Raw genomic sequence first — 206,230 nt, 5'->3', positions numbered from 1 at the left:
CATATAGCGCGAACTGAACCCTAAACACGTTTGTCAAAAAGGCCGGTATTGTCCACTTTCAAGGCATCGCGAGTTCACGTTTTACTGCACAAGCCGACAAGCGCCCTTGTTGTTTTTGAGCAGAAGCCGATAAGTCCATTTTAGCGAATCAGCGCGCTGTATTCAGGTCAGGTGACAAGGCTACTTTCACTTTGAAAAGACGCACTAGCTGAGAGGAGCTTCGTCAAAGCTGATTTAAAAGTGATCGAGGATGGATAATTTCGACCTGTGATATCTTCTTCAGGACGTTAAAGAAAAATGAAAGCTGAAACGTTTTCACGGAACCCTGCAAAAGCAGTGCGTTACAATGGTGAGGGAAAAGCTTTGTGTATTGCTTGTAATCACAACTACTATGATCACAACAACAACAACGTTTGTCAGGCATTTACACTGTCATCTGAAGAGATTACAAAGATTAAACAACTGTTTATTTGTTTTTGTTTTTTAACTCTAAAACATTAAATGTGGAGTTATCTGATTTTGCCAAAAAACGACTGTTGGAGTTATCTGCTTTTGCTAAAACAAACTTTTAATATGTAGAAAAAAAAATAAAAAATACTTTCAATTAACTTTAATTTTGTAAATTACCTGCATTTGTTTAAGTTATTATTACTTAATCAAAACAACACAACTGCAGTTTGATTGATATTACTTGGAATGCGCAATAACGAGTTATCGGTTTTTGCAAATTAACTCTTCATATATATATATATATATATATATATATATATATATATACATACAGTATATATATATATATATATATATATATATATATATATATAGTTTATTATTTATTATAATAACTATTTAAAATTATAAATTAATTATCTAGGCTATTTGTATTGTATAATTGAATATTTGCTCGTAAAAATATCAAAATGATATATGAAGACATTTCCCCCAAAATGTTGAATTTATATTGTCTTTTCATACTATTCAAACATGTGGGGTTTGTAAAATTCAAAAAATAAATAAATACAATAAAGTTTAATAACTGATTGATTGTCTTTATATTGTCAATTGTATTGCTTCATAAAGTTATTAATTTCTTCCAAAAAAAAAAAAATCACAGCAGAATATGTCGAAATCAAAACAATTATCGGTACAAAAGTAGTTGTAAATAATGCAGCTCAATTATACAGCTTTCTACATTCTGTCCAGCTAGATTTTGGTTTAAAGTTTTTATTTATCTTCTTTTTTATTCTTTTTTTGTCATCAAAAGCATTATAACAGTTACCTACACATGATTCATCATAATATACCTCTGAGTAAATACATCTAAGCAGAATACATCTAAGCAGTGGTACTAATCCCATTACTTAATAGACAAATAATTTAATATGATGATTTAATATGATGGAAAAAAGAGGCATTTTGTCACTTTGTAACATAATACCTTGAGCCCTGGTTATTTTCTGACCCCGATGTGAATCCACATTGAAAGCAGCTTTGATCAGTTGTCTTATGCAATCTTCAGAGATCCCAGAAGAGCTCCTGGGAACTCAGGCGTTGGTAATTCAAAGTGTCTGTTGTTCCTCTCCAAACACATGCACATCAAAGCAGCGTGTCTTTTACATGTTCCTACTCTAAAAATGGATTTAACTGGACTGAACTCCAAAGGACGCTTTTTGATGGTTTTATGTATAGTTTCTTACCTTTACAAATCCACCGCTGCTGAGGGGAGCTGCAAACTCAAGGCCAAATTCAACCTGAGGGGTTATAAGGAAGTGGAGAAGAAGACGGTGGTTATTGGCGGTATGTTTCCCGTTCATCAGCGCCTAACTGACACTGACAGCAACACCACGATCGCTCCAGAGTCCTCTGATTGTGAGGGGTAAGAAGCTATATTTCATATTTATTATACAAGCGAAAAGTCGCCAGGAACTGCGTGATATATATTTTTTTGAATGGGCAATAAAAGTTATTCTGTCGATATCTTATGATGTGTAGCCTACTGTCACAATAGTGCACTCAAACAAAACGTGCATACTTGCGTGTCGTTATTAGATGAATCTATATTACTTGAATTGAAAAGAGGCTTAATTTCAAATTCTTAATTTGTCTTAATTGCGGCATTTATTGTGTCTTTACTTTGTAATTGCAAAGATTACAAAATCATTGGTCATGCAAAATGAATCAAACTGTTGTCCAAACAATAATTACAGCTTGTCCTCCCAAGAGACCACTTTTATGTTCCATACACTTATTCATCAATGGAAAATAACTTGTACAGTTTATTGCTGTGCTAATCAACCTGCCTGGAGACATCTAGTGGTGACAGCTGGTATTATATGTCGTGCATAAACAAATTTAGATTTTAAGACAAATGAGAGCAACATCAACAAGATCATAAGTACAATTTGGCAAGACATATAAAAGCAAATGAATTAAATTGCAACTTGAATTAAACAAACAATTCAGTCATGCAACCCCAGTGAACAAATTGAAATAAACACAGTCTGGGAGACCCTATTCAGTTCTAACATGTGAATTCCCCCTCAGCTTTAACTTCCGTACTTTCCGCTGGGCTCAGACCATGCTGTTTGCCCTGAATGAGATTAACAGCAGAGATGACATCTTACCGTTTACTGAGCTGGGTTACGTCATCTATGACTCCTGCTTCACCATTTCCAAAGCCGTCGAGGGAACGCTCACCTTCCTGACAGGCCAGGACGAGGCTGTGCCCAACTACCGCTGCGGGGATGGACCCCCTCTCTCTGCTTTGGTGGGGGCTGGAGGCTCTGATCTGTCCATAGCCACAGCCAGGATACTCGGCCTCTACTATTTCCCACAAGTACCTTTCAACTACCACTGTATTTGGAGCAATGGCTCTATTACTAGATCTATTACTTATATATTACTATATAAAAGAAAGCCATGACTTGAATACATTATTTTATATAATTTCATATAAAATAAAAACTCATTTAGTTGTTTGGCATAATCTTTTGTTGTTATTTGTTAAAAAATATTATTTTTATTATTATATAAATTAATTATAAATTATGTTTATTTTTTTGTTTTGTCATGTGGTGCAACAAGCAAGTAAATACATGAAAAAAAAAACAAAAAAAAAAACAGGAAATGGTATTTTTGTAAATTGGTAAAAAGCTCGAACCCTAATCAAACACACCTGAACCAGCTAATAGTTAATTGCTACAATTAACAATATTTAAAACAGCTGAGTATTTTTTTTCAGGATTCTTTCATGAATAGAAAGATCCAAAGATCAGCATTTATCTGAAATAAAAAGCATTTGTAACAATATACACTGTATGATTCAAAAGCTTGGAGTCAGTATGATATATATATTTTTTTATAATGGGGGTTATAGAAATTAATACTTTTATTTAGCAAGGATGCTTTAAATATATCAAAAGTGATGATAAAGACATTTAGGTAATGTTACAAAATATTTCTATTTCAGATAAGTGCTGTTATTCCCGAACTTTATATTCATCAAAGAAACCTGAAAAATTCAACATCATAATAATAATAATAATAATAATAAATGTTTTTTGTGCAGCAAATCGCAATATTAGAATGATTTCTGAAGGATCATGTGACTGGAGTAATGATGCTAAAAATTCAGCTTTGAAATCAGGAATAAATTACATTTTAAAATATATTAAAATAGAAAACAGATATTTTAAATAGTTAAAATATATTTAAAAAAAAATACTGTTCTTGCTCTACTTTGGATCAAATAAATGCACGCTTAGTGAGCAGAAGAGACTTCTTTAAAAAACATTAAAAATCTTACTGTTCAAAAACTTTTGACTGGTTGTGTACACTCACTTTCAAAAAATTACTGCTTGTTACTTGATGGTTATACCACATGACATTTTTAGACCCATTTGTTTTAAACTTTTCTTGAGTACGTTTCTAAAAACTTGGCACGTTTTAAACTAGATTTGTTCTAGTTTGTCATTGAGTATTTTTAGGTTTAATTAATTTATTTTTAGCTTTAATTTCATCTTTTAATTGCTATTTAATAAAATCAGAAATCCTTCAACAAATACACCTCTGAGCATTTAAACTGTGCTGAATTTGTTTTTCCGTTCCCCTAGATGAGCTACGCATCCTCATGCTCAGTTCTCGAAAGCAGGTTTCAGTACCCCACCTTTCTCCGCACCATCCCCAGCGATGAGCACCAGTCTGTGGCCATGGCCAAACTAGTGCTTCATTTTGGCTGGACCTGGGTGGGTACCATCGCGGCTGAGGACGATTACGGGAAATACGGCATCAAGAGGTTCAAGGAGGTGGTGGAGGAGGCGGGAGTTTGCATATCCTTCTCCGAAACCCTCCCCAAGATCAATAACCCAGAAGCCATGAAGCGCATCGTGCAGTCGGTGCTGGATTCCACAGCTAAGATCATCGTGGTGTTCTCCTCCGACGTGGATCTGAGCCCCCTAGTTGGGGAACTGCTGCGCAACAACGTCACCAACCGCACCTGGATCGCCAGCGAGGCCTGGGTCACGTCAGCCGCCATCTCCCACCACCCCGACATACTGCCTGTCCTGGGGGGTACAATAGGGTTTGCGGTCAAGCGTGCAGATATACCCGGCCTGAAAGAGCATCTGCTGAGCGTTACTCCATATAATGACACTCTGACAGAAGAGTTTTGGGGAATAGTCTTCAACTGTACTATGAATTATAAGCAGGTATTGAGAGGCATGAGGAGATGCACTGGAGAAGAGATACTGGAGAAGTTAAGTAATACCTTCACAGACGTGTCGCAGTTGAGGATTACATATAACGTGTATAAGGCTGTATATGCCGTGGCACATGCCCTCCATAACCTAGAGGACTGCAAACCCGGCAGTGGCCCATTTGAGAATAACACATGTGCTGACATTACAAAATTTGAGCCTTGGCAGGTACAACACACATTGACAGTAATGTTTTTTTTTTTAAATTTTAATTTTGTCGTCTCATTTATAACTATTATGTGTTTTCCTTTTAGCTGATGTACTACTTGAAAAATCTCCGATACACTGTTCCTCACACCGGAGAGGAGATATACTTCAATAATGGCGACGTAGATGGCTTTTATGAAATCTTAAATTGGCAAGGTGATTTGGAGGGACGGATTACATATACCCACATTGGTTACTACAACAGCACAGCACCCACTGAGGAGAGGTTGATCATCCATAATGGCTCCATCATATGGAACAATGATATTCTGGAGGTGAGGAATGATATGTTATGTGATGTGTGTAGTCATAAAATAGAGCATATATATAAACAATAAGGCTGTCAATCAATTAAAATATTTATTAGTTAAAATTTTAAATAAAAGCTGTCGGTTTAAACATTTAATATTTAATATATATTGAATAAATATGCAATATCCATCTATTCATAACATCATTTACTATTTTCTATATTCTACATGTATATATATATATATATATATATATATATTGTTTACATAATATGTGTGTATACTGTGCATATTAATTATGTATATATATAAATACAAACACATACACATGAATATATTTAAGAAAGATATTATGTTTATATATTAAATATATATATATATATATATATTATAAAATATAAGAATATAAATATATAAATGAATACATGTAATTATTTTCAAAATACATACATGCATGTGTTTGTATTTATATATACATAATAAATATACACAATATTATGTAAACAAAAACTTTTATTTTGGATGTGATTAATCGCGATTAATCGTTTGACAGCACTAATATATATATATATATATATATATATATATATATATATATATATATATAGATCTGCTCTAATAGTCGACTAACCATTAGTCAACCAGAAGAGGCTTGGTCGACCGAAATTTTATTAGTCGTTTAGCCGCAGGAAAAAAACTTAATAAATAAAAATCCACATTGGCGAAGTCACGCAGATCGTTAACGGCTGGTCTATGTGGTAGTACATCAGGACATCCAAACGCTCGTGTTCATCTATCGTCGACCTCAAATATGGCTTATCATCTGAAATATGTTAGTAGCAGCAACTTTACATGACCGCTCAATCTAATGTTAACCTAGAGAAATGTGCGCTATTGAAGTGTCTCTGCGGAGTGTGGAAGCTGAACAGTAGCGCTCACTGCAGGACAGATGGAGGCGTCGGTGTGCTCACTTGCTCTTAAAATACTCCCTCATGTTTGCTCATACAGATAAGCAGGGGCGCCGCTGTGGTTTCTGGGCCCCCTGAACATCATTGACTCGGGTCCCACCTGCGATTGTGTCCTGGGCCCCCTCTCCCTCTCCCTTGGAATCGTCCTAACCTTCCCCCCCGTTACGGTGCCCCTGCAGATAAGAGTAATACATCTTTCGAACCTATAAAGACTCTACGTTTATTTGTGTGCACTCACAATAACAACAAAATGGTGATTTAAATGGTTTTGGTCGACTAATGCTTCAAATGAATGACTACTAGTCAAGGGCAGCCCTAATATATATATATATATATATATATATATATATATTTCTCTCTCTCTCTCTATTAAAACAATTAATTTATTTAATATATATTTAATACACATTTCATATCTATCTACATTTAATATTTAAAGGTCCCATGGCATGAAAATTTCACTTTATGAGGTTTTTTAACATTAATATGAGTTCCCCTAGCCTGCCTATGGTCCCCCAGTGGCTAGAAATGGCGATAGGTGTAAACCGAGCCCTGGGAAATGAAACGCCTTTGAGAAAATGAAAGCTCAGATGGCCCAATCTGGAATCTTCCCTTTATTATCGTCATACGGGGAAAGGTTACCTCCCCTTTCTCTGCTTTGCCCACCCATGAGAAAATGAGCTACTACCTTATGAGGCGAGCGCAATATTTTTTTTTCCTCGAGAGACATCATGGCTTGCAAACGAGCGAAGCATGATAGTTGCAGTGTTGTAAGTATTTTTTAGTTCCTTCATCCGAGCCTATGGCTAGCATTAGCTACATGATTATAACTGTAACAGCATACATAAACAAACCAACTGAAGTACTGTATCCAGACACAATATTTTAAACTAACCATTCGGAGACGTCCTGCTGTAGCCGCTGAGTTGCAGCTTCTTCATCCGGTGCTTCTCCATCCAGATCAGATTCTGGGTCAAACTGAAAAGCTTGAATGACTGCATGTCTATGAGCCACTGCGATATATCCACTGTCAACATTAGCGCCAAGCACCAAGGCTGAATTTCGGGAAACAGACTTCAGATACAGTATTAGGGACCACTTAGGCCTATATAAAAGCATCCAAAAAGCAGCATGTCATGGGACCTTTAATAAATATTTTATAAATATTACATGCTGTAATATCTATCTGTCTGTCTATCTATCTATAAGGTATATTTGATAAATATTTCATGACTATCAATTACATTAAATCAAAACATTAAATATTTAATCTAATCTATTCTTAATATTTAATATATATTTGATAAATATTTCATATCTATTTATCGATTACATTGAATTTAGTTTATATTTAATACATATTTGCTCATTTTTATATTTAGTAGAATAGTTTGTCGTAATTGCATGTGCAATCTTATAGATTAAAAACATGAAGAAAAAAAAATGTTGTGTTTCTCTACTGTACTGCTTGTGTTACAGACACCGCGATCTGTGTGCAGTGAACGATGCCAGCCCGGCACCAGGATGGGTATCCGGCAGGGAGAACCAGTCTGCTGCTTTGACTGCATCCCCTGCGCAGATGGCGAGATCTCTAACACAACAGGTCATGGGAAAAATGAATTTTTTTTTAAAATTTGGTTACTTTTAATTGAGCATTTAGTCAATTTTAACAACTCATACACTTCCAACAGATGCACGAGGCTGTATCCAGTGCGATGGAGACTACTGGTCCAATGCCAATCACGATACGTGTGTGCCAAAGACCATTGAATTCCTGGACTTCACCGAACCTCTTGGGATCACACTGATCGCCATTGCTGCTTTTGGCGCTTTAGCAGCTATTGTAGTTGCGATTATCTTATTGATGCACCTTAACACACCTTTGGTGAATGCCAACGACCCACTGCTTAGCTTCTCCTTGCTGCTGGGTTTAGTGATAACCTTCCTCTGCTCCATTGTGTTCCTCGGTGAGCCTCAGATGTGGTCTTGCATGACCAGCCAGGTAGCTTTGGCCGTAGGCTTTGCTCTGGTCCTCTCCTCACTAATGGGCAAATCTGCTCTTCTCATGCTGAGAGCCAGAGCCGTGAAAGCCGTCAAAGTTGCTATGAAGGCAGCCAAAGCAGCGGCAGCGGCATCTGAGCAGAGTCCCGACACTGCCGTCATCGCTCCAGCTATTCCTCAGAAGAATGACATAGACCCCATACATCCCAGGCACCAGAGGGCGATAATGATAGTGTGCACCCTGATCCAAGCGGTGGGTTGCACCGTGTGGCTGATTCTGATGCCTCCACACCCCGTGAAGAACACAGCCGCCCAGAACATCAAGATCATCCTGGAGTGCGACCCTGGAAACATCATCTTCATCTGCTCCATCTTTGCTTATGACATTCTTTTGGCTTTGCTGACTTTCACTTTTGCTTTTGTGGCACGAAAGTTGGAAGACCACTTCAACGAGGGCAAGAGCGTGACCTTCGGCATGCTGGTGTTTTTCATCGTTTGGATCTCCTTCGTGCCCGCCTACCTGAGCACACGTGGGAAATTCATGGTGGCGGTGCAAATCTTCGCCATCTTGGCTTCCAGCTTCGGTCTGCTCGCATGCGTCTTCATCCCCAAGTGCTATGTGCTGCTTATCAAACCAGAGAGGAACAAAGAGGAACTGTTGATACCCCGAGCCAAATCACGTGACACTGCCGCCAGCGGAAGCTCCGCATCGCTCGCCACCACCAGCAGCTCCGCTAACGCTAATGGAACCACTGTATCCACTGTGTCTCTAGATGACTGAAGCCAGTCACTGTGTCACCGTGAATGTAGAAGTCTTATTATATTGGACTTTGCCATATTTCCGGTATCTTTGATATAAATTTAGCCAGATGTCAGATCTAAAACATAATAGGAATACCAGTAAATGGCTTTAAGGGGACATATCATAATTTTTTACAAATTTTTCCCCACAATGTCTACTTATAATAACTTTGTTTTCATAATTTATCACGATTATAATCATAGTTTTTATGACCATATTTCATTATCTATTATACCCCTTGCAGAGTGTCTTTTTTTGTTGATGTTTTACTTTTAAAACTTGCATGTGAAATTAGGTACATTGCTGTGCAGCACTTTTAATATCTAACTGCTGCATTCCAATATATTCATCTAACATCAGAATGCTGGGAAGGCTCATTTATGGAGCTTGGTTTCAAAAAAATTTACCATAAAAAGTTAAAGAGCAGACCAAAAATATAATCTAAATATCCAACTTTAGACGAAAGGTGCAACACTTATAATGAATAAATTAATCCATGTTAAACAATACATTTTTACATATTATTTTTTGTGAATTTTGCACAGTACAGTTACAGTATGTTTGCATACTGCATGCATTTAATTTCAAATGATCAAGGAACAATTGATTGCTTTTTAGGTGATTTTATTTTTGGTAGTTTAAACAACATATATACTATAAATCAGAAAAATAGAAACAAATAAAGAAAAGGGAACAAGAAAATTTAAATGAGCAGGAATCTGTGCACAGGGATGTTGGTACAGGTATGGCTGTAGCTTAGTTGTTCAGATTACAAGAAAAAACCTGCACTGACTACATCTAAAATATAAAACAAATCTTTTCAGAGGCAAATTTTAGTCTTAAAAGGATGACAAATAAAGAGGTAAATGTAATACTGATGTCTGACAGCAGGTGGAAGCATTGAAAGTCCATATGAGATCTCTCTCCACTGGAAATGGCACAGTAAATTAAACTGTTCTATTTGTTCTCAGTTATATAAAATAATTATTGCAATAGTTTTGCTAAAAAACAATGAAGTATATTTTTGTGAAAATTCTGTAAACTATGATGTTAATTTATTTGTGGATTTGAAAATTCATTTTCAAATTTAGATTAGACTGCATGTGTTTTAGACAAATATGGGAGGCATCACGGATTCATACACAAATTACATCTAATGTGAACTGTTTTGAGCGAGGTACCCAATTCTGAACAGGACTCTACTGAGGCCTTCATTGTGTTGCTCTTAAACAGTACGGATAAAATTATGTGTATTGCTTTGTCTCTTTGCTTTATCTTATTCATAAAATAAAAGTTACAAGAAATTAGCAATGTCCTGTTTCAATATGTTTTATATTTAATATTTAGGTGATTAAACCCCCCACAGACTCTTAACAGTTTCTACTCTAAAGAGCATTTGTTAATTTTTTCAAAAAATTAATCAATTCTAAATATATTTATTGTACGTTTTTTATCCATTTTTAAACCGCCCCCAATGAACATGGCTTAATTACTGTAGTTACTATGTTCTAATCATCAAATCCTTTGTTTTTCCATCAAATTTATTCTAACTAGTTGATTGAATAAACATATTTGAACTTTATATTTAAAAATTTTTCTCAAGTTAGCTAGTTAGCAAGACAGCATCAGCTAACTTCTTTTTTTTTTTTTTTTAAATAGGCTTGTAATTGTAATTATTGATTATATTCTTTTTTTAATTTTGTGCTAAAACAACTGTACTCTGATTTTGCTGTAAATGTATAAAGCAAATTGGGGGACATTTTACATTTTTAGAAATTAAATTTTTAATAAAAATACACAATCCTTAAGAAAGGGGGGCATTTTCCCCCACTCTACCCTATATATGGGTATTTCTTCAACTAAGGGCACTTTTAGCCTTGTGAAGTTGAATAAAAAAAACTTGTTCAAAAGTCACGTAACATAGTCTCGTAAGTTTAAATAATTTGTCTAGTTTTAAGGTCTGTAAGAGGACAAACCTAGATTACAAGAGAAATTGTTAATATTTTACATTTTTCCGACCTGCAATGAACAAATGTCATTTCCACCACACCCCAATATACAGCTGTTATTTAAATATAGAATAACTTATGCCACTCAAGAATTGTCTAAGATCATTTTTCTAACTAGTTTTACCAGTTTTTCCACAATGTACAATAATTATACATTTGTCAATGAGATAAATTAACTGCCCTAAGGACCAAATGCTGAACTGTACACCTGTCACACTCTTAAATTTAATATTGGTTTGGGTAAGAGCTTATTAGAAAATAAATAACTTGAATTTTTATATTAAGTAGAGCATGATCTCATAAATTGTGGACACATTTTTAATGTGTGATGAGAACTTTTTAAATATTTTGTAAAAATGTGTGGTGATGGAAATGACAGGGTGTGGTGGAAATGACAATGAATTAACGTGAATGTATAGAAACAGCAGAGATATTTATTAGAAAAACTCATCACACTCATTAAACTCAAAGTCATTAAACATATCAATTGTACTTTGTAACCATAAATGTCATTTCCACCACAGAGGGCAGTGTGGTGGAAATGACATTTCTGTAGTTTTTTGTGAAAAAATGGAAGACAGCTTCACTGATTAGCTTTGAATGAATACTTAGCATTTCATGTATGCAAAATACTCTAATTTAACTTAAAATTTTTAGCTTTTTAAAAACACCCTTGAAGGTACAGCATGTTTGGAAATGACGTAGAATAAGTATATTAACTGATCAAGCAATATTTACCTTGATTTTTCTTCCATTTGTTGTTGATGAAAATTTAAATTTCCTCCATGTCCAACATGTGCTCTGATGTCACTGAACATTTCCATAGAAACCACCTAAACAATCTTTCACACAAACTTTTTAAAGGGACATTACAGTGTTGTGGTGGAAATGACACCAATGTGCGACAGCTATATTTTGTATAAAAAGTAATATTGATAGTGGTCTCACATTAAATACTATAATGTATTTTAATTATTTTACTAGTGCTTAATTCAGGTACATTAATAGTTACCAGATAAGTCATATTTTGCATCATTGTATTTTCATTGTTGAAGTTTAAAAGTCTGGGTGTGTGACAAGGAGAAAACAGTGAGGAGGTTGAAAAGTATGAAAAAATCATAATAGAAAGGTAGTAAAAAGTTTTAAAGGTGGTTTTATTGTTAGTTTGAAAAAGAAAGAGGAAAAAATATATGTATTTTTAAAAATATGACCAAAGAACATAACATAGTCTAAGAATCATCCATATATAGTGGTCTTAGGCTTTTGAACCCCACTATATCTTCTTAAATAAAGACCAAAATTTGTGCATCCTTAGGAGCTGTGCGAGACAGAATGAGCGTGCATGGTTCACTTAATGCCACTTGCCACTCTAGATGCCTTGTGGAGTGATGATATTTTTTCTATAATTGGACATGTAACAACACACCCTCAGTAAGGAATAGCCCAGAGTGCCTGAGGAAGACCTTTGTAGTCTATGTGTGTGTGTGTGCCTGGTAACTGTGGCTGTGGTGTAAACAAAATACTTGAATATGGTCTTGGCAGAAAGGCCAAGTGGCCATTCAACTCTGGGCTGACCACCGAAAACACTGAGCACTGATAAACGCAAACTGACTGACCTGCCAAGGTATGATTTTAATAATTCATCAGGTCTTTGTGAACAACTCATTAAAGGGGTGAGATTAATAATGGATGCAATCCAATGGGAGGTTTTAGGATGCATGCGCTTGCTACTATTTTGGAGGGTGGGATTCATGTCAAGGGTTGCCCTTCGGTTCACAGTGAATCTGTGGGGTTTCTACTCCATGTCAGATTACTGAATACTCTGTGGGCGGGTGTGTGTTTATGATATATGAACTTGGAGTCAAAAATATATATGTAGAGGTTAAGAGTTGAAAGAGTGTTCAGGATGGTTTGAACCCTCCAAAGAAGGTCAAAGCACAGAGGTTGAGGTGTGTGTTTGGTGGTCTTAAAATAAACAGTTTTTTTCTCCACTTATGTACACATCACAAGTATCAAAAAACGAATTTCACAAAATACTAAGCCCAATTTTTATTTTTTATTTATCTTTTTTTTTTTTTTGAGAAAATGCATGCTATTTTGTAGCTGATGTTCAAAAAAGAAAAAAGAAAAGAAAAAAGAAGCTAATCTCAAGGGCACCTTAGCTTTACTTTGAAATGACTGTTAAAATAAATTCAATAATCATCCATCAAGCTCAAGTCCCATCAACTGACAGATGAATCAGAGTTTAAAAAAAGCACACCACTCAAAGACACATTATTTACCAAGCAGATAATCACCATCAACAGATTGTTGGCTGGGCAGTTAAACATAGTATTTTGTGTTGTTCTGTGCTGACAGAAACTGCTAAGAGGTTCTGAGAGACCTCCATTAACAGTCTGCTCAAGTGTTGTATATTAAATGTTTTTCAGGTGGGCTAAATATCTAGATAAAATGGAGGCAGAACGAGATATGACAGATGACGGTGACGTATGTCGCAGAAGTTCAAAAGTGCCTTGCAGGTGAGAAAAAAATCCTTTCGATGAATCATGATCAGATCTAACAAATAAATTGAATACTGAGTAAATTCACACAGTGTTGATTTGTGACATCCAAGTATTTTATTATGCATTTGTTATAACAATACTATGCATTTCTGAAAGGTTGCCATTTGCAAATTGTTCTGGTGTTTGTGCTGAAAGGTGATATCTGGTCCATAAGATACCTTTTGAGATGCTTTCATTCCGCAGAGAGACAGATGAGAGTAGCTAGAGCTGATAATTGCATTCAGATTGCTGTCATGGTAGATTAGTGTTTAAAAAAAAAAGTCTGTCTTTGTCCAGCAGGAGGAGCTGCCCAATGATGGTCATTTTCTCTTACTCTTCATTCATTGTTGTTGAAGTGATGTGATTTGACAGCTGCATGGCAGTTATTTCACTCCTTCCTCTCTCTTTGAGAGAAATTGACAGAACAAAGACTTTTACGTTAAGCAGTTACACATCACATTGAATTACTGAGGCTGTAGAACACAACAACAGCATTATAAATGGAAGAATAAACATGGAAAAGAAAAACTGGCGAAGCGCTCATAATCACTTTATCATCTTATTCTATAGCATCCGTTTTTGAATCACATTTTGACCTGCAAACCAAAAACAGTAAAATTGAATCTTTTCTAAAGTGTTTGCTAAATTTATTGTAAACTATTTGCAAATCAAATATATATATATATGTATGTATGTTTTGTGTGTGTGTGTGTGTGTATATTTAAATAGCACACGTACATCTACAAGATGTCTGTTAAATATTGCTTGATCATCTGGAAAGCATCTGCTGTGTACAAACATCTGACAGACGTCTGTAAGATGTCAGTTTTACATACATTCTAAATCATAAACATCTTAAAGACATCTAATAAACGTCTATTTGACATCTGATAGGAAACATCCTATAGAGGTATTGCAGATGAGCAAACACTAAAAAAATACATCTTTCAGATGTAAATGTGGTTTCACTTTATTTTGATGGTCCCTTTAACACATTCTATTGACTATAAGTAATGTTGCACCTACATTTCTGCTAACTCTCATTAGAGTGTTAGTAGTGTATTAGTTGGCTGGTAGGGTTAGGGTTAGATTAAGTTGACACGTTCTTGCAAAGTTACTTATAGTCAGTAGAATATCTGTTGGGAGACCAACACAATAAGAAGTTAGTAGATATGAAGCAGACAGTCTACTAATACTCTTATGAGAGTTTGTTGACATGTAGTTGCATCATTACTTAGTATCAACAGAATGTTCAAAAGGGACCATAAAAATAAAGTGTTATCGTAAATGTAGACGTCAAATAGACGTCTCCATGATGTACGTGTGCTATTAGGGTATTTACATATATATGTTTTAAAATATGGCCTAATATGCTGAAAATGTCTATGTTAATGTTTCTTTTCTCATTAAATTCAATTATGTATTACAACTCGAATTCCAGAAATATTGGGACTTTTTTTAAAAAATTTGAATAAAATGAAAATTAAAAGACTTTCAAATCACAAGCAAATATTTTATTCACAATAGAACACAGCAAATGTTTAAACAGAGAAATTTTACACTTTTATCCACTAAATGAGCTCATTTCAAATTTGATGCCTGCTACAGGTCTCAAAAAAAGTTGGCACAGGAGCAAGAAAGGGCTGAAAAAGCAAGACATTTTGAAAAGATTCAGCTGGGAGAACATCTAGCAACTAATTAAGTTAACTGACATAAGGTCTGTAACATGATTAGCTATAAAAGGGATGTCTTAGAGAGGCAGAGTATCTCAGAAGTAAAGATGGGCAGAGGCTCTCCAATCTGTGAAAGAGTGCGTAAAAAGATTCTGGAATACTTTAAAAACAACGTTCCTCAACGTCAAATTGCAAAGGCTTCGCAAATCTCATCATTTATAGTGCATAACATCATCAAAAGATTCAAAGAAACTGGAGAAATCTCTGTGCGTAAGGGACAAGGCTGATGACCTTTGATGCCCGTGGTGTTCGGGCCCTCAGACGACACTGTATCACTCATCGGCATGATTCTGTCATTCACATTACTAAATGGGCCCAGGAATACTTCCAGAAACTGCTGTCGTTAAACACAATCCGCCGTGCCATCTGTAGATGCCAACTAAAGCTCTATCATGCAAAAAGGAAGCCATATGTGAACATGGTCCAGAAGCGCCGTTGTGTCCTGTGGGCCAAGGCTCATTTAAAATGGACTGTTTCAAAGTGGAAAAGTGTTCTATGGTCAGACGAGTCCAAATTTGACATTCTTGTTGGAAATCACGGACGCTGTGTCCTCCGGGCTAAAGAGGAGGGAGAGTGTGTTCCAGTGTGTCCAGCATTCAGTTCAAAAGCCAGCATCTCTGATGGTATGGGGGTGCATATGTGCATACGGTATGGGCAGCTTGCATGTTTTGGAAGGCACTATGAATGCTGAAAGGTATATAAAGGTTTTATAGCAACATATGCACCCCTCCAGACGACGTGTATTTCAGCAGGACAATGCAAAACCACATACTGCAGCTATTACAACAGCATGGCTTCGTATTAGAAGAGTCCGGGTGCTGAATTGGTCTGCCTGCAGTCCAGATATTTCACCTATAGAGAACATTTACCGCATCATTAAACGAAAAAAAAATGTCAAAGACGACCACAAACTCTTCAGCAGCTGGAAACCTATATCAGGCAAGAATGGGACCAAATTCCAAAAACACCAAAACTCCAGAAAGTCATAACCTCAATGCCCAGACGTCTTCAAACTGTTTTGAAAAGAAGAGGAGATGCCACACCATGGTAAACATGTCCCTGTCCCAACTATTTTGAGACCTGTAGCAGGTATAAAATTTTAAATGAGCTCATTTTGTGCCTAAAATTTTAAAATTTCTCAGTTTAAACCTTTGTTATGTTATCTATGTTCTATTGTGAATAAAATATTGGCTCATGTGATTTGAAAATCTTTTAGTTTTCATTTTATTCAAATTTAGAGAACGCTCCAAAATTTCCGGAATTCAGGTTGTACATGAATCATGTAAAATAGGCTATATTTTGAATTTAAAACTGTGAACTGCGACAGGTGAGTGGCCTAGTTTACGTCTTTAGATATTATCGTGTGTTGTTAAACTTTTTGTTATAAAAACTTTTGACAAGTGTTAAAATTTTAGCTACGTCTTACCTTGAACTCTTTCTCTGTTCAAATTGGCTTCAGTAAAGCCTTGATTTGATTGCCAATTCAGTCATTTTGACATTAACGATCACTGAGGCAGACCACCTAAAAATGTAACCTGTTAATTGTTACTGATATAATTTTGGCCATTTGACTATTGATGTAAATTTCTGCAAATCAGTGGCATAACTGTATTGAAACATTTGAAGATGGATCAAATGCCCTAGATTCCCCATAAAAAAGGGTTAACCTATGTGTTTACTTGATGAGAGACTCTGACTCATTACTGTGAAAGGCTAGACACTGCCCAGGTAAGTGTAATGTACATCCTTTTTTAGTGTGATCTTTTACTTCCTGATTGTTTTCATACATAGGGCTACTTGTGTTTTAACATAGGCTACTGGTTTAGGATTATGTGTACTCTATGCTGTTGCCTATAACTTTGTAGGGCTGATGTGCTTATTTCAGTGTTTACACCTTTTGTTGTGTAGGCCTAGGGTACCTCATACCTAGTTTAAAAAAATATCACGTCATGACATTTTGTTGTTGTTTTTAAATGCTCAGTTACATCAGCAAAGGTTAAACTGTCTTTCTTACAAATCAATCCATTGGCCTATAATATTTTGGTTATTGCAGTTATTAATAAAGTTACCGGCCAACTGTGAGTAACTGTTTTATTTACTAGCCAAATCCTTGGTGAGTGTTAATTTTGGACCATGCATGAAGGTGAGAAATGGTGCAGAAATCTAAAAGTGTGTGTGGAAAGAAGTGGAGCCTGTGAACAGCTGTTCTGTCTGGTTAGAATGGCATACTGGAGTAATTAGACACCAGATTGTCAGGAAGGCTTTGCTACACAGTGTGCTGAGAAGAATCTGTTTACCATTCCAGAATGTAAGGACAGGGCTTTGGGCATTTGTGTACACAGAGAGAGAATCTTATTCCTTGCTCCTTTTCTTTCTCTCTTCTTGTACCATCTCTGATGCCTCCTCGTGTGCACTAATTATGGAAACTGCTGTGTTTTTTCTGCTCTGCATATCCACTAGAGATAAAGCTGTTCCCTTGGCTCTTTTAGATAAGAGGCAGTCATCATTCCATTATTTCTCCCCCCTTTCATTTTAATCTCTAGCCTTCACAATTGAAATAAAATCACTTGGCTGAATGAGAGCCCTTGGGACTAAGACAATTATATTTGAAGCTCTCCTGGCTATGACTCAATATTATTTGGCTTGATGAATTATATCAGAGTAAGTAACCTATTTGACCCTTACTCAAACAGCACAGTGTGAGTATCTGTGTGTTAAAGAAGAGAATATGACCGATCTTTTCAATGCCAAACAGAAAAAAGTAAGTGTTGATCTCAAAGCCAGAGTACAGGACAGAGTTCAATAGAAAATAAATGGATTTCAACACTTTTCAGTCTAGAAGATTTTCTGTTTAGCATCACTTAATTCAGACTTCAATCAAGATCTAACAGCAATTCCTCCTTCGTCAGTGATTCAGTCTTTATCTTTCTTCTTCATTATCATGGCTCAAGTTATTGCTCAGTAATTTATCTTTCATTCCTCCTCTCCCATTTTATTTTGTAGTAATATTATATTAAAACAGTAAAAAGGATTTATTTGAAAAAAAAAATATTTTGTAACATTAATAATTTCATGAACAAAGTAATAGTCTTTACTTATACTTTTGATCAATTTAATTGGTCCTTGCTGAAGAAAAGTATTGTTCTAGTATATAAGTATACATATATTTATATATAATATATAGAATAAAATATATAGAATACCTAATCAGACTGCAGTAATTGTATATGTTTGCAGCAAACTTGCACAAATAAAAGTCCCGTCATCTAACTTCTGAATGTCTTTTAACAAAATTAAGTAAATTTTTCCCCGTTTCATTGATTACATTTAATTTTTAATTCAGTGTTCTTAAGACATCCGACATTATATTGAAATTCCAAAGCCAATTTCTAAATTCTCTATTTGTCCAGCAATGATTGTCTTCAGACCCATTCCTCTGGAAAACTGAATAATTTCAAGTCACACATCTCTTCACTTTGTTTCAGGGGCAACTTTCAATGCCTCACGAGAAGAAACAGATAGATTTTCCAGAATGATGTGTAAAGTGACTGTGGAAGTGAAAGGAGCTGTAGTAGATTTTTTTTATTTAGATTTGTCTCTGGGGCCATATACATTTTCAGAGCTGGCCTACAATGTGACTGTTTGGTTTTTGTTTGCATGCGTGAGCGTATTTGATCTATGTTATGTTTGGTGTCATAGTAACAGGCTTTGCGATAGCATTTGAGCAATGGGACAGCAACTGTAACAGAGTCAGCTCTGCAGTATGGGTCCAGAGGTCGTGACCTCTCTTGATGTATGCACACAGACGTAATGGTCACCAGTGGAGGAGGAGTTTAGTTACCTTGAGTAGCTCAAATGGTCATGAACACTTTCACCTCTGCCCCCGTATATATAAGTATGCCTGTGCATGAGAGTCTTTGCTGTACATTTTCTGCATATTGTTTCACACTCACCCATAGCGTGAGAGAAGTCCGATATGCTTCAGACGTGAATGACGGCGTTCTCACCTTTGTCATCGGGCCAAAGACTGACCTACTTGTGCTCCGGTTTCCTCTCCACGGCACATCTAAGGTCCACTCGGGGGGGGTTCTGGTTTCTTTAGCTTCTCCTTCTGCTAGCTCTCACTTTCCATCTCGCAAACCACTTTGCCCAAACCAAAACCCCACACGCATATACTCTTAACCCCAATCATCAGCCAGACCAGATAGACATTACCTGTATCAATTATTAAGCCTCGAGAATAGCACTCATCTTTGGAAATGTGACCCGTGAGGTCAGAGCCTGTGGGCTGCGGAGAATATCTGGAAGAGGGGCATTGAGTTACTCCAAAATTCATTTTTGATTACCTATTAATTCCTAAGTGATTGTGACTAATCAACATCAGCAAGGTGATACTCAAGCTTATAATGTACCTCAGTATGTAATATATCATATTTGCTGTTGTGATCAGCATACGGGTTTGTGCTAGGCACTTGCTCACATCTCAACTCCAGAAAGTCCCCAGATTTGTATTTTTTTAGTGCTTTTCCTGTGTTTTTTTGGTATTAGTGTTGGCACACCTCTGACAGGAGATTTGATGGACTCGGAGAACATCGATCACTCCTGTTTTGCACCCATTGGCATGTATGCTGGCACATTGCTGAAATTGATTAAGAGAGCCTGTCTTGGGACGTCCTTTTCTGTAACCTTCAGGTGGGAGACTTTCAGGTTGCTTTCAAACTCCGCCGCTCAAGCGTGAAATAAGGTTCCATACTCCTCTGAAGTACTTGAGAGGAAATTTTAACAACATAAAACTTTTTTTTTTTTTTTTTTTGCTGATAATCAGAGGGAGGATTAATTTTTATGCTGATTCTGGTGGCAGGGAAAGACAAATTTCTGGGGAAGCAAGCAATTTGCTGAATGATTTCCATATTTATCTCACTTGGACCCTTGAGGTAAGCATGAATTGATTAGGCAGAATACTTTAAGATTATATTACCTAGTTTTATAAACGACCCAAAGGGCCGTTCTAATTTTTTTAATTGCTTCAAACTGAGCATTTTAAAACATGCTAACAATCCATTTTATTTTGTTCTATTTAGGAAGGAGATGTTCAGGTGTGTGTCTGTGTGAAAGTGAATAGGTAGCAGGTTACAGCAGTCTTTGAGTGTCTTATCAGTGCTGTACTTCAGAATCATATCATCACAGTACCAAGCAAGTGCACTATATCCTAGCAATAAAACCGCTGGTCTTTTGACATCAGAAATTGTGCGAAACCCTGAAGACTATTCCATATGGTTAAATATAGAAAGTTAATGTTTTACCATTTTAATCATCACTTTAGCTGTCTGTTTGTTTGGTGAGTGTAAGCTTCAGTGAGCTTCATCCGAACACCTCACGCTAAGAGGAGATTATGAGATATTGTTGGGACCCGCTGGGTGCCGACCTGTGAAAGCAGAGCCTGTGAAATGGCTTGATGAATGCAATTTTCTGTCCTGTCTGCGTTGATGTGACCCTGGCTGTGAAAACCCAGCTAAAGTCATTTTTTTGGTAATTTACTGTTTTCTACATAAAATCGTAATTCATAAGTTAAAGAACATTCTGCGAAAATGTAACTTTGATATCTTTAATATTGACTGAGTAAGACCATGTCAAAGATTTAAATCATAGTGAAATTAATGGTTGAAATCAAACTTTGATGCTTGTTATCTCGTAATTAAATTTTGAGATTTTAGCCTTGATTTCACAGAGACATATTATGTCCTGTTGAAGCAGGATGTTTTTGTGAGACATACTGAAGCTCTAACCCCCCACACTTTTTTTTTTTTTTAAATAGTCTGTTTATGCCGAATATTTTCATTTGGAGAAAAAATAGGGGTCCGTGACACCGTTCATAAGTTTGGGGTCGGTAGGATGTTTTTGAAAGAAGTCTCTTATGCTCACCAAGGCTGGTTTATTTGTTCAAAAATACTGTAAGAACAGTAAAATGAAATATTATTACATTTTAAAATAACTGTTTTCTTTTTGAATATACATACCCTATATATATTTTGGGTCTGTAAGATTGTTTTATGTTTTTGAAAGAAGTCTCTTATGCTCATGGCTACATTTACTTGAACAAAAATACAGTAAAAACAGAAATACTGTGAAAAATATTACAAATTAAAATTCAAAGATCTATTTTAAATGTAATTTATTCCGGTGATGGCAAAGCTTAAATTTCAGCAGCCGTTATTCCACATGATCCTTCAAATATCATTCTAATATGCTGATTTGGTGTACAAGAAATAAAATTGTTGTTGAAAACAGTTGCTTAATATTTTTATTCTGAAAACTGATCTTTTTTTTTTCAGGATTATTTGATGAACAAAAAGTACTTATATAATGTCTTTGTAACATTATAAATGTATTTTGATCAGTTTAATGCAGACCCAAAATTATTTGTAGTTTTTAAACAAGTACTGTTAAACATAAATACAATTAAATGTAAAATCTGTAAGATTTATTCTCTGTATTATTTGTTATATTTGTGAAAAAACTTGCATCAAAAAGTAAAAAAAAGTTGGCCACGTGCTTGAATAATTTATTTATTTTAATGAATTAGTGGTTATTGTCAAAAAATCCATCCGTAATTAAAATTAGTATGGTCCATTTTTCTGAAAGAGATTGTACATTTTCTCTTCTAAATGTTAGTTTAGTCAATTTTAGCATGGGCTAAAAGCCACTTAACTCCACTTTTGGTTTCATATGATTTTTAATAACATTAACTAGCATGCAAGTCATCTTAAACCCAAGCTTAGCCTGGTGACTTTGTCTTCTGCCATGCCCAACCCAACACAACCCAACCCGGCCCTGCCCAGCCTTACAGCCGGACCCAAGAGCTCAGCCAGATCTGGTTTCATCCTCAGCACGCAGGGAGGTTATAAGAGAGGCTGGAGAAGAAGATCACAGGCACATAGAAAGAGAAGGAAACAAAGACCGAGAAATGCATAGAGGGATGAATAGCTGACGGTGAGTGAGTCGCAGTCAGGTAGCTACTCCTTTGATTGAACGGTCTTGCCGTACTGTGATTGCACCCAGACTCCCCTGGGCTCCAAAGGGGGGAGAGGGCCCTGCCGGCCATGATTGCGGCTCGCAGTAGTTCGGTGGGGCGAGGGGGCCCCGAGGAGCCCTCCAGGCACCGCAGACAGTCAGCTGCTTCTCTGGCAGGGCACCGTGGCCATCGCAACTCTCAAGAGAGCGCTCGTGATAGCCATTCTCAGTACAGGCAGGGGGCGCTGCTGCGGGCGAGGAAAGCATTTCTTATCAGGGAGATGGAGACCAACTGGTACTTGAAGCTGTGTGGCCGGGCCAGAGAAGATAGTGTTGCTTATGAGACTGGCATGCCTTACCGGTGAGTCCTGAAAGCAGAGTTATGTGAGCTGTTTGCTCGCGGGTGGATTTGATGTTTGTGCGTTTTTGTTTGTTTAAGGCCAAAATAGTTTCAGGTATGAGATCTTTATCTCTTTCCATGTGTTTGTTGATATGACTTTAATTGTAAAAACATGAACACAGAAGCTTTTTGTTGATGTTGTGTGTTGACGCACAAGAAAATGGTGAAAGCTTGAATGTGTGTTTTAGTAAATTTATAGTTTTAATAATAAGGAAATGTTGGAGATATCTTGCAGTGAGCAGCTGTTGACTGACATTGTTAATTAAAAACAAATAGGTCAGGGGTCTTCAGCGGGGGGCTGTGGTGGTACTACAATTATTGTTTGATCTCAATCTATCAAGAAAAGTTTGCCTAAATGCTTCATTAACCCTCCCAATTCAAGATTTTTATTTTCACATTTGTTTATTTATTTTTTAGTGACTCTGAACATTAATAATGATTAAGAAATTAATAATTTTATTCAGAAAGGAAGCATTGTTTAAAGTGACAATAAATACATTTATAATGTTACTACATATTTCTATTTAAAATAAATGCTGTTCTTTTGAGCTTTCTAACCATCAAAGAATCCTGGAAAAAATATTAAGCAGCACAACATTGTTAATAAAATGTTTCTTGAGCACCAAATCAGCATATTACAATGATTCTGGTGATGATCATGTGACACTGAAGACTGGAGTAATGTCTAAAGAAAAATCAGCTTTGCCATCACATGAAGTAAACTTTAAAATATATTTTAAATTGTAATATTTTTATTTATTTATTTTTTATTTTATTTTTTACAGTATTGCTGTTTTACTGTTTTTTTGTTTTTTTTGTTTTTTTTGTTGTTGTTGAAATAAATGCCATGAGCATAAGATAATTCTTTCAAAAACGTAAAACAATCCAAAAACCCAAAACATTTGATTTGACTTTCTGGACTGAAAATGCAACTGTATTTTCATAATAACATGGGCATTCGTGTTTTGTCTCTGTATTCACATTAACAGTGACATATTAGTCCCAAAAAATCTTCATACAGTGGACTACCAGTAAAACTGATAACAATTTGGGACCAAAAATTATTTAGACCCTTGACGACTGACCATGTTTTGCTCAAGTGTTTTTCTTTAATTGCTAATGCGACCTTTTTACACCACAGACTGAACAAAATTAAGCATTGCTTGGTAATTGGTGGACCTAAATTGATATTATCTAATTGTGTACCTAAATTTAAGCTATCCAACCTAACTCATTACATACCTTTCTATCAAAGTTATCTGACATTATCAAGATTAATTAATTCTGACACGACACAGTTTAACTCTGAGTTCTTGTCATAATTTATTACAATTTTCTAGAAAATTGCAATCATCAAGCCATTTCACAGGCTCTGCTTCACATTTTGAGACCGCAATCCTTGCTGTTTCAGGCCTTTGACCCTCAAGATCCACAAATAACCAACATTTTCACCTCAGTGTATACTAACATCACATATTTCCACTGGAGATGAATTCTATGTAACATCAAATAGACGTCAATATAGAGCAATCTGAGACGCTCTACTCACAGAAATATCATAGTATGTAATCAAAAGTGAGAGATTTCAGTATGAACTCAAACATTTATCATCAAATTATCTGAGCTATAACCTACTATTCACATTCACTTCATTAATTTATAGCCGTATGTATGCATCAACAGTAGTCTTATTTGTCTATTTTTATTTCACCTAAGGAATTCAATTCATGATATAGCAGGTTAATAGCTGCTTAAATAGTTATCCCCGCATGAATGCCAAAACTGAGATTGTTGTAGGTATTTGAGGGAATTTTGTTTTGTAGTTGCCATTATGAGTGTTCTACCCCAAATCCTTTCATCCTGCCATACACTGTGTATGTCTCTCTTTACCTCTTCCAGCTTCAGAAGCCTGTCCTTGAGCTGATTTTGCTTTTTATGTCTATGAGAAAATGAAGCATGCAGAAAAGGTTAATGGAAAGGTTTAAAGCTGGAGCCCTGCAGATGCAGGATGTGAGAATGCTGGGTGCCTTTTATTCTGTTTCTCTGAAAGCTGAAAACTTATCTGATTAAATAGGTCGTTGTGAGACAGAAAGACACATGACAGACAGAGATAAGCACGGTATATTAAGTCTTACCGTGTTTATAGTTTACTACAGCTTCATATTTAGTTCTGTTAGCTTGGCACGCAATAAAAATAAGCACTTTATAAGTATCTAAAATAAATTTTAGTTTCCATTTACTGATGATATATTAGTGTCATTATTCGAAACATGAAGCCAAAGACCTAGCAGATTTTTTATTTACATTTTTATTTGTAGTATAAAGTGTGTATTTATTCACAGATTATTCGGTTTTCCAGTAATGAGTGAAATTATTAATTGTTTTATGGCACACAGTTATTAAGCCTGTATTTTTCAGGATAAATTTGACTGATCTTAATACCTGCAGGGAAAAATCAATAAAAGGCAATTAAGGCAGTGAGAAAATTTAACTTTGCTAGGGGAATGGAGCTGTCGAGTTTAATGGCACAGTTATTATAGTGTTGCTTTAAAGTTAATTATTTAGTTATTTTTTTTAAGTGGATGACGCACTTAACAAGTCATTATTTTTAAAGTACATTTTTAGTAACAGTGGGTGTTATTCACTAACTGGGCCTGAAATCTGTGTATGAATGTTTCCATGAAAAAAAATCATGATTCACCAATAACTTTCGTACTAAAATTTACGAAACAAATAAATTACGATTATGAATGTAATTACAAATTAAACCACACATAAACAACTCTTGGTTGGCCGATGCTTGTATTAAGACATTTTACACAGATGTTTCTGTTGCGAGGTTTCTCTGTATTACAGCGCAGATACGGGTATGTACAGCTGGCTAATGAGAGGGCTGTAATCTGGGTCTGTATAAAGGTCTTTGTGTTTGAACTGGTTTTGAGGATGGCACACTTGACGTTGCTCAAGGATTTTGCTGCACGTTTCTCAGGCAAGAACACTTCTTTTAGAGAGAATCATATGTTTGCTGAGGCAGAAAGCCCTTATATGGAGATGGTTTGAGCGTGTTTTATGCAAATAAGTAACCTCAGGCAATCATTTAGAACAGTGGCGTGCACAGACCTCCGGAGGGGCAGGGGCAAAATGTGTGTGTGTGGGGGTTGTATGGGTTTGGTCCCCCTCAGCTAGGCGTGGGCGATATGGCAAAAATATCACGATTCACAATATTATCACAATTCTTTGTCATGTTGGATTTTCTATTTTGCAAGTTGTCTGAGCATTACAGCCAAACTAATTTCCCTATTATAAAGACAAAGCCTTTCAAGGTAACAAAATATAAAAAAGTATGGCAGATATTTAGGCCAAAGTGGGTGAAGATAAAAATCGTTGTCATTATTTTATCTTTGTTATTAAAAAATGAGAGCAAAGATACACATTACAAATACACATACTATACAAATAAAATAAACAGTGTTTTATTTTCAGGTAGTCTACAGTAGGTGTATTTAGCAGGAGCACTCAAGAAATTGAATGAACAAATATAAAAATAAAACACTATATAGATTGATTCCTATTAAAGCAACTGTATTAAAGTTTTTCAGTCAAGAGTAGTGAGTGATTTTTCTATTTGTGTTTGGTGTTTTATTAACATTAAAGTAATAATTCACCCCAAAATTACAATAGGCTAGTGTTTGATTTTTATACCTTCATTTACTCACTCAAAAGTTGTTTTAAACCTGAACGAGTTTCTTCTGCTGAAAATAAATGCTATTTTGAAGAAGGTGGAAAACCAAACAGTTGCTGGTCTACAGTGACTTCCATAGTATTTTTTTTAAAGTCAGTGTGAACCAGCAACTGTTTGGTTACCCACATTCTTCAAAATATCTTCTTTTGTGTTCAGCACAAGAAAGAAATTAATACAGGTTTGGGACAACATGTGAGTGAGTAAATAATGACAGAATTACAATTTTAGGGTGAACTATCCCTTTAATGACAGTCGGCAGCATGTTTAGTACTGTCCCTTTAAGACCTGCACGCATCTAATATACAGACAAGCATCCGTTTCTCTCAGCTGTTTACCTTCATTTTAGACATAACCAACTGAGTCTGTAAACCTGGTGTGTTTTGACAGTATTAGCACAAAACATAACTTAGTTCAGTAATCAGGCGCTGTTTGACGGGCTTTTTAGAGCATGCGCTTTGGGTGTATGTGCTCAGAAAAGGCGCTCGTCAGAACAGAACACTGAGTGAAAGGTTTAACCAGTAAGTCTTTGAAGCAGATGCAGATAATGTACTTTTGGTGACTGCGAATAAGTGCAGTGTCCCGTGAGAGTAACTCTACCGCTGAGTTAACAGTGATGTGAATGTATGTGGCGTTGTAGCACATAGAACTGGAGCTGATAGAATGAGCGCTGAAGTACTACGATATTTCTTCAAAAAAGCAAATCGTGGAGACATTTTTATAGTCCGCGATCAAAAATCATCATATCGAACACCCCTACCCTCGGCAGAAATCGCAGACCGGGGGCACCGGACCGCAAGGGCACTTTACCGTCAGACCTCAAAGGGGCAGGGGCTCGAGCCCCCCTGCACCCCCCCCCCCCCTCCCCCCTGTGCACGCCACTGATTTAGAATATTCAAAATTCATTAATGTTACACTGTAAAAAAAAAAAAAAAAAAAAAAAATAATAAAACGATGGAACAAAACGATGGGACAGTCTTCCCTTCAACATTAGAGTTGCTCCTACTCTAAATATTTTTTAAAAACGTCTGAAGGCTCATTTTTTATATGTAGCTTTTGAGACGGCAGCGTGTTGAGGCACTGGTTTCTGGTACCGTCCTTGATGTTTTATTTGGTGTTTTGTTACTGTTGTCTTCTATTTGTGGAATTATTTTTACTATTGTACAGCACTTTGGTCAACACTCTGTTGTTTTAATAGTGCTTTATAAATGAATAAATGAAATGAAAATGGAAAACTCCTTAATATTACTAATATTACTGTTGTGCCCTTTTTACAGATTTATTTATTTATTTGAATGTGAATGTTATTAATTTGAAGGTTAAGAACAAATTCATGTGTGTGTGTGTGTGTGTTGTGTATTAGGTAGAAGTTTTTAGAAATTCACTGCATATATTTAAGAGAATGATAGATTTATATATTTTTTGGACATGATTAACATGCTTAACAACATGCTTTTGCATGTTTGCTTGTTTGTTTTTTAATCAGGTTTACATAGTTTTTTTTTGTTTTTTTTTTAAATTACGCAGAATTCTTCCAAAGTGATGCTTGGAACTTAAAGGGATAGTTCACCCAAAAATTTTAATTATGTCAATTAGTACTCACTCTCATGTTGTTCCAAACCCGTAAGATCATTTCTGATGAAATCCGAGAGCTTTCTGACCCTCAATAGACAGCAAAGCAACTACTACATTCAAGGCCCAGAAAGGTAGTGAGGACATTGTTAAAATAGTCCACGTGACATCAAGCATAGTTTTATGAAGCTACGAGAATACTTTTTGTGCGCAAAGAAAACAAAAATAATGACTTTATTCAACAATGTCAGTCTGTGATGTGCGTTCATCATGTCACATGGACTATTTTAACGATGTCCTTACTACCTTTCTGGGCCTTAAACATGGTAGTTGCTGTCAGTGGAGGGTCAGAAAAGTATCTTAATTTGCTTTTTGAAGGTGAACAAAGGTCTTACTGGGTTGAAACAATGCAAGGGTGAGTAATTAATGACAAAATTTTCATTTTTGGGTGAACTATCCCTGTGTAAAGTATGCTCATATTTGTACTTCTGTTTGTTTATCTTTATTGTAAATGCGGACACATTTCGAGATGTTAACATAATTGCTGTTAGAGATCTGATCATCTATTAGCAGTAAAATATTTCTCACATTTCTTCTCAGCATCCATTAGTAGTAAAACATTTCTCACATTTCTTCTCAAGCTGTAAACATTAAAGCGCTAATAAGCTGCAAGTGTTCAGTAATAATTAGACTCACACAGGTCAGATTTAATAACAACAAGCGTTGCGAGGTGTAGGACATATATGACACCTCTTCTGGCCTTCATTCCTAACATTAATGGCATTAATCCATATAGCAATGCAATTGCAGATCATTATCTTTTAATGGCAAAGAACTATATGAAGTATGTTACATACAACTCTCCCTCATTTGTGCATCTCAAGCACAGATGCTGATCATACTATGCTTTAGAAATGGAGCGGAAATGGATGCTTAAATGGGGACAATGAATGGACGTCTAACTAGGCCTGAATGGCCTTAGGTGTTTCTTGTTTATGGTATATTGCAAGCTCTCTAGTTTGGATTGGTTAGTGGTTGCATTCTGTGGTCAGATGTTTGTATAATGACAACTAAACTGTAATTGTAAATTAATTGTACTGCGACTTTCATGTGTTTCTGCAATTTCATTCTTCTCACATGTAAAATTATTTATTTATTATTACTATTAAGAATAATAATTATTAATAATAGTATCTTGGCCAGTAAATAATAATAATAAAAAAATAATAATAAAAAAAAAAAAAAAATAAAACATTTTAAAACATCATTTTAAAATGCTACAACTGAATTTAGGAATCACAACAATAATCTGTTTGTAGTATAAAATGTACAATATAAAACTGGATATTTATTTTGAGATTTGCTAAAGATTACATTTAACACAGATGGTTCTCAACCTTCTTGACTTGAAAGCCCCCTTTTTCCAACACAATATTTGAAAGTGCTCAGAGATAGGCTGCTTCCAGTATTACTGCTGTATTTATGACAAAATTGCTTATTTTGGGAGTATATTATAAGTATAATATGGTATATTTAATGAATTAACCATAATTCAGTTGTGATTTCAGAATTTTCAAAAAGTATATGTTCCTAAATTCAGTATTTATTGATGAGGAAAAATAAAATAAATAAATATATATATATATATATATATATATATATATATATATATTTTTTTATTATTATTATATTTTGTTATATAACAAATACATTTCATTTACATCTTGATTATGTGTGTTTAATTTTTTGCATTTTAATATAGTAATAATAAAGTTAGTTTAAATACTTTTTAGTCATCTTGAGTCCCTTTGGAGGTTTTCAGCGTTTGCCTAATGGGCTCTGGGCCTCAGGTTTAGAACCACAAAAATTAAAATAAAATAAAATAAAATAAAATAAAATAAAATAAAATAAAATAAAATAAAATAAAATAAAATAAAATAATTAAAAATAAACTCAAATTCGCAGATAAGAAATTATTGTTGTGATGTATTGTGCAGGGTCATTACTGCACAATAAATCTATTTGGAGTGGTTGAGGATTAATCCTTCTCACTGCGTTTGAGTTTATATTGTGATGGCAGAGAGTGTTCTGTTTTCAGTCATGAACTCATGTGCTCTTGGGAAAGTCCTGCAGGTGTGAAAATGCATTGTGGTATTTATAGGACCCCGTCCATCCCCTAAAAATAATCTTAAGCAAAAGCATAACTGACAGCTACCCCACCTCTGCTGACACTTCTGTAGCTGACCAGTTTTCCACAGCCTCTAATCCTGAATGCACACAGCTATCCATCAATGTTTCGTTGTGTACTTTTTTGTCTCTCCCGAATTTATGATATGTGTATGACTTTGTCAGGCTCTGTCAGTGAGCGTGTATGGATTACTGCCCCTCTGTGTGTGTTTTTTGGCTCATCTCCATGGAATTCTGGCTGGGATGCTCAAGCATGCTGATATATCTAGATATGGGAAAGAAAGTCTTCATCTCATTCCCACAATCCCCTGAAAGAGACATGATGTCAGAGTGGTAGTTCCAGCACTAGCTGAGGGTCAAAGGTCGACTGTAGACGTAGTCTACTGTATCTGTGGAGGCATGGAAGTAGGATCAGAAAATAGTATAGGGGATGAAATAGTGAGGGAGGGAGAGAGAGAGAGAGAGGTGGAGCGACAGTGATGGAAAGGGTGGGAGAGCAGGGGGAGGGATGGAGGGAGAGATACAGGCAGGGAAAATGTCCCAGATTCCCATGGTGCTTATTAGAGAGTGAAACTAAGAGTCGATCGACTGCAGTCAGATGTGTAACTGCCAAGACGGTGAACAGAGAGACAAATTCAATCAGGGGATATTTACCAGCAAAGACAAGAGCAACAGGATTCTGGGAAACTTGGCTAAAGAGGACATCCAGGTTGTTTGTTTCTTCTAAAAGGCTAAAGAAACGGGAGAAGGTTGTTTCCTGAGGGCCTGCTTGGACTTTGTATGGACGTGAACAGTAGAGATGTACTTGTACAAAGCCACTTGCCCTGATATCCCCACTCCAAAGCAGAAGGGTGGGCAAAAGGAGAGGGGTCAGAGCCGCTGCGGCAAGCAGAACACCGGAGGGAAACTTTATCCTCCACTCGTGTGCCTGCGTTCCAACTCTCAGGTAGAACTAAAACATCTGGAGGAGTTCCTCAACGTACACACACTCTCATTACAGGATTCTGTCCGAGCCAGGACTGGCATGGCCTACAGGTACACACTGAGTAAAGCGCAAAGAGACGTGTACATGCACACCAGATCCATTCAGTATGTCTTTGGGATTTCATTTCTAGATTTTCTAATTCTGTGTATGTGTTCGGTATTTCCGTTTACTTGTTGTTATTTGTCCTTCTGAATCTTTCCTCTTTGACAGTTGTTCTTAAATGAACTTATCAAAAACAAAGAAGTTCCGAGAGTGGGAGGAAAGAGTCTTTTAAAACTCCTGTGACGTGCTGTTCCTCTTATCGCCCACATGTGGATGTATATTGTGTTCTCCTCTGAGTGACGTTACCAGATACCGGAGGAGGAGGAAGATGTTTCCATTGTTCTCATTTGCGCTCATTACCTCTCTGCACGTTTCTTATTATCTCCCACAGGGAAATCAGGAACATTGGTTGCCCCAGGTCAAAAGCTCTGATTTCTGCTGATAATTTTGTCATTTAGATTTAATAATTTAGTGTGCGCTTTTATCCAAAGAGACTTACAGAAGAAAATGCTGCAACAAAAGCGATTCATCCTAGGAGACAGTAACTTAAGATTTGCAGTGGTTTCAGAGTTCCTCAGAAAAGTAGAATAATTGCAGTAGTCTATTCTAGAAGTGACAGGACACTGCACAAGGAATTGTGGGGAATGGTCCGTATTGCACAAATCTGCACGTCCAACTGGTTTTTGTGATTTGGTCCATGAATGTCAGCTGGTTGTTCAACGTCAAAATGTTCCTGGCTGAGCTGGATGGGGTTAGAGAAGGCTGGAGAGCCAATAACAGAGGATTTGCACTATAGCTTTTATTAGTCTATTCATTTATTAGTGGTTTGTTTTGTGGTTTTGGCTCTCTGTCACAGTGTGTCCTCTGGGGTGTATTCAGGGAAGAGGACCCCATGGGTCACGCTGCTGGAAAACCAGTGACATCATGAGGCAGTTTTGTCACACACGTGTTTCGGACAAATGGACAATCGATAAATCATGCTGATTTGTATTGGACTTGAAGACTGAAGGTGATGCTGTAGGTAGGAGTGTGTGTACATATGACCAAAGTAAGTAAGATTGTCAAGTAAGATTCTGACATAACAGGGCTGCTCTACTTTCAAATAACATATGGTGTCTTAACAGGGCTGGAGGGCATATTGGTTCAATGGCAGTGTATTAGAGTGGACTGTAAACTGTCTATTGCACTTTTTTGAGCTGCTTGAAGGTCATTTATCGTAACTCTCCCTCTCTCTTTGATTTCAAAGTTCTTTCTACACACAAATAAGCATGGATACTGCTCAATGACAACAGTAAAACAAAGGAGTAAGCTTTTAAAAAATAAAATAAATTTATGTTGGTTTCAGGTTATGCTTTATTTTAAGGTGTCCTTGTTAAATTGTAATTATACTTTTAAGTACTGAGTAATAATAATTTACTACATGTAATTACTATATGGTTAGGGTTAGGATTAGGGTTTAGCTTAGGGTTATTTGCATGTAATTATGCATAATTTATTGATATTATATTAGTAAGTGCATGTAACGTGTAATTATTCAATTAAATGTTTAAATTCATAGTGTCATGTAGTGCAACCATCAAGTAAAAAGAAAATAGTTTCCTTAGATCTTGAAAATATGCACATCTTAATCATTATTTTCATTTTTCATGAATGCATTTATTTAATTGTGATTTTTGATTATGGTTAGGGTTAGGATTAGGGTTTAGCTTAGGGTTATTTGCATGTAATTATGCATAATTTATTGGTATTATAATAGTAAGTGCATGTAACGTGTAACCATTCAATTAAATGTTTAAATTCATAGTGTCATGTAGTCCAACCATCAAGTAAAAAGAAAATAGTTTCCTTAGATCTTGAAAATATGCACATCTTAATCATTATTTTCATTTTTCATGAATGCATTTATTTAATTGTGATTTTTGATTCATGAATATAATTAGCTTTTAATGTTTTAGGAGTTGAACCATTTTACATGACATGTAAGAGTGTGCACAATAAAAGGATTTTTTTTTTTTTTTTTTTTTTTTAAATCTAGCTTTAAAAAGTTATTCAAAAGGTACTATTTTTATTCATATTGGTTTTCATAGAAAATATTACATTTAAAATGTCATTTGGGGGTAACCATCAAGTAAAAATTAACATTTCCCTTACACCTTGAATATATGTAAGTGTACACTTCTTAATCACTAAATTTTTTTTATTATTTTTCAAAATGTTTTTGAGCAAATTTCAATAATTACTAATTCATAAATATATTAAATTATTTTAGGATGCACCATATGACATTTTACAAACTGAACTAACTTTGCCTTTTCATAAAGGCAGGGAAAAACAGTGAAACAAGTTTTATAGAATATGTTCTTTAAGATATAATGATAAAATGTTATGCCAAACTACTTAATTGGGTTTTGATAAGGTTTATTTCTTCATTACAATATCAAGACAGTTATATCACCCTGACATTTTTACATTAGCCTCCTCAAAAAAATATCTAAATTAATTTAAATTCAGAAATGAAAAATGTGTTTATTATAGAAGAGGTGTACTTCAAGTTATTATTTGTTTACATCTTTATGTACCTTTGAATACATAAATAGACAAGATAGAAAGAATTTGGGCCACACCCCAGTGGCTTGTGACAATGAGGGTTACATCCAGGCATGTGACCCAGGGCACCAGAGCATCATGGCTCTGTTGTCATGAACGACTGACCTCAAGCCCAACAAGTCCAATGACCTCATCCTGTTGCACCGTAGCAACTGCACGTTGATGCCTGGAAACAGTTTCATAGGGAGGTCACAGTGCACTTGTAGCTTGTTATATAACTTTGAGGCATCTCAGATCCACAACACTAACAGAAATTGAAGCATTTACAGTCTCCTGTAGCTGCCAAGTGCAGTGATTTACATCCTGGTGCAATGCAAAGGCCTGTGGAAAAAACTTTTATAGTACATAACCATAGCATCTACTACATGTTGTACATTTATGGGCCAGCGTGGTGTTGTTAAATACACTTTTATGGACAAGTAGAGCTTGGTGATTAATATCTGTTTGTCAGTTGAGGAATGCACAGCATAATATTGACTGGAAAGAACTTTAGGGCATAATCTATTTGATCTATTTTCTGTCATCGCTTTCTTTGTTCATTTATTTACAACCCTGCATTCTGCTCAGGGCTCTGGGTTGTAGTTGCAGTTCAGTGGCAGTTTCTGTCTGACTTATGGTTCTGACAGTTTAGTCCAGAAGACATTTATGGTGGGATGTTGTTGTTTGTGTTTTACTACATTGTGTCATTAAATAAAGGTGACTTGTCGGGTCTTATTTTCATCAAGAAAGAAAGAAAAAAAAAGGCTCCACCAAATACACAGACCCTCAGTTGTTTTGTTTTCCAATGGTCCTCAAAGGATTGTATGTTGTGGCATATTCTGTCATTTTTAGAGTTTGGAGATCAAAATTTGATTATCTTTGTCTTACTGTGTCTTTCCCCATAATACCTTTGCCATGTGCATACACACGTAGTGAAACAAAAGAAACCATCTTATATAACCTCTCTACACTCTCTCCGCAGGTTAAATTTCTTCCTGGTCTTGCACGTTCCTTTAAAGGAATAGTTCAACCAAAAATAGAAATCTGCTGAAAATTTATTCACCCTCAGGCCATCCAAGATGTAGATGAATATGGTTAGCTTTACAGCATTACATCACTTGCTTACTCTGCAGCAAATGGGTGCCGTCAGAATGAGAGCTGATAAAAACATCACAATAAACAATAAGTAATCCACACAACTCCATCTTGTTAAGTGTAAGAAAACAAATACATTACTTCTAGACGAAATAGGAGTCCATAATCCATAATAACCCTTATTTTCAGTGGAAAAAGTCCACCCTCTGTTGTTCTTACATAAAAATCACTAAGATATTTGTTTAGAACTGTTTTCACATGTACAGTAAACGGTGGATGATCTGTGCATATTTCTCTCCTGATTCAGATGAGACAACTTTTTCTCAGGAGAAAGCAATATTACGGATAGAGGGCTTGCATTTTAGCCGGAAGCAAAGGTTTGAGGTTAAAAGAAGAACATGTTAATGATGGATTTGTTTATTACAAGCACACAGCCTTTTGCTTCATAAGAGATTCATTGATGTGCTGGAATTTTGAGGATTTATGGTGATGTTGTTATCAGCTGTTTGATCTCTCATTCTGATGGCACCCATTCACTGCAGAGGATCCATGGGTGAGCAAGTGATGTAATGCTAAATTTCTCTACAAACTCATATACATCTCGGATGGCCTGAGGGTGTGTGCATATTCATTTTTGGGTTAACTAGTCCTTTAAGACTGTTTATCACAGCCTCAACACAAACTTTAAATGGGCCAGTTTCGAAATCACCAAGAAAGTGCCAGTCACTGATCATTTATTCATCCTGGAAAGCTGATAAATGATTGAGGAATGATCACCAGGTGTCCCCATTAAATACTTAATCGCCTTCGCAATTAGATAAGGGATAAACTTGTGACACTGCGTCATTCTGTGGCCGTGTCTCATACAGGCCTAAAGGGAGAAGCAGGGTCACATAGACAGAATGATATCGGTCCTACCACGTTCAGACAAGGCAGCTCAAAGGATGTTACTGGTTTTGACTGATTACCAGCTCTTTGTCATAATTAATGCTTCATGAAATAATTTCTGTGTCATTTAGGGTTTCTGGATTTGGGATATTTTATGACTTGACCTTAAAAGGTGAGGTGTGCAATTTATGCGCCCCTAGCAGCACCAACCTGAATTGTAAAAATAATCCAAACAGTTTTCCCAAACCCTCCCCCCATCATCTTCCATTGTCACAGCCAAACTCATGCCATAGTTTACATGCTGGGCCGCTCAAGCAAACAAAGTTTGAAACTAAAGGCAGTCAATTACTTAACTGGCAGCATTTTAAGACACCATTTAAGGGAACTGATTTCAGATTGCTTTGCAAGACACCATAATGTAACCTCTAATGATTTAAAACAATTTCTAGAGAGCTTCAGAGGTAACCAAGTGAATATTTAATGACTGTAATGCTTATTACCTGCTAGAAATTGAATAGCAAGTTGGAGTCAATGGATTTGAATGTACTTTAATGACTTCCTCTTTATATAGCTTGAGAAAGATTTACAGTTGTATCTATACATTAAAGATAAAAGAATATACTGTAACTCTAATATATAAGTTAGTAGCCTTTAAAAATTGAATGTTTAAATATTAATAAGAAAATACATCTGTAGTTGACCTTGCATGCTGCATGCAATAATGTACAGTACAGTGTGACCAGTGTAGTATAATTCACAAACTGACTATTTGAACCAGTTTTTTTTTTTTAATAAGTAAATCATAAACATTCAGAGCAACCAGAGCAGTCTGATTCACCAACAAATGACTTTTTTTTAGCAAGTGATGAATTAATTGTCCATTAAATAAATAAAAATTGAACTGTATAGTTTGGGTCATGTTGTTAATTTTTAAAATTCAAATTTTATGACAGCAGTTATTTGATTCTGATTCATTACAAATGAATCAGAATCAAATCAATATTGAATTGTGAATAGAATATAAAATCGAATGTGTGAAACTACACTACTACTTAAAAAGTTTTTTGTTTTTTTTGACACATTAAATTGGTCACAAATTACAGTAAAGATATTTATAACGGTACAAAAGATTTCTATTTAAATAAATTCTATTTTTTTTGCAAACTTTCTATTAATTTTTTAATTTTTAGAGAATCCCGTTTCAAGCAAATGATTTTGGTGATCAAATAATCATGTGGTATCATAGGAATACATTTTTTTTTTTTTTTTTTACTGTATTTTTTAAATAAATGCTTTGGTGAGCATAAGATACTTCTTTGAAAAACGTATCGACCTCGTACTTTTGAACAGTAGTGTATGAGCATATACTCTCGCATCCACACTGTTTAGACTGAATGAAGTGAGCAAAGGATCTTGTATGAAGAATCCTTAATAACGTGATTAGATAGCACTGTCTTTGTCCACTAACAATGCTGACTGGATGTTATTTAGAAGGCAATGGTGTTGGAGAAATGTCTGCCAGTGATGTGATCTTGGCATCGGGTTTTAAACACAATCAATAATGCAACCGTCAGTTTCAGATCACGTAAACCTGGCGGATCACTCTGTGTCTCTCTTTTTCACTGTTTGCCTATGACTTTCCTCTCTCTCACTCTCTCTCTCTCCTGCTCCATGACTCCATGGAATTAGTGCCTTATTTACATAACCTCTGCTGTATGAACCCCAAACCAGATGGACAGACATTATGTAATTCATACTGAGGAACAGCCAATGCTTAAGTTTCTCAGTTAAAGATCCCTGTTCGTGGTATTTCACGATCATCTGCTTTGTAGCTCATTACTATTGCAACGTTATTAAAGCTTTCTGTCAGTGTTTTGACATTCAAACCTCAGTCAGACCACTGCAGTGTGTGATGTGTGTAAATTATTAACCAAACCGTCTGACCATCTCATGGTAATTGAGATGTTCACACACCCATGACGGTCTAAACGGGTTCACCTCAGGCAAATTAGCAAAGACAGACTCTTCACCGCAGAGACCTGGCGTCAGCATTCATTGTTAATGTAAAATAGACTTTGGTCTGAAGAAAGCAAGAGAGAAAAAGTACTAGACCCCCACCCCCTTTTCAACATCCACGAAAAGCAATTATTCTTCATAGAGACTCATTAGAAGTTGTCTTATTGAGCAGATGGATATTGATGGAGGCATAGACTGTAACCGTGTCCCTTCTACTAGCTGGGTGGTGATGCCTCTGTGTAGGTGTGTGTTATGGCAAGCGCTGCTGTAGGTAAACTTGAGCTCAAGTAAGAGTGTAGACACAACTGATTTATACTGTTGTTCACCAAGAGGGGGCCCTATAACTCTTAGTAGTCAAGCTTTATTTGATAGTTGTGTGCATTAGTGTGGGTTTTCATAATCAAATTGAGAACGCACCTCATCAGACTGATAGAAATTACATTTTGTGCATTAAATATATTTACTGTATAGATACATTTTTCTCTGTTCAAAATTTTGGGTGGGTAAGATTGTTTTTGAGAGAAGCCATATGCTTACCAAAGCTGTTTTTATTTTATTAAAAAACAGTGAAAATATAAATATTTTAAAGGACTGTTGTGAAATAACTGTTTGCTAGTTTAATTTATTTTAAAATGTAACTTATTCCTGTGATGCAAAAGCTGAATTTTCAGCAGCCATTGCTCAAGTCTTCAAAGTCACATGATGATCCTTCAGAATCATTCTGATATAATGATTTGGTCCTTGATAAATATTTCTTCTTATTAGAAATGTTGAAAACAGTTGTGCTGCTTCATATTTTTGTTCAAAATGTATTTTTTTATTTTTTTTATTTTCAGGATTCTTTGATAAACAGAAAGTTAAAAATAACAGCATTTGCAGCATTTATTTTAAGTAGATCTTTTATAACATACATGTCTTCACTGTCACTTTTGATTAATTTAATGCATCTTTGTTGAATGAAAGTATTAACTTCTTTAAAAAAAAAAATGTTCACACTAATATCATGCATCTAAAAAAAAAAAAAAAAAAAACCAGAGAAAAAAAAATGTTTCGGGAACATAATATATGCATGTGTGTACTGTGTATATTTATTATATTTATATAAAGACACACACATACAGTATATATTTGTTTATATAATTTATATTATATATAAATATATTTAATATAGAAACAGAACATATTTTTCTTAAATATACAGTATACATGCATGTGTGTGTATTTATATATACATAATACATATGCACAGTACACATGTGATTAATCGTTACTCAGCACTAAAAAAATAAGGAAAGCACACACAAAAATATAGGTTAAAATGCACAAATTACAATAAAATCTAGATAAAAACTGCATTGAAAGCAGTAAAAAAATGATTTTCGTTAACTTTGTAAAAAAGTTTGGAAATAGATAAAACTAAACTTAAAGTTTATTTCACTTCTGTACACATAAACAAAACAAAATTTTATACGCACCTGTCACGAATCCAGTCTATGAACTTCCATTCACTCACCACCAGAGGTCACTCACTCACCACACTGACTCTTGCACTACACTAACTGTTGCACGTCACCTCTGGACTACAGTTCCCATCATCCATTGCACTGATCACACACAGCTGATTCCCATTTGAACGCCTTACTTAAGCCATGGACTTTCTCTCCCTCATGGCCGAGTATTGTATAGTGTTTATCACTCTCCCAGCGATAGCTACTCTATGGAGCCCAGTTTATTGTCATAGTCTTGCCTTGCCTGTTTTTCCCGTGTTCTGATTCTAGCCTGTGTTCCCTGGATTAACCCTTGCCTTGCCGTTTGGATACTGTTTGCCCCAACCCAGACCATTGCTTTGTTTACGGATTACCTCTTTTGTCTAAGCCCTCTGGATATTGTTAGCCCACGATCGAACACGCCTGTTTAGGATACTTCTCTTGCCTTGCCCTCTTTCTACCTGTTTGCCGTTGTTTGACTCTGCCTGTTATGACCATGTCTATGTTCAGAAATAAAAGCTTGCAAATGGATCCGCACGCCTCACATCTCGTTGACCCCGTTACAGCACCGTTTAGTTTTCAACCATTTTAGTTTAACGAAAACAGTAACCCAAAAATAGCTACCAAAAAGAATGACCCAATAAGATCATCTGATTGACATGCAAAGTTGTCTGAATCTGTAAAGTTACCTGCTTCATCAACGGATGATACATGAAAAGCAGTAACTATCGCGACCTCTGTGATTCACTGGCAGATTTTTGAAACCATTAAAATATACGATTAAAGAGCCCCTTTTTTGAGCAAAACAGCATGAGATGCTCAAGGCATAATGGTAGTCCTATCTTTAAATACCATCATCCAACCATCACCCGTTCCAATTCAGGCCACAAGTCTGATTTGTGTTGGTAGACACCGTGTAGCACTTCCTGTCAAGCACAGGGGGATTTCTTGCTGTCTGTCTCATCAGTCTTGTACTGCACTTATCCTACTGTCCCGTAAAATGCCTCAGCGTGTGTGTGAGACGGTGACTGTAGCTGTCAGGCCTGAGGGACAAGAGAGAGACAGAGGACAGATGAGAGCATTGCCTTTGAGAGCGCCTGCTGTATTTATGCTGCTGTGAGTCAGGCAGGGAGAGAGGGGAAATATGTATCGCCCACACACACACACACACACAGAGCTACTTTATTCTGTCCCACTCTGCATTGCCGTGGCAACATCACATTGAGCCCTTTCCATCCCCTTTGACAGCACAATCTGTTTCACCCACTCTCCTCTCGTTTACTCTTACTCTCGCTTTCCTCACTCTCTCTCTCTCTTTTCCTGTCTGTCAAACATGGACATGTCTTTGTTATTCTGTGTCAATACAGCTGAGATCCACATACATGGATCCTTATGCAGCTCTCTCGTTCTCCTTCACTAAACATGTAAATATACAACAGGAAATGCTTATGTCCACTCATTATATGCTTCAGATAGCATTATCTGTGTGTGCAAACAATTTGCCCTGCTCTCTGACCTTGGAATACATTGGTAATGTAGATTCTGATTGGATGAGCTATGTTTGAAGCCATTATAATGCCATTATATGCACACCTGTGATCACACACTCTGTTACTATGTGCCAAGCTGCTTGGCAACTGTAAAGAGCCAACAATATTAGACTAATTAACTATATTACACTGTGGAGTGATTATATATGTAGTTGCTGAACACTGCTGCCATTTATCAAATTGCTGCTGACACAGTTTTTAGAAGGATGCATTATTGGTTCTCTGATGATATATTATGTTTTATTTATTGTATCAGTTAATATGTAAAGGTTAATGCTAATATCCCCTATTTTTACATTTAGATTGCCTTTGCCATCATGTAACGCTCACTTAAAGTTAAGGTTCTGTCATGTTAGCAAACCTTCAGCTAAATTTTGCAAACAAAAATAGGTCCATTGTCATTGACTTTCTGTTGGTCAAAGTGGCATACTCTCATGACCAATTTGAACATGAGCAAAATCTGCAACAGGAACTTTTTCACCCCCAAATACCAATTATGTGAATTCCTATTGAAATGATTGCCTTTCACCTGTGAAATTTCACAGAGCAACAGTAAATGACCTCATATGTAGTCTCGCGTAGCCAGACCTTCAGGCTGACGGCTGAAGGTCTGGAATCCATGGCAGCTTTCATTGGCCAAGGCCCGCCCATAATGCCATTTGACATGTCAAACAACCAATCACAGTTCGTTTCGTTCAAATGTCGCCACAATAACAGACCGGTGTGTAAAACTCTCAGACATATTTTAAAGATTCTATGCCGCGAACTTTAAATATTTCACATACTTTTGAAAATCCAGTGTTTTGTTGACCCTGAAAAGCGCTCGTCGTCACAGTTGTAAACACGACGACTTTCTTCTTTCGTGAGGGCGTTTGGCGTCACGTCATCTTTGTTTCCAGGCGGAACATTAGAGAATGCGACACACAAGTCTCCCAGAAATAATGCATGATTCAACAAATCAGAGGACAACTTCGAAACTCCTGAAGTGTTTCCACTTTTGAGTGCCATATGCATCAGATGTTTAGCCAACGGTCCGTGGCCGTGACATCTGAGGCTGAGACTGCCTCATTTGTGACCCTGGACCACATTTATACGTCATCTGAAAGCTGAATAAATAAGCTTTCCATTGATGTATGGTTTGTTAGGATTGGACAATATTTGGCAGTGATACAACTATTTGAAAATCTGGAATCTTGAGGGTGCAACAAATTTTTGTCATCCAAAGCCTTTAAAGTCATCTAAATGAAGTTCTTAGCAATGCATATTACTAATCAAAAATTAAGTTTTGATAGATTTACGGTAGGAAATTTACAAAATATCTTCATGAAACATGATCTTTACTTAATATCCTAATGGTTTTTGGCATAAAAGGAAAATTGATAATTTTGACCCATACAATTTATTGCTGGCTATTGCTACAAACATACCCCAATGACTTAAGACTGGTTTTGTGGTGCTGTCAGCTCACCAGCATCTTATTTGGGACCCTGGACCATGAAACCAGTCACAAGGGTCAATATATGAATAAGTAAGCTTTCCATTGATGTATGGTTTGTTAGGATCGGACAATATTTGGCTGAGATACAACTATTTGAAAGTATGTAATCTTAGGGTGCAAAAAATCTAAATATTGAGAAAATTGCCTTAAAAGTTGTCCAAATGAAGTCCTTAGCAATGCATATTACTAATCAAAAATTAAATTTTTATATATTTACGGAAGAAAATTTACAAAATATCTTCATGGAACATGATCTTTACTTTATATGATTTTAATTTTATAATGATTTTTGGCATTAAAATGTATTTTTGGCTATTGCTACAAGTAATACCCGTGCTACTTAAGACTGGTTTTGTGCTCCAGGGTCACATATTTAATCTTTAAAAACACTCAGAATTTATTATTTTAATTGAATAATGGAATAAATGTAATATTTAGCAAATCTCAAAATGAATATCATTTTTTTTATACTGTACATTATAATATTGTAATACCTACATTTATTTGTAGCATTTGAAATTATTGTAGTGTTTTATGTTTAAAGTATTTTATACAAAGTACTACAGAATTACAATATTTGTCTGTTATCTGTTAGCACAGGAAAACTAAGTCAAGACTGTGGCCCATGATGAACAATGTGTAAAAGTGTGTTTATTAAGTTGTATTTATTTGTTAAATGCAGATACAGTCAATACTGTGAGCTGATGGAGTGAAAGTGTTAAGTTTCTGTTTTGTTTGACTGGGGATCTGTTGTGGGCGTAATGGGTTGAAAAGCAATGTTTCCAACCTGTTTCTCTCTCCCTCTCTCTCTCTCTCTCGCTTTCTTTTTATTATGTATGTGCTTCAGAGTGTGTATTGGATGTGAAATGTGCCCTGTCAGTCTGTTCTGTATGTCACTGTAGGATTTGTTTAAAAAAAGCCTCCATTGACATGTATGTACAGCACCTTTCATATATCAGCAACAAATTAAAAGGCAAAGTCAGCAACTTTGCACTTGATAGTGGACACACACACACACACACACACACACACAGACCCTCTGATGTATGACAATTTTGCCTCAGGTGATACACAGCTCAACGTGGCCAAACTCTCAAAGACACACTCACATTCTGTAAATGACACCTCAGTCATTCCAGGCTAGACTTTCATTTATATTTCTTAATAAGTACCTGAGTTTTGAGCAGATCGTCTGCATTAATATAACTATCATGCTCTGTTCAAACACACGCTCTCTATCATTATTACTGCCATGTTCCTTCACGCTCTGTTCTTTCCCCTCCTGACTTCCTCTCATTTAGATCAGCACAAGACTCCGTACACTTGAAGGTCAGTAATGCCACAGTAGTTTTGTACGCTGTCATAGACAGTTAGCAGCTGAGGTCACTGTGAACTCTTTCACTTTATATCTGCTGTGCAGCGCTCCTTTGTAAGTTTTGGATGTAATATATATATGTGACCTGGGACCACAAAACCAGTCTTAAGTGTCAATTTTTAAAAATTGAGATTTATACATCATCTGAAAGCTGAATAAATAAGCTTTCCATTGATGTATGGTTTGTTAGAATCTGACAATATTTGAAGTTGTCAAATGAAGTTGTCAAATGAAGTTCTTAGCAATGCATATTCTAATCAAATCATAAATTAAGTTTTGATATATTTACGGTAGGAAATTTACAAATTATCTTCATGGAACATGATCTTTACTTGATATCCTAATGATTTTTGGCATAAAATAAAAATGGATAATTTTGACCCATACAATGTATTTTTGGCTATTGCTACAAATATACCCCAGCAACTTAAGACTGGTTTTGTGGTCCAGGGTCACATATAGAACGTTCTTTGTGTATTTTTAATATATGCTTCGTATCCTCGATTTAGTAAAATCAAAATGAGGGACCTATTCATATAACATGGTCATGATTTACTTAAACAAAGGAATGAATTAATAAAATGAGAAAATTAATTCTTAATTTGTAGCCACTATATCTGCATGTCACGTGTGGGGCTATGTAGTTTTATATTTTTAGCCTATATGTTTTGAATATGATTTATTCTGCAGTCTTCAGTGTCACATGATGAACAAAGTTGTGCTGCTTAATATTTTTGTGGAAACCGTAATACATTCTTTTGTTGTTGTTGTTGTTCAGGATTCTTTGATGAACAGAAAGTTCAAAAGAACTTTTAGATTTTCAAAAAACTTCATTCTGTGTGATTTATTACAATTTAAATGTAACTATCACTTGTGCGCTTAATATTTTTGTTGAAAGCTTGATTCTCTGATGAATGGAAAGTTCAAAAGAATAGAATTTATTTGAAATAGAAATCTGTTTGATCACTTGAATGCATCCTTGCCGAATAAATGTTTAATTTCTTTAAAAATAAAAAATCTTACTGATCCCGACAATATATTTACAACAATTATTTCCTATTTGCACAACAATTCTTTCTTGTAAGTTTTAAATTCTCTACATTTATTTATAATTTTTTTTAATTTTATTTTATGTGTGTGTGTGTTCCACTTTTTCAGGAATATAAAGCAAAATATTACTGATGTTAATATGTAGTTTTCAGCACATTATTACTGATTACTATCATGGGTCATTTTTGCCATTATGTGAAGTCGAACAACAGTGTATAAAACATCACAGAAAGCTAAAATGTTAAGTTTGCCAAAATGCACATCAACATCAATACATGCAAAATTGTCAGTGCCAGCATAGGACTGGCCCTCTCTGCTTAGGTTTGGTAATGAGGAGTTTTTTTCTTCAGAATCTTTTTAATTCTATAAAAGCATGTAGTTCCAATACATGATGTGGTGAATGTTCTGGGATTGCATATCTTAAAGTGAAAAATAAGCCAAAGATTTTTCCCCTTTGGGTTATTATACGGTTGTGGTGGTATTGCTGCAGCAGCTCCAGGTGTTGTTTTAAACCCCTCTCTCTCTCTTTCTCTGTATGCTACAGTACAGTGTGTTCCGTTTGCAGTAATTACACCCGTGAGATCACACACCTCTCGTTAGACTGTCCCTCTTACTCGTTACCACTGAAGCGTGTGTGCTTGAGAACCGAGCGCATGTATGAGAGATATGATGAGGCTGTGTGTATGTGGGATGTGGGTGACAGTCTTTCTGAATGCAAACATAATGAGTGATACACACATGTGATGCAGTGTGAAGAGGTCACGCTCTCCGAGCATCTGCCTGTTAGCTCTGTCTCCTTATGTCTGTTTAGTCTGAGGAGAAATGCCATTCTTTATGTATTCAGTTAGTGAGCACAGAAAACTTTCCGATCTCTTTTTCATAATCTCTCTCAGTTCAAGGCCACTGGACGTGATTATGCATGATTATTCTGCCTTTTAGCTCGCAAACAAAACACTTCACACCACAATCTCAGCTTTCAGGGAAAAACAATAGTTCCACCTGCCATCGCCTCTGGCTAGGCCTCTAATGCACAACCAGAAAAACTCTCTCCAATTTATGTTGCTGTTTGTTTTTGTGTTGTATAAGGCATTTAATTTACTTTACTTTTCAAAAGTTTGGTGTCGGTACGATTTTTAAATGTTTTGAAAATCCATATGCTGGAACGGTAGCATTGTGAAATATTATTACAGTTTAAAATAACTGTTTTAATATTTATTTAAAATTAATTTGTGTCACATGATCCTTCAGAAGTCATTCTAATATGCTGATTTGGAGTTAATGAAACATTTATCAATTTTGAAAACAGTTGTACTGTTTAATATTAATAAATCGAGACACTTTTTTCAGGATTCTGTGATTAATAGTAATAATAATTTACAGTATTTACAGTATTTGACTTTGAAATCTTGTGTAATAGTGTCAGTTTTCATGAGTTTAATGTGTCCTTGCTAAATTAAAACGATTAATTTCTTTTTTTTTTTAAATTCTGAAAAAAACTGACATTGTTCTTACTGATTTGGTGTTGAAGAAGTTTTCGTATTGTCAATGTTGAAAACAGCTGTGCTGCTTAGTATTTTGTGGAAATCATGATGCATTTTTTTTTTTCAGGATTCTTTTATAAATATAAAGTTCAAAAGAACAGCATTTAAAGTTTTTTTTAGCATCATACAAATCTTTACTGTCATAAAGTTACACATTAATAAAAGCATTCATTGATTTATTTAAAAAATATATATATATTCCTGACACCAAACATTTGAATGGCAGTGTACATAATGTAACTTTAGACAACCAAGCAGCTGTCACAGAGCAATTATGCATGTATTTGAATTGTGTTGGTATTTTGCTGTTGTTAGACATATAGAAGTCTCCAGTGATTCCTTCAGTCTGTGTGTACTAATCGTGGTACTTTACTGAATCTTGGCTAAGGAAACTGTGATGTTAAGTTCCATCATCCCTGAGACGTCTTGCCAAACAGCTTGACAGGCAAAACACTTTTAGGGGAAACGTGCATTGAAAATTTTTGTTTGAATATCAGAGAATCAGACATTGGTTAGTAGCACTCTTCTTATGTTGCCTGCCTCTATTTCACCCTCTGATGCATAAATTATTTGTAAAAATGTTTTACAAAGGAAGAATATAGCTATAATCTTTTTTCTTTCTTTTCTTTTTCAAAATGCATTTAGAGAGAGTAGTGGACACCACGCATTCAGGATTGTATTGTCAGCTAACGGCGATTTGTGCCGATTTAATGTCCTTTCAACACCATCATGAACTTGAGAAATGCTATATGTGCAAAGGTAAATTCCGCAAAGCCATACTCACTCTAGAAACACACTCAAATGTTCACAAAATTGTATCTGCATTGTATTTCCCTATAGGTCCATTTATACACTGTAAAACAATTATGAGCTTTTAATTGCTTACCATATCCTATACTGCAAAAAAAAAAAAAAAAAAGGTTTATTCTTGCCTTTATGGATTTTACTGTAGAATGCTGTAAAAAATACTCAAATTTAGGAATTACTGTATAACTTACAATGGAAAAAACAAAGACATTCCTAAAAATCCCTGAATGACACATTAAATATGATTTTTATGTAGATATTATTTTTGTCATCGGTAATGTACATTAGAGTTTTGTGTTAGATTTTATTGTATTTAGTTCATGTTTATTGCATTCTTTTAGTGACTTTTTAGTGTTATCCTGATGGTGTTTTGTCTTTGTGTATAACCCTGTGCATATTTTTGTGATCAGGCCAAGTACTGTAAACTCTGATTCATCATGTGGCTTTCTATTCTACCACCTGTATTATTATGGTGGTTATCGGTACATTTTAAGGTTAAAAAACCCACATTTGTTCAAGTAGATTTGCAAAGTAACATTACTTAATGAAATATGCAGTAAGTTGTAAAATATAAAGGCACCAATATGCCGTGCCATAATTCCTGAAACATTGTCACCATATTTTTACACTGTAAAACAAATTCCGTAAAATTTACGGTAAAAAAACGGCAGCAGTGGTTGCCGGAATTCTACCGTAAAATATACGGTAGCAACATTTTAGGTTTTACGGTTTTAACTTAAATAAAATTACAGTTAAATACCGTAATTTCATTAACTGATATAATGTTAATATAGCAATCTATTGAAGTACTGAAATCTGTTTTGTACCTTTGAAATACACTGATAACCACCAAATGCAGGTGGTGATGAGAAAGTCACATGATGATAACATAAATAATAACATACTGTATATAGAAGGTGCACAGTGTCATTCACACAAACATTAAACACCATCATGGTGAGACTCATTAAACTGAAATATGCAATAAACATTAATTTAACAATATTAGATGTAACATACAACCCTAATAAACATAACTGATAAGAAAAAAACTAAGAAGAAACCTAGTTATTTCAAAGAAAAAACATCAAATTCAAACAAAATTTGAAATGCAACGCAGGGAATTCTGGGAAAGTCAATTTATGGTTTTTCCCTGTAAATTTTACATTCTTTTTCATTTCCAAAAGCGGTATTTCATTGTAAAATTGTCTGAAATGTCATTTTTTACAGTGTACAGTAAATTTCTGGAAACAGTAGCTGCTGTTTTTACTGTAAATATACAGTTTTTTACAGTGTGTAAATATGAGCATTTATAATAAGTATTTGATTATACACAATGTAATTCAAATATCCTTCTGAAATTTGTGAAATTATTTAAAACATTCGTAGATTGTTGTTTTTTGGATCTAGACAAATTCTCATTAAAATGCTAAGTGAACAAATGTATGCATGGCACATGGTGTTGTCTAGAGTGGACAAATGTATTTTAATTTATGGTATAATGCCTTAATTGAAGTGTTGTTTTTATATATTATTCTATTACATCTTTTTTTTTTTTTTTTTTTTTTACTGATATGAATGACCTTGAATTGAAGCCATAGATATTGTAGAGGTACCTCAATGCTCTCATCTGCCACTTAAAATTTATGCCGTCATAAAAAACACAATGATGTATAAAGAGGCAGTTATATAGAATTATGGGACAGGGTCACCAAAGCCATGTTGGTTTTAATGAAAAATCACACCTTGGTGTGGTCGGAAATGGCTTTTAAAGCTTTGTCTTCTGTAGTGGATGCCAGCATCTGAGGGTTCACTGTATTGGTTGCTAGTGAAAGTCAGATGTCCTCTGAATGATTGTGTTTACAGGATCAATGACATTAAAGAGGGAGTGAGTGAGAAACAGAGATAAAGACAGAAATGGTCTCAGGGGAGAGATAATGAAGTTCTGCAAGGTCAAAAAACAGGTACTTTAAGAAGCTCCCAAGGCGATGTGTTGTTTGTCTTCAGAGGTCTTCCTGTTTCTGTCTGTGATAAGCTTTATACATTTCCCAATACCGCCGTCTTCATTTCAGTGCAGTAATAAAAACCGTTTACAAACCAGTGGTTTTCATTGCTGCAAAGAATCATCTTTATACTCTGTCCCCAGACTCTTGGTTTTACACACATTTCTTCCTAGACACGCTAACAGCCATTCTCATTTACCACAGCAATTTTCCAGCAAGGTTGCCATAGTGATTTGAAATAAATAAGTAAAACAGCATAACAGATTTCTCTAATGTATGGCATCTGTCATATTGCTGATGGGAATATTTCAGTTTTTAGTTTTGTGAAAGATCTGATTGTGTTGCTCAGTGTGGATTGAAAGGGTTTGAGAAATAAATAGTATAGAAGTGGTTTAAGCGATAAATTACCCCAAAATGAAAATGCTGTCATCATTTAATCACTGTCATGTTGTTCCAAACCTGTATGAGTTTCTTCTGCTGAGCACAAAACAAGATATTTTGAAGTATGTTGGAAACCAAACAGTAAACGTTAGCTATTGACCTCCATAGTATTTATTTATTTTTATTTTTTGGCTACCATCAACTGTTTGATTACTCATATTCTTCAAAACATCTTCTTTTGTGTCCAACAGCTGAAAGAAATTCATACAGGTTTGGAAGTGGAAGGTGAGTAAATGATAAATATTGTTTTTGCCCTGACAATATTTTCTCTGTCCCCACAACAAAAATTATACATTTTTGATTTTAGTATTTTAGAATATTTTATATTTGGAATTTTTAATGTAATGTAATGTAATGTAATGTAATGTAATGTAATGTAATGTAATGTAATTTAATTTAATTTAATTTAATTTAATTTAATTTAATTTAATTTAATTTAATTTTTATTTTTTATTTATTTATTTATTTATTTTGTGGCCCCACCACAGTAATTATACACAATAATTATGCATAGTATAAATATGTATAGATTTAATATAAATGTTTTTGTTTTGTAAATGTTGATTTAAAACATAATTGAAAGTATTTTTTCTTATTTATTGTTAGTAGGTAGTCTTGTGTGTCATATGAGGACACTAAGGCATTTTACATTCATGAACGGCTAGCTCTTTTTCAGTGCTTAATGAGGCACCAGGAGTTTAAACATCTTAAGCTCTGTGAGTCTGAGTGAAATGCTAATCTGTAGTGAGCTGAACTGAAGAATAATACTTGCCTTTGCTGTAAGATTGCATAGAAATGGACGCCATTCTTCACTTCATTTTTCATAGAGTTTAATGTTCATGCATGTCCTAAGGCACAGTGTTTGTGTGTGCATAAATGGGTTAGGTGTTCATAGAGTGCTGTTTAGTGAGCGTCTATCTGTCCTCCCACACTGTGGAGAACTGAGAGAGATTTTGCCTGCCCTTCGGTCTTTTTCACCTCATTTTACATCACACCAGGGTCCAAACATGTTCTTTATAAGACATACTGTGCACACAACAGCAAACAAAACCAAGGCATTGTGCCTTGAGGGTTAATGCTTGTTTGTAAATTTGTATATTGTTTTTATGGATAAATCTAATGTGGCAAAACTGTAGCAAATACAATCCATTCCTCTAGTGGGCAGTATAGAGTGTATTTATGTATAATCGCACCATTCACTTCCCATAAATGTTTTATTAAATCCTAAACACCCTGCTTGCAAATATGACAATATGTTAACAGGACTAAGGACAATCAGTGGTTTTTGTAAATCTTATAGCTAATTGTTTCGAGTCTCATTTGTATTAAAATTGGGTCTGTGTACACTTTGCACTTGCCCTGCACATTATAATATCATCATGATCAATATTATCCACAATCATCTGCTGTTTATGCAGTCAGTAATTGGATACACAATATACCCAGTGGTCCCTGTTGATTTGGGAATGCAGAAAAGTCAATAGTGCCTCAGCCTTTGGGATCACCCCATGAGTTTTTAATTATTCAAGCTTCAAAATATACTCCGTAATCTCATTAGTTTAGTCAAGCAGTGAGGTATGGGTGTCTGGAAATAAATAGGCTTTTCAGACACCAGGGATACTGACGGCATCCAGGGTTACGTAATGGTGTCCCTCTAAGGGTTATTTGAAATGCCGGTGCAGGTGAAATTGCAATACATATAGTTCATTGACATACATATAAACAAGATGTCATCATATTGTATTGGTCAAGTAGCAGTGTTAAAAAAAAATAACCACTGTCATTTACTCTAGTATAACCTTTAATTTCATGCATCAAACCTGATGTGCTGCATGAGTGATACATGATTGCATGGGCTCTACATTCACTTTCCTTAAATGCACAAGAAAGAGGGCAGGTTATCCCTGGCCTTGCTGTCATTTTAGACTTATGTCATATTCACATTCTGTTAGTTGTTATGTCTCCATGCAAGGTCTTGGCCTAACTGCATGGCTGTAACAACCTTGAGAAAGAAATTACCTGGGATTCCTTATCCACTCTCAAAACTGAGATTAAGGTGACTACAACCAAAGATGCTAGCGACAGAGTGGAAAAGAAATTGTCATTTGTATGTTTTAAGCATCCATAGTGAGTGATTTCTTGTGCAAATACATTGCTCTAAAAGTATTTGGACACTTAAGTCACACTTACATGTAAATTTTATTATTGTTTATATACTGTATATATTTTTAACACTAAGGAATACCACATTAACTGTGATTTAACAAATTCCAATTTTACAGACAAAAGGTGTGCACATAACACAACTGTTTAAAAGTTTGATGTTAAATGTTTTTGAAAGTCTCATATGCCCACAGTTTATTCAGTTTATTTGATCAAAAACACAATAATATTTTGAAATGTTATTGCAACTTAAAATAACTGTTTTCTATTTTAATATATGTTGAAATGCAATTTATTCCTGTGATGGCAGCAAAATTTATTCCTCCAGTCTTCAGCGTCACATTATCCTTTAGAAATCAGTAATATGCTGATCTTACTATTATTAATGTTGACAAAAGTTGCTTAATATTTTAGTAGAAATGTTTTTTCAGGATTCTTTGAACAGCAAGTTCAAAAACAGCCAGGTAAGGTTTACAATTTACAATAAACCTTATCTGTCTCAGTGTAATGCATACTTTCTGAATTAAACTATTAATTTCTTTCAAAAAAGGGCAAACGTTTGAATGCAAATGTATATTTTGTCAGAATTATAACAAAATATACACTTCCGTTGAAAATTGTGCAATCAGTTTATATTTTAAAACTGAGGAAAATATTTATGTGATTTACTGGAGGAAAAAAAAAACTTTCTTTAAAATAAATTCTGCTTGCAACAACATTTTTTTTTTTTTTATTGTGGTTACAAAATACTTCATGGAACCACTGTATATTTGCCAAAGTATAAACATTATAGACCCCAAATAGCTCCATGGCAAATAAATGGCTTTTCCTGTGGGAACATTTCTGTAAACTTGCCTTCTTTTAATTTCTTCTACATCTTTCCCATAAGTCAATTTTTGAACATGCATTTTCGACCAATCAGAATTCAAGCTTCAGTTTTTGTTCTCCAGTGAAAAAAATGTCTTTCCCCTTGTTATATTAGCAGAGAGGTCAACCATGTCAGTGCTGTTGAGGTCAGGGAGAGGACAGAGGGATTTTGTCATACTGTGTTGCCATGTCTCCGATGCCATCTCTATTGCTTGCATTGTAATTATCATCATTGTCGTACAGGTTCTGATGCAAATCAAACTCTATTGTAGAACGTCTTTCAGTGGTTGGTAGAGAATCACCACCCCCACACCACTCAAAAGAAGTCCTCTAACACACATATACACCTGGATGCTCAGCTACTGATTGAGTATTTATGGTGTGAAATGGTCTGTGCAGTGCAGCACCCTGTCAGGAGAGTGGCAGGTATGTTTAACTGAAGTTTTGAATACAGCGGTCCACAGCATGAGTGGTTAATGTGCCTCATCTGTAATTGCACCCCTCTTCAAATATGTCCTGCTGTTACACATGCAGAAACATTGGAGCCACCAGCCAACGCTCATATGTGAGTGGCAAAATGGCTCAAAAAGGTGTTGTATGGCCCAAAGAACGATCCAAAAAAAACTGGGACACAGTTGAGGTCGTTGGCTTGTGCAATAATTGTTCTATGATTCGTGTGGGCGGCAAAAATTGGATCTGAGAAATTAGATGCGCTGTGATGGCACTCGTTCACACTTTAATCTCAATAAGTTTTTAGCAGTTAACACGCTTGATCCTGAAGAAGAACAAGAGGGCGAGAAACTGAGAGACAGTTTGAAGCTTAGCTGACTATTACAGAGCAATAAAACAGATGTAACTGCTGCTACTGTGAAAAAATGAGCCTTTTGTGGATACATTTTAATGGAAACTTATTGCACTTGCTGTGGTTTCCATAGACACGGCCGGGTACTGCGTTTCTAGGTGTAATCTTGTAGAGCTTCCAGGTTTAATGAGCAACTTTGGGCAAATGGTAAGAGTCCTAAAATTTTCACTGCTCCATTGGTCAATATTGATTTGAGACCCACAGTTATAGCGGAAAGATTTAATGGCAAGCATGTGAAACCAACATTGCACTAAGTGTGAGCGTGATCTCATATCGATCAGTAAATGTACTGATAAGAGGATAAAGGAGATTGCAGTTGAAGAGGTTTTTTTTGCAGGGGGTACTTGACTAGTTAAAGGCACCCAGGTTTTCTGATGTATATTTATTTTTTCCTTCAGTCTCATTTCCTTTTACACTGTCAGGATGCTAATAAGCTCAGCAGTAACATCCAACTTTACAAGGGAACCATTGTCCCCAAAGAACTTTAGGTAATGCTAAGAATACTGTACAGGCACTGGGGAGAAATATATTAGAGTGACTCCAGATTGGGAGCTTCAATTAGCACTCCAGTACTCAAGCAGAGGTCAATTGATTTGTAATGGATTTAAATGAGGTCAGAATAGTGTCAACCAACTCAAAGTAGCTAATATACTAGAATTAATAACAGAGACTGTCGTATATCCATTCATTTGTCTCAAATGTGTATCAGCTCAGCTGTTTTTTTTATTATATATATGAGTGTGTAGGTCTGTAGGTTTGTGTTGTGCTGAATATACCCCCTTTACACAAATATCTACATAACACCAATTAAATTTGACGTTGAAGCGATTGAAGAATTTATTTTATGAGAAACAGTGTGGTTCCACTTTATTTTACAGTACATGCACTTAACTGAACTTGCAGTGTATTAATCTAAGAAAGTACTGGTTAATATAAGGTAACTACATGGTTTAGGATTAGGTTTAGGGATAAGTTCAGTGTTATTACCTAGTTATTACCCAGTTATTGTATTGTAATTACTATAAGAAGTATATAGTTTGTACATGCGGAACAGGACTGTAAAATAAAGTGCTGCCAACATTGTTTAGATTTAGTACAACTCTTCAATTACCTTTATACCTCATTCCTTGCATAATAGGAACTTTGCAACTGTTAAAAAAAGTATGTTCTATACAAGTATGAATGTGTGTAGTATGAATACTACCTGAGTTTACTACATTTACCATGCTGACATTGTCAGTTGACCTTCAATATTAGTCGTATCATGCCATTTACATTTTTTTCCCCCTGTGTAAATCAGATGTGCACTTTTCTTGGTGGAAGTATAAAGTCTTCCACGTATTTTCCACAAACCATTCTGGTAGTTTGCGAAAGGTATTTTTGCTGTTAAATTGAGGATTATGAATTTTCATTTACTCGCACTGCTTTTCGCATAATACATATAGTATGGAAGTAGATGTATTTGGATGTAGGGAATCATTTTTTATTTAGTTATTTATTTTTACAAACCTCCCATCTGCAGTTGGTTGAACAAACAGATAATTCTGCCCTAAACCGACAATATTGGTTGAGTCAGTGTTGCTGGTTGGGATGTTCAAACAAACATAGCAATGTTTTGATAGTGCCACAATGTTACACTTTGTGTTGTAATTAGGGTTGGGTACTGTTTGGGTTTTTTGATACCAGTGCCAAATCGATACTATTAAAATGGTACCAGTGCCTGAACCAATACTTATATAATACTTTATAATGTTCTCTTTTGTTGGACAGCAGGTTTATTACAAGGGAAGTCATTACAAGGGAAGTTAGGCATTTTAATTTAAGCATGTTTAATGTAGCTAGCTAACAGTAAACTACCTGCTGCCATCAGAGCAACTGCTCCTAGGATGGTCTTATTTCCCAAGTTGGAATGTGAAAACAACATAGACACTTAAGTTACTACAAAGATATTGGATTTGTATTATCAGAGCTTTCCGAATTGTGTTCTCGTGACTTTTTTCAGTTTGGAAAGTATTTTTCCAGTTATTCTGACACCACATGAATGCAGTATAATTTAACTACCGATCATGTGCGGTGGTGATCCTTCTTACATCCGTTTCAGACAACCAGAGGGTGAATATTTCAGTTGACAGCTCAGGCATTTAAGTGGCACTGAAATCTGCATTATGATTCGGTTTGGTACAACCGAACGGGTACGGGTTTTGGTACCCAACCCTAGTTGTAATCAGCCAACAAACATCTTATTTGTAGTTGTTTTTGCATATTTAGCTGTGATACAAGAAAGTGTTTTAACCTAAAATGACACACTTCACCTTTAAAGGGCTGGAATATGTTTTTAACTTCACTGATATCCTTCAAAAGATCTTTTAACAGCTTTCAATTTAGCATTTGTTGGTTTTAGGCTTAGCACTGAAAGAGTGTTGAGCTCTTGTGTGCACAGGTGCACGAAACATTGTGCTTGGTCTGTGTCACAGACATTACGCTCAATCAGTGGAGCAAGAGCGCGATACGCTGGAAAAGAAAGAGAGCGAGGCAGATAAAGGGAGGGAGAGAGCGCTTTAAACAGACGTGGACGGCTGCCTACTGCTCATTCCCCCAGAGCTGTAGCGCAGATGAAACATCACTGCTGAGCTCACCAAAAAACAGATCTAAAGAGAAAAGAGAGTAAACAGAGAAAGAAAAAGCAGGACAGAAGCTCATTAGAAGCTCGAATTATTATCAGCTGCAGGACGTGAATGAATGTGTGTGTGAGAGAGAGTGTAAGAAAAGAGGAAAAGACCTCAGAAGAGAGGAGAGAAGTGTCAGCAGAGCTGTGGATTTATGCTGTCCGGTCTTGACATCCCTCCCTCCTTTCCTCCTCCTCTCCTCCCCCCTTCAGCAGGCGGGCTTTTTGTGGCTGACCATGCGAGGATCCTCTCAGTGCTGCGGGAATCTCCTCTCCTCCTCCGGACAGTTCTGCAGCTCTCGTTCTGTGGCTCATTGACCCCGACGCAGCCTTAACAGTTGTCTTTTGGAACGTCTTGGACAAGGAGCAACGCAACTTTTGGACTGTGTAGACGTCTCCTTTTTCCTTGTGCTCAATAATTGATGCAGTTTCTCTGCTGCTGCTTTGACCGTATCCACAGGACGGGATCAGGGAGGAAGGTTGGGACTGTGACCCCCGTATGATCCCTCAGTGTGTCCTCTCTGTGTTGTAGACTGCATCTTCTTCGTCCTCCTCATCCAGCATGCAGGTCTCAATCGCTTGCACAGACCACAATCTGAAGGGTCGAAATGGGGACCATGGAAAAACGAACGCCACCAGCCCCAACGTGGTGAACGCGGCACGGGCGAAGTTCCGCACAGTTGCCATCATCGCCCGGAGCTTTGGCTCTTTTACCCCACGCCACCACATCTCCCTCAAAGAGTCCACCGGCAAGCTCACCGGCATGAAGTACCGGTATGTCTCTCTCTCCCTCTTTAACCACTTTCCTTCATTTCCATTTCTTTCTTCCAGGGATCCCTTCACCTGTGGCTCTTTCGCTTGCTGGAATGGTTTGGATCCTCTCAAACTCTTTTGAGATGAGTTTTAAGAAGATCAGTAGTAGTTGTTTAAGGGTTTGACATGATGTTTGGCTTGAACTGTGGTGGTCCAGGTGATATATTTGTCACTGTCCATCACTTAAAGGATGTTGCTGTTCATCATAGATAGAGTGTTTCATCAGTGTAATATATGGGTTTGACCCACTCTTGATCTCCTTGCTAGCTGAGCTCGCTCTGTTAGCTCTGGGTTCCTCAGGACAAACAAACCATAATTGCTTGCTATTCCATATTTACACTCTAGGAAGCACAGTTGTCAGATTGATGCTTCGTGACGTGCTGAGAATATCCAGACAGTGGATTCTTTGGAATGTTTCCCCTCTCCCTGTTCTAGTAGAGCATAATTACACGTGTTTTTCTTTCATTATCCTTGATCATTTTCAGTGTGTGTTGTTACTTGATTTGATGCAATATTTTCAGTGATTTCAGGATATTTTCTACCTACTCTGCTGCACATGTTCTGGATTCTGGTGGGATGTGCTGTGCTTGTGAGAGTGTATGCAGGTGGCTGTGGTTTCTGAGTCTAATTGAAGAATAAACGTTTCTAAATGCAAATGTTGAGTGGACCACATTAGTGTCTTTCACCTGATGTCCTGAATCAGCACATCACACACAGAACCTTAAAGCAGCGGTCACGCTAGGCTTTAGGTTTACCAAATTACTTCGTTACCCTGTAATGATGATGGCTCTAGGGCTTCTGTTTTTAATAATTTACAAATAATAATAATAATAAATGTACTATGTACTTCATGTTCCTGAAACATAGCAAGCACTGCAGCTTTGATGTTTGGTCTTTTTGTATGAAGTCAATAAGTTCATTTGTGCTTTTTAGATCAATTGGTCATTAATAGTAGCACCTTATAAGGTTATATATTACTACTCTGAGGTACTAATATGCATATTTTAGGGGGGGGTATGGTACAAAGTTGTCCCTTTATGGGCACTGCTACTGTGAGAAGCTGTTATAACTACAAAGGTACAATTTTTGTAAAAAATAAAATACAAATTGACAGTGTATTTGAATCGAGTTCACCAAATGTAAACATTGGTACACATACATATGAAAATGCATGGAAATTTCCAAGTGAAACAGGATATACAATGAGAAAATAATATAGGTCATGACTTGATTTTATCCATTGGGAATTGATTGGAATGTGAGAAGTGACAGGACGTTGAATGGGACAGGGTTTATGATTAAGATTGGATGGGAGGAGTTGAAAAATTGGACTTCTGGCAAGTTATTACATTTTGATGAAAGAATTATGAAGAAAAGCATTTGCCTTTGAAAAAGCATGCACTGAACCGTGCGCAATAAGATCAGGAAGGTGTATTAGGAAGGAAAATAGGATCAGTTTGATCCATATTTTTATAGAATATCCTCTTATGTTGTATTTATCTTATTAGATGAATCTGAGATTACATGCTTTCTCTGGAAATAAGTTCAAACAGCCATTGAACATCTTTTGTATTTGATAATTATAAGTGTCTGAGTAGAGCAGATGTACCAAATTTGAACAAGTGCATGTATGTGTGTGGTGAGTTTGGTGGTGTGTATCTGACCGTACAGGCTGTAATGTATTCTCTTTTGTTCCTTCTTCTGATCCTCTACAGTCACTTCCCAGGGATTTCTGACCTTAGACCAGCCCTGTCATTTCTAGAGATGGATATTTTAATCATTTTGTCTGCTTTGAGTACTCAACAGATAAATTAACCAAGTACGTTGGGGGTGGTGGGTCTATCTGCGCCATTATTTAATCTACTGTATGTATGAGATATGAGATGGTAGTCTCCTCCTTACAGCGCATCCTGGTGTTTGTAAGGGTCTCAAACCAAGTTTTTTAACCCTTAACTGGCGCCGTCCCGTATACGTTCCGTATACTAAGTTTACTTCACTATATTACAATTAAATCCTAATGTAATCATGACAAACTATATATCATTTGAAAGGTCTAAGACTCCTAAATAGATATTTTACCATTTTTTTGTTGTTACAAATTATGTAGTAACAGTAATATATTCATTTATGAAAAGAGTGCACCAAGAGCCTATGATAAATCTACGTCATAACAGGAGTTCTGACCTTTGTCACAAAAAGTCTTTATTTCCTTGCCTTTTTCCCTATCACATGTTTTAGCAATCATCATAAATTATATACCATTTGAAAGCTTAAAATCTCAAAATTCATCCTTTGTTATCGGACATTGCGTCACCATAGAAATGGTACTTCAAAATGTTTTAGCGGTCTCCTCCCCCTTAGCGGGGGTGTCATATTACAAAATGTATTACGGTCTTTTAGAATCAAAACTTTTTATAATCTTGACAAAATACATATCGTATATTTTGTCATAGATGTAATATTGAGTGAGAAATTGATAGATTTGTGACAGAAATGCATCAGACATTTTGGTATAACGCCTAAACAAAATTGCATAAGAACCTCAATTTTTTAAATATCAACTTCAAATTTGGAGCATAACTTATGTAGACATAATGGCTTTCATTTTATAGCAATTTTGGATTTTTAACTATTTTTAAAAATATTTATCTTATATAAAATAAAATAAAAATAGTATAATACTTTTTCTTTACAGTAAATTTAAGCTTCTATAGCTTTTTAATACTTTAATTTTATTAAATGATTTCACTTCTGTAATAATCTGTTAATTGTCTGTATTCAAAAGTGTTCATGAATTATAATAATTTAAGTTTGGATAGTGCACTTTCTCGTGAATTTTCAAAAATGGGGATGACAGTTAAGGGTTAAGATGTTAAAAAACAGTTCTTTGAAAAAGAAAGAACACCTCTCTACACCCCTGTGTTCTGTTCCATTTGGATGCGTGGCATGTAGCTGTTTGAAAGGAAGAACACGTCTGCTGTGTCGCCCCCTCATGTCATCATGTACAGTGTTGATACAAACTTCTGGCTGATGAATCGGACCACAAGGTACCTATCAAAAATAACACTGTAATCAATCATTAGCTGGTGTTGTTGTTACTTAATTTTAATAAGTGTGAAATGTTTTGAAGTTTAAACATTTGCTGTCACTTCCAAGTGCTTGGGTACTCAACTAACCGTATAGCGTTGCACAGCAGTGTTATTTGAGCATTTATTATTTTGAAATCATTTTATTTTGAATATTTTGAAAATATTTCAGTTAACAATTTTAATAGTTTTAGTTAACACACAGATATTGTACAGATATTGAACTTCTAGCAGATATGTTAAGGTGCTCATTATTTTATATATCATCTTCTGGCTGATAACTGATAAATGGCCAGTATTAAAATTCTACAACTTTATCTAAATACAGTATATTACAAATAAAATACTAAAAAACTAAAATCAGTTATTTTAAGTGATATAAATGAATTTCGGCACTACAGCATTATAATGCACAGTATGAAAATAGATATTGATTTTAAGATTTTATAATGATTACATTTAATTAATCATTAAACGTTTTAATTGAATATTTTAAATCAAATTAAAAGTTAACTTTAAGTTTCATATTGTATATCCAATTAAATATGACATTACATATCCAACATAAAAAAGGTTTCTAATATTGGCTGAAAATGGATTTGGAACTACATTTTGAATCTCTAATAATAACAGTCCTCTGGACAACAATGCAAACTGTGCACCTCTAAAAGCCTAAACTGTTGTTCATCCTGTGGAAGCTTGTTAACATCCATTCTTATATTGACTTCTGATCAAGGTTCCCATTATTATCACTTGCTTTCAATAAAAAATAAACATTTGTTTCTCAGATCCAAATGTTTCTCTTCATATCTACAACACAGAGCACTCTCTCCTCCCCTCTCTCTCTCTCTTCTCTGTCTGTGTTGATAGTGATCTCTGTGTCGTTGACAGCCCGTCAGGACAGCATTAAAAGTGCAGGAGCGCGTACTGATGCAACATACAGTGTATGAGTGAGCAGCAGATAGAGGAGGATTGGGTTTCTAGAAGTTATACTTATAGCTCTGCATGTCCATCATGACTTCATTGTACAGGCCTGACAGGGAGCTGCTCGGGAGGAAGCTTTCTATTACTGCTCTCGTTACACACACTCATACGTGCTCACTCATGGTAAACATCGAGGCCAGTAAGCTTCATTGTGTCTTTATGTTTAGTGCTGCAACAGAAACCCTGGAGACCCATTAGATGAGGTAAGTTTTTCTCTTCACAGTAACTCCTTTCAACAATTCATCACCAATCTTGAATATGAACTGCTGACTAAAAATACTGGATGAACATCTACAGCTGGCACTTGAGTCAAAACCTTTCTATGATACCTCGGTGAAGTTGAAACCAGCTCCAAGACCAAGTCCAGCTAGGTCGAACAAGATCAGTGGTGGCCAATTTGAAACTGTAAATGAAGAATGAGAGGAAGCGGCCAATCATGACCAATAATCCTCTGGAAACCACTTACAAATCACAGAGGTTTAATAGGTTTTGAGGCAACAATAGTACCTTTGAAATGGATCCTGTAATGTAGAATGAGTAGAGAACAGGCAAACAGAGACTGATCCATTCTGTGTCTATATTGGTCCTAAGGAAACAAAGATGTAGGAGTGGTAAATAAAAAAATTAATTAATTAATTAAAAAAAAAAAAAAAAAAAATATATATATATATATATATATATATATATATATATATATATATATATATGTGTTTTTTTTTTTTTTCTGGTGTGAATATTCCATTTGTCATGGCTGACCTTTACAGGGATTTATAGGGGAGGAATGAAGAGCTTCTCTGTTAAGATCTCAAAGCAGGAGATCAGACTGAAAGGTCACAGTGAAGAGATTCACCCAAAAGTTTCATTAAACGCCTTTAACATCCCTGAATGAGAATGAAGGTGCCTGTAGAATGTAAAGGGTTTAACAAAAAGTTAGTACTTTGACTAGTAGATTATTTTAAGGATCAGAACTTTTCATCTTTAAGTAACCTCCTGGCTTTTTTGATTGACAGTTCAGTTTAGAATTTTGAAACTTTTTTGAAACTTGAACTTATCAAACTTGTCATAAATTGTCTCTTCTACACTACTGTTTAAAAGTTTGGGAGCAGTAAGATTATTGATTGATTGATTGATTGATTGATTAGATAACAAAACCAATTCCAAAATGTTGGGAAATTTTGTAAAATGCAGTGAAATCAAGAATCTGTGATTTGTTAATTCACTTTAAATTTTACTTAATTGACAAAAGTACAAAGAAAAATGTCCAATGTTTTCACTGACCAGCTTAAATGCATTTTGTAAATATAAAGACATTTTGATGTTCATGGCTGCAACACACTCCAAAAAAATTGGAGCAGAGGCAAAATAAAAGTGAAAAGGTTGTGAAATATCCAAGTTAAACTGTTTGAAACAGTCCACAATGAGCAGATGAATTGGTAATAGGTGAGGGGATCATGTTTAGGTATAAAAGGAGCATCTCAGTTTTTGCCAGCAAAACCAATTTGTGCTAAATTTCATGAGATAAGTGCCAAACAAATCAAAAATCACATTTCTCAATGCAAAATTGCAAAGAATTGAGGTCTTTTACCAACTTCCATGCATAATATTGTCAAAAGATTCAGGGAATCCAGAGAAATCTCAGTACATGTACAAGGCAAGGCAGGAAACCTCAGGTGAATGTGCATGACCTTTGAGCCCTCAGATGGCATTGTGTAAGAAACCATTGTGCTGCGGTGTTAAATATAGATACCTACATGCTTAGATCAAGACAATACCAGGTCTCATTCTGCATGTGCTACAACAGTGTGGTTTCATAGACATACTGTATGTGGATTGACTGACTGGCCAGCAGATCTGTCTAATGAAAATGTAAGGCAATCATGAAAAGGAGAATTAGACAATAATGCCTACAGACTGATGAGCAGCTGAAGTCTTGTATCAAGCAAGATTGGACAAAAAACTGGCATGCAAAACTTTAACAGTTAGTATCCTCAATTCTTAAACAATTAAACAATATAATTAAAAAGACAGTTGTTGTGACAGTGTTAAACAAGCCTTTGTCCCAAATTTTTTGGAGTGTGTTGCAGCCATCTAAATCAAAATTTGTTTATATTTACAAAATACGGTTAAGTTGGTCAGTGAAAACATTGGAAATCTTTTCTATGTACTTTTGTTAATTAAATAAAGGTTAAAGAGAATTAACATCACCGATTCTTGATTTTTATTGTGTTTTACAAAATGTCCCATCTTTTTTGGAACTGGGTTTGAGATTAGATTAGGATGGGGTAGATTAGAATAGGGTTAGGTTTTTAGTGTATTTTTATTAATAGCAAAAGCTATAACTGACCTCTTTCAAAAGCATTAAAAACCTTACCAACCCCAATCTTTTGAATGGTAGTGTACAAATATCTAAATAAATTTGCAGGGTTTCAAAACAGTTGACCAACAGCAACTTCATTTAACTCCAATATCAGTTGATGCAAGTCTTAAAAAATAGATTTTAAAAAGATAATCTATTTCTCATTTATCCAAGAGAAGAGTTGTTAGGTCAAAAGTACACACATTAATGTTATATTAGTCAGTTAACAACCAAGAGCTCTAGCTACTTATTCTTCCCAATATAGTCATGCATTTTTGATGTTGCTTTACAGCCAAGATTAAATTTAGAATTAATTTATATTACATCTTCTTGATTTTTGAATCCTTCCATATTGTAAGTTACAGACTACGAATTTCTAGATCAGATTTCTAATCATAAATGCTTGTACACATAAAGTCTGGATTTATTTAACATCTGTTAACTGCAGTTTTTGTGTAGTCAACATTGTTTCGTACTTCATCAAATCTCTCTCTCTCTCAGTATTTTGGTGCAAACTGCTTGTCACCGGGGTCTTATTTTCTGCTTGAGAGCTCAGAGTCACCTGACCTCCCACTGCAGCACTGAGGCAAAGAAAATAAGAGGCGCCAAGACAAGCACCCATACTTGCATCAAGAGCCTAGCTGATGAATAAATAATTGAATGCACGCTCACATAGTCGAACCAAAGTATGCACACATACTTTAAGAATGGCAGATAATAGGATTGTGCTTAAAGACTGAGGCTAATCCTGCTGAAACTTGCCTATCATCAGGCCCAAATAAATTTTGCACCATGACAAAGCAGCTCTCAGACTTTGATACAATATGTAGATCTTAATGATGCCTGTAACCTTTTTTAGAGAACATTAACCATGTGTGAAGACAAAAATGAGTACAAACATCTAAAAGAGAAAGCAAGCAGGCTGAAATATTTGGAATTGCTCATAAGTTTAATTATGATTTGATTAATAAAATCCCCAAACAAGCAGCTCAGCTGTATTGATGTGTGTTGTCCTCTAGAGCTTTAAGTACAAAGATACACCCTTCATCCATTAAAGTACAAGATGAACTGGCTGGAGATAAATGAAAGACACATAAGCAAGGGGGTCATTTGTTGACTGTCATTTACAAAGTGTTAATGAAGAACATCTTGTTGCTTGTGGCCTCCAATGGCCCTGAAGCTAAAACCTTAAATTAGCCTGAGTAGTTTCCATGACAACATTTAGACTTTGAGGCGTCTCGCTTTGTAATTTTACTGGTTAGTTGCACATTATTGCATCCTTCAAAAATAGAAATGTGTCTTGAAGGGATAGTTCACCCAAAAATGGTAATTCTGCCATCATTTACTCAACCTCATGTCATTCCAAACATGACTTTCTTTCTTCTGTGGAAATTTTGAAGAATGTCGATAACCAAACATTTGGTTACCATTCACTTTCATTGGTAACTTTCATGACGGATTTTCATTTCATCCTTTTGGAGGAGGGGAAAAAGAAACAACATAATTTTAATTAAAAACATTTCACTACTGTGCTTCAACAAATAGTCATTTAAGCAATCATTCATACGAGTGGTATAACCATGGTTCAGTTCCATTTGAGCCTCATATTGTTTACCAAATAACTGTATGTTCTTCGAAGAATTTAGACTGTACATGAAGTATACAGTTTTGATATGGTTTGGGGGTGTTGGAGTAGGGCTTGATGATATGACCTAAAATCTAAATCTCGATTAATTGAACATATTACCTTGATTACTAGTAATGAAAGATTATTTTATTTAATTGTTTATTTGCATTCATAGTTCACTGACAATGCTTGTACTGTAAAAACGCTCAACTATTAAAGGTCAGAAATTTTATCTAATGAAAGAGTGCATTTCTTATCTTTTTTTTTAAATAATTGAAGGAAACAAACTATTTATGGTTATTTATTGAATATTTCGAACAATTGAAAACAAAGGACCCATTTTTTTAAATTAAAACGTCACATTTCAGTTTGAATGTAAAAAGGATATTTTCAAATTAAAAATATGTAAAAAGCATATTTTATGCTGCTCCGGTTGCTCAGATGACTCGGCATCCAAGTTCTATGTTGCTTCCATGCCGCTGAGTCTGGACGGAGTCATGTGACTAAAAAAGTGGTAGTATGTTTTTAAGGGGAAAGTCAGGGTTGCCAATTTGGGCTGCTGCCGCGGGTTGTTTTTTAGTCTGTTTTTTTAATTAAAGCGATCACCCTTAGCATGATTTTGACAGAGGGGAAAACTCCAGGAAAAACGCGATTGGGCTAGTTTTGGTCTAGTTTTGAATAGCAATCGGACTTGTTTTGTTTCATGGACCTGGCAACCCTGGGGAAAGTATTAACAGGATTCAAAAAACTAAATAACCGATGTAGGAAAATTACATCGGTTAGAGGTTCTGAATTTCGGTTTCAATTACTTATCAATTAATCGTCCAGCCCTATGTTCGAGTCTTATTTCAGGAGTTTGGATTGGTTGTTTTAATCAAAGCGCTCGGGGTTAGTACTTACGTCCTTTCCTATCTCTGACTCCTGATCCCAGTGTATACAGCATGTAGGATGGCCAGCTGCCATTGCCTGTCCAGGAATGAGAAAATGAAATGGATTTAAAGCTATGGATGGTGACAGGATGCAGCCCGGGGTCTGATGGACATGTCTCTCACACCTCCTGGAGGTGATGGTGGGCTGTCATGTTCATCTCCTCACAGCACTGCCTGCCTCTCTTCATTATCTGCTCATTCGCTATCGTCCTTAAACAAGCGTTTCTGAGCTTCATTCCCTCACTTCAATGTGAAATACCTCTTGTGTTTGATTAAAATTGTTTTATGGTATTTCGACTAATGACTTTGTCTTTATCTAATGTTACAGCACAAAATACAATCTTTCTTCAATGGTGTATGTTAGTAGAGAAATGCGTTAAATATTGGAAAATAAGACAGATAATTGCCCAGCTCTCTGGAATACTTTTTTTTTTTTTTCTGATTGGACGCAGCATTCTGTAGTCTAATGACCGCTAAAATGTGTTTGACCTTTGCTACCTATCTTGGTTTATTTTGCGATAATGATCGTCTGACTGTTTGTTATCCCTTATATAGACATTCTAGTGAATTTCAGGCAGTAAAACCTCCAAACTTGGTGGCAAGTGTGAGATTTTAAAACACAATATTTTGAGCATAGACAGTTCTTTCAGAACTCTAAAACTCATATGGCCATTCCCGTTGTGTTGTCTGTTAGCACTATTATACTTTTGTTAAATCCCAAGCTTGCAAGATTTCATTTTACTCCTTAAAACTGCTCTTCAGGGAGAATGATGAGCTGACATTTAACAGACTTCAAAAATCACTGCACATTTCTTCCTTCTCTGTTTTTCTGAGACATGTAAAGAGGTTTTACATTACATGAGAAGCTGGTATGATAATGAAAGTGTTTTTGAAGCACAGGATGAGTTGTGTTTGCTGATGGTGTAGCTGCATTTCGTGAAATAAGAATGCATATTTAATTTAGAGAAAACTCAGGCAAAGCATCTTAACAATAAAATAAAAGTCTACCATTTAGGGGGAAAGGATGGAAAACTGAAAATCTCAGAATGACTGAAGTGGTCTGAATGTGTCTGTGGCCTGTGTGTGGCTCAGGTATACCAAATGGGGACGAAATGTTCCCACGAAGATTACAATATCCAAAATCATTGTCCTTGTGGGGACAATTTTGGTCCCCATGAGGAAACAAGCTTTTAAATCAAGCAGAAATATTAATATTTTTAATATTATTTAGTTTTTTTTTGTTAGTTTTTTTAGCAGAAAGTTTTGTGTGAGGGGGAGGTTTAGGGTAAGAAGATAGAAAATACAGTTTGTGCAGTATATAAATCATTATGTCTATGGAATGTCCCCTGTGGAAACACAGTGTGTGTGTGTGTGTGTGTGTGTGTGTGTGTGTGTGTGTGTGTGTGTGTGTGTGTGTGTGTGTGTGTGTGTGTTGTATTCTCTGTGTTTTTGGGACCAAATAAGAATGTTTTCTGTGAGTGGTACCAGTGGTCTGCACAGACATCTGTAGGGGGATATCACATCCTGGGGGGTGGTCCATGGGCATCTAGATCAGAACAAAAGGTCTCTTTAGGGGCAGGGGCTCAAGTTTGTTGATTTGTGCATGTATGTATGTATGTTTGTTTGTTTATATTATTGTCATGGAAACTCCAGTAATTGTGTAATAAAACTGCGTAAAAAATATTTTTATTTTCTTTTTTCCCCTCTCATCCTCTCCCTCTTCTGCTGGTAAGGATGGTGGTGATGTGTTGTTAAGGATATTATATCAGATGTATGTGCATATGTATGTGCAAAGTCTTTGGCTACATCAAAAGATTGGCTGATTTCTTTCTATAGCAAACGTGTATGAATGCATTTAGCATTGGTCAAATGAATGAGAAGACAGATGGGATTATATAATTTTATCAAAGGTTTTGTAGTCCATTGATGCAATAGGCTACATGACAGTTTGAACACTGAAATTGAAAAATTGCGTTAACATGAGTAATTACACATTAAATAGAGCTGAGCCAGTGTGAAAGGTGAACAAAAGCTTTCTGTTTTTTAGACTCCTGTCTGTCTGACAGATACCACACATTACTCTCTCCACCATCAGCAGGACTGAGGTTAGAGTGTTAATTACCTCTGAGAACACACACACAAAATCCAAACTGGAGAGCCAGCATAAAGAACATGCTTGCTTCAGGTTCAGCCAATCGCAGAGCTTTAAACACATCTGATAACCACTAACATAAATGTTTGAGACAAATGAATACATCCATGCACACACGTTTTTATCAGTTTTAGATGCTTCACTGGTAAGAAGTAAGAAGATTATGGTGAATGGAGATGCTCTTTATAGTGATTATTGATTTAATCACTATAATAGTTAAGCAATCAATAACAGAAAGTCTTAGAGGAGTATCCTTGGCACATTAGCTGTGCATCACACTTTTTTCTCTCTTTCCCTTTTTCTCAGTCCAACATTAAAAGCATATGTACATGCATACTGTCATGAAATACATCTGACTCATACACTTATCATCCATATACCTCCCCTCTTTCGCCCACCTCTTTTATGACACTGCTGAGAGGGCTTTCACACTGCCAGCATGATATGTGTGTAATGGCATGTGTATAAAATAACAATAAAAATAATTTACCTGCCAAGCAAAGATTTATAATTGAACTTAATTTTGCATAGGTTTTTCTTTTTCTTTCTTTCTTTTTTAAGTAAGGATACATTAAATTGATCAAAAGGTCAATAAAGACATATACAGTATATCATATCATTATATTTCTGTTTCAAAGAAATGCAGTGTAAGTCGCTTTGGATAAAAGCGTCTGCTAAATGCATAAAAAATTCTGTAATTTTCTATTCATAAAATAATCCTGGAAAAATCAGTTTCCACAAAAATATTAGGCAGCACAAGTGTTGATGCATTCAGCATTTATAATGAAAAAATAAAAAATAAAATAGATGATTCTTGATGGCCATATCTGCATATTAGAATGATTTAAAACAAACAAACAAAAAAAATCATCTGACACTGAAGACTGGAGTAATGGCTGCTGAAAATTCTGCTTTGCCATCACAGGACTAAATTAGCCTACATATTAAAATATATTCAAATTGAAAAGAGTTATTTTAAATTGTAATAATATTTCACAATATTATTATTTTTACTGTATTTTGATTAAATAAATGCAGTCTTGTTGAACATAAGAGACTTCACTGAAAAACATTTAATACCTTACTAAAATCTTATATCCATACATATATGATTTCTCTACATGGCTAATTAGCCCTTCATCTTTCCCCTTATAGAAATCTATGATGGTGACTTATCTTTACATTTTCTGAAAACAGAGACTGAAGTAAGCTATCTAAGGTTATTTTCCTTGAATCCTCCCCTTACAAACTTTCCCTCTATTAAGTGACGGCGCTATCATGAGCGATATAATTCGGCTGTCACAGACATGCGATGCATTTCTCTCATCTGAGATCTCTCTTCCAGTGAAATCACAAAATAATATGCAATCAAACACACTACAGTTACTGATATAACGTGTGATATGATAAGCTTGACAAGTCAAGAATTACTGTTAGAAAACTGTTGATTACAGTGATGAAGTTATCCCTGATGTACCTGAGCAATGAATATCACTGACTCTGAAGAAGAATATGGCTAACCTGTGTTTCCCAGTGTCCCAGATCTCCTTATTCAGAGTCAAGTAAGCGGTTTACACTCCACCTCATTTATTACAGACTATTTTCAGCACACTATTGGGGCACATTTGGCTTTAATACAATCACAACAACAGAATATTTTATGCTGGACTAAAACACGCTGAATCTGTTGAAAAGGGGAACGTCTCTATTGTCTAGAGTTAATAAACCCCTGGAACGTAGTTGTCATCGTGCTGCGGGGCGGGTGAATAATGAATGATATCACTCTCTGTTGTGAACGTTTGCTGTTATCAGGTCTAAGTGTCTATTCAGCACCACTTCATTCATCTCAACACGTAAAAACAGCACACTGGTAAATAATGCAGATCCTGGAGGGGGAATTTCATTTCTTTCTTTATTTATCTGTTTATTTCTTATTTATTTTTTTCTGTCAAACGCTACCAAGACAAACAGGTTTTGTCGAGCCATTGGGCTTCAGGCTCTGTTGCGCCAAACAAAAGCATGTTCAGCACAAGCAACATGCACACAAGCTGATCCATTTTACATGCGCACTAAATGACAAAAGGAGAATATGTTTGTTTGTTTGAATAATTACAACCAGATGCAAATAGGCAATTTATTTTGTCTAGTTTTCTGCGCACCATAGTCGTAGTATTGCAGCTTTCAGGAAAGGAAATAGAAAATAGAACTTAAATCCATTTAAAAAATAAAAATTCCGTCAAGTCAGGTCACCTTTATTTATATAGCGCTTTTAACAATACAGATTGTGTCAAAGCAACTTTCCAATATCAGAACAGGAAAATAGTGTCAATAATGTAAAATGACAAGATTAAACACACAATTTTTAGTTAAAGGCATTCCATTATTGAATTCAGTGATTTCAACGTCCAGTTCAGTTCAGTTTAAATACCGTATTGTCCCGAATATAAGACGACCCTGATTATAAGACGACCCCCCTTTTTCCAGATGTACCTGTTGGAAAAAGGCTTTTGAAAACCAAATCTTGTTTTTTTTTCTCTCTCTGTAAAACACATTTATTCTTAAATTCTTTTCATATTGCATATTTTTCCAATTCTATTTTTTGTTTTGAAAGTATGGTAAATACTGGTAAAATGTACCAACAATGACATTGGAAAATTTTGATATACCATTGAAATAACAGGTAGCCCATCTGAATTATATAACAATTAGGCTATCCAACTCATAGTAGCCTACCAAAATGTTATTATCAGTAGACGTGAAATCTTATTGTAGTCTTCAAATCTGGGTACTGTCTTATGTTTTAAAATCACTTACAGAGGAAGTTTGGTCCCATCAGGCTAACATGACAGTCACGATCATGCTGCTGTAAGCTTTTCTTTTTCATTTGTTTTCATTCGCGATCTTTACAACACACATTACATTACATATTTCATGGCACACTCATTTTAATGCGTTTTTGGCGCCACCTATTGTTGTGGGTGTATTATTGACATGTCAAAGTCTAGACACTGAATATAAGACGAACGCGTTTTTTCAGATGTATTTCCAAGGAAAAAACATTGTCTTATATTCGGGTCAATACGGTAGTATCTGTGCAATCATGTAGACGATATCGCTGGAAAATAAGTGTCCTCAACTAAGCAAGCCAGAGGCGACAGCGGCAAGGAACCAAAACTCCATCGGTGACAGAATGGAGAAAAAAACCTTGGGAGAAACCAGGCTCAGTCGGGGGGCCAGTTCTCCTCTGGCCAGACGAAACAGCAGTTCAATTCCAACTCCAGCAAAGTCAGATTTTGTAAAGGACTCATTTGGTTCCTGTGGTCTTGTCCCGATGGCTGTCTAGGTGACGAGGTCCTCACTGGGCATCTGTCTTTGTGGTTCATCTAGGTGTCCTGATCTCTGCTGACGTTCAGGGTTGTAGAGTTCGTCAGTGCAGTGTTGACAGAACCGGGCTAATATGGTCATACTTCCTGGTTCTAGTAAGAACTCTAGCTGCTGCATTTTGGACCATCTGTAGTTTGTTTATTAAGCGTGCAGAACAACCACCCAATAATGCATTAGAACAATCTAACATTGAGGTCAAAAATGCATGAATTAACATTTCTGCATTTGACTTTGAGAGCATAGGTCTCAATTTAGATATATTTTTAAGATGAAAGAATGCAGTTTAACAAATGCTAGAAATGTGGCTGTCAAATGAAAGATTGCTATCAAATAGCACCCTTAGGTTCCTAACTGATGACGAAGAATTTACAGAGCAGCCAAGACAGTGTTCTAAGTTATTACATGTGGGGGTTTTAGGTCCGATAATTAACACCTCTGCTTTTTCAGAATTTAGCAGTAAGAAATTACTCGTCATCCAGTTTTTTATATACGACTATGCATTCTGTTGTGTTTCACCAGGGCGCGAAGAAATGTAGAGCTGAGTATCATTAGCATAACAGTGAAAGCTAACACCATGTTTTCTGATGATATTTCCTAAGGGTAACATGTAAAGCGTGAAAAGTAACGGCCGTAGTACTGAGCCTTGAGGTACTCCATACTGCACTTGTGATCGATATGATACCTCTTCATTCACTGCTACAAATTGATGGCGGTCAGATAAGTACGATCTGAACCATGCTAATGCACTTCCACTAATGCCAACAAAGTTTTCTATTCTATTCAAAAGAATGTTGTGGTCGATAGTGTCAAACGCAGTGCTACGATCCAGTAGTACTACTAGAGAGATACAACCATGATCAGATGACAAGAGCAGGTCATTTGTAACTCTAATGAGAGCAGTCTCAGTGCTATGAAACGGTCTAAATCCTGACTGGAAATCCTCACAGATACCATTTTTCTCTAAGAAGGAATATAATTGTGAGGATACTACCTTTTCTAGTATCTTTGACAGAAAAGGGAGATTCATGATCGGTCTGTAATTAACTAGATATTTGGGGTCAAGTTGTGTTTTTTTAATGAGAGGCTTAATAACAGCCAATTTGAAGGTTTTGGTAACATATCCTAATGACAATGACAAATTAATAATAGCCAAAAGAGGATCTTTGACTTCTGGAAGCACCTCTTTTAGTAGTTTAGATGGAATAGGGTCTAACATACATGTTGTCGGTTTAGATGATTTAACAAGTTTATACAATTCTTCCTCTCCTATAGTAGAGAATGAGTGGAATTTTTCCTCAGGGGATCTATAGTGCACTATCTGATGCGATACTGTAGCTGACGGCTGTATGGTTACAATTTTATCTCTGATAGTATCGATCTTGGAAGTAAAATAGTTCATAAAGTCATTACTGCTGTGCTGTTGGGAAATGTCAACACCTGCTGATACTTTATTTTTTGTTAATTTAGCCACTGTATTGAATAAATACCTGGGGTTATGTTTGTTTTCTTCTAAAAGAGACGAAAAGTAATCAGATCTAGCAGTTTTTAATTCTTTTCTGTAGAATAGGGTACTTTCCCACCAAGCAATACGAAATACCTCTAGTTTAGTTTTCCTCAAGCTGCGCTCCATTTTCCGGGCTGCTCTCTTTAGGGCGTGAGTGTGCTCATTATACCATGGTGTTGGAGTTTTTCCTTAATCTTCCTTAAGCGTAAAGGAGCAACCATATCTAAAATCTCCATGGTGGAGCATAGACCCATGGCAGAGACTGGGACCTAGGGGAAACTGAGACACAAGATACAGACCGTGCATATATGGTCTCAAGGACCGAGGCAGGGAACACAAAAAGCTCATCAATAAGCTCACTGACTGAGACTGGACAGGCAGACAGTTCATAAGTAGGCTCACTGACTGAAACTGGACAGGCAAACTCAGACTCATAGGTTGAAACCAGACAGACAAACACCTGAGAATCGAACTCATTTACAGAAATCCCATTTACCAAATCCCATAACCAAACTGCTTATACTCTGACTCCTTGGTTGGAACTGGACAGACAGATAGGTCATTGACAGACACTAGGCTGACAGGAAGTTCGCAAACAGTCATATCACTTGAGATAGAACAGACAGATGACTCATTCTCAGGCTTATTGGTCGAAACCGGACACACAGATAGCTCAAGATTAAACTCATTGTCTGGAAATGGACAGACAGACTGTTCACTAGTGGTCTCTTTGGCAATGACAGGGTTAACAGGGCAAACAGAAAGTTCATTTAAGGTTTCCATGGCAGTGACAGGCAGGGATGAAAGCTCCTGAACGGCCCTTGTAGCCACAGCAGAACAGTCAGGAAGTTCACAGACAGCATCCTCGGGTGTGACAGACAAGGCAGAGAGTTCAAAAACCGCTTCTTTGTCTGGGATGAGACAGGGCAATAGTTCACTGATGGTCTCCTTGGCCAGTTCAGGACGAGACAGTAGTTCATAAACATCCTCCACAGCTGTGATAGGACCGGCAGAGAGATCACAGACAGCCTCCATAGCCGTCACAGGACAGGCAGAGAGTTCACAGACGGCCTCCATAGCCGTGACAGGACAGGCAGAGAAATCACAGACGGCCTCCATAGCCGTGACAGGACAGACAGAGGATTCACAGACGGCCTCCATAGCTGTGGCTGGACAGACAGGGAGTTCACAGACGGCCTCCATAGCCGTGGCTGGACAGACAGGGAGTTCACAGACGGCCTTCATAGCCGTGGCTAGACAGACAGGGAGTTCACTGATGGCCCCTATAGCCGTGGAAGGACAGACGGGGAGTTCATTAATGGGCGCCACTACCGTAACCAGAGCTGAAGTGAAAGACGAAGCCTCAGGATGTTCTGCAGCATACGCTGCCACCCCCGTAGAATCCGGAACGGGCACCGCCACCTCTGGAGGATCTGGAGTGGGCACTGCCATTTCTGGAGGTTCTGCAGCCTCAGTCACCACCTCTGGCAATCCTGTGGACGTTGCTGGCTCTGGAACTTTGGCGGTAGTGAACGCAGCCCATACACACCAGAAAGCAATATGGGAAATGCAGCAGACAAGGGGATTACTTCTGGGATAAAAGGGTTTGAGAGCACTGGTTTAGGGATACCAGCTGCATGTGCTGACACCAGCGGTGGGTCCTCCACGCTGGATGCCAGTCTGAGATACCAAAGGACTGACCTTGATGATCTGGGTGTAACAGACAGGACGTGACTTGACTCTGGACGATCAGCTGAAACGTGACGAGACACTGGGGGATCAGCTGAGATGTGACGACACTCTAGAAGATCAGCTGAGATGTGACGTGACTCTGGAAGATCAGCTGAGACGTGTCGTGAATCTGGAAGTTCAGCTGAAACGTGACGAGATTCTGGGAGATCTGGATAAACAGTCGAGACGTGGTGAGACTCTGGACGATAAGCTGAGATGTGGCTTGATCAGCGGTGACTTGACTTGCCTCATGATGATCAACTGACATGACTGGACTCATGACAATCAACTGTGACTTGACTGGACTCATGACGATCAACTGTGACTTGACTGGACTCATGAAGACCAACTGTGACTTGACTGGATTCATGAAGATCAGCTGTGACTTGACTGGATTCTGGCAGATCATACAAGACATACACAGGCTCTAATGCGGCAGCCGCGATGTTAATGGGTTCTGATGCAGCAGCCACGGCGTGAATGGAGTCTGAAATAACAACCGCGACATGTTTAGGATCAGGAACGATGGTAGTGTCAACACAGTACTTTGTTGTCACCGCCATTTTGTGAGTTCGCTCCGTGGCCGCCATTACGCAAGCCCTGCTCGAGGGTTAATAACAGCCTTGCAGTGTCCATACCTGGCCAATATCCACATGAAAAGCTGCTGGATCCTTGTGTGGCCGAGTATTCTGTTACGAGGCGACAGGGATGAGAGACGTGCAGATCCATATGCAAGCTTTATTCTGAAACGTGGTCACAAAAAAGGCAAAGGGTCAAACAATGGCAAACAGGTATATTGTGGGCAAGACACAAGAGTAGTCCAGTGAATAGATGGGGTCAATCGGCGGCGAACGTAATCTAGGGGGGCAAAACAAAGAGAGATAATCCAGGTACACAGCAAAAGTCCAGGCAGGGGCAAACAGGGTCTGAATGGCGAGACAAAAGGGTAATCCGAAAAACACAGGCAAGAATCTAAACACAGGAAAACAGGCAAGGCAAGACTATGACTATACTATGAAAACTAGAACTGGCTGCGTAGAGTAGCTATTGCTAAGAGAGTGATAAACGCTATACAATACTCAGCAGTTTGAGAAGCATCTGAGTGGGTTTAATATAGTGTGTGTGTGTGTGTGATTGGCTACAGCTGTGTGTAATCAGTGCAATGGATGATGGGGAATGCAGTCCAGAGTGACGTGTAACAGTCTGTGTGGTGTGAGAGTCAATAAGATGGAGGGGCGACCTCTGGTGGCAATTGGATGGAAGTCCATGAACCGGATTCGTGACAATTTTCATTTTGGGTGAAAAGTGGACATTCATGACTAAATACTGTATAATTTAAAAGTACTTAGAGGTGTAACAATAAATAAATAAATAAATGAATAAATAAATAAATAATTTAAAAAAACAACATAAAAATTACTGTAAAAAACTGTCCGCCTGTGGTTGCCACAAATTTACAGGAAAAAAAAACAAAATGGTAACAACATTTTAAGTTTCATGAATTTAACTTAAATTTTAGAATCTATTAAGCATTAGATGTAACATACAGCCCTAATGAACATAACTGGTAAGAAAAAAACAAGAAGAAACATAGTAATTTCAACGAATAAAAAAACATCAAATGTGAAATGTAACACAGGGAATTCTGTGAATGTCAATTTACAGTTTTTATACATTAATTATACATTATTTCTTTCACGTCCAAAAACTGTATTTTACCGTAAAATTACATGAAATGTCCATTACAGTTTTTCACTGTGTAATCCGAGTAAGTAAGGGAACGTACCGTTAACCAATTAGTATATTTTTACTGTAGCAGTTTTACAGTCTTTTACCATTAAAATCACATTTTGACCCCAACTCATTTTTTACAGTGACTTAGAAGGGGATAGTTTATATGGTCTATAAATGTACTTGACTTGAATGAATTGTACAATAGCTAACATGAGTAATGTGAGTGCTAATTACCGTGATAATTATGATAAATGATCTTAAGATAAGAAATCAATCTCTCTGCGAATGAAAAATGATAAACATCTCTTAACATTTAGCATCATGCAATGTTTATCTCAGGGTCCATGCTGTCCTCTGTGCACTGTGACAGGCGGTCTAGGGTCCAAGGCTGACAGAATCTATTAAAGTGCGATTCAGAGAGTTCATCTACTTCCCCTCTCACTCCAGCTGCTGATTTATTATTGAGTTTTTTCCTTCACCCCTTCCATCCCCCATCATACTCACCAAGCACAAAAATAATAAAGGGCAGACATTCTGCTAGTTCTCATTATTTTCCCCTTCCTCCCTTAGATGAATCAGTGTGTGTGTGTATGTGTGTGTTTGTGGATATTGTACTTTGGCAGCTGTACAGGCCTGTCACACTAGAATTGGCTTTTCCACAGATCTAACAGGCTATCAAATGGCATTTTTATGGATTTCTTTGCCTGAAGTAAAAATCAACTCAAATGGGAATACTGAAGTGTGTATGAACTATGTTGTAAGATGAATAGCTAGAATTCTTATAGAATTCTCTCTGCTACTCTGGATACATGCACAATGTCACAGTTATATCCTAAACACTATGGTAAACAACTGGAATGCCTCTAAAGCTAATAGAAAAATACATTTGTATTGACTGAAATTTCTTTTTAACAAAACCAATAACCATCAATGTTAAATGTGCACCACAGGGTCACAGTGTTTATATGTAGATAGACATACCGTATATCCTGAGCACCAAATCAACACATTTGAATGATTTCTTATGGCTGGAGTAATGGCTTCTGAAAATTCAGTCTTTCCTTCTCAGGGATATATTGCATTTTTAAATATATTAAAATAAAAGCAGTTTTCAATTGTAATATTGCTGAACAATATTACTGTGTTTTTAATCAACTAAATGCAACCTTGGAGAGCATAAGATACTTCTTTCAAAACATTTAAAAATTCTTGCCAAATCCAATCTTTTGAACAGTATTGTATAGTTGTCAGGGTTGTGTCAGGAGGAGAAAGATGAAGGAAACTAGGTCAAGGCGGGAGGAACAGAAACACAGGGAAAACTAAACCAAGACAGAACATAAACGTGACAATAGTATAGTGCATAGTATATAAAAGTAGTAGTATAATAGAAGTATATAGCATATAACAATGAATTATTGTATTAATCAGTTATATTACATTGATGTAATACATTGATATGTATTAATTAAATGTTTCTATACATTACATAAAATATTGTTACATAGAATTACACACCTTACCTTCAAAAATAGATTTTTCCTCTAAGATCGTTTGAAAGTGATATCTTCATAATAAGATATTTTTCATTGGTAATGCAATTTGTAATAATGTAATTTGTTTTCCATATGTAATCTGAATGGGCAGAATAAATGGGATAAAATCACACTTATGGATCATTAGAAACTGCAGGATTATGAGTCAGTCCAACGTGAAACAGCCTTGGAGTTGATACAGGTGATTGGTTCTCTCATCAAAAGGCTTATTGTGCTCCACGGGGCTTATTGCTCCCTCGCACAAAACTTGAACAGTTGCATAACAAACTACTTACACAAGCAATGACATGGTAAAAAATTTTGAATCAGCATTGGCATGATTTAGTGCCAAGTTTCAAGTAAAAAGCAGACTCGACAAAAGACTTGTGTCAGACCGGCTGACAGCATGCAAACATAGTGGTTTTGTACAGAAATGATCAGATGGGACAGTGTTCAACTGAGTGTTTGAATGTCTTTTGATTTCAGCTTCCAGTCACACCCATCAGAAATAATAGAAAGAGTGTCTGAAACGGGGGGGATGGGTTTCTCTAAGTCATCTTATAGCACAGACCAGCCAAATGTGTCATCATATTTTCAAAAACATAATAATAACAACATGACCTGTAATTAAAGAACGGCTGGCCCAGCAGAACGAAAAACATCTCTTTTCACTCAAAGAAACAGATATCCAATGCATCCACATTGTTAGATTATACTTTTATACGATAAATCTTCTCACGTCGCCTTTCTTTATAAGTTAACTTCAGGCATTGTTGTTGCCTAAAAGGATTTCAGGTAGAAACGAAGAGAGAAGTGGCTGCTGCTGCAACTTTCATCTGTTGAGGAAAGATTTACATAATCTGTTTTTCAAAAGGCTTTGTTCATTTTCCAAGATTCTTGAACAGAACCCTCCCAGATATTTACATATCACAGTATTCCTTCATAAAATACTTCTTTGAATCACAAGTTGTTGGAACAATAAATTGTGAGTACTGTTATGCCATGTTGCGAGGGTTTTATGATCTATTTGTGTGTTTTACAGAGGGAGTCAGTGATTATCACTAAGACCTTTGGCAACTTTTCACTACAAATCACGTTCCTTTTTCTTGGAGATGCCTCCAGCACAGATGAGCATTTGTAATTCCATTTGAATAATTACCATACCATTCTAATGATAAATTGTTTCATGTCATATGCAGCTCTCCTAAAGATGAAATGCTCCTGCTACACTCTTAAATTAAAGGTTCATTATTGGCGTTGGTGGTTCAATTTAAGAAACTTTAATATGGAAACTTTCCAAACTTTGGGAGGTGGGGGGGAGACTAAGAAGTGCTCACTGAAAGTTCATTGAGGAACCCAGAAATGGTTCTTCTATGGCAATGCTGCACTTTTTTTTAGCACTTTTATTTTTAAGAGTGCATAGCTTGGACTTTACTTTGGAGCATCACTTTTGGACTGTTATCTTTGGGGTACCACAGCAGAAGCCAGGAAGAGCTTTGTCTGTAAAAGGGCATCATCAATCACATTTTTATTTTTTTTAACTGAACTCCTTACAATCCAGCAGAGAACAGGATAACAGTGTAGTCCTAATTTCCTCAGAGAGCAAATCTGTGTGATGGAACGCAAAGGAAAACAAAGTAATACTGAGGATGGGGCATCTTCAACCTGTTGTCATTTTATTATGTTAGTCATGGCTTACTTGGTCCACTATAGGCAAGTTACAACAAGGATTGTGTCAAGTTGGGTAGATGATTTTACCCTTTTGGCAAATTATTTTCCTTAGGTACGATTTTGTTGCATGAATTAAATGGAATTTAATGTTATTTATTTATTTATCATTTTCACATTGTTTTAAAAATGTATTTATTCATTCATTATGAAACTGCTGTGAAAGCACTAAATTGTAATCAATTATGTATTATATATATATTTACTTTATTAAGATCATTTGTGTAGGCAGACACATTTTATCTATAATAATCATGCAATGTAATTATCAATATATATATATATAATTATTTTTATTTTATTTAAAAATTTTGTAAAATATTTATTTTTTTACATTTATTATTAACTTTGTTTGTTGTTTTGGAAATTTCACTTGAACTCATTCAAATGAATTTAAATACTCAGCATAGTATAATTAATGAAAAGATACCTGTTGTTATATTGCCATTAATAACATAAAAATAAATAAGCTGATGGTTTCAAAAAGACACATGATGTATTAGGCTACGTTTACACGACAACGATGTAGTCAAAAGCGGAAAGGTTTTTCCCTTGCGTTTTTAAAAAGTTTCACGTACAGTATACACGACAACATTTTCAAAACGATTCGCATTTACACATATCTGTGAAAACTGCCAAAAACGCTGTATTACATATGCCAGGCCAGTAGTTGGCACTGTCACCTTGTTAGTAAACAGTACCTGTAGGGAAGTGATGATTATCTCTTTGTGGGCGGCAGTTCCATCATTAAAATCACCACAACGACTGTTGCTCTACTCCTCATTCATAGCGATAGCAGCTTTAGCTGTGTTAGAAAACTCTTGAGCAGCAACAACACTACCATGCACTCTGCCATTGTTGTGTATGTTTGTTCGCGCTTGCCTTTAAAATCAAAAATTGCATCTGAAAACTGAAAAATGCTACCTTCGGAGGCAGCATTCCAAGGCAAGAAGGCATCAAGGCATGTCCGAATTCAAAGTTAGCTTCACTTCCTGTCTCCTGAGATGCCTTCATCTGATTGATTTTTGAAGGCAGCATAGACGTATACTTTGCTGCCTTTGATATCCAACAACCCTGTGTCCGAGACGGTTGAGCTAAAAAATAAAGATGGCAGCTGGAAGTTGCGTTTGGTGATTAGTTTGTGTGTAAATGTATATTTCTGATTAACTTTTTGCACTTTTGATGTTATTTCTAACGAGAATATAAGTATTATAAGAATTAAATATTAGTTTAGTTATCACCAAAACTCATTCTATTTTGTTATTATCATTAAACCGTTACGCTGTCTCAGAAGCCTGTCCGAAATCAGTTTCGTGAGGCGCCTTCATGCAAAAACGCTGCCTGCAAAGTCATTGCCTCATGAGGCAGTGAGGCAGCAAGTCATCTGCCTAAGTTTTCGGATGCAGCCAACATATACTGCGTATGTCTACATACCTAACACGTACTACGCATGCACATGACATCACCGTTTTCAAAGATTCGCTTATTGGGCGTTTACAAGGAAACGATAACGGTGGTGTTTTCAAAAACTTGCACTTTGAAACCCGTTTTTCAAAATTATGCTTTTTCAGTCCAAGGCAAGAAGACATGTAAACGGCCCCTCAGTTGAGAAATGTGAATCTGATTTAATCACAAATATTCTTAGATATGCGGATGATTCAGACTCATTTCTTCACAAACTGATCTCTTTCTTCGAGTTCTTATACTTTCATTGAGTGTAATGAAATGACCAGTGTGTGATGTTTTAAGCAGTCACTCAATCAGACACCCACACAAGGTGCTGAAGTCTCGCCGGAAGCTAACGCTAAGCGGATGCTTGAATCCCCACGCTAAAACCAGTGGAGTTTTTTTTCCTCTGCCCACTCACACCAACGTTGCTTGGCGACCTTCTTTCTCTCTCTTGCTCTGTCCAGCTCAAAGTGTAATTATGGTTGTAAATACATATTAGTGTGCCTGTGTTGCACTCATGTGAGAGTTTGATGTGCGTATGTGTTTGTATGTGAGTGTGAGCTTGAACTCGGGAACTGTCCTCTGACTCAGTCTCACACAGAAGGGGAAGGAATAATCACAGAGTAACTGCATCCTGGCATCATGGGGAGGGAAACAGCTCAGCTCAACATGTGAAGGTGTAAATGAGACCCAAGAGAAAAAACACCTCACTTACAGATTAATGCATGCCAACTAATTTCTTCTGTGAGGGCATTGTACATAAAAGACTGAAGTACAGCTGTTCCTCTGCTCAGTTAAAGGTCTTTGAGGAGATCTTTATTTTTTAGGGTGGTGTAGCCTCATGTTTAAAGATCTAGGCTGATATATATACGGACCGTTTCAGCAAAGCCCCACTGTTCCTGTTGTAACTGTACTGTAATTTGCATTGAATCGTATAAATGTAACTTTGTAGTATCGCTTTTATGCTGATTGATACTGATAGTCTCAGTTCAGCAAAGTTATGAGTAAGAGGTCCTTCACACAGAATGAGATGTGGGCAGTGAAATGAAAAAATACACAAGGTCTCAAAGACATGTTTTTTTAAAAGTTGAACTTCTTTTAACCTGAGCACTGCATTTTAACGACTCCTGTCTTGTGCAAGATGCTGCAAAACATTCAAGACTTGAGCACAGTGATCAAAGATGTCCATCTAGCGTGTTTACATAGAAAACAATGGAAAAGTAGCGCAGTGGAATGGAAAAAGTATTTTTTCTCTCCATTCAGTCAGCAGTTTTGGCTGGACAGTTGATGAAGTGTGTGTAATCCAATGTGATCGGATTAGTATTCATAGCTTTTCATCATTTATTTTAGAAATTAGCATAACACTGTACTTTTACTTTCCTTTTAATACCTTTATTTAACCAGGAAAAAGTTTATTTAACTTTCGTTTTACTTGTACGTTTATTTTGTTTTGACCAGTCTTCAGATTTTTAAAAAATGTGTATGTCTCTGAAATTGAAGTGAGAATGCTTTTCAATATGTATATATATATATATATATATATAGATATATATACAGTGCTGCTTGAAAGTTTGTGAACCCCTTGCAGAATCTGTGAAAATGTGAGTAATTTTAACAAAATAAGAGAGATCATACAAAATGCACGTTATTTTTTATTTAGTACTGTCCTGAGTAAGATATTTTACATATTATATGATTACATTTAGTCCACAAGACAAAAAAATTATTAAAATAACCCCATTCAAAAGTTTGGGAACCCTTGGTTCTTAATACTGTGTGTGGTTACCTGGATGATCCACGATCCATGTTTTGTGATGGTTGTTCATGAGTCCTTTGTTTGTTCTGAACAGTTAAACTGAGCACTGTTCTTCAGAAAAACCCTCCAGGTCCTGCAGATTCTTCAGTTTTCCAGCATATTTTGCATATTTGAACCCTTTTCAGCAGTGACTGTATGATTTTGAGATCCATCTTTTCACACTGAGGGCAATTGAGGGACTCAAACACAACTATTAAAAAAGGTTCAAACTTTCACTGATGCTCCTGAAGGAAATACGATGCATTAAGAACCGGGGGGTGAAAACTTTTTGAATTTGAAGATCAAGGTGAATTGTACTTAATTTGTCTTCAGGGAAACATGCAAGTATCTTCTGTTGTTTCCAAAGGGCAGTACTATATGAAAAAAAAAAAAACATATAATATATATATATATATATATATATATATATATATATATATATATTTCTACAAAATAAGAAAAATTTGGACATCTTCATCCTGTTCTAAAGTTTTCACCAGACTCAAAACTCATCTGTTTAGCTGTGCATTTATTGAATGAGTGCTGTGCTACGTTCGAACTAACTGCACTGCATTTCATGTACAATCCTTTTCTATTCTTAACTGTTTTAAATTAATTTTCAATCAATTTTTATATAATTTCCTTGTTTTTACTATTTTTTTTTGTTTATTTCTTGTTTTTGTTTTTTTGTTTTTTTTTAATGACTATTTCACTTCCTTTAATGTAAATCACTTTGAATTACCACTGTGCATGAAATGTGCTACATAAATAAACTTACCTTGCCTTACCTAATTACTGATAGATTTCAGCTGGTGTCATGGCTTTCCCTGCCTTTTTGTATCTCCCTTTCTTCATGTGTTCAATACTTTTTCCCTTTGTGATTCTATTTTATTTATGTTTTCTTTGTATGTATGGATTACTTGGGTTGTTACCGACATCTGGTGAAAATTTCATGTCAACAGCACCTTTCGAAATATATTTACTGAGAAAAAGGTGATGTGTTCAATACTTATTTTACCCGCTGTGTGTGTGTGTGTGTAAATATATATATATATATATATACTGTATATATATACACGATACATGTATGCGTACCGTCACGGTACTACGCTTCGGTGAATGAGGCCTTACAACGAATACAGGCAATTCACCTCCAATCCAGAAGGGGCGCCCACAGTAATGCAACACTGTTTGATAACCACCAGCAAAAGAACAGCAAATGCCATGAGTTGCGCACTTGAAAACAAAGCCCCCTAGACATTGACCAATGTGCTGATTCGGAATCCGTCTCTCACATAGACTGACATAGGAGTATACTTAAAGGCTTGCACACTCAACTGTTTGCGAAATGGAGCTTTGTGCTCGTGTATCCTACCTCTCTCAATCGACACAAATCCAAATATTCCATAATATTTCCATATTTGCAATGTAACGTATCTGAATGCTAAACCATTATTTATTATGTAAATGATAGGCTTTGTACTTCAGTCGCGTTCCAACGGTGACACAGAGGCGGGCGCGCTGATGTTAGGCTCACTATTTTATTTTGATAAAGTACCAACTGTGCTGTCAATTTAGCAATGCTGGAACTGATGTGTTTTCTGTGTGTGCGCTGCGGCACGATCACTTCAACTGTTTCCTTATACCAGCAGAATCAACTTTAAACACTTATTGTCTTATGGTCTGCTTTTATTTGCACTCACAACGAAAACAAAACATGCTTTTGTAAAATAAGGAAAACAAATAGAATGTTGCTTTCTGCCATTTGAGTTTCCTTTCTGTCAACAAATTAAGCGTGTCACAAAAATTAACTGAAAAACACTGTTTTTTTCCCCCCTTGTTTATCTGTAAACTAAATCAAATATATTTCAAGAATGTATTCCTTGTATGTATATGTAAAGCATATATATATATATTAGTGGTGGGCATAGATTAATTTTTTTAATCTAGATTAATCTCACTGTAATCTTGGAATTAATCTAGATTAAAATGGCTCATTTTAATTCTGCCAAGTAGATAAGTAAACAACTAGCAGTCATCAAGAATTTAATATTGATAATAACATTGAAGACATTGTATGATTATTCCTTAAAGATAAGGTTTTAATAGTTTTAGTAGCCTATTACGTTCTGCCCAATGTCTTCAAGTGAAACCGAACTTTTATTTTGACGGGTTGCCGTAAGGATAGTTTTTCTCAAATGAAACGCTCGAATGCTCATGAAGTGACTCTCAGAGCAGTTCTGGAGATGTTGTTCATGTATTTATGTCCTCATTTAGTGAGACGACAGACGTTAATATCGCCGCAAGCGTCACGCGGGCTTCTGTATGAGTAGTGAACAAACCCGTGCGTCTGCGCCATACATTAACACAGAGACACACAGATGTCATATTTAGATAGACGTTTTGCGGCTTAATATTTACAAATAGGAGTGGGAGTGTGCTCACTTGTGTGTGCGCTTACGTTTGTTTGTGTGTGTGTGTGTGTGTGTGTGCACGAACCGAGGCGGAACTCCGCTGTGCGTGCGATACAGAGAGCGCGACCATGTAACGTAGAGACAGAAATGACTTGCCGATTTCCATTGGGAAGCTTCTTAAAAATAAATTTTCCCTGAAGCAAACCCGGCGGCTTCATAGCTGCATCCATGTTAGCACGAATAAACACAGTTTCGAAGACTCGTTCTCGCCCCCTACAGTGCAATTCGGCTAGGTATACATCCGCGCTAAAATATCAAGGTCATCATAGCTTGCGTAGTATAGACCCAGCTCCCAACCCAACTTTGAGAATAGATTAACGGCGATATTTTTTTTATCGCCCGATAAGAGTCTCACGTTAACGCAGCACGTTAACGCCGATAACGGCCCACCACTAATATATATATATATAGCCTATATGTAATAATATTTAGTATTTCCACATCTAGGTGGAAAAATTGTAATTTGTACTAATACTGTCTGTTCAAAATAAATGAAAAATAAACTGAGCATAGTAGATTTGTTTTTGTTTTTTCCTGTTGTACCGAAATCGTAATTGAAACGTAACCCCCGAAACTAGGTACCAAACCGCTACATCTGTGTACAGTTCCACCCCTAATACATACAGTATATATATACACACACACACACACACACACACACACAAACACAAACACAAACAAACAAACAAATAAATGGAATATAGAATGTTCAGTTCTGGAATAAATAGTGTAGAGGTCACTTTGTTGAATCACTTTGTTGAACTTTAGTACTATGCTTTATCACCTAAAACACAACATCCTGAACAGCATACTGAATAAAATTACTCAGTTAACCAAATTTAATTGCTGACATTTTATTTTTGATTTCATTTTCAATTATTTTGGCTAAATGATTCTGGTAAATCACTGTATTATAAAAGGGTTTACGTTTCAGATTCTGTCAAATACAGGTGCATCTCAATAAATTAGAATGTTGTGGAAAGGTTAATTTATTTCAGTAATTTAACTCAAATTGTGAAACTCGTGTAATAAATTCAATGCACACAGACTGAAGTAGTTTAAGCTTTTGGTTCTTTTAATTGTGATGACTTTGGCTCACATTTAACAAAAACCCACCAATTTACTATCTCAACAAATTAGAATATGGTGACATGCCAATCAGCTAATCAACTCAAAACACCTGCAACGGTTTCCTGAGCCTTCAAAATGGTCTCTCAGTTTGGTTCATTAGGCTACACAATCATGGGGAAGACTGCTGATCTGACAGTTGTCCAGAAGACAATCATTGACACCTTTCACAAGGAGGGTAGGCCACAAACATTCATTGCCAAAGAAGCTGGCTGTTCACAGAGTGCTGTATCCAAGCATGTTAACAGAAAGTTGAGTGGAAGGAAAAAGTGTGGAAGAAAAAGATGCACAACCAACCGAGAGAACCGCAGCCTTATGAGGATTGTCAAGCTAAATCGATTCAAGAATTTTGGTGAACTTCACAAGGAATGGACTGAGGCTGGGGTCAAGGCATCAAGAGCCACCACACACAGACGTGTCAAGGAATTTGGCTACAGTTGTCGTATTCCTCTTGTTAAGCCACTCCTGAAGCACAGACAACGTCACAGGCATCTTACCTGGGCTAAGGAGAAGAAGAACTAGACTGTTGCCCAGTGGTCCAAAGTCCACTTTTCAGATGAGAGCAAGTTTTGTATTTCATTTGGAAACCAAGGTCCTAGAGTCTGGAGAAAGGGTGGAGAAGCTCATAGCCCACGTTGCTTGAAGTCCAGTGTTAAGTCTCCACAGTCTGTGATGATTTGGGGTGCAATGTCATCTGCTGGTGTTAGTCCATTGTGTTTTTTGAAAACCAAAGTCACTGCACCCATTTACCAAGAAATTTTGGAGCACTTCATGCTTCCTTCTGCTGACCAGCTTTTTAAAGATGCTGATTTCATTTTCCAGCAGGATTTGACCATGGTGTTGGTGTGCTTGACTGGCCAGCAAACTCACCAGACCTGAACCCCATAGAGAATCTATGGGGTATTGTCAAGAGGAAAATGAGAAACAAGAGACCAAAAAATGCAGATGAGCTGAAAGCCACTGTCAAAGAAACCTGGGCTTCCATACCACCTCAGCAGTGCCACAAATTGATCACCTCCATGCCACGCCAAATTGAGGCAGTAATTAAAGCAAAAGGAGCCCCTACCAAGTACTGAGTACATATACAGTAAATGAACATACTTTCCAGAAGGCCAACAATTCACTAAAAATGATTTTTTTTATTTTATTATTGGTCTTATGAAGTATTCTAATTTGTTGAGATCGTGAATTGGTCGGTTTTTTGTTAAATGTGAGCCAAAATCATCACAATTAAAAGAACCAAAGATTTAAACTACTTCAGTCTGTGCGCATTGAATTTATTTAATACACGAGTTTCACAATTTGAGTTGAATTACTGAAATAAATGAACTTTTCCACAACATTCTAATTTATTGAGATGCACCTGTACATACAGTAAAGTGTCTAATACCTACTTACCAATACTTACACTATGAATATAAATGAGATCACCCCGAAAACATTTACCAAACATTGAACAGAACGTTTCTACCTCACATTTTACAAAGCAATTTACCTCAACAATACTTTAAGCTTATGTATTCTTCATTTGACCTTTAATATATTAGATTACATCAGCCAGATCTCTTGACTCCAGGAGTCCACAGCGACAGTTTCCATTGCGTACAGCTCAAGCTGTGGAAGTAGGTGGTTTGCTCCTGATTTATGCAGATTGCTCCCTCTTCTTTTGAGCAGAGCACAAGGCAAAGCTTTGCTCAATGTGGCAGGCAAGCACAACTGTTCATTTTCAACACTTTATTTGCTTCATCTCTCTCTCTGCATTGCAAGATCCATTCAGTCAGGATTCCAGACTCAGTCTGACACAACTCCAAATATTAACATCACATATAATATTCTTTCCTTATGAGATGAATCTCTTTTCTTGCTGCTGGGTGGATCATCTGCAATGTTTCATGCATCTTATTATACCCCTCTGCATTTTGTTGTCCATTAAACATGCAGCCCAACATCTCAGACTTTTATCTGCTTCAGAGTAAGAAGGAAAAGGCCCGCTGTCAATCAGCTTGATTTATGTGTGCTAGCCTGGCACAGAGGCACTGCATCCGTAAGTTCTACCCTATTGAGCATCTGGCAGTAGATATTTCTTTCTCATCTGCTGCAGAGTAAATATATCCAGATATTAGAAGTTTAATTTTGCATTGTTCACTGCGGATGGTAGACAGTTCTTTGAGTTCTTGTATAATGAAGTTTTGATTGCCCTGTGACACTCAAATTATTTTTGTTTACTGAAGCCTCTAAAGAAATGATTTAAAGTTCTGTTTTAAATAACCCAAGTGCCAGACTTCATTAAATAGAGTGTTATACTACGGCTTATTTTTAACTTCAGATTTCATTTATTGCTTTATTTTGACAGGAAGCAAAGTCACTGAAAGAACAATGTGTGAATGAGGACCTAGATATTGCATCATATTTTTTTCTGAAATTGATTGTGACGGTTGACCTTTGCTGTTTGGGTGGACTTTATTAAGTCATGAGGCACAATTCTTAGTGTGGTATTTTGTTTTTCGAGGGTACAGGGACTCCAAAACACATTTGAAAACTTAAGCGGCACATATAATGTATACATTTCACAGCGTCATGAACAAAATGTCAAACCAAGTTTGCATTGGTCAGCTGATGTTTTTGTATTTTATTTTATTTTTAGTTTTTATTAGCTGTCCAATGTGTTTCACAATTTTCTTAATTTGTATCCAATAACAAAAATGTCATGCTTCATAAAAGCATACAATAATGTCTTTTATGTATTTTATAGTAGAGGACAACAGTTTTCATAGTAGGACTATCTGTAATATGTGTTAGCACGTGAGAGAAGCAGACAGTTTTGTAATGATGACAGATGGGGTCTCCCCTGACATATCAGAATACTGGCAGAGTCAAACCAGCCAAACGCTGCTGTATATGCCTCATGTCCTTTTCTCTCTGATTATTTCTCTCATCCTATCCTCTCAATCGCTGTATTTCATCAAATTCCTATCTTCTGTCTTTGTCACTTATATAATAACCGTATCTTCTCTCTCACACATGTCACATACCTTCTGTGTCTCTCTGCTATGAAATATGAAATAATGTTTCATGTGCACAGGGACTTCTTACCTAATTAGGCCCGCACTGGTCAGAGATGCACGCCTGAAGAGACAGCAATTCTCTAAGTATAGTATGCGGTGACTGTAACCTTCATGAAATACCCATTCCAATTCCTCATGCACATCCATTTAGTGTATACAGTGGGGGGGGGGGACATTATTTGAGCCCCTGCTGATTTTGTACATTTGCCCACTGACAAAGAAATGATCAGTCTATAATTTTAATGGTAGGTTTATTTGAACAGTGAGAGACAGAATAACAAAAAAATCCAGAAAAATGCATTTCAAAAAAGTTATAAATTGATTTGCATTTTAATGAGTCAAATAAATATTTTACCCCTTCTCAAAACATGACTTAGTATTTGGTGGCAAACCCCTTGTTGGCAATCACAGAGGTCAGACGTTTCTTGTAGTTGGCCACCAGGTTTGCACACATCTCAGGAGGGATCTTGTCCCACTCCTCTTTGCAGATCCTCTTCAAGTCATTAAGGTTTCGAGGCTGACGTTTGTCAACTCGAACCTTCAGCTTCCTCCACAGATTTTCTATGGGATTAAGGTCTGGAAACTGGCGGCCACTCCAGGACCTTAATGTGCTTCTTCTTGAGCCACTCCTTTGTTGCCTTGGCCGTGTGTTTTGGGTCATTGTCATGCTGGAATACCCATCCACGACCCATTTTCAATGCCCTGGCCCTGACGGTACATGGCCCCGTCCATCGTCCCTTTGATGTGGTGCAGTTGTCCTGTCCCCTTACCAGAAAAACACCCCCAAAGCATAATGTTTCCACCTCCATGTTTGACAGTGGGGATGGTGTTCTTGGGGTCATAGGCAGCATTCCTTCTCCTCCAAACACGGCGAGTTGAGTTGATGCCAAAGAGCTCGATTTTGGTCTCATCTGACCACAACACTTTCACCCAGTTCTCCTCTGAATTATGGGCAAACTTCAGACGGGCCTGTACATGTGCTTTCTTGAGCAGGGGGACCTTGCGGGCGCTGCATGATTTCAGTCCTTCACGGCGTAGTGTGTTACCAATTGTTTTCTTGGTGACTATGGTCCCAGCTGCCTTGAGATCATTGACAAGATCCTCCCGTGTAGTTCTGGGATGATTCCTCACTGTTCTCATGATCATTGAAGCTCCACGAGGTGAGATCTTGCATGGAGCCCCAGACCGAGGGAGATTGACAGTTATTTTGTGTTTCTTCCATTTACGAATAATCGCACCAATTATTGTCACTTTCTCACCAAGATGCTTGGCGATGGTCTTGTTAGGGTTGGGTACCGAAACCCGGTACCAATATGGCACCGGTACCTATGTAACCGGTATGTACTAGAACCGAATCAGAACGGAGATTTCGGTGCCTCATTTCGGTGCCGTGCTTGAGCGATCGATTTAAATATTTGTCCTTTGTTTCTCCAAAACGAAAGTAAGAAGCAACATCACCGAGCGGCACCTCACGTGAAAAATAATTTCCTGACAGAGAAAATGCACGTGAACTCAAGTCAGAAAGCTCTAATAATACAAGTCCAACAAATCTTTGTAGTAACGCGAGCGTGCTGTTTTCACATTCCGCCTTAAAAACTCGGGAAATGAGAGCATCCGAGGAGCGCGTGAATGCAGAAATTACACTTGCTCTGGTAGCCCTCCATTAACTAGCTAATCTAAACATTCTTAAATTAAAATGCCTAAAGCTAAAATTCTCTTGTATTCACGTTTTTAAACCTGTTGTCCAACAAAAGAGAACATTATAACCTTTTTAGTCCACAACACTAGTTAAATGCTTCCTTTGTGATCTGATGTAGCTTCTTGTCACTGAATGAGGCAGAAAATATGTTCCATAGGCTACTAATACATCGATTGGCAATGTATTATAAATATACTTAATTATTATGAAAATACCAGAGATGGCTTGAATAACACAGATAAACTATACATTGTTGTAGTCGAGTGTTTATTGTATTTGTTTTATCATTCAAAACGTTTATATCTTGTTTACTCAGTTACATACATAGCATTGCATTTGTCCATATTGGGGATTTCCTGGAGCTTCACGAGTTCAGCTACTTCTGTGACTGGATATGTGGATTTTTTGTGCGAGGGCGCCCTCTGGCATCCAGTATGAATGAAAAAGACATCATGTGTTTAGTGCTAATGGCCAATCCAATTATTAATTGGCAATTTTTATTTATTTCTATTATTTTTAAGTATCGGTTCAGGCACCGTTTAGGCACCGGTACCGTTTTAAAAGTATCGATTTGGCACCGGTATCGAAACAAACCCAAACGATACCCAACCCTAGGTTTTGTAGCCCATTCCAGCCTTGTGAAGGTCTACAATCTTGTCCCTGACAAGAGAGTGCTCCTAATCTCAGCTCGTTACCTGCATAAAAGACTCCTGGGAACCAGAAATCTCGCTGACTGATAGGGGATCAAATACTTATAAATTTATAACTTTTTTGAATTGCGTTTTTCTGGATTTTTTTGTTGTTATTCTGTCTCTCACTGTTCAAATAAACCTACCATTAACATTATAGACTGATCATTTCTTTGTCAGTGGGCAAACATACAAAATCAGCAGGGGATCAAATATTTAATTTTTTTTCTCCACTGTAACATCACGGCGCATGGATCCGACACACCAGAATGACTTTTAACACAGGAATAGAGTCGAATGAAACGTAATCTGAGATTACAGAAATTATTCGAGGACAGCAAAACTGCAGAAGTAAGACAAACTCTGTGTTGCAAGAACTGAGGCTGACCCTGAAAATGCAATGATAAACATCATATAAACCCAACTAGGGCTCAGGTGTGCTGTTCTGGAGAGTGCCAATGCATACAAACACACTCATATACACACATACAAACAGATGCTGAGGCACATAAGCAGATAGCACGCTTATATGCTCATGTGCACTCAAACTGCTTCCAGATGATGCACCTGGGGTCTCAGAATCACCAGAGGTCAGGTTCTCATTGACCCAAATCACATCTCCATTTTACAGCATCATGTTATAGTGCATTACTTTATTATGACAGATAGTAGAGACAATGGGTGAGATAAGTGTTCTCTGATTATTGCTGCATGAATACTGCATGAGTCTGATTCACTCTGTTCTTCTCAGATTATGGGTTATGTTCTCTAAAGTAATCATGACAGTTCAGCTTCCAACTAAATTTTACACCGTCTACATGCACACACATATTTATGCACACAGCCCCATCAGAAAAGCAGCAGGGAGAGCCTGGTTACAGTTAACTCCTTGAACTGGCTGTGGTTGAAGTAATGATCGTATCTGGGTCTCTGCCTGCAGTAAAAGTCTTTGATTCTGTTTGGAGCAGGGAAGCCAGTGCCTCTTCACAAAATTGGATGAAAAAATTATTCACAGTACAAAAATAAAACAACACAAATTTTAAAAATATGACATTACATAGTGTAGAAATCACTAATTTGACAGTGTACAAAATTGACACCAGCTGAGTTGCGTTTTAATAGGACCTCTAAGTCCTGCAGTGATAATGTATTATTGTAGGCCAATCTGGAAGTTAGCATCACCCTGCTCCCTCAACAAAAACAATAGGAATGGATTATTGCAGAAAATATGCTCTGTTTTGTTTGTACACATTTAGTTAATCATGGTAATCTTCACAAATTAACATAACATTTATAAATTTTGAAGCCTAAATGTCATGTACTACACTAAGTTCACATGACTTCAACCTCACCACCATTAAGCTTCCGGCATCTCTTTCAGTCTTTCTTTAAAAATAAAAAATAAAAATGCAGGTTTTTTTTGTTTTTTTTAAGTCTGAGTTAGAATAGTTTGCAAGTGCACGATTATAAACACAATGAGGCTGTGAAAATTGATTAGTTAGTAAATTAGTTAACTTGTTCGGTGTGATGTTTAATGTCCTCGATAACCTCTGTAGTCCCATTTAGCCACTTTAAAAAAATAATGTTACTGATGTATTTTATGTCATAGAATAACACGTTACAATATCTTGAGCTTGTGTTAACCAAAGACATTAACCAAAAATCTGTTAAAAAAAACATTGCCTTTAGTATGATGGAACCAAAAGTGCTAGAATGCTAACGTGTTTCTGGATTTGGGCCTACAATATTACATCTGTGCATGCTGTGGGTTTGATGGAGGTAGGCTTTTTGAGAATAAATGGGGTAAAGTCACGTGAGAGTAAAATTTTAGACGAAACTTGGGGGCTTTTGCATCTGAACTCTTCAAATGTAAAAATGCGTAGAAAACACCAACTTGAGGATATTTATACTTGCTTTAACAAATAGGACATTAATTACATGGTTAGTGTTATTAAATAGAATACACACTATATAGACAAAAGTATTGGGACACCTGATTATTACACCAACAGAGACTTTTAATGACATTGCATTCTAAACACATAGGCATATATGGAGTCGGTCCCCTGTCTGCAGCTATGACAGCTTTAATTTTTTTGCAAGGCTTTCCACAGGATTTTGGAGTAGTTCTGTAAGAAGTTTTGCCCAACTCCAGTAGTGCATTTGTGAGGTCAGGCATGGATGTTGGACAAGAAGGCCTGGCTTGCAATCTCTGTTCAGGTTCATCTCAAAGGTGTTCGATGGGGTTGAGGTCAGGGCTGCAGTCAAGTTCTTCAACACCAAACTCATCCAACCATGTCTTTATAGGCTTTGTACATTGGGGCACAGTCATGCTGCAATAGAAAAGTGCCTTCCCCAAACTATTCCCACAAAGTTGGAAGCATATTGAGTGAGTGAGAGTGTGAGTGTGAGTGTGTGTGTTTTAAGTCATTGTAATCTGAGGAGTAGCGTTTTCCTGATCTCACATGAGCAGTCTTCTGAACAACACTCCTAACTAGGGCTGGGTATCGAGTTCGATACTTTTTAGGCACCGACCGAATTGCCTCGATACCATCGAGTATCGAAAAACGTATTGTCCTTCTGTACCAAATTTCGATACCTAAGGGGTTAATCTCATCAAAGTCAATGAGGCAATAAGCCTGCAGCACTAGGTGTGTTCAACTAGAAGCGACGCGGCGCAGATCGATCAGTGTTTAACATCCGCGAGAGCGATTCGAAAGCGTACAGAGCAGTCTGCTCTCTATCGTGCAGCTTTGTTTACTACACACAGACTGAGCGTCTGACGCTCGCCTTGATTTCAGCGTCTGCGGTCTCACTAAATGAGGACATAAACACATGAACAACATCTCCAGAACTGCTCTGAGAGTCACTTCATGTGCATTTTACCATTTGATTGGAGTGAAACTAGGCTATCATATACACACAGAGCTGTAAAGGTATTCACGGCAACCCGTCAAAATAAAAGTTCGGTTTAACTGAGAAGACACTGCGGCAGAAATACATTACTATTGTTCAGCAGAATGAACATACTGTTACTACTAGGCTACTATTAAAATTATTAAAACTTTATTTTTTAATTAATGATCACACAACATTTCTTCCATGTTTTAATTTTAATAGCCCCTTTTTTGACAAAATAAATAAATAAAAATTTAAAGATAAATTAAATTAATGTTTTATGCCTTCATTTGAAAATCAGAATTTCTGAGGAAAAATAAAACATTTCATAAGGCTATTTTAAGAATAAATTTGAATAAACTAAGTGTTTATGCATTCAAATAATTAGACATACTACACCAGAATTTAATAACAATAAAACATATGGTGAAAGAAAATAAAACACCCACTTATGAAAATGGATAAAGATTAATAGAAATAATGATTCTGTCTGAGCTATGCGTTTTAAAACGAACATGCACTAGTGTAAATGTAGCCTAACAGATCTGTAAACTGAAAACTATTTGAACTTTATTAAAATTATTTGAACTGATTTATTGTGTTAGATGTATTTTGTTCCTTTGTGCAGTGGCTCAGGAGATGAGGCTTTGAGTCTGTATAAATGTCAACAAGCTGAAAAAATAAAGCCAAATTTGTTTTGAGATAATGTAATCTTGTTAAAACTGATTTCATAAAATCGCTATGCTATATAATACTTTCTGATGCTGTTTGACATCAGAATAATACATCTGCTTTACTCCTTTAATTATTCATTGAGAAACATGTCGAGTGATCAGTGCAAGTCTGCTGAAAGGAACTGCTGGTGCAGTAACTCCTTTAGTCCCCTCAGAGCCACTGGCCAGACGGCCTGCAGGAGTGCCCTTAAAGAGCATGATTATGATGATTAATTACATCGTTTAAACTCTGTCCACTGATTTTAGCACCTCTATCTCACTCTCAGGTTTAAACATCTCCACTTTACCTTGAGACGAACCTAGATATGGTGTGTGTGTGTTGCTTTAAAAGCTATGTTTGGTCTCTGGATGGTTCTGCTCTGTTTGATACTGTCAGTATAGATTGACAAATGTACACAGAGAATTATACATTACACGCTGTCCCCTACAACACAAGACTCTTTTTCTTGAGCTGTGCCATTGTTGTGGTCATGCTCCTCTGTTTGTCTGCAGTGCGCAATGCTCCACAATGCAGCTTATTTTGAGCAGCCCCTTTAATGTAATCTTAAACGTCTTTCTCAATCTGACTGGAACCCAATCATTTTTTCTTTTTTTTTTTTTTTTTTGTCCTCTCACTTTTGCAATGATAGATAGCTTTCTTCTGTAGTGCTGTCAGTTACAAAATACAAATTCACCCCAGAGGCTCAAAGACTTCACAACCACATGTGCACGAACAATATTCAATAACAATCAATCAATCAATACTAAATAAATAAATAAATAAATATATATTTTACTTTTTTATTTAGTATTGTCATGAAGTATTCTATGCTCACCAAAGCTGCATTTATTGATCAAAAGCACAATCATACAATTATTAATAATGGTTCTTAACATGCTTATCATCGTGGATTATTTGGTGATTATAGATGTCAAAAGAAAAGCAATTATTTAAAATATAAATTTTTGTAACATTATAAATGTCTTTGCCACTTTTGATCAATTGAATGTGTCCTAGTTGAATGTATATTCAGGTGAGTACTAATTAAAAATATATATTGCAATATTGTATACATTTGTTTTTACAAAATCCCACTTATTTTGTTAAAATTAGGAACATCAACCTAAATTATTAAATTATGTAACAATTGCTTTTCATGATACCAAAGCTCTTAAACTAATATTAATGTACTGAAAAAAACCCAAAAAACTTTTGAAGATAAAAAAAAAAAGAAGATTTTTTTTTCTTTTTCTGTACAAAATGTTGTTTGCAGCAAACTTCCGCAACAAATATTTGGTCCTGGTGTGTATGAGTATAAGCCTTTAGTCATGTTATTGTTTCTGCTTCTCTCTACCTTGCTCTGGGTCTTGAAAAGGGGATTGTGCTATCTCCTCGGTCACACTCTTCAATTTAATGTTGTTATGAACTGTCACAAGTTGACAGATGGATCCTTGGAAACTAATGGTAACGACAGGCTGTATATTACAGAACGTGCTGTGTAAGTTCTCAGGTGCTGGTTGCGCATTAGCCATGCGTAATCTGTCACACATGCAGGTTTATTATCTGCAGCACGGTGAATCTGTTATTATCCTGCACCTTCATTCTCTGGCCTTGATGCAGAGAAATAAATTCATACTGATAGTAGCACAGAGGTAATACACTCTCACGGCAGAATGCACTCGCTTGCATTTTCTGTCTTGCTCATCCTTATTTTCACTCTCTGTCAGCACTTTTCTGTGTTCCCAGCAAAGTTTGTCGCTAATCCCAACCCACTTGATATCAATAAATCTCATTAAAAACAATGAATTCCCTTTCATCTGGTTAATACTTGCTGTGGAGTCACAAAATCTCTGTAATGTTTTGAATTGTTTATGGGATTTAGCACACTGCATCACTGAAGCTAAGTGGTGCTGTGTTAGACTACGGCCAGTTTTATCAACATATTTCCTGTGCTATTGTTTTTCTGTGGTGTTAATCACCTCAGATGTCTATTCAACACAAAGTTTGGCTGGCTAGCATGAACCAGTAAACCTCTGCTGGTAGATTTCTGTAACTAACTACTGTACATCATCTGGACCCAAATGACATTTTTTCCTCAGCTGAAGGCCATTTAGATATTGTCTTGTCAACGGATATTGAAATTTGAGAATGTAAATGGTAACAGCTTCACATTCACATAAACCTTTAATCAATCCCAATATTATTGTTCAGATACCACAAGCATTTTAAAAATCTTCTTTTGATGAAAATATCCTTTACTTATTAATTTTAAGTATTTCAAAATGGCATCTACATTTTGTCAACAAAATAACATTGTAGTTGACAAGTGCAAATATTCAAACAATTTATATATTCATTTAAACATACCAAAATTTAACAAAAACACATTTAAAAAATGTCCCTGAAGTAAAATTATAATGATATTTATTGTCCTTTTTACGCGTTACTAAAATGCATGACAACATGAGTCACAACATAACTGACAAATTCATATTAGTACAGTTCACTAAAACTAGATTTAAAAAAAAAAAAGATTAAAATGCTTAAAAAATTAGGTAAAAGAAAATCAATTTTGCCCTTTTCATTTAACTTGATGTACTCAAAATGAAAACTATATGGACATTTAAAAAAATCTATAAATATTTAAAAAGAATTACAAAAGCTTTCAAATTTAAATGAAAATGATTAGTATAAAAGTATCAAAAAATAATAAAAACTATAATATGTCTGAATAATAAAATAATAATTAACCTGCCAGCAAAGTTAGTTTACTGGTTTTCATTGTTCAGCTTCGTCTCATGCACCACTAGGTTAACTGGATAAAAACTAACTAATTTTCTCAGACAACACTAGTAGACCTGAAAGGGAGACACTTCTTTTTATATAGTTGCATTTGTGTCTGTTTTAATTTTCAGCTAAAATCTACATTGAGAAATACTGTTTAGCTCCATGAAGCCTGAACCAGAAGGACACCGATGTCAAATCTAAAAATGTTTTATTTTCTCTCCCTCCTCTCTCTGTCTCTGTTCGTGTCTGTCTAGGAACCTTGGGAAATCTGGATTGAGAGTATCATGCCTCGGTCTGGGTGAGTATTACATTATATCAAAAAAAGATATTTCCATATGCTGTATGTTTTTGGTGCAGTAAATCAGCAGACAGAAGCAGAGACAGTTTTTGCAGAGTTCGTTTCTGTTTAACAGTTCATTAATCATGACACCACGCTGACTCTCTCTAGTATTCTTTCACAAACACACACACATACACACACACACACACAATCTGTTTCTTGATGTCTGGGAAAGGAGGACTGGGACTTGAACAGTGGGATATATTAATGCAATTACAAAAGCTGAACTCCAGTAACCGGAGTGGGCCAGTCAGCTTCAGTACCTCTGAGACGACAAAAGGCAGACTCAGCTTTCAGAGTGAAGCAGGTCAACGCTACAGGGACTCCATATGCCTGTGTGTGTCTTTTAAAATATAAGCACTACCGTGTATGCATACTACTAAATATAAAAATATCCAGAAATGTAAATAGCTCGGAGTGCGATGCTCATGTAGGAGACACAGATTTGAATCTGGCCTGTGTCTGGTCATGATCCCGTTATTCTTTCTTTCTCTCTCCCACCTGTCTGTCAATAAAAAAAGTGACAGAGCCCAAAATAAAACTATCATGTATGCTCATAACTGGTGGGTGACAGGCTTTTTTTTATTCTGTCACAGACAATGGGAAAAACATTGCTGATTGGTAGACTTGTAGGTGCACACATTTTAATAAAAATATAAAGGGATGATCTGTTTTTAACATCAGTTGAGTATTAATTCACTCATAATGTAACCTGTACTGCATAGTGGGTCACTGAAAAAATCTGAACGAACCATTTTGGTGAACAAATTGGTGAACGTTTAATTTAGAATGAATTATTTTGTTCACTGAAAAACTATGTTTTTATCAGTAAATCAGTAAATGAATAGTAATTTAAATGAGTAAATGAATCATTGTCAAACTTAGTAATGTAACCTGTTTTGCAGAAAGAGTCTGAACAAATCAGTGAGAAAAAAAAAAGAAATCTGGATAAATCTTTCTGGTGAACAGATTCAAAAGATTCATTGAGAAGCAGCAATTGTTTGTTTGTGATGACTAAGGAATCAGTTGAGTAAATGACTAAGGAATCAGTTGAGTAAATGAATCAGTGACACATTCATAATGTAATCTGTCCTGCAGAAAGGGTAACTGAACAAATCTGAGCTTATCATTTTGGTGAACAGATTCAAAGTTTAAATTGAGTGGATCAGTTGGGTAAATGAATTAGTGACACACTTATTAATCTAAACTGTCCTGCAGAGAGTCCCTGAAGGAATCAGTGAACAAACCGAACAAATATTTTTGGTGAACAGATTCAAATGATTCATTTAGAAGAAACAATTGTTTATTCATGATGACTCAGTTTTTTAAGGAATCAATTCCTTAAAAAGTAAATGAATCAGTGACACACTCAAAAATAACCTGTCCTACAGAAAGGTGAAGAAATCATTGAGAAGAAATTATTTCGTTTGGTGAACAACTGTTTCTTAAAGGGCTCATGAACTAAGAATTCAAAATTTGAGTTTCAAAACTCAAAACTTTCTCATTAGTCTAAAAACAGCTTATATTGAAGCCAATCTGGCAAAACAACAGGTTCTGGAATGTGCCATTTTATGACATAATAGTGTGGCTAAACTCTGCAGAAGAAGATCAACGCCTGCTTCTACATCACTGCCTGTTTAGCCCCGCCCACCGATTTGCACATGTAGTAGGTAAATGACAAGAGCGGCAAATGCAGGTCTATGCAGAAACTCTACAGGTGTGTTTTCATGGTGTGTGTGTGTGTGTGTTTGTTCAATACTCACTGCTGTGTGTATGCACTTGGATGGGTAAATGCAGAGCACAAATTCCGAGTAATGGGGCACCACACGTCATGCCATTTCCTTTCCTTAATCCAAACGATAAACTTTATTTGATGAACTTTATTTTTAATGAAGTGCCAGACCAGTAAGAGATTGGTCCTTTGTTCACTTCATTTTACCGTTGATTCGTTTACAAACAAGGCACAATTTGATGCAGGATTTTCAAAAAAGATTGAAACTAAAAGACGATGCTGTGCCGACTATTTTAGATCCGACAGTAATGCATTTTCATTACGTGATCACTAATGCTTTGTCTGTTATTACAGATCGTTTGATATTTACTGGGTATTTATGTGTTTATATGAAGGATGTACGCTGTCAAACATACACAACTATTAGCCAATCATAGCAATGGGTGTGTACTTCTGATTCTACAGTCCGCCATGCCTATTCAAAAAGACAGTTCCGATGAGGGGGGTCAAAACAGAACAGAAAATAGCCAATTACTTCTAAATTATTATGTTTTTTGATGTAAAACTCTTGATAACATTATAAGTGGAACTCGGAGAACAGTACAAATAAAAAAAAAAAAAAAACAAAACAACGGCTTTAACACATCGAGTAAATAAAACAGTGACATGCTCATAATGTATCTTGTCCTGCACAAAGTGTCACTGAATGATTCAGTGAACAAATCTGAACAAATCATTTTAATGAACAAATGCAAGAGTTTAATTGAGAAGAAATGATTCAAGATATTCAGTCTGTCATTTGGTGGAAAGGCAAATTAGGCAGAATCAAAAAGAGAGAGGTTGCATTTGTCTGTTTTCAAAAAATGAACACTTTTGCATAAGATAAACATTTTCATATTGGGTCGCCATGTGATGTCTGATGTAAGTCCTGAAGTGAAACCATTTGAGAATCACTGATCTAAAACATCCTTTACTCTTTTTTTTCAAAAAAATAAATAAAAATAATAATAATAAATCCACTACAGAACATAAATGATTCTGAGTCAAAAGCTCTTCACTTTATAATTGCATTCCTTTTAATGAAGCTGTTTTGTGTAAAGTGATTTCAAGTAAATCAGGCCTCTTTTGTCACTTAGATGACTAACAGAAAATTTAACCTGAATTCAAATGTGAACAGCAAAAACATGCAGATAGAGAACAGCAAAGGTGTTTCAGAGCTAGAATGTCCGGATATCATTTTTCAAGAACATAAAGTGCATGTTAGTCATATCACTGCTCTGTGAGACAAATTGATGGCTCATATGCTGTGTCGACAGGTCGAGGTGGTAGTGCTGTCACGTCTGCCTCCACAACAACATGAGAATCTTTTATGTGAATCTTTTTCCAATCAAACACTAGAGAAAGAGAGGAGGATATCTGACTCTTGTAGAGAAGGAACATAATGAGTTAAATATAGAAAGAGGCAGGTTAAGTGTGTTGCAGAGAGACTGTGTGGGTTTGTTTGGAGAACACAGGAGGAAACTCACCTCACAGCCTTATTTAACAATAGAATATAGACTTATATAAATCTGTCTATATGTTTCTGTGACAAATAAATACTGCCTTAAATTGGTAAATTAAATGATCTGATAGTAAAAATAGATTACCCAGCATCAACTGGGTTTGTATCTTTTGTGTAGCTAACTAGAAGATATTCCACTTCTTTAAATTGTGTATCTTCACAGAGCTTTTTTAAAGGTAGCTTTGACAGTTGCAGAAATGATTCATTAGCAGTTTGTCACAAGCAGTTTATGCTTCAAATTCAAGCAAGTAGATGTGGAACTACATATGAATTATCATACGCCAGAAGAGTCAATGTTACAGGAATAGATTATTTGGATGTAGATGATAGTTGGAGTTGACAGAGGAAGTTGTCCGGGAGAATTTCTGTATGAGCAAAATTGAGAGCAGCCGCCCAGGAAGCCGTCTCATGCAAAGGTCAGCATGCTGCCAACTGGCTGTCTCCCATAATGCCACAAGTGCACAAATCGGGTGGTGCTACACCAATGTTTAGGCAGGGTGCACGCTCAGAGACGGCTGCCCGCCGCGGATCCTGCGGATCCTTGCCTAACTACATTAGGCAAAGCGGGAGAAAACCTCAACAAACCGACAGCTTCTCACAATTCTCCATGACTCTGCAGAGCAGATCCGACGAGCTAGTAGAGCGTGTTATTAAAACAACCTGGTCTCATAAAAATACGTACCTCTACGCACGTTTTGTGTGACACCGTTTTACGTACCTTGCTGCACGTTTCGCCGCAGTTTGAAATAGAAATGTCCACTGAGTGGCGCTAAAACACAGGTTCAATATGTGAACCCTGGCACGTTTTTATTACGTAGCTATTGGTACGTTATTGCTGTTTTTTTATTACGTTGCTTCAGATACGTATTGCGGAGGTTCAAATATCCGGGGACTGTCGCTAAAGGTTAATGCTCTATCGTGTTGGAAATATGCCCTACACCAAATCCAGCCCTAAACCTACCCGATAGTGTTAACAAATGCAAAACTGATATAAAAATGTATTAGCTGATGCAACTGTGCCATTTGAACTTTCTTTTACGCAGATTTTAACTGCTTTGTCGAACCGTAGTTACACGGGATTTGAACCGGTGCTTCTCATCTTCTAAGTCCGTCTCTGTCCTCCGTGAGCTACCGAACAAACTTGTCATTTATGAAAACCCATAGATATGAAGCTGGATGTGTGCGATGCTAACGTTCAAAAGCATCAGTTTTCAAATCTCCCAGTATATTAATATTGTTTTGAAGTCATAGCATGATATTCTTCAAGTAATTGTGCGAAAATTACGCTTTATTAATCGCAACTCTGTAAATTTGTGTGAAAGTGTTCATTTATTTTGGAAACTGCAGTGATATGTACTTATTGGTACGCTAAAAAGTGCACCCAGGTACGTAAATGCTATGAGACCAGGTAGCATTAAAAACATACACCCAGAGTCAATCCTCCCTTTATGCAGAATACGTAATAATAATCATTAATCATTTACTCTCCCTCAGATTTTTCCAATCCTGTATTAGTTTCTTTCTTCTGTTTATTCTGTAGAATATTGTTAACCAAACTGTTGAAAGTAGCCTTTTTTTTTTTTTTTACACCGTATGGAAAAAAATACTATCAAAGTTTACTATGAAATGGGAAGTAAATCAGCTGTTATTCTTCAAAATATCTTATTATGTGTTCAGCAGAAGGAAGAAACTCATACAGGTTTGGAACACCTTGAGGGTGAGTAAATAATTACAGATTTGATTTTTTTGGGGTGAACTGTCCCTTTAAGCACTATGTTACATCATTCTACGGGAAACACACCTTAGGTCAGCAGTGAGTGCATTATTGATTATGTTTACATAAGAGAGATGTAGTAGTAGTCCTATTTGAGCACAAAACAGACTTGGGGATATTAGCAATTCCCTAATGTAGTGCAATCAAAGCTAATGAGATGGGCAGAAATGAGAACACAGAAGTTATCCAATTATCCACATTTCTCTCAGCGTCTCTCTTTCACTTTTACTTCTTTTCCCAGGATATATGTTCCTTGTTGCCAACAGCTCATTGATTGAATCTGAGAGATTCTGCCAGTTGGATGTGGTTGTAAAGTGGTTTGTAAAGTAAATTCAAGGTTTGTTTCTAAGCGCTAAGATCACTATGAGTATGTGTGTGCCTTTGTGTATATACACAAAAAATAAACTTTTGATTCTTTCCTACATTGGCCTTTGGATCATTTCCCACACCCTGAGGAGAAAGCCAACTCACCTCAAAACATCACTCATAAAAAAAGTTTCATAAGTTAAGAAATGTTTATTTCTGTAAACACCTCAGAATTTCATCATCTTAAAAGTTTTGTCATCCTGCTGCTCTTGTAATCACCTCAGGCTAAGGTTAAACAGTCTTGAAGTGCAGTGCAACAACCAAGAGTGGCTTCTTCAAAAGGTCGTGGCTTCTTCAAAAGGCTCATGTGACACTGTGAAAACTGAAATAATGGCTGCTAAGATTTCAGCTTTTCAATAACAGAAATTACATTTCAATAAAATGTCAGTTTCCAATGTGGAAATTGATCCTAAACCAGCAGTAATGAACAGTATTATCCCTGAGCAGCTATGGAATTTCCTATCAAACTGGTTCATTTAAACATATTATACCATATAAACATATTATAAGCTTTTCTTAGCTTTACACTCTCTATCTATGCAGCTTAGTAAATTGAGGCCCCCCAGGAGACAGGACCTAATAGGCTGACCGCCGCTGTTCCGAGGGTTCTAGAATGGAGTATAAATTAGTAATCCATATATAGTCCACATTAGCTGCGTATGGATCTGCCTAACAGCAGGGGATTTGAATGTGATGTAGTATTCAGGAGCTCAGTCATGCCCAAGACTGATTCACTGCAGGATAAGGATCGATGTGTTTGGCGTCAGACTGAGATCCAGATTTGATTCAGATTGATTCAGATACCAATCTACAGTATATAATGTAAGACTATATATTTAGTCAGAAATGTAATGCATGTTTGTTAGCATTCACTAAAACAGTACCAAAAACAATGTTGTACCATGTTTTTAAACATTTACTGTACCATAACATGGTGTGCTTACCTTGGTGTAAAATGTAAATACCATAGTACCTGAATATGTTAAGTGTGACACTGAAAATATATTGATCTTTCATGTGAGCTCTGAGTTTAAAGATGCCGTCATTGCATTGTACATTTTTGTGGGTGAAATCCAATAATTTCAACAGGAATCCATGCGATTGGGAGTTTCATGTGAAGACAAAAATATTCTCCACTCAGATTTTGTTTGAGTTCAAGTTGCTCATAGTAAGGAAGAGGTAGGCCTAGTGGATTCCATATGCAGGTCTTTATTCAATGATCTGTGCATTAAGTTCAAACAATAATCACAGCTCCTAGTCAGGTCACAGGCTTGAGTCAAAACATTCAGAAAACAATCCAGTGGCAGACAAATCCAAAACAGTAATCCAGAAACGGGAGTCAGGAGAACAAAAGCAATGGTCATAACAATGAACATCAGAAATGGCATGGAAGAACACTTAGTAAGGCAGTGGAACTGGCAATACTTCGCAAAAGGGTAGTGGGAACGCATGGCTTAAATACATGTTAACAGGAAATGACAAGACAGGAACTGATGTGGCAGGAACAGGAAGTGGACAGAGTTCAATATTCAGATGTTACACTCACTCAAATTCACCGTGTTGACCAACAGAAAGCTTCTGTGTTTGAAAGTGACTTTCTTGTGAGCTTCACACATCTGTACACTGACAATTGACATTTTTGATTGCAATATTATACCAAAATTGGCAACACCTTCAGTGAATATGAGTAAAGTTAAAACTCAGTATTTAACTCTGGACTGTTTTCACTTTAGTTCATTCTCACCTCACTTTTCAAGGGTCATTTTGAAGGAACTCTCAAGAAAGTCTTTATCTGAAAACCCATCAAAATTATTCAGTCTGCACAAAGAAAAAAAAATTGGACAGAGAAGGTTAACACCAGACTATTAACATTTTAAAGCTGAGACATCCAGAGTGCTGGAACAAAATACTAATGTACCTTGAGAGGAAGAGTGAGATAGAGGAAGATGACGCTTAGCATTAACAATGAGTTTCTGCACAGTCATACTGACCTTATACATGCTGCTCAAAGCTGTGGTGTCAATCAGATGGATGATCTACTCAACTAGTCTGTTCAATTATAAATGCTGTGAGTATCAAGGTCAAGGATATGAAATCGAACTGGTCAGGTAGTTAATTTAGGATCTATTTGGTTAAAATGAGGTATTTTATTCAAATGCTTCTGCACTCTGAAAAGCAAGTGCAAAATATGTTCATATGTGTCCTCCTGTCAGCTTCAGCTTGTGAAATGTTGAGTTTGTTAGTGTGTGAAAGACTCTTATTGCTCAAAGCGCTGTCAGTCGTACCCGTAAGTGACATGTTTGCTTTGCCCATCATATATCTGGCTTCTAGTGTGAGTTAATTTGCTCTCTTGTTTTCACAATTTCACTCTTGCCATCAGCACAGTCCCTGCATGTCACTGACCTGCTGGCCTTCTCCCCCTCTTCTTGTCCTCTTAAAAATGACCTTGCCTCTTATCTGTATATTGTGCATAAAGTATCAGAAATGTGATTAATATGTCCAAGTCATTCAGTAGTTTTGTGCAAAGAACAGATGCAAATTGGCAGATATGCAAAAATAAATAAATAAATAAATTAGTTTGTCCATTCATGAAAGATTCATTATTCTTCTTTTCAGTGAATCAGTTGATACAAAGTTGGTCTGAAAGATTCGTTCATGAATCAGACTAATCAGGTTCTCAAGTTCAACTCAATGATCAAGTCATATTGGTAAACAGCTCATTGGAGGAGAATATTGAATATTATCAGTAAATAACAATGAAAACATCACCCAAAGCTATTGTACATCACCAGAATATAGCACATAAGTCCTTTGGATTGCTATTATGATAGTTGAAAGATTGTTTTATGGTGCTTCTGCATCCTTTTTGTAACTGCGTTAAAAAGAGTAACAGTTTTTCAAGGTATTTCCTTTTGTGTTCAACAGAAGAAAGTAAATCACATTGGTTTGAATAGAAATGCCACCCACAGTGGAGTACTGGAGTACAAATGCCATACATAACTGCTTTGCTTTCCTGAAACCACCTATTGGGACATCTAGAAATAAGAAGATTGTTGTTGATGTCAGCAGCATTTTTTAGAAGAGTGTGAATAAATATAGGGCAGCTTTACTTGACCCCACTGCAGCAGAGAGTGAGTGGGCAGGAATAAAGTTATGATAATTCCCTATGCTAAAATAGATCTCTATCCCTCATTAAAACTCATAGCGCAACAGCCTCAGAGGCGCAGAACATTTCCCAATATCCTGGTGCTTCACAAGCAATGTGCAGTAAATTCGGGGTCTTCTCCACTGTCAAACCACAGCAGCATTACATCTCTGAGTCAGACAGCAGCTGCTATTTATAAGCTCTGTTGGCTGAGCTTGTAACTTCTGTTCTGCTGGCCTGGATTTACAGCTCTTTGGAGTATTTTCTCTGAATCTGCAGCTGTTAGAAATAGGTAAAGCTTCTCCGCTGTAGGTTCCCACTTCTGGAGTGTGTAACTGGCTAAAAACAGCTGATCCATAATTCAGCTGGAGTGGCAACGTAATTAGCCTGATCGCACTTTAGGAGAGATTGTGCCGTTGTCAAATGTCAGGCTTTTTAATACGTTTGGGGTTGAGTAAATATTTTGAAGGTTTTGAGTATAAATCTTAGGTCACACTTTATATTAGGTGGCCTTAACTACTATGCACTTGCATCAAAAAATAAGTACAATGTACTTACTGTGGTCATATTGTATTGCAAAACATTTTTTGGTGCTATTGAGGTGGCATACGGGTAAGGTTAGGGACATGTTTGGTGGTGTGGGTAGGTTTAAGGGTGGGTTAAGGTGTGAGGGATGGGTCAACAGTGTAATTATAAATGTAATTACAGAAATTGATTACAGATGTAATTACATATAGGTATTTTTTTAAATATAAGTACAATGTAAAAACATGTATGTACACAATAAGTACACAGTAGTTAAGGCCACCTAATATAAAGTGGGACCAAATCTTAAATATAAATGTACCAATCTAATGAAATGTAAATGTTAAGGGTAAAAGTTGATACAGTTTAGCAGATGGCAGGTTTTGCATTAAATGAACTGAGACGGTTATTATGCATGTGACCTTTACCACTTGGGAAACAGAGTAGCAGAATCTTGGTATATACAGTAAGAGCAAACTCACACACTGTAAAAAAAAAATGATTGTGATTTTAATAGTAAAAACTGTCAAAATGATATGTTAAAAACCTATTAATTGGTTAACAATAATGCTGGGTACACACTAAAAGATTTTTAAAATCTTATAAGATCTTCAAAATGTGAGAGACCTCAAACATGAGGGAAAAAAATCCTAGATTTAACTGTTTTGCTCCTATAGTGTGTGGTGTCCTTGGGGTTCCTCCCCACACATCGGGATTTTTGATCGTAAATATTTACGATTCGCGACCGGGGCTCCTCAGACATTCTTCCGAGCAGATTCAGTCACTCTTAACACACCTCACACCACAGTAAAATCTGATAAGATAATTTTTAGAACCAGCAAGATAATCGGGACATTACCTAGGATTGTTGGAAGGGGAGAAATCGGCCCAAAATCAGCCCGATTATCTTGTGGTGTATACCCAGCATACGTTTCCGTACTATATACGGTGAATAACTGTAATTACATTTTCTGTAACTGTACAGTAAAATATGTTAAAATTACGGTTTTTGAAAGTGAAAAAGAAAACGAGTCATAGTATAATTTACAGTAAAAAAAAAAAAAAATTGCCATTCCCAGAATTCTCTGCTTGACATTTCAGATATGATGTTTTTTCGTTCTTTGATGTTTTTTCTTAATTTTTTGTAATTTATTTTTTTCATCAGTTGTGTACATTAGGGTTTTATCTTACATCTAATGTTGTTAAATGAACATTTATTGCATTATTACAGTATCATGTGTGTTACCATGATGGTGTTTAGTGTTTGTGTGGATGAAAAATACAATGTTATTTGAATTTAATTAAAAAGGATATTGTTGTAATGGCATCTTTTTAGCTTAAAGGGATAGTTCACCCAAAAATGAAAATTCTGTCATTAATTACTCACGCTCATGTCATTCCAAACCTGTAATACCTTCGGTCATCTTTGGAACACAAATTAAGATATTTTTGATACTTTCCGAGAGCTCTCTGATCCTAACACGATCAAGGCTCAGAAACTTTGCAAGGAGATCATTAAAATAATCCATATGACATCAGGGGTTTAAGCGTAATTTTTACGAAGCAACGAGAATACTTTTTGTGTGCAAAGAAAACAAAAATAATGACTTCATTCAACAATTCGTCTCCTCCGCGTCACCCTATAGCGCCATTTTGGAGAGTATCAAATACTTAAACAACGTATGCAACATATGTACGTGGATACGCTATTTACATTGTTTACACTTTGATCTGAACGTAAATAACATATCCGCATACATACATTTCATACATTGTAAACATTTTTGGGTGAACTATCCCTTTAAAGTTTGAGATTGTTACTATATATAAGCTGTGGAATTGCCATAGTGTTATGTGGCAAGCCATAATTTATATTAACGTCATTGGAAAATTACGTTTTTAAAGCGTCTTTGAGTTAAATACGGCACAACAGGTTATTATTTGCAGCATTATTATTTCACATTTGTCAACCCGTAATTTGTACATGTTCAGCCGCACCATACATGAAAATCTTAAAGGTCGAAAAAGAATTGGCTGCTTAATTGCATAGTTAGTAGAGCCTTGTGGAGAATTATTCTGACAATGAAAACACAAATGAGCAGGTTTTCTCTGGTCCCCTGCTTTTTGCTCTCTAAGTAATAATCAAACAGTCATTAAATGAGACCGAAGTGCTTTTGCAAGAAATATCACAATTCAACGCTTAATTTTCTTTTTTTTCATTTACAGGCACATGGGTGACATTTGGAGGACAAATTTCAGATGAAGTAAGTAAGAGTTGTTCTGCTTTCTTCACTGCACTTACCTGAAACACTGAAAGCATGAAACTGTTCAAATCAGAGCATAGTGAAAATAACAGCAAGAGTGACAAGAAAAGCCTGCAGATGGCAAATGTATGTGTGTGGGCACGCATGATGCAAGAGACCCTGACATTTTGTTCTAGAAGTTGTGTAAAGCGCACAAGTGCACAGATGCAGATGTTGTGGAAGGGACAGTCGCGTCAAACTAGAGGACAAACGAGGATGATAATTTGCTTCTGAGGGCATGCAAGTTTATATAAAACAGCCTGCTGTCCTTCTGCCTCGATGGAAGAGTTAAAATGCCCTCAGTCTCTGCGGTCAAACGGCCCCTTCCTTTCTGTGCTGGTTGTCGAGAGATAGTGCATGAAATCGTCATCCCGTCCTAAACATGCGCACACACACAGTTTTCACCTCCCCTTGGCAGCGGAATGACTCAGCATCCTGCCATCTGAGTCAATCTGACTGGACTCCTAGCGTAGAGTGACAGGGCAGTTTGTTTCTCTGCCGTCGTAAGGGATTTGCTTTCTCTGAGGCATTAAAGTGTCAGAGGGCAACGTCTGAATCAGGACTTTATGTTAGCACTTTGTGTGAGTAACACTCTTGGAGTGTAAGTGTGTGTGTGGAAGTAGTAGGAAGAGGATTAAAGGAAGTGTTAAAAGGCTCCTGTTAAATGAAGCAGAGTTGACGTTTGTATTAAATACGAGGCTACAGACTGTGAAAACTGCTCTTCTCTCAGTTCCTCTTGTACAGATGATCACACAGGGCTGTGAATTGAACACCAGCCCTTATATTTGAGCTTTATTGGATTACCTCTCTGAAAAGAGGAATGCCACAGATAATCCAAAACATTATATTTTTGTGGCATGTAAAATATGGCTTGCAGAATATAGAAACCGTTCACAAAAATATTCTTTGCATTTAGGTGGTACGTCAATTTAGTTTAATCAAGTACTAATCAAGTTATTTAGTACAGGATGGGGTGGGGGAGGGGTGATTTTTATTTTATTTTTTGCATGTATTGTTATTTTTAATGGTTTTCCTATGTAAAAAATGTTTTTTTTTTTTTTTTAATATTTTTTATGATGTAATGATTAATAAAATAAAATAATTGGTTTCACTTCATTTTGATAGTCCCTTTAACACATTCTGTTGACTATAAGTAATTTTGCACCTACATTTCTACTAACTCTCATTAGAGTGTTAGTAGTGTATTAGTAGACTGGTAGGGTTAGGGTTAGAATAAGTTGACATTCGTTTACAGTCAGTAGAGTGTATGTTGGGAGACCATCACAATAAAGAGTTAGCAGCTATGAAGCAGACAGTCTACTAATACTCTTATGAGAGGTTGTTGACATGTAGTTGCAACATTACTTAGTGTCAACAGAATGTTCACCAAAATAAAGTGTTATCAAATAATTTATTATATTGCAGATGCATTTACTTTTTTAATATTAATTTTTTTAATACATTTTTTAATCATACCAAATGAATGCAGTGATTTGACAAGACTAGTTCATTCACATAGTTTGATTATAAAGTCATAAGTGTAACAAAAAATGTAAAAAATAATAATAATCAGAGAGCGATATGTACTTTGTGAATTGAATGGCAATCGTAAACTGTTGGTCTTTTGTGACACAGACATTGGTTTTCAGAAAAAAGCAATGTATTATGGACAAAAGTTCTGTTAAGAGGAGAACATTTTTATTTCTGTCAGGACAACTCTCGGTGGGATTGGTATAATAATGTGCATGACAATGTTAATGTATGTGGTCTTGGCGGAATAAATCTGCTACATTGCTGCAGCAGAGCAAGTACCGAGACTTGCTACTGCCAATACATCCACAACATGCTGCTGTGAGCATGTAAGAAATACTGCTGCTGCACATATAACATATATGAATAACCCCCATAGCACAACATAAATGATAACCCCGTAGCAGATCTATACAGGAGGTTCTGAGGAAGGTGGAGGGTTTCTGAAGCGTACTTCTATTGCTACTGCAAACACTAGCCAAGTATTGGAATGTTGAGCAGCGAGCTCATTGGCTACCGATATAGAGGAGAACCAATCAGCTGTGACATGATAATGATGTCATTATGTCACATTGAGATAGATCTATCGGACGGTACCATCTAGAGTTTCATGCCAGAACTTTGTATTTATTTATTAAAAATGCAATACAAAGTATACTACAATATTTGATACACTGCTTTTGGACAATTTGATCATTTGAGAGTCACACCTGTTACTTATGGTTCTCAATGCCAAACATGGACTGTGTAAATGTAACCTTTGACCTGTTGCCTCCTATATTAGAAACATCATCACAGTATGTTCTTGATCATTAAACTTTCCTCATCTTTAATCTTCCATGAAAGTATTTGGCATTTTTCCATTGCTCATCCTCTCTTTCTTCTCTTACTTTCTGCTGAGGGTCACCTTCTTGCTGAGCATCTCTTTGTTGATGAGCTGGGAGATTTGTTGAACTTGACAGAAAAAAAAAAAAAAAGAAGTTTAATTACAGTGAGTTTGAAGCTCCTTTAATGGCGTTCCATAAGAAAACTTTAGGAGGAACTTAATTTAATCACAAAGCTAAGAATATCACAAGCGGACATAAAGTCAAAATCATTTACATTACCATTCTTAAATATTATATTAACATACAATGACAATTAAGGTGAATATCTGCTATCTGCTATCTGTTGTGCTTACTTAAAAAAAAAATTAAAAAAAATTAAACAATTTATTCCTTCACTGTTAGACATTTCAAAGGGTTTTTAGAGTACACTGTTGTGCTGTTGCCAGTAAGTTACTGCAATTAAGATTTACAGTAGCAAACTGTATGTGATTTACAGTTGCAAACTGTACTGTTTTACAGTAAATTACTGTAAATTCAATTCATCAGTATACTACTGTAATTCATTCATTTTAATATAGATATAAATTAATTTTATAATTTTTATATAGAATTCATTTTATTTTTACTCTACCTAGGTACTACAGGCATTCAATTAAAACAGACACAATAATTACAAAATATCAAATTCTTTATTTAAAACATTGCATGTATAACACTTAAAAATCAGTCTTTCAATGCTGGAACAGTGCATCTTCACCATTTCTCCTGCCTTAGGATGTTTGTCAGTGCATTATGTTGTATCCTTTGGATTAATCCTCACAAAGAATATTTAGGCAACAGAAACATAATGGGGAACAAAGACAAGCAGCCAAAGAATAGCCATCTGCAAAACCCAGGTGTTGCTTCAAAACGTGGCCACTTTGTTAGTGACAGAAATGTCTTCTCTGAAAAACAAAAAGTAGAAATGTCACACTTTTAAAAAGCAAACACCATATAGAATACACAAACCTCTCAAAACCATAGTTGTTCTCTTACCATGAATTATTAGTCTCAGGGTGGCTGGCATGCTCTTTCTTGATGTTTAACTGTAGTTGCCTTTAAAATACGGTAACACTTTACAATAAGGTGTCATTTGTTAACATTAGTTAATGTATTAACTAACATGAACAAACAATGAACAATGCATTTATTACACTATTTATTAATCTTTGTTAGTTTTAGTTAATGAAAATACAGTTGTTCATTGCTTATCCATGTTCGTTCACAGTGCATTAACTAATGTTAACAAACACAACTTGTGGTTTTAATAATGCATTAGTAAATGCTGAAATTAACATTAACTAAGATTAATAAATGCTGTAGAAGTATTGTTCATTCTTAGTTCATGTTTACTAATGTTGTTAACTAATGTTAACTAAGGAACCTTATTGTAAAGTGTTACCTAAAATACAAATACAAAAAAATGCAGTAAATCTTAAATTCATTTAAAAACTATAACAAACTAATTCAAAAACTAGAAAGGCAGCTAGCCATAAAACTTGTTTAACCTAGCTAACATACAATTTTATTTTCTCAATAGGCTACTGGCCAACATACTAACACCTGAACTAAATTTCACATTAGTTAACCTAATGTTAATATAAGATAAGCGTTGCTCTTTAAAAATAATTTTAATTCGGGAACTTAATTCAATAAGCTGACAAAAGTCATTTGAAATGACAGCGCAGTTTACCATAGTAAAGTTTGTAACCACCATGTTGACGGGTAAATACTAAGGTTAAACTGGTGTGCACAAATCTGACACAAACACACAGACAAACACATATTTTACCTTGCTTGCTTGGTCTTATTCTCTCATAAGGTGCATCGACACACAGCGTAGATGTTCTCCAGAACCCATGGCGCTGCCCCGCTGGATCCGTGTCTTCCTTGGACGCGGAGCAACAAAAGACAATATAGAACCCATTATATATAACATTACTATCTACAGTGGATGCAGACAGTAAAGTTATGCCCCGGTATATTTCTGACGTACAGATGTACTCCATGCGCTCGCGCTGTTTCTGACACAAAGGACAACTGGATTTTCCAATCATTACAAGCGATGTAACATGTCCAGTGTAGTCAGTCCCAAGCAGTTGCGGCATTGTAGACACTGTGTAAGGACAATCGTGTCAATCCAAATGTAAGAAATGAGGAAATACAGTAGTATACAGCAATTTAAAAAAAAAAAAAGTAAGTCTCTGTATATGGGGTCTGACATCACAGAAAATTCCCATGATGCAAAGGGTATCAGTTATTTACTGTAAAGGGAATTGTCAGTGTTATACTGGGTGATATACAGTAAATAACTGTAGAAATTACAATTATTAATTAAGTTAAAAGTGTTTTGCTTTTGTCCCCCTTTAAGACTTGATGCCCCTAAATCACTTGATGCTGATTCATCAAGTGATTTAGGCCTGAGGGAAAGCATGAGAGACTCAGAAGGCAGGAGAACAATCAAATAAGCCCCCGCATACACCCATACTTATGCAAATATGCACACATACTCATGCAAACATATTCACCCACAAACCCACTCTCACCCTGCAGATTTAGCTGCAAATTCACGTGTAGCCTACTGAACAACAAAATACACACCAAGGGCCAGATTTACTAAACAGGGCAAATTAGTGTTAGAGCGCAATTCCATAAAAGCACCAATGGGAGGGGAAAATTCTGCGGGTGATTTGCTGACCTAGCACTCATTAAAGAACACAGACAGATGATTTCCATAATGACCGGTGCAAATTACTGCCTGCTTTAAGACATGCTTTTTTTGGGGCGTTATATGATAGCCCAAATACCAGTAATTTGACGAATGCAAATAGTAAGTTAGTGAATCGTGTTGCGTGATTCAATTTAATACTCTCCTCCCATAAATTTTCTGTCTGAAAGGGAAACTCCTGCAAATGCATATTCAGTTAGGTCAGGTGCAAAAATAACTGTCCATGGGACCATGTACAAGGATAGTGTCATATGTGACCCTGGACCACAAAACCAGTCTTAAGTCGCTGGGGTATATTTGTAGCAATAGCCAAAGATACATTGTATGGGTCAAAATTGTTGATTTTTGTAAAGATCATGTTCCACAAAGATATTTTGTAAATTTCTTACCGTAAATGTATCAAAACTTATTTTTTGATTAGTAATATGCATTGCTCCATTTGCTAAAACGACATACTACCACAACAAAATCAACAACTGTTCAGACTCTCGCACACTTTTCAAAACTTTCTCTTCTCTTCTCTGTCCTCCTCCCCCTCCTCCTTCATCAACTCTTACAGCTGATGACTTTGCAATTTTCTTTACAAATAAAACAAGAACCATCAGTGACTAATTCCTCCCACCACAAACTGATAACTTCTTACCGCCAAATACACACTCTCTCACCTCCTTCTCTCCTCTCTCGGAGGCGGAGGTCTCCAAACTCATCCTTTCCAATCATCCCACTACCTGTCCGCTAGATCCTATCCCCACTCACCTCCTTCAGGCCATTTCTTCTTCAGTCATACCTGCGCTTACTCACATTATCAACACCTCTCTTCACTCTGGTACATTTCCCACAGCATTTAAGCAGGCTCAGGTAACCCCACTGCTTAAAAACCCCTCTCTAAATCCAGCACTTTTAGAACACTACAGACCGGTATCCCTTCTTCCATTCATTGCAAAGACACTTGAGCGAGTTGTGTTCAACCAACTCTCTTTGTTTCTTGCACAGAACAATCTTCTGGACGACAACCAATCTGGCTTCAGAAGCGGCCACTCTACTGAGACTACCCTACTCTCGGTTACAGAAGCCCTGAGACTGGCAAGAGCGGCTTCCAAATCCTCTGTACTCATCTTACTGGACCTGTCTGCTGCTTTTGACACAGTTAACCATCAGATCCTCCTGTCCACTCTCAGAAAGATGGGCATCTCAGGAACCGCGCTCCTGTGGTTCGAGTCTTACCTCTCAGATAGGTCCTTCAGGGTGTCTTGGAGGGGTGAGGTTTCAAAGTCACAACTTCTGGCTACTGGGGTTCCTCAAAGCTCAGTGCTTGGACCACTTCTTTTCTCCATCTACATGTCGTCATTAGCATCGGTCATTCAGAAGCATGGCTTTTCTTATCACTGCTATGCTGATGACACTCAACTCTACCTCTCATTCCTACCAGATGATCCGACGGTAGCTGCTCGCATTGCAGCTTGTCTGAGTGACATCTCTAGCTGGATGAAAGACCATCACCTTCAGCTCAACCTTGCCAAGACAGAACTGCTCGTGGTTTCAGCCAACCCATCACTCCACCACAACTTCTCTATACAGCTGGGTTCGTCAACCATAACTCCTTCAAGGACAGCCAGGAACCTTGGAGTTGTGATAGATGATCAGTTAAGCTTCACAGACCATATTGCTACAACGGCCCGGTACTGCAGATTTGCCTTATACAACATTAGGAAGATTAGACCCTTCCTGTCTGAGCAAGCTGCACAACTCAACTGCAGATTTGCCTTATACAAAATTAGGAAGATTAGACCCTTCCTGTCTGAGCAAGCTGCACAACTCCTTGTCCAAGCTCTTGTTCTGTCCAGACTGGACTATTGTAACGCGCTCTTGGCAGGCCTTCCCGCAAATATGATCAAGCCTCTACAACTGATCCAGAATGCAGCAGCCAGAGTGGTCTTTAATGAACCGAGGAAGGCTAACGTTACCCCTCTCTTCATCAGGTTGCACTGGCTACCAATAGCCGCTCGCATCAAATTCAAGGTACTGATGTTTGCCTACAAGATGACAACTAGCACTGCACCAATATATCTAAACTCACTAGATCAAACTTATGCACCCACCAGAAGCTTGCGTTCTGCAAATGAACGACGCCTTGTGGTGCCATCACAAAGAGGTACCAAATCTCTCTCACGGACCTTTTCCTGGACTGTGCCCATCTGGTGGAATGACCTCCCGATCTCAATTGGTAAAGCTGAGTCTTTAGCCATTTTCAAAAATCATCTAAAGACACATCTTTTTCGCCAGCACCTGACCAACTAATACTAACACTAACACTTACCTATTATGTCTGTCTGTCTGTCTTAAAAATAAATAAAAAATAGCTACGTCTACTGTGCTGGACTAACTGAGACTTGTCATGGCACTTGTATACTGCTGCACTCTCGATGGTCTGATTGCTTCTATTGTTCTCATTTGTACGTCGCTTTGGATAAAAGCGTCTGCTAAATGATTAAATGTAAATGTAAATGTAAATTGCTAAGAACTTCATTTGGACAACTTTGAAGGCGATTTTCTCAATATTTAGATTTTTTTGCACCCTCAGATTCCAGATTTTCAAATAGTTGTATCTCGGCCAAATATTGTCCGATCCTAACAAACCATACATCAATGGAAAGCTTATTTATTCAACTTTCAGGTTATGTACAGACCATCTTCCTCTTCATCACATTACAGAGGTTTTCAAAGAGGTTCAGGTCTGGAGATTGGGCTGGCCATGATGGTCCTCCATCCTCACCTTGATTGACCTGTGTGGCATGGAGCATTGTCCTGCTGGAAGAACCAATCCTCAGAGTTGGGGAACATTGTCAGAGAAATAGGAAGCAAGTTTTCTTTCAGGACGACCTTGTACATTGCTTGATTCATGCACCCTTCACAAAACCAAATGTGCCTGACTCCAGCCTTGGTGATGCACCCCCAGATCCTCTCCAGGTCTTCATCTAACCATTAGACGACCAGATGTGGGGCAAAGCTGAAAATTGTACTCATCAGGGAAGATGACCTTATTCCAATCCTCTACGGTCCAATCCTTATGGTCTTTTGCAAACCTCAGCCTGACTCTTTTTTTGCTTCTTATTGATGAAGGACTTTTTTTCTAACTTTTCCCTGCATCTAGGAGCCTGTCGATAGTTATTATATGATTCCAATTACTTTTGAGGAACTTCTAGCACAGATTTTGCGAACTAGCTCGTCCTATTGCATATAGCTTGTCCTAGTGATGACTACATCAGTGGTTTAATACATTTCCTTATAAATAAAATTTGGTTGAGGTGATCACCTAATCAGTAATTCATTAAGTAGAACGAGGTGTGCCTGTGTTGGAATTCAACAGACACTGGAATAGAATGGCTGCCATACATGTAGAGATGCTGATTTAAGAAAAAAAGGTGTGGTCTCTTAATTTTTTCCAGAGCTGTACACACAAACACACACACATTGTATTGCATCACGCTTGCCTCCCTGATTATAAAATCTGAGAAATTTGGAGTGAAAATAAATGGCAGTAAAATCACTATACATTTACTGTGATGGCTCATATATATATAGGTTGACCCTTCTATCTCTATTTTTATATGTGTGTTTGTGTGTCTTCCAGGTGGCGGAGCAGCTGATGACTATAGCGTATGAGAGTGGGGTAAACCTTTTTGACACCGCAGAGGTGTATGCTGCTGGAAAGTGAGTATGACTCAGCATCAGCAAGATTACCCATAATTCACTTTACTCCATGAGTCATTATTAACATCTCTGTCTGTTATAGAGCTGAAGTCATACTAGGAAACATCATCAAAAAGAAGGGCTGGAGGTATGTTTGAGTTGTATGTGTGTCAAGCACACCTGTGCAACTGTAATACAAGATAAAGGAGGTACAAACAAAAAAAATGAGTGAAACTGGAGCTTTTATTCCCTTTGTAGTTGTCGTGTACCTGCTGGCTTTGGCATGGGTTACGTGTCATTACTCACACACACTTTTGATGAGGACTTTGATCACTAGGATCCTGCTCAGTTTGTATCACTTAATCAATGCCACCAGACGAGTGCATCCTGGTGAGGGCTGTTGCCATAGCAACAGATGATGACCCACTGTGATCACCATGACTTCTCGAATGACAGTGCTTTTGCTGACTATGAAGACTATGAAAAATTATTCAGCTGATTTGTCGCTTGAAGTGAGATTTATTATTCACTGCGAGATTCACAGCAGTTTCCACATTAGCTATGTAGTGAGGGAAAGAGTTAGAAATGACAAGTTGAAAACAGAGTACTTGTTAACCTGCTATTTTTATTTTTTTTGTACTGGAAACTATATGCAATTTGTTTCCAGTCGTAACTATGATTTGAGGGGGCATGAATGTACTACATGCAACTTATGTTGAAAATAATTCCAAGTACATGAAGGCAGCAATAAATGATCATCTGGGAAATAAAAAGTTTCTTAACTCTTGGAAATTCTATCAAGTAGTTAGTTAAGAAAAAGAAAATAAGTATTATAAAATATATACTAATTATATTATTTCCAGTTACTTCACCTCCTCTGCAAGTACACTGAATAATGGGAAACACACTTTAAATTTGTTAACACTTAAAATAAATCTAGGAAACTTATTGCCTCAGAAAAATCTAGTTAAGGTTACTTAGTATATTCAAGTTTTCATAAATTGGCTTTTGAGTAAGCTTGAATATATAGAGCAACATTAACTAGATTTTTCTGCAATAAGATTTTTTAAGTAACGGTAACATACTGAAATTCAGGGTTAGTATACACTGTGGTTCAAAAGTTTTGGGTCAGTTTAAGATTGAATACTTTTATTCAGCAAGGATGCATTGAATTAGTTAAATGTTAAAGTAAAACAGTTACAATGTTATTTAAAGGGGTCAGCGGATGCAAAATTCACTTTACAAGTTGTTTGAACATAAATGTATTGAAAGTGTGTGTACACATCCATCCTATAATGATAAAAATCCACCCAGTGTTTTTTTTTTTGTTTTGTTTTGTTTTTTTAAATCCCTATTTTAAAATTCCCTTTCTCAAATCAGGCTGTTCTGAGATTCCTGTCAGAATGACGTAGTTCTGCACAGGCCGCTCCCTCGGAAGTTGATTGACATGGCCGTCTTACCTTAGACCCGCCCTAAGAGAGCTGTCATCAGTTTTCCATTGTGTCAACTTCGGTGCAGGGGAAGACAAGAATGTCTCCGATTAGGCGATTGAGGTGTTTTGTTGTTCGATGTAATAATTAATATAGCAGTCGTCATTTACTCCCGACATCTGAGCCGCTGAAGACGCGAAGGATTAATGTTACTTTCGTTTTTGAAGGGAATGTGCCGATCCCGATCTGCCTAAATGTGTCTATGTTCGCGCGAATCATTCGTGATCCAGCTTCATCTACAAAATAAGTGAGTATAAGGGTTTTTTTTCTGAATCTTTGCAAATTGCCTTTCCTAATAATGTGTTAGTTAGCCAGTTTCGCGGCTGAAGTTTACAGACTGCTCGTCACCCCACAGAAGAGAGGGGCGGAGTCATCAGAGCTCATTAGCATTTAAAGCGACATGGACTGAAAAACAGCTTGCTGAAAACAAAGCTGATTTAGACAGGGGAAAAAGGTGTTTTTTACACTACCATTGAGAAATTTTAACCAAAGTATGTTATAGACTTTTCATTAAGACCCTAAAGAATCATATCAACTTGTGGAAATTGGGCATCCGATGACCCCTTTAAAAAAATCCTTCAAATAAATGCTGTTCTTTTGAACTAGCTATTGTTCAAAGAAAACTGAATAAAATATATAATTTATTAATGTATCAAATATTAAGCAGCATGACTGTTTTCAGTGAGATTGATAAGAAAATCAACATTGATAAATAATAGGAAATGCAGTATTTCTTGAGCACACAAATTTTAGCATGAATTTGAAAGACCACACGAAAATTCAGCTTGGCCATCACAGGAATGAATTTAAATATAATAAATATGAAATTCAATTTTAATGAAATATGGCAACACTTTTTAAGGTGTCCTTGTTACACAAGTTACACGTACTTAATATATAATAAGAATTAATTGTGCATAATTACATGCAAGTAACCCTAATCAAAACCCTGTAACCATATAGTAAGTACATGTAATTAATCAATATTACTCTGTACTTAAATGTATAATTACACGGTAACAATGACACCTTAAAATAAAGTGTAACATAAAATATATTAAAATAGAAAACAATTATGTTAAATTGCAGTGATTTCACATTATTACTGTTTTATTGTTTTTGATGCAGCCTTGGTGAGCATAAGAAACTTCTTTCAAAAACATTTGAAACATTTAACCGACCCTAAACTTTTCAGTGATAGTGTGCAATTAGCAGGTATCTTTTATCTGAATAGAGATGTACTGTTACTATGTATAAAAATTGCACAAGAATTATGATAGAATACTATTCCAAAGATCGCCATGGACTCTTTCTCTCTCTTTTTCTCTCCCTCTCTCTTTGTCTTTTGACATTTCATCAGACTGAATTGTAGGGTTCAGATCCACTCTGTCCCCAAACTAATTTAATCTGGCCACCTTTATAAGCTTTACAATCTTCTCAGATCCTAGATCTGTGTATTACAGATCATGCTGTTATGCTGACAGATTGGCTCATCCCACTGCAGAGAACATACATGAATATCCCATGACCCCCAATCAAAATTCAAGAGCTCATCTATATGGATCTCTTCTGTAAATGTTTGATGGATATACATTAAAGGTGAAGTGACCCCTTAGAGCCTCAGTTTTAATGAACAGAGCAGAGACGGTACGCTGAGGGACTATTTTGCCCTCTGTTCTTCTTTCATCAGTTTATTTTCCTACTCAGTCTTTTATATCTTCCCAGTTCATTCTTTCTATCTCTCTCTCCAATATTCTAATTCCTGTCCCATTCCCCATTTCCCCCATAACCCAGTTTCTCCCCGCCAGCTTTTTTTTCTTTCTTTTTTTCATTCTCTTTCCTTTCATCATCTTTTTCACCAACTCATTCCCTCTATGGAGATGATGGTGAGAAGTTCATGTGCTTTTACACCAGCTGCTCATTTGCTACACAGTGACAAATGGGTGTGAAACACAAAGCCATTGAATTCACTTATAAAATGACATCTGGCCTAATATATCTGTTGAGTTTCACAGCCCAAGCTTTCTTGTTTAAAATCATAATTACTTTGTAAGGCCAAAATTTAGAGGGCAGCTCAGTTTTTGTGAATCGAGAATGTAGGACACAGTAAGAGTTCACACCAGTGAAAGCTCATTTACACCCATTTACAATGCAGATGAGAGCGACTCTGAGAGACCTCCAGATTACTGCCAAAACAGCTACGGGCGAAGGTTACACATGTATCATCACTGAGCAACAGCATCACTATCTCTGCAGTTCTGCCTCAACAGTCTGCTTCCTGTTTGATGAAGTCTTGAAACCAATAAACATGCAACTAAATGGCCAACATAGATAGAATCTATTCGATATCTGTCTGAGTTTTCTTTTTATAATTTGATCTTTCCAATATTTGCATAAAAATGTCATGTTCACTGCCGTTTGGGGTTGGTCATATTTTTTTGTCTGTTACATTTAGACAGTTACAATCAAACTACAATGGACACAACCCCTCATAGACATTTTTTGGCATAAAAACATAAAGTAATTAAAAAAACATGTAGTAATAAAAAATGCAAACTGATTTGTTTTAAAATTGTATGATGAACTGAAAAAAATTACATTAATAAAATTATTATCACTAATTTTAATGTCAGTGGTGCTACTGTTTCCAGTTAGATTGAATTAGGGGTAACACCAAAACTGCATTAATACATTAGTACCAGGGCTTGACATTAACTTTTTTGCTCACCGGCCACTGTGGCTAGTGGTTTTCCAAATTTAGTAACCATTCAGCATTTTCACTGGCCACAGTTTTGTTGTTGGGAAATTATGTATTATATGACTTAATACTGCATACAAAAATGTATTTAAATTGATTTCCAGGTAATCTTTGACCTATTTAAAGGGCATTTTTCCCTAAATGTATTAAATGCATGCATCATCTTTCATCTCAAATTCTTACATTTTATTAATAATTTCACTTAATATAATAAGATAATATAGGGCTGTTAATCATGAAATCAGTATCTACAAAACCGATCTTTCAACTGCATAAGAAACAGAAGTGACTGGAGCGGCATTCAGATGCATTTACACAGACAGTTCAATGTAGCTGAAATATAGCACGAATGCATTTACACTGCATGCAAAATTATAACAGCATAAATATATATTTTTTTAATATACAAAAATGAAATGATAGGCTACTATGAAAGTAAACCGCCAGTAGGTGGCAGCAAGTGATTATCTTAACGAGTCATTGAAGCACGCCTTCAAACGATTCGTTCAGACAGCTGATTCATTCAAGAATGAAGCAAGTGCCTGTCTTTATGAATGGACCACTGAATCATTGACTCAGGTGATTCAAAATTCAAAAGCGTGAATCATTTATTAACAAAACATCGCTGTGTGTTGGTCAGACATGCGCGACTGTTCCAATGTGATCTTTGTTTGGAACTATTTTCATTAACCAAATGGAGCAAAAACAGCCAACGTTGACAATATATCCTTTCAATGAATTCAAATTCAAATATTGGACAAAAATGTAGCTATATTAACTACTCGTTTAAATGTCAAATTTGCAATCGTGGTTTTCAGGGAACTTCCCTCTCTTGGTCGTGTCATGTTGCTTAACTAGGCTGTATGTTATGAATATAAAAACTAAGTTACATTTTTATGTTTCTTCTGTGCGCAGTTGCGTTCATTTGTTTTGATTTTCCCCCAAGATTCTCTCATGCAGGCTGCGTGAGCTTCAACTGGCGCGACCTTGTTGTTACTGATTATCCATTATCAATCGCCGTTTACACCGAATGTAATAAAATCAGAACCATTCTCGACGAAATTTCGGTGCAAATAGATGTTTTAATCAGATTAGTTGTCTGGTCGGGCAAGTAAAATTCTCTTCTTTCACTTGCCCCTTCAAAAAATCTGCTTGTGTTCTGTCGATTTGTGCTACCCTGTCAGATTACCTCCTATTAAAACAGTAGGTAGTACATTTTGACAACGAAAAATGCTACCTGTTAAATTATGATTTATTAATGTGTACACCTACCACAACCCTAAACCCACCCTTACAGTAATGCAAATACAGTAATTATGTGTTATGTTCGCGGTTGTGGCTAGAAGGGATACAGCTACCGGAAACCAACAATAAATAATTTTTTCTACTTATTAGATTGTGTTTTATGAACGTCTACACCTACCCCAACCTGGATAAAATGTCAGTACACCGGACAAGCATTAATGTCGAGCTCTGTCAGCCTATAAAATTCAACCCGCCAGAGTGGCTAGTGGGAGTGACCGTGTTACCTGCCACAGCTCAAATCCATCCACATTTGGCGGGTTGGCGGGTGTTAATGTCAAGCCCTGATTAGTACTGTTTTTATTCTACAGACAAATGAAATTAATATAGCATGGATTTAATGTAGGATTCTTGTTTAGTTCATATATATATATATATATTATTATTATTATTTTTTTTAATCAGAAACAGCAATATTGCGAAAATATTGTTAGAACTCTTTTCTATTTCAATATATGTTAAAATGCAATTTATTCTTATACAGGTAATTGCAAAGCTGAATTTTCAGCAGTAATTGCTCCAGTCCTCATTGTCCTGATCCTTCAAAAAACATTATAATATGCTGATTTTGGTGATCAAGAAACATTTCTCATTATGATCAATGTTGAAAACAGTTGTGCTACCTAATATTTTTGGGAAAACCTTTGGTAACAAATCACAATAACATTCAGTTGTAAGTAATTTATAAGTGATTAGTTAATGATGAACTATTCGTTTATAAAACATGATGATGCGTTCATAAATGATTAATAAGTGATATGCTAACAATTTTTGTGAGTTTTAATTCATTTACAAGTAATTTACAAGTAATTAGTTAATAATGACCAGTGGCGGTTTTAGGCATGGGCGAACCGGGCAGCCGCCCGGGGCGGCATTTTTTCATGACACGTGGGGGGCAGCACAAGCACTTGGTAAAAAATAAAATAAAATCATCTGCGCCGCTAAGCGGTTTTCTATTATCTATCATATTATCTATCATATAACTGTGTGGAGAATTGGCAAACTGGCGCCCCTGCTTGTTGAGAAGGTACCGTGCACAGAAGCTGTGTGAGAAGTGGAAAGGGGAGGGGAGCGCGGCCGCGGGGGACAGTTCACCTCTCCCAAATGGAGCGGACAAGGAGGGCTAAAGTCAGTCACACCCAGGGGCGCGGGAAGTGGGGGTGCAGCACCCCCTGTTTTTTTCTGTGGGCAACTGTTTAATTGTTGGGAATATAAAAAAAAAAAAAAAAAATCGGAGTGTCTATTTAAGTGCAAATAGCTATTTTGCTGGCAGAGGCTATTTACACTAACTCCACCCACAAACGTATGATTGGGATAGTCAAATTTGCAAAAGACGGTTACTAGTTGTCAGATTCAGTGGCGCAGATGGTAAAGTTTGCGTTACACTTCTTTTGACACGATCGACCGGGATTTGAATCATTTGAAACTTTTTTTTTCTCCCTTTTTAAATTTCAAATCACATCACATCAGAAAAGCATTTATTTTTTAATAAAAATGAAGGAAATAATCAAAAAGTTGAACATAGAGTATCGGTTAGGGTAGGTGTAGAGAGGGCTTTTGTCCCAATAAGGTGGCATCCATTTAATAATTAGACATAAAATTAAAAAATTACACTCAATAAGTTATTGCATACTATTTTATAATGTATTACAATGCAGAAGTGCAGATAATTACCACTATTTTTGCAATAAGTAATGTTTTTCTCTAACAATGTTTAGAGGGGGTCTCGCCCGGAGAGTAATTCAATGTAGAACCGCCACTGATAATGACCTAATCATTTACAAAACATAACTATGCATTCATAAATGATTAATAAGTGATATGTTAATATTTTTATCTATGTTTTGTAGATTAAGTTATAAATCATTTCCAAGTGATTAGATGATGATGAACTAATCATTTACAAAACATGACTATACATTCACAAATGATTAAGTAATATTCTAACGATTTACAAATCTGTCGTAAATTATCTTAAAAAAATAGCATCATGAAATAATCAAACAGATCCTTAGTAAATGGTTAATAACTTACTAGTTAATATATTATTAATCACTTATAAATCATTGAAATGTCAATATTGTACTGTTATCGCAATAAACATTATATAAATATTTTACAAAGCTTTCTGCATCCCCTAATCTAAAGTGTAAACTACTCATCAGTTGTAAATGTTTTATAAACTTTTCTATTTTACTTTAGATTAGGGGATGCAGAAATCTTTGTAAATGATTTATTCATGCGTTTACACAACAGGTTTTGAATACTTTGTAGTGTGTACTGCAATGTAAGGGCTGACTGGTGAGGGTATAGACAGATGTCTTCTCTGACACATATTTTAACGCTGTGCATCTCCAGTGGCGGGTAAAACCGGTTTACATTATCACTAGATCCCACACACTCCACACAGAAACCCTTTATCTGCTGATGAGAGAAAGGGTTTAACACAACCCACTGGAATCCCCTGACTGCAAGTCATTTACATGTTTATTCACTTGACAGCAAATCATTTAGTTTTAGCATAACTGCATTTTTGTGCAGACCAGCTTACAACTTTGAAACATACATAAATTATATACCGATCATTTACTAATGGTTTGATAATCATTTGTTCATGATTAACTAATGTTTATTGAGAAAATAGTACAATGTTGACATTTCAATGATTTATATGTGGTTAATAATATATTAACTAGTAATTTATTAACCATTTACTAAGGATGTGTTTGATTATTTCACAATATGCTATTTTTTAAAGATAACTTACAACAGATTTGTAAATCTTTAGCATATTACTTAATAACCATTTGTGAACATAGTCATGTTTTGTAAATAATTAGTTCATCATTTAATCACTTGCAAATGATTTATAACTTAATCTACAAAACATAGATAAAAATATTAACTAATCACGTATAAATGACGTACAATTGAACGTTATTATAAAGTGTTACCAAACCTTTTTTTTTTTCAGAATTCCAAAAACATTTTTTTTCATAATTCTGAAAAGTAAGTAGACATAAGTCTGTCTTTGCTGAATAAAAGTATTAATTTCTTTTAAAAAAAATTAAAAAAATCTAACTGACCCCAAAAACTGACGAAAACTGTAGCTTGACTATACACACACACACACACACACACCCACACACACAAACTGCAGTTTGATTATAACTGCACGTTAATCAACTTTTTCCTTGATTTAATGTTAATATGGAATATGTATGTGCAAATTCTAATGCACTTTTCCCTCTCTCCTCCTATCTTTTTTCAAGGCGATCCAGTCTGGTTATTACCACAAAGCTCTACTGGGGTGGAAAGTGAGTAAACTGTCATTTTGCTCATTGTGGATGTCACATCATGTCATGGCAACTTTTAATTTCATAACTCTCACACTGTTACACACTCTAAAGGGCAGCACATTTAATGCAGACATCCGTGGATTCACACATTTCATAAATGCAATTACAAACCTCCGTTTAGGTCAAGCGCTGAACCAGCGTTTTCTGTATGAGTAAGTATTCTGGAAGCAAGTGAGCAAAAGTGCAGCTGCGAAGCTTGATAAGACTAAAGAAAAGTCTTGTCCCATTTCCCCACAAATCCTCTCTCATGAATACTAATCAGAATTTAAATATGCCAGGGTTTTATTTGAAGTTAAAAAATGAACATGCAAAAAGGCCAGTTTGAAAAAGAAAAGAGATGAGCAAGAAACTCTGGCAGAAGGAGGACATGTCTCATATGCTAGACTGAACTTAGCTCTGTCTGAAATTTTGCTTTCTGACGTACATCTGTCTCTTTGTGTGTCTCTTTTTCGCCACAGAGCCGAGACAGAACGAGGCCTTTCTAGGAAACACATTATTGAAGGTGAAGTGCACACATTTGCTTTTTAAATACTCTCACTCTGTGATCACAGCTTGTGTGTGTGTGTGTAAACTGGTATATATGGTTTATGAGGACACAAATCTGTATAATAAAATGGGTACTACAACGTGAAGGTGGTTTATGAGGACACTGTAAACCAAAAGGCTTTAAAAACATACTAAATGGTGTTTTTTTGAAAATCTAAAAATGCATAAAGTTTCCTGTAAGGGGTAGGTTTAGGTGTAGGGTGTACGGCAATAGCACATACCGTAAACCACATATACCAGACTGTGTGTGTGTTTGTATGTGTGTGACATCTTCGGCTCCTCGCTGGGCATTGATTGGGTGGATTTAGTGTTAGTGTTGCTCTCGCAGGCAGAACTAACAGTTAGAGGGACTAAAAACAATGTAGATGGAAATGCCTTGCTTAATGGCATCAGTAACTGAACACACAATGCACAGAATCAAGCCAAAAATGAACATCATGTGCATAATATTCCACTGACTGAATTTTATCTGACTCCAACAGGCACCTTGAATTGTAATATTACATTTCAGCATGCCATGCCTACATCAAAGCAATGGTTCAACCTATAAGATGTAGGAAGAAACTTTAAAAGCATAATGAAAATTAAAGGGATAGTTCACCCAAAAATTAAACTTCTCATTAATTAGTCACCCTCATGTCGTTACAAACCTGTAAAACCTTTGTTCATCTTCGGAAAACACAAATTAAGATATTTGTGATGAATTCCGAGAGTTCTCTGACCCTCCCATAGACAGCAAGGATCCTAACACGATCAAGGCACAGAAACGTAGAACAAAAATTACTTTATTCAACAATTCGTCTCCTCCGCGTCACCCTGGCACTATTTTGGAGAGTATCACATACGTAAACAATGTATGCAACATATGTACAATATACATTGTTTACATTCAGATCAAGGCATAAACAACGTATACGCGTACATAGAGTATTTAGAGTACATAGAGTACCAAAATGGCGCCAGGGTGACGCGGAGGAGAAAAATAGTTGAATAAGTCGTTATTTTTGTTTTCTTTGCGCACAAAAAAAGTATTCTCGTAGCTTCGTAAAATTACAGTTGAACCACTGGTGTCACATGGATTATTTTAACGATATCCTTACTATGTTTCTTGACCTTGATCATGTTAGTCACCTTTATTTATTTATTTATATAGCGCTTTTACAATACAGATAGTGTCAAAGCACTTAACAGTATCAAATTGGAGGATAGAGTGTCAGTAATGTATAATGATAAGATTAAACACTCAATTTTCAGTTAAAGGCATTTCATTATTGAATTCAGAGATGTCATTGTCTAGCTCAGTTTAGTTTAAATAGTATCTGTGCAATCAAATCGGCGATAATCGCTAGAAATTAAGTGTCCCCAGGATTAGGATCCTTTCTGTCTATGGGAGGGTCCGAGAGCTCTCAGAATTCATCATAAATATCTTAATTTGTGTTCTGAAGATGAACGAAGGTCTTACAGGTTTGTAACGACATGAGGGTGAGTAATTAATGACCAGAGATGGAAACTTGAGTCTGCAACTTGGACTCGAGTCGCACTTAAGTCGTATAAATAAAGACTTGGGACTTGACTTGGACTCGTGAACAGCTGACTCGAGACTTAACTTGGACTCGTGACTCGTGAGACTCGCAAAAAACGCAAGTCATTTGTATGGGAGTTTATATGAATGTATCTCTGAGGGGAACTGGCTGTCATAAAAAAGTTTAGATGCTATTTTCTTCTCATATTGCCTCTGTATAATGCATATTATAGTAGTGTTAATAACTGCAGCGCTGCTTTGTTTACAGCAGCAACCAATTGTCCAATGTTTAATTGCTGTTCAAGCGCCACCTGCTGGCAGAGAGTGAATTTGCTTTATGTTTTATGCTTTATGTTTTATATAGAATAGTTTCACAAAACTAAAGTCAGACCATTTTGTTTTTGCTTCAGATTTCAAAATTATACAATCCAATTTAGATTAAAAACTGCTCATGCTGCATGTATGCAGCCTCTTTGTTTGGATTGTGTTGTGTTTAAAATACAGTGGTTGCTTCTCATTTTAAATTGAAAAAGAGCACAGATAAAGCCTTAGTTTGTTTATATGAGATTTCTTTTATTTGTGTTATTTATTTGATTGATTGGGGTTTGTTTTAAAATTTCAATTTAGTTTTGTTGTTTGACACATTTCAATTTAACAAAGAAATGTGCAGCATTTAGTCTAACAATAAATTGACACCTTTTTATTTCTAATTTGTCTTAAAATTTTTTCAAGTTTTTTTCTGAGAAAATCATATTGTGAAATCTGTATTTCAAAACGGATTTAGCCTCAATTACTAGCTGAAAGAACTGTTGCTAATAAATAGAACAAAGACTTGAGACGTGACTTGGACTCCAACTCAAAGACTTAAGACTTGACTTGGACCTCAGAGACTTGTAAACATGTTTGTCAATGACAGAATTTTCATTTTTGGGTGAACTATCCCTTTAAGTAAATAATGCACATTTATTTGTGAGTGAACTGCTTGCTTGAAAAACTAGTTATGTTCTAATGCATACAGTAGATGCTATCAGTAGGGTCAGAGTTACATTTGGTGTGAAAATAATTCCCACCCCTGGCCTAGATATTCAGGCTTACAGGGAGGATGAATTATTGGTTGTGTGTGCTGTTCCGCACTGGCCCTTACTTTTCTTCCATGCCAGCAAGTTTGGGGCCAGACACCTATTTTACAAACACAGAGCTCAAGATACACACGGCTCTCGCCCACCTGCAGCTCCCTGCATTTGGAGCATGTCTGTGAACAAGCCAGCCGTATTATATTTACATCACTGGATTTGATTCAGTCATTGGTCTGGTCAGGCTGCAAAGCAGATACAAATATCCATGCAGATAAGGATGGACTGGGACTTTGAGACACATTTTTGGCACATAATGTAGGTTTAGACACACTGTCTGTCACTCGGTATATTGTTAAATATTCTATAAATATACAGATATTGTGTGTGTGGCCCTGTGAAATTAAATGACAGCCTTCCCCACAACCATGTGAACTTATGTCAGAGGATAACAGTTAAGTTATTCAAAAATACACTAAAAATGCAGTTCATACATATACTGACTTCCTCTTTGATGAAGATGAGTATGTATAATTTCTTTAATAAAATACATTTTTGATATTAAGTAGGCTAACACGTTTAAAAAAAAAAACTTCTACCTTGAAAAATATATTTAACACCTTTTTAATGATAATGATTAAGATTTGTACACGTTTTCAAGGTGTGAGGAACATGTTATTTTTACATAATGTTCACACCGTATGACATTTTTAGAGTCATTTATAAATTTATACTTTTATCGAAAATCATTTTCAAAACCATATGTACCATATGTACTGGGTTCATTTCTAAGAGTAAATTTCTAAGAACTTAAAGTTTTTAAAGATTTTTTTCCAACTCTTTATCTTGGAAACTGTTATTTGTCATTAATGAAAATATAAAAAGTAGTTGCTTTGTGCACTTAAACTACAGTTCAAAAGTTTGGGGTCATAAAGACATATTTTAAAGGCATTACTACTTCATTTCTTTAAGGGTTCATTTACAGAAAAAGATTTCTAAAGGTTTCTTTTTCAGATAAATACTGTTTGAACTTTATATTCATCAAAGAATACTGAAAAAAGTATTACGTGTTTCCACTAAAAAATTAAAGCAGCATTAATAACAATAAAAAAATATATCTTGAGCACCAATTCAGCATATTAGAATAATTTCTGAAAGATCATGTGACATTCTAACTGGAGTAATGGCTGCTGAAAAAAAGCTTTGCCATTACAGGAATAAATCACATTATTACAATGATATATTAAAATATAAAAAAGTATAATATTTCACAATATTTTTACTGTTTTACTGTATTTTCATCATATAAATTCAGCCCTGGTATGCATAAGAGACCTTCAAAAACATAAAAAAAAAAAAAAAAGACGCCAAACTTTTGAATGATATTGTAGATTTATTTTTCTTGAATTGATAACAGAAGTAACACATGCGCATTTAGAGAAGAAGACATAGAGCAATAGTTTAGTTGTGTTGAAACACACAGAATATTATCATGGGAAAGATAGGATGTTGTCAGTTATGCTGTATTTGTTGTGCTACTTTGCACTATATAATTGATCAATCACATACAGTATCTCTCTTTGGCTCACTGTGTCTCAAACTGCTGACAGCCACCATCATTTCTTGACTGTAAAGCCTCATCTGACCTCAAGATGCTGACCCTGTCAGAGTGAACCTCTAGAGGTGGACACAGGAGGGAATCCAGTCCCAAACACTCTTCATTATGCTTGACGATCAATCCAGCACTCTGTCGAATTAAAGACAGAGAGTCAAAGAATGAACAAGCCCTGGGCCCTGTACAGGACGAACTTGATTACTACAGAGTCCACCAGACTCACGCAGCTGGCTGTCCCTCGTCTGCGGAGCTTGATTAACACTAGAACCGCCAGAGGTCGCTGTATACCTAAAAGCGCCAGCGGGTAAATTTTACCCACACACATGGTAACTGTTTTTATATGGCTAAAGAACATATTATTTCACTGTATTATGCCACTGTCTTCACAAAGAAGTGTCTAGAGTCATGAAATGATTATGTCTAGTCGTCAACTATATTTTTACCCTGTTGTTTTATGTTCAAGACTTTTTAATGCAGCCTACACTAATCCATAATGGTCAGTAAGCTAAAAAAAAAAGCCTGCACTTACATCGAAAATTAGAAGGTAGTAAATATTTGGGTGGTGTAATATTATAATACAATGTCATTAATCACTATATTAGGATAACCCATGTTATTTAAATTACTAAAATTATAATAATAATTCACCACACTGCATAGGATGATGCTATGACAAATTCAAGTGCACAGCTTCACCTAGGCCCAATTATTAATTTGTTTGGTTATATCATTTATAATTTGAATAAGAGAACAACACCAATAAACGTCGGGTAATCAAAAAAAAAAGGTTTTATTCATTACATCATAGATCTGATTTTTTATTATTATTTTTTTTTCCTTCAGGAAACGGCCAGACTAGAATAAATAGCAATATAAATGCTCCGTTTTTTTATCTGGTTTTATCTAAATAATTTTTAACAACATTGGATTGTAAATTACATAATTTTAGTAAAAGTCAATGACTGGGAGACTTGAATGTTTTGTTGAAAATCTGTTATGTACATTTGAAAAACAGCCACGGGTAAAATTTACCCTGTGGCGTTTCTAGTGTTAAGTGGGGAATGTTTGTCCTGATGTTATGAGGGCTTGAAATTCTTCATGATATGAAGAGTCCTCAACAAACTGTTGTCTGTCAGAGCATGCAACTTTTTAATTAGCACTAACCCTCTTGTACTAATAATGCTACACTGGAGGATAGATTTAGAAACACTAACAGATTTCTTTTTTTGAAAGGGAAGACAAACAAATACCCAGACTGACTCACAATATACATCTGGTCTTTCAGGTCTTAAGGGCTCCTTGCAGAGGATGCAGCTGGAATATGTAGATGTGGTCTTCGCCAACCGGCCTGATAGCAACACACCGATGGAGGGTAAGTTTGGTCATTAAAATGAGGGTAGCCAGATCAAAAGTTAAAAAATTGTGGGGTTGCCTTAGTAAAAAAGTAATATATTTAATATCGTCTCAGGTTACGCATGTAACCATGGTTTCCCGACAGGAACAAGACACTGCGTCGGAAAACACTATGGGAATGACTTCACCGTGACCATGCTCTGAATCACATGTGTAATCAGTCCAATGGAAGGGCGAGACGTCAGCTTCTAGAAATGAAGCAAGCGCTGGCAGGGATGCCGGAAGTGTGGCATAGAGACGCAGCATCTCGTTCCCTTCGGGGAACCATGGTTACATGCGTAACCTGAGATGTTCCCCTTCAGGAACTCGAGCTGTGTCAAAAAATGCTATGGGAACGAGATGCCCACATCGCCAGACTGACAAATCCCTGCCTAGTGTGTACTAGGATGAGAGAACAGAAGAGCTGGGAGTAGCTTGCATGTCGAGGCTGTAGAACAGGTCACATCTGTGGACGTACGTGCCCAGTGCTCGCACTGGACACATATAGTTAAGCTTCTGCTGGTCTGGCTCCCCCAAGGGAGGAGGACAGAAGGCCTGTAGTACGATGGGCTGTGGTGTAACAGAGGGAACTTTAGGCACATACCCCGCTCGAGGGTATAGAAATGCTTTGGCCATGCCAGGCGCAAAGTCGAGATAGGCATGGGCCACTGAGAGGGCCTGTAGATCATCAACTCTCTTGAGAGAGAAAATAGCCAGAAGGAAGATGTCGATCAGAGATCTTGTCGATGGGCTTGAAGGGAGCCTTGCAGAGAGCCTCTAATACCACAGCCAAGTCCCATGGGGGGACACAGGACCGTACTGGGGGCCTCAGCCTCAGCGCACCACAGAGGAAACATGTAACCATGGGATGTCTACCCACTGACTGACCACCAAGAGGGGTGTGGTAGGCCGCAATGGCCACCACGCACACTTTAATGGTGGAGTGGGTTAACCCTTCGGAGAAACGGGCCTGCAGGAACTCCAGAACTGTACCAATCGGGCAGTTGATTGGATCGAGCTGGCGGTCTCCGCACCATGAAGTGAAGAGTCTCCACTTCAGGATGTACAGTTTCCTCGTTGTGGAAGCTCTGGATTGGAGAATGGTCTCAACAACCTCGCTTGAGAGACCGGAAGCGGCCACACCCAGAACTTCCACAGCTCCACAGTCCACAGGTGGACGAAGGTGTCCCCCACCTGTGAGAGGAGGTCCCTCCTGATGGGAATCCCCCATGGAGAGCCGTCAAGGACAGAAATCTGGTCCAAAAACCATACTTGGCCCGGCCAGAATGGGGCTACTAGTAGCAGACGGACCCCGTCCCGGCGCACTCTCACCAGGACTCCCGGGAGCAGAGCGATCGGGGCAAAAGCATACAGACAAAGCCTCGGCCAAGTCTGCACCATAGTATCCAGTCCCAGAGGCGCTGGAGGAATCAGAGAGAACCAGAGAGGACATTGCGATGTCTCCTGAGTCACAAAGAGGTCCACCTGAGCCTGGCCAAAAACTCTCCATATCTGCTTCACCACCTCAGGGTGAAGCATCCATTCCACGGACCTCGGCCCCTGTCTCGAAAGGATGTCTGCTCCCACATTGAGATGCCCAGGAATGTGAACTGCTCTCACCGAGAGGAGTTTGTCCTGGGACCACACAAGGATCTGGTGTGCCAGCTTGTACAAGGGGCGTGAACGCAGACCTCCCTGGTGGTTGATGTAAGAGACCACCGATGTGCTGTCGGTGCGCACCAACACATGGTGACCTCTCAGGTCTGGGAGGAAGTGTTTCAGTGCTCGAAACACGGCCAGCATCTCCAGCCAATTGATGTGCCACGTCAGATGGCAGCCGCTCCACAGACCAACGGGCAGGGTGGCCACTCATGACTGCTCCCAGCACCGGGCCCTGAGACAAGAACCAAGATTTCCTCCACATGTCTTAGGCACGTACGCGTCGCCTCGTGACCTTGAAAGTGCAGAGCGGGTTTCCCCTCTGGGAGAACTCCTTGGTGTTGAGCCACCACTGTAGGGTCTCATGTACAGCAGGCCAAAAGGTACTATGTTGGACGCAGCTGCCATCAGACCCAGCAGTCTCTGAAACTGCTTGACAGTGAGTGACTGGCCTTCTTTCACTCTCTTGACTGCTGTGAGGATCCACTCGATACGAGCAGGGGACATACGTGCCTGCATCGCAGTCAAATCCCACACCACACCCAGAAAAGAAAACACACTTTTCTCGGCATTTAGTCTTAACCCAAAATCTTTCATGTGGGCAAGAACGACATCTCGATGTCGAACCGCCATCTGCTCCGATTGAGCTAGAATCAACCAATCGTCGATATAGTTCAATATGCGGATGCCCTGGAGCCGCAGCGAAGCCAGTGCAGCATCCACACACAAAATGCGGGGTGAGAGTGCTAGGCCGAAGGGAAGAACTCGATATTGGTATGCTTCGCCCCCGAAAGCAAACCTCAGGAACTTCCTGTGAGTGGGAAGGATGGAGACATGGAAGTATGCATCTTTTAGATCTATCGTGACAAACCAGTCTTCAGACCTGATCTGAGACACGACCTGTTTGAATGTAAGCATCTAGAAATTCTGTCGCATGACTGAGCGGTTCAACTGACTCAGATCTAAAATGGGACACAGCCCTCCATCCTTCTTTGGAACTATAAAGTACCGGCTGTAGAACCCTGATTCTCTCCCATAAGGAGGGACCACCTCGATGGCCTCCTTCCTCAACAGAGTGTTCACTTCTTGTTCCATTACCAGAGCCTGCTCGGGCTGACCAGAGTAGGAATTATCCTGCTGAAGCGCAGCGGTGGAGAGCCGAACTGAATATGATAGCCTTTTTCTACCATGTGCAGGACCCAACATGACACATTTGGCAGTAGTTTCCAAGCTGCTAAATAGTCTACTAAGGGAATCAATCTCTCGAGACTGATCTCTGGTGTAACTGGAGCAGCTAAATCGGTGCCCTGAAGGACCCAATCTAGCTGCTCTAGAGACCTCCGAAGAGGTGGCGAGCCTCTCAGCTCCACTACGTCTCCGGGCGGAAAAAGCTGAGAGGAATGCTCTCTTGGGACGGCTGCGCTCTGGAACACTGGCAGGGTTAGCAGACCGATCCCCTGAGGGCACTGAAGCAAGACGGGCACCGTGTGATGCGGTGTACACCGCTCCACCCCAGTCACAGAGTGCTTGCTGAATGACAGAAAGCTGACGCCGGTTCCACCACACGTGCTTTTAAGCTTCCTGGTCGCTATGTCACCCTGCCCGTGACGTCTCGCCCTTCCATTGGACTGATTACACATGTGATTCAGAGCATGGTCATGCTGAAGGCGTTCCCATAGCATTTTCCGACACAGCTCGAGTTCCTGAAGGGGAAACATTTATGTCATACTAAGTAAGTGTATTAGTTCAAATCTATTAACATATTTACTGACATATCACTTACATAAAAAAAAAAAAATTTAATAAATATAATTCAACTTTATCAAGAGTACTAGGCTACTAGTGTACAATGTATATTTCATATTATTAAAATGTGTTTAACGTCACTATTGATGAGGAATGTATGATCTGAATTTTGGTCTTTAAATGCAATATATTTAAAGTGTACCTGATGTATACTTGCAGTAATTCCACTTTAGCAAAATAAAATATACTTCTGTATATCTTTAGTTGGACTTCAGCACTACTTCCACACAACTGAAGTGCATTAAGTACAAAATTAGTTCCAACTTAAGTATACCAGTTTAATATACCAAAAGTTTGTTGCAGGATATTTTTATTAAGTACATAAATATGTCAACATGTTTGTAGTATACTTAGCATGAAATAAATGTATTTCAAATACATTTTAGAATATTTATTTTTTTATTTATATTTAAATGTTTTTCAAAGTCTTTTATGCTCACCAATGCTGCATTTATTTTATAAAAAAAATACAGTAAAACCGTAACATTGTGAAATATTATTACAATTTAAAATAACTGTTTTCTATTTTCAGTATATTGTAAAATGTAATTTTTATTCCTGTGATGGCAAAGAATTTTTCATTTCTCCAGTTACATGATCCTTCAAAAATCATTTGATATGCAGCTCAATTTCTTGTTATTAATGTTGAAAACAGTTGTGCTGCTTTGTAGAAACAGTGATACTTTTTTTTTTTTTACAAAATTCTTTAATGTAGTGAAAGAACAGCATTTATTTGAAATATAAATATTTTGTAACATTATTAATTTAGTGTCACCTTTGAACAATTTAATGTATTCCTGCTGGATAAAAGTATTTTTGAACAGAAAACAATTGTACTGACCCCAAACTTTTGAACGGTGGTGCTTGGAAATTTGGGTACATTTTGAAGACTTTGGTAGGTTTAGTCATTCATACAAATTTCCTCTCGAATACATTTTCTTGACCTTCACCAAAGCACTTAGGGAAACTCTCTGGAAAGTGCTGAGAAGTTAGCGATCACAATACTGCATCAAAAGCCATGAGTACAAAAGAACGAGTGTGGCAGACTAAAAGGGTTGGTGTCCTGCAGGCACATCTATCTGAGGTCTAAATTCTCTGAAAGATGTATTCGTGATAACAGGGTTACGATTAAGTGCAGTCCCCGGGGTGCCATCACGGTAATAATTCTGAATAACCAGACTTCTTACTTCTATCCAAAGTACGCAATGCAGCCAGCAGGCTACCACGGTGCTGTTAAAGTTCTGTGCTGCCCAAAGCTTCAAGTGCAGTCAGCCTGAAAATCTAATCTACTGTTTAATAATGTGCTTTTGGTACAAACCACAGGATAGCAAAATCTCTTGAACAGCATATGAGGAGACAGAGAGAAACAACAACTGCCCAAGAGTGATTTGGAGAAAATGTGTGGATAGTTAATTAAAATAAGTATCTGCTGCTGATGCGTTTTTATTGTAAATTGAGAGTTTTATTCTCAGAAGAGCAAAATAATAAGAAGAAAGATGAGCCAGCCTCTTTGACCTTCAGTACTCACAAAGAAATTACCAGCTGTTGTAACAACAGCTCCTCTCTTTCGTTTATCCATCCTATTACCTCCAGACATATGCTTATAAACAAACAGAGAAGAGAGTAGAACAGATAGTAGTAGAGGAAGATGGAAAACATGAAAGATAGAAGGAGAGTGATTGGCTTCAAAATATTTTTTTTTCTGATCAATAACAAAGAGTAAAGCCAGAAACAGATTCGCAAGTTTTGTGGAATATAGTTGATTTGCATTCTTGCTTTATTGTTGCAGCAACAACAGTTTAATTAATTTTAACTTGCTCAACAAGGTTGTCTTCAAGCACTTGCACTACCATGACATTATTTGATCTAAAAGAGAAAGCTGACCAAAGAATCAGAATAAACTTGAATTTACACTACCCCCGATGTACAACATATAAATGCAATGAGAAAAGGCAGTGTCTTATTAATTAAATTGTCACTGCAAAGCTAAAAGCATTAGTTTCTTATACTTGAACAAAGTTTCAGGCTTTGGAGACAACCATGAAGGAATTCAAGCCAATTTATGATCTTTTAAATTTGATAGGCAAGCTGTATGCCTCTTTTTAGCCCTTTTTAAAAATGCCTAGCATAAAATGTCCAGTACTATCTGGCAGATATCACTGAAATAGGTGTCCTGAGAAATCATAATGTACAGTGAGGAAAATAAGTATTTGAACACCCTGCTATTTTGCAAGTTCTCCCACTTAGAAATCATGGAGGGGTCTGAAATTGTCATCGTAGGTGCATGTCCACTGTGAGAGACATAATCTAAAAAAAAAAAAATCCAGAAATCACAATATATGATTTTTTTAACTATTTATTTGTATGATACAGCTGCAAATAAGTATTTGAACACCTGAGAAAATCAATGTTAATATTTGGTACAGTAGCCTTTGTTTGCAAATACAGAGGTCAAACGTTTCCTGTAGTTTTACACCAGGTTTGCACACACTGCAGGAGGGATTTTGGCCCACTCCTCCACACAGATCTTCTCTAGATCAGTCAGGTTTCTGGTTTGGAGCTCCCTCCAAAGATTCTCTATTGGGTTTAGGTCTGGAGACTGGCTAGGCCACGCCAGAACCTTGATATGCTTCTTACAGAGCCACTCCTTGGTTATCCTGGCTGTGTGCTTCGGGTCATTGTCATGTTGGAAGACCCAGCCTCGACCCATCTTCAATGCTCTAACTGAGGGAAGGAGGTTGTTCCCCAAAATCTCGCAATACATGGCCCCGGTCATCTTCTCCTTAATACAGTGCAGTCGCCCTGTCCCATGTGCAGAAAAACACCCCCAAAGCATGATGCTACCACCCCCATGCTTCACAGTAGGGATGGTGTTCTTGGGATGGTACTCATCATTCTTCTTCCTCCAAACACGTTTAGTGGAATTATGACCAAAAAGTTCTATTTTGGTCTCATCTGACCACATGACTTTCTCCCATGACTCCTCTGGATCATCCAAATGGTCATTGGCAAACTTAAGTCGGGCCTGGACATGTGCTGGTTTAAGCAGGGGAACCTTCCGTGCCATGCATGATTTCAAACCATGACGTCTTAGTGTATTACCAACAGTAACCTTGGAAGCGGTGGTCCCAGCTCTTTTCAGGTCATTGACCAGCTCCTCCCGTGTAGTTCTGGGCTGATTTCTCACCTTTCTTAGGATCATTGAGACCCCACGGTGAGATCTTGCATGGAGCCCCAGTCCGAGGGAGATTGACAGTCATGTTTAGCTTCTTCCATTTTCTAATGATTGCTCCAACAGTGGACCTTTTTCACCAAGCTGCTTGGCAATTTCCCGTAGCCCTTTCCAGCCTTGTGGAGGTGTACAATTTTGTCTCTAGTGTCTTTGGACAGCTCTTTGGTCTTGGCCATGTTAGTAGTTGGATTCTTACTGATTGTATGGGGTGGACAGGTGTCTTTATGCAGCTAACGACCTCAAACAGGTGCATCTAATTTAGGATAATAAATGGAGTGGAGGTGGACATTTTAAAGGCAGACTAACAGGTCTTTGAGGGTCAGAATTCTAGCTGATAGACAGGTGTTCAAATACTTATTTGCAGCTGTATCATACAAATAAATAGTTAAAAAATCATACATTGTGATTTCTGGATTTTTTTTTTAGATTATGTCTCTCATAGTGGACATGCACCTACGATGACAATTTCAGACCCCTCCGTGATTTCTAAGTGGGAGAACTTGCAAAATAGCAGGGTGTTCAAATACTTATTTTCCTCACTGTATATGTGGCCGCCCTAAACTCTGTAAATGGCAAAAATGCCACTCTTTAGCCAATCAAAAACACTCTCTAAGTGTAAAGCATTTTATGCATTCATCTGAATAGGTACTACATTTAATGAGGACTTCTTCTGTGACTGTTAAAAGGTGTGTTCTGTATAGTTCTGTATTTTTCAAATGAATGAAATCTGTGGATACAACACCAACAAGTTGCCATTGTCATGTGACTTAAGCCCAAAGTATACTTCAGTTTTGACAGCCGAACGCACAGCCTTTCGGTTAGTATACTCCATTTGATAGTGTGCATGAACACAGGTGCTTGACACATGCACTAAAAAGTTTAATTCTTGTTCTGCATCTGAGTCATTTCTCTCTATAAGTTATCACAGAAAAAAAAGGTATTTTTACTCATTTAAACTAGAGTTGCAGGTATCAACACAGCTGTCTATTGTTGTTTTCATCTCCAGTAGTTTGACTAAGTTGTTGTTTAGTCACATTGGTTTCTTTTCTGACTGTGAAATAATAGGCCTGGGCACTGTAAGTGCAAAAAAAAAACCTCAAGATGCATGTGCGAGCTGAGTGTATGTTATATACACATTTATAAAAATCTTACTGCACACATAGTACGCACATACTATTGCATTGATAATTTGCATCATGCGCACTGCGGAAAACAGAAGTATACTTTGGGTTTCACACCGTCAGTTGCATCACTTCACACCAATTCACCACTCTTCCCCTGTGGATTTGTCATACTACTCTTTTCACATATTGTCTTTCACTAACTATATAGTAGGAAAGTACTATATAGTTGGATGCAGGGCAGGTTTGCTGACATGTTTGTGGAGGACGGAGTTTGGACTTAAAGTTAGCAAAACAGCTGAAATAGCTTACCTATAGCACCTTATAGAGCCAAAAAGGAGATTTTTGAAAGAAAAAGATTTCCATAGTCCCTCTGTTTTCGTGAGCTCAATCAATATTCTCTTGTTAAGGGGGATTGGTATGCCCCTCTGGTAATGTATGTACCGCTTAGAGCTGTTCTGTTACGCAGTATTCAGGGCTTAGTAATATTTCAAAGCTCTGCGCTGGATGCCAAGGTCACCCTGACTCAGCCATTTGTTCCAGACCTCTATACTTTAACAAGCTTTTCAGTTTCCACTCTATCACTTCTCACTCAGACTCAGAGAATCTAACACAGTGCCTGCCAAATGTTACTTCCCATTACATTTGTTACATCTTCCCCAAACAAAAAATGTTTATTTGTTACTAACTCAGTTAATTTATTGCAACACTACCAGTTCAGTTCACCCATTGAGTCTGCCTATAGGACCCTAAATCGATTCCATTGGCTGAAAGAATTTTAAATGAGTGATCATTCAGTGCATGATTAGAAATCCTACAAAAAAAACTTTATGGTGTCTGCCATCTGAAATATGTTTTAGTATATCACTGTAAGAAACTATAGAACTTTGTGTTTTATGTTTTGTAAATAAACCTCTTCATGTACTAACTTGGCATGCAAGCCCATAATTTTCCAGCTTAAATAACCACAGGTGTTTTATTCCTTTTTGCACAAACTATTAGTACAGGGGAAGATTATCTATTAACAAAAATGTATTTTCACGTGGTTCCTTGTATAATACTATGTTATGACCTCAAAACACTTCAACTAACATAACAGGTTCCTTTTCTGACATAGTAAACTTGCTCATTAGCTTACCTGGTACAGCACTGCACTTGTGAAACAAGAGTCACAACACTCAACAGAAGAGCTCAAAGACTTATAGAAGCAAGCTAAAATGACATGGTTGCTGTAACAAATGCATTTTTATCTCAGTGTGATAAAGTGTGATAAAGTATTTACCTTTTACCATCAATCACTACACATTTTATTTTGAAAGTGCTGCAAAAATCGCAAGCCTAGACTACTTAATCATCTGTCGTTCTTACCTTTAAACAATGGACAGATGTGGATGCCTCTCTCTAGCTGTCTGTCTGTCTCATAGGCATGGGCAGGCAGTTCGCTATGCAGTGCTTTTCTGCTGCATTGATGCATAAAGTGTCCAGAGTTTAGCGCTCCTCACTGTGTGCAGTGCATATTAAAGTTCCTCGGTGGCTCTGCAGTCCCCTGACTCTCTCGGCCCTGCTTTCTCACTTTTTGTTTCTTACCTGATTACAATTTCATCAGCATGAAGGGTAAAAGCTAAAGGGAATATGAAGTTACACTGTACTTTATCATTCAATTTTTCCTCATGAGTGCACTTATTGAATTATGTGAAACCACACAAAAGTACGTAATACTCAACTTAATCCACCCAAGCTGAGGCACACAGTGAATGAAACTATATTGTACAATACCAGATTAAGTCACCACCTGAAGTCTGAGATAGCACACACATGTATAAACTGGAAGAAAAAAAAAAAAATCAGTTGAAAAACTGAAAAGGTACTGCAAAATTTTCCGCCTGGACGATATCCGTTAAAAGTGCAGTAAGCGATTTTTGAGAAACGCTGTTGATGTTTAAAAACGCCAAACAAACAGGCCCTATACCAAAAGGATTGCACCCCTAACTTGGTAGCTGTGCCCTCAAACTTATAAAAATGCTATGCAACACATGCAACTCCCACATCGTTGTTGGACACACCCCTTACTGGGGATTGGCTAAGTGTGTCTTGGAGTTTGGTCCGATCCACTTTCAACAGTGTTTCTCAGAAATCGCTTACGGCATCTTTAAATTTACAGACATTTCAGAAATTTCCTTTAGCACTAAAACACAATGCAATGCAATGCGTATTTCAAAACATGGGAAAACACCAATACTGAAAATTCCTTCATATTAAAACTAAAAGACTTTTCTTTGTGTGTAGTGTCGGAACATAGCAGGAGGGAATCAAGTTTGATATCTCTCAAACTTCAGCTCATTGAGTGTCCATAAAAACATTTATGAGAGTGGAGAACGAGGTTGTTGAAGCAGCAATCACACACCACTTTAGAAAATTACACAATTTAGCTAGTTTCCACCAAATTTGACATTTATCTTTGATGGCTTTCAACATAAATGGAAAGAAGCTGAAAAGTGAAATGCTAAGAATGTAGCAATTCTGCCGTTTGAAAAAGAAGTACACTTTATAATACTTTTTAAAAAAGTGTATTTATTATGAAAATAATATATTTAAAAATAATATACTTAAATTATATCTGAATGTTGGTCTTATGTTTTCAGACACTTTGCAGATTTATTGCATATTAATTGCAATTAAATAAAAATGTTTAAATTTACTAGTTTAATTTGAAATCTAATGAGAGTTTATACAGTATATATACTGTATATATAACCTCAATTTTTTTTATATCAACTTCAAATTTGGAACACAACTTATGTAGACTTTAATTTTATAGCAATTTTGGATTTTTAACTATTTTTTAAAATATTTATTTTATAAAAATAAATAAAAATAGTATAATACATTTTCTTTACAGTAAATTTAAACTTTTATAACTTTTTAATATTTTAATTCTATTAAATATCACTTCTGTAATAATCTGCTAATTGTCTTCTTTAAAAAGAGACCAAACTTAGGTCTTTATTCAAAAGCGTTCATGAATTATAATAATTTAACTTTGGATAGTGCACTTTCTTGTGAATTTTCAAAAATGAGGATGACAGTTAAGGGGTTAAAACATGAGGGGTTTTTTTTGTTTTGTTTTGTTTTTTGAAGTACACTACAGGTACACATTCAATAAAAAATCAATTCTATTTAAATTATCTTCTTTTTCACAAGGGTAATAACAGAATTTGTTCATTTTTTGTCTCCACAGAGATCGTCAGAGCCATGACCTACGTGATAAACCAAGGCATGTCCATGTACTGGGGGACCTCACGATGGACAGCTATGGAAATAATGGTAAGTAACATTTTTCTAAACTGCATTTGTCATGACAAAATTCAACGTCACCCTACAGGGCACAGCATTTCACTAGAATTAAAATGTATCACTTGCATGACATGACAGTATTACCGATCACTGATCACTGACTTTCTATAGGACTGAACTCAGGAGCAAACCTTGTTTGCAGAGACAACAAAGTACCCTCTTGTATTTCAGCCTTTATAGTGTATACTGGCCACATCACATATTTTTAGCCCTTTGACGGAAGTCAGTGTTTTGCAGTGCTGTATGTTGCTGTAATTGCAGTGTAGCACAAAGCAGGTTGGCCCAAACTGATATGTTGTAATTAAGCACTGACATTATCAATTCATGGGCGATAAATGGAGGCTTGATCAGGGTTTTTACAGAGAGGACACACACTGATGACCTGTAATTTATGTGACTGTGATAATACCATGTTCTGGTGTCACACCAGATCCATCCCACGTAAACACACCCCCACGACTGGAACTTGTGTTCACAGCCTGAAATGAGCTCTGTACATGCATCTGAAAACAAGGATTCAATGGGGTTGTCATCAGTCATGTGATATTAATATAGACTGTATATAGGGTAGACCAGGACTAGCTGTCACTTTTATTAAAAGTGTCAGTACATACCTAAAGACCTGACAACAGAAAAGCTATCATTATTACAGAAAAAAAGGCTGTTTCTATTCTATTCTATTATGTTGCTGAAAAAGAATTGTAGTAATTTAAGTAATTCATACTTTTATTTATTAAGGATGCGTGAAATTGCTCAAAAGTGGCAGTAAAGACATTTATAGGCCTAAAACAGATTTCTGTTTCAAGTTAATGCTGATTTAAATTTTCTGTTCATCAAAAAATAATGAAAAAAAGTATTACAGTCTCCACAAAAATATTAAACATCACAGTTGTTTTCAGCATTGTCAGTATATTAAAATTCAGCTTTACCAACACAGTTATAGTTTCTATCATGCTTGAGAAAGCCAACTTATTAAAATGCTATTTAAGCAGCTTCTTCTTCTTCTTCTTCTTCTTCTTCTTCTTCATTACCTTCTTCTTCTGAGACTAAATTTGGACTGTCTCCTCCTAGTTTTCAAGCTACAACCACCAAATTTGGGGCCAGACCTTCAGACTGGTCTGACTTGGGTTGCTATATCTTTTCTAACTGATTGGACTTATGATTTTCATTAAATGGACGATCAAAACTATTGTCAAAACTAAGTAACATTGACTTTCACCTCTTTTGTACAATAAGGCTTATAATGTGCGCTGTCTATCACTCGCAAAGCTTAATGACTATCCTAGGACAACATGATAAAAATCATGCATACTAAGCAGCATACTAAAACATGTTATCAATGTGATAAACATGCCAGCAACAAGCTATCAATATGCTAATCATGGTAGAAACAGGTTAGCAACATGCTAATCATGCTAGAAATGTGCTAAATCATCTGTCTAATCTATCTAAACATTCAAACGTCAAGCTCTTATAACTGCTTCAAACTTTCAGGCTAGGCTTTCCCAAGCCAACTTCTAAGTTTGTTCACAAACTTTACTCATCTAATTTTAAATTGAAATAATATTCCACATTATAACTGTTTTTACTGTATTTTTGATCAAATAAATGCAGCTTTGTTGAGCAAAAAGACTTCTTTCAAAAGCATCTTATAGACCAAAAGTTTTGAACAGTAGCCTACTGTATATGAGAACACATTTTTTAACCTTTCAGTCTTGTCTGAATGTGGTTTTATTGTTCACTCTCTACCTATCAGCGATAATAAAAATGTAAACTTTCAGATTGAAGGACAGAAATAAGTATTTGAAACCAACGTAAGTTCACGCTGAGAAAACAAGCATTTCTATAAATATTTTAAACTAAACCAGCAAGTGTAATATCTGCAATATCTGATGGTACATTGGACAAATTATAAGAATGTGTAGGTCATATGTTGAAATTCTAGCTATTACAAATATACTGTACATACTGTATATATTTTGTTATGAAAATGTAATGTAAATATTATTTTCTCTTTATAGGAAGCATATTCTGTAGCGAGGCAGTTTAACCTGATTCCTCCAGTGTGTGAGCAGGCAGAGTATCATCTCTTCCAGAGGGAGAAGGTCGAGGTGCAGCTGCCTGAGCTCTACCATAAGATAGGCAGGTGTCAATCAATCATCATTTACTCACTCAATCTCACTCAATGATACTGTCAAATTTAGAGAATTCATCAGCGAGAGCATATAGCAGCTGCTTATCTTGGTCATAAATATTACCTTGATTCTGTTTTGGACTGTAGGTGTGGGTGCCATGACATGGTCTCCTTTGGCCTGTGGGATCATCACTGGAAAGTATGAAAACGGTATCCCAGAATCCTCCAGGGCAGCTATGAAGGTACCAAGTTAAAGGCAAATTTAATCATAATTTGCTAGAATTTTCTAGAAACTTACGGCTGCATATACACGATGACAAATCAAATATTTATTTTCTGCCATGTATCTCCCTACCTTACTCTACTCGTCTACTTCTCTTGTCTTTTTGTCTTGAAGTCATACCAGTGGCTGAAAGACAAGATAGTCAGTGATGACGGACGAAAGCAGCAGGCAAAGCTGAAAGAACTCGGTCATATCGCTGAGAAGTTGGGCTGCACTTTGCCTCAGCTCGCCGTAGGTAAGAATTATCCTATTGACACTTTTACAGAGTTGTCTTACCAATTAGTCTAGGCTTCTGAGCTAGCAGAGCTCACGCAGTTTTTGGTTCTTGTTCTTAAATTATTGCCGAAGAGATGTTGTAAAGAATTTGCTGCACTGACACAACCAAGAAGGTGTACAAATATATATATATATATATATATATATATATATATATATATATATATATATATATATATATTTTTTTTTTTTTTTTAAAGAAGCTATTTGTTAGTATTTCTTGTGAGCATTCCTGGTTGCAATAGGTAAAACATGTTTATTCCATGCTTTTTAAGAGCCCTCCAAAAACTTTCACTGATAAAATTTCCTATTGTATATACAGTACAGTTCAAAAGTTTGGGGTCAGTAATTAACTGTTTGATTGGTTGTTGGTTGGTTGGTTGGTTGGTTGGTTGGTTGGTTGGTTGGTTGGTTGGTTGGTTGGTTGGTTGGTTGGTTTAAATGGTTTTATTCAGCCAGGACACATCAAATTACTCAAAAGTGACAGTAAAGACATTTATAAAGTTACGGAAGATTTCTGTTTCAAATAAATGTTGAATTTTCTATTAATCAAATAATCCTTATAAAAAAAATAAGCACAATAAGCATCACACAACTGCTTTCAAAATGAAGAATAATAAGACCCTGAAGACTGCAAGGCTGTTGAAAATTCAGCTTTGTCATCACAAGAATAAATTACATTTTAAAATATATTTAAAAATATTTTTAATTGTAATAATTACTGTGTTTTTATCAAATATATAGCATTGGTGAGCATAATAGACCAAAACATAAAAACCCAAACTTTTGAAAGGTAGTGTTTATATAATCAGTACTCATGGGAAACATACATGAAGAAATATGATTTTTGACCACATAATGGTGTAGTAACAGTATCTACCAGCAGAGGCTACTGCTGATGCTGGCCAACCAAACACAACCATAATACTGCAATTCAGACTTACTTTTAGCTCCATTTTGCCACCTAAAGTCCACAACTTGTAATTTGCTGAGAGGATTGTTTTAAAAACTTCTGTCATCACTTTTTCTTTCCAGCATGGTGTCTGCGGAACGAGGGAGTGAGCTCGGTACTACTAGGAACCTCAAATGCAGAACAGCTAACTGAAAACCTGGGAGCCATACAAGTAAGGAAATTAATTGACTTTCTATGCATCTATTAATTTACAGAAGTTCCCTGACTAACTTCTCTGCACATTCAGGTTCTTCCAAAGATGACATCCCACGTGGTCTCGGACATTGATCATATACTTGGGAACAGGCCATACAGTAAGAAGGACTATCGGTCCTAGGAGCTCTGGACGCAGGCTCAGGGTGAAGAGAGATATGTATGTAGCAGTGTTTGTGCCCTAGTGGTTCCTGCTCTGAATCTGTTTTCATCATCGGTCAGACCTCTCTCTGAAGCCTTAGAGTGTCATCCTCCATAACCTGTACCTGCATCCTCTCTGTTTCTGCTAGTGTGCCTTTGCACCCAAACACAGCAAGAATCCCCTCGACTGGTGTCCAGGTGTCACCTTGTTACGGCACCTTGCAGGAGAGCTTCACTCACAAATGTGATCTATGAACCTTATAAACACCCATGCTTGGCCTCTGCTCTCAAAACCATCAGCCACCGGGATGTCTGGCGGTATTAGCACACAGAGTGAAGGAACAGAGCATGTCGCCCTCTTGTGTTCAAACGCAACAACTGCAAACCTGTTTCACAGACTGTAGAGCACAGACTGAGTGGAACAATGTGCATTCACAAAGATTCGAGCTGTTTTGCCTGTGCAAGAATGCCTGTATTGATATTTTATGACGGATCATTTAAAGAGATTATGCGTGTTTGCTTTATAATGTGAGCCAAAGGTACATGTGATAGAAAAATAAGTAAATGCACACATCTGACTTGTAGGAAATTACTTGAACGAGGGTAGCATAAATCTATAAATACATGCTTACTGAACATGCAACTGTATTATAAACTGACCTCAATCGGTACCGCAGTCTAAATATACATTATTAGAGTTGATCTGACATGTGTAGAATATATTATGCCAGCAGTCTAATGCATCCATGGTAATGTTTGATTATAAATAAGTGACTTGTTTTTCCTTTTAGTAACAGTATGGAAGATATTCAGAGGGAAACAACCTAAAAAGATACCCTTGTGAAAAAGAAGTGTGTTTAATTGTAATGAATGTGCACTTTTAGTGTACTTCCAATTAAAAAAAAAAAAAAAAAAAAAAAACTGTACTTTCAAGTACACTTTCATGACCATGTTTCTTAATACACTTAATTGGAGTTTTAAGAAGTCAAATGAAAGGATTTACTTTAAAGTGCATTTTTAAATCATTTTGTTTTAATAATTATGTTGTTGTGCTTTAAAAGAAGTACACTTATTTTATAAGTACATATTATACATATTAAAGCACATGTAAAATACTGACTATAATTTTAACTGTAGTGTGTTATTTGTAGTGTGTAGTGTGTTATTCCATTTAAAGTTACTATATTTTAAATGTACGTCGTCATTACAAATGTGTAATTACATATATATTTAAATACATTATATATAGGTTTCAATGTAAATTAATTGAAAGTATGTCTTAGTTTAAGATATTTATGTCATAAATGCTTGTCAGTACATTTGACAGTACACTTAAACCACATTTCAAAGACAAAATAAATAATTATGAAATTACAAATAAAGATGAAGTCTGAAGTCCTGTTGAAGTGGATCAAAAAACACTCAAAAGTTTAGCTGACTGCATTTAATATAAATTTCAATTGTAATAAATTTTCATTTTCCAAAACAATATTACATTCAGTTTGCACTTAAGTATATTCTTAAATAAGTGCATTATTTCCATAATAAGTACTCTTTTTAAAAGTATTCTAAAGTCTTCTTTTTCACAAGGGTAGTTCACCCAAAACCCACTGGGTCACTTGTTGTTTCTGACCCAATAGACCTTCACTGTATGGACAAAAACAGTTGTCAACTGATGTTTAAAGAGATGTATAAAAAGAAACAAGACTGAGGGTCAGTGAATTACGAGTTTTCATTTAGGGGTGGACTGTCGCTTTAAGAATCAAGGAGCTCCCAATATGCATGGCAGCATTGAGATATAATGGGAGCAAATCTGATTTACTGTTTGCGGGTGCCTCATGTTTGATTTTATAGCTCTTGCTCGCCCTACTTGAAAGCCATACTTTATCATGCCCTAGATATGTTAAACACAGATGAGCTGCTTTACCCTGTAGTATTTCAATTCTTAGAGTGTTTAGATGAATTTGAAACTTGTTGGAATTTGACATGAGCAAACAAGATGGTTCTGTATAGAAAAAATTAAGTGTGAAACTTCAAAGAAGCACAGAAGGCTTTATGAGATCCTTGTGTACATAGTGTTACCTTTAGTCTCCCTGCGGAGTGCCTTGATTCTCACCTGCATGAACATTAGGGCTTGCCCATTCTCCCATGGGTCCATGAGTGTAATACTGTGAGCTTTTCTCAATTGTAAATGATGTCTTTTACAAAAACAAAGAAATCACACCACATGGTGACTATTGTTTTCTAAAGTTTGTAACATTGTTTCTGAGAAAAGAGGAGCTGTTGGATACACAGGCTGTTCTGGATCTCTGCATCAGGGTCTTTTATCATATCATGCATCTCTCTCCCTGTATGGCAGCAGTGTACTTCTGTAAATATAAATATGTAAACAGTACATAGAGGTAGATTATATGCTTGAAATAAAAATGCATAAGGCCAGTAAACCCATGTGTGTTTCCTTATTGGGCAATATACCGGTAGACACAATAAGCTGGTGAAATTTTGTATTATCGCAATTAGGTTCACATGGCATTGGAGTTTGGCTCACATTCCTTTTTTTTTTTTTTTAAATGGAGAGGGTGATTTATGACCTGTACTGCAGGCATCCACCAGGGGGCTATTGAAATTTTTCAGGATATGTGAGGAACACCTGGTTCTGTTCCGAAAGAACTGCATGATGAAATTTTAATCATGATCGCATTCTCTACATGTCTTGATTTATTAAGCATAATTGTCTGCGATATTTGCCTGCTGGTTATTTATCCTGATTTTATTTTGCATTGGTAACAAGCCTCCACAAAGCTTTCATGGTTGCTTTTGCTAGATGTCAACGGTTTAAATGCCTCAGAGCTTCTTTCTTAAATCGATACATGTTCTGCTTAGTGGTTTGCTTAATCTTCCCAACCTGGCATATTAATACATATTATTACTCATATTAATACAGAGAAAAAGACACAGCTAGTAGACAAGAAAAAAATAATAAAATGATACTAATGTCATTATTTTCCTGACTGATAAAAATTGAGCATGACTCGTTCAGTCAAACCGGAAGGTATAGTGTAACACTATTATTTGAAATCATTTGTTTCAGTCATTTGAGTTCACCAAATACCAAGTGCCACCCATAAGTTAAAATGCAGTAGGTCTTAAAGTGACAGCAGCGTAATATTCACTTCAAGAAGGGGAGCCCATTTGTAGGGACATTCCAAATAAAGGTGAATCCATTCACTAAGGTCCCTTCCACATGTCCATTAGAAAAGTGTACACGTGATGGTCAGGAACTTAGTAACTTTATTGTTCACGGTCATGTGACCCAGGGTAGTGAGTCTTTATGATTCATTTCAAAGTTAGTGGGAGAGTCTGAGTTCATATGTAAACAATAATTCAATAATTCTGGTGTACACAAATTTAAAACTTCCATATAGGCCTTTCTGCCATATCGGACGAAACAATAACATGAAATCAATAAGATGATGCCGATCACGAAAACTAATAGCAGAGTTAGGTAAGAATCTTGTATTGCAGTTTTCTCGATTGTTAATTTAATATAACTGATTTTAGTTGGCCCATTTTCCCAAACCGTTAATTCAGTTCTCAAAACAAAGACACATTTCTCAAAAAGTTTAACAATGAGTGAGTTAAACATATAGGCAGCAAAACTGATGACACCAATCAGAATCTCTGCCTCCTAACAACGGAGAGAGAAGAGAGCTGAACGAATAATATACATGGGTTTTATACTTACACATTCAGTATAATTACAGTACAGTACCAGTACATGATGGGAATTTCACTCTTCTGTATGTACAGTAAACTGTAGCACATGTTGTACACCTTCAAACGTGTGACTGTCAAATTGTATTTGTAACCATTTTTTATGTGTAGAACTGAGAAATGACTGCCTAGAGATATAGTCTTGTGTCAGGAGACCAGGAAACTGCTATAGTACTGTACACTGTAATGAAATTTGACCAAATGTGCAGAGGATGCTGAATTTACTTTTTTTAATTGTATTTTGTACTGTACTGTATTGTGGTGCATACCAAGTTCATATACAATTCTTTGATATTTGATCTTTTCTAGTGTTTTTCATCTACTGCAATATTTCTTTACGGTAGTAAAATGAAAACGATCTGTTCCCAAAAGTTCATTACTGAATTATTATTATTATCTGTAATTTAATTTATGTTGTATACTGTAATAGACATTGAGCTGCAAAAATAATTCCTGAATCCTAATAAGAGCTTTTTGTTAAGTGTTATTGATCTCATGAGTGTTCACTGGGCAGGAAAGTCATCTGTGTATTTTAATTGTTTGTAAGCATTAAAGAATACCTGTAATAACTAGATTGAAAAGTTTGAAAGACAATTTTATGCTGGCTTGTCTTAAAGTCTTGTTTAAGAAACATAAATAGTTTGGTCAGTTAGATGTTCTAGATGTTTGCTAAAGTGTTGCTAGTTGGTTGCTAGGATATTCTGGATGGTTGCTAGGCTTTTGCTATGCAGTTGCTGGGGTGTTGCTAGACTATTGATAGTGTTCTGGGTGATTACAGACATTCCCACCTCTGGTAATAACAGAATGTCTTCTTTAATGATACAAGCTCAGAAACATTTATAACCTCTTGAAGTTTTTTACATTGTGTATTGACTTGGTGCCATGATGCATATTGAAATGTTATTTATTTTTCATTTTAAACAGTATAGATGATTACTTAATGGTAATGCAATATTTGTGAACACAACTGTGCACGTCAAGACAATAAACCCCCAAAACTATGCATGCTTGCTTTGGTGTTGCCACCCCTTTGCCACCCTAAATATTATTTTCTAGATCCGCCCCTGATCTGCAGGATCCAAAGAAGAGACTTTAAGTTTTCTAAAGCATGTAGTATAAACATTCTCAAATTTAAAATATTTAGAAAACTTGATTATAAAATGTGCATTTATTTGCAATAATTATATTGACAGAAAAATGCTTATGAGGAAATGACATTGTATTTCATTGCTCTCTTCACCAAGTGCATTCCAATGGATGAAACTAAAGAAAAATACATTATTATTATTATCAATTAATAAAGTCTATACTCAATGTTTTATTTTTATTACATTTGATTAATTTCCTTGCATTTGCATCTTGTTCTATTATAATTATTTGTCTTACTGGTATCATAAATGCCATTATTTACAGCCGAATTAACTATGTTTTATCCTTATTATTTTTTTACTGATATCTAACATTTTAGTCACATTACCCTCCACATCCCTTATATTAAAATATATGACAAAATACATGAGTAAACAGTCTTTTATTGGTACAAAACAAAAACAAGAGAAGACCAGACAAAAAAGGCCTTAACCAATCATGAATTTCATGAAACTTCAACAGATGAAATGATAAACGCCCTCCTAAAAGATAACAAACCTCCTTTAACAAATTGCCTTGCCTTGCCTGCCCCCACCCCCAATCCCATAATCCTCTCATTTGTTTGTTCCTCGATCCTCCTAATGCAGTCAGTCTTTTATTTGGACCCCGTGGACAGCAGGGCGATCAGACCTGAAGAGGCACTAATGGACAGAATGTAGTTCCTATGACAGACATATAAGGTAAGCGTTAGACATCTGGACCAATCAATAGGCTTCAACAGACACAAAGACTAAATATTACAGTAAACTTACACTGTTGGATTGAAGTTCTTCAGCAAGAAGAAAGAGGCAATGATGACAATCAAGAGGAACAGAGTGTTGTTGTAAAAGATGGAAAAAGTGGTGGCCTCGTAATCAGCAACCTCATTCTTCTTCCACAGGATCCTGCAACAAAGACTCGCTGTTAGCAACAGAGAACTTCCAAAATGAGGCATATTTAAGACAGCAGACCAGCAGGATACATATAAAGCATTTATTGCAATCACCGGTGTGTTGTCATTTTTATCTAAAACAAAAACTATTAAAAATAAATACTAAAAACAAAAATTAAAAATGCTGCTTTGAGTACTAGAACTGAAATAAGCTCAAGTTAAAGAACTAGAATTACTAGTGAAATCAAAAGAAAAACAAGAAATAAACCAAAGCTATATAGAAATATTAAAATAAAAGCTATTTAAGGTAATGAACACAATACTATATACACCTCTCGTCCTTCTCTTTGCGGGACATTTTGCGGTTATCGGCTTCAGAGAGCTTGCGGGTCACTTCCTTGGACACGGCGTCTTCACGTTTCTGAGCGACCCTGAAAGTAAAGTACAAAATGATTAACTCAGTCTTCTAGTAAAGTTGACAAAAGCTATAAGGGTCTCAGAAAACAGGGCGAAAAGAAACAGAATGCATTGAAACAACGTGCGAGGTTTCATTTAGATATTCTTACTTGTGCTTGAGGACAAATTTGACGTTCTTGTAAGCAAAGGCAACCAGGTAGGTGCTGACTAGAGTCATGACTGCATACAGCACTGCAGACTGGACCAAATCCATATGCCAGATCCTCCAAAACAGCCCTGTTACAAAATAATACATATGCAAGAACGAGATGAGAACGAAATAATTTAGCTACAATTTATTTACAATGAATGTGAAACCGTAACAGTCAGGTGATCATCAGTCGTCAGAGAGACCACAAATAAAGTGTTGCATAAACGCTTTAAGTGAGAATCTACTTACTTAACTAAACTTTAGAATAGAATAGAACTATTTAGGCAGCTCCCTTTTGAGACATAACCTATACTTCAGGAGGAATGCTGAGAGTCTCATTAGCAGGGACAGATGAGGAACTTACAGATAGGGATCGCGGACACGATTAGCGCATTGCCGTAGAACAGCGCCGTAGATTTCGCCGACAGGTTTCTGCTGAAGTCCTGCAGGAGAAGATCCTCCTCTGACTGCTGTTTGTTGCCGCCTTTTGGTGCCATGTCTCCGGTCTGCGCTCCTCTGCGATTCTTGGCTTGAGTGAAAAGAGACAGACACGTATGTGATCCGAATGGATGAAGCGCTTACGCCGCGTCAGCACAAACAGTGACGTAGAATTGATGCGCGCAGAGGCAGAGCTCAAGAAGTCTCGCGGAGCTGCTGCCCTCTAGTGTCCGGGAGGAGCAACCGTTTACCCAATAATTCAATGTTCTTTCTAATCTATACGTTGTTGTTTTTGTTTTGTTTTTGTTTTGTTTTTTCATCTTGCCATACCAGCCGTAGTAACCGAGTCCTGTCAAACGACCAAAACAACAACAAAAAAAGAACAAAAAAAAAAAACGAATTTGATTATTATGTCCATACATATATTATAATTTTACCTATAAGTTTGATAAAATGTATGTTTTATAAAATAAAAAAAGAAAAGAAACACATGTATATTCATTGACCACCAGATGGAGACAGATATTAAAGTTTACGGAAAAGTTAAAGAACGTTTGACTATGGTAATGAGCATATATATATATATATACACACACACACACACACACACACATATAATGAGACCATGTACTTCCTTTGTTATTATCTTAGTTGTAAGTATTACATGACATTAGTTCAGATTAATCTGTTCACTAACTCAGAAATCGTGCCCTAAACAAATGACTTATTAGATGCTAGCCTATATTAGCTAATTAATATTAACATATCGATATAACATATCGTTTTTTGTTTGTCGTTTGTTTATTCTGAACAGTTTTAATGAATTTATGCGCCTTTGTTAAATAGTAAACATGTATTATTTGGAAGTATTTTGGGGAATACAAATAGTGATTATGCCCTAAACTATAGGCTGTATTAATTCTTGCTTAAATCTTTATGCATAAAGCCACATTTATTTAAAAGGTCCAACATTTTCACAGATATGCATGCCTATGTGTTTATTTTCATTAGATTGGTTCTATATTTGTTGTTAAGTGATCTAAACAGGCAAGTTTCAGTCTTGCTTTACCTCCTTTGTTGTGAATTGATACACTGCAGATAAAAAAAAAACAAAGCAAATAAAAAAACCTGATCCTAACTTTTCCCTCCCAGGACAGGCTGTTAAAAGTTGAAAACAAAATGTGACACTGAGATGTTTTGAAGTATTGTCTGAAATTTAATTCGTAATACAACAAAGGTAGACTTTTATTGCTGAATCACAATGTAGAAAGGCTTACTGAGACAATGGTGTCTCTCTGTCTACTTTTCTTTTTCAGCTCAACAGCGACTGAAGTATCATTCAGTTTCTTTAGGGAAGAAACTCAGCCTGCCACCCAACCAGCATAAATGTTTTTTTTTTTTTTTTTAATGTCTGAGACATCATATCTCTGTGAAGAGAAGTTTGGAACAGATCATTTTTTTATGGACACTGAGCTGGGATTTTAGGTACCCTGGAGCTGGTGATTTTTTGTACTCTACATAGGAGATTAAATTACACTTTTTACCACCAAGTCACCTGATAACTTAATGACATTTACATAACAACAACTTTGAACTGGGTTTGGAAAGCCAGAAGCACAGATGATAAAATAATAATTGTGAGGAGAGAAAGAAATGAGAATGAATTTGAATTGAGAACTAGCTGACTGTACACAGCATTGCACAATGATTGTAGATGATAAAGTAAAGCAGAACGCACCAGGGAAATACTAGTCAGGGCAAAGTTCAGATAAACACATCCTGGGTTTCCCCGGTCAACAAAGGGCAGTTATGAAATGGGTGTAGACCTCAGGGTTTGTTTCTTTATTTGACATCAGAATGACTAGCAGCCTAGTCATGGCAGCTGGTTTGATCACATTTGTACCTCTTTCTGGAGAATAGGTGGATCCGTTCAATGACAGCCAGTTATGCATGTGACGGTGCTTTGATCCGAAAGCACCTGACTTTAAGAGGTTGCATATGATGACTGTGCTGACAGCGTTGTGTATTCTGTCAGTAGGACTTGCTTGTTCTCTTGCCATTTTTAGATCTAGGGCGTATTCAAAATGCATGGCAGGATTTGTAAATGGTAGATTGCCAAATGCAGCATTAAAGAAAAAAAGATTTGTAGTGAACCGCTTACGCTATTCAGAAAGACAGATGAAAACAACATGACTGTGCAAAAAGCAAAGAAATAGGAGATCAGAAAACTTGGTTGTGTCAGCCAAGGCTTGGTTGTGATGACAGAGTTTTCATTTTTGGGTGAACTATCCCTTTACTAATCGTCATGCTCATGTGCAGGCTTATATAAGATGCATAAACGTGCACATGCATTTATGTGTCCGGTGCATCTGTGTTTTAGATATCTTTTACAGGTGTCTTTTTCCAAGTGTTTCCCCTGCCTGCAGAACGAGACGTTGGGATAGGCTCCAACATCCCTTAGATAAGCGGTTTAAAGAGTGGATAAATAAATGGATGTGTTCAATCCTTGGTGTTTCTAGCAAGGTGCGTGGTTTACCATTTGAGTTGCATTAACACCTTTTTATTCCTTTTCAATAGAGGAAATGTGACGCAAGGAAGGATGCTGGTATCCCTCCTTGCTAGATGTGCTAACACATCTCACAAACTGGGAACGCTGTCCCAGACCCACAAATATTTCAGATAGTCATAACATAATAAAACACTGAAACTGAAAGAGTTCCTTTCAAAATCGTGATGAATAAACCAAACAGTCAAATGTACTACTGCATTTCACTCAAATATTAAACTCAAATGTTATTTGAACAAAGTTATTGATTATATTAAACAGAACAAAATGAGTTACAGCTTTGCTTCAGACTCTGAAAGGATAGTAAATGTTGAAATTACGTGTTAATGTTTTGCACGAGATCTGTTAGTGTTTAATGTTCTGTTATGCTGATTTAAAAGGGTTTCAGGAGTAAAACCTGTATAGGTCAAGGATGGGCCAAAGAATGAAATGATTCTTTGTTTAAAAAGTGGTAATAGCACAGTTTTTGCAAGTTACAGACTGTTGCAAACTAGCAGTTAATGTTTCCATTTTTAACAGATTCAACTAAACACAACAAAACAAAATATTTAAAGGGATACTCCAACCCAAAATGAAAATTTTGTCATTAATCACTTACCCCCATGTCGTTCCAAACCCGTAAAAGCTTTGTTCGTCTTCGGAACACAATTTAAGATATTTTGGATGAAAACCGGGAGGTTTATGACTGTCCCATTGACTGCCAAGTAAATTACACTGTTAAGGCACAGAAAAGTATAAAAACCATCGCCAAAATAGTCCATCTGCCATCAGCGGTTCAATCTGAACTTTATGAAGCGACGAGAATACTTTTTGTACGCAAAGAAAATAAAAATAACGACATTTATTCAACAATTCATCTCCTCTCTGTCTCTCTGTGTCAGCATAGCGCCATTTTGGAGAGCATACGATGGACGCAAAGTGCGTACACTATTCTCTGTCATCAGTAACCCATGGATATTGTACGTTTATTCACGCTTTGATTTGAACGGAAACGGCTTATCCATGCTTTAAATATCTTAAATTGTGTTCCGAGGACGAACAAAGCTTTTACTGGTTTGGAACGACATGGGGGTAAGTGATTAAAGACAAAATGTCCTTTTTGGGGTGGAGTATCCCTTAAAGTGGAGTGTTTAACTGTATATTAAGCAACATTCTTTTTTACTGAACTCAAATTAAACAAATTTATAGTAATCTGTTTCCTCAATAATTTCTGTAAAAATACTAAATCTTTTCTTGTATTCTGGGTGTTTTCCATGCCATTTCTATGTCATTCTATGCAGAGTAATTAGTGCTTTGATGTGCAGTTGCTAGGTTAACTGGTATTCATGGTGGTTTTATCAAGTTTTGTCATCTGCTAGACAAAAGTCCTAACACAAAAATGCCTAATTTCTCAAAAAAGCATACATTTCCTCAACTAAAAGTACAATTTTAGGTATCATTCATGATGTTACTCAAGAACTGCATCCCGTTATGGAAGTCAATACTAAATTAGAATCTGAAATGGCTTTTTGTTTGTAATAAGGGTCATGATGTTCTTCAGAAGCACAGAGCACATGCTTAGCCTGAGGCCAAAGGCGTGAGGGTTACACTGGCCTGCCAAGGCCGCTTGCTAAAGCAAACAACGAAAAGAGAGGGAAAGAAAACCTCAAGACATTGACATTTTGGCAGGAGAGGAAAGCTCATTCATCTATCTGCATCTGAAAGGTCACTGTGTTTTGTGCAGCGTCAACCCTGCGTGTGAAGAACACGGGAGATGGAAAAACAAACTTGGTGTGACCACTCAAAAAGCAAAAACAACACAGCAGGGACTCCAACAAAAAGCGGAGGTGGAGGGTTAAATAAAAAAATAAAAAAAACTCAGCTGCTCTTTGACTTTAAAATTGACCTTTTCATCTAAGGAAAGACCAGAACAAATACTGAAGAAGAGACAGAAACAGGCGGAAATAATGACTGCTGAGTTAGCTTGACATTATGGTCATCAAAGTGTGCGTGCCCAAAATGACTTCACCGTTTGTGCATCTTTGAAGATACACAAGGAAAGAAGAACATATGGTTTTGTGTGAGCTATTATTATGTGGCCAATATGCTGAACAAACACATATTGTGCATAAACAGACACATGCAGAATTCGTGTGACTACATATGGCAAAAAGGATCTGGGTTGGAAAAGTAAATATGATGCTATGAACTAAATCACAGATAGGTTTGTAGTGTTTGTTGAATTTAAGCCATCCAGTTTGAAACTACTTCAATGTGACTGTGTGCAAATATGTGAAAAAAAGAGCAGAAATGAGTACACCTCATTAAACATACTGGTATATTTCTTTTTATGGTAACACTTTACAATAAGGTTCATTAGTTAACAACATTTGTAAACATGAACTAGGAATGAACAATACTTCTACAGCATTTATTAATCTTAGTTAATGTTAATTTCAGCATTTACTAATGCATTATTAAAATCATAAGTTGTGTTTGTTAACATTAGTTAATGTACTGTGAACTAACATGAATAAACAATGAACAACTGTATTTTCATTAACTAACATTAACAAATAGTGTAATAAATGCATTGTTCATTATTTGCTCATGTTAGTTAATACATTAACTAATGTTAATAAATGACACATTGTAAAGTGTTACCCTTTTTATATATATATATATTATTTTTTGGTAATTTGTAGATTTGCTGGAACTTTATATTTTCAATGAACACTAATATGTCTAAATTGTTGAAATTGTTAGGTTTCATAGGAGATCATGTATTTATTTGTGCTGTTTAATGTAGTTCATTAGACACAGACTATTGAAGGTAACCTATGCAAACTACTCTTTGAAGTATGCACTTCCTTCTGCATTTTTAGTACAAGGAAGCTCATACTTATGTTAATGTTTCACCTCAGAAAAAAATAACAAGCATTTATTTTTTACCTAAAAGAATATGCCTTAGTTTCTTTTCACTCTTTGCTTGTCTGTGTCCAGACAGGCTTTCAGTCTGTGTATTAGTTACGGGATTTTTAGTGTTTATTTTTGTAGGTTACAATAGGTGGCGATTAGTGACTTTTTTGTGTGAGTCTTTGAATCATTCGCTGACTAAAAAACACTTATTCATCTGTTTAGTAACACCACTATTGCCCACACACAACGGTCTGCTGTGGTTTCGCTTGGATCGACAAAGTAGCTAAATGAATATTATATACTTGTTCATTGAACTGTTATACAAAGGCTCTGTTGTTAATGGCTTTATCTGTGGGCTTGTGCCTACATCAGGGGTGTCCAGTCCTGCTCCTGCTGGGCCACTGTCCTATAGAGTTTAGCTTCAACCCCAATTAAACACACTTGAACAGCTAATCGAGGTCTTATGCTGCATTCGATTTGCCATCGGAGGTAGGAAATTCAGAGCTCCATGTTGGGATTTTCAAATGGGAACTCGGTCTGACTCGGTCTGAATTCAAGATGGCTGCTCCCATCCGTGAGCAAGAGTGAAAGCTATAAATACTGTAATATTTATAAAACTTCTGTTATATTACCATGTCATTACTGAGTCGTACACTCATTACTGCCCAACTTCTATCTGTGAACATGTTGGTAGTATGTATGTGAGTGTCGCAGTTACAAAATGTGTATAATGCTCTGTTTTTCCTAACACTGCTAATGTTAACATGAGTGAACACTTGGGTGTTCCCACAAGCATACGAGCATAGCGTGGAGCTGGATTATGTGGAACTTTTATGTAGTTTGCTGTATGAATTACAAAATACAATAAATATACTATAGAATTGTTTGTACGACAAAGAATGTTATTGTTGAGTCATGGCGCCATCTTGTGGTGTGATTGTCTGGAATGCACTAAAAGTCAGAAGTGGGACATTTCAATTTGAAATTCCCATCTTTGACTCTTTTTTTTTTTTCGATGAATGCAGCATCACGTCATGTTGCAAAGATTGTATTTATGAGTTGACCTCACATGAACGCTAACACGTGTTGCAATTACGAGTGTAATACACCACAGCTTTTCAAAGGTAATTTTAGCTTAAAGGTATGCTGTAAATGAATAGTGCTCATAAACTGCTGTTGAGAATGAGATTCTGTTCTCAACTGAAACGGAGTGGAGGATCGGAATCGGAAACAGCGTAATCAACAGCCCTCTAGTTTTGTCTTGTCTTGTGTTTAAATTATAATTATAATTCATTACGTAGAAAACCTTTGTATGTCCAGATGTGGCATATTTACAGTTTTACTCGCCCAACATTCAAAGGCTGGAAAATCCCCTTTCCACATTTGAAAGATTTGCTTTACTGATGTGACCGTGCCAAAGGCGATGGAGCTTGTATGTCACGTTTGCTCTCAGTGAATCAACACCAAGGACTGTAATGAAGTGCCACTCCCTCTCTCTACCATTTACTGTAGACTGTTAAGTACACTACATGAATGCAGCTTGGCATGTGTACAATGAATGAGATGAATGAGTGCTCTGTTCATTATCTGCTGCATTGAGGGGAAAGACCTTGTGTTGCGTATTTTGGAGAGATGTATTTGATGTGTTTTGAATTGTATCAATATATGCCATTGATATTGACCTTGCACATGCTCTCAAGTTACTCCTCCCAAACCTCATTATGAACTTGCACTCCCAGATCCTCCCCCTCCTTCTGAACTCTGGAGTAGTTGATGTCTATTTACTTTATTTGAAATGAACTTAAAACCACCCTGTGATTACACAGTTCAATCTGGCTGGTTATAGCCAGAAACATTTGTATGGGACTTCAGGATTGCAAATTGTCCAAATATCGAATTATTTCCAAATAACCAATATTTGAATCTTTGGTTTTTATATATATTGAACAACTCTTAACTAACTACAAATGACAAGTTCTACATGCAATTTTGCTCTCTAATATTTACATTATGCTGTAAAAGAAATTCAACATAAGGTTTGCATACATTACCAATTTTAACAATAAAATGCATATTATGGGTGTAATTTTTTCACTTAAAGTGGAACATTCCATGGATTAATTGTTTTCAGATTTAGTTTGCATTAAAAAAAGTGTTCATACAAGAGTGCAGTGATGCACTTAAATTATAAATGTTTTTTTTTTGTTTGTTTTTTTACATGGAATTGTGTCTACTAGCACCATATTTTATGTATAGTGACACTAGCACCATACAGAAATTTTAAATTTCGTCCAAAATCTTCTGTCTTGGTCTCATCTAACCACCAAATGCCATATTGCAAATGGCTCACTAATGACCTCTTTTGTACGATAGGGCGTTGTTATGCTGAATTGTGTCATACAGGGCTCTTATAATAATAGCTCTTATAATGAGATAATTTTGAAAGCATTCTGGAAAAATCCATGAGTGATTTGGAGGTGGTGTCGATGAATGTAAGTATTTTAATATCCGTATGTAGAAACAAGTTTCAACAAAAATGCAAATGACAGATGTAGTTATGGAACAGTTTTGAGCAGCAGTTTCCACTTGTTGGTGCGCACAAGAGAGATTAGTGAATAGGAAGTGAGAAGTGCATGTCGAGTTGTGTCAACAAGGCAAGCGTGGGTGTGTTTCTATATATGCATGTATCCCATTGTACGGGTGTTATGTCAGTTACGTGCTTGCACATGGGCAGAGAGGAAGCCTGGGAGCCAGATAATGTGGGACGTAGAAGGAGGGGGGTTAAGTACCACATGGGGAACCCATTTTACATGACATGTACCAAAAGCATGAGATGTGAGATGTAAAAAAAACATGACACACAACCTTTCATCAGATCTGATAATAATAATAAAACTGAAACTGAACTAAAACTTAACAAAACTATAACAAAAATAAATGAAACCTAAATTGTAATATTTAAAAGGAGCAAAAAACAATTCAAATGACAAAAGCACTTAAGAAGATTAAAAAAACTGAAAATATACAAAGAAAAGCTCATTTAAAATATAATTTAAACATTTATAATACAAAGCTTTTTATCAATTAAAATGCTTCTTCCTGAGTTTGGCTCTGGCATCTTTGAGAACCTTTGAGCCTACCAGAAGAGGCGAAATAACACACCCAGACTTACATCTGTACTCCAGATGCTTCAGTGTCTATTAGGCAAGCCATAAGCAGCTGTATATCATACACTCTTAACGTGCCAGTAGCTGCAGCATCTTTATCGTGTTAGCGCTTTCTTGGAATACCGCACAGACATTCCCTTTCATCCACAAACAGGTTTCCTGCATGTTAATATAAGCTGCTCAAGACACAATTAAAAACACTCATGAAACACTTTATAATGCAGTGAGCAATGCATTGCAGAATTCAATCAAAAATATCCTGAATAAAGATTTATAACCATCTAATAGATGTGTTCTGGTTATGGTTAGATGTGTTAGAGGAGGACAGGAACTGAAACATTTAGAAAGCTCTCTAGAAACCATGCTGAAACATTAATAGACATCATTGCTTGCCCCCCCCATTCCAAATCACCAATAGATGGCAGGATTGCTTTCTCCGTTTGGTTTCCTGGAACATGTTGATCTCCTTTGCAAATCTTGATCATGCTTTGTGTGATGTAATCCTTCAGGACTCAAGAGGTGTGTGTTATCAGATGTACTTTATTATTAAATTACACCACTCCTGACCTGACGGTTGCTCTAATTAGTTCTGTATATAAAGCCATGTGATGGAGACAAAATGTTTCATAAGAGGTCACAGGATGCATCAGGCACATATTATTCTAATCTGATCCTGTGATCATTACATTTATCCTGTTAAATCATAACACGGCTCAAAGTGTGTCAGCCCTCTTGCTTTAAAAAAAAAAACAGGCTAGAATAATTCCCAGTCCTAAAAAAAAAAAAATTCCTGAATTGTATTAAGCTTGCGGTCAGTGGACACCGTTATGAAGAGGAAGCGACCAGAAAACTTTGCTGTGGCAACAGCCCATTTTTGCTCACATCTCCAGCATGTTGTCCATCTGGGGTTCATTCAGTTTCCTTTCTACCCGGCATTCCATGAAGCTGTTTCCCTTTCAGGAAATATGGGAATATAGTTTCTTTGCTTCATCCAAAAATCTTTTTCAACATAGGCCATCATCTCCTTAACATCTTCTGGTATCTTATTATTTATTTGTTTTTAGCTGGTTTTCAGCTTCGTCTTGATACCCCGTTGCATTGCGTCTGTCAGAGAGAGCTTGTTAGAGTCTGTTGCGGATCTTAAGAGCAGACAGCTCATATCTCAGTTTCCTGGGGCATCCCGCAGGGGTCCAGGGGGATATTCGGAGTGAGAAAGAGCTGCCTCAGATATCTAAAACGGGAGACATTTTAGTCCCCGAACAGCGCTGGATCTGTCAATTCTATTTCAAGGAAGCCCAGACAGGTAAACGCAACCTTATCTCTATAGAGACGACAGCACATTGTCTGGAAGAGAAGGTTATTTCAGTCTTTTTTTAGTTAGTTTTTTAGAACAGTTTAGACAGGGATGTCGTTGGGATGAAGCAGAGCCTCTATATGTGTTTGTTGACCAAGCTGGACAAAGTTTGTGTACATTTCACAATCAGTTGAGCGCCGAGTGGTGTAAGAGAAACATTCCTAGCAGATGACAGGAAAAGGGATCCACGTACCGCAACCCCTGTCACAGGAAGACTAGTCATGAACAGAAAATGGAACATAGGGCCCCCTTATTCACCTGTGGGACAGAAAGGAAACTTAAGACCCTTACAGCCTCGCTGCCTTACAGAGTAAGGAAAATAGCAGACTCATGTTCGTTCAACTGAGTGTCTGTAAACTTTCCTATAACCACTTTATGAATGTACATATGGAGAAATGAAAGTCGAGGTGTTATGGCATTTCCCTAAACAAACAGTGGCACCACCCAGATAGTGAGTGGTCCTTAAATTATCTAATACACCATGTGGAGACCTCTCTGTAGGCTTCTTTGGAAATTGTGTAGCAACTCTGGTTTTGAGATAACAAAAGGTTTGTCATCAAGTTCATGGGTTAATGTGTCATCAAGGGTTGGTTCAGCTCACATGTCAAGAAAATGCCCTTTTAGTATTCTTTTCTGATGCTTGTTTCATTGCAGTGGTGTCAGTGGTCAAAAATTAAAAATGAAAACTATGGTTATTTGAAGAATTACATTTACATTTACATTTAATCATTTAGCAGACGCTTTTATCCAAAGCGACGTACAATTAGAGAACAATAGAAGCAATGAGACCATCGAGAGTGCAGCAGTATACAAGTGCCATGACAAGTTTCAGTTAGCCCAGCACAGTACACGTAGCTAGGGTTTTTTTTTTTTTTTTTTCTTTTAAATAGATAGAATAGGTAAGTGTTAGTATTAGTTGGTCAGGTGCTGGCGAAAAAGATGCGTCTTTAGATGTTTCTTGAAAATGGATAAAGATTCAGCTGTTCGAATTGTGATTGGGAGGAATTAAAAGTATTACGAGAATGTACAGTTCAGTTTCATATTCCTAATTGATTTAAAACCACCCAAAGCCAGGGCCAGGTAAGCTACTCTTCTCTCTGCTGTCTTTTTAGAGGTATCTGTGGCATTTGTGAGATGACAACCTGCTGGGCGGGTTTTTGTAGGCTCATTAAAATTCCTGTTCTCTCCTCTGCTACTAAAAGCTACATGTTGGCTCATGTCCATCTCCTTTCTTTGGTGCTGGAAAAATGTGCCCTTTTGCACTGATCTGAGACTTTTGCTCTTTCGCTTACTAAAATATAGATAAGAACGTTAGCAGCAGAAACCGTTCTTAGATCAGGGCGTAACAGAAACCTTCAGCCAGATGAAAAAGAGGTAAAGGCCCTGAAGGGAGGTGAAGTTCATTCAAGAGAGAAACAGATACATGACTTTGGCTCTGAAGATGTTTCAGGTGACCTTTAGCCTCAATTTTCCTGCATCCCTGGTGGCCTCAACAAGAGTCTGCCAGATCAAACCCAGGACTTTGATCAGCACATTGTGAGTGCACACTGGGTGACCTGGTCATGTGCAGATGAGAGAAGAGGGCAGAGAGCGGGAGGGAGAGCAGCAACTCAAGAACAGGGTATTGTTCCCTCCTTCCTGTCCCCTCCGGGCTAAATCACTACGGAAGCTTTTTTTTTTTGTTTTGGTCAGCTCTGCCACCGCCACCTGCCTCTCAATCTCCACCTCTTTTCATAAACCCCCCACTGAAACCCCAGCAACTCACAGGCCTCTGCAGAGTAACCTCAAGCAGTCATTCATTTGTTTAAAGACACACATACCCTTAACAAGGACAAGGTCGTGAGGTCAAAATCTCAGACATCCTTCAAGCAGACATGAAGTTTAAGAAGAGAGTTTAGGGAAACAGAATGCTTTGTGACAAGCCCAGTAACAAATATATCCAAGATGGCGGAATTTAAATAAACCTATTTGGTTCATTACCAAAAAATGCATCCAAATAATTAGAAATACACAGTTTTTTGCATTTTTGCATTGCGCTGTGCTGCTTTCGGACGTGCTTTGACTGTTGTGTAATGTGTTTTTTGCAGAGTCTCACACATGACACAGTTAGCATGAATTCAAAACACAATGCGGGGTAGTGATAAAACAAGATCTAGAGACAAGTTTTTAAAAATCAAACTACTTATAACTTGAGCACTGCATTTTTAGAACATTGTGTTATGACCAAGACACTGCAAAACATGCTAAACTTAAGCACACTGGTCAAACACATCTGTCTAGCGCATGTTCACATAGAAAGAGCATGATAATGCATTGCAGTAGAATGCAAAATGGGAATTAGGCACCAAACTAGATGTAGTTCAAAATGCACTAGCCGCTTTAATTTCTATATTTACAGTGTTTGAGCAAATAAACACATCAGTCACAGATGACCTACTTCAGAAAGTTCAGTGGCTCACAGAATAGATTTTAGTCCCAAAATAATAAGTACCAGTTTCATTTTAATGTGTTGTAATTAAGTATAATTAGCTAAGTCGATCCTTAAACAGACTCCGATGGAAGACATACCAGTCTATGTGGTGTAATTATGTTATTGTAAAACTTTTAATATGCATTGTTCTCGCCATTATAAATATTTGTTGCAGTGTGTAATAAATATTGAGTTGTCAGCTTTTTTATGTCAGGTTAACAGCTTTTTAAAACCCAAGAGGGAAAAAGATGCTTATTGAGCTGCTCCAGTCAGGGGTAGAGCCATGGGAACGCACAGACGTCACTCTATTTCGCTGTAGATTCCGCTGTGAGGGAGGGCTCGTACCGACATGTCTATACACAAGACACAGAACGTGTTTTGGGCGAGGTACAATGTGAACTCGGCCACAGAGGCGTAGCCATGCAATTAAACATTTGTGTTTTTTTTACTCCTTTCAATGGCAGAAATAATTTTGCAGTGAAGAGAATATGTTTTTAAATGGAATGACGGCATCTTCTGTCTGTCTGAAGACATCCTCTGTCTGACGGGCCTACACTCGTACTATGGTCTGGTGTGTGTTTACTTACTGTCCTAAACTGTGTGGGGTGGTTGTTCCAGAATTCATTTGCCGTTTGTATGAGTGAAGGTGTAAAGTTTCTGTGAAAACAGTTTGTGTCATTAGCAACGAATAACCTTTCACCTCATTTCAGTCACATGTCACACAATGATCTATAGCAGGGGTTTCCCACTGGTAGATCGCAACCCAATACAACATTAATAAGTTACACTTTATTTTAAGGTGTCCTTGTATAGTGTAATAAATAATTATTCAGTAATATTAACAGAATACCTACTAGGTACTTGTTTTAGGGTTAGTTACTTGTACTTATGTATAATTTACTGTTATTAGGTATGTAGCCTATGTTTTTGAATAATTGTCTTAGTGTTTGTTCAGGATATGTTGTTTATGCATTTACAAAAGTGTCTGTTTATCATTTCAGCCTATATGTGACCCTGGAGCACAAAAGCAGTCATAAGGGTCAATTTTTGGAAATTGAGATTTATACATGATCTGAAAGCTGACTAAATAAGCTTTCCATTGATGTATGGTTTGTTGGGATAATATAATAGGATAATATTATATTCATCATTCATTCATTCATTCATTCATTCATTCAAAGTAGTCCAAATTAAGTCCTTAGCAATGCATATTATTAATCAAAAATGAAGTTTTGATATATTTACGGTAAGAAATGTAAAAAATATCTTCATGGAACACTTTACTTAATATCCTAATGATTTTTGGCATAAAAGAAAAATCGATCATTTTGACCCATACAATGTATTGTTGGCTATTGCTACAAATATTCCCGTGCTACTTATGACTGATTTTGTGGTATCACATTGGGCTCCTACATTTTGTTGTTTACCCACATGAAAAAAATACTGTAGTGTTTTTGAACCATACTATAGTAAAGTGTATTATACTGTATATATTATAGTATTTACAACACTTTGTTAATGAATGCTACAGCATACTGTAGTATTAACTATTGAACTGATAAACTGTAATAAATACTGTAGTATACTTTAGTTTTTACTACAGTAAACTGTTGTGAATTGTAGCATAATATAGGGTGGATTAGTGTAATGTGGGACATTGACTAATGTGAGACACCTTATCTTCAGTGCATTTATCTCTTCTTTTACAACATTAAAGTGATTGGTGTTGAATTCAAGCAGGGGTGTCAAGTTATTGAAATCACTTGACTTTCTGGAAATTATGTCAGAAATGTGGCCATGAAAATCATACCACACATGACAGTGACATAGGATTTAGATTAAATTAATGTTAAGGATATAAATCTGTTATAAATAAAACAATGTTCTAAACTGTTATCAAATTATATTTGTGAGGTATTTGTACATCAAATTTTGCAATAATATTGTTAAAATGTGTTAAGAATATTTTCTATTTGAAGCAATCTTTGTCGTCCCACTTTAGAAAAGGATGTTTCAAAAGTGGGACAGAATTAACAGCATTAATATGTTATTCAATTGATAAAATGAGCATTAAGAAAGTTAAATGCCATACATGTAATTTTGTTAATTTTTTGGCTTATAATGCAGCAGTATTACTTGTTTTAAGATCCAGATTCAAAATTTAAAGCCTAGAGGACAATGGGATCCTGGACCACGATGTGTCCATGACTGGCCAGAGCTGCTTATTTCTGTTATGAAGTGTTTTTACCATTACATTTGCTTAACACAAGCTTTTGTAAAAATAAACTTAATATTAGAAGTTTAATAATAGTTTTAAAGGCATTCCATGTTCCAAATTTGACATCTTTTATTATATAATTGTTTATTAAATAATTTTGCTATCTTTATTAAGTTCAATTTTACATTTTTTGACTTTATTACATGGTTATTATTATTCTTGATGCCAGAAATTTGACATTTTTCAAATAAATTATTTAAAATAATATAAGATTTCTGTGTATATATATATATAATTGTATTTAACATTCCATATGTGAAACATATATGCTACTAGATTTTTAGACTTATGAAGACAGTAAACACACTGTAGGCCTACTAAATTAATTAAGCAAACATGGGTATGCACATTTAACCAGTATTGTTAAATGTGAAGTTTACTTGGTAAAAAATTGACTATTTATAACCCAAAACATAGTGTCCCAGATTTGAGCATGAGCTGTCCCACATTACAAAATCCATAAATTCTTAAACAATTTGGCACAAGGACCACTAATATATGTGACGTTTCCCCTTTAATTACAATATCTGACAAATTTCTTCTGATTTAGATAGGGAACATCTAGGGGATTTCATAATGATATAACATTTTGATATATTGTTTGGTATATTGTAAAAATTGCAAAAAGTGGGACTACATTATCCTAATCCACCTTACCTTATAGTTGTAGAAAACTTAGTACAGTATTAGGTCAAATAATTTGTTTATATTAGCCTACTTGTTATATTACCACAGCAACTTTAGAATTACCACAACAACAAAAAATAAAGTACTTTCCTATAGTATGGTTCAACAACACTATAGTATGTACTATAAATTACTATAGTTTTTTTTATGAAAAACAGTTATTATAGTAATGTGTTGGGTCACCATTCCTAAACCAGTCGCTCTTAAACAAATCAGTTATTAAACATGCTTATTTCGTCTTTTAAACTGATGACTAATAAGTATAATTTTCCTAACACTCCCATGACCACATTCCGTAAAACTGCCCTTCAGAAATCCACTTCTTTTGTTGGATATTTGTGTCATTTGACTATTCACCTTTCCTCGATGAAATTTTTGATAGAGTTGTATTATGTGAAACCAGTTTAGGCCACATAATTACAACACTTGATAATTTCTAGCGGGGTGAGTCAAAACACATGCACGCATCGGACAACTTCCTGATTATTTTTCCTCCGCTCCAGCAGAAGCCAAAGCCCCGCCCCTTCACGCTCCACACAGCTCTGCGATTGGATGAGAGAGTCTTATCGCGCTTGTGTTCTGCAACAGCTGCGATCCGCTCAGAAGCTCCTGGAGACGGACGTGAACGCTTCGCTCTGTGGATGAACGCTTTGTCTGTGTCCTGTATGAGAGAGGAGTGCGAATTCCCCGGGACGGGCTACTGGCTTCGACAGTAGCATCAAAGGAATCGGGAAGTTTTACAGGTACATTTGGAAAGGATCCGGAATATATAGGCTATAGCGTTTAACCGAGCCTAATCCATTGGGGAAAAAACGGAGCGCTGTTTTTGCATTGCGTACGGGAAAAAGCTGCAATCGGACTCTAATAAATCGCTCAAATGAATCCGATCTTTATGTAGCGGTAGATTTGGCTGTAAGGTAGCTCACTGGTGTGTTTGTAGAAGAACGGGGGTCAGGCGCCGCAGTGGGCAGTGATCGCTTTAACACAAGCAGTACGTGCGAACTAGAACGAGCAGCTATTGGCAACTGGCACGTACGCTCCCAACTCCATGTATCTAGATCAAGCCATCAAAATACTCCCAAGAGATCGTTTGGCTTGCGTTTGACTGATTTATATCGCGAGGAGTGGCGTAATTAAACGGTGCTATTCGCTCGCAAAGGATAAATCAAGACGACTATTGTTTTTGTTTTTTGTTTTTTTTTAATTATTAGTATTATTTTTAATGATATATGATCTTGGATGCGTTAAATCACAATTGCGCTTGTGGTTGGTGTTTATACGCAGTAAAAGAAAAGTCGACGCTAAAAATGAAAGCTTAGTTTTGAATGCTACCCTAAATTCCGTAAATTGTATTAATCTCAATTTATAACCTGAATTGGTAAATTCATTTCACCTTTTCGTTCACTTTTGTTTAATTATGGTTAAAGAAATGCTTGTCGAAAACACGTGAAGCGAGGAAAATGACAGAAATGATTGTTCCGTGTTAAATGCATAGGAACGATGTTGTTATCGTAATAATAAACATTTTGTTTGCAGTTTGGTGGGGGAGGAGGGTCTTGAAAGAAACTTTCTGTTTCTCTAATGCCACTCTCTTCTCGAGAAAAGAAAGGTTTCAGTTTACGCCCAGTTACAAGTATTGATTAATCACCTACTAATGCCCGTTAAGGAGTGAACTGATAGCGCACATTATCAAGCCTAGTGATAAACGTCTAACGCGATTAATTGGTCGTTTCAGTTTGTCGTTTGGAACGCTCAGAAAATGTCACGCGGTGTACGCAGTATAGATTACGAGTGGACAGAATTAGAAGTATAAACATTGTAGACAGTGTGCGAGTTATTCATCGAGGCTGTCAGTAATTCTAATCTCGTACGACCTAAAGTTCCTTTTGACACGTACCTCTTGCACGCGCAGGTAACTAACATTAAGACGTGTTAAACAAAACACTAAACATTTACTAAACGTTTAAATTTATAATAGTAGAGTGATAAGTAATGGCAGTGCTAGTGTTTTGATCATGTGATGTCAGATATGTACCTTAATAGGAAGCGCTTGAGCGGCTTACTGTTGCTATAGTAACCTCTTCCGGTAAACGCGACTTTTTTTAACTACATTGTCGTGACAAATGTGTAATATAACCTAAGTGATCATTTGTATAAATAAATAAAACACTGCATACTTTAGAACCTCCATCCGTTTTGTTTTCACCCCATCCCCCCCACCCCTCAGCTCACACCTTACTTGTAGACATGAATAATACTGAATATGCTCTGTTTTTGTGAATAGGTGTCCTGGAGACATTTTTGCACCATGCAGGAGGCAGTTGACACCACTGGGCCGGCTTTAGGTCTGCCCATGGGGACCGGAGAGTTCACTGAGCAGCAGATGGGACTCGCCGACAAGATCCCGTTAGTGAAGCCCTACTTCAAAAAGAAACACGCTCAGAGAAAACTGGATACAAAATGCTTACGTGCTTTAGAGGACCCTATTTTGAGCACGTTATTAAACTCAGACGCTCTCGTGTCAGGGGACGGAGTGTTTGTTCCACGTAACCCGGCTCGACCTCAGCGGAATATATGCACCGCCGCCGTGGAGAAGCAGTCGAGGATTAGTCAGGTGTGCCTGAAGGAGGAGGATGAGGAGGAGAGCACGGACCCTGTTGTGGCCGCGAGCGAGCTTGCGGGGGAACAGAAGGTGACGGATATTCAGCGGGTGTCAATAGACACTAATGAGCGCCGCTTCCAGCCCCAGGAGCGCGACGAGGCGGCGCCCTCCTCCAACGTTTCGGGGGCGAAGTTAAATGACATCTACACCACTGAGACTTTGCAGAGTGCAAATTGCCTCGCCATCAAAGAGGGCGAGATCTTTCAGGATAAAAGCGAGGAGGCCTCTTTGGATCTAGTGTTTGAACTCCTGACCCAGCTCCAGTATCACACGCATCAAGGGGACGCTGTATCGATCTGTGTGGATTTCCTCCAGGGCGTTTGCGTCTATGGCAGTGACTGTGCCCAGCATCACACCGTTTTACCTTACCACTGGCAAATCCGCAGAGCAGATTCGCAGACCTGGCAGAGCATATCGGATGACTCTCAAGAACAACTGGAAAGGCTTTATTGCAACCCTGACAACGAACATGTCAGACTTAAGTTTCTGTAAGTGCTTCTGGTTTTGGCCTTTGGGTTAATACCACTTTCCATTGAAACCTCTTGAGCAACTTCAGTCATTTATGCTTTACCCAATAAGGACAAGTACAGCGAAGCTAAGCTTGCGGTTCAGTGAGAAAACAGACAAAATTGGTGCAAGGGAGGGACTGGTATGATTCCCTACTTAAGCAACAAAAAAAAAACAGCCTAATCCAGTTTGGTCAACTGGTCTTATCTGGTTTAGCGGGTCAGCCAGACCTGCTAAAAAGTGGCCAAAACCACCAGAGGGACCAGCAAACCAGCTTAGGCTGTTGTTTTTCAGTGAGGCATACTGAAGTAGACACCTAGTTAAAGTGAAAGAGTGTAGTACGTGACAGGAAGTTGCCTTGTATGTAGGAGTGTGTGTGTTGTGGATGAGGTATATGTGACTAAGAGATTGTTTCTTTCCCATAAGCCTTCCGTTGGCTGGCCTGACATGTGGAAGCGTTACTGACAGCTGTGAGCCGTGAACTTGCTCGACCCGCCTCTGCTTAGTTCGTTCAAACGCACACACATTACACACACACAGTCCCACTCACTGCGGCTTGCGCTCAGGCGGTCACACGCACTCATCGCACAGACAGAGAAGGGCTCACACGCAGACTTGCTCACAAACGCGCAAATAAATGAGCTTTAGAGACACATAATTATGCACACGCTCACCCACCCACACTTGCTTTCATGCACGCACACATTAAGTCTCTGTGAATGCCTGTTTTATTTTATTGATCATTTGCACTCACTCCAACACAAACGTCCTTAGACATACCAATCATACACTTCATTGCCACAGTTTTTATCCCTGAGCTGAAATCGTGGTGGCTTTGACCCAGTGGGATTTTTTTTTTGTCTAAACAAAAGGGCCCTTTTGTTTGTGAGAGTCTTGTTTGGGTCCCAAGCCTGATCTGTATGCAAAAGTGGTTTGCAAAAGGAAGTGCACTTGGTCATGACAAAGCAAAAGAGACAGTGATTTTTAATGCTCACCATGACACAGCTCCTGGCTGCTTCCTTCTTGAAGATTGCATTGTCGATTTGTCATGGAAATTCTCCCGCAGGATAGCCAGCTATTTAGGGGGTCTTTGTCTACAGGGTTTAATAGACAGAATGGCTACGTAACTGTCTCTGTTGGCCCGTTTAGCCCATGTGCTCTCAGAACTGTGGCTCACAGTGACCTGTTTCATGTTAATGGCTAAAGCCAACCATTAACCTCCTGCTGACTTTGGTAGTTCAGGGGTAAAGTGAGACCCAACAGAGCCTGTAAACCACACCCTTATCTGGTGACCCCCATCTTTTTTGTTTGCGTGGAGGATTTCTTTTTTTTTCTTTCTTGAAGAAGACATTGTGTAATGTTACAGACCATTTCAAAGCAGAAATGAGAGGGTCTGAGTGACAGATGCTATATATAGTTGCCCAGAACAAATTTGGATACTTTAGACTGTCATTGCTTTAGCTTAAAAATATCAAACTTAGTATATATTATTTTAAAGAAAAATGGCAAGGTCTTTTCAACTGAAATATTTCATAAAATTACAAAGGTGTTAAATGATAAATCAGCAGTTTGGAATTAAGATACAGTATTTAGACATTTCTGGTTGTCAAATCACTTCTTAGATCCTGGTTTGACATTTTGTTTTTGAATGCCAAGACACAATATCAAACGTATTGGCATTTTAAAGAAAAATAGTAGACGGGGGCTTTTCCAGTTTAAGATTTCAGAAAAGACAAGGGTTTTAAATGATAAATCCATAGAAATATGGTTCAGAAATAAAATACGGCATTTAGACACTTTGTGGTTGTCAAACAAAAGATAAACAGGGCCAAAAATCTCTTGGTTTGACATTTTGTCGACTAAGGTGTCCAAATGCCTCGTTTTGTGAATGCAGTGACACCATATCAAACTTACTGGCTTTTATTTTAAATAAAAAAGCAGTCAAGGACTTTTGAAGTAAAACATTTCTGAAAAAGACAAGGGCTGAAAATGGTAAATAAATAGATGTACAGTTTAGAATTAAGATATGGTATTTTGAGACTTTCTTGTTGGCAAACAAAGTGAAACATGTCCAAAAATTGCTTCTGAGATCTCGATTTGACATTGTGTTTAGTGCAATGCAAATCATTATTAATGTGACCAAAGTGTCCCAATACCCCAGGGCCACTGCATTTTTGAATGCCAAGTCACACAATCACTGGTCAGGCTGGTTACATTGGCTTGCAGTAATCCCCAGGAGCAGATGCTTTCTTCATTCTTGTATATATCCTAAGAAATGGATGTGCTGTTGCCCCAGTAGCTTTTCATTTTTGTGTTATTGTGCTGCAATGTGTGAGAACCGTGACCCTTGATCCTGAAGGTTTGGTCTCCATGGGAGCAGCTGAGGGTGAGATGATTGTGTTTGTCACACAATCTCACTGTGCACCAAGGGCACGGTGACCTGAAACCAAGGTGTTTGCATGTGTGTTTGCGTGCATGTGTGCCTGCGTGTGTGAGAAAGAAGATAACGCCTTAGACGGGCCATGAAATTATTCACATGGGTGAGGTCTCTTGACTTTTCACACTTCACCGTCAGTTTGACTCATAAAACTTGTTCTTCCTGCATTCTTTCTCTCTTACACTTATAAAAATGGTTCTAACATACCGTACCTTTGGATATGTATGCACTTTGCGAAAACGAACTACTGTGTTTTTTTGTATATTTGTGCTGTGATACTGCCATGGTATTCTTGGAGTACCCTGTAAATACCATGATACATGAATTTCGGTACCATGATGGTATACATCAAAGTATCATGGTATATTGTCATCTGACTGTATCATGGTATTCTTGGAAGTACCTGATGTATATTTGATAGTATTACCATATGATACTATCTCTGTATCGTAGTACTCTTATAGGACTTTTTTCTAAAGGATAGTTAGTATTCATGTTAAAATACAATGTTATTACCATGTTATATATAAGTTTAACACAGCAACAGTATTTTTTACCAGGTATTTTTCTCTTTTTCATTCAGTTATCAGAGTTTTTTTACTTTAGTGTGAATCAGGTCATATCGTGCCCTCGTTCTCTCTCTCTCTCTCTTTTAAATGTGCTTTCTAACATAAACAAAAGCTGCCAGAATTTGCAGCTAAAGTATGTTTATGTGTTCCTCTCTTGCTGAGAGGGACAAAGAGAAAGAGCCAAATAGTGGCTGGATTGTCTGAACAAACAGTTCAGTCCTAGTCCCGCATGGTGCTCACTAGCACACGTCCCATCAGTCCGTGGCCTCCAGAACATCCTGAGAATTTTTGGAGACTTTTTCTTCTTTTACAAAGAGCAAGAGGGAAACGAGAGCATTTACTTAGCCCTCAGCTCTTTTGAGCGCGTCCTCCCTGAATGGAAACAAAAAACGAGAAGTCAAGAGTGTTGATTGAGGTTGATTTATTCCCTTAAATCTCTTGAAGAGGAAGAATGGAAAGCCCTTTGCACTTTATAATCAACTGCCAGTCACAGACTTTATTACAGCAGAGTTTCCGGGTAGATATCACCCTGTTCCTAAATGAGAGCTCTTGTTTTTGGATGAGTGTAATGGAAGCTTGAACGTCTTTACCTGATTATTTTAGTTTAGTGACAGGTACATCCTTCCGTGACGCAATAAAACTACATAGTGTAGACAGCTGCATTGATTATTTTTGGTAGGATTGTGCTGCTCAACTGCTCAAATGTTGGACATATTTGTGATGGGAATCAGTCATCTGTTGAATAGATTTTCTTGGCTGCTGTGTGGTGACAAGTCAGTGCAGTGTTGGATAAAAATGCTTACTCATAAGCCAGTGTAAGCTATGAATTATCCAAAAGTCACCTGGTTCAAACTTTAACCATTGCTGTTATTTATTTAAAGGGAAAGTTCACCTGAAAATGAAGATTCTGTTATTTACTCACCCATGTCAAACTTTTGTGTTTTTATTTTTCTGTCCTTCCACTGAAAGTCAATTACAATACTTTTACAATAATTACAATACTTTTATGCTTCAAAAATTCATGAAGGGATTGTAAAAGAGCGGTTTAATCTTCTGAAGAGACACTTTTGCTTTATATGATGAGCCAATTTCATTTATACTTTCATTTACATATAAACACTGATCAGTTTTCATACATAGAGCATATTTGTGACCTTGGACCACAAAACCAGTCATAAGGGTCAATTTTTCGAAACTGAAATGTATGCATCATCTGAAAGCTGAATAAATAAGCTTTCCATTGATGTATAGGACAATATTTGACTGAGATACAACTATTTGAAAATCTGCACAAAAATCAAAATACTGAGAAAATCGCTTTTACCGTTCTTAGCAATGCATATTACTAATCAAAAATTAAGTTTTGATATATTTACAGTAGGAAATTTACAAAAGATCTTCATGGAACATGATCTTTACTTAACATCATAATGATTTTTGGCATAAAATACAAATAGTATAATACAAATACAATAGTTTTGACCCATACAATGTATTTTTTGCTAATGCTACAAATATACCCGTGCGACTTAAGACTGGTTTTGTGGTCCAGGGTCACATTTGGGAGCTTGAATGTGCTTGCTTGACAGGTGAGAACCAATGAGGTTTGTTCTTTTATCATTTACCAGTCTTTATTCTGTGGAACATTGAAAAGACATTCTAAAAATGTCTGTGTTTTTGTGTCCCTACAATGAAAGCCAATGGAGTCCAAATTACGTTGTTTTGAACTCCATTGGCTTTCATTGTACGGACGAACCATTCTTCAAAAACTTTGTTTGTGTGCCACAGAATAAAGAAAGTCATAAAGAATAGGAATGACATGAAGGTGAGTAAATGATGACAGAATTTTAATTTCTTGTGTGAACTCTCCCTTTAATAACATCACAGTCAGAGCCTTTGTCTGTTTGAGTGTGTAAATATATGACTATATAGCATGTTTCCTTAAAAGGTGTTTGCACGTTACTGATATGACTTCAGCAGCTGCCCTACGTGTCATTGTGTGTGTGTGTTTTCTAAGTGTCTGTTTGCTGAGCGTGTCTCATTGCTGAGTTTACCACCCGCAGAGGTGACTGCCTTATCTCAGGGTTGGTAGTGTGTGATCAGGTGCATACGTGAGTGAGTGTGTGTGTGTGTGTGTGTGTGTTTGTTTAATTCTTCTCAGACTGTGACGCTCGTGCTGGGCGTGAATAATGCTGGCATGCGGGCTGCTGAAGCTGAGCATGTAAAAGTGAGTTGTTTTGTGTGTATGGGATTAAGTAGGTAAGAAGATCGTGCTGTACTTTGCTGCTTTGGAATGAAGGGCAGTAGAGCGTAGAAATATTAAATGTCTCTCTCTTTCTTCTCGGATTTGGTCTGCTTTGTTTCCCCAGCCGACCGTCTGACACCGCAAACCACAGCTGGCTCAGAGGTGCCTTTTTACTGGCGTTTAGAGCATGTGTGCCAGGGGGGGCATGGGGTTGCCGGGTTAAAGGCTAATCATCGGAGCGTGTCTTTTAGAAGTGGTTGTATGTGGAACATGCCAGTCCAGAAGCAGACCTTGGGTTTGGGCATGCTCAGTGGCGCACAAGGTTTTTAAGGGCTGCTAATCCTTCACACTTCGTGCGTTCTCTTTCTCCACTCGCTCTTTCAGCCACCTCCCTCCCTTGCTTTGACCCTTTTACCGCTGTTTGTCTTCTATACCCCTGGTGTGTGTGAAATCGGCAGAACCACGATTTAGATTTCAGAAAAGCAGAACTGTACAGTGTTTTAGTTTGCCAGCTGGGCTCGAGTTCCTCTGATTTGCAGAAGTGCTGGATAACAAGAGAATGGCCTAAACTGGGCAAGTTAAAGTAAGGTCAAAAGTAAGAATTCACTTTGGTTGCATACACACTGCTGCTGAATATGCTTGTCACCCCTGTCTTCAGTTCTTAATCAAGTTCTGGACACAGAGTTTGTTTATTAAAGACATAAGAATTATACGGTCAAAAAGCTTTTGAAAATTTAAGTGGTGACTGCAGCTTTTTAAAATGAAAATTCACTGTATCTATTTTAATGCATGCATGCATGAAAATTTCATCCCATGCATTTCATTTGTTTTAAATTGATTTGAATTGATCTTTTGGTAAAACAACAGGCTTCTCTCTTGTAACATAAGTTGGACTCTTCCAATAATTTAACCCAACCAATTGCCTGTAAGTTTGCATTTATATCTGCCTCCATCATATCAACGACAAATGGAGAGTCTGAGCTGAGTCTCTGCCCTACATATTTATCTTTTTTGATAATCTGTTTCACTCGAATGTATGTCAAAATACTGAAGAAAACACCTCTTTCCATTTCCGTTTTATCATGACTTTAATTCTGTACACACTGAGTTTAATTACTACAGAAGTTGCAAACTTTTGTATTGTACAGTAAACTATACTCTCAAAAAATGTACAGATTTTTAAAATTAACTTTTTGAAGTGAACTAAATTAAACTGGTTGTTAATGTAGTGACATCACCCTCTTTTTAGTTCTGACTCATTAACAGATGTTTACATTTTCTGACTCTTAGTTGCTCCCAACCCTGTTTTCTAGTGGAAATATATAAATTATGTTTGAGAGAAGGAGAATGCTGAGCATACAAATGCAGTATTTATTTAGTAATATGTTAAAGTATATCATTAAAGTATATTATGATGGTAACACTTTAGTATAGAGACAAATTCTCACTATTAACTAGGCTAGATGTTCATTAGCATGCCTATTATTAACATATTGGCTGTTTATTAGTATTTATAAAGCACATATTCTGCATGGCCATATTCTACATCCCTAATCCCACCCAATACCTAAATTTAACTACTACCTTACTAACTATTAATAAGCAGCAAATTAGGAGTTTATTGAGGAAAATGTAATAGTTAATGGTTTGTTAATGGCGAGAACTAGACCTTAAAATAAAGTGTGATCATTATGATAATATACAGTATTCAACATTCAAAAATAGCCAAACTTTTGGCATCCAAGTTTCTTGTTTACAGCTAAGAGAAACCGAAATGTTGCTTTGCTTATCGCTGGTTTAGATCAGGACAGGAGTGACTCTGTAAGCGTACAGAGGAATAGTGTAGGGGATTTCAAACTTCATTTAAATGCGGTTGTGTATATGGGTTTTAAATTGTGAAACTAAGGCTTGAAACATACTCTTAGTAAGTACATGAACACAAACAGTTTTGTGATCTGTTTCATGTGGTATTGCATTACGAAGTATATCAGAAAGCACTTTATATAAACACATATAGCAGTTGATAATCAGTTTTCTCCATAAGGTCAGCCATTACCACTAAACTCCTGCATTGGCTAAACATAGTGTTTGTCAGGCTTTAGTCGATGCTTTGACTTAATCTTTTATCAGTAAACAGGCTTTTTAAAAGTGCCTTTCATATAACAATTTACTTTTCAGGTTATTCAAGATAATTTAATGTTGCTGGATTGTGTTTTTAAGTACACCTCGCCCTCAATCTTTTTACATCTCACTGAGTCGAGTCAAATCAGGGTGTGTGTGTGTATGTGTGCGCACTGGCTGATCTCAGCATTGGTGAATCATCAGGCGGTTACAGGTCATGGTCACCGTGACGATGAACACTGCCTCATGATTGGGTCAGGGGGACATCAAAGTGACGCAGCGCTTTAGCAGGGCTTACAGGAAGAGCAGAACAGGTTATTCACCCATGACTCCACCTCACAGGTAGCGAGAGAGATAAAGAGAGGTGGAACTGGCTTATCAACCACTCCCCTCTTCCTCTCCTTCTCTCTGTTTCCCTCAACACCCTTTATTGGCTTTAATTACACTCTCTCCATCCTTCTTATTGTCGGCTCATTCACATATTGCGCTTAGAGGTGGGCAATATGACCAAAATCTTATTTCACGGTATGAGAGATGTTATTTCTCGATAACGAGATATATCTCGATATAGCTATTTTTATTATATTATATTTTTGTATATTATATAATATCTTTTAATTTATTCAGCTACAGTAGGCTAGGCTTATTTAACGTAGTACAAAATATTACAGAATTTGAATAAAGTGCATAGTTTTCACTGCATCAATCAAACTAATTATTTTTAAAAATTATTTTTAAGTGTAGTGAGTGATTAACTTTAATAATGACAGACAGCAGCAGCTAAATAAGACTGCTGTCCCTTTAAGACCAACTACACGGATCCAATATACTGATGCACATCTGGTTTTCACCCAGCTGACTGTGTTTCACCGACTGTGTTTACGTGAATACTCCACGCGACAGGCATTTTAACATAATTGTGTGCGTATTTGACCATTCAAGCACAATAAAACAAGAAAGAGATCTGTTTTTGCGATTGCATGCTGTCTGTCAGTCAGTGCGAGCAGCAGATTGAGTTCTTTTTCTCATTCATGCATGTTTCCTTACCACTCAAATGTGTATAACTGAAGTAGTACTATGTAACGCAGATATATTTGCAAACCGCAGAATACACAATATAGCAAAATGTTTAACGAATAGATACTATATACCGCACTAGCGATATATACCAGTGCTTCTCAAAGTCCGGACTCCAGTCCAGATCCGGACCCAGAGGGAATTCAAACTGGACCTGCCTCCATTTCGGATTTGATAAACTCGTGTTAAACTTGTAAATCATTTGTTTAGTTTTTTTTTATGTCTTTTTGAAGAAGAAAATTTCTAAATATCGGCATCGGCCAGAGAAAAACCCATATCGGTCAACCTCTATTGCTGACACTTAAATTAATTGTTTTGACACTTTTGCACTTGTTATTAATGTATTTTCAGGGCTCCAGACTAACATTTTCGAGCAGTGGCACATGCGTTAGTAATTTCTACGGATGGTGGCGCAAGAAGCAGATTTGGTAGCGCTGGGGGGTGATGTGTGGGGTTATTAAAAACAAAGATAATTTAATCATAAAAATACTATTGTTTTGCATTAACAAGTGCAGTTACTAATAATATTACATTGGTAATGCACATTTGACAGTAAAGCACTGAGCTTGAGTTGGGAAGTGTACAACATTTACTTTTATTCGAAACATGAGCAAAATATATTTTTTATATGAAAAATTATATATTCTACTCTCATTAACTGTACCATTATTCTTTTATAGTAGCCTATTATATTGAACTGACGGACAGCTTTAGCAATTTGCAAAAGAACGTTCTTTACTTTGAGAGATTCAGTTTTTTTTTACGCAGTTTGTGACTTTTCTTACTTCATACACATGAAAAAGTATATTTTGGTCATCCAATTAAAAACAGCATTTAAATTGGATCATTTTTAGAGCTTTAAAGTGCTGGAAATAGTTTGTGAAATACTTGCAAGTCATTGAAAAGTGCTTGAATTTCTCTCTAAAAAGGTTGTACAAACCCTGAAATGAATACTGTAATAACATTCGACTCTTTCTGCCACAACACCATGGTATAGTTATCATTACCACTTCTGGTTTTCTACATCAGCTCTGTTTGATCTGTTTATGACAGAATTCTGTGCAGAATTTGAATGCATCTCACCAGATCTCGCAGCAATCTTTATTCATTCTGCAGCGAATTCAAACACTTCTCACTGGATCTCGCAGCGCTGTGCTGTAACAGTGTCGTGAGATCAGCATTGGTTCCAGGGTAAAGCTGTTCCGAGCTCAAACGAGTAGCGTGGTTTCTTCACGCTTTTGTTTCGTTTGCCGTTTTAATGTTTCTCTTATGCAGCACTTTTTATGAGTTGGGCAACGCGGTGGTCGCGCCAGTGCGACCGCTCACAAAATTTTGTCACACGGGCAGAAAAAATGGTTGGTCGCAGTCTGGAGCCCTGATTTTGAATGCAAAGGACACTTTATTTATTTATTTATTTTTTTTTTTAATTTGTGTTTATTTGTTATGTATGTTATTACAAAACAAGTTTTGTAATAACCAGTTGTTCCGGTCCGGACCATTGACATTGATGAAAATTCAGATTTGGATTTTTGAATGTAGACTTTGAGAACCCCTGATATATACCGTCATATCACTCAGCCCTAATTGCGCTTATAAATCTTTATGTCCACTCCCATACAGCTCTTTGCTTTCAGAATTGTGTGTGTCCGGATGTAGACTAGAATAGCCTGTGCCTTCATAAGTAGGTTGTGCTGATGAGCACAGAGAGAATCAGTCTTTGCACTTAATTTAATGGCCGGAAGGTTATTTTTAGTAGCGGAGAGAGGGAAAGAGGCCGAAAGGATTGAAGCTGTCTCGGGGTCCTCTGTATGGGGTGACCGCACTTTGTCTGCGAGGCAGGGTAAGGGGGCACTGGGACTTCTATTGTTATCACCATGCTATTACTCGGTCCGTCAGGGCCTGACGGATAATGGTCACCATGGTTACCCAGTGCACAGGTGGCCAACTTGAGCTCGGCGTGCCAGGCTTGAAAAAGAAGCGAGCACTTGTGCGAAAATGAAAAGTGTGTGTGGGTGAGCTACAGTGAAACCTAGTCTGTCAGGAAAGCCGGCACGAATGTGTGTGTGCTGCAGTGAAACACTGCGTGCTAGGTGTTGCATACCTTGATGCACATCCAAAAGAAAAGGGTAACGAGAGCTGAGCGCTATACAAATGTGCATGTGTTCGTGTTAAAGTGCAGTGTTGTGAAACCCAAGCCATGTTACGTCCCACCGCCGGCTTTCCAGGTTGATAATCGCGTCTTAGAAATGACATCACGCACAAATGTAGTAGCGAGAGAGCTCTGGTCGTTCTGAGACACTTATTTATTACCTCCCAGTGCAGTCACTTCTGCAACCACCCATTCCTCCTTAATCCCAGAATGCCCTGTTCTTTCCTCATTGTACCTTATTGTACAAGCAGAGAGTTCTGGACAAAGAATGAGTGTTGCAGAGAGAAAGAACAGAAAGAAACGGGCTGCGAACTCTCCCTCTTTCTTTCTGTCGTTATAAAGAGCCTCTTCATTTACCCAAACCAGTTTTCTCTCATCTGTTTTGTTGTTGTGTTTTCACTCTGGGAAGTGATAGCTATCGTTCTTGGTAATGGCCTTTGTCTGCTCCTGATTTAGATGCAGAAGGGCAGGTGGAACGAAAGTGCGGTGTCCACACCGGTCTTCTCGGTCACGAGCCCTGAGGAGAAATGATGGCACTGTCGAGCGTGTCTCTGCTGCTGTATTGAGCGCAGATGACTTAGCATGAGTCAGCAGCACCCCAGAGCGAAACTAGCAACAGAGTGATTCCTGCAGAAGGATATTTGGGTTGTGAAACTCATGAGTGGCTCATTTCTGTTAAGAAACTAAAGCTCAGCCCTATCTTAAGTTTTGCATCTGTGGATTTCTGGCGATTTGTTGTGCAAGGGACAGCGTTTTTATTTGTCAGGGCGGACATTTTGTACATAGATTCCAGGGAATCTGATAATGTTGTTGTCTTTTGCATTCAAGAGAGGGATTTGCATTACTGAATCAGATATTTTGCACTTCATGTTGGAGACATAAATCGCAAAATGAGATCCTTAATGTCTCAGTTGTGACTCTTACACAGCAGTGAGAGCTAACTGCTTTTATTAGACCCCAGTGATCTTACAGAAGAGCTCAAGACTGTCTTCAGAATTGCAAACATACCATATTCTATTCAAAATTAAAGACTTTTCATCATATTCCTGCAGGTCTAAATGATCTGAGCCAGTTTGTTATTGTTACCTAAAACTATTACTTAAAGAATGTAATTGAAAATTACTGAAAAAAGTTTGTTGAAGTACTTCAGTTACAAAAGCTGAAACAAAAATAAATGACAGCTATATAGAAATATGTTGGAAAAAGTTAATATTAATGATTAATTAATAATTATATCTCATAATAATTAATTATGAGACATAACTGAGAACTCCAGTGAGGTGTACCTCTTAGTAAGAACATTTTTAGGCTTATACTTTCACATTCCCTGTCTGGATGTTCTGGTTTTGTGTGTTTCAATTACCGGCATGCGAGACAAAGTTGTTTGTTTCAATTTCTCCATTTTTCCCAGAGCTGTCAATTTTATTCTCCCCATGTTTACTTGCCCCCCTTGAGATAATGAATGTTTTCCAGACGTGAGATTACACAAACAATCTACATTTTGTCCCCCTGCAACTGGGTGTTTGAGTAATCCTGGATTTAGTGTCCTTTTTAGTGTTCTGAAGGACATTAACAAGTTTGGCTTCTAGACTGGTATTATCTGGCGCCTTGGCTCCGATGACCTGATGGAAGTGCTGAAACGGCTGTGTTCTGGTCTCCAGCATGGGGAGCCGGTCTCTCTGTTGGTTTTTGTTGGCTGAGCCAGAAGCCGCTTGCTAGGGCAGAATGTGTGTTTGTGCCCGGAACTGTCTGTAAAAGACAGGCTGTCCCGAACATGCTGCTTTAGAGTGATTCTGGGTGTGTATGATTGAAGCCCATGGTGTTCCAGTTGAGAGGACACAATGTGTGTTTTCGCTATGAAAAAGAGAGTAAGGACCATTCTGGTAGATGCTGAAGGTTTTGGGATGATTTCAGGGCTTGAATTTCTGTCATCATTTACTCAGCCTCAAGTTGTTCCAAGCCTGGCTTGCTGCCTTGAAATTTTAAATGGAAAATTTTATTGAAGTGAATAAGGACCAAAAAATAAACACCATAAAAATGCCTTGAAATTAGTTAATGTGACTTGTGTGCTATATATCAAGTATTCTGAAGCCACAATCGTGTTATTTTGTTAAAAACACTCAAATATTTAATTAATCACTGATAATCTTCCTCTCGGGTGAGCTGTTAAAGGTGGGGTAAGTGATTTCTGGTAGCCAATGTTGACATTTGAAATCACCAAAACAAACACGCCCCTACCCCAAAAGGCTCTCCTCCCTATTTTGATAGCTCCGCCCCACACATACGTACGGCAACGATTAGTTCTGTGAAACTCGCCTATCGAGAAGAAACAAAGCAACCTCGGTGTCCAATCGCAGACCTTCCCACTCCTTGAGTTCTCTCCAGTGCTGGAAAGCTGATCCGATGTTTACACGGATCCTACATCTTGCCTTATCGTAACACCGTGTCTACACCGGACGTGGCGCGACAAAATACTATAGAACTCATTATAATCAGTGATGCTGTCTACACTGGATGCCGCGACATGACACGACATGACATATCCCCGACAGTAAACTGCTGCCGTGTTCTATTTATGACACATTGACACAAATTTCAAATGATTTTCAACAGTTGTTTTGTTGCGTCCGGAAGAAGCTTTCTTTTGTTCCGCAGACATTTTCCTCTTGTGTTTTTTATCCGCCATCTCTATCTTTCTGTTGTCGCTCGGCTCGGCTCGGCTCGGCTAATGTCCGTCATGTGCACTGATGAGCGCTCTCTCCTCTGCGTCATGAGTCTCCTCTGCGTCAATACTTCTGATTGGCTACAAGTTTGTTTTGGTACTCGGCCCCAACTCCCCACCTTTAACCACTGTGACTCATTGTGTCAGTCAGTTCCAACCAGTTTTGTGAACTAGTATTAATTACAAACTAGCACTATTTGTATCATATTGTAGCATTTATTAATGTTTTGAATTAGCTTTTATTTTATATATACATTTATGTTAATTTAAGTTTTAGCAATTTTATTATATATACATATTTTTTAAACATGTCCATTTAGCTTTCTTTCTTTTTTTTTTAGTAATAGTAGTAATTCAGCTTTTATATTTTATCTTTAATTCAATGTATGAAAACAATTGTAAATAGTTTTAGGTTTAGTTAACTAAAACACTGTTGTGAAATATCTGAATCGATTCATTAACAACAATCTGACTCAAAAGAGTGATTCATTTGTAAATTAGAGATTTCTATTTTCATTCTTCCGAATCTCTTTCTGTGAAAGAATTAAAGTCATATGGTTTTGGAACACCATGAGGTTGAGTAATTGATGACAGAATCTTAATTTTTGGATGAAGTAACCCTTTAACTTGTTTACACAATGGGTTTAATTTTGGAAAGGACTGCTGGGAAGCCCTCTTACACATCACTGTGTGAGAGAGAAACTCATGGAGACCGCATTTTGTGTGTGTGAATGGCTGGTTTATGCATACGTGTGTTTTGGGCTGACTCAATTCAGTAGGTCAGTTAACACAGCAATGATAAGCATCTTCCTCTCTCTCTCTCTCTCTCTCTCTTTCTCACGTGCATGTTGCGCATGTGAATTCTGGGCCTGGTTTTGTTTGTCATGCATTTTTTTTAGATCAGATTTGGTGTCTGTTGGCATGATTTCAAAGATAGACAGACATTGTGTGAGCGTGAGTGAGGGAAGACGAATAACCCTCATTTGCTTATTCTATCTGTTCTTCTATGACTACGATGATGACAGTTTTGGCAGCTTAAGTGCTGCACTTTGTTCTCTCAGATGCTTTTTTCTCAAACCTTTTAAAATGATGGTTGTCATTAGGGGCCGTTTACACCTGGTTACTTCATGCATTTTGTCTGATCGGATAGCTATCCGATCGTGAAAAGACCAGGTGTAAATGCCCTCCGAAACGCATTCGAGATGGATATAAATCTGATCGCTCAAACCACTTCTGGAGGTGGACTGGGCCGCATTCCAGACGAAACTGGACAAGTGTAAATGCATCTGGTTGTTGAAACCACATTTGCAAATTTTACTCCTTCCAAAATGTTAAAGTAATAAACGGGTGAGAGCGTGTTATGACATTATAGTCAAATATGACTGCGCTAATGCAACACGCATCGCCACGGACGAGTAGCTGAGCATCTCTTCAGCAAGCTGACGCGCAAACTGCTGCGAATGAAACTGAAAGTAAAGCCTGTGTAAAGACGCAGACGGTCAACACACAATCATCTTTATTAAAAGTAGTAAGACAAACTTATCTTTCCAGTGCTGATGCCACGCTCTCTCCTATTGCGGTCTTAGATCTTTAAATGAGCTGATATTTAATAAAATGCAGCGCTTATCTTTTGATTTCGTTGACGTGAACTTTGTTAAATTTAAATATAGCGCGGGAATTGAAGATCAGATTTATATCCGTTTTGCGACTACACGTTTATGTGGCGAAGTGTAAATAGAAACGTTTTAACAAATCAGATAGATATCCGATCAGCGAAAACGCATGAAATGACCAGGTGTAAACAGGCCCAATCCTGATCATATTCCAAAAATCAAAATAATAAATCTAATAGATTTTTGTATGGTGACATTATTTTCATGACGAATGCACATTGTGATTTTTACCTTGTTGGTAAGATACAACCCAAAATATCATACAATTTTTAACTGTCCTTATTCTGGATACCATTAAAATAAAATCTATAAAAAGGATTGAGATCATAGCAGCATTTTATTGTGCTTTATTTCTATTGTGCATTGCAACATAGATTGTTTTTGATCAATGTTCTCATGTTTAGTCTACTACAGCCATGTTTTGGAGGCTTGTTAATGCTCACAAGTGGCCTCTTGCTATTTAATTGTATTTTGTGTGTATTTGTGAGGTTGTTGAGATCTTCTCTCTGTTAGGCCCCCTCTGCTGTTCTCTGGACTTCCAGTGTTTAGTCTACCTCGCGTCTGTCCACCACGTTCGCTTGTGAGTGTTTCTTTCAGGTCCCAGTCCACCCATCCTGTCAGAGCTCTGTGTCCTTCTGAGATTAGCTCTCAAAACTTTCTGCTGTGTTGATTTTGAGTGTGTCGGGCAGTTTCGGTCTAGTACACTCAGCAGTTGTCTGGGTCTTTGACCTTTACAGGTGTGTTTGAGTGGGAGGATGATTATTTTTAAGTTTCTTGCTTTTTTTATCTCTTCTTGCACTCCTCGATATCATATTTCCATGTAATTTGTTTGTGCAGTTTCATATTTGGCCCCTCGGGAACCCAAATGGGCATTAAAAGTGGATGGTCTGTTATTTGTGTGTGACCGTCTTTGAGCAGAAGTAATTTGAGTATATGTGTTTGTGAATATTTCATATGATTTGACCGTTAAAAAGGGTCTCTTATTCTTCCACCGGTAGAATTTTGGTTCTGCATGTGGGTTGGGCATTATTTGAACCACTTTTGCCCAGACATTTCACCTTTAACCCCAAATCCTCTTTGTGTTGGAGAGTAAGTGTGATCGATGAGGCCATTATAGGCAAGCCGCCACCCCTGGAGGGTGACCTAAAAAGCCGGGGTCTGAACACAGGGGGAAGTCAGAGGGTCACCGTTCCATCCCCCTCTGTCTAGAGGACAATCTCACCCTTCATTGGGTTTTTCAGGACCACAAAGACCAAGGGAGAGTTTTCTAATAAGCCCAAGGAATTTTGTGGAAATTAAATTAGGTGTAAGATGTTTTTCTTCAAAGGCCTAGGACGTTTATTGATGTGGTGGCTCAAGGACAAATTATTAGCTGTCGGGAACTGTTTTTATTCTGTGTAAGTGACTGTCATGTGCATGTGTTTGGGATTTTGTGTTTACATCTGTTTACTTTTGTTTCATGCACAGCGGTCGAGTGTTTACGTTGGACTTCAGTGCCATGCGAGTTTGTGACCTGGAGTTTGACCTCGTCAGGCGTCTGTCCGCGCCTTCCAGCTCCACAACCACAACCACACCCACAAACACAAGCCCCACCCCTAACTGCCTGACTGTGTGGAAGTACTACTGTAGAGATAACTTTGGCTGGAGGGAATATTCAGAGGTGAGACACATCAATCTGATCTCAGTCTGTTCTTTCCCTTTCTTTTATAATTCCTTTCAGACAATTATAATTTTATATTAGATTTCTATTTTAAATGAAAATGCTGTTCTTTTGAACCTTCTATTTATCAAAGGATCCTAAACAATACAACTGTTTTTAACACTGATGGTAAGAAGAAATATTTATTGAGTGCCAAATCAACATATTAGAATGATTTCTGAAAACTGGAGTAATGGCTTCTGAAAATTCAGCTTTGTCATCACAGGAATAAAATACGTCATAAAATCAATTAAAATAGAACAAGTTTTTTTTATTGTGTTTTTGTTCAAATAAATATCGGCTTGGTAAGCATGAGAGACTTTTTTTTTCAAAACATCAAAAGACCATGCTGACCTCAAGCTTTTTGGATTTTAGAATGGAAATAAAACCTAAACCTGTTCTTGAAAGATTTTGTAAGATTGCGGACATAAATAGCAGGTTTTCAGTTCTCAGAGTTAGTGTATGTTTGTGTGTGTGTGTGTGTGGTTGACTCAATGAATGTACGCGTGATTGCATTGTGTATTGGGTCTCAAGTCGAACTGGCTTGCACACACCGGAGAAGACGTCCTGTTCTACTCACAAGCGCCTGAAATCAGAACATTGCATAAGTGTTCCTTTGAAAACAAAGCTTTTTATTTCCTCTGAAAATCTCCTATGATGGATACATTCTGACCAGTGCTCCGGATAAATTGAGTGGGAGTCGGAGCACATTTAAGTGTTCTGTTGTTCTCTCTTTCTCTGTCGAACTCATTTCCTCTCTCTTTCTCCGTTTCACAGCCAGTGGTTCGGTTGATTGAGGAGGCTTGCGGCCGAGGACTAAAGGAGGTCCGTTTCATCACGCTGCAGAATCAGTACATCCTGAACATTCGTGAGGGCTTCCAGCAAAATGCCGTTTTCGGTTTCCGCCGGCAGATCAAAAAACGACCGCTATTCAGGTCCTCCATCATGCTCACGCCTTACCTCCAGTGAGTATCCTTATTTACCTTCAGCGCTCACCAAGTGTCCAAAAACGTTTGTTAGACACCACTGATTTCACACTGAATATCCCATAACAACAAGTTTTGTACCAAAAATGGCTTCCTCAAAACTCCTTAAAAAGAGCATTGTTTCCTCTGGATGCACTCGGAAAACCCCAAGACAACTCGCAAGCGGTTCACTGCTCGCCAAGAACATATCGGACTTTGCAATATTCCCATCAGTGAGGGGTTTAAAGCGTGTAACTTATTTTAATTGCTTGAAGTACTGCTTGTGCCTCCAAAACACTTTCCTGAAACATAATATTCCTACTCACCTTAAGCTAGAACATGGACTGCAGCCTAGGCTAGTATATCATAATTCTCATAAGGAGAGAAATACATCTGTTGTCAACTAAAATATGATGTGTGCTTATTTACAGGGACAAAGAAAAAAAATTGAATTCAACAGATGGAAAAAGGTAGAGGAGAAGGGAGGATGGTTAAATGGGTTCCAGACCTGTGGTAGAGAGTTTAACGTGACCATATGAAATTCTTTCATCTCTTACATCTACTAAGTCACTCAGGCCTGTGAAGGGTCAGAGACATGTGGATATTTTTCTGTATGTTCCCTTATAGCTACATGTAAATTAAGGCGAACATGAGTTTTGAATCTTTTCCACCCTTTTTATGTATTTTATTTTTTTCTCAATAGTGTCTAGCTGTAGCTGTCACCCCCCAGCATTAATGGAACAAAATCAGGACTGGACGATATATTATTTTAGCCTTTTGACAATAGTATGTATAAACATTTTTGAAGGTTGAATTTCAGTCAATTTAAACTGATTTACCGAAACAGGCAGTTTGAACTGATTTAGGAAAATAAATTTAAGTCGCCAACACTTTTTCTACTACTAATGTTTAAATTAGACATGCTATTCATCTTATCACTTTCATACTTGCAAGTTGCAAGACAAGTAAGGATTGTTCACTTGTCACTGCTCCTGTTGTCAGAAAGAGGCCACTGCAATGCTGGTTCCCCCTTTTAAAAGGTCCTGCAGCGTCAGGAACACATTGTCCTGAGCACAGGGGTGGAACTCATTAGTGCGATTGACAATTTGGCCGAACCGCTGCCTGCACCAGCTGAGTTAATGCTCAGCAAGCGGCATAAATCACCCTTTCATTCTCACACAGACACTCTTAACAAACAGACCCTTAACAGTTGCTTTCCAGAATGTGTTTGCTTATCTATTCAGAATGATTGCCCTAGTTTCTTTTCATTTGCTTTTCCTCAGTGTCTCTCAAAAATATATCGTAAAGAATTGCTACAGTTCCAGGACAGTAGTGCAAGATAAAAGTTAAAAGGTCTCTCATAAGGTAGTCACACTGATTTGAGGGATAACCTTTACCTGCTAGAAATCAAGTGCGATGTTTAGTCACAGGACCGAACCCTGACCTCCATTTAACCTCGAGCTCCAGACTCATAACTCACAAGTACCATAATTTCACAAGAAATTAGTGAAGTTTCATTATTGTCAATACCAATTTCAGTACCATGGCAAAAAATGATCATTAATGTTTTTAAAATGATTTATTCAGTTCTATGTATTTAGTATTTCTGCTGCGTTAAATTAGCTGAGACTTGTCATAGCACTTACATATTATTGCTCGTTTGTTGGTTTTGATTGCTTCTGTTGTCTTCATTTGGATAGAAGTGTCTGATAAATGACTAATAATGACATGTTTTCCTCTCTTCTTTAGGACTCTTGGTGGCCTTTCCTCAGCATTTCTCTCCTCCCTGGAAAGTTCTGGAAACCAGCCTCTCTCTCCAACGTCGAGCGGTCCTTCCAAAGTGTACCCTGAGACTTGGTTACCCATGAACACCAGTCAGGACTTCCTACAGGTGCCCGTCTCCCGGGATGACCGCAGCTACCGGACCGTCTACAGCCTCTTCCACAAAACCGTCTCTGAGACCAAGTTCCGCATCCTGAAGATCCTCCGTGTCCAAAACCCCTTCCTCTGGGAGAAGTACAAAAGGTGTGGTAGGAGATTCTCAAACAATGTCTAGATCCTTTGTGCTATTCAAAGTTGTTTAGACTATTTATCTGGGGCCAAAGCAGTGTTTAGTAAATACTGACATTACGAACTGGTTGAAGAGAGACAATAAAAGGTTATCAGGACAGATCTGTGTTTCATAAACGTCTGTAAAGTGATTATTTAGCCGCACCCCCGAACACGACTCTGAGGCTTTGATGTTTGCTTTAAAGCTGCTAGGTCTCAACCACGTTAACGGTTCTTACTAAGTTTTGTTGGTCGGAAACAGATGTTTTTTTGTGGTAGGTCTGTGAGGTGAACTTCTCAGTGTGTGAAATGTGGAACATGTACAGAGGAAGTGCGTGAGAGAGGAAAGGGTGCTAGTGTTGGGGCCTTGGTGTATTTTAAAAAGACATTTCGTACCCCTCATCCACGGATGATAGGTTACAGAAAATGGATGAGTCAGTAAGAAAGAGTTATTGCTGCTGATTCATGAGGTGTGTTTGTGCGTGCGTGTCTCTTCACTGCTATCTTAAGCATGCGACCGATTAGCTAAGCATATTTCCATGTGTCTAGTAATGCCATTGCTGGAGCAATTGTTGTTTACGAACACACAGTAGAGAGTATAATGTGGTGACAGTTTAGGTATTTAATTTTGGTAGTCTATCATAATCTTTTTTATGCCAAGGACCCTTAAATACAAAGAACCCCCTTTCTTAATATATGAAGGCAGCTACATATTGAAATGTGTAAAGACTGACCCATTTATACTGTGTGAGAAATCATGATAATATAGACAACATGTTGTTTCTAAAAAATAAGTAATAGCTTTAATATAGCCTAGTCATTGTGATGAAGCCAAATCAAATTATGGTAACACTTTAGAATACTGTTCCATCATTAATGAATAACTACACAAGAACACATGAGTAATGCACTATTAGCACTCTAGTAACTAACAAGCAACTCTGATTAATGAATTAGTAAGTTATAGTGCTTAGTCGAATGTGGTAGTTCACCATTAGCTAATCAGTAACTATTATTTTTTCCATACCTCCCTAAGAACTACTAAGAACTACTGTATACAGGTTGATAATTAATATGAATAATGTATAATTCATTCTAAAGTAAAGGTCATGGTAACCCACTAGTAATGACCCAAGTATTACCAAATTCTTCAGAAGGAATTACTAATTATTTAGATCAGTATTCTAAAGTGAAGATCATGATAACTCCCTAGTAATGACTGAAATCATTGTAAGCTTTTGAGGTTTTTGTAAAGTATTGAATAGTAATTATTCAGGTGTTACTACATCCTTCTAAAGGAATTAGTCATTATTTGGATCAGTATTCTAAAGTGAAGATTGTGATAACTCCCTAGTAATTACTGAAGTCATTGTAAACTTTTGAGGTTTTTGTAAGGTTTTGGTTAGTAATTGATTTTGCTAGATTTGGTAAGACTTAAATCATTACTAGTGGGTTACCATGATCTTCACTTTAGAATACTGATCCAAATAATTAGTAGTTTCTTCAGAAGGATGTAGTAACACTTGAGTCATTACTATCCAAAACCTTACGTATATATCAAAAGCTCACAATGTCATCAGTCAATATTAGGAAGTTATGATGATTTTCACTTTAGAATACTGATCCAAGTAATTAGTAGTTCATTTAGAAGGATTTGGTAATTCTTGAGTCGTTACTAGTGGGTTACCATGATCTTCATTTTAGAAATAATTATTCATTATGCATAATTCACATTAATTATGAACCTGTATAAAGTAGTTCTTAGGAGTTCTCAGGATATATGAAAAAAAATAGTAGATATTGGTTAGTTAATAGTGAACTACCAGTTTCAACTTAGCGCTATTACTTAATAAATCGTTAATCAGAGTTTCTTGTTAGTTAATAGTAGTTACTACAATGTTAATAGTGCATTAGTCATTTGTTCCTATGTAGTTATTCATTAACGACGGAACAGTATTCTAAAGTGTTACCCAAATTATTAATATTTTCTAGAAAGTTCATAGCAAATCTTTTTTTTCTAGCGTCTATTAGAGTGATGAAAAATTTTTGGTTCTTTCTGTTAAAAATAGGCATGAATAGAATAGTGTTGCCAAAAGTCATTACTAAAAAAACAACAACAAAACTATAACAGCCTTTTAGTTTTTGTGTTTTCGACCAGTTAAATAATTCCAATAGTTTTTGCTTTGGTAACGAAATTGCTACAGAGAACTGTGATATTTTACTGGTATTAGTGGCAGTAACTACTATAGAATAAAATAAAATATAGTTTGCTTGTTTTGCTTGACTTATTGAGGTGAATGAAATCTGAAATCCCTGAGAGGCCAACTGAATCTAGAGGTGTGGATATCTTATTTACATGCTACTACGTGTCTCAAACAAAACTCTTTAATATCATTCAAAGATTCAATGCAGTGAACCTCACAACATTTGGCAAATCCAGCGATTAGTTCATCCCCTTGCAAGCACTTATTGTAGTAGCCTGGGAAAGAGAGCTGAAGGAATAAAGGTTGGTGTGTTCATATGCTTGTGCAGGTGAAGATCTTTTGTACAATAGTTCTGAGTGTTTCCAGGGTGTTGGCCAACGAGCGAGAGAGAGAGAGAATGTCACTGGGTAAGCATGAAAGAGGATTTGTTTGCATCAGTAAAAGAAAGAACAAAACAGACTGATGGCAGAGTAGCTTGGTGTAAAAGAGCTTAAAGGAGATGAAAGGAGAAGCTGAAACAACACAAGTGATGACTTTACTGATGCATATGGAGTCACTGCTTTTCGGCAATGTGCGCGTGAGCGTGTCAGTCGATGATTGTGACAACTGGGCCTTGTCAGTGGCTGTAGGGTCACTTGAGGTCATTTAGGGCCAGGCGGTGTCACACGGAGTACTCCACTGATCAGAGAGTTTCTCTCAGCCAGGCTGACCTTGCGTCCCCTATGCCCACAACAATAGAGGCACAGACTCAAGGCTAATGGAGCCCTGTTGCTGACTGGGTTCACTCAGGTCCCTGGCGCTCATCTGTTCACTCACCCTCTCTGTACCCTCTCACTTCTCTGTTTCCATTTGACCAGATGACAGGCTGAGCGCTCCAGAGTTTGGCTTGTTGTCTTGTTTTTGTGAAAGGACAGCTGGCGTGCTCTGACACAATAAAGTTTGTTTTATTTTAGTCCTAGAAGTTTGTGTACAGTAATTGTTGGCATCAGGGTTCAAAATGAACTGCCAATTGAGAAGATTTATTAGATGTGAGGTAACCAGTGTAAACTATTTTAGTGTATCATTTTTAATTTCTTTAGACAAGATATAATCTAATTTTAATATCTGCAATTTATTCATTATTGGCCAGAACATGAAGATAACTATCAGCTTATCAGTATCAACTAGAATTGTAATAGACTAGATAAATGCTACATTTTATTCTTTGGAAGGTTGTGACAGATGTTTTCTTTAGTTGATGGTTTGTATGTTTTTAATTTGAATTGTCCATCTCCTTGCATACAATTATTGTTCTTATAATACGATGAAAACCATGCATTGTGTTGCAGTTCCTAACAGAGTTACTGGCCAGCTGGTTTGAATCCTGGTTGTCTCATGCAGTCTGTTCTGTCTTTACTTTTGTCTGATGCTAACTCCCGTTTTTTTGTTTCGGCTTTTAACCGTGTTAATTAAAAGGTATGTTTCTCCTTCTCTTTACAGGAAGAAAGAATACATGTCACGGCACATGTCAGAGATGGATTGCATGCTGAACGAACGCCACCTGTTCCATGGCACATCCCAGGATGTGGTGGAGGGCATCTGTAAGCACAACTTCGACCCACGTGTGTGCGGCAAGCACGCCACCATGTTTGGCCAAGGCAGCTACTTTGCACGCAAGGCTGTCTATTCTCACAACTTCTCCAAGCGCTCGCCCCGCGGTGTGCATTACATGTTTCTGGCCAAAGTCTTGACGGGCAAGTTCACAGTGGGCAACCCTTCCATGCGCCGACCACCTCCCCTGAATCCAAGAGAGGCCTGCAGCGACTTATTTGACTCCTGCGTGGACAACTGGATGGACCCACAGATCTTTGTTATCTTCAGCGATGATCAGAGTTATCCTTACTTCATCATTCAGTATGAAGAGGTGGGCAATACAGTGGCTATTTGAAGATCACTGCACATCTGGATTCCTGCACAAGAGACCTGTGCGCACATTCGGCCAGTTTGAAAAAAGACAGGAGTAGTTGTGCGCCAGCAATCCGAAAGGGACTCATGGACCATATGGGATATGTTCGAATATGGTTCCCACCCTCAATCATGTGTGAGGGTTTCTGTGTGACCTTTCAGTGCCCGTCTTCTCATGCCCCTGTGAATACAAATGGGGATTGTGTGTATGTGTGTGTGGCGTCCCTCCTCTGTGCTGGACAGTTTAGTGTGTGAATCATGTGTGTGGATGAGTGTCTCTGCTGTGGCTTCTATGGATGACCATACATTGGAACCCACATTAGTAAGAGGCACATCAATGGCTTGCCACTCGGACTCGAGGCTGTTGCTGCAGCTTCACATTCTTATTATTTTTTTCCCAAAAACTCACCGTTTCCATTGCTGCCATTCGCGTTCCATACTTGCTATTTGTTCTAAGTTGTAAATATGTTCTCCTTGTTTATAATTGAACTGTGTGCCTTTTGTTCATAAATAAATTGTTTATTTATGTTAGTCAATGTAACAAGTAAAATAAAACAATTTAAAGAGAATGTGGCTGATGTTAAGTTGGTGTTTGTTTATATAGCTGGAGTTGCATTGAGTTCAGGTAAAGTGTAGAAATGCGACGTTACAGTTACTGTTCATCTTTGACCCCATTTGCCTCTGACCTTTTTAATCATACCCTGTGGTTATCTAACAATTCACATGACATTGTTGCATGGGTGGTGCCAACGTGAAAATGAAAACATGATGACAGGAATAGAGGCTTATCCTTTGAGTGTCTAGATACATCTAGTTGATGATACAACAAAGAAGGCATCTCATGACATTCAGAGAGTGAAAGGGATTTAAGTCAGACACTGCTAAAATGCTAACATTTGACGGCAGGGATTTACTTGTTACAGAATGGTTCACTCCTATCAACCAACCCTGGAGTTATATGTGATTAATCTTTAAGCATGTACTCAGAATGAAAAATCTCTCTTGCTCTCTTAACCCACACGATTCCCTCTCTTGCCCTTTCTCTCCAGAGGACTCTGGGTTCCTAAGCTCCATGCTTAATGAATCCCAGAGTACCAGAAAGAGAAAGGAGGCAGCAAGGGAACACCCTTCCCACTCTGGAGCCGGCCAGTTTAGGAAACAACAGGTCCCTCGAAGTCTCTGCCGATATGCCTGATAACAAAGTACCCAACCCCTATTCCAACCCTCAATCTTTCCTTTTGTTTCTCAGCCTGAACTGTACACATCTTTGACCTTATGTTGTGATAAGTAATTTTCAGTATTAAGGCTGAGTCACAGTGTGGGATAGACCCTGACAGATGTCCAGAAATTTAGGTAGATATAAAGTGTTTTAGATAGCTTCACAAACAGCTCTGGAACCTGTACAAAAACCAGGTACTGTTTGTCTGCCTGACTGCCCTTGTGGAATTATTACAGCTCCTATCGCCTTGCATCCCGGGGGCTGGAACAACCAAGGTGGCAGGGAAAGGCAAAGGACAGTCAGCAGGGAGAAGACAAGAAGGGTCTCCAATTGAGGGAAGTCATTGATTACAACCTGCCGGGATGTGACCCTAAAAAGTAGAAAATTACCCTTCCTCTTTACTAACTATCAGTTCTCTTTCTGCATACTTCCCCCTGACCTTTCTTCCCCAACGCCTGTGCCATCTTGTGTTTCTAAAGGCCACAGAGAGCAGCAATCAAAGACGTGAGCCCTTGGGCAAAACTTAAATTACTTGCCAGACATCCACTGGATGACATGAAGCAGCTGCACTCCCTACAGTAATTCCTAGTCACAAGATTGATAAATGACTGATAAATATTGCATTGGAGAGAGACATATTCGTTCAAGGTGTGATTGGAAGAGGCAGGCAAAGAATGTGTGTCATTTCAGATATTTGTCTTCTCATGTTGATTTCAAATATTTGACTTCTTGTTTGCTTCTTAGAGGAGGGTTAGGCTTGGGGAGAGCCAAAAAGAGAGAGCTCATAGAGAGCTCCATGATGCTTGAATCCCCATACTTCCTGCTCAACCCAGTTCCATATTGCTCCAATGACGCCCAGCTGCAACCAATGAACATTCCAGCTCACTTTTTTCATCATTTCAAATTTCTGCCATAAGCCCTTAAGAGCAACAGGGGCGGACCAAATATGGGAAGGAGATTGTGCCCTGAACTTAGCGTGACCTTAAAAGCAGCCCTGCTCCGCATGACCTCTGCTTTCTGCCCTGAAGAAGGCGGCTTTAACAGCCAGTGTTCCATGCATGGTCAAGCTCAGGATTTTCCTCCTGGATTTTCTTCTTTGCACGCTTCCAGTTCATCTTGCCATCTCATTTTCTTTTATCTATTGCCCTTTTCCTCTGTTTTATCTCTTTTCTTCTTGTGGGGAAAGAGTTTTTTTTTTTTCTATAAGGGCTTGGCAGTGTGACGGAGCAATCAAGCCATTCTTTCACTTTTCTTTGAGCTGTCTACCTATCATTGTCTGTTTCTCTAATTGGATTTTAGAGCAGGTCAGGCAGTGGATGGGGGATCAGGGAGGTTAAGGCCAAGGCTATCCAGGAATGGACTCATTTGCAGGGCAGAAACTTGATAGGAGGCTGAATTGGACTGAAGAATATATAGCGGCTCTATCTAGAGGCCAACAGGTTATCAAGTTCCTCTAAGTCCAGAGTTCTGCTTCCATTTCCCTGCTTTACGCCGATAGCTCACTCACTCATGCTTCCATCTGAGCAGTAAATCTTGGGTGTTGTGGAAGACATGTGAATGAATTGCTTACTCAGTAGGCTAGGTGTCCTAAAACATGATTACCACCGCCAATGTATACATGATGATTATTTCATACTGTTTCGACCTCTCATGACAGACTGTGTAGTTCTCTGTTTTCTCAGAAAATCTCCATCTGGAGGATTAGGGTGAGAGGAAAGGCGAGGACTGTGGGGAGAATTGAGAACAGGAAGGAGGTGGATGAGTGAGGCTCATTGCTAGTGTATACAGGTGGAGCAAATGTGAGGAGGCAGGAGAGATCTCAGTCCGTGCTTAATGCCTGATGGATTTGAACGCAACTGCAAGCATACATGCCTATATCTAGAGACTAAAAATGCTAAATGCTTTTATGATCATGCAAGCAATTATAGTTTTATTCTGAGAGTCTTCTACTGTGTCTCTACTGTCCTTCCATGCTATTTGCCTTTTCCCTTCCATCTGAAGCACTAAGCATGCCAAATGAAAAGACAAGGAAACAATAAAACTCCTACCATCCAGGATGGTAATGCTACCTGTAAATCATCATGAACACTTGGCTCATGGTTGGGCAGAGTTGTTGGTTGCAGCAAGCCCCCTGGTACCATTTCCTGACTGGAGCAATGGGAGGTTCTGGAATATGCTGGATGCCCAGAGGAAGGGTGAAAAAGATGGGGGAGGTGTGAAGCTAGGGGCAGCGTACGTGCCGCACAGTTTGAGACTGGTGCTGGAGGTGGAGACAAAAGGAACAGGATGCTGAGCCCTGCAGGAATGCATACGCCCCAGCAGTATGTGCATAACACTCATCCCTCCCACCCATATAACCACACTGGAAAAAGAGAGCTATAGACCAAGAGAAAAAAAAAAATGATAGACACAGAGTGGGCAGGGTCAGTGAGGAACTTCATTAGGGTGAAAGAACTTGGTGCATCTCTCCAAAGGAAATGATCTCTGCAGATAAAATTGTAGGGTAGAGTTGACTGTTGCATCACAGTTTCTGGTTATCACAAGAATCAGAGCTGATCAACATGCCACCAATGTGATTCACAGGACTCTGATGTGTGCACTTGAAAATAAATTGTTTACGCTGTGCAGGATATATCTGGTTAACATAAAGTGTAAAGTAAAAAGACACATGAAAACACATGTTTACTGACACACTAAATAAATAATTTGAGCATGCACATCTGGGTTAATGCAAATCCTTTAGAGCCATTCCAGACTCCCCCCACCCACATACACATACATACAGTCATATGTATGGACACAGGGTCTAATTTGTTTTTATTTATAACTCTTGTACACATTTTAAAGTGATAGCAAACTCATGAAAACGTATTTGAAGTATAGCCACCCTTTGCCTTGAAAATAGCTTTGTAGACATATCAGGCAACTATACGAGGAAGCCACCTGGGATGCTTTTTGAATCATCTTGAAGGAGTTCCCATGTATGCTGGACACATGTTGGCAGCATTTCCTTCACTATCTGTTCCAACTCATCCATTTGTAAAGGCAAAACTTACATTTGATTACAGAACTAATTTGAATCATTTAAACAAAAGCCTTCAGAGCAAATAGTCATAAAACATTTAAATTCTGTCAACTGTATTCAAACTTTTGACTGTATGTCTACTTTGAACCAGCTGTTCCACATTGTTGTCCCTTAAATGTAAGTTCCTATGAAAGCCTGCAAGCTAAGGTAACGTTCAAAAGCCCAGCTGGATTCCAGGCCTGTGTTGTACAGAATGCATACCGTTGTGTCAAGTGTTAGCCTGCCTGGGTGTTGCTTACAACTGTAACTTCCCCTAACCTGAGGGATCTCAATCCAGCCTCTAACATCTTCAAACATTCCTGAGTCTTAGTCACTGGTAACAGTTTTCACCGAAGGCACACAATACCTTATATAAACCCTTAAGCAAGAGGTTTGGACAATAGCAGATTTTTCTCACCCTAGAGGCCTCTTGGTGCACTTGAGTGTGTTCAGTAACATTATAAAAAGGAACATATTGCTAATCCAATCAAGCTTCGAACATGGAGGCCAAACCAAGCCTGGACACCCACCTCAAATCCTATAATCACATTTCCAAAATATCGCTGACGTTTTCCTCTCAGAGGAGTTAACTGAGAGATGTGGTTGATATAGAGAATTAAAAGAGAAAGAAAACACACATTTGTGTCATTCATCTGTGTAAGGCACCAAACGTCACCTGCTCGGCACGTGCGAGACGACACGTTGACGTATCCAAGTGTGGGGGCGCAACAGTGGGATCAGCGAGGAGGTAACAGGTGACAAAGAACAAACACTGGCTCCCTCCACTCAACTGATCCGACATCAGAGTGCTGCTCATTCCACTCGCACAGAACAAGCCCAGGCAGGTTGTCACGGCAACAGTGAGGGCACATAGTCTCACACTACCTGCGTCACCGGAATTCCATGTATGTGTGTGCGTGTGTATACGCGAGTACGCTTTTATGCGAGAGGACTGTACAGTTCTTCATGTTGAATTAAAGCACAAGAAGCCTCTCATGATCCGCCTCGGAGAGAAAAGGCTGAGAACTTAAAATTCCCCTCACATTCATGTCCTTATGCTGAGCTGCCATTTTACTGCTGTTGGCTGGAATCTCAAGCAGTGTTTCCAGCAGTGCTTTAATTATGGATACTGGGTTGTGTCTTAAACAATGGGTTTATTTCAGAACTGTGTGACACTGCCACTCTTTATGAAGTAAGACAAATGTGTTGCAGACAAATATAAAGGCACATTTTTGATGTTCATACTGTTTAATTTTCCCCATTCCCGTTTGGCTGATATAGTCAGTTGATGTTGACCAGACATGATTTATTCAGTGTTTCATGTTCGCGTGAAGTGGAGGCTTTGGGCTCGAAAGCAGTTCCTAATTAGAAACTGGAGTACAATATCAACCATGCCCAACAACAACCTAATCATAATCAACAAAAACAACTTAACCACCACTTCATAGGTCACATGCAGTGTCACATGGAAGCTTGTTTTTCCCCCTCAGAGTAAAAAATAAAAAGTTAATGTGACGTAAAGTTTAAAATAAGAAATAAATTCACATTGTCACAAAAAAGTCAGAATGTTTACTCTAAGGCTTCCATGCTGACTTGAATGTGTGTACAGTTATACATAGGCCTATATGCTGAACCTCGATTAATGATGAATTACATGCAAAGAACCTAGTGAAATATTAATCTAATCAAATTATGTTCAATGCCAACTCCTTAACGTTCAGAAAGATAACCTGTTCCACAGAAACAATCATTAAACATGGTGTTCTCAAAACTTCACATGTCCTGATATGATCAGTCAGTTATGTTATATTGAGGTGCAAACTGAAACCTGCCTTATCATTATGCATCGCACAATCATGCCACACTTAACTTGGAAGATTCTAATCAAGCGGACACACTTCCTTACTGTCAGCTTCAATCAATCTATTTTAATTCCCCCCTTTCCCCCATTTAACTGCTTGATTAGATTCTTTCCAGAACAATCTTTCCCACCGGTCTCTCACAGAGCTTAGTAAACATCCACACAATAGCCATTCCAATGAAGGAGCTATTGTCACTGAGTGTTTGCCTTCTCACAGAGGAATCTATTTTCTTTTTAGGACTAGAAGACTGTTTTTCCCCTTTCCCGCCTACCTCAGGGGTGGTCTGGTGGAGATAACCCAACGGAGAGGTGCTGATACAGATCAGATTTGGGAGAACTGGCTGGAGAACGGCCCACTAAAACAGTCACAGTTGAGGGAGAGGAAGATAGTGGCAGGTCTGTCTTGGAGCTCTTTCAAAAACCTGATGAATGCTTATGAATGGGAAAAGAGCGTAGGGTTATCTTTTGGACTGATAATCTTCTGTAGTTGATTATGTAAAGAGATTTCAGGTAATGGAATAACTAGAGTGATGACTTTACTGGGTTAGTTATTGTTGGACCGATTTTAGCTATAGCTTGACTTCATTTTAAGCAACTAGAAAATTAAGTACGACTACACTGATTGCTTCAGATCATATGAACAAGTTACTACGAGTCCTGTCTTTTTAAAACACGTGTTGCGGCTACTTTAATCCTGTGTAAAGCAGTGTTTCACATTTGTAACTTTAAAAAAGGGTAAGCATACAGTATGTTTCAATCCTGAAATATTATGAAAATACTGCTCCTGAAGAGTACAGATATGTTGCTTTTGCTGTGCTGACACTAAACGTGGTGCTAAAACTGTTATAGTGAGTTGTATAGCAAAAGGCAGCCAATCATAAACTAACTAGTGCTTACTTTGGTTATTTAAACAGGTTGTGTGCTTGCATGCATTCATTCAACATTACTGACTTTATTAATATGCAAATAAGAACGTTGACCCAACTTTACAGTGAAATTTTGATACCTGAATACCCAAAATATGAACAGTGTGAGGCATAATCCCAGGATTTAGAATGATTATGGGTTAACAATTTCAAGTGGAATTAGCCCATTAATGTTGCCTGTTACATGTCATTTGAGATTGATTGTTCTGGTGGGGCAGATGATTTATGTGGTTAGATGTACCGACAAGAAAACCTCATTGCTTAGATCTTTCTATGATTTATCTACTCCAGGCACACTCTGTTGATGATTAACAATGAAATTTTAATCCATTCTTTGACATGATGCATTAAAGTTTATCTAAGGTCACCATGTTGAGTCCAAACCTGTTCTTTAATCTTTTTTAATTACGCAACTCAGCATGAACTATAGCTCTGATGTGTATATTGTCTCCGGGGTCAGTTATTAGGGTCAGTGACGTGCTTGCACTTATGCACTGATTCTTCCTTAATGTGATTTAAAACCCAGAACTTCCAGACTTTATTCAATACACATACAATTATTATTATTATTCTTTCTTTCTTTCTTTTAATCCCACATCTTTTTCAATGAATGAATGAATGTGTTCCAAAAGTTTGAGACCACACTGAAAAGATTTTCATTTAAATCTGGAAATACATTTAGGAATCTGAATGTTAAGTAAGAGAAACCATCGAGAAAAAAAAAAAAAAAA

The 206,230-nt window shown here is 37.1% G+C and overlaps 4 protein-coding genes across 10 annotated transcripts; 3 read left to right on the top strand and 1 right to left on the bottom strand.

The window, feature by feature from the left end:
* Window positions 1-254: 254 nt before the first annotated feature.
* Window positions 255-10,279, top strand: LOC131524425 (vomeronasal type-2 receptor 1). Of its 2 annotated transcripts, XM_058751547.1 has the most exons (7): window positions 255-349; window positions 1,690-1,876; window positions 2,545-2,836; window positions 4,113-4,922; window positions 5,009-5,236; window positions 7,660-7,783; window positions 7,872-10,279. In XM_058751547.1, the coding sequence occupies exons 1-7, from the start codon at window positions 298-300 to the stop codon at window positions 8,960-8,962; spliced, it is 2,784 nt and encodes a 927-aa protein (XP_058607530.1). In that variant the 5' UTR covers window positions 255-297; the 3' UTR covers window positions 8,963-10,279. The 2 variants fall into 2 exon arrangements, with proteins under 2 accessions (XP_058607530.1, XP_058607529.1); XM_058751546.1 differs by lacking the exon at window positions 255-349 and having other exon boundaries at window positions 1,307-1,876.
* Window positions 10,280-12,567: 2,288 nt separating this feature from the next.
* On the top strand, window positions 12,568-150,402 carry kcnab1a (potassium voltage-gated channel subfamily A regulatory beta subunit 1a). 6 transcript variants are annotated; one of them, XM_058752197.1, is made up of 15 exons: window positions 12,568-12,616; window positions 13,422-13,511; window positions 98,611-98,654; window positions 110,026-110,063; window positions 118,858-118,937; window positions 119,020-119,064; window positions 127,739-127,783; window positions 128,284-128,327; window positions 133,867-133,953; window positions 145,030-145,115; window positions 147,167-147,287; window positions 147,427-147,521; window positions 147,677-147,797; window positions 148,874-148,962; window positions 149,038-150,402. In XM_058752197.1, the coding sequence occupies exons 2-15, from the start codon at window positions 13,444-13,446 to the stop codon at window positions 149,125-149,127; spliced, it is 1,053 nt and encodes a 350-aa protein (XP_058608180.1). In that variant the 5' UTR covers window positions 12,568-12,616; window positions 13,422-13,443; the 3' UTR covers window positions 149,128-150,402. The 6 variants fall into 6 exon arrangements, with proteins under 6 accessions (XP_058608180.1, XP_058608177.1, XP_058608178.1 ...); XM_058752194.1 differs by lacking the exons at window positions 12,568-12,616; window positions 13,422-13,511 and adding an exon at window positions 30,783-31,266 and having other exon boundaries at window positions 149,038-149,163; window positions 149,294-150,402; XM_058752195.1 differs by lacking the exons at window positions 12,568-12,616; window positions 13,422-13,511 and adding an exon at window positions 30,783-31,212.
* Window positions 150,403-154,434: 4,032 nt separating this feature from the next.
* On the bottom strand, window positions 154,435-156,152 carry ssr3 (signal sequence receptor, gamma). Its single transcript, XM_058751485.1, has 5 exons — window positions 155,910-156,152; window positions 155,505-155,631; window positions 155,271-155,369; window positions 154,820-154,951; window positions 154,435-154,729 (listed from the first exon to the last, which is right to left on the bottom strand). The coding sequence occupies exons 1-5, from the start codon at window positions 156,040-156,042 to the stop codon at window positions 154,663-154,665; spliced, it is 558 nt and encodes a 185-aa protein (XP_058607468.1). The 5' UTR covers window positions 156,043-156,152; the 3' UTR covers window positions 154,435-154,662.
* A 15,841-nt stretch (window positions 156,153-171,993) lies between these two features.
* On the top strand, window positions 171,994-198,998 carry tiparp (TCDD-inducible poly(ADP-ribose) polymerase). The gene is made up of 6 exons (XM_058751642.1): window positions 171,994-172,149; window positions 173,691-174,556; window positions 191,036-191,228; window positions 192,045-192,232; window positions 193,982-194,257; window positions 197,965-198,998. The coding sequence occupies exons 2-6, from the start codon at window positions 173,715-173,717 to the stop codon at window positions 198,410-198,412; spliced, it is 1,947 nt and encodes a 648-aa protein (XP_058607625.1). The 5' UTR covers window positions 171,994-172,149; window positions 173,691-173,714; the 3' UTR covers window positions 198,413-198,998.
* Window positions 198,999-206,230: the final 7,232 nt, after the last annotated feature.

The sequence above is a fragment of the Onychostoma macrolepis genome, chromosome 18, assembly GCF_012432095.1.
Source record: "Onychostoma macrolepis isolate SWU-2019 chromosome 18, ASM1243209v1, whole genome shotgun sequence".
NCBI lineage: Eukaryota > Metazoa > Chordata > Actinopteri > Cypriniformes > Cyprinidae > Onychostoma > Onychostoma macrolepis.
Note: the sequence above shows the minus strand (reverse complement) of the source record. Positions and strands in the feature narration are given on the sequence as shown.

Excerpts from the sequence above, each read along its gene's own strand:
- LOC131524425 (XM_058751546.1), top strand. The coding sequence starts at position 1,590 with ATGCACATCAAAGCAGCGTGTCTTTTACATGTTCCTACTCTAAAAATG. Across the intron at positions 1,877-2,544 it reads GAGTCCTCTGATTGTGAGGG|CTTTAACTTCCGTACTTTCC; the intron begins GTAAGAAGCTAT and ends ATTCCCCCTCAG. Across the intron at positions 4,923-5,008 it reads CAAAATTTGAGCCTTGGCAG|CTGATGTACTACTTGAAAAA; the intron begins GTACAACACACA and ends TTTTCCTTTTAG.
- kcnab1a (XM_058752194.1), top strand. The coding sequence starts at position 30,977 with ATGTACTTGTACAAAGCCACTTGCCCTGATATCCCCACTCCAAAGCAG. Across the intron at positions 118,938-119,019 it reads GAGGTGTATGCTGCTGGAAA|AGCTGAAGTCATACTAGGAA; the intron begins GTGAGTATGACT and ends TGTCTGTTATAG. Across the intron at positions 148,963-149,037 it reads AAAACCTGGGAGCCATACAA|GTTCTTCCAAAGATGACATC; the intron begins GTAAGGAAATTA and ends CTGCACATTCAG.
- ssr3 (XM_058751485.1), bottom strand. The coding sequence starts at position 156,042 with ATGGCACCAAAAGGCGGCAACAAACAGCAGTCAGAGGAGGATCTTCTC. Across the intron at positions 155,632-155,909 it reads CGTGTCCGCGATCCCTATCT|GGCTGTTTTGGAGGATCTGG; the intron begins GTAAGTTCCTCA and ends ATTTTGTAACAG. Across the intron at positions 154,730-154,819 it reads AAGAACTTCAATCCAACAGT|GAACTACATTCTGTCCATTA; the intron begins GTAAGTTTACTG and ends TGTCTGTCATAG.
- tiparp (XM_058751642.1), top strand. The coding sequence starts at position 173,715 with ATGCAGGAGGCAGTTGACACCACTGGGCCGGCTTTAGGTCTGCCCATG. Across the intron at positions 191,229-192,044 it reads GCTGGAGGGAATATTCAGAG|CCAGTGGTTCGGTTGATTGA; the intron begins GTGAGACACATC and ends TCCGTTTCACAG. Across the intron at positions 194,258-197,964 it reads CTCTGGGAGAAGTACAAAAG|GAAGAAAGAATACATGTCAC; the intron begins GTGTGGTAGGAG and ends TTCTCTTTACAG.